This window comes from Gymnogyps californianus, chromosome 3 (genome assembly GCF_018139145.2).
Source record: "Gymnogyps californianus isolate 813 chromosome 3, ASM1813914v2, whole genome shotgun sequence".
In the NCBI taxonomy this organism is placed as follows: domain Eukaryota; kingdom Metazoa; phylum Chordata; class Aves; order Accipitriformes; family Cathartidae; genus Gymnogyps; species Gymnogyps californianus.
In genome coordinates, this window is record NC_059473.1 from 95,305,986 (window position 1) to 95,528,181 (window position 222,196).

The following is a 222,196-nucleotide window of genomic DNA, read 5'->3' on the forward strand; positions in this document are numbered from 1 at the left end:
ACACTTTGTTCTGTTTTGTCCTTCATTGACAACATCTGGTCCTGTAGGATTTACTGAATGCTGCAAACTGCATGCAGTCATGCTCTCTGCAGCACACCTTCCCAAGGAGGGTTCTGCATTTTTTCCAAATTTCTCTTGAACTCAAATAATTTTTTGCAACCAGTTACTAGGACCTGTGAGTTTTGCATTCTGCTGTTTCCATGTTCTTCTCAAGCTTATTTTGGCACATGATTATTCCAGGAGGAAGAGGAAAACTGTGCCATCAAGTAAGATTAGAAACTTGTGAAGGTCCTTCTTTGACTGTCTCACTGTGTACCCACCACCCTCTGCTCTAAAGCAAGGGATCGATTTTGCTTTAAGCAGACATAATGGCAAAGTAGTGTGATTACAGGCAATGATACTACACTTACTAAGTCCATGTAATGGTTAGACGATGTGCCAGTTCTCCGTTGGGAACATCAACACCAGCCCCTAGCAGTTTATTATCTGGAGTATACGTAACCATGACTAAACGAACGTACAAGCTCTCAGTTGGGACAATATCCAGTCAGGAGAGACGCTTCTTGGGGCTACACCTGGCGAATTTCCAGTCAGTCTGAAGCTAAGTGTTGGATGGGATTAGAGAGATCATAAACACATCTTCGTCTCCTTCTTCGACATCTAGGAAGTGACTGAAACGGTGGGTAGCGTTTGTAGTGCACGACACGGACCTGGTTCAGAGCCTCCTCGAGGGACGTGAACGTTTAGTCTAAACAGAGTTCCCAGCGCTCCAGCTCAGGTCCCGCATTTGCCATGAACGGGTACGCTTTAAAACTTCAGAAATGCATTTTCTCCATTTAAACTTCACCAGCAGCAAGAAAAATAAAGCCAGCTTACACACTGAGGCATACATACTGTCTTAAGGTATAATAAAATATTTTTTGTTTGAAGAAAAAAGCTTATGAAAATTATTTGGGCCTATTTTCTCCTCTAAGCAAAATAAATATGAGAAACGTAACACATGGAATGCACTCTGGAAAATATACGTCATCATTTCATAATTATGACACTGCAAATAACATAGAAAAAGGCTCAATTCTGCGCCTTATAAATTATCTATATACCATGCAGTGTCAAGGGAAAAAAAAAAATGCACCCAATATTTCAAAGGTTAAATTAACTTATTGAGAGGAGTGAAAAGTGACTGTGAACCCAAGTGTCTAGGGGAGAGGGTTTTTATTTCCCGCTGGTGCGTGACCGAGTCTGTGATACGTGGTAATAGCAATCTGCTGGATTGCATCTCCCATTGGGTCCAGGTGGCCCCTGCGGTCCGGGTGAGCCTGGCGTTCCCGGCGGGCCTGGCAGGCCAGTAGCTGGTAAAACAAAGTCAGAATTAGCAGAGTCCTCGCCAGAGCGCGCGCAGTGCCCCGCGTTTCATCACCGACAGTCAGCTGCACGCCAGCTCATCCGCGAGAAGGCAGGTGGCTCTGACCTCACGCCACGACCAAGCTCGGGAGGAAAGGCACGGGTGCAAAACCGGCGTGAAAACCAGGAGAAAGGCCTGTTAGTTCATAAATAACAATAGCAGAAATAAATCTGGAGACTTGTACCTTCAGGGCCAGGTGGTCCAGGGTTACCGGGCAGTCCAATTCCAGGCTCGCCTCTTTCCCCTTTCTGTCCTCTATAACCTACACAGAATAAAGATATGAAAATAAGAGCGTCCTCTTATTATAAACAGTGATCTTCCATATATCTTGTTGACAGGAAATTAGCAAGAGAAATGTAATTGGGAAAACACATGCTCACTTCTTTTTCTGAGACTGGTATTTTTTTCTGAGACAGCTCTTATGTTTCTAAGTTCCTGCTGGAAAATACGAGCATTTCTAGCAGTAACTGTTGCATCCTCTGCCAGAGGACTCTCGCTATGTTCACTAGCTGGACCCTTCCCCTAGATTTTAAGTTACCTTCCTGAAGTTCCTCTAATAAAGAACCAAATGCGTATTCTGCTCCAGCGTTACCTGTTTGATGAAGTGATGTAAAGCACCAACCCAAAGGCCACCTGGAGTCTGACCAGCCCTTCTCTGATAGCCCGCAAACTGAGCGAGACTTCGCCCTCTCCGCTCTGCATAAATCTTTACGTCTGCACTTTTTAGACTGTAAACTGGTAGTTGTATGCTTAGATATTCCCCTGTATGCAAGAGAAGACCCACTCCCCCCCCAGCATTACACAGCTGCCCTCACGTGGAATGAGGCTTCTTTAGAGCTTGTGCAGATTTCGGGTTCTAGCATGCAAGGCCTACACACCGTTAACAAGGTGTGATCACCAATTATACTTTGAATATTTGTGTTCGTTTTCTTCACAGGCCATAGCTTTGTATTTATCTAAATAGCTTCAATCTTCTCAGGTGCTGCAACTCATGTCCAACCCCCGTTTCTTTTTCCTTAAACTGTTTGTAACAAGTTTTATTAGTTGGAAACCCTCTGGCTGCTTTAGAGCAGAGGACTCGTGGCTATCGGCATAACACTGCTTAATATCTCAAAGTTAAGAATCCATCTACAAATGTACCTTTTCTGTTTAGAACATGTAATTTATGTAGGACAGGGGATGAAGGCATTTTGAAAGGAACAAGTGACACCTGCCACAACCCCTTACTTTAAAAGGGATTATAAGGAAACCCTCTTCCGTCTCCAACACCTCTGACGTTGGCATGTAAGGTGACATATATTGAAGATTAGTTTGCCAACTTCTGGTCACATTTGGAATTAAATTTGTTCTGCTTCAGGGACCAGTATATTTCCAGTGTCGTGTATGCCATACAATAAACTTCCTCTTGTGAGAGCTGCAATTTAGTTTGAGTTAAAAGAGAAGAGTCACGGCTGACCAGTCAGCATGGTGGTATCAATCCACCTGATGTCTCAGGAAGATTAATGGGCACTGGCAGATGGACGGCAAAGGCTGTCTTGTCAGTGTACTGCGGTCTACGGCAAGACTGGTACTTTACAGGACAATCCAGAAGGAAACTATTGTAAGTGCTGTGGGTACCCATTCAGGGTTGTTGCGACAGACACAATGCAGTAGGAATGGTATGCGGAGTATTCAAGCTTTCCGTTAAACACAAGCTCATTATACACTTCGGTAGAAAGTCTATTACCTGTTGCAATCATTCTAGGTTTCAAAACAGAGCATCAATTATCTTACTCTTCTCTCAGCACCCCAACAAGGAAATTACAGTGAGGCAAACACATTAGAAAATGCATGCAGAGTGACATGCATAACATAACAAAAGGAAGTCAACTGTTTAAAAGCTCACAGAGAAACAATATTAATCATGCATTCTGAGTTAACTCATTCACTGAGTTAAGCGGAATTGTACAAGGCATATATGCACACAAGCTATAAAGACTCAGAAAAGGGAATATGCAGGTGTCTGTATTCAATTGTGAATCTTGATTTTGCTCTTTAATGACCATAGTAGTATTTATAACTACATCAAGTTGGTTTACTCTGAAAATCTCACGTAACGCATAGTAGTTGCTACTGTTTGAGAAGCTCAATCATACAACCACAGGATCTATTACATTTCCTATTTATTATATGTATCTCTATGTTTCTTAATTTACAAGATAGTTACAGTACATTTCTCACTACAAACCCAGTTAATTGTAATTTTACAAAGTAGTGCTACCACTAACCATTTGTTTTGCATTTCTTTAGTTATGGGGAAAAGAGAGAAATCACATTTACGATATATCACATTTACAATCTCCATGATAACCATTACTGCAGGTATCTGAGACATAACTGAAAAGGGACTGAGAAAGACTGAAAGATTCTGTAAACATCACTGGAATTCAAGACAATAAGGAAAAAAAAAAAACCCACAACAGGACAAAGAACAGCCTGCCAATGCAAATATATGATCCAGGGTAGTGTAAACCATTACTGGCTATATCTGAATACACATGCAAAGGTGTAGTTTGTACACAGTGGCAGGTAAGTTCTGTTGACACTGAAGTTTAATACAAAAATTCCCAGATATCTTTTCTAAAAATAAGGCTTTATTTAACAGGGTGTAAGCATATCAGTAAACAGGCCTATAAGTAAACAATCCGAACAATGTAATGTGTAATTCTGGCAGGAAAATATTTGATTTTTAATGAGGTATATTTTGCTCAGAAGTAGGGCCATGATTACACTTCTATATCACCTTCCCTCTGAGCTTAAAGTGACAAACTCGTACACAATCAAAGGAAAATATTACCATACACAAATCAGATTTTGATTTATTGTTTTTAACGTAAAGGCACATATAAGATGCTGTCTATTTTTACTGGTAGAATTACAATTCCAGTAAGAGGTACCTGCTTAATTCAAAAGGTGACTGCTTTAGCAAAACCTTTCACTCGGGTTCCAGAAGTTTTGTTGTGATTTCTGCAACCCAAAAATCGTAGTATGTAAACATGTACCCAACATGGGTAGTATAGTAAACACTTGGTAGCAGTATTTAGCAAGTACGTGTTCAAACAGATAAGCTTTCTTCTGCTCATAGATGAGTGGTGATAGCTACAATACAGCTCTCGGTTTGGTGCTCTTCACAAACATCAGTCAGAAGCATCGCTACCCCAACACCCTCAGCTCTACTGGGAAATGACACAAATTCATGTCTATGAACTTGGAGGTAAAAAGTTCTCCCATTTAAACAGCTCCAAAAGGTATTCCACCTATATCATGGAGACCCTCTTCCACTTGCATGGATAATGCAAGCACCTGAAACTATCATGTCAAGTATCTAGAGAAATCCGAGGTTCTTTAATACAAATATGAGGCAAACACATTACCACGACAGGGAACAATGAGACCAAAGTATCCACTGTGTTTTACTGTGCAAATACTCTGCGTTCTTAAAAACAAACAACTGCAAAGCAACAGGAAGGGTGCTAAAAGCAAGCCCTCTCATCCAGCTTCCAGTGCATATTCTGAATTCCTTCTGTGTGTTACAGCCCTCTTAGCTGAGAGGTAGTAGCTGGGTTTGAAATCGAAGTAAAACAGGTTAACTTCTCCCTCCACAACAAAGAACATTTTACAGGAGGCAACGCTTGAAACCAGTGCAGCTATTTCAGAAGAGTGACTGTGTCTGGACAACATCCACTACAATGGGTTCCTGATGTCAGCCAAGGTTTCTACGTGCTCCCACCATACAAATTACTAATTATAATAAGAGACACAAAGTTTACAACAGAGATTAGCAATAAAGATAAGGAACTTTCACTATTCATCACATGGTGTTTTTCTTTCCTGAGCTGTGATGTTTGATTCCTCGAGGTTACCATGAGTTATGAGGACCTATAAAAAAACTCTTGTTTCCTTAATTTGATAGAAACGGTGAAGTTTAACTAAGATGAAATCTTCTTTTCTCTATTGAGAAAAAAACAATAGTCATATTAACATAAAGGATCTCTGGATTGCAAAATTATCCCAAGGTGCATTTGCTCTAATGGACTAAAATTCACTTACTATTATAGTTTTAAAAATCCAATTAAGTCAGTGGAGTTAATTGATCTAGATCCTCTAACACATGACAAGTTGACTGACTGCAAATGGATGACATTGCTATAGCTTGTCTATAAAGTCTTGAAATAAACTTCCTGTTTCTCTACGAGACATTAGCATCCTTTAAAACACAAACAGTAAACAAGTTCCTCTGCTCCTCCTTAAGCACATGCTGTACATTTCACTGGTAACACTGCCTCACAGAATCAGCTTGCTGATGCACATGCCATAGGTTATTTTTTTTTTAAATGAAGAAAAATATATATAAAAATCTTCCAATCATTATTATACAAAGTCTGTTTAAATACCAATTGCATGTTTCATAATTTAAGTTGCAATTCTTTGTTGTTTTTTGTTTGCATGCTACATTTTTATTGAGACCATCCTATAAAATCAAAATTATTTGTACCTGAACCACTGGGAAGTACCTGAGGTACACTATGAACAACCTTGCTGAAGGCCAGCAGGTAACAATACTGGACTTCATTAGAAATGAATGACTCTATGCCCAAGAGTCTAGCAATTCCTTAAATACACTTTTTGAAGACCATGACTACACTTCCAGAAGTTAGTATCTATGTTTTCTGCTTCCGGGACTAACCCCTAGCTATTGGTTTGATGTGCAGAAGGAGGCTCTGGTGGAATCCAGCCAGGTCATACCAGACCAGTTCCTGGGGGAACTGGCACCACAGTCAAGGCGTACGGAGGGACCCCTGCGAAGCCACAAGTTAAGTTAAGCACCTCCTCGGACGCACAGTGACACCTGCCTTTCCCGCTGGCTGGCTCTAGCAGGCTCTCTGCTCAGCGTGCAGCATCACAAACAGGCTCTGGAGATGTTCGTAGAGGTCCTGTTAATTGTTCTCCGAAAGTACCTACTTCTTTTCACTGGCTGTATTGGACAAGTGATTATTTCACTCTGCCAGCCCAGATGTGTATTACTGCACACAGCAAAACCCCAGAGCTGGCAATCTGGGCTACACCCAAGTAAGAAATATAATAAGGAGTATCTGTCAGTCCATACCAAATGCGTATTATGACTTGGGCACATGTGCACACAGCATGCTACCTTGATGGTCTCAGCCACACATGCACGTAACATGCTTCTCCAAGAAGTCTTGTCTGCTGTGTCTTTTATGGCTGAAAATAAGCTGGAATGTGGAAGGATACTTTTCAATCTGCTCAGAGATTTGAATTGCTTTTTACTGTTGGCACAAAACAATAACACGCACAGGCACAACTGGGAAAGGCATGAAGGGTATTTGTAAGTGTGCTTCTCTCGCAGGACTATCTCTTACTCAGAGTGTAAAAAGGAGGCAAGACAAGTTTTTGGTTTTCTTTCCTTGGAAGTGTAATTTCATATAACTTTTGATGTATCAGAGAAGTAAATGCTTCTCACTTAGCTTACCTTTTACTAATCAAAAAAGAGTATTGAGCATATCAGTAAAATAAATGGAAATCCTGCGTACATGGGGCACTACTTTTACTTAAGTATAAGGCATGAAAAAGCAGCTTTATTTTTTTTTCAAGCATAGCTATCATCTTTACTCTTGACGCTCACTAGCTGGAAATGAAGCCTAGTACAACGTTCCACTTCCCAGAAGCATCTGAGACTATCCACCACATACATCATCATTGAACAATCTGGCACTGACATTGAAGTTGACTGTTTACAGTGATCTGAATAGTTAGGTAATGATGAAGTCAGTGTTGTAAGATTCTAAGCCTTTTATTGTTTTCCTTGATCCTTTATTCTTGTTCTTCTCATTCTGAGCTCATCACATTTTTCAAGCTTCTGTCAGGGGTTTGCGCTTATCAATGTTAGTAAGTCTTTATTCTTCCGATAGCTTTAGGATCCACACATCTTCAGCTTTGCTCTCATGTTCTTCATTCCAGTCTGACTTGCTCTGACTCCAGAGCAGACCAAACTAACAAAAGATAATAAAGAACTACCTACAGATAAACTGCAAATTACATATTACCCACCCACAAAATATTATTAATCTATAAACTCTTTTTTCCTTTTATTCTCTTCTCCTCTTCCTTCTAATCTCTGAGAGGCTGACTCTACAGTAGAGCACAGCTACAATGAGCCTGGATCCCTTGAAGCTAATTTTGCAGTGAAAGACAGTTCAGTGAAACGAGAGTCCTATACTGTCCAAATGCATTGCAATGTACAAATTACTGTTTGGGGTATAATGAAAAGCTGATTACTCTGAAACTGATTTGTGAAAATAGATTATTTCACTGTAAGAAGAATTCATGTGGTAATATTTCAGTTTTCACTGCTTCTTAAAGAATAATATTTGCCTTCAGTTTTTCCTCCCTTGTGTTGTCTCAGGATCAGAGCTGAGAGCACTCAGATTTAGACATCAAATTTTGTTTCTTAAATAAGATGGTCTCTCAATACGGAACAGGATCTAAATAGTTACATTAGAGTGCTGGCACAGTTTTTCTTCCTTGTTGAAGTATTTTGGAGAAAAAAAAAAACCTGCTACAGTAGTCTAGATATCTGTCAGCTTTAGATATCTGTCAGTAATTAACTTTATCACTTATTAGAATAAAATGCACTGATTAGGAGTTTTTAATCAGTAAAATCCACACATTTACTATGGGTTAATATTTAGATCTAGTCTGGAAAAAACATAAGTACAGTTTTAAAAGTTAATCATTAGGAAGCTAGATAGGTAATCCTGGCTTATTTCATAATCATTAGCAAGTGTATAAAGATTTCAAGATACAATTCGCGGGAACATTTTTTGGAATTCCTACCTTGAATTCCACGTTCTCCTGGTGGCCCTGGCAAACCATCCTTTCCCGGTGGCCCTGGTAACCCATCTTTTCCTGGGGGCCCTGGTTTTCCATGAGCTTGGGAGGCAAGCATTGCAGCAGGCAGCTTCAGCTGGGATACAAACTGAGCCATCCTTTCTTCATTAACAAAGGACGCAAGAAAACGTGGGTAAGAAATCTGCTAGCAAAATACGGGAAAATAAATAAAACCCAAAGCCCCAGCTAAAGTAAGTTTCTGGAAGTAAGGTGTTTAATCCTTCTAAATGCCAAGGTATTAAATGCTGCCATAAGTACCGAGGCCTTCAGTTCCAGCTCAGAGTCATGTCTGAGTCTTTGAAGACATGTCCTTCCCTTTGAAATAATCTGAACGAATTTGTACTAAAGTTTCTATTACTACTCTCTTTTACTAATGTATTCCAATATTTCAAATGACTTCTGACTCCTGTTGATGCAATTACTTAAAATACATGAACACAGAATAATTAGTACTTAACACCCCTATGAAGGGCTACCTTATACATTTGTAACTCATTAAGTTGCAAAGTAGAGCTTAAATACTGCGAACAGTTCTTGGAATGTACTGAAACCCTGAAAACAGTTGTGAAAAAACCTATAAGTGCTCAGCAAACATTATTAATTGCAGAGATTTCAGCATGAACTGTTCATGCTGGTGGAATAAAGTGCACTTGGTAACATTTCAGTGTTCCTTAGAGGTAGACAAAATAGGTACTAACCTTGAATCTGTCTCATTTATACTGGATTAAAAAACTTAACTAAGCATTCCACAATTTAGCAGGTATTTACTGTGGTGGAGTTTTAAGATTTAAGAAAAAAAAAATTAAAGAGAAGAGTGGGCATCAAACAAAAAATAAGCAAGGTGACAGAAAATAGGCAAAGTGAAACAAAGCCAAAAATAGAAGATCTGTGGGAACACTAGCGAGGTGTAGAAAATGGAATAGCTATAAAGACAAAAAACAATATTCCCTGTAGGCAGGACACCTTTTAATACTTTCTTTTTACGAATAGACTAAATGCTTGTTACCATTTCATTTGAATGGGAAAAGGAGGTAACTTCAGCCAACAAACTGCTCTTAAAATACATAGTAGGTTGAGCTCCTAAGGGGTAGCAGTCTGGGGAAAGGTGAAAATGCACAAAACGATAGCCTTGTTATAAAGTGAAAAACTGCCTGAACAGTTTAAAAAGTCTCAAGCTTTATATGGTTTCTTTTATCCCTAAAAGATAAAAGGTTTTGTATCCACAAATATTAATGACAAAATAGCTAAGCATATTGCAGATGTAAGAAATGCATTTTGCAATGGAAGAGAAGTTACTGTTAAGAGGTGTTTGAGCAGAAGCTTGTTTCAGATACCTACCTGAGTCACAGCTTTTCAACCCTGACTAAGAAAACGCTGGGGAAGAAAAATATTTCCTTTTCAGAGTAAGGACACACCTAAGAAAGCTTACATAGTACAAAGGCCTTGGCTGAATCTGGTACTTGCCTAAAACTGTGCCAGAAGATGCTGGTCTGCAAGGGAGCTTTGGAGCTCAGCAGGGGTGTTTGCTGAAAATGCACAGCAGTTTAGACCTGCATGACTGAAAGCTGTCAAGCCTTTCTCTCATTTAGATAGTCATCCACTAAGTGGCCAAAATAATTAGACATTTCTATTGTCTCCACTTTAATAAATCTTCAATGTCTTAATGATACATTGTAGATACATATGTATCTGCAATAATATATGATACATACATGTATCTACAATGATACATACATATGTTTGCTATTATGATTTGGAGCATAATTTTATGCTTTTAATGCTAATCTTTTACATAAGGAAATACTCTGGTTAACAGATACTATAATTTATAATTGTTTGAACATAATTATATTAAGTAGACTAAACAACAGTTAAACATAGCTACAGCAACAAGGCAGCTGCTAAGTCCAATGTAAGTTAGATGACATGTAAAGAAATGTATATAAAGGCTGTAGGGATGTAAAACATTTAGAAAAGAATTTAAGATTTACATTTAGTTGTATAATACTTCATTTTCTTACCTTCAAAAACCTTAAGAACCTCTTGTTTAATGTAATTTTTTATTTCTTCAAGTGAAACTGTATCAGCCTGATGAAGGAAAAAAGGTGATATGTATCAGAAGAAACATAAAGACGGCACTTTATGAAGCTATAAAAATAAAAAAATGCTGAAATTAGCATTAAAAACATAAAGCTTTCACCAAAAATTAAATAGTTTAATATAATTGTGTTATTTACTTAACTGCAAAGGCCACTTTATTGCAAATACATTACAGTATTATAAAGACCACTAACACCATGAAGTGGAAGAGGCACTCCTAACTGACAAGATGATCAGCATGTTATGTCTATGGAAATTAATTTGCGTAAGACAGTAAGGATGTCCAGTGACACTGCTATGCTTTACTCGCCTTTTGCATAACATTTGCCAACTTCTCACTCCCTCTAGGGACTAACTGCTTTGATGCACAGCCGACGAACTAGAACTTGCATCACAGGACCAATAACTTCATTGGAAAAGTTCTTTAGAGCTTTATCCTATCTGACTTAGGGTATAAAGAACCCATAACATGGATGTGTGCCTGTGCGCACATGGAGACAGACCAAGATATCTACAACTAACAGGCAGCATTTCATTGTCTTTTTAAATGCTGATTTCCCTTTTATTGAGAATCATTTTTGTCTGCCTCCTTTTCTTTCTCAGTTGCAAAGACTTACATTTTAGCTCTTAAGCTTATGAAAAACTTTAAAATTAACAGTATTGAGTAGCCGTATTGATTTGTCGGGAGCTAAAGGAATAAATAAAGTTTATCCATAGCACATATTTAAAAAAAAAATTTAAAATAACTGCTTGATCACCTGCGTATATTTTTTCCACCTCTTAACTGAACACTGAAATTATTTCAGAGCTATCTTAGTTTTTCTGATACTGTGGTATCGCTCAGTTGAATTTCCACTGCTCAGCGCATGCTACCTTCACGTCGTCTGAATTTGCAAGCAACCAAGGAAAACTTGTATTTACTTACTGGAAACCCTGGGGGTCCTGGTGAACCGGGGGACCTTGATGACCCGGTGATCCTGGATAGCCTCTGTCTCCTGGTGGCCCAATAGGACCCGCATCTCCCTTTTCTCCTGATAGGCCAGGTTTCCCTCGTTCGCCTTGTGGACCTTTGTCCCCTGGAATACCCTGATCTCCCTGTGTAAAATAAAAGCGGAAGGAAAACCATCGCACACAGTGGAACAAACTAGGAAAAGTCACCCGTGCATGCTGAAGAGAAAATCCTTCCCTGTTCAGAAATAGATTTTATGAGTCATGCAGGGAAGCTGATTTTACAGGCTAACCCTTGTCTCTGAAAACACAGCAAGTAACATTTTGTTTTCTTACACTTCTAACGTTGAAGTCAATGACAAAAATTAGCTTGACTCTGTAACCCATTTTTCAAGGACAGAACTTGGGTACAGAAAGTTTATAGCCCTTATACAAGGATCCAGAAATGTCAAATATGGCATAGGTAGAATTTAGGTGCTCAAATTCCCCCAGGCACATGGCATCAGGCTTTTTTCTGTAACTTTCTCTAGAAGCCTAGTATTTTATTTCTGCATGTATACAAAATTTCAGTTAATCAAAGAAACAACAAACACACAAATCCATTTATAACAACTGAATTCCTTGCAAACAAAATAAATTAAAGGTCAATATTCTGGCGAGCAACAGCTTCCATCATGGCTGAACTGGCATTTACATTTGTTTTATTTGTGAGGAATTAAATCTTTTAGAATCACTTAATGTATAAGCTGTTAGTTCACAAGAACTACAGCTGTGGAGCAGAGTGCCACAAGTCACACGTTCAGATTGTAAATGAACAGCTGGCAGTTCTTAAGGGTCACTGACTGCCCTTGCTGCATCACTTAAGCTAATGTTAGGCTCCACCGTAAGCAGCAAACAGCACCAAGAATTGACTACATCATTACTAGATAAATCCAGAATCTACATTTATGAAGGGTGAATGAATGGAATTAATTGCATTCTTAATCTACAGCAAGAGCTGGTAAACTGTACTCAGATCTGAAACATCATTGACTGATAAACCAATAAAAGTGTAGTTATATTCTTAAGTCATATTTACATGACATGTAAAGATTGAAAAAGAAAGAAAGGTAAGGATGCAAGTAGGAGGTTGTATACCATTTTTATCACCTATCTGTCCTCCAATCTGTATGATTTCCAGTGAGTTAGAGCTTATTACTGACTATAGCTAGGCTTCACTACAAAGACCACTGTAACTTGCGATGTTTTATTGCATTAACTGAAACTATAATGCGTTCCCAATTGGAGTTTAAATTGCCCTCAGTAAGAGTAAAAAGGATCTGAACTCTGAAAGTCTACCACAAGAAAAAAAAACAAGTGTCAAAAATCTGAGACCTCATCATCTCACACTTATAATTTTAACCTCTGTGGTGCGTTGACCTTGGCTGCCTACCAGGTACCCACCCAGCTGCTCTCTCACTCCCCCTCCTCAACAAGACAGGGGCAGAAAATGAGATGAAAAGCTTGTGAGTCAAGATAAGGACAGGGAGATCACTCACCAATTATCACCAGGGGAAAACAGACTGAACTCTGGGAAGATTAATTTAATTTATTGCAAATTAGTAACAGAGCAGGATAGTGAGACCTTCCCCTCAACCCATCCCCTTTCTTCCCAGGCTCAGCTTCATTCCTCACTCTTCTACCTCCTCCCCTCAAGTGGTGCATGGGGATGGGGAATGGGGGTGCAGTCAGTCCTTAACACTTTGTCTCTGCTGCTCCTTCCTTCTCACATTCTTATCCTGCTCCAGCGTGGGGTCCTTCCCATGGGATACATCTCCTTCATGAACTGCTCCAGCGTGGGTCCTTCCCACGGGCTGCAGTTCTTCACGAGTGGACTGCTCCAGTGTGGGTCCCCCATGGGACACAGTTCCTGCCTAAAAACCTGCTCCTGTGTGGGCTTCTCTCCACGGGCCACAGGTCATGCCAGGAGCCTGCTCCAGTGTGGGCTCTTCATGGGCTGCATCTTCCTTCGGCACATCCACCTGCTCCAGCATGGGGTCCTCCATGAGCTGCGGGATGGATATCTGCTCCACCATGGTCCTCCATGGGCTGCAGGAAGACAGCCTGCTTCACCATGATCATCTCCACAGGCTGCAGGGGAATCTCTGCTCCAGCGCCTGGAGCACCTCCTGCTCTCCTTCTTCATCGACCTTGGTGTCTGCAGAGTTGTTTCTCTCATGTTTTCTCATTCCTCTCTCCCAGCTGTTGCGCAGCATTTTTTATCCTTTCTATCACATAGGCAGTACCAACGTCACTCATGGGCTCAGCTTTGGCCAGCAGCAGGTCCGTCTTGGAGCCGGCTGGAATTGGCTCTGTCTGACATGGGGGCAGCTCCTGGTGTATTCTCACAGAGGCCACCCCTGCAGCCCCCCTGTTACCCAAACCTTGCCACGTAAACCCAGTACAACCTGTCAAACTGCTAACATGATCACATAGGGAAGTCAGTGTGACACAGAAACAATCTCAGTGTGATTACGTTCATTGTATTTCTCTTAAAAGACCTATCCTGCCAATACGGCAGATGCCTGATTTCCAGTTTTAGTTTCTGGGCATTAATACTTTGGGCAAAACTCTAAATATGCAGCATATGAATGACTTTCCAACAAACACACAGCTAATTTAGCTATTCAGTAGAAAAAAGACAAGATATGATGTGATACCCAAAAGACACCTGTAACCCTTGTCAAAGACTCACAGATTTTTAACAGTCGATGGGAGCAGGAAAGGGAGCATATGTGCATCGGGGGAACTGGAAGAGTAATGTTCTGACAGAAGAGGCGTACCTTTTCAGGTTTCTATAAATTTTAAGATTTATAGGAAAAAGTGTTCTGTCCTGCATACAGCTGTTGTATCAGGATGTGTATTGCAACACCTTGAGAAATTCAGGGCAAAGGAAGGATTCTGATTGAGAAGCAGAACTTTTGTAGTCTGCAGGGAAGAGGCTCTTTCCTGGCCTTAACAAAGTTTTTGCATCCAACCTCCATCTCCTACTTCACTCATAGCAACCTGAAACATTATAAAATTGAAGAACAACTCCTGTTCTACCGTATGTTATTGCAAAACTTGAAAGAGGTATAGCCTTTAATATAATTTTTAGTTCAGTCACTTTTTTGGAGACTGAAGTCCAGTATAGGGAGCCACCAAACACACCATTTTGTCTGATAGTGCTTTCAAATGAGATCACACACACATGCATGCACCCACATATATAAAAAAAGCTGTCTGAAGATTACTATATTTACAAGAAGCCTTCATTAAAAATGTATTTAAGGCATAAATAGACATACATAATTTCTCAGGTTTATAACCCTGCAGAGTAGGTATGGATAGCTATTCTACTAGAAATAAAGAAAAATACAGGTTTCTCTAAGACCATGGTGCTATGGCAGTGTGAAGCTGATCCTGGGATTGCTTTTCTTCTAAATGATTCCCATTTTACGGGCTGCCAACGTGTAGGAGGCAGATCAAATACAGTCACTTTTCAAACAAGCATTTTTTTAACTGTCTCCAGTGTTTTCTTTGTGTTTGGAACAAACTCCTTGTAAAAATTCATAAAACTAGGTCGTATCTTCCTCCAGATTCCTCTTTAAACTCTCCTTCACTATGAATTGTACGAAAAACAAAGTAGGACATCTGTGTTTTGCGATCTCTGCCTACGGTGCTGATTTATTCAGTCCTCCTCCTTTCTAGTGCTCTCCCATCTCTTGCATGTAATCTTGTACTAAATTCTGTGCAGAAGGAACTATTGTTGTGCCTGGGTTTCTACATGCTCTAGTCCAGCGGGCTCCCTGTCTGTGATCAAGGTATGCAGATAATAGCAATAAATGAGCCAGCCACTAGTACTTTAATCTGTTGTTCAAATGACTTGAAAAGTGTATTTCTGATTGGTATAAACCACTTGTTTTCAACTGGTTTGTTACTCAGTTTATAAAGTAGTAATAACAGCAGTGTTTAGACACTCAAAGGATGTATAAGATTATTTCAGCCTAGATGACTACTTCCTTCTTAAAATGGGTCCTACAAGGATATGCTTACATTAGACATGAAAACCTCAAGAGTTTTATTCTGTCCTTCCAATTTTAATGCTTTTCTGTAATTGCAACAGCTGGTCTCAAACTGAAGGAGTACGCTGTATAGCAGTAATAAGAATGGCTACAAGAAAACCTTGACTTTGTGTTATTTTCTGTAATCACCGCAATCTCTCTCAGATGCAGGTCTGTAATACCTGATCCAGAGGGGGGAAAAAAAAAAAAATCAACTCCAACTCCCCCAGTGATCTCTTATCTGAGATGCAGACTTCTGCTGTGTATTTCGCTGTTATTTCTTAGGCAGATCGCCCCTTGTTTTCAACAAACCTTTTCTTTTCCTGCAGAATTGTAAGGAACAACTGACAGCTTTCTGAAAACTGTATTCAGATACTGCATTGGGCATATTTATAACTTTCCTGTTATAAAAGGTTGTGAGAGATTTTGATTATCACTTGAGACAAAAATACTTCTGGAAATGGATTTATTTTTTAACATATATCTATATATTTCTTTTATTTATATATATACACACGTGTGTGTGTATATATATTTATTTATTTTACTCTGTACAGAGACAGCTAGATCATGACATGTTTGCCAGTGATCCTAGAAGTGAGAGCAGATTCAGGCATCTGTGAGCAAACATATATCCATATTTACATCTACAGCAACATGTACACGTGTGTATGTATGTACTCTGTCACCAATGAGACTGGAATAAATACACCCTCTTCTCTTACCCTGAAGCTTCCCAAGTTTCACTCTGATGAAGCAAGCTAAGGCTGTGTCTCTGTCTCTCTCAGACTTTCAACATCCTCCTCCCTGTCAGTATGTTTCAAGGTCATGCACTTACAGGTCCAGCCTCCTCTTCTGCTTGTATATGTACAGTACTATTTGCAGGGCATTGAGATAGGTTAACACTGAGAAGGTCAAGGCTGAGTGGTGTAATGCAGTACACAGTAGGTGGTACAATAAGAAGGTTCTTACATTTTATTTGTGTCCTTAAAAGCAGAAACAGAACACTGCAAACAATTTTTGTAAGGGACAATTATCGTAGTAATGGTTAAAACCTCGTGTCTCCTCAGTGTCATAAAGCAGCATTTCCTTTTCTAGATTACACAGGGAGGTGCTTTTCTGATTCATCAAATAATTGTGGTATCAATTGGATTAGGACATCAGGGCTTTAGCAACGTTATAACAGGAGAAGAGTATACGCTAGGATTTTCTTTGCTCTAGCAAAATAAAGATCATCTCTCACCTCCTGTAATAATTCCTGTCCACCATGGTCTTGTTACCATGAACAGAACTGTCTAAACATTTTGGGAAGCAGTAAGGTATTGCATTGGCATTCCTGCTGCCTAAGTGTAACAAGCTTGTTTTATACAAAACATGATTTGTGTTTGTGACATACAAAGATCCCAGGGATGACGATGGGGCAAGCTTCATAGCTTTTGCAAAGTTTGATAGCGTCACAACAGGATTAGTTACTTTCCAATTTTCAACCTGTTGATCAATTTACAGTGTCCAGGCCAAATGTGTTAGAAAGTCTATAAAATGTCTTTTTCTTCTAAATGCAGAAGCCAATTCAATTCTAATTCCTTAAAGTGGCGTCTAGGACTAAACCTCTTAGTTGTCTAAGAGACTGCTTGAAGTTCACAGGGAATTAGTTTCTTGGTTTTGCCTGAAAAATATGGGCTGATGAGGTGCTTAGATGCTCACTAAAAAGAAAAAAGTTATTAAAACAAGTGACTTACACGTTCTCCTTTGGGTCCTCTGTCTCCTGGTCTCCCCACAGCACCCTGAAAAATTGTTTTTGAAAAAAGATAAACGTATCACTTAAAGGCTTCTTTGTATATTCATCTGTTAGCAGAACTGAAAGCAATTGCCTAGGATTAACAGCTACGGTATCTATGAAGATTAAAATACACTAGTATGCAAAAGCATGTTTTCCTACCGGAGGACCTGGCAATCCATCTTTTCCATTGATTCCCTATAAAAAAAAAAAACACAAACCCAACAATTTTTCAATAAATATGCTTACATATATGCATTTTAAAAATATAAAGGGTAAAGTTCAATGTTTAGTGCTGGTATCAGTACATATTCTGAAGCTGCAGAGGCAGCAGTTCATGTGGTTACAATATAGAAATACTCACAAATAGTCTTGAGATGTGAAATAACAGAGCTCAGGGCAATACTGAACTGCAAGCACATTAAATTTGAGCTGAGAGCAGAGCAAAAAAAAAAAATCTTTGGCATCAAGATGCACATCAACTTTAATGAGCCCACAACTTTAAATGACAAGTTATATGGAAATTCTGCAAATGTGGAATATGGACCTGTACATGCACTTTTCCAGTCCCGGCTAGTCATTATACAACCATAGAAGAGATTTCTCTTATTCTAGATATTAGCCCTGATGCCCTATTACCCTTCTGCTGTTACAGAGATTACGTCTTAACAGTAAGTGGCCAGATCTACTCTTTGGTCCTTAGGACTCGTGGCACAGCACAGATTCAGCCTCCTGCGCTAAACAGATTTCCTTCCCAAAAGAGGGTGGTCTCATTCATACCACCTGCTGGAAACAGTCCCAGGCCCACGTTATCCCCTGAACTGGAATGCGGCATTATCTGAGAGTCCTAGTTGGCATGGGCCAAAATAACGTCAGAGAGTATGTTAACAATTGCACAATGCCAGATAACTGCAAGAGAATTGCTCTAGCACTGTTTAATTTACCAGGATATACATGGATCTGCATATGCAGCAAATTCACTGCTATTTCACTGAGTGAGAAAGAAGGACTTGCATGAGCAAAGACACGAGGAATATTTCCTTCCCTCTCATACTGCAAAGTGGAGTTTTGCACAGATTAGGCACCTTGGGCCAATTTGCTGCTGAAGTTACAGACAATGTCTCTTCTTTCAAGACAGAAGCGTAATGTGGAGACGTGCTGACAAACTCAAATGGTCTGCTTCTCATGCTTGTCCCCAAAACACCAAGCTTCAGGGGAGATAATGAGTTCTGCACTATCCTAGCTGAACCACTTCTAGAATATAAAGTAGGTTGTTTCAAACCAGCTCAGACAGTGCTGACTACACTGCTGTCACACTTTTATTAAATAAAGAGGTCAGATTAGACATATCCTAAGTGAACAGTAAATGCTTCAGCTGCAGTGTTGCATCACCTGTATACAGAAGAGTTACGAAGTTTATTCAGAGTCATGAAGCACATGCTTCTCTATCTAAACTGAAACAGAGAATGTATTTTGTCACCCCATCCTTTATAGACTGTGTTGAGTGTCTGGGTTAATATTCTCCTTCTGAAAAAAATATGAGAGGATCCTTTATGTCAACAGGATCCAAAGGACCCTCATAAGACCTTTAAAGGCAACATCTCAGTAACATTAACTATTAAAACATCACAATACCAGGAATTCTTGACTGGATGGTTAATATTGAGCACTGCAGCTCTAAGTGTTCTTCAGATGTTACCTAGCCTAACACAAAGCAGGATGTAATCTCATTTCTTTTATCAGAAGTTACAAACTAAGACGTATCCTTTTGTAATGAACATATATATTCAGTATAAAATTGCTTACTGGTTTTCCTTGTGGCCCTTCTGGCCCGGGGAAGCCTATATCTCCTATAGGTCCTCTTTCACCCTAAGAAAGAAGACAACACACATATAAATCTGCATGTAAAATCTTGCATTTGGTGTTTGAAATATTTGTGTATTATCATAAGAGTCCAGAACTCAAATCTGTACTTACAGGTTCCCCTGGCATCCCTGGGGACCCAGGAGATCCCGGCTTTCCCTGCAAAAAGAGAACATTATAAATTCAAATTACTAGGAAGCAAAACATAATTTCTCGTAGGTCAAAAATAAGAGAGGATATATATTTGAGTGAAATGTTCATGTTACTGTTCATTAAATGCTTTAAGAGAGGAAAAAGAAATATTTTACCAGATTTTTTTAATATTTGTGCCATGTTAATCTGGCTTTTGTGTACAACATAACTCATTCACTTTGTCTTCTTTACCCTTTCTGAATACTGAGATAATGTTTTCATGAAATTTTCTTTTACAACACCATGATTTCCTTCGAGAAGTCCCAGTCAGATCAAAGTTTATCACTGTATATGTGAAATCAAGATTTTTTCCTTCAGGTACTTCCTAGTCCTGATTTTTTTTTAAAGTGAGTTTATTACTGACTTAACGCCTTTTGCAAATTTTCTTCATGCTCTTTTTCAGCCACTTTTATTGTCGTTTTATGTTCAGCCTGCCAGAATTCACAATTCTTTCTCATGTCATCATTTAGATGGTGATTTTAAATGTCTTTTTTTTTTTTTTTTTTAAATGATGACTTGCTTTTAACAGCCTATCTGGTTCAGCCCCAGACAAGGATCTATTACCCTGAATCTACATTTCCCGGAAATATCCTTAGACCAGATCCTCAGCTGACTTGTACAAGTGAGGCATCTAACACATCAATGCCAGTGACAACTTCAGGAACAACAGGACTGAGGATTCATGCCGAGGAAATAGGCATTGGTGGCAATTCTTGCAGAATCTCAGTCCAAGCTTCCCTGATAATCCCGCTCAGCAAAAATCCAAAGCTAAAATGAGAGGTTTATATTCCCAAATGGGAAAAAGGGTCCACTATTCAATCTAGGGAATAATGCCAGGCAAGGAGGACAAATTCTCTTCCAGTAAGATATGTGGATATATTTCAAAACCTCTTCCTAGACTACTAAAAAATATTGTCTCTCATACGTCTATTAATTTGTTAATGAAAACTGCTTAGCATAAAATGTTAAAGCAAATAATTTATTTCAGTGGATTTTACTAGAATTAAATGTAATCAACAGAATGCAACTCCATCAGCGATGCAAGGAACTCATTAAATATTTCATATCCAGCTAGAATAGAGAGCAGCAAGAATAAGACTTGGAATGGCTTGATGTCCAAGTGGAGAGCAGTCATGAGTGGCCTTCCTCAGGGGTCGGTATTGGGACCGGTGCTGTTTAACATCTTTGTTGACATCCATGGTGACATGGACAGTGGAATTGAGCACTCCCTCAGCAGGTTTGCTGACGACACCAAGCTGTGTGGTGTGGTCGACATGCTGGAGGGAAGGGATGCCATCCAGAGGACCTTGACAGGCTTGAGAGGTGGGCCCGTGCGAATCTCATGAAGTTCAACAAGGCCAAGTGCAAGGTCCTGCACATGGGTCGGGGCAATCCCAAACACAAATACAGGCTGGGTGGAGAATGGATTGAGAGCAGCCCTGAGGAGAAGGACTTGGGGGTGTTGGTTGACAAGAAGCTCAACATGACCTGGCAATGTGCCTCTGCAACCCAGAAAGCCAATCGCATCCTGGGCTGCATCAAAAGAAGCGTGACCAGCAGGTCGAGGGAGGTGATTCTTCCCCTCTACTCTGCTCTCATAAGACCCCACCTGGAGTACTGCATTCAGCTCTGGGGCCCCCAACATAAGAAGGACATGGACCTGTTGGAGCAGAGGAGGGCTACGAAGATGATCAGGGGGCTGAAGCACCTCCCCTATGAAGACAGGCTGAGAGAGTTGGGGTTGTTCAGCCTGGAGAAGAGAAGGCTCCGGGGAGACCTTATAGCGGCCTTCCAGTACCTAAAGGGGGCCTACAAGAAAGCTGGAGAGGGACTTTTTGCAAGGGCATGTAGTGATAGGACAAGGGGCAATGGCTTTAAACTGAAAGACGGTAGATTTATATTAGTTGTAAGGAAGCAATTCTTCGCTGTGAGGGTGGTGAGGCACTGGAACAGGTTTCCCAGAGAAGTTGTGGATGCCCCATCCTTGGAGGTGTTCAGGGCCATGCTGGATGGGTCTTTGAGCAATCTGGTCTAGCGGAAGGTGTCCCTGTCCATGGCAGGGGAGTTGGAACTAGATGATCTTTAAGATCCCTTCCAACCCAAACCATTCTATGAACCTATCCAGTGGGAAATACACAGGGAATGAACAATTGTGATCATCCTAAACAGCTACTGCATTATTGATTCACAGCGTGAAATATATTTCAGAGCAACAAATTTTGAAACTCTTACATGGGCTATAAAACTCAGAGAAATACTTCTCTTTTCCCCTTAAATGTGCAATTTTACCTTGTTTTAGGAGAACTTAACTAAATTAAGCTATTTAAGCTGATGTTCTCTCTTGGAACTCATAGTAAATAGACTAAATCAGTGGCTAATGGAAATGGGAGCGCAGAGACACAAACTTCTCTTTATTTCATGAAACACATATTTATAATTTAAAAACAGCTCCTGAATGGATTGGTAGCTGCCCAAATTTAATAATAAAGGTATTTGCATATAAATAACTCCATATTGCCTCCTGAAATATGAATAAACTTTTTTATTAAACTGTGAATGCAATCTAAAGAAAAGTTGTCTTCATTTCCTTTAGGAACACAAATGAATAATTATAATTTCAATTTATCATTAGTTACATTTACTTTCACCTACAACAAAGTTTCTGGATGACTTTCAGAAACTTCTCTGAATACCACATGTAAATAGCTGACAAAGCATTCCCCTAAAGCAAATGTTTGATTGACTTGATATGCAGATCCTCGTGGATTGCAATAACTAAAGTTCATAATTTTTCTTTGTGATAGAAAGATGCTAAGAAATCTGTGCATGCCCAGGAACACAGAAAATGTCTTTATCTATATTAAACTGAGGCAATGAGAAGAATCTCATATGCTTTCTTAACTAAGCATATGCACCTTCAAATTCCAGCTATATCATGTATTCACACCATTCCCTCCTGTCATTTTAATAATAATATGAACCCTCAGTGGTATTAAAACTCTAACCTCTTTAGGAAAAACACATCATTTTCATACCTGCTTATAAAGCATTAGCCAAGTGCTGGCGTTCCACAAACAGTGATCGAGATTACAGCTCAGCACCTTGCTTGACCTGTTTTTTCAGCTTCTAACAAACTGAGTTTTCTTTAATGAATATACGTACTGGTGTCCCTGCTATTCCTGGCGTGCCAGCTGGTCCACGGTCACCCTGAAAAAAAGATAAACCTATAGTTAAATGGTAACACTCAAAACAGAAGTTTGTTTGTGGATTCCCATTAAAACCTGAGGAAGGATTATTTAGTGAACTGAAAATGAGGACAAAAGCCAGGCTCTGCTAAATGCTAATATTTAGCTCTGCCACTGACTCATTTTACAGACTTGAGCAAGTAACTTAAATCCTCTGTTTAGGTTCTCTTGTATAATGTCATAATTTCCATGCTATCCCTTATACTCTGCTTGAGGCCTTCCTTGAAAAGGGATGGAAAGTCCCTGACTTATCTGTAGTTTTCCAAATAATTATCATTTGTGGCCATGACAATGACCAAAATTCACATAGGGTAATTCACTATCATATCAACATCCCCATATTTAAGATGTATCTTTCAAAGAAGTTTTCACCTTCCTGCTACCCAGTCATCCATTTGCTGCAAGTCAGCATCCTCGATTTGCTTGTGCCATGGTCCTTTCAGGGCAAAGTTTCTCATTTTAGCATACAGCCACCGTTATCTATGCTTTAAGCTAAGACAACGGCTTTTGTGCTGGAGGTGATGAGTTATGGGCACAAATTCATCTTTCTCTCTTGAGAGGACTACAACCCAAAGCAGACAGATGGAGCTCACCAGTGGTAACACCCTACACAGTGAGATTTGCCCTAACCCATTGCTGACATGTATTGGTCTATAACACTACACTCTGCTAGTGTAACGCTGGTTAAAAATGTAAGAAAAAAATCAGCCTCCTAGTTTCTATAATCATGTCAGAAAAGCCCTGGCAAAGTTAAAGCCATACTAACAGAAGAATATTTTTGTGAGATGAGTTTATGTTACCTGGAACTGCTTTGTAAAAGCTCCGCCAACATAGCTACAGCCACGTTCTGTTGCGCAGAAGAGCCTCCAGAGATGTTTGGATTTCTGGTTTCTGTTCTTATACCTAATGCTGATTTGTCTCATTCTCATCATTTTGTTCAGGTAGCACAATGACAATGCTGGTAATTAGAAACACTGAACTCCATTACACAAAGTGTAGACAGATGACAAGTTAAATGTCTGACCTTGTGTCCGGAGAGAGAAGCTTGCTTACAGGCCACAGTTCAACCTCTCTTGCTCTGGAAGCTAAGAGAAGTCACTCAATGCAAGTTCACCCCTCAGTGAGGAACACAACATGCACCTCAGGAACACTTGAGCACTGAGTATCTGTAGCAGGGCATATTCACTGGAGCACTGCACTCTGTCCCTGTGGTTATTCTGGACCCAGAACTTGTATTGTGGCATTTTCCTACATGCTGGCTACGACAGTGAAGCTAGAAATTCCTAACACTTCCCTTGCAACTTCTTTTCTTTTAAGGGTTATTCTGGTCCTTTCAGCAATGCGATTTGCAGCACGGCTGCACAAACCACTGTCAGCACAGCTGAGGGAAGGGACATTTTACCCCGAGGACACAAAGTTCTTAAGCCAGTTCATGAAATTACCATGAAGTTACAGCCAACATTGTCTGTGGAAGATGGCATTCTGCTACACAGATGTACCTAATAGCTCTAAATTAAAAACCAGCATGCACTATACTGTTGGGACTGGCAAGCAGACTCTGGGATTCTGTTCATTTATTTGCACTAGAAATGTGGAATTTTGACCAAATTTAGTTAAGGAAAGGATATTTTTACTTTGGGAAAGGGCCAAACACTCACTTAGCTTGTTTATATGATCTGCTCCATTGCTTATTCCCTTTATTTAATTCTTGTCCCCACTTTGTCTCAGTTAGACCTGTAATATCTCCCTGTGTTTGTTCATTCTGAAATCAGACTAGTCTTTAATTGCTTGTAAATTGTAGTTTTCCAGAGCAAGAATCATCTCATGTAATTTAAACATCTAGTATAGACATCTACCTTAGATCTTGTCACTCCCCACTCTCTGCACAAGTAGGAGTAATGCACAGTGATATTGAGAGAGAAACTTTTCATTTACATTGCTTTTTGATGAAAAATAAGTTTCAGTAAACTATTTTTGTATGAAGTAATTGAATAACATGTAATTAAAAAAGCTGAATAAATACTCCATAAAAAAAAAAAATTACTCTTTCTTCTCCTTAAATTTAGAAGATAGGGGCAAAATCAAACTGTTCTCACTACCAGAAAACATATTTACAGGTTTTTTAATTTCCCCACTGAATTTTTTGTACTTTGCCATATTTAGAAACAAATACCACAATCTTGACATTTTTAGCATTTCATGACAAACTTTTCTCTAAATTCTTATCAGCCTCCACAAACAGTAAGTACAAGGCTGAAACGTGCCACCAGCTGAAGGAAAGGATCATTTCCTAGCACTGGAATGCAGACTTGAACTACAGGAAGGAGCTGGAGAATATGATAGGGTTTGGGATGTGCTATGGTGGCCTCATACATGCAGTATGGAGTGCAAGAAAAGTGAAACAGAAACAAGGGGCCTTTTTTAGAATAATGAGCAACAGTCCGAGAAAAGAGATTTTTGCTCACTTTGGAGCAGGATGCAATACAACAGGAACTGTAAGGTATCAGTCTCTCCCTCTATTTTTACTCTGTTTTATATTTTTACACTCATCTGAAATAGTCTTTTTTTTTGTATGGAAGTCTTGCATGCACTAGGTCTAAACTAATTCAGGTACAAACTCCTCTTCAGATCTGTAGCTATGCCCTAAGTCTTATAACAAGACAGACAGACAGACTGTAAGCATAAGACGATGTTCAATAGAGAACAAGAACTAGCAACCATACTTAGGAACATGTTAACTATATCACTATCAAGTAATACAGTTGTATATAGTATATACTATATATAACATAGTAGTATTCTATCAAATTAAGAAAACAAAATATTACAAGACCTCCTACACACAATTTTCCATTTGCGGAAAATGAAATTTTATGCTGGGTGAGTATATGATTTAGATCCACAGTAAATCAAAAAAAGGAAATACAGATAAATATGCAAATATTTTTCACACAGAAACATTCACACAGAAAAAAAAATTCAAACAAGGTTTCAGAAAACATTTAGCTGCAGATAGTTACCTCTAAGAAGCCATGACTTCTTTTTAAGAGTCCTACCTTTTCCCCTGGGAGTCCTTCCAGTCCTGGTAATCCCATCGGTCCTGGGTCTCCCTGAGTTTGGTTTTTTTTTTTTAAATTAAAAAGGATTGCATACATTAGAATTTCTGTACTCTACATGAGAAATGTTGAACAGCAAGCAACAGCAGATTATTTAACTTGAGATTAGTAAAACAGCTAACCAGTTATTAGGTGAACAGATTTTGTTATGCCCTGTTTTAGTGATGTGCGAATTAAGCTTTTCCCAGAGGCACTGTGTGAATATTTGGATCAACAGTTTTAATTTTGATGAAGAATGTAATCCAGAAGACTCCCCTCCAGTGTTCTTGCAAGCCAAGGTCAGCTCTAAAGCACCTCCAGGCGGTAGAGCCCCAGGGTGTAAGCACACGCTGTCAACCAGAGAACCAACTTCCAAGCAATTCTGTGCTCTGTTCCCTAAACAAAGCTTACTCTGCAGCAAGGGACACACAGGCTAGGTCCCTGTGTAGGTCTTCAAGTTTTGAAAGAAAACCAGAAACATGCTCCACTGGAGAAATCAGTTTAACATGTAGAGTGGGGAGGCCCTTTTAATTCTTTTTCATTTTTTAAAGAAAATAGATAATTTACCACAGAGATTTAAACTACAGCCAACAATTCCAGTATTTCAGCAATTCTCAGTTAAATCAAAAGCCACAACAAATTCCCATCTGGATTTCATGAAGTCTTTGGCAGATCTCCCCTTCCACACCTAAACTCTGTTTGGGAGATGGTGCTTCCTAAGTAGGAAGTGGATGCTGGTACAGAAAGATGTATTCAGCTTCTGGGCATTATGGTGAAACAAAAAAAGAGGCTTTGTGACGTTTTTTGAAAATAGATTAATCAACTATTTTAGGAAACTATCTCAAAACTCCATGTTTTGCTGTGAGTGCTGAGGGGTTCCGTTTTGGGTTTCTTATTGTCCTTGAGGAGCACAGTTATCACGTTGGTTCATAGATCAAAGTTTAGTTTTTCATGTTTTTCATGGCTCTCCATGAACACTTGGCAAGGAATCAAACATGATCCTAGGCCCTGCACAGGTTGGCTGCATGGAGATTATGCACCTTCATGATAGATGAAGTCCTAGCCAGCTCTTAAAAATGTTACCTTCCCATACCACTTTGGTCTTCGCTGGGTTAGTCTGAGCTAGCTGCACTTAATGCTGCTATTTTTGTGTAGATACTGTGCCTGCACTGGTAGGAAAAAAGATACAACTAAATGGTACTGGCATACTGCTTTCATGAGTAGAGACATTTCTCAGTAGTTTCACACTGATACTGAAAAGAAAGACTCCATGATATGGACCCAAGTCAGAAGACAAGAACCCTTCAACAGGAGAAGACACTCACCATCATCTTCCAAATACTGTGGCCTGATGTGTTCAGACAAGGCCAGTCTCTAGTGACATTTAAACAGTCTATGTGTTGTGCTCTGACCTGATTCTTTACTACCAGGCATCCAAGATGTTGGCTGAACCACCTCCTTATTTATTTTGCCCAAGGCTAACAATTCAAAGACAGGACAGCAGCTGGAGAGGTCAAGTGTCAGCTTCTTGGTGGTTGAATGAACTCCTGAATGTGTTAAGGAACTCTAAGAATTGCTCTGAAGTAGTAATTTGTTTCATTAGTAGCAGACATAGCTGTTCTTTACTTTGCTGGAAGGGACGTGATTTTGTTTCAAAAATGATCTCTCCAATATTTTTCAGGGTTTCCTGATCTTTATCAAGTCGACAATTCATCAGCATATCACAGGGAACGCGGTCCGACTGGGCACAATTTTCTTTCCTAACTAGCTCAGCTTCTACTGCTTCTATCAGCAAATTCTTCTCATCAGTTTCCATTAGCTGACACACGGTACTTATGCTGATTCAGTCATACTGCCTGAAGTTGGAAAGAAGTCTGCTAGACACAGTTCTACCGCACTGACCATGAAGGAGCAGTACCTGTTTCACTGCCTTGCAGTGTTATAGTGCTGTAACTATCATTATGCAGTTATGCGATGCTCCTTAGACTTGAAAAAGTAGTACACAAATGTATTGAAATTTTAACTGCTGTGGAAGCAGCTATCCAATTTTTAAAACAATATCCATTTTAAATGGCATTTGATACTATCATACTTTTTGGGCTAAACCATCAATACTCAAATTTTATTATTATCTTTTGGGTATTTTCCCTGACATCCAGTCAACAAGACGTAATACCTGTAAGTTTCAACTTTGCCACCTTCAAGGCTAGGAACTGTAGTGACAAATCGCAAGCTAAGGACAAATATCATTTCTCTATTAGAAAGGCAAGTTACATCACATGTCAAGGACTTCGGGGAAAAATGTACACCCAGTCAGGATCTGGATCTACATTCAGCTGGCAGCTAGCCCTATGCAACTGCTCAAGATTCTTCTACTAGTTGTCCTTCCCCCCCTCATAATTTTTAAAGAAAGATCACATGAAAAGGACATAACACAATGCTTAAAGGAAAAAAAAAATCAAAAAGTTGAATAGGTCTGCTTTTGAATGTCAAACTGCATAGTTGAAAGGTATAGTGGCTCCCACGATCATCATCATCTTGCTCACCAGAAGCAATGTGATCATACTGTAACTAACCATCATGCCATTTCCAAAGAAAACATCAACTTCTAGTTGTTACCAGCTAGCATGATGTAGCACACTGTCCTTTCTCCCTTATCACTTTCAAATTTAATGTTGAGAACAATCTAATAGCTCTTAAGGTGTTTTCTACCTTTACTTCACATTCTCTATTCTTAGATATATCCAGGGACAGCTCAGCAGAGATGAATCCACAAGCAGTTAACACTATGTTCAGTCATTCATTATATTATCACTTAGAACGATTTACTAGAAATTGCAGAATTCACCAGCCTGGCAATTAAAAGGCTTTTTCAGACATACTGATTCTGCAGGAGGTAAGCAACCTGCTAAAGAACGTTAATGGACTCTTCCACCCTTGTGACTAGGATCATGTGTTGAACTATTTGGGGAATTCTCTATCGTGACCAAAAAATACATACATACCACTGTGCCAGGATCTCCTTTTGGACCCTGCAAAGAAATAAAGAAGTGGAAACACATTTAAAAAAGAACAGTGTGACACAGTAAGATGATTTTTTTTGTATTGCTACATTAGGAGTATACTTTGCTAATGCAGTGCATTTAGAATCAGTATTAAGTCCAGCCCTCTCAGTTGATTAATTTAGTATAAAATCTTAGACATATTTGGTTTTTGTTTTGCTGTTCCAGAATACAGAGAAAGACAGCTCTGTGGTCCGGTGCGAGCCCGTCACTACAAACAGCACGTAATGTAAGGACAAAGTCCTCACTGATGGCTACAACATTTTTATGTGGTTACCAAAATGACAATCATCTTAAAACAGTAGAACTTGCCTATGATGCTAACAAGAAGGACGACCTAAATAAGTGCACAGCATCTTTGGCTCCACAGAACCATAGCAACAGTGTCCAGCTGCAAGGTGGTGAATCTGCACTCTGCAGCATGGAAGACACCAGCCCTGTATTACTGCCACAATATAATTCTCAGTTTTACACATTTTTCTGCGCTGTAGCTACACGCAGTGAATCAGTGGCAGAACTGAGATCAGAGTCCATGAGCTTCTCATTTCCAGCACCAAATTTAATCCATTACAAAACCGTGCCATCACTAACTATAAATACTACATCACACATTTTAAGATAATAGGATACTTTCACTAAAAAGTCCAATGCCAAATTATGTACTATTTTTGCAGCCTTTACTTGCTAGGGTGGAATACTTAAAATAAAATACTCTCCAAAATGGGTTAAAATGCTTGATAAACACATAAAATCACATACTTTATCATTTACTACATACCAATCATATCCTTACTTTTTCTACCTTTCACATATAAAATCAAATTCCATCCCACTTACCAAAACTGCATGCAACTAACCAACCCCTCTGTCACTATGTTAATTAACTATTAGAAATTACTTTTCTGTCAATACTTACCGGAGGTCCTGGTGGACCTGGATAACTAGCGACACTCACACCTCCCTGTAACAGCAAGTTTAAAAGTTGAGTTGGGCCAAAATTAGGTGTTGATTGAAAAAAAAAAAAAAATAAAAAAAATACCTGGAGTTTATATAAGCTGCTCATTCCATTTCTTTCATTGTAAGGCATACCCTTTAAAACATAAAAACCAAGTGTCACAACTATGAATTATAAAGGCAGAACTCTTGCCCTGTTCAAGCCCTGTAGCTCAAAGCTGTGATATAATTTTTGTTCTTGATCAATTTTTCAAAGAATCCAGACATTTCAGTAAGAACATAATATACATACCAATGCAGCTTGGGACTTTTTGAATTACGAAACCAGAAACCTGTAAATCTCAGTGTATGTTACATTTTGATATTTATTATTATTATAATTCTCCAGAACTAATTTTGTGTTGGGTATTATTCCAGTTAATTTGGAGTCCAGTGAGCTCCACGGACTTTTCCTAGGTTCTCTGATCTCAGGTACTCAAGCTATCTAAATTACTCTAATAACATTGGACACCAAGGTTAACTCATTTGACCAAGATTCTAGGATGGCTTTAGTGATCTGAACTTACTTAGTGATGAATCACAAGATAAAAAAGGAATACAGAAACCTTTTGCAAAAAGATATTGTTGTCTTCCTGCACTATTAATACATATTAGATTGACAGTCAATTCTTTATATTACATCACATTTTACTCACAGGTATATTGTTCCTAATATAACATTCAAAATATAAAACAAAATGTCTCACCGGAGGCCCAGGTGGTCCAGGTTTTCCAGGAGAACCTTCACTACCCTAGTACAGCAAGAAATTCATATAACTCATTTACTGTAACTGATGTCCAGACCTATTCCATACCCAAGCTATGATGACCATAATGACAATAAACAAGACATACAGTCAATATGAGCAGGTAATATCAAGAATAAATTCTCCTGCCCAGCTCCTGATTAAGCTTTAGGCAAGTTATTAATCATTACTTTATACTAGTTTTTTATTTTGTTAGTTACTTGATGCTTTATGTGTAGTAACTTCCTTGTGGCAAAATAGTAGTGGCAACCTGGGTTGTGAAACACTTCGTATATACCAGGAGGGAGAGGAAGAAAAAAAAGAGTTGTTAATATAAATTTCTAAGCAACTGGCAGATAAAAGTTAACATTCATTTTATGCTTTGTATATTATTTGGCAAAAGCCAATCCTCAATTGATCATTCACAGGCAAATAAAGAAGAGCTACAGTTTCAGAACTTCAGTTTATTTACAATCACATTGAATAAAAATAAAGATCTTTATTAAGAGATATAATGAGTATCTCTTTGATTTTTACTGTAAAATATTCATCTGTGGTTACCTGTATCTGTAGTCTGTTCTGCTGAAGTGCACTGAATTGCTTATATTAAAAAAAAGACAGCTTCTGAGTTTTTGCCTCAGCAGAATGGTGGGGTCTCTGTTACAAAGGGGTCTCTGAGTTACAAAGGTTTCAACATCAAATTTCCCAAACAAGATCTTTTCAAAATCTCATCGCTATGACTCAGTTAAAAACATTGTATAATTTGGAACAAGTCTGCCAGAATTTTTCTCTGACTTCATTGGATCTTATTAAACATACGTCAGTGAGACACGTAGGCTGCATATCTAAAATTATTAAGGTGGCAAAAGTCAAGCTAAGTGTTCAATGGCAATAATTAGCTCACCAGAAAAATATAATTGTAATTATATGTTTATACTAGGATAATTTCCAAATGGTCCTACTAATTGCTAGAAACTATCAGCCTCCAAAGAGTGATCTGGAGTACTTAATGGGGAATAAAAATACTATACTTTAGAAAGCATATTATATGATCATTTCTCTAACATGTTCCCCAGATGAAGGAAAGAGGAGGAAATTACTCTGGCGATATTTCAGTTTACTTCATCACTCTTCAGCCATCTGACTTTTGCCCTTTTTGATCAATGAGACACTAGTTACAGAGCAGTGGCTTCTCATTCCCACCTGTGTGTGAACTGTAAACAAGGAACTAACAGAGACTTCTGTTTTGCATTCGGTTACATAAAAAGGAAATAAGTGTGGTAAATTTTTGCTATTATGGTCTGCAAGGAGACAGCTCTCAATCAATTTTTACACTGAAATAATTCCAGAGCTTTACAAAATAGTTTCCTTTCTTACTCATACCAGAGCCAAGGTTTTGTAGAGTATTAGTAGGCTCACATAGATTGATGTGGCAGTGCTGTGCCTGGAAAACTCCAGGCTAAAGCTGAAAAAAACTTCAGAAAAGTGTATTCATATACAAAATTGAGAACTTGTCCCAGAAAGTATTTTGCAGCAAACTAAGTTTGTGTCTGCTGTATTTCACTGATCTGAGGTGCCCAAGAAATGAATTTGACCTCTAGTTATAATGGATACTATCGAGTGCCTGATACAAGAGCACATAAAACATTGATAAAAAGCAGTGCTGTAACAGTGTAAATTAAGTATAAAGGAAACTTACATATTTTTACAGAATTACTTATACTCAATAACTTTCAGTACTTGTGAAGCACTTTAAAAGTATGCAATTACTTTTGACTAAAATACTGGTAAAAGAACGAGAAGCAGAGCAAGTAGTAACTAGTCATATACTGTTTCACAAACGTATTTTCACTTTCTTAAATTTTATATATGTCATACTTAGAGAACAGTCTCTGCAACTTACATACACCCCAAGGACTATGCTTCAAAATATAAGCCCACATGTACAGCATTGTTTGGGGAAAGTACTTGTATTAAGACACAAATAAAAATTAATTTGAAAATGTATGTCAAGTTCTTGTTTGCACTCTACGTTAAAAAAAACCCAAAACATAGGAGCGTAATGGGATTGCAAAACCTTCACAGACTTTACCAAGACTAAAAAGAAGGAATACCTTTTCGCCTTTTGACCCTGCTGGACCAGGATGTCCAGGTCTTCCTGTGACTCCCTGCACAACACAGTATCGGTTTATATTAGTTAAGAAACAATGAAACACAGTATTTTTGCATTGCAGCTTAGTTTTAAAAACTTGTACTTTTTGAAGGTCATTTAAACCTAATTATGCTTCTCCTCCAGGTTCAAATATTTCTCTTCTGTTTGATACAACAGCTGTGTCCTTCTGATAAGCCCTTCGAAGGGTAAAACTTGTGTTTGCGGTTGCATTTTCACCTTGGCAGACTAAATGCACTGACCTTAACTGACACCTCTTGATACTGCTAAGAATCATGCTTTACTGCTAAAATACCAATTTACACACTCCACATTAAAATTCCTAAAATGTGTTACAATTTTTGAATGAAGGGAAGCATTAGTACTGTCAGTAACCTATGGATGAATAATGATCATACTAACTAATGTGATCCCATCCAGTATGTAGAAAATAGAATTTAAAAAAAATTTCTAAGAGGAGTGTTCCCAGACATACCAACATTTTAAATGATATTTTTCAGTTACTTTAAATATCATCAGCTTATTCTCATACTTTTTTTACTGTGAAACCAAGTGATTACTTGTTTTCAGCATTAAATGTTTTCAGAATGCCTAGCTGGAATTATTTTTAGATTTTTATTACTAACATTATTACTGTAACTTGGGTACAAATACATAATTAACTGCAAGTTTGCACATCATAAGTCATTTAACCTCATAGAGTCTTAGTAATGCCAAAACTCCAAACCCATTTAAGTTACATAAACTTTGAGCCCAGACAATGACAGTGTTTTCAGTAACATCAACTCACAACATAGTTTCTTTTATTAGAGCCAGTATGGGTAAGATTTTATTATTACTCTCCTAAAAGCCAAAAGAAAGGACAAGAAACTAAGAATATGAAGTTTTACTAGATAGTTATAGCAACCTCTGCAGAGATAGATTAGATCACAGGTTATACCACACACTTACAGATGGTCCACTGGGTCCTGGTATGCCTGGCAGTCCAGGAGCACCTTGAAGGCCCTGGAAATTAAGAGAGCATATGTCTATTTCCTCTCCCACTTATACCTCAAAAACTACTTATATTCAGCACATCCAGCAGTATTATAACTATATTAAAGTACATTTTCATCTAAAAGGTTGGCATTATTTTTAGGAACAAGAAAAACCCCACCAAGCAGGGAAGAGACTATCATTGAACAAGGTTAGAGGCAACTTCTTGCTTGACTGATAAACAACACTTGTCCTTCAACCTTTCACATTGTTAGCTTATGTGCTGCGTATCTGTCCCGGTTTCGGCTGGGAGAGAGTTAATTTTCTTCTTAGTAGCTTGTACAGTGCTGTGTTTGGGTTTAGTGTGAGAATAATGCTGATAACACGCTGATGTTTTAGTTGTTGCTAAGTAGCGCATTATCTTAAGTCAAGGATTTTCCAGTTTCCCATGCTCTGCCAGCAAGCAGGTGTGCAAGAAGCTGGGAGGGAGCATAGCCGGGCAGCTGACCTGAACTAGCCAAAGGGTATTCCATACCATAGAACATCATGCTCAGTATATAAGCTGGGCAGAGTTGGCCAGGAGGGGCGGATCGCTGCTGGGGCATTGGTCAGGGGGTGGTGAGCAATTGCATTGTGCATCACTTGTCTTTTCTTGGGTGTTCTTTCTTTTTTTTTTTTTTTTATATTCCTTTTCATTACAATTATTACTATAATATTATTATTATTCTTAGTTAGTAGTGTATTTTATTTTACTTTAGTTATTAAACTGTTCTTATCTCAACCCACGAGTTTTACTTTTTTCCCTCCTCCCCATCCCACTGGGAGGGGGGAGGGGGAAGCGGCTGCGTGGTGCTTAGTTGCTGGCTGGGGTTAAACCACGACAGTATCTTTTTGTCTTTAGTTGTGTAGATAAGAGCAGGACATCTGGCTTTTCCTTAGAGATTAATTTTCTATTTTCTATCACTAAAAGGTTTTTTTTTGCTGGTGAAAAGACATCTATTCAGACTTCTCAATATTACCTGATGCTATCTAAATGCAATGATGCTTTCTGCCCGATTTATAGGTTTTGCTTTTTTGATAACGGAACATGACATTTTTCGTAGTATTTAATGACCAACTTTCCTGCTCTTATTCTATTCGATTGCCTGGAAGTCGATGAATTCTGGTATCCACTTACTAAACATACAGGTGTGCAACTTACCACAGTGGATACATGTAGGATTTGAGACAAGCCTGCACATCACTGAAGTCTTTCCTCTGCCACACTAGGCTTAGATGCAATTTTAGACATATGAAAGTCATGCACTAATGAGAGCTAATCGCTCTCGGTTCCCCCTATAATCCACAAAGGGAAATATGGTCCCTCCCAGGAGCAATTCATTTTATCTCCACAGGGAGCCTATGCTCTGACAAGAGGAATCACCTCAGAAAAGGCGTATTGCTCATGTTAAATGCAGTGTTTAAGAAGGCATGGCTAAGGGGGTAGTCTAGAAAACCACAGAGGTCCGGAGCCCTGAAATAGGGGCTCTGAGGGAGAGACTGAGGGAAAAACTTCAGACAGAAATAAATCAGGAAAGATGTGGAGATGGACAGAGACATTGATCCCCTTTCTTGCTCCTACGCACAGAGGACATTGATCCACCTCTGCTGCTTTTCAGAGTAGCAATCCAACTGCTAATGTGTTCTCTGCTCATTTTGAATTACTTTATTCCGATGACACAGTCACCCGGAAAATGAATATGAAGCCAAAGGAACATTTTCTGTAATTCTTATTACTGATGTTAGAAAAACCCTCCTCTGAAAAAAGGAATGTTTTAAAAAGGAAGAGAACTAAGCTTCAACAAAGATTAAAGGGCTATTCAAAAGCACATAGAAGTTAATGAGTGTATTTCAAAGAGCTTCAGGTGGGCTTCTCAATCTCTCTTCCCATTCCCATGCTAACCAAATCATAAAAATGAAAATAAATGCATTCTTTTAAAATTTGTAAAAAAAGTTACTTTTAAACTTTGTAAACTCTTTCATGTGTTTCTGAAAATAAATTCACTTGCACCCTCATAATGTCACAATCAAAAGCTGCTGCTAAACACTGAAAATATCAGAGCTAAGGCAGCTAACCAGCTATCAAACAGTGAAGAAGCATGTGAATAGCTAACTTGCTAACACAGCACAGCACCCTACTGAATCAATAAAAAAAATTTAGAATGAATTTACTGTGGAGTCCTTTAAAAAAAAAAACAAAAACAAACTAACTGTCAGTTATAATCTTGCCTTTCCCTTATTACCTTCTTAATTGCCTCTAATATCTCACTTGATTCTCAGCAGTTAAATAGTACCTGAATTGTTGAAACTGTTTTGCTAATGCCTCAGACCGCTAGGGTTGAATTGTAGAGGTACCCTATAGGGCACACACAGGATGTGTTATTCTCACTTATTTTTTAAGTAAAGTTCTGCTTGGGCTTTGCGTATGGCTGCCCCATCATTTTAAGGTATATGTTCTAAATCCAACATCAGGAGGCACTTGCTTTTAAGAAGCAAAGACATAATGAGCTCTATAGATCATGTAAAACAAGAGGAAAAATAAGCATGATACTTTAGTCTGACAATCTGCTAAATTCTGGGGCAAAGCAGTAGCAGGAATACATATCTAATGCTTCTGCCGCATCTTTTTTTTTTTTTCTTCAAATAACTGTTTACTTTTGGAAGCCAAAGATCCTGACGAACACGGATTTTTTTCAAAATTACTCTCATTCTACTACTGTTTGAAAATTCTTACTGTATTATGGCCTTAACGCCAAAGCAATGTAAAACACTATAAAGAATTACAAACCCTCAATCAATAAGCTCTAAATTCCTTTCACATTTTCCAGGTGCTTTCTCTTGTAGCCAGCACTCCCAAATTACAAGAGAGTAGTACGTATTTAACAGTGCCAGTTAAGTATTTTGGAATTTCAAAGTGTTCACCAAATATTTTGTAACAGACTACTTATTTTAACTCCTTCAGTTGGCTAAGGTCACTAGGAAATTCATTTACTTACTCAGATTCATTTGCTTAATAGCTTCTGCTTTGGTGATTTTTTTTTTTTTTTTTTTTGGACAGAGATTGGTCTTGAACTGTTAACTGCAAATATTTCAATTTAAAATGAAAGCTATAGGAGCTATTTTGGATTTGGCACCACAAGTCACGTGGCTTTTTTTCCTTCTCCATAATGACATAAAAATAAGTCTAAGAATGCAGTATATGATGCAAAATACTCTAAATATTTTAAATTCAGTCTCCAAACCATTTTCCAGTTTCCACTTAATAGTAATTGCTGTTCTCATCAGAGTATTTGCCTAATGCAATGTTTTTGAAAGTTAATTCTAAAGGCGAACACACACAATGAAAGCAAACTGTCATAAAACATGAAGTATTTTCTGAAAATATTTGGCATTTGCCTGTTTATTGCTCTATCCTATACTCTTAAAAATTAGCGTTTAAATGTATGTGAGGCTTTAAAATATACACATGAGCAAAAATCCTCAGACAAAAATTAAAGAGACGTTATTTAATTGAATAATAGCATATAATCTTGTTGAAAATTCAGGATTGAGGTCTATTTATATTAATACATTACTATCTCAGCAGTTTTAAAAACTGAATAACATTCTGTGCATTTCATTCTTGGTCTAGTTCTTTATTCAGGCTCAGTTAAGAATGCAACCGCTATAGAAATAAAGTAATTTTACCTCATCGCCCTTCTCTCCAGCAAGTCCAGGAAATCCACGTTCACCTTTGCTTCCCTATGAAAACGTAACATTCAAACAAATACTTTCTATTAGAGAACAATGAATTTCATGCTCTGTATGGCATTTTATGACCCACATTTAATACATGCTTGTATGAAGCCCCTACAGAAACAGTGCCTAAAACAGAAAAAAAGGCTCAATACTACCTGAAAGCTTTAAAATATGTCTCCCATTGAGGTGAAAGGAAATGAGTGTTTTTTACCTAGTGGGCAAACTAGGCAAAAGGCCTGATGGAGACATCTTATTAATACCGAAGAGCTTAAAATCTTGCCGAAACAGAGAAAGTAGACTTTCATGGAATTAGGCTCAACTACAGGAGATATCTATATGCCAAACCATGTGGCATTTGATCCGATTACAGTGAAGCAGAATTTTGATTCACATCAGTGAAACTTCAAGTCCCAGTGAAACGGCTGCGTTACTCCCAGGGGAGGGAACACGGTGTAAAGGCACAGGGCGGTCCAGCTGTTGCACACTTGAGGGAGATACGGGAAGTTTCCTTCTTCACCGCAGGATTCTTGCATGACTGACTCACCTAAAATAAGCCTATAGATGGCAATGCACTACTGGACAGTCAAATCTGAGCTAGCTTTAATGGACGCAAGACACAGAAGAGCTAACCTGGCTCGGGACTCAACTCAGGCTATTGCGCTCACTTTCCTGAAAGAAAAGGCAAACTGACACAGGAAGAGGGCTGAACCGTAAAAATCTTTTGAACCTTTAGGCTGCTCAGATGCTACAGGGATAGGGATCAGACAAAAAAAGTCAAGACTGTCAGAGGTAAGAGTCTGGCCTTTTACTTTTAACAAGCAACAAAGCAATGTAAAGTACTCTGTTCAAAACTTACCTTTGGCCCTTCTCTACCAGGGATGCCTGGAGGACCTCTTGTGCCAGGATCACCCTGAGGAACAGACAGAAAGTGAAGTGACAAATAACCATTTTTGTGACATAGGCAGAAGGTCTGATCTATGCAGACTGCTTCCTTCCTGCCTTTGTGACCATCCCTTCATTCTACCCCAAAGCCTTCTCTTCAGTCCTTTCTCTCTTCTACACAATATACTTGTTCAGATATCCTTCCTTGTTTCCCTCCCCACCTCTCACACACTCTACTCAAACCATGCTAACAAATTTTTAACTTCATTTTGAGAGGACTCATAAATGCCTTCATTTTGAGAGGACTCATAAATGCCTTCATTTTGAGAGGACTCATAAATGCCTTCATTTTGGATAGTCCCAGACACACTTGTGTTTAGGTTTGAGCAAATCATCTTCCTTTTAAGGATTAGGTAGAGACGAAGGCTACTTGTTACTCTCACCAGCTTCAAATCTATAGCTATTTTAAAGTAAATGATTCCTGCTTTGTTGAGAGAAGCATTTTCCAGCTAAATTACAATCTTATAGAAGTGCTAACCACAAAACACAGAGAAATGAAGAATGAAGCATAAAGAATCAGTAAGAGAGAGAATTGACAAAGAGTAGAAGAGCACGTACAGAAGACAGACAATACAATTACAAACAGAAAGAATCAGGGAAAAGCGCAAAGATAGACCTAAAAGAAATCAAATTTGGGAATGAGAAAGTCAATAAACCCTAAGTACATGTATTAATAAAGGACAGTAGAATAGGATAATCTCTCTCCTCAGAAATGACGTGTGCTTTTCATATTGAAGTCTTCCTGAGCACACTTTTCATTTTGGAATACAGCAGATCATTTCAAATTTTATTATTTTTCAAAATAATAGCTTAGAAATTCTAGACTATTTTTCCCATTTGGTGTATTTCCAATATTAATGCTACAAAGTAAAGCAGAGAATGGGGTATACTTGTAGCAATTCATACTGTGGACTGGATGTGTTGAACAGGCACTTGCTGGCTACTACCTCACATACCATTCAAACGCTATTTTGCAAAATTCCTATAAAATACATTTCTGGAGTATTTTTTAAAAAGAAAACAAAAACCAACAAAAATCTCAAAATTATTTTAGGCTAGCCAAGTAGGTCAGAATTGAACCTATAGCAACTTTCAAGTGCATATTTTGGTTTAAAAAGCATGCTTATAGTAAACAAAGATATTTAACCTCTGAAAATGTTTACCTTCAGTATAGCACCCATGTCTCCGACAAGTGGCAGTGCAATCTGAAATTAAAAAAGGCAGCTTCAGTTAATGTTTTACACAACATTACCAATTCTGATGGGTTCTCATTGCTTCTAAAGTTTATATTGTTACACACATAGCTGATTACATATATATTGGTTGAAGCTATATTTTAATGAAAACTCAAAAGAAAAATCAGGGTTTCAAATATAGTTAAATATTACTGTCCAATCTAACAATGTAATTCTTCATTATAATTTCAATGAAGTTCCTTAAACCACGACAACAGCATAACTCCAGAACATAGTAAATTTCACTTTAAAATAATAATAATATATTGTTGTTTTTGTAGCATACCAGCAAAAACTTCCATTATTGGAAAGTCTTACAGACTTCTCACCTGATTATCTTCAATTGTTTTCCTTCTGCTTTCTCCTAGGCTTTGACTCTACTGTGAACTGTAGCATGACTTATGGAGACGCCAAAGCTAACTTCAGTAAACTAACTCAGATACTGGAAATAATCCAGCTACAGCAACATGAGCAACATACATAGTATTCTGTCCTGCCTTTAAACATTAAGAATTAGTGCAAAACTCTATGGTGCCACTGCTAAATTGCTACCAATACTAAAGCTAACCCATTTAAAGCTCAATCAATAGGTTTACACTGTACTGCAATATATCTCAGATTTCCAAGTGCTGCCATTAAACTTATATCTAAAGACTCTCTGTAGAAACTGATTGCACTGGTTATCATCAGCTTCACTCACAGACTCTTCAATTACCTATGCTCATTTCTTCTTCTTGCAATTGCTAAAGCAAAAATAGCCCTGGGCATACTATAAAATTAGACACATTCAAAATTTGTTACTGTTTTTGTTCAGTCTGTTTCAATCATTTCCATCTTGAAGAAGAAAAATACAGTGTAAGCACTTTTGCAGCATATTAGAAAAACTGTCGGTTGGTAGCAATGGGTGTCAAATACCAGCTCAAGAGTAGCACTGCTGAACGAACATAACCATAAGTGTAACCTTTGAAAGCATGCTGAGAAGTTTTCTAGAGTGAGACATAGCCACCTAAGACAACTTAAGAACATAACTATGTAAGGTATGAAGTCCGTCCTCTGCACAACTGTAAACTGTACATAGACAGCGGCACCTGCTCTTAAACTTCTGTAACAAAGCTTAAAAACAACCACCACATCCCTACTTGGCCTGACTTTTCATTCTTCTCCTTGTGACAAAATTTATAGATAGGCAGGCTATTACCATGCCACCTGTTGGTCTTTCTGCTGGACTACACAAGTGTAATTTCTCCAGTCTCTCCTCTTTTCTAATGTTCTTATTTTAGCTGCAATATCATTTTATGGTACAGGCCTCAGTACGAAAGGGTCCTAACATCCAGCTGCAAGGGCACACCAGGTATGAGAGCAAGCCCACTATGTTTGTGCCATACAGTTCATCTGCTCTGTATGTACAGCAAGTCCAGCCTAACTGCACACATACTGTAGAGTCATACCTGTGTATGCTGAACTCTGAATAAGTGTATGCTGTACGCTGGGCTTACTTGTGGACTGCCACGCATCTGTATCATCAAATGTTTAACTGAAAGCATGATGTATTTTACTGCCTAATGCATTCCTGCAGCAGCTCTGGAGCACTTCTAATCTCTTCACAGGCTATCAGCAGTCTGCAGACTAGTTTGGGAAACGCTGCCTTAGATTTGCATTGCTGGACACTTGGAGATGGACCTCACTCATAAGACATGATGCAAGTCTCTGCATCTGAGGAGTATGTGCAATGGTCAGGTATGTGAAGAATTGCCAGTTTAAGAGACGAACAGACTGAGACCGCTGAGATACTCTACTCACTCACTGAAAAAGCCAAATTCGTGCCTTGGTAAGGAGCAGAGATTTTGCTAAAGGACATAATACAGTTCAAATGTTAGGTTTTGTAATTTTTATTTTCCTTTGTTTTGATATGTCTCAAATAAATACTACTATCACTGTGTCTCCCTGTTGTTTTGAAAACTGTGCCTTTGACTAAAATCTCTTGAGAAATATCAAATCCCATAAAACCAACAGGATCACAGGTGAGTTTAACAGTTTTCTTTTAAGTTCTCATTTTGGTTTCTTTCTTTCAACCATCTACAGATTTTTATTTATTTTATTTATATTATTGTTTTTTATTTGTATCGAACAAGCACTCATGGAATTCAGAAAGCTTCATTCGCTGTCATAAAAGCCTCTAGTAAGCATTTGTTTCGAAAGAGAAATTTGCTTTTTGAAAGTTCTGAGATAGTTGTTGGGACTCCAGACAGGAGCAGGAATAACGACTGAAGTTTTGCCTTTATGCCAATTTTGCAGATACGCACATCGGACTCTCCTGACTCCCATGTAAAATAATCAGTTATCTTTAAGGGTACAGTTTGGTCTGAGGCATGTGCAGGCTTTTTGGATTTTGTAGTGCTGGACTTCACAAAATCTGTAAACCTATAGTATTTGTTAAATAAAAATCATTGCTGTAATACATACCCAAGAGGAGATGATAACTCCTGAAGTGTGGTGAAGGATCAGAATTTAGTGTTTTTGTTTTCAAACCCAGCCACTTAACTTTTCATTAGTGCTAAAGGGTATTTATAGCATTAGAGACTAACTATTCTCAGAATTTCATTAAAAATGAATGTCTTCTTTCTGTGGCACAGCAAAATTAGCTTCGGAATTCCCAAACTTTTCAATCTTTTAACAGGAATTATCATACTACGCTCCTGACAATTTGCATTATACAGAACTGCTTCTGAGACCGAGGAACACTATGCCAAGTTATAGCCTGGCAGAAACTCTAGTATACAAACCGTAACACCTGAAAACAAGATATTTATCCTGTAAATGTTAACATAAATTTAATTTATACTGCAATATAATCAAGTAAAGAAAAAAAACCCAAAGGATATAATCATTCAAAAATCAAATCCATTTAATCAATTGGACTTCTAGACTTGCTAGGTTATCTCACCTCCTTTAAATTTAAAATATTTGCAGCAAAGATACGTACAGGATCACCTGGAGGGCCTGGCAGTCCTGGCTTTCCATCTCTTCCTGGAGTGCCCTAGAAACAAATGTAAAATTTGATGGCCTTAAATCATTGACAAGGGACACATTACTTTTTGCTGTGTATATTGAGAACTGTCACTTACATTAATACCAGGTGTTCCTGGAGTTCCTGGTAAACCTGGGGGTCCCCTAGGGCCCTAAGAGCAGGAAAGGTCATTTAGGATTTGAGAATATTTTTCTTTTACTGTAAACTTCTTAAACTAAAATTAATGTTTTTAATATTAAAGAGAAAACTTATATCCTACCTGCACACCTGCTGATCCAGTTGGACCTATAGGACCCTGCAAGAAAACTCCAAATAATCAGTAGTTACACTTTTTGGGATAAGGGACATGAATTTCATAAAAAAATACCGAATGTGGGATACTGGTGCAGTTTGCATTGCAAGAAAGACTTGCTCTAAGGTTTGGCTTTAAAGCCAGATCTAATTCTGCCAAAATTAGAGAATTCAAGATTTTGCTGAGGCCCATTTTTAAGGGCAAGCAATACCAAAGAATAATGATCTGTGGTGAAACTTGCTATTTAGCTAGGAGATTAATAAGAAAAGCTGATATTCAGTCGAATAAAACCAAATTAGATTATTTAAATATAAATGGATAATTTTTAAAATTCAGATTTGAAAATATTTTAACTGAATAAATTATTTTTAAGGATTATTATTGTAGATTAAGATCTCAGTGTGAATCTCTAGTCACCTTTCTCAAACATTTTCTCTCTGTACCTGAGTCCTGTCAATAAACTGAAATGTATCAGCTGACTATATTGGTCTGGACTGAAGAGAGATTGCCCTATTCACCACAGTAGAACTCATGTAATAACATGTACCACCTATCATCAATTTTTTTACTGAATACTCTGATGACACTGCAGATGGCTTTATTTAAAGGCAATAGAAACAAACCTGGGAAACAAGCTGAATAACTGAAACAGTTATTGCTATACAAGCTATTTAGTATGAATGCTCTAGATACACTGCATCAACCTGCTTTATGTTTGAATTTAAACTGCACAGAAACGCGTGAAGCAAGCCGTGCAAAATCAGGACTTTACTATTTCCTGGCATAGTACCTGGCACTGTAAGGTTCTCATTTATAAGTAGTAGACCTAAGCTTGTAATTAGCAGTCATCACAAATGCAAAAGCTCGGAGCTGATGGAAAGCCTTCCACACCTCTTCTATGTGTCTTTGCCTTTTCCAGTACCAGCATGGCTTTCAAAATGCCATCATCTATAATGTTGAGTATACCTCTTCTCTTGTACCCGTACTCAGGCTGGATTTTGTTGACAACTGCAAACAACTGTTGCTTAGAAACAGACACAGTCTGAAGATGTCTCAACACCATCACTAGGAAGCTCATCTCTAAAATAGCCATTGACTCTCTCAGTTCTCCAAGGGTTCCATTTCTCACTTAACACTAGATCTTTCCGGGTCTGGATAAAGGGAAAAGATGCTGAGTTGGGAGTCGAGTCAGAAGGGAGTTCATGGCATGGCTTTTTACTATGCTTTGTTTACTTGTTGCAGTTTCTCAGTGATGCACAGTGAGAAACCCAAATTCTGGGCGCTCGTATACTTACTGGTGATCCTTGAATGCCTATTCCAGGGGGTCCCATCTCCCCAGGTGCTCCTTGTACACCAGGTAGTCCTCTTTCTCCCTGAGATGGGTACAAGACTTTCAGTTACAACAGGTCTGAAAATGTAAACTAGCATATTATCCTTTTTTTTTTTTTTTTTTTAGAAACAGAAATAATATATTTTTGATACCTTTGGTCCCCGTGGACCTGGGTTTCCAGGAATACCAGTAGGACCCTAAAAAAAAAAAAAAAACCCAGGAAAGAAAACAAATTATGTTTTGAAATCAAAGAGACTAGCTGAATTTTATTGCCAAAATTAGTCAGCCTTTATAAATAAACTATGACAGATTTACATGTCTTCCTTGTTAATACCACTGTCACGAGAAGCATGTGAGCCTTGCACCATTTCCAGAGTATATTTTAGTGCACTTACAATACCACTATAACTTATATTTCAATTTTGAAATTACATCCAAAAAAATACTTGTTCTGATTTCTTTCATTGCACAACGAGAATTCTTTAACAGTTGTCCCTACAAGAAATAAAGTCATAAAAGCCTTTTCAGATTATGGACTTACTGGTATTCCAGGCAGACTTGGTCCAGGAGGCCCCACATCACCTTTTGGACCTGGATGTCCAGGCGGTCCCATAATCCCACCAGGGTCCCCCTACAAGATAAATCTGAATCACTAATTGAAATGTGAGAATTTTCTCTTATGAAAAAACTCTAAATATTATCAAGGTTATCCTAGAAAGTGCCAGTACTTTGAGAAGAAATAGAGAAGAAAAAAACCCCATATTTTCCTTCAAAAAGTTACAGAAGAGGAAGAGGCATGGACCACACAACCACTAATAGTAACTAGCATTCTCTCCGTTTTCCACGCTCGCAATGCATCTGATCTACTTTTCTTTGTCCCCAGGCCCCTAATACATAGGTTGTAATTAAACCCTGCCAATTAATTCATAGCAACAGCTTCAAACTGGCTCTTCTCCAGCTATCTATCCCTAGTACTAAAATCCTGGTCTTCACTGTATTCCTGTTTACATCTCTGTTTCTTACTTCAATACATGCAGTGTTTCTTGCTCCACATCTCTACAACTCCTCCTGCTTACACAGGTGAATTTGTGCCTTTTATTATGCTGTCCTCTTGTCTTTTACACACTCCTGCATCATTCTCTGTGATTCTTTCTGAATCCACTACTCTCCATTTTGCAAGACGAGTATGTTTTTGTCATTGTTCCACAGTTATTTTCTTCTCCTGCTTTTTCATCAGCTCACTTCTTCAAACTATTAATGGATTGCACCCCACAATGTATAAATACCGTAATACATCACATAGCTCACAGTATGCTTGTGTATCTTCTTTTCTCCCCTTCTCTACATACAACATATACGCACATACCATTTTTAACTCTTGCTGACGTAGCTGAATTCTAACTAAGGGACTTCTACACAGCAAAATACAATGCCATAAAGAGATCCCAGCTTTGGCTTGCATCTGAGACAGTAGAGCTGCCCCAGTGCTCTGCCAAGATGAGTATGTCTGACTGTGAAGTGGGATTTTACACATTAGTCTCATTCGGACACTACTGAAAAGGCTGTTCTGTGGTCAGGACCTGAACTGACATTTCTGCACTGCACAGATTTAATGTAAGAACCCAATGCAACCTCCTTGAAATATTACTTAAATTATGAATCTAAAGAGCAATTGGGTTGCCAAATTGGCCTGCAGCATCTCCAAGGAGCGGACAGGGGGTTGCTGCTCGTACATTTTAAATTCAATTCATAAAGCAGCCACACAGATACACTACAGAAGGATGGAAGGTTACTTCAGAGATGACAGTCTAATATGCTCTAACATATCAAGCTTAATCAAAAACACTTAAAACATACCTTATCTCCTTTAACTCCTGGGTTTCCTGGTACCCCGTGCTCTCCTGGTAAGCCCTGGAATTAATAAAAATATAACTGTACATTTTTATAGCTATTCCCTTAAAGATTATCTAAAATTACAGATGAAAATGAGTTTACACTGGATTATTTACTGTGCATTAGTATTGACCCAAAATGTTAAAGAGTACAAGTTAATGAATGCTTCTTTAATCAAATATACTAATCATTTTTCTTTAAGTTGAAATGTAATAATCACGATTATTTTCTGGATGCTATCAGGGCAGAATGGCAGAGACTGACAGGTTTATTTCTTCAATTTCAAAATAATTCCAAGTCTTGAAAGTCAATAATTTTTTCAAGGAAGGCAGTAGCAGGTACAAACTTGAGTTTTAAATAAGTGTCTCATCTTTTTTGCCTATGAAGGGCTGCATGATTCCTACGCTAGTTAATTATTCAAATTTGTATCTTAAAAACCTCAATGAATTCATACTCCTGCACATTACTTAATCCACCAAATTTCTTTAATAAGTTTTAGATATTTAATGAACAATCAAATATTTTCAGCAAAATAAATATATTCCATCCTTTCTTTTGTCTAAATCTTCTCATCTTTCACATTTTGATTTTAACTTTAGTATTTTCCCTTGCCCTTTTCATGAAGGATTTTTTATAAATGCAGCAAAATTAAATAGATTAAAATCTAAATAGAAACTATTTAAATAATAGGGAATGTTAAATTGTGTTCTCTTACTAGGCTGTAATAAATACAGGAAACTTTTTCCATCATAATCCTTCAATGCAATTCAACCAACTATTGTATCAAGCATTTTGTTAAGAATATCAGTAATTTCCACAGGAAATGATAAAATTGCCAAAACAAATCAAAGTATGATACTTAGTCCGTAATGAAAAATGAACTTTCTAAGAAAAAGACAGCGTTTTGTGAACACTGACATATGAAGGATGACAACATTTTCATACCAGTAGTGAGGGTGTAATAGCTGTGTGTTTGCTTTCTCTGCTGTATTCTGTCCTTAATACAGACAGCTACTTGTTTCACCCAGCCACCCAAATTAAAAACATAAGAAAAAAAAAAGTACCTTAATGAAGAATATTCTGCTTATACCAACACAAAAACATTATAAGAATATATGGAAGTTTAAATTTACTGATCATGGATCAGACATCGTGTCCTACCCTATCACCTTCTGGTATCGACATAAAATATATACAGTGTGTCTTCTTTCCTAAGGATTTCTCAGATTTTTTTTTTTTTTTTTTGGTTGGACCAAGCTTAAGGGATATCTTAGGAAAGGAAAGAAGCAAGTCTTATCTGCTGGATGACTCTTCAATGACGTAAGTGAAAGTAAAACAAATCTTCAACCTCTCATAATTTTCATCATGCTGCATAAGATGAACTATTATATTTGTTAAATCATAATGTTTCATGTTTAGAAAATAAAACAAAACAGCAAGTCTGGAACTAAATACACGTTTCTATAATATGTTTAAATATATGGTTTTATATACTAGAATTGTGTGTACAAACACAAGTCTTCAAGATCATCTATATCTAGGATCTACACATATTATATACAGTATTTAACTGTTCATAATGTCACTTGATCAAAGATCCAGCAGAACAACAGTTTCAAAAGCAGCAATTATGAACTCAAGCAGGATGATGGCAACACAAGCAAAACAAAAATGCGGTATTTTATCTTTCACAGTAAGACTGGGGATCTATATATAAATAGAAGCACAGCAGAAAAGGCTTACAAACTATTGTTATAGAAGACAGATAAATTAGACACAATTTAAAAAATGTGTGCCTCAACTGAGTAGGAAAACAAGGTATAAAGAAATGGTCAATAAGTAACAGTACAAAATGACTACATGCAGATTTGAATACTAGTTTTTTTCCCTGCTAGGAGCTGAAGATGCTGTACTCCAGCTGTCACTTTGCTTATATCCCTAAGACTTTTAACAGGTCAACAATAAAAAGTCTGCCAGCTGTGTACCACTCAGAACTGTATTTTAATATTAATAAAGTACATGACTTAAAAGTCTGTTCAAATTAAGAGTTCTCTTCCACAAAGTAGTCTCAGAGTGTGTGTGGAAAGGCCTAAGACAAAATGCAGCAACACCAGCTCCTAGATGCTTCTGTTTGTAGAAATAAGATAAAAACCAAAACCAACCCACAGAGCAAAGATCAAAATCCCAGTTCTTTTACAGGTGAATGGCTTAACTGCTAGGCTGAAGCCAAGCTCTCCATTGTCTGCTTTTCTTGGTCCACTTCTTGGATCTAACCACTCAAACCTCCAAAATGGTACTTAAAAACCATTTTATGGTTTACAGAGGGAGGGAGGGAGGAGAACCAGGGAGAAGGGGTAGGTGCCACTTGTCAGCTTATGTGACAGCACCACTGTTGTGGACCAAAACCTAATTTCAGTTTACATGGGGGATTAGGCAGGACATAGCTGCCTGCACATCTAAAAAGGGATTGCGCCATAATTTGGAAGAGAGACAGGCAGCCACATCCTCAGAAGAGACCTTCTGCTGTATTAGAGTGTTAAGTCAAATGCCCAGGGAACTTTCAAGCTTACTGTAAAGGTGCCTAATAGTTTAAGATGTTTCCTAGAGTATTCGGACTGGATTGAAGTTTCACCTGTGCTCTTCCTGCCCAGAGGCACAAGCGTTACAGGTGTGCTGGCTCTCAGGGGAGGCCCCTACCAGTTTGAGGGATTCCAACCAGCCAGCAGACGCATCAGTCTGTTGCCCAACAGCATAATGGTTACAGGCACACTAAAAACCCCATGAAGCAGGCCCCCATCACTTTGACAAACCCCAACCAGTTGGCAGACCTGAATGTGGGGCACCCAAAAGTGTAATAACTACAGGTACATTAAAACACTGCCTCGACAATCCCAACCCATCAGTTTTGCACCCACAGGCATAAAGGTCCTGCTTCTGCATCTCTGGTGAGGTGTCCCATCCTCCCGACTCCTCCTGGAGGGCCTCCCTCAACAGGCCATGGTCTCGAGGTTCAGTAAACCATCTGTATGCTGCTTCTGACACTGCCTGACAGCCTGTAGTGGATCTGGATACTGGGGTTTATTTAAGAACCACTGAGATGAGAGCTTTTACCCTTCTTGATTATCTCACACTCTCACTTGTTCCCCTGTTAGCGTTATGTTCATTGGGTCCTGACTTCCCTTTCCAGCAGGGAGACTGTAGCTCGTCCGGGATGGTTGGGCAGCAAGTTGTCTTAGTTTGTGTTGTGCAGCTGCTCACAGTTACCAGTCTCAGGTGTTAGGGGCTAAGGTCCCTGGCAATTGTTTCCATGCATCTCCCTGATCTCCATGACCTCCCCCAACTTCCAGGACCTTTCCTCCAGCCAAGATCTTCCTCTTCTTTCTTGAGAGAACACCTCTTTCCTTTCAGGAACCCTTCTATTTTGGCACCACTTCTTCTTCTGGGTACCCTCACCCCTCGGTTCTTGCCATCTAAATAGTCTATGTGTAGAAGCACAACAGGTGATCAGCCTCCAAATTGGTGAGTCTGTCTCATGTCTCTTTATGAACTGGAGACCCCGGGATGTGCCACTTTTGTTTAGTCCAGGTGCTATCAAAATTTAAAAGCAGTCCCTACTGTTGCATCTAACAAGTATTAGGCTTCTGCTTGAGAGTTCAACAGTTCAGGTTTTGACATTCTCACATGGACACACAAACACATATTATCTGCCACTTGTCAGTGTTCACAAATTAAGCTATTTTTCACCTATGGCAACCATATAATGGCTTTAGGCACTTTATGACTGTCAGTAAGCCTCTGCACAATTAAATTGGAATATCAACGGACAATCATAAGAATAATCTCTCATTCCACTTTCTGCAGAAGTATTTTAGTAATTTAATCTATTGAACAGTAATTAAAAAAAGGAGTTTTCTATTAATTTCTTTCCAACCAATACTTCTACTCTGGCTAAAGATTTTAATATTGTCCGTAGTTTTAACGGAATTACGTCCTGCTCTGAATATGAGTTTTACTCATAAATCGGACCTAAATACTAAGATAATAAACGTAATTGTTTATTCTGTCCACCTTATTAACCTTCACTCCTTTTATAGGAAGTAAAACAATTCAGAAAAATACAAAACCATAGACAGAAATAAGGAAGGCCATGTGTTTAAATCCTTGGGGTACTCTTACTTTACCTGATTCTTCTCATTTTGCTGCACATACACTGTCCTTTCCAGCTCACGATGTAACATTAGTAAAACTTTGCTAGAGATTTTTTTAAGTTGTCACCTACTCCTGTGAGATAAGAGTGATTTTTGTAGCGCTAATTATCTGTGAATCAGACAAATTAGTATTATCACTCTTACTTGTTCAGATGGTAACACAAGGACAAAAAGAACATAAGCAAATGGCAGAACTCTATCCTGAGGCATCCCATGCTACTGTGCTTTGACACCTGATTGCTATAGTACCACCCACAAAAGGAGCACCTGTGATAACTTCTGTGGTACTACTGCTTCACTGGCTAACTGTTCACACACCACACTTCTACAGCTTGGTGAAACTGCACAATACATACAACTTCTCCTGGCAGTCCCCTGGGTCCGACAGGTCCTGGAGGTCCTTGCAGTCCCTGTGAAATGATATAATACACACTTGAGGTAAAAGTCAATACACCTGTTGTAATTCGGTGTAAAGCGTTCTCATATATAAATAGATTAAAACATCTGGCATTAAGAATTATCTTCTACATGGAGTAAGTAGTACAGAGTTTGCTCATTCTCCCTTAATCTAACGTTTAGTCCAATAAATCTTTGGGACTGATACGTACAAAATCCAAAGTATGTATACAAAGCAAATACAAGTAAATATAAAGGCACTACCTAAACGGAAAGACAAACCAAAAGGAGTAAATCAAGATTTCCTCCCTCAAGCGACAGATCTAGAATTGATTTTTTTAACTACGTGGTAGGTGCTCCTTCTCTTTTTGGAATAGATCTCATCAGAAGGACTCCAGGGCACTGAAAGAAAAGGGGATTGAGACGTACAGATAAAAGGATGACTTGGTGCAAACCCTAATGATTCTTTGGATCTCTATGAGCCTCTTCTGGAAGGTATACAGTGTGAATGTGACCTAGATTTCCACTGCAGTTACAACAATTATTTCAGTAGCTCCTACCAAGGAAGGACATTAGCATTCAAAGAGCAGTCTAAGGAGTTAGAGTGGAGAATCATTTTTAAGAGCACAGTTTTGTGGGCCCTATAGCTGCATCTATTCCCCCTGGGACTTCTTTTGATGATCTAAGGAACTTGGGTACTATCATATCCAACATGAATAGTGTTGGATGGCGGATACATTTTCACAGTTTCCACTTCTACCTTTATTTGATACAATTCAAAGCATCATGAGAGATTCTCAAGAACATTTGTGCTTTGGTTATTTTCTTCAAAGCAAGGTGATGACTACTTCTATATTACCTACAGTCTCATAGGATTAAACATTGGAACCGCTAATGTATTGGCAGTGGTTACTCCTTGCCTCACTGATGGATAAAGAGAATATACCCAGCTACCGGTGGATTTGTAATTGCAAAATGAGTGCTCATATTCTTGAGTGACCAAATAACATTTGAGCTTTAAATAAATATTCCTTGCTGAGTGATGCTGAGATCAACAAGAATTTTATGAACTAAAAGTAAAATAGCCATGATCCATGCACAAACTTTCGATATAAACTATTTGCATTCTCTGCCCTTTAACACTAGCTAAAGAGTTGATAGCATTCAGAGTCGTCTTATATAACAGCATAGAATGTAACGGCTGTTAATACTACAAAAATACCTTTCACCTACCTTTGATCCTGGATTTCCAATAAGACCAGGTGGTCCAGGGTGTCCTGTTTCACCCTAATGATATTGTTTGAGAAAATTAAAAAATCCAAATTTACTGTTATGTCTCCCAGTATCAGCTATGTACACCAGCGATGTATATAGTGTGTACAGGTCAAAAAAATACCTTATTTCCTTTTGATCCCTCCATTCCAGTTTCTCCCTGAAAATAGCAGGTACAACCATAAGAAGTTAACACTTTAACTAAGATCAACTAAGAGTTTAATTTGCTACCTTAAAATATTATACTATAGTTTGCAAACTTAACAAATATTGAGAAAGCATTAAAGAATTTCTGATGCCTTGTGCAAACTCTGAAAGGTATTCCTCTTTCAAACCTATTCTGTTTGCAGGTTTCCCTAGTGTTTTAAAGAAAAATTGTTTGAAAACACCACATTTGCTTAAGAGCTTCTCCAGTCTAAAGCCTATTCTTCACCACTAAAACTCTACTGGTGACACAGTATTCATCTCCAAACCCACACATTATTACAGTATGCCTTATTTTGGTTATTATAATATGTTAATCACAAGTATCTGAGCAACCTTCAGTTGTGTATTAAACAACATAACTAGCTTTTGTCAAATGTCATAAGAGAGGACAATAGTTAATTAAAAATAAGCAACACATGTAAACAGACTCTTACAGAATGAGTGTTCTGAAAATATCCCCCAAAATAATAAAAAAATTATGCACACATAAAATGGTTATAAGAAAACTGCCTGATGTTAAATGCCACACTGGAAACTGGTAAAGCAATTAAAATAATACAGTTCAGCCCACATATAATTTTGTGAAATAACTGAAAGAAAGAACCTTCAGGGAACAAAAAAAGTGTGTACTTTAAACTCAGTTCATGAACTGTACCAATTACAGAAATGCTGAAGAACAGCGCATCTCTGTTTTTTATTTATAACCTGTGTGAACTTGATGCATGTGTAAGAAGGAGACAATACATATGCTATCCTACGTAATCACTGAATCTAATGAAAGTGTACAAAGAAAAGAACTACAGCATGAATACAGTATGAAAATCATATCAAACGTAAATTATTCACATCATCACTTTAAAACATAGCTAGACTTACTGGATCTCCCTTGTCCCCTTTTTCAGAAGGCTCTCCCTATGGAAAAATAGGGAAAAGGTTAACACAGATTTATTTCAAATGCTAAATAGTACATATGTCTGGTTTTGGTGAAGAGTCCTTGAAAAATGTTGGGTTTTTTTTAAACCTATATAAAACGTATGGACTACAAAAGTTTACTTGAGGGATGATGTTGATTTAATGACAAGACCATGACATGTCTGATCCTTTCAAGCAGGAGCACAAGGGAGGGTCAGGAACATGAACTAAAAAGAGTGATGATGCATACAAATCTGACAAATTCTCAAATACAAGTGCTTTATAACACACAAAATCATGAATCTGTCATATTAACAGAGTAAAATAAAGTTTCTGCCTGCATGAAAACTGTTTATACACAAGGATATGACAAAAGAAACCAACTGGAAGCCTAACAGCTGAATAGCAAAGTGCCTGTTATTCAGTGGATGAAGAACTGGGTACATCACATGTTCCTAGAAAAACTCTGTCATGGTTTAACCCCAGCCAGCAGCTAAGCAGCATGCAGCCGCTCACCTCTCCCCCCTCCCAGTGGGATGGGGAGGAGGATCGGAAAAAAAAGTAAAACTCGTGGGTTGAGATAAGGACAGTTTAATAACTAAAGTAAAATAAAATATAATACTAATTAGTAGTAATAAAAATATAATAATAATTGTAATGAAAAGGAATATAACAAAAAAAAAAAAAGAGAGAGAAATAAAACCCCAAGAAAAAGACAAGTGATGCACAATGCAATTGCTCACCACCCGCTGACCAATGCCCCAGCAGCGATCCGCCCCTCCCAGCCAGTTCCCTCCGTTTATATACTGAGCATGACGTTCTATGGTATGGAATATCCCTTTGGCTAGTTCAGGTCAGCTGTCCTGGCCATGCTCCCTCCCAGCTTCTTGCACACCTGCTTGCTGGCAGAGCATGGGAAATTGGAAAATCCTTGACTTAAGATAATGCGCTCCTTAGCAACAACTAAAACATCAGAGTGTTATCAACATTATTCTCACACTAAATCCAAAACACAGCACTGTACCAGCTACTAAGAAGAGAGTTAACTCTCTCCCTGCCGAAACCAGGACAAACATAACACACATCTATTCCCCAGTAACATCCCTCACCCCCAAATCTTTATGGAAAATTTAAGCTTAAACTAAAAGATATTAAATTAGGAAGTTTCTTTAAATTATTCAAATTTATAAAGACTCCTATTTTTTTCATATTGATATTGAAGATCACATTTGTAACTTGAAAAAGTATGAATAGTGTCTAATTTGTGAGGCAATCACTGGTCATAAACTGATATAAACATAATTTTAAACTGGTATTCAGTAAAAGTCTGAATGCGTTTAAAGTTGGAACAGGGAAATTTACTTGCATACATAAATACTCTTTCAAGGAGGAGCTTGAGTAAATTACTAAGGACGTTCACAGACTGACAGCTTTTCCTATGCCCAAATATATTTTCTTGATCCGGAATATATTTTCCAAGATTTGATTCATAATCAGTACATTCAGCCACCTTCTAGTATCACACATAAGCATAGAAGTAAGGAATTAATTTACCTTTTCTCCTTTTGCGCCGGTCATTCCCAATTCTCCTTTTTGACCCTTTTAACAAAATAAATTATATTTAAAACCTTTTATATTCTAACAAATGCAAATAAACTCCTCCTCCCCTTCAACTGTACTTTATTCTGTGTAGGACAAAAATCTTAACTTTTATTGCAATGGAAATCTGAGATTTAAACATCTGTAAATTAATTTAAATGACTTTTCTGTAGCAGATCTGCAGGCTTCTCAATAAAAAAAATGTTGTCAATCCTGTGACATATCCAGAGCACTTGTCTCTTTTCTTCCAAGTTTAAAAGGCATCCAATTGTTAAAAATTCATTCCACTGTTTAAACAGGACAGATGCCTATAAACAACATACTATCATACGGTGTGCATTCAGAATTTGACCTCCATGTAATTTTTAGAGGCTGACTGTAAGTATTTTTGGTATAGCAAGTCCCATTGTTACAGAGAAACTGCTTTAAATATTCATGATTTACTATTAAATATATTTTCTGAATTTCAACTTTTTTTAGAGTCTTCTCCCCCCAACCAGCAGGCCAGCTCATTTGACTTCTCCTCAGACAGTGTTATAGAAACCACACATAAATCTTCCTGCATTTTCCCTTTCTGGTTATCATATATTAGGTAAGAAAGGCTCACGTGCTGCACCTGCAGGATAGCACAATGAGTTGGATATTGGACTACACAGATCAAAGAGCCAGTCATATCTAAAATCTATTCCTTCAAAGACCGTTGTGATAAATCAAATAAAAGATACTGTGTTAAGGGTGGCAGAGACAGGTTAGATAGGCACTTTGAAATTTCTCCAAATTCATCCAAAATGCTTACAACATCTCCCTTCTGGCCTTTAGGTCCAGGGGTCCCAAGTAATCCTAGTAGTCTTGTATCACTCTGGGAAGAAACATCACCACAAAGATCAGAGGACAGAACGTCACCATTTATTTACAGTAACAATTTATTTACCATATCAATTTCATGTAATTTACCAGTATGTAAATTCAGAAGTCCTAATTTACTACTAGAAAGGGATACTAAATGCCTATGCAGTACATCTAAGTAATGTGTAGCAGCAACACATCCTTTGTCATGCACTCATACTCCAGTCAGACTAGCAGAAGACTAACAAAAGCATAAAGGGAAATGTCTATGTTGAATATTACTATGCAAATCTGTGATTTTTTTTTTTTTAACTCAATGCAGAGAACATATTTTTATGCTCATTATTACAGTACATTTCTCAAGTATGTTAGAAAAGAACAATAAAAATCACTCCTCTTCTATGACAAAAACACAAGCTTTTTACTTCTGAGTAGCATGAAATGTAAAATAGAACTAATTTAAGTTCACTACTACTACAGTAGTGTGGCAGAAGGCAAGGGAATGAATATGATCAACAGGCTCCTCACACTGCTCCTCAAAGAAAGCAGACAGATTTAAGGACCAGGGGTTCAGGTTGTATACTTGCTCAGGTATTATTGCACTGCATCTATTTACTCTTCTGTACAAGGTAAAGACACAATAAAATACAAAGCAAACGGTTTCCTCTTCACAAAGCCAGGCTCAAGACTACCTAAGGGGAACATGTTTTCTTTTAATAACAATGAAAAAACAACAAAACCAATGATCCTGAAAAATGAGCTCAAGTCTGGACCCAAGGAGTCCAAGTCCTAGAACATCTGCCACTGGGCTGAATGGAAACCCTGAGCAAGCCAGCTCCCCTTGTCACATTCCAGTTTCTGTATCTCTAAAATGGGAAAACATCATGATGAATAAAAGTGCCATTTACACTCTGTTAATATTTTCAGAAGTTGACAACTGAATATAACCTAAATAAAATTAATAATTATTTTATAAATGTTAATGTCCTGAAGGATCTTCTTCAGTGTTTAGGGTTAGGGCAGTGTTACTACCCTAATTATCAAAATCAGCTCCAGAGCAAGAGGCAGATACCCAAAGAAGAGAACCTGAGTATTGCTGAGAAGTAGTTGACTACCGCTTGACTGAGAACAATCTAGGTGTCTGTTATTATGAGTATACTATAAGTTCTGATTTATTCTGAGTTGTGCATTTCTTTTGCATACATGGAGGAAAAAAAAGGGTATTAGACCAATTAACTGCTTTTATGCTCTTTGCATATCTATAGGTCATTTGCTCTTTACAACAAAACGTAAGTAAAATATGCTGAAGAAAAAATCTTAGAAAAGTAACAATGAATTATTCAAGAATAATCTATAATTATTATGAATTATACTGATTTCCAAACATTTCCTGAGCAGACTGTGATGTAGTTTCAATTGCTTTGTGTTGTGGTTTCATTTTTATTTTTACATGTTGGAGAACATTTTAGATTAAACTGATCTGTATGCCCTTTCCAAAGATGTTTAGAAGCAGGTTTGACTGAAGTGACCTTAAATCTATGTATGGAAAACTGGTAAGTAAAAAAAGATGACAAGCAGAGGCCTTGAAAGCCCACACAAAGGATGATAACAGAGGCCTAAGAGTTTATAAACACAAATCACGAGGCATCATTTACCAATCACTGAAGGAATGTAACCGACGGAGCAGAGCAGAACCAGTTTCTTGGCATAATGAAGAGAACAAAATGCGTGTCTCAAACACACACAAAGCATCTCATTTACACTGAAAGCGCAAAAGACATAACAAGAAGGAATATAAAAGAATATAAAAATAGTCATATGCCTTGCAAGAACAGGCACAAAGGAAGAAAAACGAGGAAAGAAATGCTCCGCCACTGTTTCCCACCCTGTTAAGAAATCAGAAGAATCACAAATAATCTGCTACGAAACAGAGAAATTATAGAAAAAAAGACATTATTAATTATGATGGGTCTTAAGATCTCTCTCACTGATCCCTCACATTTCTTGGTAGCAGTCCCTCATGATTTCTAAAAACACCAATGCAAAGAAGCCATCCAAATATCCTCAGGAAAAAAAAAATTAAAATCTCTATAGCAACAAAAATGTGGTCACAATTTAAATACTTTAAAGAACCAAACTGAAAGAAGACCTTGTGAGATCCTTGAGAACATGCATAAAATGTTGGAACATGACAAGACCATTTCCTGTGGTGTAAGAAATCTCAAAAACCTCAGAATATCACTGAAATATCATCTTACAAATACAAATAATTAAGGCACATTGCAAATTATATACTGGGTGCAGTGAACAAAATCAGCACTCATCATACCATGTAATAGTGTGGGGGAAAAAAAGGAAAGTTAGTGGTGCATACATCTGCCTAAATGAATAATCAATGGCAAAGCAGACAAGCTGTCCTTGTCTTTGATACTTCTTTGATATCTTTGTCCTGTCCTTGATGGGAATGTCCCATTCCCATCATAAAATGTACAGAAACTAAAACGTTTGCTGTAGCAGTTGTAGACTTAAGTTCACTCTAGGAAGATCTGAACACATAGTTACAGAAAGTTTGTGTATTTAAAACCTGCTACTTGAATCAGAAAGCCATCTCCTCTCTCATCTGAAACCAAACAGCATTTCCTTGTTGAACAGTTAATTGCTCATGACAGTGTCATTAAAATCTTCAAACTAGACAGTTCAAGGAAGCAGAAAGCTGGTAAGCTGTACGGGATTTAAAAGATGATTAATTTATAGACACAGAGCAGCCGGTCTACATTTTTTCCAGAATATTGTTAATTAGGAAACATAAGACACCTTCGGAATTATTAGAGCCTTACAATGACAAGAAACATGCTTTTTGGAGACAGATGCCTGCCAGTTCCTGAAGATCACCACTGTTTGTATTTCCTCCTGCAGAATTAACCTTAAAGGGACTATCAGGGTAAAAGAGATTAATAGTCCAGAGGTGGGAATGAGTTACAATAAATATGGTATTGATAGAGGAAACAGAGCTGGTATCAGTGAAGGTTGTCTTTGGCAGGAAAAAGAAACTGGAAAGAAAATGAAAAGTATAAAACCAAAACATAGAAAACTTCAACACATACATATGAAATGGCAGACCAAAACCAGAAACTAAGTCTCCAGGTATGAAAATGTTCCTGTCCAGGACAGCATATAAAACTAGGCTTAATTCCTAATGCATGTTCTGAGGTGATATACTGATTTGGAATGGATTAAGTATCAGAAATATCAGAGAAATCACTTCAGTGATAAAAGCAACTGGAAAGATATGTTTGATATGAATTTCGCTCCAGAATCCCTATTCAAAAAAAGATTTTAGTACTCATCTGCGTACGTTATATAAGAAAAATATCCTGAATTCACCTGCTCTTTATAGTTATGCATTTTAATATTAAAAGAAATGGATGTCTTCCAGGTTTGACCTGCATGACTTAAGGTGTGATACGCACAGTAACCTTTGTATTAACCAAATATTCCTGTAATAGTGCTTCATCAGTCTTTGAATGCAACACGATTTTCTAATCAAGTAAGTTACGTACTCACTTTGGCATCAATTAAGAAAACTTGTGTGATCTTTGAATTACAATCCCTTACAATGGCAGACACTACCACCGCTTAAATGATTTGAAAAATCTGTGGTAAGAATTCTAAAGCTCTATCACTTGGAACACTGTCCTACGCAATTTTAACTTTTTTCTATGAAGTGCTTGTAGCTGCAGGAGGTTCTATAATTAAGACAATATTTTTATTAGTCTATGATACAAACATCAGGACAATTATCATGGATTGCTAGCAGATCTTTTAAAGTTATTCCTCCCTGTCTTTCTATTCTACTCTTGGGATCGCGACAGAGTAGGTCAAGAAAGAAGAAATGTCAAGTATGGTTTAGAGCAATTAGGTTTAGAAATGGGGAGCTGCTGGTTTACGCTAACAGCTAGGTGGTTCACCCACCTCCTTTTTGAGTTATACCAGGCAAAAATACACGAGTAGAAGACGGATGGGAGATAAGACACATGGCAGCAGGACAGATGACACAGTAGGTATGCGACTGGAGTGTGGATTGAGCCTGTACAGGCATGCAGAAAGGGTACAGGGAAGGATCTACCTTTTGGATTAATTTGGAATGTGGTTTGCAGGGATCAAAACTGTGGTCATTTCTACCTTAGATACTTAATCATAAACACACACACACACACACAGACACTATATCAAATTTCCGTACCTCATTATAATGCTTGTTCAATGAATCCAGAATTCCTTTTAGTCCAGAAGGACCCTACATGGAAAAACATCCATCAGAAGGTCATTTTAATTTAACTAATGTTATGTTTACATACCTGTATTCAAAGAGCAATGGTCATGTAAAAGGGTTTAGATTTTTATTTGCTTATACAGTAAATTATTTTCTGTAAGTTCATTATATCTTTTTTCAGGCACAGAGGAGAAGGACAGTCAGTTTCTAAATCCCTGAGTTTTGAAAACTGGCAACAACTTCTGGAGTGAATCGGTCTGTCAGAGAAGGCAGAGGTGACATCCATATCAATTTTAATACAAATCCCTTCTGGTACGAGCAGCATCTTTGTTCTGCAGCATTTTAAAACTCCTTCCACTAACCTAAAGCACAAGTTTTGATGTAGAAGCAGCTCCTAGTCTGAGTAAACAGCTAGATTTTTAACTTAGAGTACAGAAAGTGAAATTGAGGAATGCTAGAATTCTCCAAAAGACTAACTTCCTAGTTTTATTAGCATTGCAAGTTTATACTTAAACACACACCTTTCATCAAGAATTTCAACAATGGAGAAGGACCTTCCTACACAAATGCAGGCTTAGGATGGAGAGATTAAAAAACACGTGCTTGGGAAAAATAAAACATTTTTAGACATAATCTGCCATAAACCAGGCCCTCAATGAGATTTTTAAGTGTTGTAAATCAGGGCAGAACACAAAGTTCAGTCAAGATTTTATGAACTAAAACTCAGTTAAATTTACAAATTAGCATAATATCTCTCTTTAAGTTGAAATTTTCACATCATGCAATATGAACTACAGCCACTCATGATGGCTATAAGAAACATTTGACTACATTAATAAGACTACAATATACTCAATTAAGTCACTTGGTCTGAATGACCTGCATTTAACAGAGACAGAGCACAAAGGCAACTCTCCTCCTCTGGGGCTTTTTATAATTACAGACAATTTACCCTCTGCAGCTTTTATGTTAGTGCGGAAAATGTAGCTGGCATACAATGCACCCTAAAGATTGCTTTAGGAAATTGAATTCTATTCAGTTTTGAAAAGGGTTGTTCCTCAAAAAAATGGAGGTTGTTTATCAGTCAGAGATGCTATGTCAGAGATTAGTCAGTTTTTATCACACATTTTCATTTTGTGTAAGGTCTTTGTTAATTATTTTATGCACACTGTTACTATACATACATCACATTTATGACAAAAATATTCTGGTGTTATGCAGCGTAACAAGAAAACAGCCTTCTACACTTTCAGAATGAGAATCTATTGAAAATTTCTCCCATTTTCATGCTAAAGGACCTGTAAAACTATTACAGGAAGTCAAGGATCAAAATCACTTCTCACCTAAGATACAAATTGGTCAAAATGAAAATACTATTGTTTTCAACTGGTTAAGACTTTTGTAACAAGAACTGCTGTCAAATTCATAGCAGTGCAGCAGCAAGACTCCTAAGTATTCCTAGAAAAATTGAAAAACCTTCTATCTACTGATTTCAGCTAGGGATCCAAGGAACATACTGAAATGGTATGTATTCGGGGCCAATATAAGCTAAATAACCAGTTTTTCTAAGGAGGACCTCAACTGTTTACTAATTCAGAGTTGCTGCTGTATAAACCATCAGGCAATTCAGGGAAAAAGATGATGAGAGGAACAGCAATGATTTTGTCACAGGTGACATTCCTCATATCTGGTAATTTCACATGTGTATAGAAGATGCTAATATCCCCTGGTATCTTTTGGCTCCAATGTAATCGTATTTTGAAGTGTTCTGACAAAGCATTTAAATAAGGTAGGTCATGATTTGCACTCTGACAGCAAAGCCTTCTCCGGCAAGATGCATCTGCTCTGTAGGAGTGCGCAGAACGGCAAAACCACAAAGTTTTCCCACATGTAGAAGATCATTCTGTGAAACTCTGATGGCCTTCTTACCAGTAAAGGTATTTCCCTTGAGGTACCGAACTTCAAAAAGATGAGCAACAGAACCATGATTTTGGTTAACCAAACGACTACTTCCTTGGGGAAAAAAATTTCAATCTGATGGAAACTAATTAATAAAAGAGAGGCAATCACAAAGTTCCCATGGTATCTGAAGGTATAAAAAACTAGGAAGACGGTAAAGCCAAATTAAAGTCAAATAGGAAAAAGTTATTAAAACTGATGGATAAATCAGTAAGACCTGGCAGAACATTATTGCAGCATACCAGAACAAGACAGGTGTGTTCTGAGACATTATCACTAAATTATGAAATATGATCCTATGTATTTTACTGTGATTACATTGTTACAGAAAGATAGTGGTACTTACATATTAGGGGACATTAGGAAGATTTGGAAACCACATGAAACTTCACAGGTGCCTCCCTCCCTCTTTGTTCCCCAACATCGGAAGAGACACAAGGCCATAAATGTTTCCATTCATTTTATTTGGAAGTGAATTGTCACTTCAAATTTATGTTGAAAAATAAGATAAATATAGTCATGTTTTGACCGAGATGCTCACTCAGCTCTGATTTCTGAAGTTAATGGCAAAGTTTTTACTTCGATATCCATATTAAAGAGAGCAATCCAGAATTGGGACTGAACCTTGATGACACTGCCTACTTACTAGATGGCTCAACTTCAACACTGTAATCCTGCAGTGTTGAATCCTTGAATCCAGAATCCTTGCAGGATTCTGTAATCCTGCAAGCAGTCAAAAATAACAATTTATTCTCCCTTCTCATTCGCCACCATGTTGTTTCTTTTACTGTTTTTCACAAATGAAACTGCTGTAACCACACAACCCAGGAAGGATTGAATGCTATATCTGCCACCAACCCCAACCTCTCAGATATTATTTGTACATCAAATAAATAATTTTTGACAAAATGGAAATCCTTTGTACATGTCACACTTTTGAAAAACTGACATAACCTCAAAAAAACCCAGAACTGTCTCATGACTAAGGCAGTCAAGGGGAACTTAAGGCATTTGGGTTGCATTCTTAACTATGCCACAGCCTTTGTGTTACCAGAGATAAACCACGTCTCTGGTTTTAGTCTTTCCATTTTCAAAAATTGACATAAATTTAAAAATTTTATCTTTCCATCATTCTTGCTAAAATAAAATTAATAAAATGAGTGTACAACAACAGAAAATACTTTTATTCAAGGGTGTTTTCCTACACTCTAGTCTCTTTCTTCCCTTCCACACAGTTTCTCTCCACTGCATAATCCACTCTGAAGACAAAAAAAGAACCAGTAGTATTGGTTTGTAAGTGGAGAAGCAAGGAAATTAACAGGAGTTGAAGAATTATTGTATAGGCAATTTCTAGCTTTTGAATGAGAACTTTGCACATCTGCCAATTTGAAGCTCACTGGAGCGGAGTTTCCTCTTTCTTTTTTAATATCAAGTTGTGTAATTGAGAAGTGAAGCACACAGATAGTACAGTTGTATGAATAAGAAGAGAATTGAAAATGTGTCCTGATTGTTTTCCAAAATTACAAACAGGTTTCAGATGTTATTTCTATAGACAAGGCAGGAATAGAAACACAGGTGCTTAAAAGGAAATAGCTCCAAACTGTGAAATTACTGGAGTTTATAATATATTTTTCTCCCTTAACTTTTACAGTTTGTCTGCATTCGGTGAAGACGAGACTGCTGAAAAAGTCTACCCAATCTCACAGTCCATGCAGTAAAGTGTGTAACAAGTAAATTGCACTGGTTGCATCTCAAGAACAGGCCATTTTGGAGAACACAGCACTGCAAGTGACTCAGTGTAATCACTTTATCCATCTATTTCAGATCTGTGCCTGCCCAGTAAAATAAAAAACTGTTTTTCTGATTACTATAATGTAAAAAATCATGAAACTCATCAGTGCAGATATGCAATATTGTATAACTATTCCAAAGAGCAAATGGAAAGAATGATGAAGGCATGACGTCTGCCACAATAGAATACATTAATTACATTTTGATATGGAATTTAAAAACTTAAACGCATAGGAACAAGCAATATGACCAACCCTTGCCAGCCATTCCTGTCCTACCATGTAAGCATTTCCAATATTCTTCTAAAAAGAAGCTGAAAGTCCAGGAATACCAGAAATGCTACTGACAATTTTCACTTATCATTGCTTTAATTTTCTGTTTATTGTAATTAACTGATAACATTCATTCACTTTCAAAATATTGGTAGAGGAATGACAGTATTTCCTGAGGCAGAGGAAATGAGATTTCCAAGGCAAACTGCTGGCTACTTAAGATAACTAGTTTGGTGGCACTGACATACATACTGAATAACAAGAGACCAAAAGCATATGGGATTAAATGAAGAAATTCAAGTAGTCTGCGAACTTCTCCATTGCCTCACATGCAAAACAAACAAAAATGAAACCCTATTTTAATTTAAGGCTTTAAGGAGTAACACAAAGCTATTCTTCCAAACAAGAATAGTTGCAAACAATAACTTTGGACGTGTTGGTAGAAAACAGCAGGTTTAAGAGGATGAATAACCATGACTGCAGTTTATTAACCCGTGATTTCGCAGACCCAACGTTTCTTTCCCGCCTCTGCCACAGACAGCTTCTTGGACAAGGTGGCACTTGGCCAAATCAGGTAGACCTCATGTTTACTACCTTTAAAAACCAGTGCTGACAGTAATTCCCTTCTGCCAAACAGCAACACTGGGCAGAAGTCATACTCGGACTCACCCCAAAGAACGCTGTTATACTGGTGGAATTTTGTAGCACAACTCTAGCTTGGCACTCTCTTTATTTTAAAAATAATCTGATGTCCCACTAAAATGGGAACTATTGAGAAATGGAATTCCTCCAGTCATAACAGTTCCAGTAGAGACAGAGAAAACTGAGACAGAAAAGATGAAGTTAACCCTTAATGGAGAAACCAGTAAAACTCTCTTTTCTGTGCTTTAGCCTACCTATGTAAATAGAAATACCTGGCTTCTGATTCATGTAGAAGTAAAAATAAAAAAAACCACAAACAAAAACACCCCAACCCCCAAAACCTCCCACAACTGACCATAATATGTAAAACAGTGCCAGACATCATGCAGCTATTTTCTAAGCAGGACAAATAGAAAAATAAACGATCTCCTCTTAACAGGACTTTACACAAAAACAAGCAGGTAGTAATTCTACAACCCAAGACCAGAAAAGCATTTTGCCTAAGTGAAGACTGCAGAACTAGGCCTGTACATCCTTAAGCCAACAGCATATAAATACTAAGTTCAGACACTTTCCATACATTTGCTTTCAAGTACTGAAAAAAAAAAAAAACGGTGTGGGAACTAGAAAGCCAATGCATTATACATATGCAAAATAAGCTACGGTCTGCTGGTAACCCCATCTGCGTTGCTAAGTCCTGTAGATATTTTTGTTAGCAGCTACAGCAGAAGAAAGCTATCAGTTCAGTTCTGCAGTCAGATCAAAATGCTGTACTTAAAACCTCACAGCATCCTCCTATCATAGTATTTCTTTTTGTTTCATAAAATCAGCACTTCAGTTTCAGCGAAGAGCCATGCCGAGCAGGATAACAGCGTGTGAAAGAGACAGTATCTCTTTCAGAAGACTTTAGAAGAAAATGCAAGCAAGAAAATATATGAAATACATTTGGAGGGTACAGAGATTTTGATTTCACAACCATAATTTTCAGAATGCTTCTGAGCGTGAAATGAATAGTGTATTTAACAGAAGCTTTAAACTGCTCTCCAGGCTTTTTAAACAGGGGGAAGGAATCAAAAAGCACTAGAGGGAGCTGCTGTTCTACGTAACCCGTTTGGATTCCTTGTTTTCAGCATAAATTCTTACCCGCTGGAGTGAGACAAGTGTGAGCACACATCTCAGCTCTCCAGTATTGAAATAACAGAACAGTAGTCAAAAACAACATCAGATAGCAAGGATGTAAACCATGAATTCTGAACCAGAAGGGAATAACAGAACACTTTAAAAGTCTATAATATTTAATAAACTTTAAAAAATACTCAAAGGAGGATCATCATCTGGGTAGGAAGTATTTTTTAATAACCCATCAATAAAAATCTTCATTGACTCCTTGCCTTTTGTGGGCACAGGATTTGCTCCAAAGGGAAAAAATTACATAAAAGAAAGGATAAGGGAAAAATGACACAAAAGAAAGGATACCTGGAAGAAATTGCACAGAGTGTCCCACTTTAACTGAGTAGTTTCATTACCAGTTGCCAATCAATCTATGTTTCTGACACCAATACAACAGGTTTTTAACCAAAGATGTGCAGATGATGTTAAGGGACTAGAAACTCACTACAAACATCAATTTTACTGAAAAAAAATCCCCAGAAACTAGGTTGGGATGGGGGGGGAAAGAAAGATGAGTTATTGAGAGAGAGTTAGAAGTCTTAAATGCTGCCATGCAACAAGCAGGTAAAAAATTATTATTGTAGTTAAAACTCACACCACTTCGTAGTGTCCAATTTAAAGCCCTTTTGACTCTTCAGAATGTGGTCTCATAATCCCTCCCTGCACACACTTTTTTTAGGACTATTGTTTATACCAAATCCCCTAAGTATTGTATCCTGTTCACCAACTTCTTCCTCAAGGAGGCAGAACTTTCTTTGTCACACTTTTTTTTTTGTCATTACTAAACACATGGCTGTTCTAATACCTAAATTAAGTACTTAACATCATGGCATAAACTGATAAATAAATTAGGTAATTTGTTAATTTCAAACACATAGTGTGTACTGTAGCTACCCTAACAATTAATGACTGAATCTCTTTTTTCTCAAATACAAATTTTGTATTCTTCTGAAACATCAACCAAACACCAAACTTACTTTTGCTGGAAAGTCTAATTTTCATATGTTCAGTCAATCTGTTAAGCATTTTGTACCCTGCACATGCCAAACTTATGACAGCAACCACCCTGCAGGTGTGATAGTTCTGTTGCACTTTGGAAAGGCCAAAGTAAAGGCCAACAATATATCCATGTGCATGAGGAAGCTGCCACTACTTACTATTAGAAGAGAAGGGGTAACTGGAAGCACAATATAGCAAAATTTAATATGATTTGAGCCTTGAAAAAGACAGGAGGAACGATGGATCATGTTAAAGTCTTTTTGGTACGTACAAGCTGTAGCACTTTAAACATGGGGATACTGCCAATGCGCATTAGCAGGCATTACTGCTTTTAGAGTGTGCCTTTTTCTATGGGTTATATTCTCAGTCTTGGAAGAGGAACACAAGATGCTGGTGTAGCTGTATCCAAAGCAAGGACTACATCAAGATAGTTATGCCAGAAACAAATACTTTTAACCAATATTTAGGCCATGACTGCTTGAGGAATGCTTTTCTGATATGTAGTGCTAGGTTACAGTACCCATACAGAGCTCCTTGTATGGATGCTGCCATGCTGACAAAGTTGAGCTTTCTGTTTGCTGTAAGAAAATCTGAAATAGGTCTCAGTAACAAAAGTGCAATTTAGCTTCCACTCAAGATTTCTGGTATGTCTGTCAAGGATCATACATCTTCACAAGCCTGACCTGCCAGCAAATCTATGATGGCAGAAATCTGTAATGGAGAAAGAGCTTTTCACTGGCTTACAAAAAGCTAAGTAGATTAGGTCTAACATTGACCTCTGCCATGGTTTGCCTTTTTTTTTTTTTCTTTTAAAGGTTATTTTTGGTATTTGTATTATGAAAGATTCTGCATCACTCTTTTCCTCTGTTTGGACTCCCACAGTGGGCAGTACCATTCCAGCATTAGGAAGCCCAAACTGTACAAAAGACTCAAATAAGCAAGGCTTCAATATGACTATATGTAGGGGACAAGAAGGAAAGGGAGGGAATTTTAACTATTTAGTTTTATGCAGGATAAATGAACTCCATCATCAACTCCTCTTTCTGAACACATTTTGCAAGGAAAAAGGGGAAAAAATATTTATAAAATTTATGTAGTCTTGTTTTTAGATAAGTGTAAATGACATCTATTTCATTTTAGTCATTGTATGTCATGCAGCAGTGCATTATTCTCTTCTCTACAAATAAGATGAGTTTTCCCTTGCAGTGACATTGAAGCATATGCATCAAACTTTCTGATGCATAAACTACTAGCCTTTACCTATTGCAGGTAAGCAGAAAAAGGAATTGGAGATCCTTGTTTGATATTAGGAATGTAAACCAGCAGAAGCTTACTTAATCCACAAATGAGTGTTTTGTATTTGTGCACAACAGCATTTTTACAATATAATATATAGGGAATTTTACAAATATGACCAACTCTTCCTCTACCAAAGGAAGGCTGCGTTCATTCTAGGCTAATATACATCCACACCTAACTTGAAATTTGAAATCATGTATCTCAAAAAAAAAAAAAAAAAAATTAAAATCCCAAACCTCTTAGATCTGAGCTAAACCCTTTAGTTCTTCATATTACAAATCCTTTCACAGAGTCATGTATTTCTTAATCTTTTTAATTCTTCAGTAAACTCATTTGAACTACAGCTGAGTGCTCATTCCAGTGCTGGGTATAATCCTCCCCACCATTCAGACAGTTGGCACATGCTTCACACAGTCCTTCATCTTTCAAATTACCCCTCTGAGACAGAAATTATCCCATCTTCTACAGAGCATCACGCATTTTGCAAAGCGAATGAATGCACAGTATTCACATTTAGCATACATGGCCAGTCTTTCTTTGAAATGCCAGACAATTTCTGCTTCCTCTGCTGAAGTTTGCATCTTGTTCTTTCCCTCCTGTGTAGTCCCTGGTATTTCTGGACCCAGTCCTTTTATCTTTGCTGTATCAAAAGGCTAGCAATAATAGTTGTTTGATACAGCAGAGGAAACACAGATCAATTGTTTTCAACTATAATTATTATCAGGTAACCTGCTACAAAAACGCTAACAAAGTTCCAGGATAGAGTGAAAATTTCTCATTCCCCTCGTTAGTTACTCACAGGAGGTCCTGGTGGCCCCGGTTTTCCTGGGAGGCCTGGTTTGCCTCGTCTTCCCTGGAAACAAAAAAGAACAACAGACATTTATAAATGTTATGGCTAGCGACTGATTTGGAATAAGAATTTTGTTGAAGAAAAGATTTATTGCCTTGCTTATTAGCAAAAAATTCAAAAAGTATCCAAAATGAATACTCTGTATCATTCACTGCAACACTATCTAATTCGAGTACTTTTAGGATTGTTTTTAATAATTACGACAAACTATATTTGCATCACTGTAACATCTACTGTCACATTTTAAAGCTATGTCTCAAATGTGAGTGCACATTGATAGGGCTATAAACAGAGCATCTTATGGGGTGTAAAGAAATTATATTTTATCTGAATATACCAGAGCTTGGGATGTTAAACTATGCTGCTGTAGTCACCCTGACTTGTGCAGTAAGTAATATGTGCAATATAACCCAATTAACAAACACTCATACCCTTCTTCTCCAGGATGTGATAACAAGCAGAGAAGTCAGAGATTTATTTGCAAAACCAATTCACCTTCCTCATGCAATTACTACCATCTGTGTAGATAATGCACATGCAAAATCATTTGCATTAAAACTTAAGGTGCATAAAAGTCTACTTAAGTTAACGGGAGACTTTCCACTTGGATTCTAAAAAACATGCACATGTAACTATTACATTCTTTTAGTACAGAGCTCGAATGAACAACTGCTGTTTTCACATATGTTTTTTTTTTAGGAATATCAACATAAAAATGGAAGTAATTTACAACTTTATTGCCAAGCTGAAACCTGATGCACTTTTCTAGAAACAACAGTTGAGAACAACTAATATCTAGGTGCGATGGCAAAAACCCCAAGTATTATATCCATTAAGACTGAATTTTTCCCTTGCATGCAGCAAACGTAAATTAACAAAAAGCAGTAGGGGGATATCCTGGTGAAAACTTGGCTTAAGAAGTTAAAAAATGAAAATGCTTGCTGACAGCTCACAATTAACACATAGGGGTATTTCTGTAAGCTATGGTCCCTACTTTTAAGCCTGCTTCAGTGTTTTATTAAATGACGATCTCGCACAAACTGCAGAAGTAATCTAAGGTACAGAAAGTGGAATCTCAGCTTCGCTCTTTACAGGTGAGCGCCCTGATCTGTAGGAAACCACTCTCATGCTCTGCCTTTCATTTATCTTGATTTATGCTGAGGGGAAACAAGATGATGACAGTGAGGGTGGAAAATCTCTTTTCCTCACACCCTGCAGCTCACCACAGCAACCTCTTGCCTAGATGCCAGGGACTCTCCTGAGAAGCATGAGGTAGGGATTTGGAGCCCTTCAAGTTGAAGAAAGAACAGAACAAGGGTTGTGGGAATGTTTCATCCACTGCGCTGTGACACATAACATGTACACTGCCACCACGGTTTTATGAAGGTCCTCAGTCAGTCAGTGTGTTTTAAGGGCAGCGTGAAAAAACCCCCCACCTCAGCATACTTGGAGTGCCAAATTCCTGGGTCTTAACTAGCTGAGACATGTGTTATGTGCTGAGCTGTTTAATCCCACCAGTACTCGCACATGCAGGGCTGTAACTGGGGCAGCTCAGGGTAAATTTTTGGAACCAAAATACAGTACTAGGTGCCTATATTGGGCTCAAGGCTATACTGCCCCTTACCACCCACCTCCAGCATGTCCTCTGCTGTGTTGGTAGCACTGTCCACGCAGCCCTGGGACGAGCAAGAGCCTGGAATTCACCTGGGCTAAGGATGGCCCACAAAAAAGTAGAGTTGTTTTTGACTTTGATCAGTTCATTGATGCAGTTCACTGGGCAACCGAGCAGCTTGCCTGGCCTGACAGAGGGCACAGCACCGGGAAAGGCACACATGCACAAGAAAAGGGGGCTGTTGTTAGCTAGATCTAGACTTTTAGACTGATCTCTACTTCAAAAATACAGATGGAAACTAATATTTCCTAACTTTTTTGAAAAACAGTAAACTTTCCTTAGAAACTATGAAAAACAGATTGAGAGGTAATGATGCAAGTAATAAACAAAGATAAATTGCTTCATACTTTTTAAATAGTCCCTCTGAGTTATAATGATCTACACTGTTGACTTCTTGAAGCACCTTCCTTTTCCTGTTTGGACTTATTTAAAGTATCCTGAGGATGACACTTAAAATCTCAGCAGTCTAAACAAAGTATCAAGGAAGTGTCCAGGGGAAGAAGGCAGGGCTTTGACTGGCAGACACAACTGTGAACGAGGTGTTAATTACACAGGAAAACGTGGAATATGTTGGGAAGGCAATTTTATCTCTATTTACAAGATGAGCTAAAATGTGATTTATGACATATTGCAAAGTCAAAACTTGACAAAATTTCTGAAAAATCAGTTATTAAAAAAATAAAAATTGGGGGTAATTATTTTTCACTGCCATTTGTTAATTACCAGAACACCTACCTGATGAAACACAGAAGAAACACTTGCCCTATCTTTTATCCAATCATTATATTATTAGTCATTATACTATGTGCCATGTGTACAAAAAACCTATAGAACCATCACACAGATCAGTACGAAGCATCAGCTTTTTCTAGAGGAACAAAAGTTTTTTTTTTTTCCTACAAGCACTCTTCTAAACTGTCTGATATTTTAATTTTAACACAGAAATACGTAAAAGGCCACTACCTTTCAGCAATGCCTTTCAGATACAGAGATTTAAATGTTAGAGATACACACAGCTCCATCTACTTGGCAGCACTCCTGCTTCTCTATGACTTCCCAGCATCAGTATGGAAAAAATTAAAATATATACTATAGTAAGAATGAAAATAGAGAAAAGTAGTTTACGTTTTTGTTTAGGATAATTAAAACTATTAGAATAATGTTTTTGATAAGCCCATTATGGCCTTGCCTTGAGCAGACCATGAGCCAGACTGTGACTAAATATTTACAGTTTGATTCTGAGTCTTCCTTCTGGCAAGAAAGAAAAAGTGAAAAACATGGCGGTGTCCTCTAGGGTTCGTGGAGTGGGCTTAGCGGAGAGCTACAGTTCCCACCTCCTGCTCAGAAGCGAGTCTTGGCAGCCCCATGAGAGCTGTACTCGCTGCCATATCGCTGTCCATGGGGCAGGCAGCCGGCACAGGAGGCTCATTACCTTTATCTAGTTGAGTTCACTGAGCAAATATTGAGGTTATAAAACCACTCAAAATCATATCACCATCATAAATAAATGTTCTAGGCATCACATACTTCCTTTCACTAAATAAAAAATGCAATACCACCTACACTAAGTTAAAAAAGATAAGTGGTGTCAACAAGTTGTCTAATGCTACTTAGAATAATATCTAAAGAAAAGAAAACCAAAACAGTTGCTGGTTATTTCCTTTTTGCTGCATACATTTTTGTTGGCAATGTGATAAGAAGTTGTCTAAATGTTACTAATATTGTATCCTGTCCCCTTGACTCACGAAATGTGTGCCCTCAACTAATTTGGACAGTCAGCTACTTTCCTCTTTTCCACAGCACAAACTTCAGCTATGATACACACACAAATCATTCAAATAACTGCCTGGTTCGTGGCCAAAAAGACAAAATATTAAAAATAAAAGAGAAATTATATGCTTCAGCCAACCCCAGATGAATGCCTAGCTGAAGTATGTGGCCAACTGCACTCTTTATTCCTCTCTTCCTTTGCCCCTTCTGTTAATCGAAATGACTTGACGAGCTTTGCCTTACGTTAAATGGAAAGCTGTTCAGAAGAGAGGCTCTGTGCATCCTTCCATAAACTTGTGCTCTGATTCTGACTGCTGCCCCTGGGCACCGCTGCAGGTCCAACACGCAATGCAAGAATTCAAAGTCTGTATTGTAACCCCCTGCTGTATCATGTTGCATCCATCTATTCGCATATCTCTAACTATAGAAGAGTAAGATCGCTAATCCTAGTGTCTAAAAATAAGCTGTGGATTATTTTAGGATAAAACCGAGCAGAGTTATGTAGGAACGCTGACATGATTTATGGAATTAATAATTTAAAGAACCCATACTTGAGTATGAAGGGAAAAGTTCTTAGAATAAGCCTGTGTGAATTTTCAAGGGAAACTGCTAATTAGTGGTTCCTGAAACACATCATCATGTTTCAAAACAGGAACTAGTTCTAGAGAAAGTAGGAAGCTGGGCTTTAAAGTCTTAACTACTGTAGTTATTATGCAAGATTAATGAGGCTTATGTAACTCATTTGCCAAGCTAAACTAAGATTCTCTTGAATAATCCTCAAAACCAGACTGACAAAGGGACAGATATACCTGAAGCAGGAGGAAAGTAGAGACCCATGTCTCAGAGTGCCCAACCCATGGACACCCCACCAGCACCTTGGGCACCTAAATGCAGCCATGCAAGTGGAGCTCTGGGCAGTTAAAAGACTGTTTCTCCAGATGCCCAAAGTTGCCACCAAGCAGCCAGACAAGTCCCAGTGCCTAAGCTAATTCAGAGTACAAAAAGAGGCCTTCCGTCGTCTCAGTCCTCTGAGATGACACGCCTAGTCCATATAAACTTCCCAGTTTTCCCTCTCTGTCTGTAGTCACAACCCAGTGCTCCTGGCAGTTCACCTGGAGCTTGCAAGAGCTCCAACCAACTCTAACCCAGGGGAAACCCAGCCCAGCCCAAAGCTGGTGACAGTCCTCTGCTCCATGTTTTACCAGAAAAAGCTTGCCAGACTGCCATTTTAGGGGAATGAAGGCAGACATCACATGGCAGTATCAGTGAGAAAATCAGTTCAAGAGCTAATTGGAAACAAAAGATTAGAATTAATCACAAAATCACAGCAATCACCCATCCAACCCAGTTACTCAACAGTGCACATCTACCAATTGGTTGTGGGACAGCAGAAGGTTCTCCAGGATCCCAATCAACTATTTGACAGATCAGAGTGAAAATTACAAATCTACAACAAATGCACAGCCCGAATACAGAGTCATTATTTTTCATCATGCATTTAGCCAAAAATTTGGTAATATTTAAGGAGGGCTTTGACATTTAACCACCTGACAGCACAACTGCTGTTAGTAGGAGTTTTGTCATTAACTTTGGTAGTGTCACAACTGCACAAGTTGTTTTTTTTTTTTTTATCCTTAGGAATCTTATAGTTTGGATATTCTCTTTCCTAAACTGGAAATCTAAGTCACAGCCAATGAAACCTTTTTAACTTCAGTAATACAGTGTTAGGACTTGAATGTACAATTCCTTCTTCAATCCTATTAACCTTGGCCTTAAGGATGTATTATGGTAACCAGTGTATTACAAATTAACCTCTTTATTAAATGTTAAATCTGAATAAACTCACAGGAAATAAGGCCAGAAGGCAAGAAATTAAGCCGTTGCCAGAAAACTAGTGAAAGTGTGTCCTTCATATCCCACTAAAGCCTTTCACAGAAACACGGCTCACAGAAGAATAGAGCACACAGACCCTAATCCCCCGTTTTGGAAGAAAAGTCACTAGGGAGCTCCTTGCTAATGCAGAAGCACTCCTGCACTCAACCTTGGCTTTCCAATTTTAGGAATGATTTTCAATAAACACTAGTTTCTTCATTTTGGTATTAATAAAATGCTAAAAGGGAGCACCTAGCCAGACTATATAATATTATTCAAATGCATTTAACAAACATCAAAAAAAGTCCTTAAAAAGGCATAACGTGCCAAGAAGTGAAAGGCCACAACCTACTTTGCTGACAAATCCCTACGCAAAATCCACTACAATTTTTCAAGTGTATTCACAAAAGTGCATTTTAAATTCAAAATCACTTGTAGAAATATTTTTCAACTACATTTAGGTATTTTTATAATGAACACCTTAATTTTTAATTATGAGAATTTCCTGTTCTCTCATGTTACTATACCTTTTGCTAAGAGATGTTAAAAGAAATATTGATAATAGAGTATTTGGAAGGGAGCCTGAAAATTCTAAATGAGATCTTAAAAGTTAAATAATTTCTGTTATTCCATTAATGGAAATAGCATGGAAAATTCAATGGAAAATAACCAAGAAATTAAAAAAATGATAGAACTATTTTCTAATTAACAAATCTGTCTTCAACATTCTAAATTACAACCTTTTCCATCCCATTTTTAAATGCCAAAGTAGGAAAAAATAGAATTTTTTTTTTTTAAGCTGTATCCTACCTTACTGGTTATTTACTTTGCTTTTAAGGTAAAGACATTCTGGTAGAAAAACTGAAAATTATCTCTCTTTTACATTAAATATTTTTAGACTGTTAAATACCTCAGTGAAGGAACGTACAGCACTCCAACTTGAAGATAAAATCAGACTGGAGCTTTGCATACTTAAAAACAACTTGCATCAAAGTCAAGAAGGACTGAGAAGATTAAAGGAGATTCCAAAACTCCAGAGCTGTAGCTGTGAAAAATACTGTTTGCACTGTGCCAGCAGTCTGACCTACTATGCAGTAATTATCATTGCTCTGTAACGCTTGTTTTACAATTCGTTGAGTACATTTACTCACTGAACTAGAAAACAAATTATGTCAAAGAAATATTTAAGTTCTATAAACCAGATAAACGCAATCTGAATTTAAATTAATTTTGATGTCACTCTAAATAATTATGTTAAGAAAACCTAACAGCTCCCCACCCGTTTATTTACTTAGGAAGATTTTCCACTGTGTCATAATAATTTTACTCATGCTTGATTAGAAAAACTTGTAATCTCAGAGAGTAAACTGATTATTAACATAAGGCAAGTATTGCAATTTCACAAGGTCCCTCCAAACACAAAATTTTAGTGAAATCAATGTTGAAACACTAGATATGACAACCCAAAGGACTCTCAGTTTTATAAGGCGTTTAATTTATTACTAAGATAATGCTAAAATAACTTCCTCTTAAGTGAAGTATTTGGTATTATAAACACAACAACTGGAAATAAGGAAGTTGTTTCAAAAATGTTTACTTTAAGACACCTGCAACTTCCCAAGGAACACAGAGTCAAGCACATGGCTGTGGTAATGTAGAAAGATTTGTAAATGTTTGAACTGAATTCATCACTGGAACCAGCGAAACCACCACGGTGGAGAATCAGTCTGTTTAAATACATATGAAACATTTAAAAAAATCCTATTAACCCATAAAAATGAAGTTGTTGGCAGTTATGCTGAGAATAAGCTAGAGCTAGTTAAATAAAAATCACAGAATCGTCTGGGTTGGAAGGGGCCTCTTGAGATCATCTAGTACAATCCCCCTCCTCAACCAGGATCAATCGTCCAGGACTCTGTCCACTCAGCTTTTGAAAATCTCCACAGATGGAGACTCCACAACCTCTCTGGGCAACTTATATCAGTATTTGTCCACCCTCACCATAAAAAAGTGTTTTCTTGTGTTCAGATGGAATTTCCCGTTTTTTAATTTGTGCTCATTGCCTCTTGTCCTGTCACTGGCTACTACTGAGGAGAATCTGGCTCGCTCTTCTTCAGTCCCTCAAATCAGGTATTTATACACACTGATAAGATCTCCCCCAGACTTCTCTTCTCCAGGCTGAAGAGTCCCAGCTCACCCAGCTTCTCCTTTTATGAAAGATGCTCCATTCTCTTTAATCCACTTTGTGGGTCTGTGCTAGACCCACTTCAGTAAGTCCATGTCTTCCTTGATGTGGTCTCACCAGTGCTGAGCAAAGGGGAAGGGTATCTCCCCTGACCTGCTGGCAATGCTCTTCCAAATGCAGCCAGGATATTGCTGGCCTTTTTTTTGCCATGAGGGTGCATTGCTGGCTCATGATCTGCTTGTTGTCCAGCAGGCTCTTCTCCACAAAGGTTCTTCCCAGTTTGCTTCCAGTGTATACTGATACCTGGGGTTATTCCTCCCTAGATGCAGGATTTTGCATTTCCCCTTGTTGAACTTCATGTGATTCCTCTTGCCCCAGTTCTCTGCTACGTTCTGCCCCATTGTTCAGGTTGTTAATGAAGATGTTGGACAGTACTGGCTCCACTATTGAGCCCTGGGGTACACTACTAGTGACCCATCTCCGAATGGACTTTGTGCCACTGATCACAACCCTCTGGGCCCAGTTGTTCAGCTGGTTTTCAATCCACCTCACTTATCCACTAATCTAATCTGTACTTGGTCAGCTTGTCTGTGAAGCTGACAAGATAAAGTTACGGGAGATAGTGTCAAAGGCTTTGCTAAAGTTGAGGTCAACAACACCCACTGCTCACTTCTCATCCACCAAGCTAGTCACCTCATTGTAGAAGGCAATGTAGTCGGTCAAGCATAATTTCCCCTTCATAAATCCATGCAGACTATCCCAATCACCTTCTTGTCTTTCATGTGTTTGGAAATGGTTTCCAGGAGGATTTCCTCTATCACATTTCCAGGGATTGAGGTGAGGCTGATTGGCCTGTAGTTCCCCAGATCTTCCTCCTTGAAGACAGAAGTGATATTTGCTCTCTTCCAGTCTTCAGGAACCTCTGCCAGTCACCATGACCATTCAAAGATAATCAAGAGTGGCCTTGCAATGACATCAGCTAGCTCCCTCTGCACTTGTGGATGCAACCCATCAGGCCCCATGGACTTACAGAGCTGTGTCCTCCATCTGAAGCTGCCTGGGTGCAAGAGTCTGACAGCAGTTACTTCAGTAGTGCCTGGGTCCTGTGCCTTGTGACCATCATCTTTAAGGATGCATATGCTGGACAGGGAAAGTTTGCTGGCCTCTTCTTTGTGCCCTTCTGCATGAACTGCTGTGCAAACTGCTGCACATCTGTTGGCTGCCTCAGTTATTGCTGCACAAACTGCTGCATCGCCTGGCTGTTTTATAGTCCTCTTCCTGGCATGGGCTAAAAGGGTGCTTGATCCTCCCTAATCAGGAGTCAGCTAGAACAAAGGCTGCAGGCACCTGCTGATCAAGGACAGCTGATGGAGTTCGTTAGAAGCTGCTAGAGCTACCTTTACCTTAGCCTTACCTGGCAGCAGCAGGCACCCTCAGTTTTCTCAGAGGTTTCCCAGAAGTGCCCAAATCCCAGAAAAAGTGCCCAGAAGCTCAAGAAGATATCAAGAAAATCTCAAAGAAGTAGAAACTGCTGCACAAACTGTTGCGTATGTGTCCTGGTTTCGGCTGGGACAGAGTTAACTCTCTTCTTAGTAGCTGGTACAGTGCTGTGTTTTGGATTTAGTGTGAGAATAATGTTGATAACACGCTGATGTTTTAGTTGTTGCTAAGTAGCGCTTATCTTAAGCCAAGGACTTTTCAGTTTCCCATGCTCTGCCAGCAAGGAGGTGTGCAAGAAGCTGGGAGGGAGCAGAGCCAGGGCAGCTGACCTGAACCAGCCAAAGGGGTATTCCATACTGTGGAACGTCATGCCCAGTATATAAACAGGGAGGAGCTGGCCGGGAGGCACCGATCGCGGCTCTGGCATCAGTCAGCGGGTGGTGAGCAACTGCATTGTGCATCACTGGGTTGGTTTGGTTTTTTTTTTTTCCTCCCCCCCCCCCCCCCCTCCTTTTTTTGTTATATTCCTTTTCATTACTATTATTATTACTACTATTATATTTCATTATTGTTATTGTTAGTATTATATTTTACTGTAGTTATTAAATTGTTCTTATCTCAACCCACGAGTTCTGCCTTCTTTCCCGATTCTCCTCCCCCTCCCACCAGGAGCGGGGGACGGACGGACGACAGGGAGTGAGGCAGCAGCTGTGTGGTGCTTGGCTGCTGACTGGGGTTAAACCATGACAGTATGTTAGCTGCGTGCTGGGCCTGGCTCTTCTGTAGGCCAACTGAGAACAAAAAATGACCATTTCTAGATTTCACAGTATAGCTGTCTAACAAAGTTGCTTTGATGCTTCATATTGAGAGAATTTTTGGAATTCACTGAAATATTATATTAAAAAATTAAATCATTTTCAGAAAAAATAGTATTTATAAAAAATGCAGGGCAAAAAGTTCAGGGAAAATCCCTGCTACAAAGATATCGAACTGAAATTTAGCATTAATTTCCAAAACCTTTGGAATTATATTTTGGAAATACAAATTTCACTTCACTGAATTTAACATAGTAAAGGCAGAGTCTGGAAAACTCCATGCAGTCTGTAATTATAAGTAGAAGAATTTTTTAAGAAAATACAGCAACATGACCAAATTATTTGAAGACTTTAGAAAATTCCTTACATGGGGAGCTGAAAGACCTTAGCTGAATTTTCTCAAAAATAAATGGAATGGTGATTTGATTACAGAGAAAAAACTTTAAATATCTCTTTAATGTAAAGCAGACATTAAAAAAAACCAGTTCTTGGAGGCTTAAGCTACATGCCCAAGTGTAAAATAAAAGCATATTTTGAAATGTGGGATTGACAAGAAACACTGGAACAAAGAAACCACGGAGACTTGTGAAGTCTGTTGTTGAAGTCTTTAGGGTGGGAGCTGTACTTCTGTGAAAGATATACTTAACTGAAGTGCAGGACTATTGAGAAAAATAATAAAGTCCTGCATAACGCAGGGAGACAGGAAGATGGTGTAGTTGTCCACTGTGGTTTAAATTCCACGCAATGCTAGGTTAGCACCCAATCTTTCTATATTTTGTTGGTCGGTAATATTGGACCAGGGACTTTTCGGAGTAACATCTAATTACCTTCTGAAACTTCTGATGTCATTCTGAGCACTGGTGTAATAGTATCAAGTTGCTGCAGCAGTAACATGCTGCTCTGAATGCCTGAAGCCAACAAGAGGGACACTGAAAAATCACATATGAACGCAGTGCCCACAGAATGGTCTAACATTTCTCATACAGGAATGAGGAACAGGGAATGAGTAGCTGTTTCTACCGGCCCACTTCTCCCAGCAACCAGAACTAAAACCAAAGGCTCTTAACTTAGCAAGGTCTCATGTCTAACATAAACCACTTCACTAAAGACAACAAAACTAAAAAAAATCATACAAAGTCACTAGTGGTAGAGCAAGGAGAAACACTGGCCTTTTGTAAGAAACAGCAAAGGTTTGAGGACTCCTTACATCCACAGGAAAACACAATGCTGGCTAACATGTAAGTGGAAGTGGGCACCATGGCAAAAGGAGAAACATAAGGGCAGTACCTGCTCATACAAAACTTAACTAAGTTCACTCAAGACATTGTCACACCAAAGACGACCTTTAAATGAGTATTGTATATGTCTCAGGTTGGTTGAAGAATCAGAAATAACTTCACTGAGTCATCTCTGGATATGGCCAGATTATCATGTAGCTACTATTTCTTCTGCCATAACCATTACTTTCCTTTTCTAAGTAACAGTCTAAATAAGGATGCACCATGTATGATGAATCATTGAATATCTTTTTTTTTTTTTTGTAGAGCTACAGTAAATACTAAGTAGTTTCTTTTGTGTAGATACAGAAGCATGCTGGTAAACAGAAAGCCAATTGCTTCACTTTAGCTCACAACTCTGTTTCTCCTTTTTTATTGCTCTGCAAAGGAAACAAGCTATGTAAGTCTGAAGATCATTATTTGTACTACCTCATTGCTCATGAAGGTTGCTCTCTTCTCCTGCATAAGCCAGCTATATGCAGAATGAGAAGACATAACAAAGGAGATGAGAGGAAAAGGTGTCACAATAAGTGAAGAAAGAATGGGAGCTAATGAGTTTACTCTTATAAACATAACCAATACACTTGCTAAATGCTAGACTATTAATGTGTTTGTTTATTCAGAGAAGAAATACTTATGCATTTTGCCATTACAGCAGTATGACAGAAGTAATATGCATAAGAATCCAATTTTTATTTATCATCGCACTAGTTGTTCTCCATGACTGCACCACTACAAGTTTTTAGTGAGTTTAGAATTTTCTCTTAAGCAAAGCCAAAAAATAGAGCATGCATCCTGATACAGGATCCTTTAATGCTGCACAGATCTAGTCAAAGAGCTTTCAGGACTTCATCTCTCTCATTCTGAATGATCTCCCTACATTACATTTCTGTAAACATATCACATTAGTGTACGCTGTTTTCTGCAAACTCTTTTGTCCTTTGGGATATCTGGAAAGCATCCAGGGAGACCAACTCAGATAGAAGACATTTCACACACTTCTGTCATCAGTTTCGATTGCTGACTTATTTGCATACCATCATTTAAACATGTAAGAACCGAAACTGCTCTTTGTACGATCATCCCAGCATGATCATACAGTAGTAATACATCGGATCACCAAGCCACAGAAAGTGACATATTTAGTATTTTAATAATCACGTGTTGGCTCAAATGATACCATGTAACTCTGCAGTGTATCCATTGGACAAAAGCTGTTACCACTTTCTTTGAAATAATGTATTGATCTCCCTTTACTCTTGAAATAAATAACCCACAGTCATCATCTAATTCAGTGATGTTGTAAATTTGTGCTTGTAAGCCAATTTCACATATATGTCAATAAGCATTTTAAGGGTGGCATAACTTTGAACTAAAAATCTACAATTCAGTTAATCTTTATGTTTATTATAAATATACAATGATATATAATCAACTTATTCTATTTCCATAATAATTTTTATATGTATTTTTACTATGTAATTTTGATGCAGATTATTCCTGTGAGGTGAAAGAAATACTTTTACCCAAACTTATTCCTCTTAACAGGAGTACATTTGTCCTAGTTCCCTCTATAGTGAATGCAGGAAGACAGGTGCCCACTCTGGGATAAGGTCCCACCTTTGGTATTTCTTAGTAATTCTAATATTAAACTCTGATCTTGGATGATACAATAAAATCCCACTTAAAACAGTCTGAAAATGAAAATCATGGCTCAGGCCAGTTCAAAGAGGGAAGAAACCCACTGGCATGGCTTTTTTTCTTCCCTTTCTATCTCATTTTGTACTGTTGCTTACCTAAGTCACTAGCTCTAACATGAGCCTTCTACACGTTTCTTTGAGTTTTTGACAATGTCACCATTAACACTGTTAACTTCCTCAGTTCCTTATATGTTGCTTTAATGTGTGTTGAGAGGTCTCTAACTTACACACTTAATGATTCTCCTCTCAACTCCTTATTAATCTAAGCCTATTTTTCAAAGGAGTTGAACACTTAAAAATGCTCCTGTGGTAAGTGGGAATTAAAACTTTGAACATAAGTACAATGTAAACGGAAAGTTTAAAAAAAATTCAGGTTCTCAAAGTGTGGCATCCAAACTGAATAGATACTTTCAAATGTTTTGGAGTGGTTCTTTTTCCTAATATATTACAGTTCCAGTCTGCAAAATGGGCACCATATCACTTCTAGATCTGAACAATACGTTGAAGAAAAATCATCAGGTAGTTACACACTCAATATTATGCTTCAATATTCAAAAGACAGTCCATGCCAAAACCAGTAACTTCATATAATGTGAAAGATTTGGAGGATCTGCTGGAACATGACATCTATAATTAAATAAAAAGGCATATTTAATAGCCATTAGATTTGCACAGTCCTGTTTGTCATTAAACAGAGCAGAGATCTTGTTACAAAGACTATGTTATTGTGTAATTAAATGTATTGGAAATACAAATGCACATGGGAGTTGAACTAAGATTGCAAACTATGTTATTAATGCTTGGGCGGGGGTGGCCAGCAGAAAGAGTATTGTTGTGAGCATCTCACTGGTAGAAAGATAAAGACAGATGCTGAGGCTCTACAGTCTGCTGTTCCCATTGTTTGGCTGAAGGCAACTGTGTGCATGGCCAAGATTATAAAACAATCAGTGCTCCTGTTTTTATAGATACTGGAGTGAGACAGCAGTTCAATTTTATGTGTGAATAGGAAATGTCCATGATGAATATATCATCTCCCTAATTCCCACTGCAAAATGAAAAAAAAAAAAAATTTCCAAATTCATTTATCCACTATTACATATAATACAGTGTGTTAACTCTAAATCTTTGCCTCAAAAAATTAAGAATTTCAAAGAGCAATGTCTCTAAAACATAGCCATATTTATAACTGTTCCTAAAGGAGAACCAATAAACTGTGTGTTTCTGCGGATTCAATACTCCACAGAAAAACACTCTAAAATAGGCTAAAACTGGATATCCATAATTTTTCAGTATCCTGGATATTTAATTGCATAACAGTAACAGCCATAGTAATTATAAAATCCTTAATAGCATGTTAATATGCTATAAAATATGCTTTAATAGCATATTCACCACATAACTTTTGATTCTCCCTTACTACATTGACTTTTTCCGAACGGGTTCTTGATCCTTACTGTGAAACTTAAATAATCTCAGCTTTCAAATTTTCGTGTTGAACTTAAGTGAAATTTAGTACTGTTTTTATAACTTAAAAAACAATATAAAACATAGCTTTGGGGCCTACACACCATTACTCATTTTGTTCAAGAGCTGGTCTTCTGTTATTATTATTACTATTACTGGAATTATTAAACTGTCCTTTAATAATTCACTGTAGTTGACTAAGATCAATGATGAGTAATACTAAATCCTTCCACTTCAGATAATTTAACTGACATACTAAATATCAAGATGCCTAAACAAACCAAGAATTATTGAGACACCCAACTTCAAAACCACAAACTGGGCACAATTTAATTCATAAAAATATTGAAAAGTTTGAGTCTGAATATCTTCCCAAACTTTCAGGAGCAGACTAGCTAACAAACTCCCAAAACTGAATTATTTCTTGCAATATCACAATCACAAAAATTCGTTATCTGTTCTACTGAACGACCAAATTCAATAAGTCAGAGAAAACAAAACATAACACAGAGAAAGCAGTCAGTCAGTTACTTCATTATATTAAAATTCTGAATAATCAAAGGTTTATTTCATGTCTTGAACATAATCTCCCCCCCTTCACTGTATCTCTCTTCTTTGTATATCTGTTAGGCTCTGACACTTGCATAACGGCATCTACAACAAAACTTGGGTCACTAGTACTGGTTTCTCTTAATATTTTAGATAATGACCCTAAATCCATATTTTTATATATCTTAGACGTAGTAAGGTATGGTCTATCCCTGCAATAAAATGAAAACTTCTGAGCAATTTTAATGTTCTTTCACTCAAAATTGCAGCAGAAACATGTTGCACAAATGACAATATCTGCATCTGTGCTGCCAGTCATTAAAACACTTTAGATGGCTGAAATTGTTAAATCTCCTTCAACTGAAGAGAAACCTCAAATGTCAAAGCTCAATTTGTTGTCAGCATGCTTCATACTCAGCTGCTACCTTTCCATTTTTTATTAGTGCTTAGAGAGAAGTCACACATCAAGGTCAGTTAGCACACTCACCAGTTGTTCAAGTTTACTCACCCTTTGACCTTCTTTGCCAGGTGGACCTTGAGGACCCTCCAGCCCTGGCAAACCCTGAAAATACAAACATTAAACACATATAACATTCGGTGTTACTTTCAGCCTCTATTATTTTACAGAAGTAAGACTAAGCCAAAGAGCCAGATGTCAAGACAAAGCATTTCTTTCTAATAATAGCTTATTCATAATAACTTCTTTCAGGATAATGTTATATTAAGGTGCGAGAAGAAAATGCAAACAGTAATTATTAATCACTTTCCTCCATATAAAGGATGAATCATTTGGAAAAGAAGAGGTAAGTCAGCACTACTTAAGCATAGTTATATTTAACTACGGTGTTATATGAAAAGTGATTTATCTTGTTAAGTTAGGATGCCACAAAAAAAAAAAAAAGGAAAAAAAAAGTTATATTAAATGAATGACATCTTACTCAAACTCAAATTCAAATACAGGCACTGAAGGGGGATGGGAAGGGAAGGGAGGGGAGGGAAAGGGGACTAAATATAGCAGAAGGCCTTACGCTCGCTGTATTGTAAGAACCAGCCCTGTGCAGCTTCCTCTGTGTGCCTGGCTCAGCTTTTCAAAACCCTTTAGAGCCACTTCTCTCTCGCCCTCTCCCCTGACCAGGCACAGGAGCTTTGGGTGTTTTGAATATACTCTCGACTTGTGAGCCTTACTTCTGAACTCAGTGCAAGGATCTGCCTTGCAGTCACAGACAGAATCACAGACTGTTTCTGACGCTTTGGGGCTCTAATTTTATATCTGATTAATGTATGATATAATCATAAAGCCTTCAAATAACAGCTCTGTACTTAGAACAGTGCCCCCCCCTTTACTTTATGAGTCACCTTGGAACACAGTTTTAAAAAAAAATTACTTCAAGGAAGCGATCCAATTTCCATTATAGCAACAAGAAATATGAAATCAGTTTCAATGTAATCAGCAAAGAGCACTGAACAGTTCTACTTTGTATAATTAAAAAAAAAAAAGTATTGAATGTGATACTGCATATTCTTACAGGGTATCACAAAAGTAAAGAACTTGTGTTTAGTTTACTTAAGAGTTTGAAATATTAAAATATTAAATTCTTAACCATTTAAATTACTCCGACTCAGGTATTGCTTCAGCTTGAGTTATATCTTTGGTCAAATTCTGAACTCCTTATTTAGAATCAATTACACATATTTATTGCCCCAATAAGGGTAAACTGAGGCTCCCTGAGAATCATGTTTCTAAAAAGTGTCCAGATTTCCAGAAATGAATTTAAAAAGTTCATTTATGATCTCTAAATCCCAAGATAAACTTGAGAAAGTGGGCATGCCAAAGCTGCTAGCTCATATATCTTCAAGAGCTGTTTTAAGTTGATTAGAATGAAGTCTGACTTAAATTTTAAATAAAAGTAGTCAGTTCAAGAGTTTTTCTATTCCTATCATTTCTCTACTTTCAAACACTGAACCTAGAAGTGTACCTCACACAGTATTTCACTATAAGATGTTTCTCCTTTCACTTCAGTTTATAATGTAAACAGGATAAGGTTTAGGATCTTTTACAAAACTGATGTGCACCATTTCCATCTTTCCCCAAAAGTTTATGGAACTAGAATATGCATGATAATGTTGTGTCCAACAAATAAATCACGGTAAGTTAATTACAGTGCAGTTACGTAGCTTATACATGCACAAACCCATAAAGCAGTATGTGAATGTGACCTCTGTAAACCTCTACTTTTTCCTCAAGGTAGTTTGGAACTTGCAGAGAATTTTGTCCGTCCAACTGTTAGCAATATTCCACCTTTGTTGAGAAATTCTGGGAATTAGGAAGAGGTGGAGTTTTGTTTTGTTAATATTTCATTTCTAGTGACAACTTCATGCAGGGGAATGAGACGAAAACCTGTAACGTCTGTTTTATGGAGGAGGAAATACTTAGCCTCACATATCTGTACAATAAGGCTCCAAGAGGACAAGAATTACACAAGAATGTAACTGCACAATAATGATAATTAATAGCCAACATTTTTGTCCAAGATCTACTTTTATTCTTTTTCTTCTCTCTACAATATTATTGTCAAGAAAAAGGAACCAGATAAGGAGGTTTATCTTCGAGGAAAGGGAGGAGAGCAGCTTACAATTGGTAACTAGGCAGGGAGGACTACCCTGTACAAGGAGCCACATCCTGACATTGAAACTGAGATAAAAGTTCACATTAACTTCAGTGGGATCTTCGGTTTAAAAAGTGATAGGACAACATGGGCCATGTTACCTAACACAGCTGTAAAACTGTAATAACTAGGCAATGGTAATGACTTAGCAACGCTATCCCTGTTCAGCATTCACTGAATGAGATCCTGGAAAAACAACTGAAGAAGAAACCTGCAGAAGGAATGAAAAAGAAAACTTCTCTACAGTGAAATCTGTCTAAAGAGATAAATAAAACATCCCCTGTTGAACTCCTATAAAATCTGGCAATGAATGTAACAGTTTAGCACAGAAAAGTACGTACGTATTTGTAGGAAGGCAGACCAAAGTATCTACTTAGCTCTTACCCCTATTTAACTTCTGGAGATCTCCCTTTGGAGATCAAAGATCAGATTCTTGACTCCCTCAAATCACAGACGGCACAGTGGGTAGACAAACCCCATCAAAGGAGCCCACCACCGCAGACAGAAAGAGACAGAATATAGACTGAATACATACACGTGGCCTCACGGGATATGCCATTAATTGTACTGAAAACATTTCATGTCAGAAGGCAATCTATTTTACATGTACCATCTCCCCAGGTAAACAACATCCAAAGCAATTAAAACGATTCACTATGTGTCACACCGATAGTCTTGCACTGGCAAGACGATGGGTATGGCGATGAGCAAAAGGAGGTGTAGGAATAGCACAAGGCAAAGTGAGATATAAGAACAGCCTATTCCTGTGGCATCAGACTGGCAGGAAAATATAATGCATCCTTACAGGTAGCCTAATATGCACGGGGTTCTCCTGACTCTGCCAGGCCACCTTTGAGGTTGGAAGGTGGTACCCTTCTACCTACTTCATGAAGAAGTCAACTGAAATAACATATGCAGTCTTTAGGGCTTGTACCTGACATGGACCAGGCAAGCCCCCTGGAGTTACATGCCTGAAGGGAGCTTGAGGAACATGAAGTGGAAATGTCTCAAACATTACCATGTAGCTTGGGGGAAAAAAAGTCAACAAGCTGGAAATGGGCTCAGGCGCATCTGAAACCTAGAAAATCTATTACAATGAGTGAGGACGGCTATGAAGAGAGATGAAACATGATGCACAGGCAGGCACAAGAGGGTTGTACAAAATTTTGAAAATGAAGTTAAGAGTGGAAACTTGTGAATTCCTTTATAATAGGTAAAACGTAAAGGGAATTGTTGGCAAGGGAAAAGATGCTGGTTGTGAAGCTAGATAAAGAAAAAGCAAGCATGCTGTGAAGCACATGCTGACAGATACTTAAACAAAATATCGTCAAAACTTAGACTAAGCTTTAGTTGAGGGAATACAGGAAAAATGACGGGTTTAAAAAATGCTACAGTAGAATAAGTGAGCTTTTAAAAGAACTTGCACGTCATTGAAAATATCTGTAGGAATTAAGATTTTAATACTTAAGAGTATTTTTTGCAAGTATCAGGAGATAAAAGCTAATAAGAATTATTAAACTTGAGATGGTAGAAGAGAAATGTGTTTGGAAGTGACAGAAAAATCAGCTAACAGTTCAGCCAGTTAAGCTGTTTTAAGTTTCATAAGCTATCAGTTTAAAGTGTATTAGCTGGCATGTAGCTATCAGAAGCCACTTATTACAGAAGGGCTAATCCTGTGACCCTGCAGGTATAAAAACATTTTTAAATGCCTGATATATCACGACAAGCATCTGCAGAGACATGGTGGAGACTTGGTTCATAAATTTAATAGCTCAGAGTAATTGCCTAAGAACACACTCTGAACAAAAGCAAAGCTTTTGTCGTGACCTCTTGGTGAATTAAAACAAAACAAAACAAGAATCCCAGCTGAAGTGGAAGAGTGAAGTTAAAGTCGTTATTCATATTACTTCCTTCGGAAGCTTATGGCTGATGCCAAAAGAGTAAAATATTAGACAAGCAAGTACATTTTTGGTATTCTGAAAGTCGCTTCAAAACATAGCTGATAGTTTTTGAAGCAGAAGGCTAGACAGCTGCCTTACGTACTTGTAGGTAATGTTGCTGAAATAGATTCTGAGCATGGCAGCCTTTCCTTCTTAACACAAATTAAAAATATAATACAAATGCTAACAATAATAAGGCAGGTCTAATTAATGCACAAAACCTATTTCATTATAGACCTTCATAGACTGGTTTCTGTGTTCTACACAAAAACTACTCTTACCCATTTTTTTCCTCACTATGAATTCCAGCAAACACATGACCTCAATTTTTATGGAATAAATGCTACTAGACAGGGAGAAAGTGTATGTAGTTTAGTGAAATGAGTCAAGCAAAGACAAAATTAGGTATGCAGAAACACCTTGTGGTAATGTAAGAATAGGTCATTTTTTAATCATTTGAATATGCGAGCTTTTATAATGATAAAACTTGCTACTTTAAGAAGACCCAACTATAACAGACGTCATTTGCCTAAGCAATTTGGAAACAATATGTTTATAAACAGAAAGGTATAGCTCTACTGAATTAAAATCAACACTTAAACCTTTTTACAAGCGAATTGGTGGGCAATTCCCACTGCAGGGGCTTGACCTAGTTCTTCAACGCACAGTTCTCACCAGGATAAAGAAAAGCCGTCACACTGATGAATTACATATAGAATGATCCCTCTGTAAAACCCACAAGTAGAGCAGCATAGAATCACACAAATCAATAGTCAGGTAAAAAGAGATCGTGGATTTCCAAATTCCTGACAATGTGTGATCACAATAGAGCTGCAGCCTGACTGACTTGAAGAACATTCCCCAGCCACCCAAATACTGCTCATGGGATGGATGGTACTGCTGTGGCTGCACTCATGCAAGAATGCCCCAGCGTCCCAGACAGATTGCATCAAGATGCAGTTCAATTAGGTCTTAAATTCATCTACTTATCTGGAGGCGTTACCAGACAACAAGTTCTACCGTGCAGGTCCTGATTGTTACTGTGATCCTTCTATCTTATTTTGAGGATATTTTCCTCTTTGGCCTGTTTGTACCATATTGAGGGGAAAAGAGTAGCTTCCTCTCATGTAAGAATGGGCTATTACCCTCAGCAAGCAAAGAAGCTGAAATATAAATACTTTCCCTGCAGTCAAGATGGCTACAGTGTTGGTTTACCAGATATCTTCAAGCCAGTTTACTTGCTGTGACTGTCCTGCTGCCCCACCTCGAAGCCCAAACAGGAGGGTGAGGAAGAGATCAATCTTAAAATACGACTATGATGGTTTGCTCTTCTTGTCCACAAGACTGCCCATCACCACCCACACAGAAACCCACAGAGCCTGCAGACACACCTCACTGTTACAAAATTTTGCTAGCACGGGAAAAATGGCACAGGAAAATCACAGATGTATGACTAATTTCTTGTATCATCGTTTAGTGAGGGAAATTAGACTACCGCTTATCTCAAATACCTCTGTCTTCAGCACTTCCAAACATGACCTGGTCTCACTCACATCCTTACTGAAGTAAGTCGAGATGGCAATTTGAAAGATTTGTACCCCATGTTTGGCTTCTTATTGCTACTACAGTAATCATACTGTTTTGCTTGGGAGTGCAAAGTGGAATAGGTCACGATTTTGCTTTCAAAACTGCTGCCAACCCATTTACTTCTGTGGGAAAGGAGACAGCATTTAGCAGAAGTATTTCAGTCTGCCAGAAAACATGACCAGCTACATTTTCGTGACAATCTATAACTGAACCAAACAGAAAGTTCATCACTGATCTCATTATGCTTTCGGTTTGGTCATTTCTGTAGCGCTCTCTGGTAACTTCACTTGAAATCTACTTTGCTTCAGAGACAATCGTTTCAAAGGGAAACTGGAAGAGTAATTTCACAGAAGTTCACACTTTATGAACCTAGTACTTTTAATAGACATGGGTTTATTTTCTAAGCGAAAAAAGTATCATTTTAAATCCTGAGGAATAATTTGAAATGATTCTTTACATTGATGTCTACTGCATATGGGACTATTCTCAAATCATTCTTCTAATAAAGGACATATAAATCACATTCTTGCCAATTTAGCAGACTGTGAATTTTTTAAAAACAAATTTTCTGTGAGGCTAAGACATCAATCTTCACTTGTACCTTCAGTATCAGTATTACTGCATAAAGAAGATAAAAACAGACTGAAACTGCTAAAACATCTTCTGTTTCACTAAAAGGGTAATCTTAATAGGATCTGTTTCCATACTTCAAAAGCATTTTTTAAAGAAGGGAATATTTGCAAGTTATACTGTGAGAGTTAAAGATCACTATTTCTCATGCAAAACAACTGAACAGTTCAGTATTTTCATGAAATTAATATACCTCCATTAAAAAAGCTCAAATAGATAAAATTCAGATTTTTCTTAGAGGGATGTATATGAAAAGAAGAGATTTAGAATGAAAATATAATCTTCTGTTTATACTTTCTTTAGTTAACTAGAATTGCTTTCCTTTACTTTACATCATTACACAAAAAGAAAGAGAGGATAATATTAGTTAAGATGCTTACTAATGGGGGGGTGTCCCCTTCTTAAGTTATTCAGATGACTTTATTTTTTCCACTGTGAGACAAGAAAGGAATCGTGTGCAGAAGTCAAGATAAGCAAAAACTGGCACATGATTTTTCAGGAAGGATCATCCAAAATACTGCTGACCATTACAACAACAAGAATGCTGGGATACCAAACGCCTCCTCTTTGGAGTTCCGTATAAATGCCAAATAATTACACTATGACCAAAGTATTGCATCAAATGAATTTATGAAATTCCTAGACAACACTGCTGAAAGTGAATTTTAGCTTTACAACAATAACTGCCAAAGCTCCGAGAGGAAAGCTGTGTAATCTGTTGCTGATGTTTGTTTAGGGAGGGGAGAGCCAAAAGTGACAGCGGAGCTTGCCTGGGCCTGAATCTGCACCTTCCTCCCCCAGCCGCCTCCGCGCCGCACTTGTGCACCAGCTTCCTTTGGCTCGATTTAACCAGACCTAGGAGCCAACATTCCAACTATCTGTTTAGTAAGCAAGTCTTGGGGACTTCTGTCTGTGAACGACTTAAGCCTCGGCTTCTGCGTAAACACTTGGTGCCATCTGGATGACTATTTTATAACTCCTGAAAGGGATAGGTTCGCAGGAACGTACAGACGGACGCTCGTTTTCCTCAGGAACTAAAAGCAGCGTATCGAGTGTCAAGAGGAATAGTTATCATATATTTTACAAGAGATGGCTGTGCTACCTTCCCTCACCTGTCACTCTTCCGACACGGCACGCACAGGCTTAAGCTGGGGATACCAAAGTGGGCAAGCTGCGGAGCCAGCTGTGCCCCTGCAGAAAGCAGTCCTCAGCTTTTGCCACTAAATTCCACATTTTGACAAAACCACACAACAGAACAGTATAATCCCTCCTGTTTATTCTCTGAAGGGTCTTCGGCTACAGTACAATTTATCAGGGAACATAACCTTTAAAGACTAAACATATCCCTGCATAAAGTAGGCATAATGAGGAAGAAAAGTTCAAAATATATTCCCAGCATGCATTATAAGACACTTGAAAAATACTAATGAAGAGACACCTAGTATTTACAGAGCAATTCAGAAAGAACATACCAGAGAAATTAAAGACAGCATAAAGAAAGGATGAGAATCAATCATGACTTTGGACTACTCCCATAAAACTACCACCATAACTGAGGAGACAAAATAAATACATATATCTTGGCTTGCGTAGTGTTAACTGACTCCATGGAAACACAGAAAAACTTTACATCCTTACTAAAAGTGCTTAAATATGCACATATATGTCAAAGTTAATGATCCAAGCCACTAAAATGTATTTGTATGAATAATGCATGAATCAAACAAATATACTTAGAACTACTGAAGTTACTAATTTCATTAGGATTCTACATAAAGCCTATAAATTTTTCCATATATTTCTTTTTACAGCTTAGCATGTTTTGCGCTACAACGCTGTTACTTTTTTTCCCTCTAATTCATCATGCAAGAATGATGAAATTGTATTAACAAGACTTCCGTACCTGCCTTAAAGAAATGTACAGAAACACATGGGCTGCAATTCTAATCCTATTCACTGCAGAAACGTAGTCAGGCATACACAATTTCTTTCTGAATTCCCTGCTATTGTTGCATGTGAGAAGTTTTGTTAAGTGTGCATGCTTTAGGATTTCAGTAAAGATTTTCTGTTAAATGACATCAAACAGGAGTATTCAGAGCTCTACCTTTTTCTTCAGACCAATGAGCTTTCTGAGCTATGAAATTTCCATTTCAAAGTCATAAAATCATTTTTGCATCTTAAAAAAGCAGCGGTATTATTTCCCCTGTTTCGCAGTTTGGCATACGCTCATCCACCTGATAGGTTGTTACAGCTGTTGAGTATTTATGAATTCTGCCATACATACTGCCTCCAAGTATCCCTCATTCCTTACAGAGACTATAATGGCTCTATCTGTCAGTTGAACACTTAAAAATACAGCTTTTTTTCCTCCAAGTACCAATAACTTCATTCTCTTCTGCATTTTTTCATGTTGGAGGGCAGTGCGCACTTACTGTGCTTCCGAGCAGCACGGGATTTCCTACACATCAGGGATGCCTGAACACTTTTAGACACAGGGTCACTGACACCTTTTAGACTTTCACAGGTACCACTAGCACAGACAAATGAAAAAACAAGAGTTTCTACTACTTACTGTTACATGCTTCTGTAGATTACCTACAAACAACCCTCCACGGACCGAAGGAGCACCAACCAGCTGTTTGGGAATGACTGCAGTGAAGCAGTTTCAGCCTTTTGCCACCTTCATGTTCCCCGTGCTGAGGACAGGACCATGGTGCAGGTCTGTGTGTGGGGAGAACGCTCTGGCTCTGCACAACACTGCTGATGCTCTAGTTTATACTGAGACCAGCATATACGGTAGACCTTCTCCAGCTTATTCCACGGGTGTATGATTTCTATGGAAATACATAGGAATGGAAGAGCTGCACAGGGCAGCAGAGCTCTGTAATGCCATCATTTCCCACCTGTCTCAATATGCAATTGCACTGGGGCAGAAGGTCAATGACCCAGGCCCAATCACCCAGCTTGAGCAAAACCAAGTCCCTTTCAATATTCCCTGCCTCCCTGCCCAAATGCATTTTGGACTTAGCTCTAACAGTGTGTCATTATTTTCACTCCTCTTCCCTCCCCGCCCCCCAGCATAATAATTCATTTTGCATTTTGATAAAAAGAAATAAATCATTTTCATATTAGGAAAAACTAAAAATGACTGTAAGTAGAGGATAAATTTATGACATTATGCATGAGCCCCAAATGAATGGAGTATTTCAAAGCTTTGCTTTAATAGCGTTCATAACTGAAACACTGATGTCACATTTTAGCTGTAACAGCATGAATGGTCCTGACATAGTAACTTCTCATTCAGTGACACATGAACCTTATCTGACCTACTACGTATTCACAGCAAGATACGACATCTTCCTTTCATGATTATATATCATAAAAGAGTCACGACCACACAGAAGTCACACAAATAAAACAACGCTGAAGACTGGATTTTCCCTGAGCCACCACCATTCATGTCATTCATCTTCTTTTAGCTCTTGCCAACAGAAACGCGTGACTATTTACAGTGGTGGAGAGAGAAAGCCTTCCTGCTGGGCCATATATTCCCGCAGTGTTGTAATCTGTCTTCAAACTGCTAAACCAATTCACACTCACTCTTGTCTCTTCTCTCAGTTAGCAGCTACACAAAAAAATGTTTCAGTACGTCACTTAGTAACATCCCTCTAAGGACTCGTGTCTGCTTTCCTAAAATTTAAATGTTTCCTTTGAAAAAGTGTGAAGACGACCATCAGTGGATGTGCCAACACAGAGACATCTTGCTATGCCTGAATCAACTGAACTGAAACATTTGCACAACATTTTGTAATCAAAGAAATGTAATTCTTTGACAGTCCATTTCATGAAAGTGAATCACTTAAGGTACAGAAGGAGTAAGTTCAGTCAATTTGTAAGCAGCTTCTGATTTTTGATATCATACTACTAACCTCTGACTACGACTCCTAGGAAAGCTACGTGTCCACAACTGCAACTGAAGACAATGAATGCATTTGACACAGGCCTAACATATCCGGGTGCTGCTATCAGAATGGATGTAGTCATTTTTCCGTCATTTACACAAGAAATGTTCAAAAGGACCATTCTATGGTCCCATAGCGCACAGAAAATAGGCATCCTCAATTCTTTTTCCTGTGTCTTATCTTCAGAGGTATCCTATTTCTATTTCAGTGATCCCTTCAAGGCCTGTACAAATCCATCTGAAGCAAGATCTACTCCAATCCATCTATTGCAGTAACAATCTTAGAATCAAGGTTGTATACTAAAAATATTTCACCATTAAGTCCTTCAACACACATTTTGACTGTATATTCAAGAGCTGAAGGACATAATTGGCCCTGTTTACCGTTAGCAACACATGAACTGTAGCAAACAGACACTGATCTTGGGACACAGTACTAATTTATCTCCAGGAAATCAAGACACCGGATATTTAGATTTCCTAATCCAAAAACAAGTACCATAAAATATGGCAACTTAATTTTGAAACCTTAGAGTAGAATTTATTTTTACGGTATGGGTCTCTGGTTACATCCTTCAATGTTTGTCAGATCTAACGGAGGTCCTTGCCACGGTCTTGGAAATGGAGAGAGTGAAAAGACAATGTATAATCATTTAAACTATGAATGATAGTTCTTATGAAGTTTATTTAGGATTACATGGGTAACATGAATAGAGTAGAAGTAGTTCATAACACCGAGTTTAGGGGAAGAGCTATTCATGCTGTGGAACTATAGCCTGGGAATTTGGGAGCTTTTATCTTTGTTTTCCTTTTTGCCATGCTCTCTGGCACCATTCTCAACTGTTTTTTGCCAAATGGACTGTCCTTAATGGGAGGCCTTCTCATTTCAGTTTGTGAGCAAAATCACTTGGATTCAGATAGAATTTATTACTTTTATGAAGCAAAACTTGCCCTGGAGAGTTTTGGGGACATTTCTCTTTAGGCTTTGTACATGCTTGGGGCACAGATCATTGCAAGGAAATTAAAAACATCTTCCACCATTTCTGTGGCACTATCTAGTCAGAATACAACTAATACGCAGGTCAATTCTCTTTTCTGGTGCACAGGCATGTACCAGATCCTCAAAAAGAAACTGTTAGATCCATACTCAAGTAGTCTTTCTTCATACTTGAAAGACAACTAATCATCATGTCTGACCACATATTTTTTTTTTGCAGGTAAATTACAGGAAAGGGAATAAATGAATTAGTGACCAAATTTGGAGCTTCCTGAGTCTGATTCTTTCTTTATAGAAAAAGTCTGTGTAAGATACCTGTCTGCTTTTTTTCCACTGAGAATTGTAGAAACTGTAAAAAACCCTAAATTATTGAAATATCATTCTTCATAAGAATCTAGTAAGTGATTTTCCATCATTATAATGTTACATTTCTTTTTCCTTTCCAGTCTGTGTTTGTTAAGCATATCTGGTCATTATGTAAGATAAAAAGATTGTATAGATGTCAAGACCACGATATGTAACTCTGCAAGTGTTTAAAAGGACAAACTCTAAACAATTTTCTGTTCTGTGTGAAAAGAATTTTGCAACCTCTTTTTCTAGATAGAGAATGCTTCATACTGAAGCATATGTTATTCTCAAATACTATTAGAAATGTCCAATCATGGAAATTTAAATGGACTATAATTAAGCCAATACTGAAATTATTTTAATTATTTTTATTATCAGTAGCAGCATTATTGCGTAATGCAAGGAACCAGAAGCATATGATGTGTTTCATAAAAGACAATGGTCTATGCCTTTGTGGTACCAACAAATGGAGCGAGCGCAGGCATGCGAGGGGGGGAGGGGGGGGGAGGGGGCGGGGTGTACATGCATGTTTTTCCATGGGTGTCTGTGAGTGAGCAGGTCTGCACCAGCAACTGGAGTGGGGCTGTGAGCCTCAGGGGGGCCGAACGTCCAGGTACCAGTAACTGGAGAGACCAGGAGTAGGGGCATCTACTGGTTAGGCTGTGTGTCAGCTCAGCTACTAGAGGGATGCACATTGCATATATGTATGTATTTCCCAGTACCAGACCATCATCATGATCAGCCAGAGAGGGTAACAGGACGAGGCTGTTGGTACTGTTTGTGTTTGTGGGAGTGCTGAGTGTGTCCATCTGTGTTGACCTGTGTGGTCAGACCTGTCTACATGTGTTGTACGTGTGTTTGTGTGCCTATTGGGAATGCACGCTCAGCACCGCTACCAGCTGGACCCGAGGGCAAGGAGCTGTGGCAGCCTCACATCTATCTGGCTGCTGGATGCGTCTCCACATCCTTAACTTTCTGAAAATAGGGTCCTGTGTGTCAAATTTGAACATACGCATGCTATATATATAATACTGTGTCATACATATGGCATTGCACTCATAACTAAGTACTTAATAAAATAACCTGACAACAGAATATTTACAATATCTTAAAAAGCATTAATTAGTTTTACAAGCTTTTACTGAAAAATGTTTTTCACTAAAAATAACCAGGGAATTCTTTCACTTCAGCCAGCCTATACTGTCTATACACAGAATAAAAACCCAATACTCTTGTTAGCATTTGGTGGGAAACAAGACGTTTTAAATATGCTTATTTTCTTTATATTTATAAAATTCCCTTTTCCCTGCTTCACAATGTATATAAAAAATGCAGAGGCATTCTAAAGAGAGGGAATTGGCTGTTAAATTTAATAATGAAAGTATTTACATTGCAAATAAGGTAAAACCTGCAACATTTCTTAGTGATTTTCTTTCGTCCGTTTTTGTTTTACGTGTACTTACGCTCAAGGCAGTTGGTCCCGGAGGTCCTGCATCTCCCTAGTTAAAACAGGAGAGTAAGTAAATCAGCAATCTCTTTAACCTCTACGCATTTTAGAGGATATGCACCACTGCAGAAGTAAATTCAGTATAATTATCAAACGTGCTCTGATTATGAAAATATGTGAGTAAAGCAATATTCTTTTTCAGTAATGGCATAGATGTACACAGTTCACCACAGGTTAAATGGAAAAAAAAAGGCAGGCCTCTGCATAAATGAATCACAGCTTAAAAAAGCAATCCTTCAAAACACATTTGCATATGTTAAATTACAAGCTGCAGCTTACATGCACAAGGTAGCCACTGAAGTCAGTGTGACAGTTCACATATGTAAAGACTTCACAGAATTAGGTCGCTGAGGTACGAACCGTGCTGAGAGACCTTCAGGTTCAGGCCATGGGAGCAAATCAGAGCACCCAGAGAGCAATTCAGAACACTGAATTTAGGCTCCTGCTCTGAATTCCTTTCAAAATTTGTTGTGATAAAGAGTACTTGTCTTCCATATTTGCAGTTAGTCTGTATTCATATTCTTCAACCCTTAAGCTACACAAATGGCAGCAGTGGGTGTTTGTCACATGTAGTTAAGGGAACGTGTTCAATATTGAAGAAATATCATGCACACTCACATATATATACAACTTTACAGATAAAAAAAGTACCTTTTCTCCTTTAGGACCAGCCAGACCAGGACTACCAGGGTCACCTTTCAGTCCCTGGGCAAAGAAGAAAAATGCGTATTTGTTGTCATCTGTGGAAAGCGTTGGACAAAATCCTGTAGTGCTGTGAATTAGTATATACTAACCAACTAAGCCTTAAAATACTATCACATTATTAGTTCTACTATCTCATAATTCTTTATTTTCATTATTTTGTGAACAGAGAAACATCTACCAAAGAGCGCATGTGTCTTCAATACATAATTAAACATCCAAAGCCAAACTATCTACTTGATTGTGCCCCATTATGGCAAGTAGCACGTAGAAATGCAAAGTTCCTTTGCAGTCCCAGTAGGTCTGTGTCTTGCGTGGCCGACAAAGATAAAACAGAATACTAGAAAAAGTACTAGTACATTCACTTAACCTCTGCTAAAATTGGGAAAGAGGTAGAGGTGGAGAAAGAGCTGTGGATTCTATGTTTCAAGTAGCAATGCTGAGCTGGTGAGCTACAGCAGGGTACAGTTCAGAGCTGCTGCACGTCCTCCAACACTCTGATCTTCACCAGTGTTTGAAGAGGCAATTAGAGAAATAATCAAGTCCTTCATACCTCCCTCCTTAGTTCTGTCTTCAGCTGGATAAGCAGATAATACTGCCTAGTCTTACACATTACATACACAGCAATTTCACAATCGCAGAATCATAGAATGGTTTGTGTTGGAAGGGACCTTTAAAGGTCATCTAGTCCAACCCCCCTGCAATAAGCAGGGACATCTTCAAATAGATCAGGTTGCTCAGAGCCCCGTCCAACCTGACCTTGAATGTTTCCAGGGATGGGGCATCCACAACCTCTCTGGGCAACCTGTTCCAGTGTTTCACCATCCTCATTGTAAAAAATTTTCTCCTTATATCCAGTCTGAATCTACCCTCTAGAATATCTACAATACAGCTCTTCCACTAACAAGTCTCACCAGAAGCACCCCAAAAAAAAAAAAAAAAGTCTTTAGCACCCAGCACATAATCTTTGTTGTCTTCTCATTGCTGCAAAACACAATGAAAAGCAAGAGGTTTTGAAATATGCCCAGCAAATTCAAGTCATTCTGCAATAAGGAATGAACTTAATTCTGATGCTGGACCAACATGCCAGAAACTCCTTTTTGTTTAAGTCAAGAGATTTGTCTTGTGCCTTCCCTCTGATCACTGCTTTAGAGGCATGCGACAGGAGAGCATGTACACTGTAAGTCAGAGACAGCTCTACAGGTTCAAAGATTTTACTTAGAAACCAAATGGCAATAACGTAGGCAATACAGGACCAAATCACAATGAGATACTCCACAAGTAGGCCACCATTGTTATTATTGTGGAGGTTAAATAGGTCAAGGACAGAAAAGATTCATCTACATCTGAATTAAGGTTTACTAACTTAAGTTCTTCCCAGCCCCCTTTTTGCCCTTGCAAACTCAGACTCTCTTCCTCAGTTTGCAATAATTGGAAAGATAGAGACAACTGGCACAAAAATGATAAGTAACATCTGTGCCTTGGTGAGTACAGAAGCATTAAATCAGTGAGTGTTCTAAATACTGCATATTTGTGCAACTTCACTTCCTGCTAAAATTACATTAATTCACCATCTGGAAGGAACATCATTTAGAACTATATGAGCATTTAAGTACCCACTTTGGATTAAATTTGTGGTTGTTGTAAATACCCCTGATTTAGCTTTCATTTGTCCTTTATTAAGCTTGCCAAATATGTAATAGTTAAATCAGAAGTAGTTTTGCTGTTTGAACTTAAAAAAATGTAATAGGCAGATGGATTCAAAAACCAAGCCAAAAAATTGCTTTCTTGTTACAATCTGCATATTTATGACATAGTTTTAATATTGTCTCCATTTACTACATTTTACTTTTCACCTCCTTCTGAAAGACTGCATAAAACACAACCACTGCATATTCTAAAAAGCCATTTTAGGGATTTTTCAGGTATGCAAACTGTATGGATTTGGTTCAAAATCAGTATTAGCAAATCAGCAGTGGAACAATAGGTTTGAGTTTAAGAATTAGCTCTTAGGCTGTATATTTACAGAAGAGAAAAGATAAGGGTAAAAAAAATCTGCAACTCACAGACAGTGATATGTATCTCTGTGTCTCTACTGAACAGAAAAGACAACTGCAGATGAAAGACACTGAACCTAAGCCATGCACCGTCAAACTATGAACCTCATTTTTTCCTAATTAGTGTGTTTAAAGCTTTTAGTAGTGTTCCTGCAGTGCACCTTGGTGAGGTATGCAGTTTGACAGCTACTGCAGAGATGATGACCAGAGGTCGACCTCACATAAAAAGGACAAGGGGAAACTACATATTTGACAACAAGCCTTAACAGTGTTTGAAGCAGGATTTTTGAGTACCCAGGAAGGTTTTTATATAAAGTATTCATTTTAAAATACTTGAATTAGCTTTCCTTTGCAGTTTAAAACCCCCAAAACCAAAAGTAGTATCAGAAAAAAAAAATTGCTTAAGAGGTTATCCCATTAGATATATTTCTTGTTCTTCTACACATTATATATCTTTTAAAAATATCATCTTAAGTTCCAGACATAGTGAATGCTTGCAAAAACACATCTGGTACTGCACCATGCCTAGTCTTCCCTGCAGCCACCCTTTTAAAGCTGCTGAGAGGTTTAGCTGCTGCTTACTGTCTCTGAAATGACATAAGTAGTAAGAATTCCTGTGCTAAGTCAAATCTGTAGCCCCTTCTAGCACAGTACAGTACAGTATCCTGTCTCTGGCAGAGACCAGAACAGGATGCTTCAGTAAAATGGTTATCTAAACAGATATAATTTGGATGATTTTAGATTAAGCTTTAAATTAGAAAAGCTTGTTTTTTTCAATATTTTAGGAGAACGAGGTCGGTTTTGAAAACAACAAACTAATTTCTATTGACCTAAGGAGTCTGTTACCAGATTTGCCAGAAATTGAAGAACTGAATAAAAATTCCAGCAGCTCTCATAACAGAGGGTAAATGAATTATTGAATTCTATCCCGATCTAATTCTAGCTTTTTGGAAGCAATATAATAATACACATTTGTGAGTTCATGAACACTCTTCAGCTGGTACTTTTTCTCCTCTGTAAGGACTACAGCTTGGTCTTTTTACAGATCAGAATAAACTTACATTATGGTTCCTCTATGGATGCCAAAATGTAAAGTAAGCATTAGGATATGCATGCATAAGGCCAATTTGAGGCTAAGAAGATAACAACATGAGAAATGGCAGAAATGAGAAACGTTATATATATATATACACAATAAGACAGGTATTACTGTAACACAATTGCTGACCAGAGAAATTACTGAAACAAGTATATCACGAATATAAATAAGGGTGTGAAGTCAGCAAAATTGGGGCCAACGGGGGAAAGATTAAACTAGAGGCAGGCTTTTTGTTTGGAAGGTGATGACAATGGTATTTCTTCTAGTGGAAGGAATTTAAAGGAGAAGTTACCATATTGGTTGACACTATTTTTGACAAATATTTAACCAGACTTTTCTGTGATATTAGTTTACTGAAGTCTTAGCCGGCCTACAAAACCAACTGAATTAGGAGAAGAAAACCATTAAAATACAGTAACTGTGCTTTAAAGCTCTAAAAAGGACCATGGTTTCATGAATTCTTCAAAGAATGGGATTTTATTAATGGTGTTCCAACACTACCGGCATAAAAGGTGACGGTTTTTCTATTTGAATTTTCCTTTTAAACCAGCGACAATCTCATACCATGTTTGCCATGCTCTGGAGTTCCATGGCGAAGAAAAAATAACTTTACTTAGTGATGTGATAAATATGTTTCTTACCAAGTCTGAGAGCACTTTATTCATTCAACAGAAGTGCCAGGTATAACCATAACCAGAAAACGAAACAGTTTTTCACTTCCTATGTTTTCAGTCATTTGGATAAGATCAGAACAGTCAAAGATTTTGCAAGAAAAGGGACCCAAACAACATTTTCCCCTAAGCCAATTCTTTTGGGTCAACATGATGATCTGCAAACCGGTACTACTACCATCACTAGCAAAAAGGACAGAAGATAAAGAGAACAGAGGATTCACAGCTTGCTGCTTGTGCTGGGAAATCACACCCCATATGCCTTTAGTGTCTCAGGAACTACCCTACAAAGGAATCCTAGCCCCTACGAGTATCATCTAACCTGCTCATCAAATGACAGCAACAACTTGAACCAAGTATACACCTTCTGTGAGTACTCCCATATAACCTACAGGAGTTATATTAAAAGGGAAACCTGTGTTGGTGCTTGCACAGGATGGGGAAAGCATCCTGTAATTTAAAGGAGTCTGCTTCTGTAAATTAGATTTTCTTGCAGACTCAACTGTTGCTTTTAACCTTGACACTGTGATGTTCAGCTGGGTTTAAAAGCCACACAAGGGATTTGTAAGGGTTTAATGAGCAGACACCTCTCCAGCTGAGACCGACTAGCCAGCAATCCCTGTGATAAAAACCCTGCAGCCCAAACAGGGGGATTTGAATGACAGGCCAGGGAAGTTTGAGGAAGACTTTCAGCAGTAGACTGACAATGAGCTGATCTGAGAGCAAACAGAAGCCTCAAGAAAGCTAGGGTAAGGAGAGGAAGCTTACTGGGAAACTCTTACAGAGCTGCCAGAGTTTCTAAGGCTTATGCTGCCTGGTAGCAGACAACTGGACTGAAGGGTTTCCGTATGGACTGGAGACCAGAGGGACCAAGGGCATCGAGAGCCAGGGTTCTGTTTAACAGCTCGTTGGAGACAAACTACTGAGATAGAGACAGATATCAACCACAACACAAACCTCACCAGTAGCGTTAGAAGATAGGACCCACAGCCTTTTCTCAGCTGCCATCAGTTACTTACTTATCCACAGCTGGAAAATATCTGAGAAGTGCATTAACCTCTACCCTGAGACAAAATGTTTACGATAATAACAGACATGAATTTGATCAGAGAAGTCTGCGACAGAGTACCAAAATAACTGAATTGTTAGCTTTGCATGAAATTATCAATAAAAAAAACTCTTTCTAGAGTTCTGGAATGTTAGGAAAATTGTTATGCTAAGTGTTCCCTCCAAGTAAAACATGCTTTTTGTGCCCTAATGCTTTACTTGATGAATTGTGACTTAACATGCTCTACCAGGTTCAATGAGGCCTGAGAAAACTGTATCACACACTGAAAACATTCTCAGAGAGAGCGAGCAGTAGACAGTGCTTATACGTCACCACAGAAAAGAGATGAAACAGGTAAAGTGTACCGGCAGCTGACGACTGGTGCTCTCCCCACTGAAGAAATGCAAAGATCAACCAGACCCCAACCAGAGGACTCCAGCAGCAGCCAAGTGTTGCCCACTGGGAATACACCTATTTGTGCAGCATACGCTATGCTGCATGCATGTGGCAATGGAAAATGCTGTAAGACTGGCATAATCTTTTGAAGAGAACAGGTTTTTCACTCTAAAAGATACCTGTTTGGAAAAACATCATTCATGATTTACAATTTCCTGGCCTGCATTAATCTGGTTCAATCTCACATCAGGTTAAAATTTCCTAGAACAACACATATTATCTAAAGTACTGGAAACACAGTAAACAATCCAACACATTAACTAACAATGTGCAAAAAAATTATTATAGATCAAATCATCAATCTCTACCGAGTAATAAAACTTGGAAATACTCTAACGAGTAAGACAACAGAACTATGCTTTCTCCAGAGCAGCCTTAAAATCTAAATTAAAACAACAGCTTCAGAGTCAGCTGTATAACACCAAGCTGTATATGTTGGGATAAATTTTCTAATCTAGCAAAGTATTTTCAAAGCTCCAAACAATATACTATTTTTCAGTTTATGTCTCGTACTTTTAAATATTGCCATTGCTTTTTTCTCGTTAATGTAATTCAAAAACTTCCAAGTTGCTACGCTACTAGAATTTTCTGGATCCTGAGCAACGCCTACTATCTCTTTATACTTTTGTTCCTAACAGAATCCTCAAACTCTAGATATAATTAAATATCATTACCAACTTCATACTGTCAAGCAATAGGATTCTTCCCTTCCTATCCAAATGTTTCCTTACAATGCTAATACTAAGAGAGTTCAAGATTAGAGAGACAGGCCATGAGGGTGTGCAGGTAAACAACTGTTACTATCATATCAAGACACTGGATCCCTTTAAAAATGTTCATACTTCTGTTCACCTTTCCCCACAAGCATAAAAATAAGAAGTTCTGATATGTTTTCCGTCTTTCCATTGAAAACCTGGGATTTTTTTCATTGCTCACTGAACTTCAGAGGTCCATCCTTTGACATCAAGTATGTAAAGAATAACAACATTTTATGTAGGAAAGTTTTTAAAAAGTCACTTAGGGTATCACCTTTCCCAGCAGGAGAAAAAAAACAATTAATGAATCATTTGGTTTAATGCTGTAGAGATTATATACTAGACTTTAATTTCAGATTATTTTACACTTTTTTTTTAACAATTTACAAGAAAGACTCTATTCTTCCCCTAGCTATGCATGACACATGCTGATAAATATGATAAAACTTTCTGTTTTCACTTACTTTTGCTGAAGGATTTCATTTATGTCAGCAAAACATTAATTGCTAGTATCCCATGGTATGCACTTCCTACCTGCACCACTGATCAAGAAAATGACATGACTCCAAATAGAGTCTAAAAGTTTCAACAATAAAGATTTTCTTTCCATTTCAGTTCAACTGACAAACGTATGAATAAAACATAGATCTTACTCCACAGATAGTTTCATGGATATTTGTATTGGAAATTTGTCCTTATTCCATATGGGATATGAGTGTGATGGAGAAGAAACTGTATTTATCAGGATTTCTTTCAGACAGTGTGTCTATGAAGCGCCACTTGTTACAGTGATAGAAATGATAGCATTATTAATGTCAAGTGACTAAAAAAATCTCAAGGGATAAAAGAGAGATACTACTTAAGCAAACTGGCTGTTCAAATTATACAGGCAAATACCTGCTTACAGATGTAATGTGAACACATACCATGGGAGGACTACATAAGTAATATATTAAGTTATTTATAACTACTCCTTAAGAAGCTAAAAACAATGGCAACCACTTAACTAGTATTTATAGTAGGTATTAATGTTGTCAGATGGATTTTGAATAATGTCCTGGACTGGGACATGGCATTGCAGATCTTGGCTCAGACTCCTGGAGTGATAAACTGGGAGATGTGAAGAGCAGTTAAATATATTCACAGTTCCTGCATCCAAACCTGGTTCTCAATGATATTAACTGACCCAGTTAGCACAATCAGTGAGGGATGAGGGAATTAAACTTCTTAGGTATCTCTTCATCATTACAGAAAGCCGTCTCCAAATCAGGTCTGGCTTTCCCTCTGACATGCTACTTCATTCTAGCAAGAACTTTTTGTACAGCTAAGAAAACACAATTAGTAACAGCAAGCAAAACTGTTCTGTGACACCTACTTTCCTGATTTTGATTAAAATAAATTGAAATATGTTTCTACCATTTGTGCAAGATAAAATGTTCAGTCATCATTTTCAAGTTCTTCACTTGCGAGTATGGAAACCCTCACTCTCCCAGGCAGAGACAACAGCTGCCAGCAGCCGATACCACTAACTTTAAGTGTTTTCAGGCTTTCTTTATACAGCACTGCAGATTACACCCATGTAAGCAGATTAACTTGATTATTTCAGAAATATCAGATGTTACATTTCTGTATGTGGAATGAGTTTGAGAGACACTGATAGCAACCAAGAGTCAATGATACACAGTCCTTTAAATTTAAACTTAATGACTGGCATCTCCATGCACAGTGATAACTTAATCCAAAGCATTTTATATAAGTGTTGTTAAAAAGGAATTATGTGTGGATTCAAACAATACAATGTTATATTGCCTTGTCCAGTTTTACTTCCAAAATGTTTTAATGACAGTTCCCATGATGATAATCTACCATTTATTGACACATTACAACAGTTCAGTAAATATTTCACAATATAAAGGTTCGATATTTTACACTTTCACAGTGCCACTATGTCAAATATGTTCTAGAGTTCACCAGATACTTGGTATACCTTACTCTTCCTAAAAGGTTTATGGAACAAGATCCTGTGTAGTAAAGGAGATCGTGTAAGACCAACACAGAAATGTCCCCAGAGCTATGGAAAGAAACACAGATGTGTTTTTTCCATGCTGTCAGCATATATGTATGCATGACAGAAGTATACGGTTCACCTTTACAGACAGGCAGGCTACAAGAGAATACCTCTTTGAATACCTAAACATAGTTTCAGCTCAGTACATAGTATATGCTTTCATATGGAGGACATCCACTATTAGTCAAAAATAGCCTGATTTATCTAGCATTAAATGATAATAACCTAAAATAGGAAAAATATTTTTATAGTTACAGTGTGCGTAGAAAGCCAGATGACATAAAAAGTGTCATAATTATGTAGTCTGTTTTACTGCGTTTTCAGTAGACCCAGCTAGACTGTCATAGCATTTGTGTATCAAATGCTGACCCTTTTACTCTTTTGGTAAAGTTGTTTAAAAAAGCTTTGCTGAATGGTTTTTCCAAATCAATCCTGTATCTGGATTCCAGTCCTAATGCCAGTCATTCCCCACAGAATTTGGACAGTCAGGTTCAGATGCCTTTGTGAGATGCTCTCTGCCTTTAACTGCGATGCACTGCAATTGGAGAGCCAACAGTATCCTGCATTAAAATCTAAACCCAGGTTGACCCCCAGCTAGGTCAAGGAAGAGACAGGAGGGGAAGAGGGGGATAAGGAAAACCGCTGGCTTGATATTATTTATTTATTTATTTAAAATCTTGCTATTCAAATCATGCTGGTTGGCCATTTTAGTATTGCATTGAAAAAAAAAATTCTTATTTTCTGCCCTCTCATCTTGGTTTAATATAAACAAAAATAAATTTAAATTTAAAAATAAATTAGGCAAAAGTAAGGTTTGTTACTGGGTGTGTCTTTAGTGTTAGCTCAGGTTCAAGCTTGAATGTGAACTCAATGATCAGGATTATCCAGTATTTTTAGACACAAATTCATGCTCTACCTCAAATATGGACCAGACCAATTAACTAAGTAGGCAGTGAAATCTGGCAGAGAAAAAAAAAGTGAAATTTTAACTCAAATTCTCTATCACATGAGCCACATGGCACAGTGAGTGACCCATGGCTCTCACTCAGGAATGGCTAACAGCCTGTGTATTTTTCTTTTCAGAAACGAAGGCTCCAGGCCTAGCTTTACCCTGCCTCCAGAAATGCCCTCTTTTCCAGCAGATTATCCAGACAGGAATGATTCTCACCTATATTGTGTTGCTTTAATCCCCACGCTTGTTTCAGTTTATCTCATGAGCCCTCAGCAGAAATATCATGGAACCTACCACATCCTTACCCACAGCTCTCCTGTCCAACCTGAAGCCCTAAGAACTCATATCTCACCTGAATGCATCTCTTTTTCTTGCTCCATCATCTTGTGGATGTTAACTCTCCAGGCATACACATTTCCTAAACGCATCACTCTCCTTACATAAATTCTGAATTTCGTTGCTTAACCATCCCCCCAAAAGTTTGTAACTTGACTTTCAATATCATTCAGTTTACCTCTCTTCCGTGAATGCCTTCTGGTCCTGGTTCTCCTTTATCTCCTTTTTCACCCTAAAAGAATGAATATTTATTTTATTATATATACAAGACAAATACTAACCCATGGCACTTTTTAACAGGAAAAAAATTTTAAGATTCTCGTCTGTTCAATGTGAAGTGCTACATATACATTGCTGGCTGCACAAGCAAAACTATTTCTTACATTCCAATAAAAATTCTTTCCAAATAAATGCCTCTGAAAAATGCCTACCGCTCAGAGAGCTACAGTTCTCTGTACTTCACAGCACCACTGAACATCCGTAAAGACTCACCACAGAAAAATATTCTTGGTTCTCATAGTACTCCGAGAACACGGCATCTTAACATTGACATTAAATTAATTGCTTTCATTCCGAGACTGTTTTTTAATACACAATTCTTGTTTTAAATATCTGATAACAGAACTGTCCTCAATATTATCATTTGTCTTTGGCTCATACTAGTATATGGTTCACTGATTGCATTTGAAAAATGGAAACAATTTTTGTTCTGAAAATTTTCTCACAAGTATGAATACGAACAACATTATGAATCAAAAGAAAAAAATGGTAGGAAGGATCCTTCAGAATCGACTATACAGGCTGGTTCCTGTGTTTTCTCATGAAACACGGACTACAAAACACAATATCCTTTGTAGGATACATGAAAGGATTCAGTTCTGTATTATCTCTAACTACCATGCTATTCTTGTTAACACATATTTCAAAGTGAACAAAATACACCTGCTTAAGAAGCATAATTTAAGAGAGAATGTCTTCCAGAACCAACAAGTCTAAACAGCTCTATAATTGCATCTCTATCACTAGACTGAACTTTGTCAAATCATAAAATAACATAATTTTAATAAAAACACGAGGAATGACTTTAGTAGAATCCAAGCTCTTCATATCAACTAAAGAAAGCGAACAGCCCTGCACTGAATTTCCATTATCTCCAGGGGACTACATTTGTCCGAGCAGAACCTATTCATTATGTCAGCATCATCTTCATAATTCTGTTAGGTAAATGGTATTGAACCGAGATCATTCAGCTAACTCCATTTGTGACACAGCCCTGATTCAGAGCTATTCCTCCAGTGGCAATGACAGAGGGCATTTCATCCAATAATCAGTTTTGCAAAATGAGTTAGTATGAGCTTTCTCAAAAAACAAACTGTGAATTTAATAATCCCATGCACAAGATGGCTTCATTAGTTCATTGTTTCCATTTTAATACATCTTGTTGATAACAAACATAACGCTACGCATTAGCCTGAATCACACTGTTAAGGTTTTTCCTCAAGTATTGCCTTTCTTGCTTGTCAAAAAAAAAAAAAAAAAAAATTAAACCAGATATATCTATGCATTTATTGCAAAAGTTTAAATGACACCAAACAGTTACAGGAATTTAACACTGTTTATTTTAGTATGTTTAAACTATAAAGTCCTCTTTGTTCTATGGATTAAGGCATTGGTTGAGATAGTAATTTTCTTTCACTGTCAGTTTAAAAAAAAGTAACAGTTGAAGTCCCAAACTGACTATTCTTTTTTAAATAGCTCACTTAAACCTTTAGAAGAAACTGCAAAAATGACATTTTACTTTTCGTCACTGTGACACACTGGACATTTAATACTGCTTTCAGGATCTTTCAACTAGTATCAGTTACAGTGCTACAATCTTTCAACAGCTACAAAGGCACAGTCATATATTTGACATAGTATCTTCTTATCCAAATATATTTCTAGAAGATTTAAAAACGCTTCCAATTTATGGAGCTGTTTTTTCTTCTATGATTTATCTGCTTTCATACTTTAAGAGAAAATGATATAAATATGTACAGATTTGCTTCAGAAGTAGTAGCATCCTGTAAATTCCTTGTTGTATAGGTGGAAACCTAAGGTAAAAGCATCTTGTCATAATTTGTTATGCAACACCTACATTTACATAAAAACCTAAACAGAGTGCCTAAGCCAAAAGATGACCCTCCCCTCACCCTCGCTTATCATTTGCCTTGATGTTAGATGAACAGTATGTGTTGGAGACCATGCCTTTTTCTTCTACAGCAGGCAGACAGTAACTTTAAAATACCGGTGGGCAGTTCTAGACACATACAAATATGGTTGGTGAATGCAGCGAAGAAAGAAAAACTCCCTTCCTTATGATTTACAAGATATTTGGATTTAAGATGTTTGTCAGTTTCTTAGACAAAATGATAAAAAAGCACCCCCTGTTAATGAGCCTTGGACCTCTGCGGAGTCCCAAGAGCCATGGGCTTTCTGCCAGGTATGCGATTTTACTGTGAACGTATTCTGATTTTTTAATGGAGTAAATGATTTGTCCTCGCCAAGCCTGTCGTATGGAATGTCCATGTCCTCTGTGAAGCCAGAATTCAAACAAAACAGAAGTCCAATTTTTACAATTTATTCTCATGAGAACTGAGCCAAGTCACGCTCATTGCTGCCTTTATGGAGTGCACTATACTGCATAATTAACAGCTTCAAATCCAGCCAATTTGCAGAATTGCTGAAGCCACTCTGTAGCGCAGAGGCGGCTGTTAATAATCAACATTGTGGCTTACCTCATATATTAACAAAAAAAAGAGAGAAAAATGTGTTAATGCCGTTTTATATCCAATGTTCCTGCCTGCTTATACTATATTCAGATGAGACAATTAAAGACTATTTATCGCAAAAACAGCATGACAAAACTCTGGAAGTGCCATGCCTTGTTTATTAGTTAACTAAAAGTAATCCAATATAACACTGAATTGTTTGTATTTCTTTGGGTGCATTCTGCTTTCAATTACCCCAATGGAACAAGCTGATGGGGTTGCTCCAGTATAACCGCTGGGAGGGATTCAGTCTGCTGTGTGTAATAGTGGATACATCGAATTCAGTGGTAACGTTCTTTAATTAGAGCCAGGGGTTCACGTATGGACTCTGCAAGACGAGAGTACCAGCCTTCAACTCACTTGTCCACTTTAAGGTTGCCTCATTTTCCTGGCATACTATTTCCTCCTTATTATAAAGGCAAAGTAATGTATTTGGAAATAAAATACATTCATACCTCAAAATTTACCTAAAAAGGTAAAGTTTTTTTTTGCAGTGCTGCCCTGTTAATGATACTAATCAGGAATTCCTGATATCTTTTGTTCCAAGCATTTTAAAGTACCATTGTTAACAATAGCTGAAATACTCTCCAAAGTATGCAAGCTATACAGTATCACTAACTCAGTGCAGATACCTTATAATTTTTAACCTCTGAAACTCTGTGATTTTACCCTACCTATCTTTAAGATAGTTATGTCTGGTTGTTTTTTTAAAATACTCTTCTGTGTTTTGCTACAGCTCTGTCTCAGCAGAATGCTCTATGTGAATTTTCTTTTCTTGCGACCATTTCTCCATAGCTTCTTTTAAACTGAACCCAGCTCATAGTAATATTTACTGATTTTTCCTAAATAATTTAAAAGATCTTTTTTTCTTCAGTTCAAAAAAAACCCTATGGCTCTTTCCGTTTTTGCTGATAGGTGTCTGGAGAGCTGGGGTTATGAAGGGCTCCATCCCAACAACATTCTTATTGACTGACCTGTAACCCTTCCACAGAATGTGGGATAGTATACTTCAGGAAAGTGGCAATATTCAGGGTGAAGCACCTCAGGACTGCTGAGACACTATACCATTTAAAAGGAGTGGAAATCAAGGCAGACTAATGATCTTGTCTCAGTTCAGACTGGGAGGAACTATGCAAGGAAACAAAAGAGTGACACAAGAAGCTTATTTCTAAACAGGCTGTAACCCTGTATCACGTAAGACTAACACGTAAGCAAGGTCAGAAAGAGACAGCATAAAACATTGCAGAAATACACTTCTATTTCTAGTAAACTAAAATCAACAGTGATGACCTGGAAGGATGTCACCATGAACCCTGTGTCTTCCCAAACCCACCTATTTAGGATACTCAGACACAGCAAGAAAGTAGGTGATCACAAAGCTTCATAGGCATCAGGAATTCAGAGAGCTCAGTAGATACACTTAGAAAGAAACTGCGAGCAAAAGCCTTCTGATTCCAAACTGCACCATTGCTGTCTTGTGAAAGAGCCCCAAACAACAGGTGTCGTGCCTGACCAAGCCCGAAAACATGTCGGGAGAAAGATCTTTCCTTCCTGCTTCACTCTCATAGACTGAGCAATACTGAAGATGTTCACACTGGTTAACTACCGCTTAGTGTCATGCATCACGTTTCTAAGCAAGCTCTACGCATTTCTAATCCAGAGAGGCTATATAAAGGCAAACTACCACCTCAACTGAGTCCAAAATCTTAGGCACAGAATGATTTGAAGCTAGGCCAGCCCATGGCTCCAAAACTGCACTGATGAATTGCCTCTTCCTGTCAGCAGGAATGAGGCAGCCACCCATTTTTATTCTTTGCAGAAAAACCTTAAAATGCAAAATGACTTCAATCAATCAGAACAGCGATCAAAAAAAATTAAGTCCAATCAATGTTACAGTGTAGTGCTCTCCAAATGGAGAAATCAAATGCACAAATAACAAGTAAAGAATAATCCCTGCAGCACTACTGCAGAAAAGGATCTGGGGATTATCATGGATCACATAGTGAGCGGGAGTCTGTAACACAAAGCTATTTTTAAAAGGCTAAACTCCATTCTCCATTTGCCAAATGCACATTGAAAAAAACCCCAGTTATTCTTGTTTACTTGCCACTGATGCGTACAGTGAAAAAACAGCGTCTAGTTCAGGGCATCATATTTTTCATGGAACTTTGTCAACTTTTAGGTATCTGCTCTTCTCCAAACCAGAATGATAGAAAGTTTGAAAAAAAAGTTAGGAGGAAAGAGTGAACATAGACACGTTGATGAATCTCAAATATGGGAAAGAATGCTATAACAGGACAATAAGTTTTCCACAGTAATAATACAAATAATGGGTTTAATTTGTAGCCAAAAGGATTTAGGGTTGGGGGCGAGGGCAGGGAATTGGGGTTAAAAAGGCAGAGTAGTACTGTAACGATCTGTCTAAGAACAGAGGGAAATTGCCTTAACTGTAGATTTTGCTTAAGAACGCTCTAGGCAGACTTGATGATACTTCATATGTGTGTCTTTATGGGGGTGAGGCAGATATAACCCTGTACACTCTTCCAGGATAACGTTTCCTTTAGACTGCTCCTTGGTTCTGCTATGATTGCTCTCTCTTGGAAAATGTGACAAAGTCACACGTTAAAATAGTTTTAGCTTTTCTTAGGATGATGTCCTTGCAAGTAATGATTACAGTGAAGGCACTGAAAGACAGACAAACATTAATTCAAATGCCAGCAACATACAGGATTACAACACGACTGAGCTGTTTGCACTGTCATCGTGCCATTACCACCAAGCACAGTGACTGAGTAGCATCAGTTCAGAGATAAAGAACAGCAAAATAATAATCAAACCAAATAACACAGACGAAACAGGAGTGGACAGATAAACGTATTCTGAAGAGTTAACAACCTCTTTAGATTGAAGGACTGTATCCACATTCGATCGAGTCATGTAGTTCAAGCATACTTTTACATTCTTCATGAAAGCTCAACTCTCACATTGCAACATCCACAAACATCGATTTCTAAAATAGCCTACCAATTCCATGGCACCCTAGCAGGCAATAAAGTGTCCTCAGTTATTGCCTTACCGAAATCTTTTCTTACATAGTCTACAGAACTATGATATACTTGAGAACTATGCCTTCAGAAAACTCAAATTCTGTTCTTTTACATCTAGAAAATGCCACAGCAAGGCTACCAGTAATGCCTCACTGAAAACACAAGTGAACAATCCTTTGATCTCGTAACGTGTTCCTTACAGATCTCTGAATCTCACCTTGGTCCTTATCTTCAACGTAACCCTATCTTGCGGAAATCTAAAAGACTGCCTAACATTCCCTGATGCTGTCCAGAGCTAGTAATTAAGATCACTAATGAAATACTAAAAGGCATTAAATAATACTGTGATAAGTGGAAAAAATAATAAATGTAGAATAGTACATAACATGCAGTTTCATCTAAGAGACTTGTTCAGGTAAAAGAAACAAAGACACAACTTTGTCCTTTTGGGTGATGTTAGCCAGCACAAGAAAAAATACTGGTATTTTGGATAACTTCTACTTGCTACAATTTATACAAGACTAACCACAATCTAACATTTAGCTTTGTTATTCAATAATAAATGCCCCAAACAAATGCGCTCAGGCTTAAGATGCTCACACTGGCTTTGCTTTTTGCCACATGAAATTTAGATGTTGTGGTTTGCAAACTTTGCTCTGTATGCTATCCTGCCATGGCTCATCCTGCCATCACCATTTCACTTTTTTTTTTTTTTTCCTCCTTCAAACCTTTCAATATCAAGGAGAAAAAACCAAACAAAATCAACATCCAAAACTCCACTCTTTTTGCTAATTATTTGATCATATATTCCCAGACTTAACTTGAAAGAAAAATTCTTAACCCAAGATTAAAGTTTTATTCATAAAAATAAGAAAAATAATAAAACCTAAAGCATGAGCTATCTGAAAGCAGAGTTTCAGTCTCCTAGATAATAAGTATTCTTAACATCCACTCAAACATATTAATACTCTCTTCAGAGAAAGTACAATCAGTCAGGTAAAATGTGTTGATAAGGAAAAGTCACTAAGCTTTTTTGTGGTGATCTTCATTTGCAAATGCTACTTGGTATTTACGTGCAGAGGCTTCAGTGGATGTAAATAGCTTTCTAAAATAACTCAAAGCTTCCCAAAAAAATGAATATGATGTTTATTTCAAGAATTTGCATCTACAGAAAGAAATCATAGAATATATTTTAAAGACTCTGAAAACCCCACCGTGAATAGTAATGGATATTCTGTTCTTTACTCACTCCATCTGGCTGAGTTCCACAATACATTCTATACATGGAGTATCACTTCAGTTTAAAAATTGGTGTATTGCACATCATTTGTTGTGCTATACCTTTCCTCATAATCCAAAAGTAAAAGGCTTTCCAAACTATAAAGACTCATGAATTCAGTCAGACAACTCATACATGCAACTTTCCATGAGAGGCTATACAGGGTACATTCATGGTCCAGTTTTCCTCTCCTTCTACAGTGTCTCTGGCTAATCTCGTCTGCAAATATAAAATCAACAATCATTTCTATGAGTCATCACTTACACTTCTACTCCAGACTTGCCTCCTGTCCAAGCAAACAACTTAACTTCCCAGTACCTTCTTGTTGTTATCTAACCATTTGAATTAGTTTTAAATGTTTCTTTCAACATTTTTTCCTTGAGAAAGCTTCCTCTTTTGTAACTGAGAAAACACTGATTCTACTGGTCACCAAGAACTGGAACAACCTTGAAGTGAGTCTCTCAGATACAAACCACATCCAGACCATAGATACAACCTTTTTCAGCTATCTACAGAGCTACCACTTTCATCCGGACTTGATCACACTATTTTCACAAATGGTCCCTCATCCTGCTCTCACCCACCTATTAGGAATGTCATTGTTAAAACTCTGTTCATCATTTATCTTCTCCTTTGCTGGTTCTCATGCACACATACTTAAATACTGGGAAACCTAAGTACTAAACTCAGTGCACAATTTGGCATTGTGAGGCTTACACAAAGTCATACCATTTATCCCCATTCAATAACCTCTCCCTTCAGCCCAATTCTCTGGCGTGCTGAGCACAAAATCTACACAATAGGTGAGGCATCACCTTTCATATTTATTTTTTAACTAACCAACCAAGTCTGGTTGTTCTGTAGGTATCCATCTTCTGTCTTAAGTCTTATATTCTAATTATAATATCTTTGGGATGAGATAAATGGTCTGCTCCGTCTTTGTACTGTGCCTAACACAAGGGAATTATAATTCCTGTTTTGACTTGCACAAATACTTGAGCTATTACAGAATTTTGCTCTTACATCACTCAGGAACAAAAGTAATAGGTGAATTTGGCTCTAAGATTCCAGCACCAAACTCCACAATAATTGTGAATTTATGTATCTTGCGTATCTATCAATAGATTAAGACCTAAAAAGAAAAAAGCTGTCTCATTAAATGAATACATTATTTTTCCCTTTCTTAAGTAAATACTACAAACGGATTTGACTTTCAGCTACAATTGTTTAAAATTCTATCTGTCTTCTAGCGGGGAGGTTTCTATTTATACTGGCTTAGTGTTAGTGTTAGTGTTGAATGACGATTTTTCCGTAGGAGGAATAAACTAGTTTCTTTTCAAGGCTGGTCTCCTAAGGCAACCTAAAGCCAATCCGTTCTTGTCAGCAGTTGACAAATAGTATTGTTTTCACAGAACATAGTATTTTTTAGACACCCATGCTTGCATGGTTTTGGCAGGCTATTACTATTGTTATTTAGACTCTACAAAATGTTCTGCAGATGGTTAAAGCAACGTCAAGTGTTTGCGCAAGCTGATGGACTGCTATGCCTTTTCTGCAAAGGCTGCACCTCTAGCTTTATTTCTGTCACATGACAACCGAAATAATGGCATTTTATGTAGCTGTGACAATTAACCGTGTTCATCAGGCCCACACAGACAGCAGTATCAGTTACCTCTATTTTCTTAGACTACAGTAAGCAGTTTATTAAGGTCACAGAAATGCATACTTTAGACCAGGAAACCGGGGTTTCAACAAAGCTCTCATGGACTCTGGTACAATCTAAAGGCGTGATGTGTTCAGTCTTCTGATGGATATTTATCTGAGGAGGAGGCTTGATCTGTGTTCAAAATAAGCACACCTTGCTCAGTCAGACTTCACTAAGGCCAGTTCAAAACACAGCTAGAAAAGTAGGAAATGGCTGCCTTTTGCACAGAACTTAGTAATTATAGATCTAATGCAGGAAGTTTTCTCTCTTTGAGAGAGGATCAAAATCCACAGCTCCCACTTCCCTGGCAACTGTCCATATAACCAGCCCGCAGGGTACCATGCATGAAAAAAATTGTCATATTTCTGTTCTAGTTGGACCACTGTGCAGTGAAGTGTGAAAAATCAATGGGTCTAGAATAAATAGGTGAGAGAATGTTCTGCAGCCTGCTGAAGGGAAGGAAGCATCTTTAGAAAGGGCATCCTGGAAAATTTGAACTGTATCTACCGGCTGGCTATTGACAACAGAAGCAAGTTTAAGTTAACACTGGTGTTCAATAAGTACATAAAACTTATAAAAGGGTACAGGGCAAAACTTCTTTCTTTATCTGTGCACAATATATATTGGCCTCACCATACGAGGAAAATCAACGATAGGCCCTGTAGACATGTAACACAACTCAGTCTCCACTTACTGTCACAGAAACTCTGAACTTCTGTTGTAAGTTAGCTGCTCTTCTAAGCTAGCTTCTTTGGTTTCTTAAACTAAAATTTAAGAATATACAAAGATGGCCAATGAGTGTACTGTACAAAGTAGCAGCATAAAGCTGCTGATTGGGTTAGCTACATTAGACACATACTTCTGTACAATTTACCTTTCTTTAACTTTTGTGCAGATCTTTGAAAACAGCCTTAATACCCTTCACTTGCATGCCTGCTATGTCAGGTCTTCTTCAAAGTAAGTATTTTCTAAGTATGTCTACATTAGCAAACAGTGCGCCACAACAGAAGAGGATCTACAGAGCAAACGACGCAGAATACTAGAGAGATGTTCACACTATATGTATTTTGTTGGAGCTATTCCAAACCTACCTTGGAGTAGCTTTAGTCTGCTTTCATGAACTCAAGAGCCATTAGCAATTGCAGCCCCTTAAGCTTGTTCCTGGAGTACATCTTTCAGTTTAGCTTCATCCAAAAGGAATCACACTGTTCTTCTCCAGCCCCAAAAGTCATCTATATAGGACTACAGCACCTTCTGGTCATTAAAATATACCTATTCTTCTGGAATACCTTGGTTGCTGAAGAAAAGCCAGAGAGCAGTCTGGAGAAACAGAATCTGCTGGGATATAACCCAGTAAACAGAGGCTTTTTTTGGTCAAAACAGTTCCCTGATTTATGTACTTTACTAGGCATCACACAAACAGTTGCAACAGAAGTCCACTGGGACACTAGGGATAGGAAGAAGCAGCTGGAAAGGAGGAGATGAGGGAGGAAGACTGTTTTTATCATTGACAGTATTACCTTAACAAACATCAACTACTGCTAAGTTGGGGGGGGGCGGGGGGCGGGGAAAAGTGCTTTGGAGACTTAAATACACTTAAACACATATGTTGCTGACTTTACATAGTAACATCCACATCCGTCTTTGCAGGTTGTGGGGAAAGCTTCCCCTGCCCACACACACATGGAGTTTTATTTTTGATATATTCATGAACAAAGGTTCTGTCATCTCCTGTTCTACAGTGACCAATGTGAGTAGCAGTTTTGTTGTTTCTTCTTTCATCACACTGTGTTCATGAATTCTGATCCTTATCTTAATAGCAAATAACTCTCACTCAAAACTGCAAGAGCTCATTTAGGGAGCCCATTGACCTAAACACATGTATTTCATCTGTAAACTTACTTCTTCGCATTCATGCCTATTTTAGAAATATCACATAAAAGATTTTTTCAAAAAGTCTCACAATATGAGGCTAAACTATAAAAACTACAAGGCTGCATAAGCATATATACAATTTATGCTAAATTATGTTTTCTAACATTGCAGCATCAATACCGTTTTATTACATTATCCTATTGCCTCTTCTCATTAGATACCTGTCAGTACTCTCTTTTTCATAAAGAATAATCCTCTGCAACAGTGCATACAACATAATCTCACTGATAGTAGCAGCTGCAGTGTACTGATGGCCTCCTTGCTGTGGAGCCCTGCCAGCTCAGTCTTACAGTGTATCTTTGCTCAGGAACTCCCAAGAACTGCCTCCCGTTTGAAAGAAAGGAGACTCACATGTCAGGAGCTCTATTCAGTTCGCTATGTTTAAGTAATACACTGCACCTGCCAGCAAGGATTCAGTTGTGCTTACTCTCTATTGCTGTAACGCCTTCTTCCTCCACAGCCTCCTTCCCGGCTTAAAGCTCTTGGTAAAGAAAGTTTTCCTTTAGTAACTGCACTGCAGTAAATCAAAAGAATTAAGTCAGAAATTATTTAATTTAGAAGTCTATTACTTGGTATATTACTAAATATTTTTGTGATTGTATTATATTTCCTAGAAGGGGGTGACTTATTCTAGTACACACATAAATATGTACATAAACATACAAGCATATTGGTGTAAATGTGCACTTTCAACTGGAAATTGAGGAAATATACTCAAAGTTAAACCTATCACCAGATCTGAGATTGAGAAAAAAATATCCCACCTAGACTACACTGTCAGAAAATCCCGAGAATTACAGCCATATGAAACTACTTCAATTTTTAGTCCTGGCTAACTGTAAGACCAGATCAGCGATACTACCTGAAGTTATCCAGAACCCATGAGATCTGTAAGGAGCTGAAGCACTCATGTTATGGTACACTGTACCTACAATGCTTCTCACAGCACTTCCAGTTAAAGACAACTCTTTCCTCAAAGATATTATGCAAAGGTATTAGTGAAATGTAAACAGCTTTTGGAAAAGTAAAATAGGGAAAAAGAATGGACAAATATGTGTAGGGGTGGGTGTCTGCACAACAGGAAAGGTAAGTTATGAGCCAGAAAAAAGGGAAGAGAAGGCACAGATAATCAAGAACAAGTAACAAAAAAAAGCAAGCAGACCAAAAAAAAAAAAAAAAATCCAGAAACTGTGATAAGAAAATAAGTTTGAACAAAAATGACTGGATGTTGAACTTCAGTCAGACCTATTTCTCTGAGACAATCTTGTGGGAACACTCATATGACGGGCTATTTCCAGGCCTCTCTCTAATCCAATGGAGGTCACATTTAGCTTGCAAATTAATTCTGTTCTGGCATTTCTTATCTTTTGACTCAGCAATCATATTTTTTAAATTAAGTCTGTTCAGATTAATAAATGGTAAACAACAAAAAACATCTGTCATAATGAATTATAAGGCCTTTCACCAAAGACCATCTGTGGAGTCAGAAGAGAGAATATTTTAATTCACAGCAATAAGCTTTATCACTTGAGCTAAAAGACTAGGTAGCTGCAGTAGAGGATGACCCCTCTCTCCTGGTGAACCAAAAGCACAGGCTGACCTTCCACTCATCACAGAATACAAACAATTCACTAGCCAACCTGGCGAAAAACAAGGAAGCCAGAAGTTCTGTATTCTACTTTTGACTCCAAAAAGAAGTAAGATTTACTACTTACAGACGACATCCAGACCACATACTCTCTGGAAGGCAGTGCAGTCAAATGGAAGAGCTAGGACATGCTAGATATCTTGGTTTTATTCCCACATTAGTACTGATGTACCCCTCTCTTGCTTCTGAATTACTCTCAGTCTCTTCCATCTCTCTCAGAAATACATATACATACACCACCTACTCTTCTTGTTTTCCCCAAGTAGCCCACTCAAGGTCCATGCCCATCTCTACCTCCTCTCCTGTACACAGATGCCCTGACCCAAGCCCCAGCGTTCACCTAAATGGAAACTGGGACCTAAACATGTCTACGTAGGGAGAGGATGATGCTGTGCTCTCTACCACTGCCAGCGGATACTTCTTTGCTCCTCCAGAATATTTTCTCAGGTGCTAAATGTGCAGGACTCCTTATAGATAAAAGTTGTTACACTAATTTTAAATTAATTACCATTTATCAAAATTACCATTCAAAAGGTTTACAGCCTTAGCTGTTTCCAAACTAGTACATCTTTTCTAGACATCCATAGCGGTAATGGTACCCAGTCATCCACCTCTGGATACGTCTTCACAGAAATCTCCAAGGTGGCACAGAAGTAACTGTTACTGGAAGCAGTACATCCAAACGACCTGGCACTCTGCTCTTGCTATTAAACCTTACGTCTCAACAGAGTGCCCACTGATGAAGCTGCAATGCTTCTGACACCCCAGATAGCTCATTCAGAACAGGCTTGGCTGCTTCTGCAGAGCACCACGTGTGCTTTCTTGCCCAGAGCTCCACATCTGGGCCTACCATGCAAGAGGCTTCCTACGTTGTGGGAGCAATTGGAATTTGGAGAGCTTTGTGGACTGAAGTAAATCGTACTCAATATGTGCAAATGGCCATTTTCAGAGCTTAAGATTACACCAAATCTTGGTGGAGAGAAGTCAGACTGAAAACGATACCTTTCTAATGCCAAAAAAATGCACCTGTCCAATATTATATTTCTAATCCAAGGCAGAAAGAGCTTGAGAGTTCACACCAGCATTTAGATATTGGCAAAGTCACTTCTCCACTAATCTTGTTCTCAGCAAGACATGAATTGTTTACACTCAAATCTCATAAACAAAACCATTTTGAGGTACATGACTAAATCTGGCGATGATACCAAATTATACAGGATAAAACAGATGAGGATGAACTGTGACAAACTCAATACGGGCATGATGAGATGAAACGACACGGCAAAAGAAGGACAAATGAAGTTCGGTGTAGGTATATTTAAAATGATGAAGACAGTAAAATACTTATGTCCCATATGTAGCCATAACGTCTGTGAACACAGTCACAGCTTCCTAAATGCAATGACTGGTAATGGTCAGTTCAAAAGGACCAAGAGTGAGATCTTGAGGCCACACTCAAAGCTAAAGATAGGGTAAAAAAGGAAGTGCCATGTGAGAAGATATTAGGAAGGCACAGAGAATGAAACAAAGAATTTCACTGTGATATTATATACACTGAAGTTCTTGCCTCTACCATCTTTAAACACTGCAGCAGAACTCAAAAACATCCAGAGGTAGCTAGTAAGGATGGTCAAATACAGAACAGTTTTCATAGCAGGAGATACTAAGTAAGCTGGTAGTCTTCAATTTGGAAGAGACAGCTCAGGAATGCATGATAGATGCTTATTGATTCTTGATTGATACTGAAAAGGAGAACAGGAATCTTCCAACAGAAGAAGTAGGGGACACTAAATTAAGAGGAAACAGGTTCCAAATAAACAAAAGGAAGTGGTTCTTCAAACACAAAGATAAATGGCATAATTCCTCACTACAGGATATTGCAGATGCTCAAAGTTTACATGAATTCAAGGGAAAACAGCACTCACTAATGGGAGAGAAGTCCATTGAAGGCTACTAAATTCACTGAAAACACATCTGGCTGAGTTTGCAGTCTCAAATAATTGGAGACTGGAAGAGTACCTGGGGAGAAGCACTGTACTTGCTTGCTTTGTCCTTATGCTTTTCCCTGGGCACCACTTCTGGCTATCATCAGAAGCAGGATGCTGAGCCTGATGAACCTTTAATCTGACCAAACCGGTATGGGTAAGTAAATTAAACAGTGATACAGCTTGGGACCTGCAACTTGGTCATCTATACCGTTAAATTGATAGACCTCAGCTGTGAAGGTCTCTTGCAGACATTTCAATGAGTCTAGCATTTCCCCATATAATTCCCAGGCACAGTTCGAAAGTTAGCATAGGCTAGGGACTATTCCCAACAGGCAGTTTTGATTAAGCCTGTTTCAAAGGGCAAGAGAGTTCAACAGTATGAAGATGGCCAGATCAAACCAAATACCACAGAACTACAGGATAAGCCCTGGTAACGTTTAGCTTACTAGGATAAATGCCAATGTGACTGCTTTTATTACAGGTAGAGACTTCCTGTAGAATTAACAATATGCTTTTCCTTTTCCCCTAGAATACCTGTGTACAGGTGTCTCTTTCTGATCGTGTATGACCTGCTTGGTGGTAATAAAAAAAAAAAAATCTGTCAAATAAAAACACTTAAATGCCTATTCATTAAGATGACTGTCTTGTAAACAACATTTAACCTCATATGACCTCATGAAAAAAATTCTAAAATGCCACCCACAATGTCAGAGCAGAACAATCGCACAAGCAAAGCAAAGAAAAACATTCCTCCCAACCCCAAAGCTTAAGAGGTGCAAATAGGTGACTAAATAGTTACAAGATGAGAAAGAGAAAACTCTAATGTTTCCCTGTATAGCATTAGGAGACAAGTATGAAAAAACTCATTTCACATGTACACCCAGCTGGTAAAGCACCCAGTCTTGACTGCATGAAATAGGATTTAAAGGACTTCAAAAAATCTTCCCCCTGCCCCAATAAAGTATCTGTATTGATGGTTAGCAAAGGTAAGGAGCCACGTTTTCAGCACAGTGGCACTGACTCCACCACCATCCAAACAAACTAGGGAATTGGACCCTTAGCCTATGATGCAAAATGCATGTTCTTCCATTACTCCAAAAAACATTCAGACTAACAGGTCTGTATATGCAGTGGCCACGGTTACACCAAGATTTGCAGCTTACTGAATTTACTCTTCTAATCTTTTGTTCAGACTGAAGCATTTCTAGCAGAATCTACAGCTGACAAATAGAAGCACTGTACTAATATACAGGAGGGTTACTAACTGCTTCTCTTAATTGTCATTTTTTAGTATTTTTAATTATGGACCTTTGAGGTTCATGACTGTCTTCTATCCATGAGTAATAGCTTCTATTTTTCAAGTAGATTGGAAGCTTCCCCAGTACTTGAGCTGTTTTATGTGGATCGGTTTCATCACTGAGATTTATGGTACAGACGTCAAAATATTAGAAAGACTAAATAATGACTAACTTCAACTAGCATCTTAGAAAGGAAAGGTGATTCCTTCTTCATTTACTTACGCTTATTTAAGGAAAGCATATTGAACACTGTGAAATAAAAGACTACACCTGGGGACACACTGGAAGTTTATAGCCTTGCGCGTTCTGAAGGGATGGAAGATAGACAGAGGAGTATTTTATTAGGTGTGATAGGATGAGGTAGAAAATGTTGAACCTCCAGGAAATCTTCCTGACACTAAGATCTATTAGGAATTTTCTTCTAAAGGAAATAGAGGAAGCCCTATTTCCTGGGATAATTCAAATTGTACTTCACAAAATAGTAAATATATACAAAGAACATCCTGCGTTTAGAAGAAAATGAAGCAGATGACAATTTTTTCTACATTTAGGCTGGACAAGCCCCAGACTCCTCCTTTCTTCTCACATGTATACAAAGGCAAAAGCACAATCAAAACATACAAAAAGTAAAGATAAAAGGATGAAACTTTGGAAATAATGAATGACTATCATTATGGTTTTGCTCTCAAAGTTTCCCTTAGTCAAATACATGTAACTTTTTTTATTTATATCATTTTACTGAGAAATATCAATCAAAGAATTACAGTAAAATAATAACTTTACCAAAAGAACAGATGCTTACAAGTGCACATCACAGCACATATACTGCTACATAGCTCAGCTCCAATGACATCCAGTTTTAAAATCCTCTATTTCAAGTGTGAGATGGGAGGGGAATATGCTTTATAAAGGAAAACAACCAGTCAGGGAAAACTGCAATTGAAGAGTCCCTCTCCAGAGCACAGCCATCCTCCTACTCTATCACTCACAACTTCTGAGTCTTCTGAGATATCAACTAGTACTGTGATTTAGTCTATGTAATAGCATACCTTACTTGCCTCTCTGAGTTAAAACAGAAACAGGGATTTTATACTAGTATTTTGAAGCAGCTAAGCAAGGCAAGGAATTTAGGTTTCCCAGCTCTGTGAAATCACTATTACCTATTCGTGACAATCCAGTCATGTTTGCTCAGCTATAATTAACATGTAAATGTGTTGGCTCTTCTATCACTGCTATTCCAAATAAAATATAGATTTGTTCCACACATGCTGCCAAATTATAATGAAATTTATACGATGTTCAGGTTCCATGTGTTCCACAAAACTGAATTCCCAGTGTTCTAGCTCAACTACAGAAAGAACTGTATCTGTATTCTGCATTGGATCCTATTTTTTTCAGGCTACATCTCTGATTTGCCAAGAACATTCTGGATTTTAAAGCTTTCTTCTAGTCATTATCCGTTCCTCCTGACTTCCTATCATCATAAAGTGTAATACTCACACTTTCTATCCCATACTGTAAAATTACAATTCTGAACAGTATTAGCATGAGGATGGATCCACATGATATAGTCTGCCTTCCTGGCAGCAAACCAATTAAAACTGCTCTCAGCATATACTTTTTCAGTCATGCTACAGAAGGGTAGACCAACGTTTTTGTTGCAGCTATAAGACTATCATATAAGACAACGTCATTATCTAAGTAACACGAAGAAAACAGAATACAAAGGAGAATTAAAACAAATTTACAGTGAGAGTATTTTTCCCGCGGAGGGAAAACTTGCAGCATAACACCTGCAGACACAGTCTGTAGCTTCCCTTACCACTACTGCTTCTGTAAGAGAGAACAAAGTTCAAGCAAGACGAAAAAAAAGGAGGAAGGCAACAAGACTTCTGGATTCCTCAAGGAGAACCAAGTGGGGCAAAGAAACCTTTAAACAGCCTAAAAGAATCTCCCTCAATAGTTGAGATTCTAGATGCCTCCTGTGTCTTTAATTTACATACAATCACTCACTTCTGCCTCAGTTGCCTATGTCTCCCTGATGTCGCTAGAGCTTGCTCTGCCACAGCAGAACGTAGTACAATAAAAGCCAAAGTCAACTAGTTTGATTCAGTGAACCAAGAGGTATAAGGCTGAGTTGGTTTCAAGTATTCAATCCTATGGAATGATATGGTCACCAAAACAAAAATATAGGATTGTTCACTTTAATGTACTTCTGCAGAGAGTTTGGTATGGCAAATATCCCATGTTGAGGCAGCTGTGTCCCACTCTAGGTGATGTGCAAAACAGAGTGTGCAAACACTATATTGTTCCTTAATATGCAAGATGAGGCAGAGGTTTTTTTGCATTAGGAAAAATCAAATTTTAAGTTCCAGGCTTTTTAATCACATTTGTTATGCACAAATTCTACAACTATTTTATTTTGTGATGCTATGTTAAAATGCAAAGGTGTTGATGCATTTTTAATACTGGAGTTCAGTAACTGGAAACTCAGCAGTTATTCTTCAATAATTATTTGAATTAAGGCTAAACTGAGTAACTGCTAAAGCCCAGGCTGAGACCCACTTCCCATAATCTTAAACACACTCTTTCCTCACAAATCACGATGTGTAGCTTCCGATGAGACTGTCCCAAATTATTTTTGAGTGATCACTGGTAAATAAAGATCCTTCCACTTGTATATTTCCTTTTATTTGAAGGACAGCTGAATACATTGTTAATAGTTACACTGGAAATACTTTTAAATGGGATCTTTTAATTAACTTCTGAAGTTACTAGACAAAAAGAAAAAAAAACGGTCTAAATGAGCTGACTCAGCTTCCACATAAGAAAAATATGACTACCAGTGGTTGGATCATTTTATCTCTGCCTTAAAATAAGGGAAATCAAGCAAAGAGTGGCAGCAACAGCTGGAACCACGTGCCTGTGTCCAAACACAACTTATTCATAAAACTCGAGGAAAGCACAGCACAGCTGCAGAGCAATTATGGAAAAAAAAGAAAAAAAAAAAGAAAAAAAATCCACAAGCCCTTCAGAACTGATGAATAACGATGCCACCAAGGAAATAAGATCTGTTGGTGGAGTTAGAAACACTCAAGCTTAACAAACGCTTTTTTTTAGAGGCTGAATCTTCGCATTATAAATGATAGTTGCTATGGATGCTGGTTTTTACTTCTGATACTTCTTCCTTCCTGGTTACTGGAATACTTCCTCCAATTTTAACTCTGCTTAAATTCTGTTAATCCATGACATGCTTTCTTTAAAATATGAACTCTGGAAAGCTGGCTGACACTTCTGAAGAGGTATGGTGGGTGAGTGAATATACCCATGTCCAAAGCAGCCTAACTCACAAATATATTGCACTTTTTTAAATTCAGAAGCTGCCACCTACTCTCCATTTTCTTCAGTCTGAATATTGCCAGAATAGCAGTGTCTGTCATTCTTCATCTTTATGGTGCATAAATTCAGCAGAAATGCTTTTCTGCACCTTTTTCAGTCAGTAAGCTGAAGCACAGGGAAACTATCTATGATCCAAGAAAAGACTCTTAATTCAGGTTGCCTAATCCAAATCAGCCAAAACTAGTGAAAAAGCAGTAACCAGACAGTAACATGGTTAGGAGCTGAAGTGTCAGCCATAAACTATCACCGTTGTTACTTTAATTCCGATTAGGCAAGCTAAGAACTGGCTCTTCCTACCACTTGTCCCTCAACACAGACTCACATTTGATGACCTGTGAAGACCTACTTGTCTAAAGCCACACAGGAAGATTAGGTTGCATCATCTAGAGCGACCCAGGCTGGCATTCTGTCAGCCAAGACAGCCTTGCACAGGGCCAGTTTAGTTCCCGTTTTAACGTACAAGCTTTTGAACTATTTCTGGCCACTGCAGAGCATCTGCAATTAGGACAAACTGCTTCAAGCTCCATTTCTGATACCCACTAGTAAAGAACGAGGAAAGGCTTTTCCTGGAATTTACCATCGGAAACGTTTTATGGCTGTCGGGAGATTAAGAATGTCCTTAGGGCAACACGCCAGTCCATTAGACAAAGGGACTGAACTTCCAGTCTGAGGAAGAGGTAAATGCACCTGCATTCAGCTTGGCCACTGGCAGTCAAGTCAATTCACTCTGAGTCAGATGCGTGCAGCAGACAAAACTCATGTTAACTACTGTGTAGGTACACAGAAGTATACAAATGAAAATTTACCTTTTTAAATTGGCGGTCAGTTATGCTGCAGCAAATGTTAAATTTTGCTATTGCAGTAAATGTATGTTCTTAGGAAAAAAGTGTGTAAAACATTTAGTAGTTACAATCAACACAGTCAGTTTCTATAAAAGTGCATCTGTAATGTGTAAAAGCAATAATTAAGTACTATAAATACCTACACATCATCTCGTTATACATTTCATACTGTATAAACAAACATTTACTAGTTACCATAGAAATAAGATAGCAGTAAACACTACTGGAGTCCAGTGGTTATGGTTCTGTTACACTTCATTATTAAATCTTTTCTTAAAAAAAAGTGTTTCTAAAAGAAGCCCTGATGACACTGATTAACATGCATAAAAACTTCCTTGTTCTCAAGCATTTCAGGAATCATTTACATAGCAAAAAAATAAGAATTTTATTCATGAAAGAGTTAAAGATGACCTTCAGAACAAAGCCCTACTTGGTAGGCCATATATCAAATTGTTAAACCAAGAAAATAAATAACATGACAGAATAATTTACCTTTTCACCTTCTTCACCTTTACTACCCGTGAAGCCACGTTCACCCTGGAACACGAAACAATAAAATGAAAATCTCAAATGTAAATATTCTTCAAATAATTGCATTCTTCAAAATAGTTTTATTGCACTGAATTTTTATTATGGGACTAAAACAGAAGAAATCATTTGGATACTGATTATCTTTTATTCAAAAAGGTGTGAAACCTCTACAAAAAAAATGACACGGCTTTCCACAATTTCATCGATTAACAGTAGTCAATCATTTTTCCATTCAGCCTAAGGGATCTTCTTGGCTTTAAAAATTCTGACCTATTCATTGATGCTAAAATCGCTCATTACAGTCCTGCTACTCTTCTGCACAACCAGTTTTAACACACTTATTCCTATTAATAACTTCATTTGAATTTTTAAATACGACTAGTCAGCTGTGAAGGCCTCCAAAACCCAGAACAATTGAGAAAAATATACAGACACAATTTACTGAAAGAAAACTCATTTAATTCACTTAGAAAACCACATCCAATTACCCAAGTATTAAAAAAAAAAAAAACCCCAAACCCCAAACAACCAGGAGTGATTTTTGAAATATTAATTCAAGCTCATCTTATTTTAGCAGACTGAATTCTTTATTTGATGATCTTTCAATAAAAAGACCTGTTATAATGCTCTTCCAGCTCCAATTTGATAACTTTTAGCTCAGAAAAAGATCTTAATGTACAATCTTACTATGTTAATGTCCTTGTCAAATAGTCTGCAGTCTGGCTATATTATAACAAGAATAACACCTGCTTTAGATCTTTATTAATGTATACTTGTATTTTTTGTGAGACACAGAGCAGAGATACAGCCAAAATTACATACTTGTAGCACAAAAACTACTTAATAAAAAAGCCCCAAACATTCTCTTTCTCCCTCAAATCATCTAGCAGGAGATGGTTTGCATGTCTTTGCCAGTCTCTAGAATTCAGTCTCACTGCCTCACAATGCACATGATTTTTACAGGTCTGAAGATTAAAAGACTGGAAAATTTCCAAAGTAAAGCATATGGTGTTTTCTAAATTACTTTCAAAAAATTAGAATGAGCAATGTCTAAACATTCTTTCACCCTTCAGAGAGTGTCATTTCCTTATATAGAAGTCTAAGGTTTAAGTGAGGTTAACTAGAACAGCAGGCTACAACTTCCAAAGTTTCTAGCAGCATTTTGTCAAATCTTTCAACTGATATAGCATCATGTACTACACATCTGGGAATTAAATTCAAAGCTTTGGAGATGTGCAGATGTATAGATTATCAAATAGTTCTGGACTTTTCATCAATCACCTACAGTGGCTGCTTTTTGTTTGCTTCTTTCGGCTGGGGTGGCTCATGCAATCAACAGCTTGGGGGTCAATTTTAGAGGTATGCCCAAGACCAAGCATGCAAAATGGGATCTAGTGAAATAACCTTCCCTATGTCCTCACCTAAAAATGAGTGGTTAATTACTGAAATAATTTCTGAATGTATGCAACTCCTGTTCTGCTCATCTAGTTCCCCTTTCTCACAAAAGGTTGGACCAGATGATCTTTCGAGGTCCCTTCCAACCTGGGTTGTTCTATGATTCTGTGATTCCCATTCTTCTCCAACTGTTGGACATACAACACAGCTAATGGTTATTCACTTTTGACAAATTCCTAGAAGTGTTTTCTTCTTTTAGCTTTCCCATTTGTGAAACTGCACATCCTGTCTTTACTCAATTCCCAATTCATTATACAAAAATTTTTCTTAGATAGAGTCAAAATTTCTCTGGTTGTAGCTTGTATCCGTTGCCTCTTGCCCTTTCACTGTACACCTTTGACAAGAGTCTGGCTCTGGCTTCTCCGCATCCTCCCAGTACTTACAGACAGCAATGACTCTGCACACTCCACACTCCCCCTTTCCAAATCATCCATCTTAAGGCTGAACAAACCCAGCTCCCTCAGCCTCCCCTCGTACATCACGGGCTCCAAGCCCCTGGCCATCTTGGTGGGCCTCCGCTGGGTTTGCACCAATGAGCTGCTCTTTATTCTCTCCTGGGGAGCTCCAAACTGGACACAGAACTCCAGATGTGGTCTCACAAGCGCCAATCACTCCTCCTGATCTGCTGCCCATGCTCTTGCTAAGGCAGCCCAAGATGCAGCTGGCCTTCTCCACCACAAGGCCATGCAGCAGGACCCCCAACTCCTTTTCTGTAGAGCTGCTTTCTAGTAATTTGGCACCTGACCTGTGCTGTTGCATGAGGCTATTCCTTCTCAGAGGCAGGATTTCATGTTTGCCTTTGCTTAACTTCATGAGTTCTGCATTAGCTCATTTCTCCAGTATGTTGAGGTCCCACTGAATATCATTCTTGCCCTACCTTCCAGTGCCCTGACTATTTCCCCACATTTGATAACATCCATGAACTTGCTAAGAATCCCATCATCCAGGTTATTAATAAAGACGCTAAATAATACTGGCCCCAGTATCACCCCATGGGGGATGACACTAGTTACTAGGTAGCAAGTTGGACTGCATAGCAGTTATTCCACCTTTGAGCCCAGCAATCCAACCAATCTTCCACCCACCTTATTGTCCATTTATCCAGTCCATATCTCATGGATTTGACTACAATGATATGACTGGAGACTGTGCCAAAAGCCTGGCTGAAGTCAAGCTATACAAATCCACTGCTCTTCCCTAATCCACACAGACAGTCATCTTATCAGTAGGCAATCAGGTTGGTCAGGCATGATTTGTCCTCAGTGAATCCATACTGGCTGTTCCCAGTCACCTTCTAGTCCTTCGTGTGTTTAGAAATGCCTTCCAGGATTTGCTATATAATTTTTCAAGGGACAGAGGTGAGGCTGACTGACCTGCAGTTCCCTGGATCCTTCTTGAAGATGAACGTGATGTTTGCCTGTTTCCGGTCATCAGAGACCTCCCCCTAGTCATCGTGATCTTTTGATAATGACAGAGGGCAGCCTTGCAGTGACATCAGCCAGCTCCCTCAGCACCCCTGGATGCATACTGTTTGGTATCTTGCAAATGTCCAAGTAACTTAAGTGCTCCTTAACACTCTCTTCCCCTTCAGTGGGCAATGGTTCATTCTCATGCAATCTGCTAGGAGGCCTAAGTAAACTAGAAGGTCTGATGGCAAACTTTATTAGTGACAACCAAGGCAAAAAAGGCATTGGGTACTCTCGGCCTTTTCCATCTCCCCCACCCCACTAAGCAGTGGGGCAACATTTTCTTCAGCCTTGTTTTTGCTATGGATGCACTTAACAGAAGCCCTTCATGCTGTCCTTCAAATCCCGCATTAGTTTCAATTCCAGATGAGTTTTTGGTTTCCTAACTCCATCGCCACATGCTCTAACAATGTTTCTATATTCTTACTGGGTAGCTCACCCCTGCTTCCGCTGTTTACTTTCTTTTTGTGTCTAAGATGTCAGGAGCTCTTTGTTCACCCATGCTGGCCTTCTGCCATACTCACTCAACTCCCTGCACATCAGCATGGACTGTTCTTGGGATTTTAGGAAGCTGTCCTTGAAGATCAAGCAGCTGGGCTCCTTAGGCCTGCAGGACAGTCTCAATCACTCCTTGGCCTCCTCTTTGCCAGACTCAACAAACTTAGCTCCTTGAAACTCTCCTCAAAGGTCTTGTTTTCTAGGCCTCTGCACATATACTAGCTCCCTGCTGGACGCTCTCTGGTTTCTCCCCATCTCTTGAAGAAGTGAGGGTGGAAGACCCCCCAAACATGACTGTCGTGGTTTAACCCCAGTCAGCAACTCAGCACCACGCAGCCGCTTCCCCCTCCCCCTCCCAGTGGGGTGAGGAGGAGGAAAGCAAAGGAAAAAAAAGTAAAACTCGTGGGTTGAGATAAGAACAGTTTAATAACTAAAGTAAAATATAATACTAACAATAGTAATAATGAAATATAATAATAATAGTAATGAAAAGGAATGCAACAAAAGAAGGGGGGGGGAAGAAAAAAAAAAAAAAAAAATCAGTGATGCACAATGCAATTGCTCACCACCCGCTGACCGATGCTCAGTTAGTTCCCGAACCACGATCCGCGCCTCCCGGCCAGCTCCCCCCTGTTTATATACTGGGCATGACGTTCCATGGTATGGAATACCTCTTTGGCTAGTTCAGGTCAGCTGCCCGGCTATGCTCCCTCCCAGCTCCTTGCACACCTGCTTGCTGGCAGAGCATGGGAAACTGAAAAGTCCTTGGCTTAAGATAAGCGCTACTTAGCAACAACTAAAACATCAGAGTGTTATCAACATCATTCTCACACTAAATCCGAAACACAGCACTGTACCAGCTACTAAAAAGAAAGTTAACTCTGTCCCAGCCGAAACCAGGACAATGACACAGCATACCAGATGCAGCACCACCAAGCAAAGGGGGGAAAATATCTTCCCCTGATCTGCCAGCTGCAGTTTTACTAACTTAGTCCAATATGTGGTTCACTTTATTCCCAATAGGAGAACGCTGTTAGCTCATAATTCAGCCTTGTGTTTACCTCCAGGTCCTTTTCAGCAAAGCTGCTGCTCGACCAGTCAGTTTGCTGCCTGTACAAATGTATGGGGTGATTAACTAATTCCTTGTTTTTCAGAAAAACAGTCTAAGTGTCCAGATTTTTTGCACATATTTGAATTTTAAAAAAATTATTTCCAATTAGAGAAAATAAGAAATACAGTCAACAGAAAGCACAGAGAAAGAAGTCTAGGTAATTTCCACTTGACAGCATTAAAAATATAACAATATTAGCCACTGGTAAGTTACTTCAAAGAATTCAAATGTTGCAGAAATAAAAATGTGAAAGTTGCAAAATAACACATTTATGACTGACTTAAATTCTCCTTTCTGTGGCAGAATTCTCATATTAAGTTAGGCAAAACATTTCACACAAGTTTTTTCATGGACAATCACTGACTACTCGTCTTGATACTCACTGCAGGATTGCTGATCTGATTTTCACTGTTTTAAATATGCCTGCAGTACAAGTCAGTGAGATCCTGGCTTTGAACGTTGTCGTGGTTTAACCCCAGCCGGCAACTAAGCACCAGGCAGCTGCTCGCTCACTCCCCCACCCAGTGGGATGGGGGAGAGAATCAGAAAAAAAGTAAAACCCGTAGGTTGAGATAAAGACAGTTTAATAGGACAGAAAGGAAGTAATAATAATAATAATAATGATAATAATAAAATGACAATAATAATAATAAAAGAAATTAGAATATACAAAACAAGTGATGCACAATGCAATTGCTCACCACTTGTTGACCAATGCCCAGTTAGTTCCCGAGCAGTGATCCACCCCTCCCAGCCAACTCCCCCCAGTTTATATACTGGGCATGATGTCATATGGTATGGACTATTGCTTTGACCAGTTTGGGTCAGCTGTCCTGGCTGTGTCACCTCACAACTTCTTGTGCCTCTCCAGCCTTCTTGCTGGCTGGGCACAAGAAGCTGAAAAATCCTTGACTCATTATAAACACTACTTATCAACAACTAAAACCATCACTGTGTTATCAACATTATTTTCCTACTAAATCCAAAACACAGCACTGTACCAGCTACTAGGAAGAAAATTAACTCTATCCCAGCCAAAACCAGGACAAACGTATAAATTGATAGATTGTGGTAAGCATGTTGTGGAACTCAATGCTGGCTACATCATCTGCAGAAAATAAGTTCCTTCCTTCCCTTCGTGCTATATTACAGGAAGTATCTGCCCTAAAGATACACAAATCAGCCCTTTGCAACAAGGTCATGCTGCAGAATACTTTTTTGAAATTTTAATATGAACAAAATAATGGGTTTTTTTGTGTAGTCCCTTAATTTGTGGAAGCAGCAGAACTATTTCCCCTACAATTTTTCTAAAAGGAATTAGCTGGACAGATGCATGTGTCATTAAGACGGCATTCCAAATACTTACAGTTAAACACAGCTGCAATCAACAGAAAACAAAATCTGACCATGAAAAGATTCAGGCAACTTTAACAAATATTACCAGCAGGGTCTATAATACACATGTCTCTTTTTGCAAGTTCTGGCCTTCCTACAATATTCCACCTCTGGAGAGGAGTAAAAGATTAAAATGGAAGACTGAAAGAAGCAGCGCCATCCCTCATCTCATTTTGCTGAGATCACGAGACTCTCAAATTTCAAATTTTTGAATCTGCTGTCTTGTGGCTGGAAAGACCTGCACAGTTCTGAGAGTTAGGTGACTGCTCTTAATGCAAAATAATACTGATAGGCAGGTTTGTGCCACTGCACTACACGCTCTTTCTCTTTTGAAAGAGAAGCTGATAGTGAAGTTCCTCTGTCACATTATACAACTCAGAAACTGGATCTGTAATTTAAATACAATTTACGTAGATACTGGACAGCTGGCAAAAAGGATGTTGAGAGTAAAAATGCATAAAATGAGACTTTTTTTTTTTTTTTTTTTTTACCTTGGAACCAGTAAGACCAGGTATGCCAGGAGCACCTACTAAGCCAGCTTCCCCCTGAAACAAAATGTACATAAGCCATCATTTTACAGACCTAACTCATGACTGAGCTAAATTAAGAGAAAAAGACATCTGGACATGTATTGTTTCTCATTCCTTTTCTACAGAACAGCTGAGTTGATTTCTAGGGTTGTTTATGTCTGTTCCCTTGTATTTGGTGAAAATACATTTCACTTTCAAAATATTAGGCAATTAACAATTACAAATTATCTAATTATGCAGCAGATATAGCTGTAGATTGCTTCAGACAACTGGACAACAAAAAAGATTAGAGAGTTTGGATCACATGAAAATCTTTAAGTTTTATTTCAGGCCCTGATTCAGAAAAAAATACTTCAGAAGACACTTGCATACTACCGAAGTACCTAAAATCCCAACAAGGGTGCCACAGCTTCCACTCTCTCCCTAATACCTATTAGGTGCTTGAGCCCACAGGGATCTGCACTTAAACTGTTAAGTCCCACAGGGAGTCGTACATAAGAAGCTGACTGCTGGTTTCTAGGCTCTGCTCAAAGAGGAGTTTCAGATCTTTCCCCCATCCCTAGGGGAGTGCCCAACCTACCCAGCAGGAGGAAATGCAAATCTTGATCCTGTGCAACCAGGCAGACAAAAATCTGTTTCTCCTACTTCCTAAGTGAATGTTCTGTATATGTTGTTAAATTACTGCCTCCTCTACCCCATATTTTAAAAGAGCAAAATAAGTCAGCTGTACAGTTGACTGTTAGTCACACCCCGTCTCCCAAATGACTTTCTCCTTGCACTGCTCATGAAAATTAAGGATCTGATTTGGGTTTGTAAATTCCATTCAAGAAACCGGATACTTAAAAGTTATGCTCAGCAACTGAGCTTAAGCACAAACAAGCACCTTGTTAATCAAAAATGTTTTTAAAAGATAACTATCCAAGCTGAGTAACATGGTAAACTTCATCTTCAATATCTGAGTAAGGACTGGTCGAGCAAAAGAAAAAAAATAAATCAATAGCTCCGAGTTGAAAGCTACAGACAATTCAATTCTGCATTTAATATAGGCTTTCCAAGGAAAAAGTATAGTTAAAAATCTAGTAATATCTCATTTAGAATGTAAATATAAAATATTGCAGCAGTTTCCTTTTCCATTCCTTCTTAGCAAAGCGTGTTAAACAATTACAGACCTAGTGAGAACCAGGCTCTGCCACTCAAAGCTAAGAACCACCCTCCATTACAGATTCATCAAATATGCCACTGTGAAGTACACTAATTTTGGTCTCAATAAATCTAAAGACACTGACCTAAGTTCTGTTAGAAGAATTCATCCGTGCTTATATGACTTCAAGTGGGAGTTTAGAAGACTTATTAAAGGAATCTAAAATCAAATGCTTTCTCCATTCCATTCATGGGTCTTAATTCCTTGACAGAAGTTTGCCCTAGTGACTCGCACACCATCCAATTCAGTTTTCTAGCCAAGCCAAAATTCAGCAACAAAAGAAAGTTTTGAAAGTTCACTCATTTGATTCCAAGCCAAGCAGAAGACAAATGCCTCACAGACGCAACAAAAGAACAGAGACAAGGGAAAAACTCCAATCTCTTTTAACAACAGAAAGAGCCAATAAAAGAACAATTACTCATCAAAATGATACAAGTAATTAAGCAAATAAATACAAAGCACTCATGATATACAACATTTAAAATACAGCTTAAAATAGCTTGTTAAAGTGGCATTTTTCTAACTCCACTCATGGCACAGTTTCCAACATCTTCCTTCCAGCTCCCCTCTGTAAAAATAGATGCTAGCGTACTGAGGAAAAATTCTAATTAATCAGTACAAGTAATCCTTAGCCCTTCATTTTCTCCAGATTTACGGTGTGAATTCAGAAAAATTCTTCATAGTCTAATAGTTACCAGATAATAATATTTTATCTTCCCTGCTATATTGGATCACTGTAAACTAGAAAAACCCCTCACATTCACTGTTTTTTGTGGAGACAAACCATAGATGTTTTGCCTTGCACTGTTTAACCAGTGCTCTACAAATGATTATCCCTTCAACACAACAATGCAAAAATAACCTCCTACATCAATACTGATTCTTATTAAATCTAAAATGATTAACATTGTGGTTGCTTTAACTATTTTGGAAATGTGCAGTGTATTTATAATCATGGTTCTTAATATATTTATCATTTATTGATTTTGCAGTTTGTAATTGCACTGCAATACCCTATAAAATTAGAAATTCAGTTTATACCTAAAGGTTTTCAAGATAGAGTAAGATGCTTTGTATCTGTGTACTTAGCAACTTTCTTAGAATGCATTTACATTAATTTTTATACCTTGACTTCCACATTTACCTATTTTTTCCCCCTAAATAAGAGTCTTTCACATTAAAAAAGATTAAAAAAAAAATAAAAGGAGAGGCTATCTTAACAGACAAGTATGTGAACTTTATTAAGTGCCTTGGTTACTTGTACTACCAAACAATATGGAGCCAAAAATGAATTCGGCATCACATTATCTAATCACTGGGGGGGGGGGGGGGGGGGCGGGGGGCGGAGGAAGAGTTGAGAGAAACTTGTATCAATCACTGGGAATGCGTTTTGCTATTTGGAACATTTTAGGCATTAACATGATTTATAATGGCAAACATACTGGAACTTCGTGAGATTCTCTTCAAGGCTGGGAAACAGAAACAATTACTGTAAAATACTTCAAGCATTTTGCAGATATGATTCTGCAAAATTTAAAAAAAAAAAAAACAAAACCACCAAGAAGCAGTCAGATGCTTCTCCATCCTCAATATGAAAACCAAACATTTTTCCTTTTATTTTTAAATTTACTAGGGCATTGCCAGAAGTTTGATTTACAGAATAGGCTTGGTACTCCAGGGTTGCTAGCAAGGAAACTCATCTTAAAAGTAGTAAAATCAGCATGGTCAAACACTACTTACTGTTTTGATAATTTATGGATATGTGCCTTCCATTACCCTGAGTATGCCAGACCCCTGGAATAATCTAATAGCCCGGTGTTTTAAAATGAGGACAACTATTTTTAGCATTGCAGAAATGGAGCGGAATGTTCAACAATGTACTGTCAGAGGGCTCGAGCAGCATCCTCCCCCGTGGAGCACGTACCAAGCCAGTCCAGAGCCACCAGCAGGGGCAGAGCTTCGCCTTTAACGAATAAAAATCCTACACCAATTATACTCCATTATATGACACCTTCCTTAGCCTACTGGAATATTTCCTTGTTTCTTTAAACAGGTTCCTGTTAATGGTTGGGATCACCTCATAGGATATTAATTACATAAAAATATATTCAGCTGATATTTACCAAGACTTGCCCCGTGAATCTCCTGGATTAGTCATGTCAGGAAGTTTCTGCTAAACATTATGACATTCTGGTTTCACTGCATCTACTGATCTTTTTGTTCCCACTTGGTTACTGCTGAAATACCAGTACTTGGCTCTATGATGTAGATGATAGATATTTCTATCATCTGAAGCAACGCAGTAGAAAAAATTTTGAAGTGATCTTATACTCATGGACAACTGATAGATTTTTGTAACTTTTTTTTCCCTTATGGGAGATCTGTCAAAAGAAAAATTGCCTGACTTACACACCATCTATTGATTTATTGTTAACCCAGCCATAACATGGTATTAAAGCAAATCTAAATCCTATTAAAGTTTCAACAGAACTGGAAATTCATCTAATTGGCCTTGCTAAAATAATATTTGAAACACAATAATGTTAAATATAAGTTAAGAAGCATTATCCAATCTCAATGAATTGCAGAGGTCTTTTTAAAATAATAAAATATATTAGGACTATTATATTCACCATAATAATTGGAGCCCCGAGTTTATATTAGGAAGATAAACAGCATTGTCAACCTCTTAGATGTCATAGTCTATTCTTTACCGCAGGAATTATTATTATTATCATCATAATCCATTTCCATAACCTGAAGATTCAGGAGGCAGATTCTCAGCTAGTACAAATGTCAGTTTACACTAACAAAGATCTGTCCCACAGACCATTAAAGACTAATGTCTAACTAACTAACTAACACTAATGTCTAATGTCTAACCACACAGATATGAAATGCAAAAAAGCAGTAGCAAAACTAAGGATTTAAGTTGAATCAAAAATAAATAGACTGCATATAGACTGGAATTTCTAACCTAGGAACTAACTCAAATGAGTACTTTTTCTGAAATACCATATTGTTGGTGTGTATCATGGTTTAACCCCAGCCGGCAACTAAGCACCACACAGCCACTCGTTCACTGCCCCCACAGCGGGATGCGGGAAGAGAATCAGAAGGGTAAAAGTGAGAAAACTCGTGGGTTGAGATAAAGACAGTTTAATAGGTAAAGCAAAAGCCGTGTGCACAAGCAAAGCAAAACAAGGAATTCATTCACTGCTTCCCATCGGCAGGCAGGTGTTCAGCCATCTCCAAGAAAGCAGGGCTCCATCATGTGTAATGGTTACTTGGGAAGACAAATGACATCACCCCAAACGTCCCCCCCTTCCTTCTTCTTCCCCCAGCTTTATATGCTGAGCATGATGTTATATGGTATGGAATATCCCTTGGGTCAGTTGGGGTCAGCTGTCCCAGCTGTGTCCCCTCCCAACTTCTTGTGCACCCCCAGCCTACTCGCTGGTGGGGTGGTGTGAGAAGCAGAAAAGGCCTTGACTGTGTAAGCACTGCTCAGCAGTAACGAAAACATCCCTGTATTATCAACACTGTTTCCAGCACAAATCTAAAACATAGCCCCATACTAGCTGCTGTGAAGAAAATTAACTCTATCCCAGCCAAAACCAGCACAGTGTGCTCGTGTAGCTGCAAACCTCCTATCAACTATTGATAAATATAGCAGTTCAAGATACAGTTTCCATGTCTCCATTTATACTTGGAAGTTTAAGACTTTCGCAAGAAATATATCTCCTCACTTCAAAAACAATGCCTTTTCAGATTTGATGTATTTTGGAGATGGGCTAGTATTTGGATGAAGAGGATATACCGACCATGTATCTAGGACTCCAACAGACAGTTCCCCACCTGTGAATCTGGGATTAGCAGATCTACTGTCAGCACAAGAGCCCTAGGAACTGCTCCCTAAAGGTAAATCTCCAGGTGTACCCCATTACTATCAATTCTGAGCAGCTTTGTGGGGAACAGCAACATCTCAGCCTAGTAGGGTTGTTCCTTTCAGGCCCTTTTCTTAACCTCTTTGAGGCTTATTAGCCTACTCCATATCTCACATCTGGGATGCCTGACAGAAAGAAGCTAGTCCACTGTCCGAGGGACACAGGCTCTCTGCATGAGTTTTTTAATCATCCTCTCACTAAACCCCAATGTTTATTTAGAGATTCAACACTACTCTGACAGCCATTTCTCTGGCAGCATTCCTTTCTCATTCTTCCAAGGTTCAGCAGAAGTACTGCCAGTACACTATATTCTACAGGGTGGTATTTCTTCTGGCTATTTCACAACACTGGCATTATAACCCTGTCACTGCAAAGAGCCATGCATTTTTGTTAGCAGGTCCTGAAGTCTCACCTTCTTCCACCTCATGGATTTGATACCAGAAAAGAAAAATGCTCAGACTAAAGTATGAAGAAATAGGGCAGGCGGGCGGGCAGGCAGATGGGCAGGGGGGAGACAAACTGGCCATAGTCACTGTTACATTACACATCCTACTGGCTAAGGCTCTGAGAGTTCACATTAACTCTACTATTTCCACTGCTGGATTTGCCAGCAGAGTTGCTATGATGGCACTGACTAACAAATGCCACAAAGATCATAATTTCTTCCACTCACAGTTATTAAAACAAAACCCCCAGAGTGTATTTAAATAAACAGGTCACCATTGAGACAATCTCTCTTCAATTATGCAGCATGCTGTTATGTAGCTTATAACAAAATCAATAAGGAATAGCATTGTACACTATTTATTCTCGTCTGTTAAGTAGTTTCCCACCTTTGCTCTTCCCTCGCAGCCTTGGGTGCATCTCTATCAATACTGTATGCTCCTCTGGGCAGGGAATTTCTTTTACTCCAGGCTTGTGCTGAACTATACAAGAAAGTCCCAAGATCTTCTCACGTTATGGGAAGACACACGAACACAGAGTGTAACAGCTATACGCCTGAAGTCTGGCATTCTCCTGCCACACATACTCTTTAAGGGAATTTTCATTCTAAGAAGTGGACAGCTAAAGAAACATTTCTTGAGATCTTATTGTCAATAGCTATAAATAAAATGTTGTGCATCTTCCACATGTAAAGGTAACAGGTTACAGTTATTAAATAAAGTTAACTATGAATTAATTTCTCCTATTTAGTGTCTTTCTTATTACAAACTAAAACGATGTCATCTTCATTTGTAAGGGAAAATCAGAAGAATTGCCTTTCACAACAAAAAGGGAGCATAGTGAAAGGGGTGTTAATTCTGAAAGAAAAAGCATCAGCTGACTAGCTTCTCAGTATCCGTAAAAAAAAAAAAAAAAAAAAATCTGGCTTGTGTGAGATACTTGTTAAATACAAATCAAACACCTGTCAACCAGCTGGGCCACGTGTGTCACTGCTGAGCCATCTGCAGAAACACACCCCGTGCCAGTTGCTTTACTTAGTGTGGCCTGGGAACAAGAATCCATTAGACAGAAAGTCAACAGTGGAATTAGCAGCACTTTTTCTTTTAGTGCCCTTCCACTTACTTGTTTGACTTCTTGTGTTTCTATTTTTGGGAGCTTCATGCCAGAGCAACAGTGCTGACTGCTGATTAGACAAGACTTGGCCCAGCCTCAGTGTGTCACATTGATTTAATCGATTCAGACTTGAAACATGCAGTAGGAATCTTAGGTGTTGATAAATACTGGCTAGCAGTGGGAATTAACAAAAAAACCCCCACATTCTGTTTTACAATACCTATGAATGATTTTGCTGTATGACTAAAAAGCAGTTTTTATGTCCAACAACTTGGTATCTATGAATTAAAAAAGCAATTTACATGGGATTTGGAATATAAAACCTACATTATAATTTTTAAGGCTTTTTTGGGAAGAAGTGTATTCATTGACATTAAAAATGCACATCTGAGCTGAATTTATTTAAATAATTATATGACTAATACAACTCACCAAAAAAAGGGCAAAGGACAGTTAGCAGTTAACAGGTCACAAGTCACAGCAGCCAACAGTATTATCTATAACCTCTGTACAATCTGTACTACATATAAATTTTCTATTGCATGAAGCTAACAATTTTTTTTTAAATCTCATGCACTACTTGTAGTAGATGTTGTTAGCCAGAGAGAAAATACTGTTATATATAAATTAAGTAGAGCAACATAAGTTATCCATAACTATCCTAATATAGATCAATGATTCATCAGATCCAAAATCTAGTATTTGGTGAAGTCCAATATCTAATTCCTCAAAAGAAGACAAACAAAACTAAGCAAAACGTGTCAGACAAGCTGTACAACGCTGCGGTTCAGTGAGAAAGTTCCTTCCTCCCCAATTAGTCCATCTCCTGCAATACACTGCTGCCAACTTTTACAATGCTAAGTCTTGCAATAATGGGTATTTTTCTTAAAGCCCTACTTTCTGATAAGATGTGAAAAGCTCAGATATTAGTTTCAAAATCTACAGTCTCTAGCCCTCACAACTAAAGGAATTAAAAAAAAAGAAAAAAATCTATGTGCCACAGAAACCTCATAGAAAGTACCCAATAAATATAATTTACGAACAATTGAAGAAGAATTCTCAAGCCTTCCCTGCCCTTTCAAAGTCTGTAAGGTCCTGACTGAGGCTTTTCAAACGTAGTTAAGAATCCCAGAGCCAGACAGGCTCACAGCTAGAGTATTCATTAATCTCTGATTAAGGACAAAGAGCTGCATTTAATGACTGCATTATTTAACCGCATTATTTTTCACTTCCACGTTACATAACATGCTAACAAAAGCCTGTCCTGCATGGCAGCGTGCCACCCTCAGTTTTGCTCCCAGCAGCCCAGACCCCTATAAAATGGATGGTGACCTCTCGTTTCTTTGGCCACACCTCACATCACAATAGCGGCCGCTGCACGCCAGGCCCCCGTGACTGGCCACATTCTGCTGCTTATTACTGTTTCATTGCAAATACCAGAGGGTATACCCTTCCACCCCCACTCTTATCTCACCAGTGTCACTTGCCTGAAGGAGCCCATGGCTCTGATGCCAAGCAATACAAGCATTAGTGTCTGGCTCCCAAAACACATTTGCACTTTTATTCTACTGAGACATACTAATCTGATTTTGAGGGAAGCCACAAGAGGACAGAAGACAATGCCACGACTTTTCTCAAATGGGTTAGCTGATGGACTGAAGCATAGTTATTTTTTCCTCAAAAAGCAACGACTCTTTAATTAAAAATGAAGTCTCTGCTCACCAACAGTACACAACCTACAGCAGTCACTAGTACCATTCCCTCCAGAATGGAAATAACACCCAAGCAGTGTCACTGCACGCAAGGTAATTTGATTCCACAGAGCTTTCTATCGAGAACTGAACTGAAATGCTGTCGTTAAGCTTTAGGAATTGAAAAACCATGGAGCTCAACAGTTCCTGGAGTTGTGAACTGCAAAAATCACCTAATAAGGCAAAAATAAGTCAGCACAGCAGACAGCTCTCTGGAATCAAATTTATGATCAAAGGCTATTCAAAACACTTCCTTGTAACACTAAGGAGAGAGTGAGAGCAAGCAAGCAAGAACTATACATGCTGAAGCAATGAAACAAGTTTTGGAAAACATAATGGTCTAAAGTGTATTTGCCCAGTAAGATTTTAGAAAGCATATTTATGCATCAGAAAGCTATTGAGAGCTACTGTTTTCATATTCATCCATCTCTTAAAACTAGATGTGTGTTAATTATACACAAAGATATCACTGCAAACACAAAAAGAATACAAAACTTGTACCAAAGTTTTGTTGCTGTAATAGATGGTGTCCAACTGCCTGATTTCCAATGGCCGACGATTCTCAAACTCAAGGCTTTAAACTTAGTGGTAATAAAGTTTCCAATCAGAAAACCACTATCTTTCTTTTTTGAGGCTAATCTATTTACTTGTTTACCCATAAAAACCCAGTTTTTAAAAATTTGCACTGGATTTCCCATTAAAATGTTGTTTCAGCTTTACTTTCTTACAGCTTACAATTCTACTTTGAAAAGCTTTCTGACGTCAATTACTTTTTCCTGTATTAGTGATTATACTCTTTTTATCTCTGTTGGAGACTCCAGAGTAAAGCAGTACAGGGATTTTTCAAAAGCTGCATAACTTGCACAATTTATGTCCTTACCTGATCTAAAAATATTGAAATATAACCGATTAGCAATGACAGGAGCTCAAAAATTGGGTAGCACTAAACGAAAGACAGACAAACTGAGAAAGATGGCTTTAAGCAGTACCTATCCAGTGCTCCACATGCATTTTTGGAAGCTTTCTCAGAGATGCTGATGAGCTACTTCGGAAATATCCTGACCCCTATCAAGGATCTGTACAGCACATGAAATGTGGAAGGCACTGTGTCCAGCGATCTTTTGAGACAGCTGCAAGGAAAAGACTGCATTACTGTAAGCTCAACACCAATGTCTCCTCAGATTTGTATATTTGCATGAGTGATTGATGCTCCAGGAGCATATGCTGAACTGGTATAATAGGCCATATATCTATGGCTCTTCTGCAAAGTCAAATATGCCTTGGAAAATTCTAGACAGAGTTTCCATGGTCTAGCTGGAGCAATGGGGAAAGCAGGTCAATGGTCACAAGGATCTTCATGATAACACGATTTGATTTGGATGTACATTTAACAAGTTTCCGGTTGTGGATTTTATAACATAGCTGGCCCTGAAGACCTGACCCTGGAGTAACTCAGTATGGAGATGGGCATTAAAAGCATCTCTGAAAGTAATCTGAAGTCACACACCATACTAGCATGTCATCTATAATTTTTTACATTAATTTAAAATTTTGGAATATATATTTAAATCAAGTTGGAAAACAAAGCACTGGACATTTCCAAGCCATTTTTTATACTGAGCTTCTGAATTCAATTTCTTCTTTAAAAAAAATAATCTTATAATGCAGCAGTTTTGAAACTCATTTTCTCAGGTACCACTAAGGGAAAAGGGAGCTCTTCCCACCAAGCAATGCAAAGTAGGCTGTTCAGGAAGTGTTAACATGCTGTTTTGATGCAGCACACATATCACAAATGGTATCTATATCACATTTTGGGAACCCTTTTACTAATCATTTGCTTACCTGTACCAAACATAGAGAGAACCCTATTTCAAAAGGGTAATCAAATTTAACAAGAATAAAGTCATCAGTGTTAGGTTTCAGAGTCAGTTGAAACTGAAGACAGCACACTGAAAACAGACTTGAGAAAACTAAAGTTACAGATAACCATCTCATACAGTTAAATTAGAAGAACACCACCACAAGCAGCATTATATATTCTAGTCCTGTTATCTTCTAGCTCACAAAATATGTGAGTTCATGTACACTTTGTTGGGCCGTTGTCACAAATACATGCAAGTGAACAAAAGACGACACAATCCTTTTACAGATACGTACTGCACAGTTTCATGTAAACCCAATCTCATTTTCATGATGCTTCAAGTACAAATAGCACTCATACAGTTGGTAGAGCTCTTGAAATGTACACTCAGTTTTTTTCTCTAGTCTGACTTTGAATATAAATCTAAGTTGTGTAGTGATAAACATTGTTTTTATTCACATAAGCATTTCTTTCTCCTTTCAGTCTGTCTAAACTGTTTATTTTATTAATATACTGTGGGAGCACCCATACAGCGCAGTAGCAAATTCACAGCATATTGAATATTTCACTGCTTCTCCAGGCTTACTGTGCAAAACCAGCTACTTTTAAAAGCTTATCCAATATATTTAATATTTTAGGATGTCTGTTCATAATTTAGATTGCAAAAAAGTAGTGCAAAAAACTACAACAGTAAAGCTAAGCCATTTGAAAGTCAAGTATTAAAAGTGAATGGTGTCACAGGTATTTCACAAAATGTAGTTTAAGAAACATAGATGTATCATCTCCATCACTATGAATTGTATTCCATGAAGCATAAGAAAGCAATTACTATGGAGGTTTGGATAAAGGGGAACAAACAATAACTGTTTAGTTTGGTAAGTCTTCTGAATTTTCTGAATTACATTTCTGGCTACGTCAGTTTTATTTTTCAGAATGTAGTGACCGAGAAAGAAGAAAAAGTATTTTCATAATACAAAAAAATAGGCAAATATGGAACGGCCAAGAACAGAGCCAATTACTCACCTTCAGCACCTTGAGTCCTTTGAGCCTTGCTGCCATCAGCACGTTCTCAGAAGCTTAAGAGCTTTTTGGCTAGCAGGACCCATAACACACATAAACCATAACTCCCCAAGAGGCTTAGTACTTTGTATCAAAGTGGTGGCAACCTATCTCTCAGAACCAGGAACTCTCCCGCTAAACTTTTCAAGCACACAGAGATTGTCCACCCCCTAAAATGTGATATGCCGAAACAGTTGAGAGGTTCATCTTGACTGCCAAGGCATCACAGACCAGAAAAAAAAACACCCCAAAAAACCAACCCAAACAGGACTACATCACCTAGCATCCAGGACATAAATAAACTTTTAATTTGGAGCTTCATTGTCATGGCATTATAGACCCAGAAGCAAAGGGAAGGAGAGGACTTGAGTTATTCGGCTCAGTGACAGGAGAAGGAAACAGAAAAATCTCAACTATACAGAGGCAAATCAAACCCAGCTTGTTCGAGTTTACAAAAAGCTGAGGAAAGGAAAGGGACAGAATAAACTCCTGTAAATGAGAACAAAAAGATCTGGTGGCTTCCCCCCCACCACCCCCCTTCTCAGAAAACATCTAAGAACACATTTTTAAGGCTGGAATACTTGATCTCCTAGTCATGGTTCAAAGTATACACCTCCTAAGTTGTCAGACTATTTGGAAGGCCTAGAAGTACACTACAAAAGGAGGATCCAACACACAATATGCTTCGTGCAAAGTCTAATTGTTTCCTGGGCTGGAAGAGTGGAGAGACTAACCCTGTGCTCTCCCGATGCAAAATACATAGCAGTGAAACTGACCGTCCTTATCTGTATCAGTCCCCCAGTAGGTGCTATGGAAAGGACCTGCACACATGCAACCTCTATGGAAGTAATACAATACTATGACTTCAGTAAAGGAGAAGCCTGTGGGTCTCACCAACAGGAGAGTCCTCTCACCATTTCAGTATGACAGGAACACTAGGAAAATAACCAAACTTTTAAAATAGGAATACTTTCCAGCAGTGCATCAACCTTCCTCAGACTATACCAGTGGTACGACCCCGCACACAGCAATGGTACGTGAAGACCATTCTTAATGGCAGAGCAATCAGTTCTTGTTGTCATAATGAGGTTAGTCTAACTGCTACATCAGGGTTGCTTAACTTGTGGAGCCTGATTTGCAGCAGATAGGCGACTGTCATCCTACACCTTAGAGCACTCCAGTCACCTCAAACCTCTGCTTCAGGGACAGATTTAATTTCTCAGGCCATACAGCCAGCACTCTGGCTGCAATCCAATTATACTAAACATCTTCAGAAGTGTATCCAGAGGCAATTTCACTTGCTAATTGCCAAAAAAATTGGCTAACACAGTGCCTCCCTTGACATATGTTTCTTCTGTCCTCACGGACTTTGCTGAACACCTTCAGAAGACCAAGGCATAAGGTCTCACGCGCACAGTGATTCTGATTTACCACAACCTTCCAGTTCTTCTTGTATCATGATTTGACAGATACCTTGAAGAAGTGTCCCCAAAAGGCTAAGCTACAAATCAGTCCTGATTGCAGAAAGGGGATCATGGCAATATATTCCTTATCTTCTGGTAGTCTACAAAGTGAGTTTCCTTCCAAGGGAGGACTACTACCCTCTTATTTTTTAGAACTATAAACTAACACCACAGAACTCTCTCCTCTGATACTCTCAAGAACTTATTCTGTTGTCCTAAGTAGGATCTACTATTTAAAAAGTATCTCTTAAGACGATCCCCTGAAAAAGGACAGGGATGAAGGAACTAGGAAGTTAGACATCAAAGAGAGAGTCATATATGTGATGGTGTCCACGATCTACTGTGTTGTGACTTTGGGGGCCTGTGGTAGGGCTCCACAGGGACTGCATTTGATTCTTCACTCTCTAGATTGGTCATCAGCACTGTCACACTGACTGCTTTTGCCCTGAAGGCAGATGGGATGACAGGCACGTTGTGGTGTGCTGCCAGTCAGTGGAAACCTCATTTTTCACTTTGGCAGCTTACAAGAACTGCAGTAGAAAAATCAGCAAAACTGCAGAACTATGGCCTGAACACTCATCTGTTTTCTTTTGGGTGTTAAGGCTATTCTTATGTCACACTAGAGTCATCAAGACTTAAACTTTGTTCTCTGTATTAGCCCACAGCAGATCCAACCTCTCAAATGGCAAGAACCTCCTAGAAGTCTACACCACTTAGATCTGCACCTATTAGCCAGTACAACTGTTGCAAAACCACTGCAGCGTTTAGTGAATGGGAAATTATGTTGTCAGCAATAATACATCTTACAAATGACAGAAGGCCAAGTGTCACATTTGAAGACAGACTGAAGATATGTGAGGTACACAATCTATTTTCACACTTTAGATCCCTGAAAGTCAAGGCCATATATGAAGCCTTACAGACTTCTCACCATTCACACAGATCTTGAAAATTAAGTATATGACCATGGAGTACTTTCCTGGGAGATTCTCCTGATAAGACTCTCTCAAGTAATTAAGTATATTGGATAGAATTATTCTAACTTTAGTTTTTCACTACAACATCAGGTACGTTTGAGCTAATCAGTTCTACAGAAACAGGCCTTCTAATAGCCAAGTTTATCTCATTCTAAAGTAAATTTCTAAAATAGGTCAAATGAATTGATATTGTTGCTTACTCATAGCAACATGAGTAAGATTTGCCACGTATTTATTCTCTGAACCTTTCCCCCAGGAAAGAAGTATGAACAATGGAGTATTGCAGTGGATAGTTTTTGGGTGTATCAGAAAGAGCCCCTCTGCTCTCTGAAGCCTCAAACTGCATTTACATAAAAAATAATTGTATCATTTCTTTTTTCTTTTTCCTATTTCTAACTAGTGACTCAGGGGGCACATCTGCACAAAGCTCAGAAAAATACAGTGCAGAAAACCATAAAAATAGCCATACCAGTCAAAAAAAATATAACATCGCCAACAAAAGATAATGCTTATTGAAGGGTTTAAGAGGATAAACAAACAGCAGTAGCTCCTGAGAATGCTCTCCCAGCATTGCACAGTCTGCACCTCAACTTCCTGAAACGTAGGAGATGCCTTTGTATATAACAGTGCTTAGAGTATTTTTATTCCTTTACTTTGTCCAGTTGTCTTTGAATCTGTGTGCATTTTTAGCATCCAGAACATCCCAGAAAAAGCAGCACAAAAATAACAGATGCACACAAGTTTACATAGCTCTTAATGCATCAACTGAGAGACAGAGCATGTTAACACTGTTCACAACACGAGGAAAATAAAGTGATTCTACCTCCAGAAAGGAGCTAATAATTCCACACAGCACTGTACTACTCTGCATAGAGATGACAACTCTGGCTGGCAGAAGCTGGGTGGCTGAATCTCAGTTTCTTCATCTAGCTATGCATGTACAAAATATTTTGTTTGCCTTTTTTTTTTAAACAGCTTTTGGTTTTGCCAGTTTCAGATTCCACAGTACTTCATTTTTATTTTGCAACAACGGTATGGCTTTTATGTAGTCGGAATTAAAAGAGTTATAATGTTCAGGAAAAGTACAGTGTCTTGATATTAAATATAATCTGACTGTTGAGCCTTACGTAAACTAACAGGAGCTTTGGGATTTGGCCTGACAGTGAATCTGCAAGGCGCTAAGCAAAAAAAACCCCAAACAGTATTAACCATGGTAACTGTAATAATAACTTGTACTGGAAAAGCAATGTAGCCTGGTAATTTTAAAGAAAGATAACATCAGAGAAGGAGCTACAGAAAGAGCCAAGGGAAAACACAGCTTCATTCTAGATCAATCTCATTCAATCTACAATGTTTTACAATAACTGTTTCCGTTAATTCACATCTGGGAGCACAGTAAAGTAAAAACTGTCTAGCTGGATCAAATCAAAGGTTTCTCTAGTCAAGTATACGACTACAATTGTGGCAACAGATGCCTACAGAAAAGTATAACAGGGCAACCATAAAGACTTCTCCAGTGGGTTTCCCAGACTTCAGCATCTCAGAGCTCAAGAACTTTCAGACAAGCAGCAGTGTCTGACACACTCCACGGATTCTTATTCCATCAACTTTCTAATAAATTTTCAGACTGTTTAAATCCTGTGGCAGAGTGTTCAAACTGTAATCATGTAATAGGAAGAATGAGCCCTTTCTATCCTTTTTGAACTTGCTATCAGATAGGTTTGATGCTCTAGTTCACACGCTGAAAAGGAGAGTAAAATAAATAAATAAATCCCTATTAATCTTTTCTGTTCCATTCATGATTGTATAGAGCACAGAATAGGACATATTTCATCTCAGTTGTGCCTTTTTCAAATTGAAATCACGCCTTAACTGGAAGATGCCCAATGCTCTTGATCACTCATGACAACCCCTCTGAAGCTTTTCCAGTAATATTAGATCCACTTTGACATGTGGGAACCAGAACCGTATACAACATTTAAGATGCAGCACAATACAGTTTCATTAATAATAATGACATTAAGATGCTTTTGCTTTGTTCCCTATTCTCTTCCTAATTGATCCTAAATTCCATTTGTTTATTTGACTAGCACTTAACAGTGAATCTATGTTTTCATTGATCTGTAATTCCAAGATCACCTTCCTGAACAGTAATAGCTAGTCCAGAGTCCAACATGAAATACATAATGTTTGCTTCGTTTTTCCTCTTCATCTGAATCACTTTACTATTACTTTCTCTGAGTTTTACATACCACTTTATAATTCAGTCCCTCAACATCGCAAAGTCCTTTGAACATCTTTGCAGCCTGCTCTGCATTTTTCTTCCACATATAACTTAGCATCAGCAGCAAATATCATTATTTTAACTCATCCCTTTGGTAATATTATATATCTACCTCCCATTTTTAACAAAACACAATTTGAGACAGAAATAGTAAGTAAAAATAAAAGATAGTTTCATAATTCTATATCCTGTTAATTACAGATTTTAAACCTGACAGTTGAAGTGAAACTCTACTTCTTTCAGCACTTAGAAATCTGGATAATTACAAAATAAACCAAACCCTCTGCCATTACTAAAACGTTGCATACACGTGAAAGCAGCATGTCAACCAATAAAGCACAATATTGAAATTCTGAGCCTCTCACAGCAACAGCTGCCTTTAAAAGGCATACTTGTTTACGGCACTGAAAGAACAGAAACTTGAAGTACACGATGAAAAAGAACCTAAATTGACAGAATTGAGGGTTGAGGACTTAAATCATGATGCTAAAGATACCACTGAAATAAATAAAATAAATTAAAAAAAAAAAAAATCAGTGAAGTGCACTAACACATGTATCTGGCGAGTTTCATTCATTTATATATTAACTGGCTTCCATGTATATGCAGAAAATCCACTATTGTTTCAGCTGTTACTATGGACCAGAAAAAAAAAAAAAAAATCACAAGAGGCCAAATGATTAGAAACTCCAGCAACACGCTGTTTCCTCAGTGTTATGAGGGCTGTCTTCTATACTGAAAATGCTGGATATTAGACTAGTAGACTTCCTCTAATACAAGTAACTAGCTCTGAACTCAATAAACATGTACAACTGCCTTAATTCGAACACCAACGTCCTGAAATGAAGTGAAACTTATCCTCTTGAATACACAGGCAGGCTGACACGCTTTCTTAGCCACTGCTCTTCCCAAGTCTTTACTTAGAGGTCAGTGGTGTTCATCTCAAAGCTCTACCAAGTGGCCTGTTGAGAGCATAAGAGCTCTTTTCTAGGCTTGCAGACCACAAACTGCACAGTGGAACAAGTGGCTTCCTTTGGTTCTGTGTAGCCCCCCCTTTTAGGAAAAAAAACAAGCAAGCACATCTGCCGAGAATACTATTGGTCTGAATGGCTTTTTCAGTGTGCTACAAAAACATGGCAGTTCAGGTAAGAGAAGTTCATTTCCTAAGAGAAGTGTTCTATCCTCCCATTTCTATACATAATTACATATGTCAGTGGCTTATAATGAACACTTCCCGTGAGTCAAATTACATATCAATATACACGAACATACCTTTTCGCCAGGAAGACCAGCAACACCATCCTGTCCTTTTGCACCCATTTCACCCTACAAAACAAATTATTCAGTTAAAAGTTCTAAAGACTTCTGAGGTTAACAACAACTACTCAGGTCACATCTGATTCAACAGAAAAGCATCTTCTACCCTGTGTTTGTCATGCTTAGTAATGTAACCACTGTGGAGGAGGATGCCTTACATGTAACACTAAAATCAGACAAAATAAACACATTTTAAAACACCTGTAATGTCAATTAAGACCCTCATCTGACAAATACTTGCACATGCACTTTTCCATAAAAAGCAGGTCTGCTGATGTTAAGGGGATTCACTGTGACAGCAGAGTGAAGCCAAGTGGGTCCATTTTCACTGGGTTGAGCATGTTCTACACTGAGAAAGCTCAACATGTAATACAGGTCTGTTTTGTCTAAAGGTCATGTGCCCACAATATTTTTGAAAGACACTATTTAAACTCAGTTTCTCTCTTGCTCCCTTTTACCCTCTCAGAGAAACCAAACCCCAAACCATAAGCAATCTATAAGAAAATTTTAGTTTTAAGACACAAATGATCAACTGATCAGGAGAGGTACGGAAGATCCCAGCAGCTGCAAATTGGACCATGAGTCTTAAAAATGACTGAAGAAAACATCAAACATAGAAATTTTGGTTAATAATGTCAAGTATAAGGGTTACAAAGTTTCAAATAAAAATCAGGTGGATGCTAGAGGAATATAACAAAAGCACTGAAATCATATTATAGTCTTCATTTAAAAACAAAAAAAAACATTAGGTTTGTCTACTTGTACCAAGAAGAGAACATTCTCTAGCAAACAGAAAATGCTGCAGCCTTTTTTGGAGTAAACCAGTTCTTTATGAAGAAAACATCACTGGTTTGAAAAGAATTAACTATCAAATTGTTCTTTGAGAGAAAGGGTTGCACGAAGATGCAGAAAAGCCACATTTACACAAATAATTGGTTCCTAAAGTAGGCTGTAAACCTAGGTTTGGAGCCCAAATCTAAAACTGCAAACCCAAAAGCCCCTGCTGAGGAATTAGTGCCTGAGACCTCTAAACTCACAAAGTGCATAACTTTTTAAATAGCAGGATCCTGGAAACTCATAATTCTGATATTCAGCATATGCAGAAACTTCTCGGTATTAGGCAAAGTTCATCAGTTTAGTCAATAAACCCACTCTCCAGTAACAAATAGTAGTTTCTCATGATCCTCCCAAATACGGTACACACACAGTGCTGCAGCGGCTTCTTTTTCTTCTGTTACATATAGGACAGGAGATGCTTAACTCAACAGCATAGCAGAAAGGCTTTGTCTAGGCCACAGAACGTACATGTTCTGTGTCCTCCCAGCCTGTACCCCCACTTGCCTGGACTGCTGATGCCTGCCAGCGCACTGGCGGTCATGGGATCTAAAGTTGTTCCGAAGTTCACAAGAGGAACATTAGGAACATCCACAAGTGAACCGCATCCCAGCAGCCTGGTGTCACTCCTGAGAGCAAGGAGACCAGGTTCCTATCCAGATGACCATTCCTGCATTTTACATGAGACCATCCCCATGTAAAGTGCATAACCATTTCTTAAATTACAACCTAAGTCCCTCCATCAGGTTTTAATTAATGTAGTTATGCTACAGTAACATCACCTAGGTATCCCAGAACTCAGTATCAGAATACAAACACTGCTGTAAAGCTTTTTAAAAAAAACAACAAAACAAAGCACAAAAAACCCCCACGGAAAACAAAAATCTGAAAGAGCTTCATAAACAGAATACCATAGTACCTTTATCTTTTCAGCGTAAATGTAATACTTCTGTTCTGAAATGAAGTTATTAACCTTTCTGAAGTTAAGAAAGGAGCAGTAAGATTGGCAAGAAGTACATAACAGTATTTGCTACATCCCAGAACAGCCATTATAAAACATTTAATCCCTGGTAAAGGAAGGATTTACAATATATGCTTTTCCTCAGCATTCCCTCTAGGCTGGCACGCAGCAGCTGCTGACTCAGCACACTGTACTCTGAGATGCTTAAGTCTCCTTATGTTCTACCCAGGGAGTCTATGGATCAGATCCAAGGCCCCGGACAGCAGTCTCAGTTAAGTTCTGAGAATTCAATATTTTTGTCTCCAGCCTCAAGGAAAAAAAGAAGGAAAAAAAGAAACACCAACCCACCAAAAAAACCCCAAACCCCGAAGTGCTACAGGTCAAGTTTCCTCATTACCTTTTTCTAAAAGCAGAATGATGTGTCCTAATGACTGTCACCATAATTTTGAAGTAAGCTGTCATACCCTAATACTATTGTTGTTGCTTCTCACCTACCATAAAACATATCTACCTTCCTTGCCCCCCATTTCAATTTATTAACAGCTATTCACAGAAACCATCATAAAATAACTGCATGTGTGCAGCCGGGCTCAAAACTCCTTTGTTTATAACGTGAGCTAAGCAAATCAATCAAAATAAGTGACTCCCGGGTACAGAGCACTATTCCATCCAGAAGTTTAAATCACTGCTCAGAAGCAACAATATTCTGAAGGAGCTTATGAGCCATCTCCTATGTCCTTTTTATTCAAATATTGGAATGGTCCTTACTTAGCTCTATGTCAAAAGTAGACAAAAATCCTGCGTGAGTGAATAGCATGAACCCACTGGCACTGAGAGAGATAAAGCAGCAGGACTGGCCCATGGTTACCTTATCTAATCACCCACAGAGTGACTCTCTTATCTGTGCACGCTCTGTTCCCTTATGCCACTTGCCAGTATTTTAATAGACCAGAACCACTTTGTAACATTCAGCAGTGTATTTTTATATACTGTATAGTCTAAAGTTACATAGCCTGCTGCACACCAGGAAGCCTTTAGCATATATGACTTACTAGCCAATTAACCAAGGTTTGTTTATACTTCTGTTCGACTAACTGCAGACAGACTCCCCACCTTGAAGGCAATTATTTCCCACTGCAAATTAGATAATAAAGTTATGCTTCTGTCTTGCAATTGTGATTTTAATAACCACAGTCTGAAAGGTTCTAGTTTTTCATGCTTTTATTCAGTGAGTTTAAAGATCAGATACTATAGGTTGTACAACTTGTAACAGTATTCACACAGGCAGCATGACAGAATAAAAAAAAAAAAACAGAGCAAATGCATTTTTAAGGGTTTTTTTGGCCTTTTTTTTTTTTGTTTAAAGTCCTTCACAAAAGTGAAAAAGCATCCTTTTCTCTCTCTTACATAGTAAACGTCAAAAGTATAGAAGTGAGATGAAAAAACAGGGTTTCTGACCATCAGGCCTGCATCTACCCCTAAATAAATCTCTTTTATGCCTTAACAAGGGTATTGTAACTCCCTGACACACACTGCAATTGAGCTTTTTAAGTTTATGTAAATAAATCAGTAAGAATGGGAATAGACAATTGCATTTGCTTCGAACGACAAAAGCCAACAGAAATATATGCTGCCAGAAGAACAATTTCATAAGCCAGTGAACACTAGCAGTACAATGCTGGCATTTATAGGTTATGAGGTACACTCAGTGTAACAACATTCAAAGGTAGTACCGTGAGCTTTAAGTCTACTGTTAGGATTTTCTACTAAGGGTACCACTGAAAAATCCTTTTCAACTGAGCACAAGATACTTATTGAATAAAATATTTAAGCCATAGCATATTCTTCAGAAGGTGGTCTCTTGCAAACAATAGCATGGCTACTAAATTTTTGACAATGTTTATTTTGGTAAACTCATAAGCAGACAGGGTGGAAATTCAGCAGGCTGAAACAAAAAAAACCAAAGCAAACAAACAAACAGCTTCTGTCAACTTTCTGTAAAGCCAAACCAAACTAAATTCTTAAAAAGAGATTGCAGACAGTAAACACGCTTCTTTCCAATGATACCAATCAGCCTTTTATCTGAAATGGAAACAATTTTGCACACCTGAGACCACCTGCAGTGTTACACTTGTGATCATTTTTTTACATTAATGATTCACAGTCTCAAAAGCACTTGACCTTTACTTCTTTGCACCATGCAGCCTTTATTCAACACACCTGACATAGAACTAGAAATGATATGCTAGTACCAGACACAAAATACAGTACCTTGATTCCTATACCACGCATTACTATTGAAGAGTCATGTACAGCAAAGATAGCCTAAAGCCAAATGTGGTGATAGAAAGAATGACAAAGTGATAATTATTTAAGTTAACAAATTACAGTCCTTCCTCATATAAAACCAAAACCCCTTCTTTTAAGAAAGTACTTTATTTAAACACATTATTTTGTCTCTTAAATTGCAAATCTATTTAAAATATATTTACATTGTGATACGGAGTGGGATTAACTTGACACATTAATATTTAATCTAGAAAACAAAGTCCACAAGGAATTTTGAGCGGAGGAAAATATTCTCAGCAGGGTTCTGTACTAACCAGGTACAGATGATTTTAATACTAAGATAAAAGCAAATGCACTTAAGAAACAGAAAGAATGACATTAACGTGGCCTAGAGCACACACTGCTAGAGTATTGCATTACAACATTGCTCTTGTCTACAGTGGGGACATACTAGTTCAGATAAAATGAGTAACCTATGCCAGTTGTCAAAACACTCCTTAACCAAAATCAGTTTTGGTTTTGTAAGATTTGATTATGTAAATTAGCTTTCCCGGTTTTCATCTCTGTGTAGTTATGCGTGCCAATAGCATGAGAAATGTTCAGGTAAGAAAATGTGTATTAACACCAAGAAAGAAATACCAGCACACTCTGAGAAGAGTTGTTCCCAGCAGACAGTGTACTGGTAGGGTTTCCAAAAGTAATAAAGTGGAAGGTGAAAGAGGTAATGTAGAGAACTCATCCTTTATACTAGATCCGTCATCTGTATGATTACTGTCAGAGGCAGTCCCTGTAAGAAATTATGTAAGCTAAAATTTAAAACCTAGATGTACAGACAGGTAAACAGTTCTCATGATTATAAAATGGTGATAGAAGTATTTAGACCTGGGGAAAAAAAAAAAAAACCCTCACTGGGAACTTTTAGTTGATGAATACAATAAATTCAAATTCGGAGAATTTGCCAAGGATGAGAAAGAAAACTCATCCCAAAGGCAGCATGACTCCAGGGTTTCCCTGGCACTGGGGGAAAAGCAGGGAGTATATAGCCCAGGAAGTACCATCCTTGTTACTCCCAGCAGAAGCCCCCGGCTGTGCGCTGACCCAGCAGTGTAGGGGCTCAGCCTCACTGTGGCCCGAGCTGGGTGTCACTGGTTTAACCCCTGTGCCAAGACCTGTGACTGCTGCCTCCCCTGCTCCAGCTTCAGCTCTGGGGTGGCCCCGCTGCGGTAGGGTGACAAACCCCAACCCTCTGAGCACCTCAGAGTGCTGAGGACTCACTGCCACCCTCTCTGCTCCCTCTTGAGGAGGACTTAAACTGCCATCCTCAGGACTGAGATGAATACTGGAACGGTGAATACGGTAACATAGAGAAGAGGTATATATTTAAGACTTTTTTTTAAAGAAAACAAATTAAACTGTATTACTAATGATGTTTTTCCCTATTAATTTGATAACTGGGACTATTAGATGGTTAAAACATTAAGTAGGACTACCAATAAATTCTTAGCTCCATAGGCGTGGAGCGTTCCATTCTGCCCATTACAAGATTTTAGTCTACCAAGTACACCGGCAGTTCCTGACTTTGTCATCACTGACAGCCAGCTGTATTTTGCTCAAAATCTTTCTTTTTCATGCATTCCAGCTTCCAGGTCCCTATCAATAACCTCTGCAACAAAAATCGGACCAGAAAGGAACCATTCTCAAGGCTGCATAACACAATAGATATGCCTTAGGTGGAATCAGGTGGACTTGGGTTGTAAGAGGAATGACAGAGGAGGAGCAAAGGAAGACTAGCAAGGAAAATACGCAGAAAGAGCAGTCAGACACCTCATTTGTTTTCCAGGAGTTCTTTTTTCTTATCGTTCTATTACAAATATTTTCCTAGTGCAAAAATATATTGCATAAACCTATCTCTACCAATCCTAAAATAGCCTTTTAAACGTCTTTTTCCTTAAGTAAAATTTAAATTAATGAAGCTCACTTGAATAGCAATCAATTTCTCCATGGTGTGCATCAACAGGCACTTCAGTGTTTGAAAGCACTCTGCCTCTGGCTTTTTGCTCCCTACTGCACTTCCAGCATTAACCAATGACCTATTAACACAGCTTGGAATGGTTTACTATTATATCAAAATATTTAATTCTCTTTGCATTTCAATTTAAAATCTTTCGTGGGCACTAAGTTTGCTTAAAAGAAATAAAAATAAAAAGATAACATACAATTACTTTTTTTAGCCTCTTTGATAGAGAATATTAGTTTGTATATTCAGTATATATGTAATAATTCCAATTACTGTGATCCATATTCTGTCTTTCTGAAGAATTTCTACTTATTGAGGACAAAACAGGACCTTCACATCGTGATCAAAAGACATTTGCTAACAACGAATATATTTGTAAGACTCTGAGTAGCTATATACCATGCTGAAGTAGTAGAAATTGCTTCCAAAACAGAAAACACGGTAAATTTCTCACTCAGCGCAGCAGAAGAGGAAGCCTAGCTCTACAGAACAGATATCAAAATGTGTTAAATCACAGGAGACTTCCATCTGTCTTGTGACCACTTGAAACTTGTGAAATACACTGTGCTAAGAATCAAGCTACCATGAGAGTAACACGGTGTATTATTCACGGATAATCTAAATTGTACACTTGACTGCTGCTTCCTCTCAGTTTTCATCCAATGGGGAAAAGCTATCAGGCAGTCCAAAAGGTGTGTTTCAAGGGCAGAGATCAGTAAGCAGCAAACAAAGTTGGTGCTGGTGACTTTTTGAGTCTTAATTATTCAGACATTAAAGAACAGGTCATCCCTTGCTGCAGATAGCTGCAGAAGCTGATCTCCCAGCAAATAAAATCCCTGGATCCAAGCTTGCACAGGAAACAAAAGGGACAGGGACTACTGCACTTGAGGCAGTTTTTGCTACACAGTAAGGGATGTATGGCACGAAACTGAACAGTCTGGTCACTCAAGAAGGGAGACAGACTTGAAACTGAGCAGCTTCTTCACCCCCGAAGCACCAGAGACAATACTATTATTGAGTGAAGAACTGTCCTCATAATGTCCTCACGAAGCCATAATGGAAGGCCAGGCATACAAATAGGAAGGTCATTCACACAAATGGAATAATTTTGACCAGTGATGCTCCTGTACATTCAGATGGACAGCTTGCCAGAGACGCATCAATATTTGCATGAATGCTTGTTCCAGTGAAAATACAACACTTCAGTCATTTGGGCCCACGATACACTTTGGACTTTGGCTCCGACCCATTCAGAGGTACTAAGATGAGCCAAGAGTACAGGACTGCCAAGAGTACTGCCAAGTGTACAGGAATGAAGTGGAAACAGGCTAATAGTTAAATTCAAAATGCCTAAAAATGGCTTATTAGGTGTCATGCTTTGTACTGGTGATAGCTTAGATATTCCTGAACAGGCAAAACAGAGTCCGATCTTAGGGAACAACTATGTTAGACTGAAGAGAAGGGCACTTTTGGGGGGCTTGAATATAGCCTAACACCAATTTGTGTATGTAAAGACTTTCTTGCCAATCTCATAGCAACAAAAAGACATGTAAATTCAGTCATACAATTAATTACAGTGGATGGCAAATTGGAATGAGACAACATAAAATAAAAGGATAAAGAATGTTGTGCTGAACAAGAGATAATATCAACGGATACAGAAATTTCCTAGGAAAGAAGCTAAAAAATTAACATTAACTTGTTTTCACTTGGATGCTGCCATGGCAAGGACATTTAAATATAGTTAGTTTGATGCTAATAATAATATGATTTAGAAGCAAAAGAAAACAATAAAATGAGGAGCTGAGCACAAGCAAAGTGGTAAACAGGCTGAAGAACCATCAGACAACTTATAGAAATCCCGTTTTTTTGTGACTGGCCAGCAAAGTCATCAAGAAGCTGCCTATTTCATGTATAACATATCACAAAACATCCAACCACAGTCTGTTACTCTCCTGTGCATAATCTGGCAATAAATCATGTATCCTGCATGTCTGGAATGGTCTGGGGTCTTGCTGCCTCTCCACCTCTAATTATTGATGTAACAAGGCCATCATTGAGAGCAAGTGGTACTGAAAACTTGCATAAAGGCAGAGGCGAAGAAAAAATGGTACTAAAGCCTCAGAGAACGTGGCATTCAACTCCATCGTGGTAGGCACTATTCAAGGCAGTATTCGTTTACTCCCAAAGTCAACAGTGAGACCATCAACAGTGAGACCATCCTTTTAATCACAGCAGTAATGCGCCCTCCCACCCACTCCCAAACAAAACCAAAAAAACCCCACCCCAAAGCTAGGAAGTAGCAAGCACTGGTCAATTATAAGGAAGGTTCAAATTAAGCAGCTTTCTAGCTGTTTGCTGTACTACCTCTGACTTTAACCTGCTGATTCACTGAATTTTGTGAATTCGCATTCACAAATGTCAATTTACTATCATTAGGCTAAGCTGCTGGATGCATATAATCCTGCTCAGGCTCCAAACATTCCGTGAAATATCAGAGTGGCTGGTGATAAACAGATCAAATTTGGACTTATAGGTAGTAGACCACTACCAAAAAAAATATCTATTTGTATAAAACTTGAAAGATTTGGTTTTCATGAATCTCAAGCTTAAAATTTTCAGTTTTACATCTAAAACAAAAATTTTGTACTTTGTAATTACCAACCACGTCAGACATGGCCTCATGCAATTTGCTATCAGTGATGCACAGAAGTTGAAAGGGTTCATTGACTGTTGGATGGTTTGTGAATCAAGGCAATGAGGGTTTCTTTGTAAAACTAACAGGAGAACAGAACTGGAGGTGACCACAGGCATCCGCATGCTTTATTTAGAGGTACTATGCTTAGCATGGTAAATATTGCTAATTGGCTGTGAGATATAATGGTAAAAAACTTAAGACTTCTGAAGTCTCCTTTCTCATCTTAGTAGCAGTAATAGTCTAAATGGATCAGAGCATTCAAATCTGTCAGGAGCAGAAGAGCAGTTTCCCAAATAAAAGCTAGGAAACTCCCTATGTTGGTAACATAGGCTGACCCTAACACTGACAATTGGTCTATATGCTCAGACCTAGGATCAGCAAAGAGTCATGATTAAATTTGGAAACTGCCAGTAATCCCTCTAGGTTCAGCTGGGCTATAGAAACTAACATGCTTGAACTTTTTTTTTTCCACCTAGGAAAAAGATACAGCTAATATCAAAAGTGAACTAAATATTGGAGGGTAGGAGTTGGGGGTGAAGACACTATCAAGGAATTTACTTAATTTCAACCGACTGTGTGGATAAGCCCTCTCAGAACTGGACCCATTTCAGCCAGGTACTGCAGTCCTAGGAACAGCGCTAGCTGTCTTCACAAACTATTTCAGATCACGTATTAAACAGTGTGCTGTGAGGGCAGATGCTACGTTAGGACACCTCCACCCTAACCTCTGGATTAGGATGTTTCAGGTATCTTCCTCTCACACTGCATTCCCGGAGCTCAGAATTCCTATCCACTGTCTTTCTGGCTGATTTGCAATAGTTTATTCAAGTTGCCCCCTCTATTAGCACAAGAAAAACACATTCCCGGACATGTCCTGATCCAGCATCCTCCAACCAAATTTAGGGAATGGAGTGTGAAGGGAAAACATCTGATATGCTGACCTTTATTATTAGGAAACCCCCAAGCTAAATAACACACGAATGTCATGGTAAGCATTACAGAACAGAAATACAGAATAGGCCCAAGGAAAGGAGCACCAACTGGCCTGTCCTAGGGGCCTGTCAATGTCAGGTGCCTCTCTCTTCACAATTAAGAAAGTTTCAGGTAAGAATGATGTCAAAGAATATACAGTGCTGAGGTCATACGAGTGAATTCATACCCTCCTACTGATGACTGCAAGGATGAATCCACCACACAGGATCCTGTCCATCAGTAGTGACACACACATGATACGGGAAAATCCTTGTCACAGACAACATACACAACTTCTCTTTTTTGGATAAGGGGAACAGGCAATAGGACATGCTGACAGGGTTGGGTAGGCATGTGCTTCCCAGGCAGGTAAACTGTGTTCCATGGAGTTGATGAGGGGACCCCGAAGTGAGACAGCTGTAGGCTGCCTGTCAGGAAGCCCACGCACAGAACCAGAGACTGACTGATAAAGGATTTATCCTGTGTACAGGGAGATTCCTTTAAGGAATAACAAGATCCATAAAGTTTCTATTTAAGAAAGATAGCCAAAGATAAAGATTTGAAAGAGAGAATTCAACTGATATTTTACCTTTTCACCTTTATCTCCTTTCTGGCCTGGCAAACCAGCTACTCCTGGCAATCCTGCTTCTCCCTGATTTTAAAAGAAATCAAAAATCAACAAAGAAGCAGATCCAAAATATGTATTTGGTTTGGTTTCCTCATCTTTATCACAAAAGCCTAACAAAGCAAATGACTCGGAATAAATAGAGCGCAACACCCAGGGGAAGGATTTAAAAAAAAGGATTATGTAGAAAATAATTTATTCTCAAGTAAAAACATTTATACTACGTATAATGCCTAAATATAATTCTCATTTTTACCGTGGATCTTTTTTTTGGTGTGTATTCAAACAACTAAACCTTACAGATCTCTGCGACTCTAACTTTAAATTAACTAAATCTAAAATGTACTGTTTCTTAACTGGGAAATACAATGTAAGCACATTATATCTCTACAAACCAGTAAGATATTTTTCATAACTACAAAAAAAAAAACCCAACCCCCTTTTTTTTTTTTAATACCTAGCAGGATTAAACAGCATGATGCACTAAAAAGCAATAGGAAAAGCTCATACTTTATTTGGAAAGCAGTGGCATCTCTCTCTAGATTCTTGTTGCATTCCTGGAAGCGCGTATATTTTGCTGGCATGAACAGTTACTGGTGATGAAGTCGTAGCAAGTAACCTCTCCTCACGTGGGCACTAAAATAAAAAGATTTTCTGATTTTTGGTCTACTTTGGTTAATAGATAAATACCATTCAAACACTACTTTTAAGTTACTTTCTGTTTTAATACTCCTGTACACACCATATTACAGAGTGTCCTGGTTTCGGCTGGGACAGAGTTAACTCTCTTCTTAGTAGCTGGTACAGTGCTGTGGTTTGGATTTAGTGTGAGAATGATGTTGATAACACTCTGATGTTTTAGTTGTTGCTAAGTAGCGCTTATCTGAAGCCAAGGACTTTTCAGTTTCCCATGCTCTGCCAGCAAGCAGGTGGGCAAGGAGCTGGGAGGGAGCATAGCTGGGGCAGCTGACCTGAACTAGCCAAAGAGGTATTCCATACCATGGAACGTCATGCCCAGTATATAAACAGGGGGGAGCTGGCCGGGAGGCGCGGATCACGGTTCGGGAACTAACTGAGCATCGGTCAGCAGGTGGTGAGCAATTGCATTGTGCATCACTGGTTTTTTTTTCTTCCCCCCCCCTTCTTTTGTTGCATTCCTTTTCATTACTATTATTATTATATTTCATTATTACTATTGTTAGTATTATATTTTACTTTAGTTATTAAACTGTTCTTATCTCAACCCACGAGTTTTACTTTTTTTTTTTTCCTTTGCTTTCCTCCTCCTCACCCCACTGGGAGGGGGAGGGGGAAGCGGCTGCGTGGTGCTTAGTTGCTGGCTGGGGTTAAACCACGACACAGAGAAGCCACAACAATTGCCAAACAGAGGAAAAAACTGCAGTAAAATGAAGTCTAGACATTGTGATCCTTCTGTACTAAAATCAATGCCAGTTAAAACTGATCTGACTGTCCCACTTCTTTCTTCCAAAAGAGCCCAGACAGAGGAATAAAGTCTCCCAAAATTAGAAGCAGTGAAGCAGAAAATGCCCATGGGGGCGGGGAAAAGGGTACTTCTCAGTCTCACCCCGTCCTCCACCCCTCGCCCCAAAATGCAAAATGTCAGAGTGAGTGTGAGGAAAAATTCTGTCATTTTTTTGTAGTGAAATACTTTGGGCATGCACAGTTTGGAAACAAAGAAAAAGCCCTGAAGCCAATATTCACCTGTCTGTAACTCATGAGAGCTGAGCCAATCTGAAGATATACTACAGGACAAGTCAACAGAACATGATAAATTTCAGAAGCTCTCATTAAGATGTAATGAGGTCTCCTGTGAGCTTTCTGTCAAAGAAATTCCCACAGGATTTACAGCTTAGTGTAGAAATTTGTATCCAAGGATAAATTCCTTCTTTAAATTACTGAAAATGTAGTCCTTATAATTGGTAAGGAAGTCATTAAAAAATAAATCAGAAAATGTAATGCTGGTTTCAATATGAAAGTCATTAACAAGTAGTCCCCCTTTTTTACATCTTCAACATAAGACGTACAAATGAAACTGATGGTGCTCTTAGCTATAGAGCTGAATGAATGTTTAAGATGCTATTAATAAAGCCTATCCTTGATCTTTTTGTGTTAATATACAATTAGGGTTTGTTTTGTTTTTACTTTTTTGCTACTGTGTCATAACTGCTAAATAAATTGTATTTCCATGCACAAAGTGGAACCTACAGAAAAAAATCCATTCATTTCATTTACCCATGAGCTTATACATTCAAGAGAAAGCCTGCACTATTATCAGGAATATATCCTGAAACATATTTGAACAAAAAATTATTACTTAAAATTGAAATTTCCCTTGATAAATTAGATCCAGCCTCTGCCATGCTTCTGAGCATCTATAAGTTGTCAGTTCCCACAAAGTCTTCTGCTCCTCCGTTCTTGGGCAGCTTTATCCCTTCATTCCAGGCATCCTTTTCTCCCACCTCTTTGTAGATGGAATCACTTAGTCCTTTTGCACGCTCTGGGTTTTTTTGCTGACTGCGGGCTGGGTGGTGATGGCACTGCCCACTATCTCAGAGGACCCTGCTCTTACAGACTATTCATAACTAGTAGACCAATATTTTAACATATTTTCTTTCTGAGTTTTTTTTTCTTTTTTTTTTTTTCCCTCCAAATGGGCTTGATTCAGCAAAACAATCACAGCCGCAACTTCAAGCATTTTTATAGTTCTAGTGTCTTCCAGTTTACACTGATTCTGTCTATCAAAACAAAAGGGAAAAGTGAACCCTCTAAACTAAATCAATGTTTTCCCTTATGTTAAACAACATATACATCTCAGCATGTGCGTTATAAAGAAGAAAGTATTTGCCAATTATGAAACACCCATTCCTCCACATTAGCATATTGGAATAAGGGAAACACCTCAACACCTTCCTATTTTTCTTCCCTTCCAGTGTCATGGAGGCTCTTTCGTAGGCTTTGTTTATCATCTGTAATGCTTCACTAGATGCAACTGTTATGGAAATGTCCTCTGTTATTTGAAGCCATCCTCAGGTCACCGCAGTGATTTGTTTCCTACTCTCTGAGGCTTCCTCAGTTACTAATTAGATATTAATCAATGTTAAGAAATGCATTTAAGAAGCACTAGCAGCACCTAGTGCCTTTTACTGAAGTTCCACTGTGCCATTTAGTTAGGCAGCAAGAAACAACATACCGTGACTCCAGATACATGACTCATTTTTAGGAGGTAATTAATCTGACACTTCTATTGAAATTTCTTTACAACTCTTCAGTAAGAAACAATGAAGCAATTTCTTTTGTATTAACATTTGCATTTTAACAAATAACTTACCAGGTCTGCAGATATTTCACAACATGTATCTTCTGTTGCAAGTTTTGGATTACAGTAAACTGTTATGCGATGAAGTTCAATCTATTAAGAAATACAAAAGAGATTAATATGAGATGTAAAAAATCATTTATTTGCATGTCACAGCATGCATTTTCTTATCTTGGCATAATAAACTTTCTCTCTGAAACACTGCATATTTCTGAAATGCTGGAAAAAGAGACAAATCCAAAACAATTACACAGCTCCTCACTTAAGGAACAAATTGTGCAGTCTATTACGTCGATGTAAATCACATTTTAGATTTAATTTATCTTCATGTAAGTTGCATTCCTCTGTACTACTCTTGCTATGTTACATATGCATTTTAGCCCTCTAGACATCCTCTGCAAACCTTCTTTTCAGGAATGTAATTTTCTCCTGCAGTGAACTAGGGTAAAGGTTTAAACTAGAGTAAAGCTCTATCTCACATACATCTTCTATCACTTTGGACAGACCTTTGCCTGGACCTTGCCACTAAATCACCTGAAGAGCAAAAATCACAAATTCTGTACATAAAGCTCCTGTTTCAGAGATTTTTGGGTGGATTGGTGAGATGAACAGCATCTAATTTTAACTAGCTAATCTTGCCCTTGTGTGCCTCTTTCTGCACCTGTTTTGTATCCTCTTATTCTCTCCCTTGCACTTAGTATTAAGATCCTGTTGGTACAGGATCCGCTCTGCTGCCTTCGTTAGCTTTACACCCATAATGTTTTCCTGCAAATGTGGAAATGCCGATTGACAGCTTCCACTCAGAATTATCCAGCCCGTGCCATGCAACCAACACAAGATAAAAAGAATCTGCTCCTTCTCCTGCGTGCTACTTGGAAATGAATAGATGGTATATACATTTCAAATAAAGTTGAACTCACTTTTCGAAAATAAAATGAAGCATGAGCTTGGCCCCATGAAATAAGCTCCGAGTCCAGGCCAAAGTGTTCTGTGCCTCACAGGACTGATTCTTTCCACAATGCTAGCTTGCAGTTACAATGTGCTGTTTTCATCTGGAACTGTACAGTGTATATAATATAGCTGAAACTTTCAGATGGTCACTATAAACTCCAAGCCAGATGCTTTAAACCTGATAACTGGAAGTCAGCGTACTTAAAACAAACTGACATTTCCTGGAGCTTTCAAATTACTTGCTGTGAGCTCTCTGCACGAGGAAACCTCTCCGGGACAGAACACAGCCCAGAATATTATGGAGTTGCCTTGCGTAATTCTTGCACCAAAGGCTGCAGGAAACACACCTCCAGCCACTTCCTAATCCCTCCCATTTGGAGAAGAGAGTGACAGCTATGAACAAAGTGCCCCTATTTCTGCACAGTTGAATTACCCTGGACTGTGATACAATCTTGATACCAAGAGAATCCTTTATTTTTTTGTGTCTCCCCTTTATCAGAGAGAGACAAAGTGTAACAGATGACTGATACAAACTTATAAATAAATCTCATAAAAATGGAAAGAAAAAAATTACCACTGGAAGTTATCTCTAAATGTAGTAAAAATGCGTCTACGGTAACTACGTGGCTCTTACTCCAAAGCGAATACAGAAAAACAGACTCCTGAAACCAGGACCGAGTTTTTGTAGTTACTTTGGCAACAGAAGGTTTGCCTTAGCAGATGCTACGGCACTGAATATTGTTTAAAGAAAAAGACTTAAGGATTTCAAATTAAGAGTAAACACTCAAAATTAATAACCAGTTTTGAACCTTTTATCTACATAATTCTTTACGATGTTGTTAGTAAAAGCGTGGCTAAAACATGATTTCAAGTTATCTGGTTTTCCTCTCGTACTACTCACATCTACAGGCTTATCATCTGCAGCACGAGAAGCAATCAGAGTCCTTCCCTGCAAGTCAACGGTGAATTTTTCATCAGTCTGTTTTCTCTCAATTAAATTACAATCCAAATAGAGGGAAATGATCCCCGACTGCACGCTAATACCAAGCTTATGCCACTGCCGATCAAACAATGGATAAATTTCTCGACTCTTAAAGGTGTAGTGCAGTATATTTCCCTGAGCAGATTTGGTCATATACTCCACAACCTTTTTTGCACCATCCAGAAGGACAGAGATCTGAAAGCAAAATAAAATAAGTGGTCATTTCAGAGTTCCGAGTATAAGAAATAAACACATATATAAACTATATATAATACTTTGGCTACATAGATTGGGCAAGAATTATGTTATGAAGCATTCTTCTATGTATCTTTGTAAATACATATCAGCTATAAATCATAACATGCCTTCTTATCCTAGTCTGCAGTCTTAACTCAATACATTTTGTTACATTTCTGTCTTTCCTATAATAAATCATCAATTATTTCAGAGCAGTCTTCTATTCCATATAAACTGTAGCTAAATCCAGTGGTGAAACATCCGATAAGTTATATTTGCCATAATATATGGGGAAAAAAAAGAAACTTAATAAAAAAAATAAATCAAAGATGACACTAACCTCAGGTGTGTCATACTGATTTAAAACTTGCCATATATACCAACGCTCTTTCTTGGTATTTCGTCGTACCCGGAACGTAGCAACTAGAGAGTATTCTTCAGGAAGCCCATTTGGAAATACTTGCCTACAATAGGAGGGAGGAAAAAAAGATTTCTTGTTATTGTTATACACACAAACACTGCTTAAAAGGAATCAACAGAAATAATACCTGGTGAAAACAAGGAGCCAAATGCTCACTCACACTCACACAAATTCATGGGCTTCAGCGTTCAGAAGTGCTTCTTCTCAAAAGTACAATTCAGTCTATTTATAAGAATAAATGGCTGAAGATTTTGCTAATGAATTTTTTGTTCTAACTTTTTAAAAATCTGTGATTACTATAAATAAGAGTCTTAAAAGAACTGCTGCAAAGTGAATGCCACACATAAACATATTTTAAAATACTGCTTTTCCCAATTTATTGCTTGGGATACTGGAACAAGTTTCCCAGAGGATTTGTGGAACAATCCCCATCTTTGGAGACTTTCAAAACACAGCTGGACAGTGCTCATAATAACCTGATCTAACTTTCAAATCGGTCCTGCTTTGAGCAGGGGGTTTGACCCAGTGACCTCCACAGGCAATGACTTGGACATCTTGAGTATCAGAACAGCTGGACTTTAGCAGGCTTGAACAAAAATAAGGAATGCATTTCTGAATGAATGACTTGCTGTTGTTTGATTTTGTTATTCCTTTCTTACCTAAGATATGTCGACGCCTCTAAAAAAAAGTCTGACTTGATACCTATATCACAGAACGCAGTACACCACCACTTCTACGAACTATTTGAAAAGTTTGTATTTCAGAAAAAATGAAATTAGTCTGTAGCTCAACTCTACAGACTTTGGTAATCATTAATTTCTGTACTAAACAAATTAGGATGGTGCAAACAACTTTTTTCTTTTGAAGCTTCTGCATTGCAAGTTATTTCTTTTCTAAGGCAGAGGTGAGACAAATGAAAACCACAGATGCAAACACTACACAACACACGAGTAGCTAAAGTGTTAACATTGCTGTTTAGTTCTAAAAAACTACAAATGGGATTATAATTACAGAGTAATGTGCGATAAAGGCTTTATTAAAAAAATTAAAAACAAAACAAAGGGAAAAAAAAAGAAAAGAGGAAAGCACCGGCTGACAAGACAATAACCCCACAACACTCCTGGAAATCAGTGCACTTCAGTTAACTTAGGATCTCAGGAGAAATGCCTTCTGTGTAGAGAAGCCTGCTCTAAATCCTGCCAAAGAGCTTCTTTATGGACTAACACCTATTTAAGTCCCTTACGTGGGAATCACACTTCTTTGGCTTATTTCCCACAGCGGATTCCTGTGGACCAAATTGGCTGCTCTCCCACATTGTTAGTGGACCCATATGCTCTGTTGTACAGCTGTAGATGTTTCAATGTCAAAAGGCAAGGCAAAAGTGAATAGGCTTTGCAGGACTTAGATCTAGATTTCATACTACTCTGTATTTTAATTATAGTATAAAGAACACATTTATGATTTATAAAGAAAATACCTTCATTGGGCATCAGTAACACGTGAGTGCGTCTCTGCAGAACAGTAAACTATCTGGACATGCGATCAGTCCTATGGTTTACAGTACCCCAGGCAAGCTAAGGAGCTGGCATCTCAGGTTTACAGCTGTAAACTAGACAGGATATCTGGCTGTGGGAGCATCTGATTAGCTCTCCAAAATCAATTAACTTTTCCAGCTAATTTCCATATTGGGAGACACAGGGGAGTTTACACTAATGGGCAAAGGGCAGACAACTGTGGAAGGGAAATAATCAGAAGTCTTCATCAAATGAAAGGAGGGGAAACCATGATAAGCCTGCAAAACAAATGGAAGTAGCTTCTGGACATGGTAGGTATTCTAGTAAATATGGAGCACTTTTTTCTTTTTTTTTCTTTTTTTTTTTTTTTTACTGCCGTTGCTTTTTACTGTAAGCCTCCCTGACACTTTAAGAGCTATCTAAATGAATGACAGTATCAATCTTCTAAAATTTTAAGTGTTTCTTTCAGAATTTTCTCAAAAAAAATTTGGTTGTGTGTGAGTGCACATGATATAAAATTATCTTCCTTAACTGTTTATCAAACCATTTGGGAAACAGGACAAGAGTTAAGGTATGGGCCAGCATTATGAAGAAGGGCAGGAGTTCACTCTAGCTTCTCTTACCTTTAAACTGACAAAAGAAAACTGTATTGGGAGAAATGAAAAAAGCAGACAAGGTCGAATTAATTCCTAAGGGCATTACACTGATTTCAGTGAAGCCAACTAAAGACGTAAGATTTAAGTAGAATTGGACCAAGGATAAATTCAGTTAGATTCACAAAATAATTTAGGTAGGAAGGTACCTCTGGAGGCCAATGGATCTAACCCCCTGCTCAAAGCAAGGCCAATCTGAAAATTATATCAGGTTACTATAAGTCCTGTCCAGCTGAGTTTTGAAAGTCTCCAAGAATGGAGATTATTCCACAGCCCTCTGCAAAACTTGTTCCAGTGTCTGGCCAATAAACAGCACAAATTTGGTATCCAACTACTGTATACCAAAGACATAACTTAACAGAAGCAATATCTTTATTCTGAGAAGAGTTCTCATTGTGTAACTATATGAACATTCCTTGGTGACCAAAAAGTCATTAACAGATGCTTTAAAGTATACACTTAACACTCAACCCTTCCAGCCAGATGGTGAATGCTAAAAGGAAAAAAAATGAAGAGATAAAATACTCAGAAAACCAGCATACTATCTGCTACTATACACCATCTTCCCTATGCTCTTGCTCCCTGAAAGGCTTCAAGTGAACACGATAGAATAAAAAGCATGCATCTAGCATTGAAGTGACTTAGGTACAGATGATTAGTAAGATACTATAGCAAAACATAAGTATTACTACCATGCTATCTTCTACTCTGTAAAGCTCAGTTAAAAACTCCTCAGAAACAGGCAAAGTACGTATGTGTTTTTAACAATAAATATATAATGACATTTGATGGGGGGAAAAAAAAAGCCAGAACAGAAACGTGAACATAAAACCTCATATCGGAACATGAGAAAAGCCAAAACAAAATTTTGCAGAATACTGAATTTGAAATTCAGAAGTTCTTTGAATGTCTAATATACTGTTTCACCTGACTGCATCTACCAACATTTAAAAACTAATGAGAAAACTAATGAGACGTCATGTGCAGGGTGAAAACAGTAAAGCAGCAGCACTAAACGTTAATGAAAAATACAAAAGCAAGTTGTTCCACATGTCCACAGCTCAACAAGTACTTCCTCACAGAGTATTTACCCTTTTCCTGTGGCACAGGGAAAGAACAATAGGAAAAGGAGAGAGAATAAGGATGAAGGAAACTTTTACTAAGCTCATCTCAGAGTCTACAGATGTAAAGCACAAATACAGAGAACATTAACTTAGGGTAGTACCTCATGGTGTCTAAGCCAAAAACAGTAAGAGAGATGACAGGTCTTAAAAAAGCCCTAACGTTACAGAAATACGGGTAGCAATTAATAAGTGTGCAAATTCATCTATAAAGATGACAAGAAAGAACTTACAAGTTAAAACAGACAAGCAAATGAGGGTATCCTTGGCATCTGGTCTCTGAACCAGAGGATACTTATGTTTTTCTGGACAAAGGTGTCTGAACCAAAATACATAATCAGACTTGGGAGCAAAAACATGAATCTGAGGTATTTCTCCCAGGAAATATCCTTAACAGCAGGACAATAGTCAAGTTCTCCCATTCCTATTGAGCTTCCTTAGCTTAGGACAATCCAGACCAGACCTCCTTCCTGGATTACTGCTCCAACTTTTAAGGCTATTGAAAAGGTCCCCTCTCCCTCTTCTACACTGAAAGTGCTCATGACTGCTGTGGTTTGTGTTGAATTCAATGCTATCCAAGCTTATTATGTGCGATCTAAGCACAGTCAATGGCTTAGACACCTCTGGGGACACAGGCAGCGTTCAGGCATCTCTACACACATCTTTGAGTCACAATGAAACTTGGGTGGGAGTTACATGCCTGGCTGCTTAAGCAATGGTGCTTCTGAGCTTCCCTGGAACTTATGCCCGGATGCTGGGGGAAATCTGTGGTCCAAAATGATTCATTTTAGGTGCCACCAGGGGTTAGGTGGTACTTCAGAGTAGGGAATTTGAATCATTCTCTGAGACTCAGGCGCCCAAAGTCTGACTAAATTATACTTTAGGTGGAATTTAGACAGTTTGATTTTCTCCCTCTGTCTGTATTGTCAGTAGTATGTAATAAAAAAATGAAAGCTGATGAATGGAGCACTGTGTTCTCAAAGCAAAGCACACCCTTGGTGGAAACTGCTGAAAACAATAGCAGGAATTGAAGCACATGAACTGAATACATAGGCTTGAATTTACACCACCCTAGCCTGCTGGATTGAGGTGTACTGTAAATTACAGAGGCCCCAGCTGGCAGATTGAGGAGACCAAATATAACAAGCAGGAAACTCCGTAACAATACAAGGTTTTAGATTGTACATATATACATTACAAATCCAGACGTTCAGGTGTCTCTTAATGTTCCACAGGTTGAAGCATCAGGCAGACGCATCCAGAACGTTAATAAATACACAGTGATGTTCCTGCAACAACTATGTGTCCCTCTATCAAAGCATATGTATACTCAGAGTTGCAAAGGCTTTTGTTGCATTCTCCTCTTTTTTACTGGATTAAATATAGCCATAATTTTTCCTAAAAAACAGGTGCTGTGGCCCAAGCACAGCACAGACTGTACATTATGAGGTTACTAGAAGAGCAGTTACAGAAATTTTGCATGAACTTTACAACTGTATTTGTGCATACCTTCCACTGTTTGTAATGACAAAGTATAGACTGATTTTTGGCAAAATATTTGCTTATTCATTTGTTTCCTCAAAAGTTCTGAAAATTTCTGAAATGCAGATACCAGCTGGTTCTCCTAGTGCTACCACGCTAAAAGAAGTAATTATGAATGAATTAACAGTGTATTCACTGTGCTATAAACAGTTTTAGTTCTATCTTTGTAAAGCAGCATTGAGTTACCCATATCAAATTTAGTAAGGCAATCCTTTATTTACCTTTTGTTTTTATTTTTAAAAAAAGCACTAATGGAAAAGCAGCATCTATTTTTAAATCTTATGAACTCTAATTGTTCCATATCGAATGAGAATACACTACAGTATATGACAAACTTCCGTATTTACAAGTATCAATGAAGCCTCCAGCTTGCTGACTATCTTCCAAGAAGAGAAAGATGAGCCAAGTTACATTTCCTGAGAGTGAAGTGAGAGATGTTTAGACTTTATGGCAAGACATATCTTTTCCAGCTGACATATACCATTACCTGGTATATGTCACTTGTAACATGACAATGTTACAATAATTTGGTGACCAGAGCTCAAGGAGTTAGTTTAAACAACTTTCCTATGGTGGAGTAATGATTTATTTAGTACTACGTTGACGGAGACACTGAAGTCTTAACCTTTTCGTGTTTGCTAAGGGATTTAAACTGAGATCCATTATGAATAAAAAAGTAAAGCTCAGGTGACCAAATACAAAAAATCTCCACATTATTCTCAATATTTCTACATCAAATTACGGTATTTTTGATTCTCAGTTTTTGCCTAACTTGACTGGTACAATAGGAGAAGGGGAAATAACTAACTAGAACAATTTACCAATCTCTGCCTAGAAAGGGTTTTTTAAATTCTTTTCAAATAAAAGTTAAGAACAGCTGTTTGTTACTCTGAATAAGAAATAATTTCCTTCCCATCCATCTTCCTCAAATCACATTAAGATGCACTATACAGTTTCATGTTACATTAGGCCTCAAGTTGTTTTCATATGACACATTATATGATGCAACTCAAGGGAAACTATTCAGACAGCTTAAGAGTTATTAATTACTTAGGGAGAGCTCAACCCACTCAGAAAACGTACCGCTGAAAGCAAATCTGCAAATTATTTTAACATCGAGAAAAGGGATTTACCTAATATTCCATATACTTCAGCATGCCTCTGTTTTCATCTACTGAACAGGTATAGATTGGCTGTCACTTTTAATATACAGGTGGTTTAGAAATTTTTTTTTGGTGAAAGTCAATGTTATTGCTATCAAAATTTTAAAGGGCATTTAAAAAAAAGATTGGTTTGAAAGAGAAATAGAAATAACAAAACTGTTATGCCTGCGCAGAGTACTTTTCCCCTAGGGTTTCCAGCAGTACTCTGTATCCTTATTTACAGGAATTATTGGTGAACTCCTGGCCCTAATGAAGTCAAAGGCCAGTCTCCTGTTGATTTTAAAGAGGTCAGGCTAAGAAAACTATGTCTGCTTTCCAAGCTTGGCCAATTTCTGTGCATTTTATCTTTTCTGAAAAAAAATCAGTCAGCAGCAATAAGAACAAAAGACTTAAAAGTATTATCATATAATAATGGACATTGGAAATGCAACAATTTTTCTTCTCATTTTCCTAAGCAGAATTCTGCAGCCTGATAAAGTTTTGAGAAAATTCAAGTCAACGTTTGGAGTCTTATCTTATGGAAGGCAACTTGCAGCACTTCTGATACAGTTATACACTTGCCTTGCTCAACTTGGTTATTTGTTTTATGAATCAAATAGGTCTCAGAGCAATCAGTGAACTTTCCTTGTATCTGGAAAACAAAAATAACCCTAGCAAAGACCAAGGGCTACCAAAAGCAAGAATGTGTGATTTGGGCACACAGTCACTCACTCTTTCTCTCCCCTTTTTAATAATGAACATATTTTCAAATGTAAAAAGATGAAAAAAATGGGTTCAGAAACTAGCAAGAGTATCACATTATAAAATACTATATTCAAACAGCACGTTTCCCCTTCCAAAATATCACACTTTACCCTGAATGCTGCACAGTAAATTAAGCTGCTCTAATCAGTAGCAAGCGTCTTTCCACGTAGAGGCACACAGGGTGGCAAAGAACAACAGCCATACCAGAGAACATTGTGAAGGAAGATGAGTCAGGGAAGAGGAGAAAACCAGAGCCTGACTACTTCAGCAAGCTAAAACTTTACTCAAAGAAATCTCATACTCCAAAGGATCCTCCCACACCTGCACTGGTATAGACTCAAAAAACCACAATGCAACAGAGCGCATCCAGACAATGGATATACTCCAGTAAGCTGCCTTTTTATGTACAAAGCAAGTAAAGGAAATGTATAGGATACTAGAAAGATTTGGGTGGCTTTTGCAGTATACGGGCATTGAGATGTTCCTCCAGACACTTCTGAGCTCAACATCTAATGCATGGTTACCCGTGATTCAGAAAAACTGAAGTCAATCTATATGATTCACTCAGGTCTTACACTAAATACAGGTCTTGCATTCAGACAGTTTCTTTTCCTTAGGAGATGATCAGAGAACAAGCAAACATACTGCTCTCGGTGTCCGAGAGACAGGGAACACAGATGAGAAAAATGTGGAACTCTAGTTCTTTCACAGAGGGGAAAGGGAAAAACATTTCCTCTGCATCTGCTTTCTCCTAATCCTGCAATTGCATGACACTTTCTGGTGTCCCTCTGTCTCATGCTGCTCAAACCAGATTGGTTTTCCATGTGTTGGCATTACTTACTGACTGAGAAACATGCAGAGACTTTCTAACATTGCTGGCAGAAAGTGACCAAAACCAGCCTCTGTTGTCCCAGTCTGTTTTTTTCAACCTGATTCTTCTCATATATATTTTCAGTAGCTGTGACAGTCAGGTCACACACCTCTGTAGCAGATACCAATGCATCAGTAATTGATACCTTCGGTTCCATCTGCCCCTCCTCACATGGATGTTACAATAAGAAGTGGCATTCAGTCTACTGGTTTGAGAGTCTTGTGAATACAGTGATGTTTCTCATACCAAGTGCCCTTTCACTAAGCGTTTCTCCACATTCCATGGATGCTAAATCTGCTCATGTATCAAAATTAAAAAATGTCAGTTAGAGCTCCTTCCAATACCAGCATCCATCTCCCTATCATAGCTACACTGAAAATATAAAAATAACTCTAAAGAAAACCATCTCTTTTGAACTCTGATCATCTCCTGTCAGGAATCATGCTCTTCCTAGATGCATACCTCATTCTCCTTTCCTTTCTGTAGCTACATGTAGAACATCACACACATTCGCGCCCCCCATCCCCATTTTTCTAACAGGTTTCTACTCCTGTGATTCACTGTAGGGAATAAAACCTCTCTGTACACATGCAAACATGGTCTTATTGTCCAGCATGAACATCCCAGAAATCTTCAGTGCTTTTCCTTACTCAGAACCACGCTATTAAATCAATTGCCTCTATAAGGAAACTTACTCAGGGTCTGACACATTTCTCACAAGCAGTCCACAAAAACTGAACAAAACTTTTTCTTTGGAGATTAATGGCAGAATCTGGAGAAGCGTGATGATCTGTCCATTTCTTCGGTGGGTTTGTGGTTGTCTCCTAAGATACGGTCTTTGTTCAAAATTTAAAGCTAAGATGTGCTTAAAAGAATGGCAGAGATTTAAGTTTTCTTCAAGTCTTTCAAGAATTGTATCAAGCTTTTTGGCATTTTTACATAACCTCTCAAGGCCATTTTGCTGTACTATATGTCCTAAAATCCAATTGTGGTACTCTTTTTTTCAAGTGTGGCAACCATCAAGAGAAGAGGATGTGAACTTAAATATTTCTAAAGGAACTTTACATACTTCTTTTAACGTCTACCCGTGTCTTTATTTAGACATTTTATGAGCAGCTCTGTAACTCATGCGGTCCTTCTAGTTTGCTCCCAGAAATGGAACAAAGACAACAGGTCTAGTTATTAGAGTAGTCTGTTATTTGGCAGCCTTTGAAGTCAATGAGATATTAAATTCTTATGCTAAATATGATTATCTACAGTGGAATGGAGTTATTCAGCTGATCAAGAAACCCTCTGAAGATGTTAGAGAAAAAAAATAATTACGGTAACCTCTGAAAGTCAACTGGCAGCAAAAATTGCTCTGCACACATTTTTACATGCTTCCTACCCCAAAGAAAGATCTATGGTACAGTGTTAATTATTTGTAGATCTCAGTGGTTGCTGTTGTCTGGAAAAGCAAAGAAAATGCAGACCACACTAGAGGCTTTGTCTATTGGAGGCCATGATCGTTCAGTCTGAAGACAGACGATGCACTTCATACTTTGGAAAGGAGGGAGGAAATCAGGAATGACATTTCTTTTTTCTTAGCCTATATATCCATATAATCTTCTCTAGATGAGGAAGAAATCTAAGCATCTGTCTCTCCTTGGAGGTTTTCACAGCCAATTTACCAGCACTGTACGGACATTTGTACAGGTATCTAGAGATGCTAGCTGATTCCAGAAACAGAATGGTCTTTCTAGTTTGGTACACAGGAGGGCTAGTCAGTTCCAGCAGAGCTGCATGCTGAGAGACTCACACCCTCCTACTTCTCACGCTGGTCTTGTGACAGCTACCTTATGTATTTCTGCACGACATCATGCTACCCAACCTAAATGCGTTGTTTCCTTAGAACCCTCAATTTCTTCCTGTTTAGTCTTCTCTCACCCCCATCTCAAACTTTTGGCAGCTTTTTACAATGAGCCAATGGAACAAGCGCCAGCAAAGTGAACTGCTGATTACACTTGGAACAGGCTCCGTCCTTCCTTCCCTGGTTCGTTCTGCCAGGTCCTGGACAGCCCTGGCTGATGGTAAAAGGCAAACCATCTCGCAGGCTAGCATCCCTCTTATGAAAATGCTGAGTGCCTACAGTGAACATAATAGCATGGCTGGCAGTGGAAAGGGAGAGCTAGAAGGACTGCTGTATGGAGTGCAGCTGAACCAAACTAAGGGATGCTTTTTTCCTAACCTCCTCAAATAATTGCGTGGATAACTAGCCGCCTCCTCCTCTTCAGCATGCAGGACTACCTATAAATAAATTCTTTCCAGGTTAAAGTCACAAGCAGGCCACACTAAGAAGTGCTTCAGAAAAAAGCACAGGCAACACCGAAGGTACTACAGCCTACAACACTGTTATAGATGGATATATCTACCCATCTTGGTTCCAGCTGATCTCCCCCAAAAAAGAAAGCGTAAGTGGTGAAGATTAAGTTACCAATAGAAGAGACCGGAGTAGGAAAGAAGGTTAATGATACCAGATACCAGGGTCTGACCTGAAATAAGTAGCTCTGTCAGCTGCAAGAGTGAAGCTACAGAGAGAGAACATGCTTTTGCTTTAACACCCCCTACACACAGCATGAGTAGTCTATGAATATTTAAGCCTGGTGTTCTGCTTACAATTTGAAGGATAATTAGATAAATAATGTGCTCTTTTACAGTTTGTAAAAACTGTTAACATTCATGGATTCTAAGTGAATGAATATGGAAAATAAAAGATCAAAAAATTAATTTGCATCACATAGAGAGACTTAAAAGCATTTTCAGAGAGTGGAAATTATCACTTTTCTGAAGTCTCAGGACTTAGAAATGAGTTGTCTAATTAAAGACAAGTTTAAAACAAACAACAAAAAAGAGTACATACAGATTAGCCCACATCTCTCACACTTTCTGTAATAATGAGATTTTTAGTAAGTTACAGATTAAATGGGGTTAAAATATATCAAGCTCAAAAATATCAACATTGCATTGCTATCTGCTGAGTCATAACCATGTTTAACAGGATGGGCCAAGGACCTGTGACTTGCTAACCCTGTTACTATTAGACCCAGCTGGGAAATGGCCAGGTATTCCGTTTAAAGGGCTAGGAGAAAAACAAAAAAAAAAAACTTGTAAAGAGAGATGGGGTCCTACATTAGGCCCAAGACAGAGGTATTGAAAGGAGCCTTCAAGCAGTGGTAGCTTTGGATAAGTCAATGAACATTTTATTTAGATTTTTCCTAAGCTTCACATCAAAAGAACCCACCAAACCCAACTTGAAAGAACATTGGATATTACCAGGAGTCCTTCTCAGGCCAGGGAAACACGCCAGATGCCTTATATCCAAACAAGGAAGCTTGATATGCTGAGAATTTACAAACTTTTCTCAAAACAGTGAAGGCTCCACAGTACAAAAACTTTGCATTAAAACAATGCATCAACTATAACTTGAGATTGAATCATCTATGTAACTTCTATGTGAAAGTAACAGAACTAGAATGAACAAGGATCTTATTTTTCAACAGTAAGGCTGAGATTGAAATCTTTACTGCTGATGAAAATTCTAAGAACACCATATTACCTACCACAAATCTCAGGCTAGTAGATGAAGTGTGGAGGAGTTCTGACAGTAAAGAAAATATCACTAATATCACCAATATTTTGCATTGTATAAAATTGTAACATTTAAGCATGCAATGAGATGCAAGAAATATTTTGGAAGTTTTACAAAGGAAATACTGTGTTCCCTCCCTGTCCTATGACAAAAACAACATCTGCTGCGAACAGAATTCGCTCTTACCCTATAAAGTACTTGGCTGACAATGGAATTAAGTACCCAATATTATGGGAATCTATATTCTTAAGGAAAAAAATCTGTTAACAGTATAGTCTATAATAGAATCCCAGAATGGCTGAGGTTGGAAGGGACCTCTGGAGGTCATCTGGTCCAACTCCCCCTGCTCAGGCAGGGCCACCTAGAGCCAGTTGGATAGGAGTACACATTTACTTGTGTATGAGAACAAAATCAATCCAACATTAGCTGTTTACAGAGATGACATTTAATGGTGGTAACAAAAGTTAGGATGCTGTAAAAAATGTGATCTTAGGCATAATATGGATTCATATTAGAGTGCTAACTGGTCCTTAAGGAGAGCAATGAAGCAAGGCTGTGTTATTACTCTTCAGTCTTTCAAGAACTCTGACTAGTTAATGAGTCATGACTTTCCTTTCCATGAAATCATATCAGCTATCTTCAATCACAAAGTGTTTTTTTAGTGCTCCTAACACTTTCACAACAAACCAATCTTAAGCTTATGTAATTTCCTGGTAGCATACTGTATCTGTCTCCACGTACAAACAGTAATACAATCATTTATCACTTCCTAAACTTAAAGAAAATCCTGCCGAAAGTAATCTATAAAAAGTAAGAAATAATTTCAAAGTCTATCCTCCTTTTTGAGTAAACACAGATGTCTGATGGCATTTCTTGCATCTAACATTTTCAGACATTCAAGTCATCATATGCAGTTACTGAACTACCGCTACAACTTACCTTCTATGTTTGGTCCTGTTGTGGTACGTTTTCTTCCAATGTCTCTGTCCATATGATTATTCTTATGAATTACCATCTTTATCACATATTGTCCACAGTTCATATAGGATGTTTCATTCTATGTTAAACATTCTCAATTCTCAGTGACTTAATTTCACAGATATTTAAAAAAACCCAACCTACTGCACTAGAAGACTCCCCTCCCAAAACACCTTGTTTCCAAATAACACCTTTACCTATAAAATGAGTGAGCATTATCTACTAATCCTGTATAAGTCAGCTGCTAGCTGTCAATCCTGAGCAACAACAATGATTTAATGGTGCAATTGCACGTGCTGTACTTCAAAGTAAGCGCATTCAGCATGTAGGGTCCTGAGTGCAAGAACTGGACCTGGAAGTGTACTTTTCCCCCCCCAAGTCTTGAAAAACAGTCCCTGTTATTGCATGTGCTCCTGGTGAATACTATTATCTTTTTTGTTTAGTTTCATAGATTAATTTAAACTGGCAGTTATCTAGTATTGTGAACTGCTTGCTCAGAGACAGATCCAGTAAGATAAAAAATAAGGCGTGTGGAGTCACAGTACCCTGATTATGCTATCTGTGTTTTTACTTCTCAGCAGTAGTCCAAAGCAAACCTCAAGTTCCTTAGCCATAAAATAGCCATTGCTATTATGGGATATGCATTCAACAGTATTTGAGTAATCAACACTGCTCACCACAGACTATGAACATACACATTTCTTACTAAACTCTCAGCAGAGTTCACAGAGAAAACTAAGTAAAAGAGATAAATCGAAGTTTATCAAGGACTTCAATGTTAACATTGCTAATACAGGTGTAGCAATAAGCAGCAGCCTAATCCCTAAAATAAAAGATACATGCATTTTCATACAATTAAAAGCCTAATGTCATATTAGGAACTATCAACAAGTTATTCAAGGCCTGTATCGTCATGCTCAATCCCAGAGTATTTTTAGGATTTTTTGTTTTTTAATAGAGTTCTGAGATTCTGCAACTAGTCACATTGACTAAATCAAAAAATAACGTGATCTTTTACATATGGTTCTGTTAATACACCAATATCTGTACATCAGGACGTAGTTTCTACAGATTACAGACTGTTCTTCATGTTGAAGTTCATTAAATCATTCCAAGTTTTGAAATGAGTTTGTAACATGACAAATATTCACTTGAGACAAGGCTGCAATCAGCAAACTCTGTACACTTATGACTGAAATCAAGTTGATACCCAGACCTCCAAGTGAAAAATCCAGGGCATGGACTGTACTGTTCATGCAAAATTAAAGAAGTATTTTTAAAAATTTGGCAATTTATCTCTACAAATAAAAAATGTTTCACGGTATGATGACAAAAACTGAAAAGAGCTAACCACAGAGAAATGCTAGAGGCCAAAAATCTTTCACAAACAACTGAAAATAAATGAAAATCAGTGTAATGAAAAAAGCACCAGGCAGTTCCACTGTGAGAGAGCCCATGAACTATTTTTAGACAGAAAAACTAAAAACTCAGAGGCAAGGTGGGGGAAGGGAATGATATCTCTATGACATCTTTAAACAACAAAGCCCCAGTGTAGACACAGATATATCAGCACAAACGCCTTTTTGTAGGTACAACTTTAGTTAAGAGGAGGAATGTCTGACAGTATAGCTAATGCAAACTACATTTCACAAACTGTTAAATCACAAAAGCCAGGGGAAAAAAAAAAATAATAATAACACCCCCCGGTTTATTAGGGTGTTTTTTTTTTCCAGTCTGCTGACAAATGACTTCTGAAGCACATGGCACCACTGCTTCAGCTGGAGAAATTATACGCATTTTACAAAGACACTTTAATCCTCTCAGCCCAATCAGCAAAACTGATAAATGATCTTTCAATCTCTAATTTTATACTACAACATATGGGGGCTACAGTCTATCCTCAGCTGCATGCATTATATCCAGTACATTTCATTGAATTCTGTGTGGTGACATATAGCATTGCTGTATATACCCATATTTACTCTGCATTTCTTAGAAACTTCAACTATTCATTTTGCAACTGTATTTTTGTTCTAAGACTATTCTGACTAGTGTTCTTATCAAACACAGGTCTTGTTACAGACTTAGATCTGCATCCTCCTTATTGATTTATAGTACTATCTTGTACTCACTTTTGGGGGACTTTTTCTTCAAAAAAGATGGCCAAGGAAAACCAAGACAACATTACAAAGATTTTAAAAGTCAGCATGTTTGGCAGGGAGTAAGAGATGTGTAAACTCTTGTGAAAGTTCCCTACAGTCCAGCATCACTTAAGGCTCTCTTCAGCTAACATACCGGTAAATTGAACAACCTATGGAAGAATCTGTGTCCAGTTTTTTGAACAAGGGCCATAGGGAACCATCCACGTAAATTGCTTGTGCTGAATATAGAAATCTAATAACACACTAACTTTGTCTAGCAATTGCGCTATCTATGACAGTGTATGTTTTAAGTTTTTTTTAAGTTTTGCTATCTTACCCAATAAGAAAACTGAAAAATAGTTTTGGCATCCATGTCAGATGAAAATAAAAAGGAATTCTATATAGGAGTACATAGCAAAAGTGAAATTGCTTAGATATTGCAGATGTCATCTGTTTTAATCAGAACAACAGAATTGTTTTCCACAGGGCAGGTTAAACCATTAAACTGAACATGCAATTTCAGGGTTTGCTTAAGCTAACGGCAGGCTGCCTCCCACCCCAGGAGTGCGTTCTTGCTCCTTCCCCGCTGTGATTGCTGGAGATCACACAGCCACGGGGATCAGCTGCTGGCCTCACTGACCAGAGATGCTGATGCGGAGGAAGTGAGATGAGGCTGAGAGCTGGAGAGGAGTGCTGTGAAGGTAAACTCCTAATTTTATTTTCTTCCAAATAATCATCTTAGCTGGACAGATTTCTCCTTTAAAACAAAGGCAGCAGGAAAAAACAACACTAATCTGAACTGAAATACATGTTTTTCAAATTAAGGAAAGCTTTTTAAGTAAGGAAAGTAAACTGCCTTTACTATTTGTTCATCCAGTGCTTCTGTGATTCGCTTATTGCCTGCCTTAAGTTTCATCCTGAACCGTGAGGCACACGGGGGATCCACACAAACACTGCTGGTCTCCTGCACACTCTCATTGTGGACCAGTGCCCTTAAAGTACACATCTCCCAAAAGCTCCTTCCCTTTATCTGCAAGTGCTTTACAGCAAGAACAACATTGCTGGGCAAAAAAAAAGAAAAGAAACAGTCTGCTTCATCCAACACTGTCTTACCAATTCAACTGGTACGATGCTGCCACACTAAGTGCTCTACTGTCGGAGGAACACACTACAGATCAAAGAATTCAGATTTGCTACAGTCAGTGGCATAATTAAAAGTTTTTCTTCTCTCTGTTCCCTCACAGTCTCCTCTCAATGTAAGTACTATACATTTTTATATACACTCTTCCCCTCTGCCACCTCTCTGTCATTACTTTTGCTTTCCCAATTCTTTCCTCATAGTAAATTGCATGTTAAATTATAGGATGATTCAAGCCCAATATAGCAATTAAAATCCATTAATGCCTGAATTTTAAATTTCATAAAAAGATCTTGGCATATTTCTTGTAAATTGTCAGGTAGAAACAAGCCCAAATATGCAGAAAAAGACATTCACATGTGTTCATCCTTTAAAAGAAGCATTGTCTTATCATTTTTCATGGTAAGAGGCCCCAGTTTTCTCCTTAGTTATGAAATGAAATAATTGGTATTTACATGGTAGGTACAGCTCCAATTTGTTCTTTCAACAGTAACCCCTGTATTATCCTTCTTTTTAATTTATAAAATGCAGTAAGTTTTCAAGTTTCTGGAAAGAAACACAAAGTACAAAATTTCAGTACCTTTCAACCAGAATCAGAGAAAGAAAAATTGTATCACTGCGGCTTCTGATCCACTACTTTGAAAGACCTGAAGAAAGCATCAGGATTTGTACTAAATTCAGGCTCCCACACTCAGGAAGCAAATTCCAGAGACAAGGCCCTTTTTTTGAAAATACCCTGCAACCAAAATACCAGACATTTCAGTCTTAGCATTGTTGGCTCCAACAGCTCAAATGACCTCAAATAAATACGCGATATAGGAAGGGAGAGGTGATTTCTTACATAACTATCTAATATTGTAATAGACCAAAAGCTAGCAGGATTTTGTGTAAGCACAGATAAAAAAGCTGGTTAGCATAACTGTAACTACTGCTTCCAAACAGGGGTGCCACCTCATTGCCATTTTCAGTAGATATTTTAAAAGTTTTTGATGAAATCTTTTGGAATCTGGTGATTTTCACATCTATCCATTCTATACTGTATTAGTACAAATAGGTATACTACTACTTAATATGTATCTTAATAATATTTTTCAAGAAGACTGCTGAACCTGACTCCGCTGCCCAAAACACATGCCACGTACAAAACTAATTAAAAATCATGCCCATATGGACATTCACTGACAGCTGAAGTCATATGCAAGGAACTTGGTATTTATTATTTTGGTGAAGAAAGAAGTCTCAACAGATACAACCAGAGAACATACAGCAAAGTAAATGGTTGCAAAGCCACCCAGAGATAGGTGCCTTTGGGGAGCAAAGTGCTAGCTATGAAAAGGCTTCTAACAGTAAGCACAGAAATTGCCTTGCTTGATGCCAGCTGTGCTCTAGGAAATGCCATTCCCTATGCATTTTTTGCGATTAAAAAGGTTAGCATTAAAAACAAACAAAAAACCCCCACATAAATATTCTTTCATCATTGATTTCTGTTCTTAGCAGAAGGAATCCTCCAGCCTGGAATATAATGACAGAAGTGGGAACAGTATTTCTGCATCCAGTAACTAGACATCACAAAGAGGTGAAACACTTTCTCTGAAATATGGCCCAAGCCACAGCCACAGCTCTTCTGGCAGCAGTGAGTGACAACATTGCTGATGGAGCTCAGTAGTCCAAATACAGTCAAAATCCAAGCTCTTTTGCAGAATCTTACACCAAAAGAGGAAGAGTTTCTAAAAAAAGTCGTGAGAGTAATCCCAACTGCTGTAACTCTGAGATGATTTAACAGCCAGCTACGATAATCTCTTCAGTAAATTAATATGGTTTGTCAAGCCAAACAAACTACAAAATAAGAGAGCCATGACTGTGCCATTAAGATTTGCTAATCATAAACATCCATTTCAGAAACATTCTGAAACTCAGCCGAAACCAACTTACCATCTCCTTTATTGGCACTTTCAGAAGAGAAAAAATTGGCCCACCAGCAACCCAGAAAAGTGAGAATGAGGAACAACTGACATCTGATGCATCTTTAGAGAAGGACAGTGAAATTACTTCATCATAGTGCTATTTACTCTAAGGCAACTAAAGAACAAAGATTAACCTAAAAGGTCTCATGTCCATAAGTACTGAATACTGCTGGCAAATCTAAAGGAGTTGCTATCAGCACAGAGCCCTTGCTTTTGTCAGCAAACTCTATGCCAAATTCAAATACACTGCATAGACAGTACGTGTTAAACTCTAGCGAACAAAATACGACTCCATAATGTATTTATTGAAATAAAATTAAAACATTATACAATTACTATTATTATGACTATATAATTAGATTGTCTGCGTAATGGTATTTTACTGTGAACTTCTTTAGGATTCAAAGGCTCAGTCATACTACTTTACTCAGGAATAACTTCTATTAATGTCCACGTAAGAATTGCAGTAACTCACTCACAGTATTTTAATTTAAAAATCACTCTTTAATCCTGAAAATATTATTAGAATTAAATTAATATTTAGTAGTAATTCACATGGAGCCTAAGAAAAACTATCCATCTCCTATCACAAGACAAAATACATACAAAACTCCCTCACAAAAAGAGATAAAGATAAGAGATACAACTGAAATCCAACATAAATAGACATAATCAATTTCCCAAGCTGACACTGCATTGTAAATTATTTACAACATATAAATAGGTGCAACACTACTCCAGGTCCATTGAAAAAAACCAAAATGGCATCACACAAGAAAAATGGCACAGCATAGCTTTCTATTACCCACACTACAACTGAATGAATGAAATGCAAGAGGAGATGTGCCAAGTTACTTGATACTTGCTAGTCAGCTTAATCAGATACTCTCAGTTTCCTGCAGGATGGATAACAAACACTGTTCTGCTGCTTACTGCACACCACGTCTACTAAAATATTTTCTGAGGCAGAATGATCCTAAAAACCTCTGTGCATCTAATAACACAAGGGGTCTGGAACGACACAATCCGACATAATGTAAGAGAAGGAAATTTAAATAAAAATAATAAATTACAAGATATTGTACATGGATAACTGAGATAAAGTAAATTATAAGATTATGATGACAAATATCTGAGCTCCTGACTATCCTTCACTGTAACCCTACCATGTCAAAATCTGACTTTGTGCTCCTGATTGCCCTTATTTTTAAAAACCAACTCAGAAGTTCAGAAGAGTATCAAAAATACTTTAAACAAATAATTTTTAAAAATCTTGTCTGAAGTGTTATCTCAACAACAGAAAGCTATTATATATTCAACATATTGAATAAAAGAAGTAAATTCTATTCTTAATTATGACATGCATTTCTCTGTGAAGAAAGGTTAAAAAGGCACGAGCAAGACTATTGCCATGAAGAACTAGGATTTAATGGAAATTCTTCAATGCTTGAATGTTATTGAAAATACTTTTAACCCTTTTTTTATTCAGGAAGATATATGTAAGAGGTACTATTTACTTCCACAGCAAGCTGACTGAAAAGCTTATTTTGTACCTTATCAACATCAATAATGTGATACTAATTTTCAGCCTAACTATATCCATACATTAGCAGTTATGCATTTTATTGATAATCAGTTGCTTCATCCAGCTGAAGTTTTCATCCATTAGATATGCGTATTTTCAGGGGAAACTGGAAAGATTTTCTCTTTAGTTTTTCTTTAATGAGGATACACAGAAGAAAACAACAGGGAGGGAGAGGAACATGAGAAGCAAGAGACCATTAAAGCCAAACCACCTGCCTTCCAGGTCTACCCTTTACTGAAATTCTTTATCCCCTGCCCAAGTTACACTGAAAATGAAGAAAAACATTTTTGTCTCAGACTCATCCTCCCTCCAAAAAGCTGAACAGATAAAATACAGAAAAAAAATCTGTTAGATTTCTCTCCCACTCCATAAAGTTTAAAAAAAAAAAAATACTGTGTCTTTCTCAAATATTTTCCTTGCAACCGCTAAAAGTTAAGGCTTTGCTAAGCCACAGCTATCAGCCATGACGTGAATTCCCCATTTTCACTGCCTTCACTAATAAACCGTTTTTAAAAGAAGAAAATAAAACACAGACATTAGTATTCATGCCTACTAATAAAAGCTAGGAAAAAAGCTTTCCACTTTTCAACCTCAGGATCACCTGTCAGACCCCTTCCAAAAACACCGAATTCTTAGAAAACAATCCTTTTGGATAATTAATTTTCCCTCAAAGTAACATGGATTTTAAATAATTCACCCTTTTCCAATTTCTAGCTCCTCTCACTCCATTTTTGCCATTGATTCTCTCACAGTTTCAGAATAAAGTAAGTCAACTTGCAGTATGCATTTCACTGCACACAAAGCACTACTTAGCTTCTCATTCCTAAAGGAAAATTGCCCCACATTTTTTGATATTGCCTGGATTTTCTACTCTTCTATAGTCTCACATTTCCCTCAAATTCCCATCCATTGAAGAAAATCTGTAAAAATCTGAAAAATGTATAATGGATTTAAAAAAAAAAAAGTTTTCTTACTGACAAACTTTCAAAATATTTTTAGTAAAGGCATGTATGGGTGGTACCTAATTTTACTCGTTCCTCTTCTAAAGACAATCTTGATAATACTGGGAAGGCCCTAATAAAAATAGAGCACACTCTGTTGTCAAGTAATTTTATCTAGTCATTTTTTCTTCAATAGCTAATGTCCAAGGTATTTAAAAAAAAGACAATGATTACTTTGTATTACTTTGCAGAATTGCACAAGCATAAAAATTTACATTTATAGTATCTAATGCCTCAGAAAAACTTAGAAACTACCTAGTAATCTACAATATTTAGGTCCTATTTCTTTCATCATTCTCTCTTAAAGACCACTTTTTTGTGTCTGGATGCCTCCGACTCCTCTCTTCTCCCTCTCCCCTGGCTGCATGCTACCCACAGCCCCTCTTTGCTCTGCCCAGGATCCAAGCAAAGGGGAAGTCCAAGGGCTGGGTGTATTTTTTCCTAGGCAAGCTGGAGCCAGACCTCTTGCAACAGAGAATACCCAACCTGAAGACACGGGAATACAGTTGCTTCCCTCGTCATCACAGGAACATGCTGTACAGAAACCACAGTCCCATGACTCGGAGCACATCTCAACCAAGAAGCTCTGAGGTGATCCTCTCTCTCTCTCTCTCTCCACTGAGCATGGGGAACTTGAAACTACATTCCTAGCTGCTTCTTGCCATTTCCTTGTCCTCGTGCAAACTTAAATCCACCCAATCCCATTGTGACTTACTCTCTTTCACCTTCCTTTTGATTTTTCATGCAGTCTCTGCCTTTCATCCCATCCTGTGTCGGAATAGGATGCTGCCTAGTTTCACCTCTACACTGAGTACCCACCATTCTGTTCCTGCTGAAAGGCAAGATGCCAATTCCACTGTGAAAAAAAAAAATGCATGAAAATACAGCGTTTAAGGAAATGGTGACGCTCTCTCTTTTTAATCCTGCCAGTAGTAATGAGAGAGAGGACAGCCAATTTCACTGAGGAAAGATTAGTATAACACTTCCTGTCATACCATGAAAGTTCTTTGTTTCCTTTGTTCTATAAATATTTATGTATAAACAGTAAGTAGAGTTTTCAGTATCAGAATCAAGATTTGAGAAAAAGATATTCGCAATTAACTTTCTACCAGATTCCAGAAGAAAAACACACCTGAATCAAAACGCTTCCTGAAGAAAAAACTGTTACAGATGAAAATGCCTGAAAACAGACATACTTGTCTTTCTGTGGCATCCTTTGAATACACTGCTCAGTGTTTCAGTTCATTAGTAGCATTTAGTCTGAGCTCTGTCTTTTAAAGACTTAGGATGAAAGTAGTATCTTACTTACTTTGTGTCTCTGATGAGAGGTGCGCTTCCCAGTTTAAAACAGATTTTTTCCCGTCCACAAGATGTTTGCCTCAAAGAAAAGCTTTCTGCCAGATCAAACCCTGTGAAATACGATACAATGGTTTAGTTTATTTAATGGAATTTAAAAAACGGAAGTAAATACTGACGTTTAGCATGTTTGGTGACTGTCTAGTGTACAGACTGGCAAGCTGTTTTGAAAACCAGTACTTTAAGTCAGAGAAACTTCCAATATTCATTTTATTGACAGAGAAACTATCAGTGCAAAATTCACTCAGTAGATGACTTTGCAACCTGAGAAATGCATTCATTATTTCCTTTTATCATCTGAACTGATAAGAACGAAGGATGTTTGGGAACAACAACGGAAATGAGTGTGGCTGCAGAACTTGAACCAATACTTTCCAAGAACAACATGTTCTGATTTTAACCCTACCTTCCTAAAAACAACAACAGCTTCTGGAGCATGGGGGTGGCATTCTCTACTGTCCTTTCAGTTTTAAAGCCAGTTTCAGTCAGACTATAATTACATCCACTACTAGCCAATTAATTTAGATATCCATATTAACACAGTCATTTACCTGAAACACCAAGACTGTCTCTGTTGATTTGTTTGAGATGACGGACAACTGTTTTCATTAATGGACACACTGCACCTTCAAGAGAATACAGTTTAGTATCTATCATAAAATTCTATCAAATAAAAATGAATCAGAACAAACTATCATGACAGTGATAGCAATATTAACAGGAATGTTTCTTTTTGTTTCTTTAGGATATGAAAAACAGCAATAAACCAAATTACAAAATCTAAATAAGAGCAATGATATTTCAGATTTCATACTACACTTCTAATAATACAAGCAGATACAGATTTTATCACATTTTAATTCAGCTGTTTATGTTTAAAGCCTACTTGAACAATATAACCAGAAGAAAAACACTAAATTCTTACCTAGCTCTTTCCATCTACAATACTCTATAAAGCAATAACAACTGTTCTAAGGTTGTGGGGTTTTTTTTATTTCTGGCTATATTATTAGAAAATCTCTTTTTCCCCCATTAATGACCATGAAACAATAAAGCATAAATGCTTGATTACTATGACGAGAATCTATTGTTACTTCAGTGAACAGTAATTTCAAAGTGTGGATTAACAAAGATATAATCATATCATATAATAAACAATGTAAGCAATACTTACATTTTGGAAAAAAAAAGGTTGAAAATTAAGCAGCTTTACAGGGGATTAAGTCTGAACCAAAGTATTTAGGTAAACAAGCAGAATGTTCTAAAATCTGGAACATGGTAAATTCTAAGGTTAAATCTAACTGAACACTTAGATCAAACACTGTGTTATTAATATGCAGTATCTTACTTGCATGAAGTCCTTTCTTCTCTTTTTTTTTTTACATATACACACAGGAATACACACTTTTAAGAAGCAAATACAGAGAAATATCACTTTTGTGCATGGGTCAGAAATAGGGCTCTTTCTTTAACAAACTTTGCAAATAGCCCCACTAAACCCTAATAAAACCATCAAACAGAAGATGACAAGCAGGATTTAGCCCATGCACTTATCAAGCACAGAGCTCCATGTTGAGCTGACGCAACTAAAAAAGTGGCCAAGGTCTATCTGAAGCTGCTGAACAGTGACGGTCGAGGGGTTTTCTGAAGTATCAGTTCAATAAAAAAAAGTAAGGAGGAATATCCTACCATTAACCTGGAAATCATCTATATTTAAAGATTTCCAAGAGCATCCAGACTGAAAGTTGGCATTCAAAATAGCTATATTTGTAATCTTAAAGCATAGGATACTTGTCATTCATTCTGTAGTAATGTAGAAAGCATATTATCCTTCAAAAGTCTTAAATTCTACTAAATGTGTTACAGTATTTGATCTGGATTAAGAATGGCTAATTGGAAATAACCAGTAAAAGTGAAACTAAATTATATAATACAGATATAAAGACACCTCCTGACAACATGGTTAATGAAAGCTATGTCAACTGTTTAAAGAACAGACTAGGTGGAAGACATATTTTCATAAGATTCATTGAGTTCCATGTCCTTTACATCTAAACTGCAATCTACAATTACAAGTAACATCACTCATAAATTAATTTATTTCTAAGGCTCTAAGAGAATGTATTCTTTCTTTCCTTCATATATATACATAAATATGTGTATATACATGCATTTACCTATAGAGATAAAGTTTAATGACAAATGAGATGAAATATATGCATTAAAAACACTGTAAATTGTCTTTCCCCAGAAAAAGATGCAGAACTGTAAAGAATATTCATATTGAAATCTCTGAAACTGAAATGAAATCTTTCATCATTCTTGGTTTGCAGGGAGTTTTATGTAGTGTGAAAAGCATTCACTGGAATTACATACCAACATAGCAATTTCAATACACCATTTGATACACACACACACACACACACACACACACTCTCTGGGACAGAAACAGGCTCACCTTAGATACCCTTTAATCTAAAAACCTCAGCCTTCGATCACTTATACAGATTATTAAACTATAGACTTTTATCTATAGCCACTCTAAAACAATGAATGTGGTTATGGTAGATTTACACAAGTATAGCTATAAGAAATATATTGGCGTAAAGGAAGCCTGTTATGGCTGAAGCCAGAATAGCATATCACACATGCCTTGACAAATGTTTTTCTTAAATCTACATGTTTTCTAACCAAGGCTTTTTAATAAAGACTATGGGGCAGATTCCCTTTTTGGTTAAATTACTTTACAGTACTTATAATAAGAGCAGCCAGATATTACTTATTGCTGATTTTACCTTGAACTGCTGTAGTAAGCTCTACAGAACCTGGGACACAACTGTGCTTTTTTTTTTTTCAGCATTAACTTGCATGAGGGCTGAGTGGCGAAAGACAAGGGAGTTTTAGCTTATTCCCCCCAGTCACTTTCTTCCAAGCCCAAATAAAGACTCAAGCCTTAATTTCTGTGTTATCCAGATGATAGCAACAATTCCTCACATGCCACAGACTGGACTGTGGACCTGTTTTTATCAGTGGCGTAACAGTCACAGCATAGACAGGCCATTTAAGCGTTACTTATTTGGTTGTATTCCATATCCCCAGAAGAACTGAGAGGGTTACTATGAATCTTCTTCTATCTCATGCTGCTGATGCACTCCTTTAGCCCAATGTTATTCTTTCTACCAGAGGGCTAAGGCAAAACTCTAGAATATTAAAACCAAAACCTCTCCATACCAAGACTGACAACTTTCATTGCTATAGATTGATGAAAATTCTTTTTACAGTTACAGTTTGTACAGTCAAAAAGTTAGCTGCTTCCAAGATTTTTAGTACTGCTGGCAGATCTTTAAATTTTCTTTGGCCTGAGACAAAACAGACGGTTTACCCATTCATCCTGTGGGTAGCTGAATTAGAATATCTACATGAAGACATTTAGGACAGAAAAAGAACAAGACAAACCCTTACTGCTAATCCAGGCACAGAAACCATGCACCTACCTGCCCTATTAGAATACATTACTATAAAACTGATGAAGCAGTAAAAAGAACGAACTTACATTTAAACACTAGATTGCTCTGCACGTGATAAAACTGGGTCTGTCTGGATTAGAAGTCAACAATTCATATTAAAATGGTGATCTCAAAGCTCAAGTTAACATACCTATAAACTAATGAGATCACCTATCCACAGGACAAATTACAGACCTCAATCTTCAGAAATCAATGAGCTCTACGTAGGAGCTTATTATTATAAAATCAACCTGATAACTTCAAAAATACGTATTTATGCAGCTCAAGTAGATATATCACAGACTACCGATCTTCTGTCTCCCTAATAAGATGCTAGTCAGAGTTTTTTGTTGTTGTTTTTGATAGCATTATGTAAAAAAAATAACGTCACTGCATCTAGACATATCTGCGGCAACATGCGATGGCATGTTCTGAATTCCTGGAATGATCAGGGCACCTGTTGAAGCACACTGCAGCTTCCATCTAGGCCCCATGCTCAGTTTTCCTTTCCGTGCAAATGAGGACAGAGAAGACTCCGGTGCATGCTTCAGTCTCGCTCTTACAGACATCTCTTGTGTGCACTTCCTGACTGGGAACTGTAGCTTCCAATAAGCACTCTTGGCTCCTCCAGATCAAGTGTAACCTGTAATGGCTAGATTCACTTTACAAGTACCTATCTGCTACTTTATAATTAAACTTTATGTTCAGGTGAAGTTTTCAGCTGCCATCTAACATCACGGACGTGCACATTGCAAGGGTACCAAAGTTTCCATCAGTAAGCATGACAGACCAAATGAACGTGGCCAAACAGCAAAGCCCCACCTAACATATACCCACATCCTACGTCAGACTCAAGCTTCAAGCAGAAACCCATATTAGCTAGGATTTGCCTCACACTCTTACTGGATCAGGCTTCATAAATATATAGACATAGGAAACCTCTTCAGAGTGTGTGACATACCTGCAAGTGTCAGCAATGACATCCAACGAGTCCGTCTCAAAGGTATTTGTACTGAAGATAAGCAGACCCAGCTGGTCTGCTTTCAAACAGGGCCAAGAATTCAGATTTCCTACATACCTGTAGCCTCATGTATAGAGGTACCAGAAAATCAGGTGTGATTTTTTTTTTGTTTTCCTTTTTTAGTCTGTAAGCCACGTCATATTACGTTACAATATATCTGTTAATCAAGACAAGGGTGGGAAGAAGAGTGAAGGAGACTGAATCTGCAACTTTGTTGATATAGGAAAGAAGTCAACTCCAAGCCTGGTGACTATTTAGATGGTTATGGAAATAATATAACAGCTTTGGCAGGCAGGATTAAGAAATCCATACCAATGGAGTTCAAGTATTATGATGCTCATGCTAGGCCCGAAGAACTGGATTCTCCCATGAGGAAGAGTAGGTAGGGAAAAACAGGACTTCATATTATTTGAGACAGCCAGCTCACAAGGGCAAGTCCTGCCTGACCAACCTAGAGGCCTTCTATGATGGAGTTACTACATCAGTGGACAAGGGAAGAGCTACAGATGTTATCTATCTGGAGTTCTGTAAGGCTTCTGACATGGTCCCCCACAACATCCTTCTCTCTAAATTGGAGAGAGAGATGGATTTGATGGGTGGATTGTTTGGTGGATGAGGAATTGGTCAGACAGTCGCATCCAGAGGGTAGGGGTCAATGGCTCAATGTCTAGATGGAGATCGGTGATGAGTGGTGTCCCTCAGGGCTCTATATTGGGACCAGTACTGTTTAACATCTTCATCAATGACATAGACTTTGGGATCGAGTGCACCCTCAGCAAGTTTGCAGACGACACCAAGCTACGTAGTGCAGGTGACACGCCTGAGGGACAGGATGCCAATCAGAGGGACCTGGACAAGCTCAAGAATTTTGTCTTGAGGTCCCTCACGAGGTTCAACAAGGCCAAGTGCAAGGTCCTGCACATGGGTCGGGGCAACCCCTGGTATCAATACAGGCTGGGGGATGAAGGGATTGAGAGCAGTCCTGCGGAGAAGGGCTTAGGGGTACTGCTGGATGAAATGCTGGACATGAGCCGGCAATGTGCACTTGCAGCCCAGAAGGCCAACTGTATCCTGGGCTGTATCAAAAGAAGTGTGGCCAGCAGGACGAGGGAGGTGATTCTGCCCGTCTACTCCGCCCTGGTGAGACCCTACCTGGAGTACTGCGTCCAGCTCTGGAGTCTTCAGCACAGGAAAGACATGGACCTGATGGAGCGAGTCCAGAGGAGGGCCACGAAGATGATCAGAGGGCTGGAACAGCTCTCCTATGAGGACAGGCTGAGAGAGTTGTGGTTGTTCAGCCTGGAGAAGAGAAGGCTCCGGGAGACGTTATTGCAGCCTTCCAGTACTTAAAGGGGGCTTATAAGAAAGATGGGAACAGACTTTTTAGTACGGCCTGTTGCGACAGGATGAGGGGTAATGGTTTTAAACTAAGAGAGCGTAGATTCAGACTAGATATAAGGAAGAAATTTTTTAGGATGAGGGTGGTGAAACACTGGAACAGGTTGCCCAGAGAGGTGGTAGATGCCTCATCCCTGGAAACATTCAAGGTCAGGTTGGATGCGGCTCTGATCTAGTTGAAGATGTTCCTGCTCATTGCAGGGGGGTTGGACTAGATGATCTTTGGAGGTCCCTTCGAACCCAAACTATTCTATGATTCTATGATATCCCAGGTGAATATCTTGGCTGTAGGAGTTGATGTTCTTTTCTTTCTCTACCTTTCCATAAAAAAAAAAAATGGGCTGATCTAGTTTACAGGCTTCACACTGGGAGCATATGCGTAGCTGAGAATGTTCCCCTTTGTGATCTGAGATCTCTCTTACGTGCTACTTACTAGCTGAAGTGGCTTTCCACAGCATGCAGGCTTTCACGAACCACATTCTTACGGATACCTAAAGCTCCTTATTCACTGCCCAAGAAGACTTAGTGTTTAACTACTAGTTAAGGAATCCAAGGGCGGCAGGGTCACTTAAATACTGCAATGCTAACAATAGTTTGTGGATCCAACCTTAAATATGCAAAATATTAAGAATATGAATACATTGTATATGAGAGTTACTGTAGAGTCATTATCCTGATTTTGAGAAGTATCTAACCATACTAAAACATGAAAATCAAAAAGCTGAACTGATTTGCATACTTGAAACCACTCAGTATATTTGGGTTAAAGTGCCTATCTAAAATTATGATCTAGAGCCAATACTTTTCACAACACATTCCACATCAAAAGGCAATGGAAATTCACCATGCTTGACAGTCCCAGGACTTTGTTTATACTACATTTTTCATGGGTTAGCAAGTGACTTCGAAAAACAGTAATTGTAAAAGAAAGCTGAAAAAGCAGCAATGATCTGGGAATGAGACAAAATATTAATATTCTTAATATGAAGCATTCAGGAATGATCAAATTAGAACTTCATGTGTCACTACAGAAAGAGCTCATGTGACGCTCCAAACCCAAATGTTCCCAATGATAAAAAAATGTAAGCTGACAACATAAAGAAAATATTCGTGAAGTCAGATCAAAAACATGATTGTGGAGAACTCCTGAACCCTCTCCGTCAGATTTGCTATATTCTGTCATTAGAAGTGAGTGCTTCCTTCTGATGAACAGTTAGCATATCAAAACCTCTGGACAAGTGAGAACTGAAAGAAATCCTTGATGTGAATCTAATGGTTACTGGCACACATTCAGAGCCTAAGGAGGACTGCTCCAAGAAGATCCAGCATACTCCGTCACTCTCTGACATTTTTTTCCAATCTCGGTATTTATGTATTACAATATTGACCCAATGAATAAGTCCCAAAGTATATTCAGAATGCCAGCTCAGAAAGCTCTCCCCTACATATGCACACAAGTTAATCCTTTTTCTTGCACAAGAGATTTCCTTCCCCTAACACACTTCTTCCCCCTGCCCCCCCTTCAAATTAAAGTTAATTTACACTTTTCTCTGCATTTGAAGGCCATTCCTTTAGACTCAAGTAGATCAGGTGAGAAATTTCAGGATGTAAATGCAATAATCCAAGATCCTATCTAAAAGGGCTTTGCTGGAAAAGCTTTCATATTAGCACAGCAAGAAATAAATGCTATGCGTATGTTGTTGAAGGAAGAAAACCAAAAGGATTGCCTAGGCAGATCCTGAAGGACTGATGCTGATCCAAACAGAACTGGTACATGGGAGAGAACAAAGGCCCATGAAAGAGCCAGTTAATGGAAGGGAGGGGGGGACGGGGACACAGGAGCTTAGATATTTCTCTCTTCTTGAAGTGAGCACATTTCCAATTTGTAACAGATTCATCTGCGTACAAATTACCAAACTAGAATGAGACAACTTTGCAACACAGAGTACTCAGTTCAGTCTGAACAGGGCAGATTAACAAAAGGCTTACAGACACACCTGTACCCCTTACCGCTGCACCGTTGCAGGGTCTCTTCTTTCTCAGCTCCTGCTTTCTTGTCTATAACTTGTATTTCTTTTTTGGACAGTAACCATCCCTTCAGTCTCTAGAAGAGTCTCTTTCCTGTTATCAACTTGAGGCTTCACTCTCAGCCTATTCCCTGCTGTTGGCAGAGCTGCTCAAGCTGGCAGCTATCTACTTGTTATTCCTCACCATCTGCCTGTATCACCTCAAACTGCAGAAGCCTCTCTCAATTGCACACCATCATTTATTCTCAGGAAAGGTTCAATCTCTCCTCTTCTTCCCAGCGGTTCAATTTGACCCATATTTGATCCATTTGTGGCAATCAGGTTAAGGAAAACTGCAACTTCCCTGCTGGCTGCCTAGCCACAAACTTCTAACAATGTAATGTACAGTTCAGATACACCATTTATTAGCAGTTCAGTGTCTCTGTCACATCTTCTATGACTGGTTCACCTTCTACTAGGACATCTTTTCATTAGGGGAAAGAAAAGAATATAAAAGCAACAATGCTTCCTGGCATTTTGTTTTAATATTTTTGAAGTTTCCATTTATTCATTTATATTGTTAGGGAACCGTCTGCACTCATACCCTTTTAGCACTTCAGAAACTTCCCTTCTGCAGTCCACCAGCTAGCAACAACAGAGAAGACAACCTATTTTGCTTCTTTCAGACAGCTAAAGAGAATGACTGTACAGCTATGATGCAGGCTCACTCTCTCACAGGGGTTAAGAATTCATCAGTAGAGCACTTAGCCTTGCTGCCCTAAAAATATAAGGCAAAAAAGTCTTTGACTTAAATTCAGACTCTTCGCAACTCATTATTCTTACCTTAGAGCCCACACATTACACTTATTATTTATTAAATATTACTATTTATTGTTTCCAGGAGTAGTAAAAGGATTATTATCCTAGTCATTGACTTTTAAATTTCTTGGGCCTGAGTTTCAAACGTGGTACAGAGATTCAAAGTTGTTGTATCTGTATAGCTTCTATTATCTTTCATCTGGTTTCTGGAAAAACAGCATTACTAAAAATAATTTTCATTTTCTAAAAAAATTAATGAAAAAGAACTCTTTTCATTTCTCTTTAAATAGCAACAAGCATGTTCTCCTTGCTAATAACTACAGGAAAGTTCTAGAAAGTTGAGGTACGTGCTGAGGCTGAGCAATTCTAGAAAACTGACAATTCCTTATTCTACAAGCACACGTGACGTGCCCTTAAGACAGAATTTACCACACTGGAGAGTCTATGTAGAGTTTAAGTGAGAGAGCTAGATAACATGTGGACAGTAAGAGAAAGAAGAAAACAGGGAAGTATGAGAAAATTCATAGAAGACTGGTAACAGCTTTTAGGTTAAACAATATCACTATATTCCTTTCCCCTGTCTTCTTAGGCACAAGGTTTTGTCTAACTCTACATCTGTGAAATGTATGACCTGGTTTGGGGATTAAGTTTAAGTGAGGTTAACATGAGCGTTAGGTTGTTTAGGTCAATGTGATCACTGATGTGCTCTAATAAAGCCACATGATTTTGTTCACAAAAGTTTTGCAAGCTCTGATTTAGAATCTTGTTTTGTATGGTAAGTTGAAAAAGTACAAAACAAAACTCCTAGGAACTACAGCTGCTTCCAAACATGAAACTTCCAAGCACAGGAAAGAGAAAGGCTGCTTTGGAACTGCTTCAAACTTAGACTTTTTAAAAGAGAGATTAAAAAAATTCTTGTATAATTTTATCTGCTCGTACTGCTTATTTTCCATGTACTGCCATTATTTGTTCGAATTTGTTCAGTACTGAGATTTATGCCTTTGGTCTGTGATGGGCAAGAAAAATGGAAGTACCTGTCTGGTCACTGACAGCCACAGAAGTAGAAACAGGAAGGAGGAGGAAGACTGCCATACAAAGCCAAACTATGCAGGATGCAATGTACTTCATCTCCCCCTGGACACATGTGAACAATCAGCTACAAATCTGAAACAGAAAATAATCATATTCAGAACAATCTCTTCTTATTCTTTTCCCCTCACCCCATCAGAAAACTCCAAACAAGAATTTGTTAACTGTAAAGAAAAGAGGAAGTCGCTAGTCACACGCAAAGTGTATCATTTATCTGTTGTAAGGAGCTACAAAAAGAGACTTACGTAAATTCAGAAATAAATGACAAGTATACTCCTTTAGTTCTTTATTAAAAACTCAGAAGTAACACCTTAGAAATATTAACTCAGAGATATAAGTTGTAAAGGCACTAAATTTTAATATCATTAGCAATGACTAATTTTCTTTTATTTTTCTCCCAGGTTTTCAATTTTAAATATATTAGCTAAACTGTTTGGTGTCACAACACTGCCAGTGACTGCTGAAGTAGTCTTCAAATCAAACAAGGACAACATGCAATTGTTTCAGTTTAAGTACAAAAGAAACCAAAATATGGTATTTCTCTGCCTTGCAAAATATGCAAGTGCCTAGAGCAGCCTGTATTGAGTTTACAGTTTAAATCTCAGAAAAATATAGTCTGGCTTCAACAACATATCTTTTGTCCTCTAAAGACAGTATCAGCTTTTCTCCTAGGCCGACTGCAATGTATAGATACACAAGAATTTAATGAAACACACAAAACAACAAATATTTTTCTAATCACATTTTCTGTAAGAAAACCAAATCACATACCTAAGATGCAATTTTTATAATTATTTTCGCAAGGCACCTTATTCATCATCAGACCTATTCTGTCAGTCACATGTACTGACAGCAACGACACCGTCATTAACTTTACCAGCCTCCCCAACAGCAAAGTGAATACATGTTCAAATAACATTATCATTTAATTTCCTGCACCTGCTTTACAAGGAGGCATCAGTAATTCACTAGAGCTGCTACTCCAGAGGTCTCATTTTCTGAAGGGCTCGTGCCAATTAAGTCACTAATACCGCCACCCCCTCGCTGCCACCGCACCTCCGGGCTTGGGTCCTCTCCCTCCAGCTGCTTCGGGAGGCTCTGCTCCCTCGCACAACCGGCGCACCGGAGCCTATGGGGCGGGCGCGACCCGAGCCCTCAGCAGCTCAGACTGTAACACGGCAGCAGTGGCGGTTTAATTTCTCTTGGACTGAGTTGGGTTTGCTGGAGGGAGGGTGCAAAACACGAGGCGGGTGAGCGGGCGGTAAGGCAAGCGGGTAGCTCGGTCGGCGGGGCTGGGCGGGGAACAGCGAGGCGCCGGCCCGGGCAGCGCCCCCGTCCCGCTGCCCGAGCCCCGCTCTCCCCGCGGCTCGGCTCCGCGCCTCGCCCCCGGACCCCCGCTCCCGGGCTCCCACCCGCCGCCCCTCGCCCCGGGCTCGGCCGCCCCGTCTCTCCGGAACCTGCCTGCGGCGCCGGGAGCGGCTGGCCCCCGGCGAGTCGAGCGAGGGGGCAGGCGCCCGCCGACGCTTCCTCCGCAGCCCCGGGGCGGAGCGGGGCCAGGAGCCCGCTGGGGCCGGCGGCGCCTGCCAGCGGGGCCGAGCACCCACCGCGAGCGAGGGAGCCCTCTGCCGCCGGGCCGCTGCGGCGGGGCCGGGCCGGCCCGGCCCCGGGCGGCACCTGCACCGGGCGAACAGGTGAGGGGGGCCGCGGGGAGAAGGCGCTGCTCGCCTGCAGCGGGGTGCGCTCCGGGACAGGCGCGGCCGCGCTGGCGCCAGCCTGCCGGGGACGTGCGCCTCCGGCTCGACGTCCCCGGGATTCGCCCCAGAGCTCCTGCACCGCGCGGGTTTCCTCCTCCCGGAGAGCATTTACTGCACTTCCCACCCGTGCCGCCGCTCGCAAGTGTGTTTCAACTAACTGGATGCAGGCCACTCGAGACGCATGCTAATTAGAACGATACACACTGATAGACAGTTTTTTAAATGTAAATATATGCATACAATTAATAAGTATGCTCAGCCTTGTGGCAATTTGCAACAGTTTAATCGGTTTTGTAAATTACTGCAAATTTAGGAGGAGTGTTTTCATCAGCATATCTTAGCGTATAGGTATAGCCACCCACAAACATATACAATATATTTACACAATCATGAGCAGAATCCTATAGCATAGACTGATTACAGTACATTAAAAGCTTCCTGTGTACATTATGTCTATATAGGACATAGTTAATATTGGCAAAATCAGTGCTAAACTTAAATGGCAATTTTGAAAAAATAAAACAAACACCACAAAACAACCCAGGAATATTGTAGCGTGTGCATGTGAGATGTTTAAACAATTGACTACAAATAATGAATTGCTTACCTTTAATTTTTATTTTAGTATGTCCCCCAGAAGCACTGAAAACGCCTGTACAGAGCTGCTCTAGTGCCGAGGAGTTGCTGGAGTGAGTCTCCAAAGAGTGGTAGAGGGGGATGCAGCTCTGTCCTTATTAGTCTCACACAGTGTGACCCTCCCACTCAGTGAGCACAGAATACTCTGCAAGAAAGGACAAACAGCCACCCAGACACAGATTTTACATAATCATACTTGTATATCCCAAGTCCAGTAACAATGTAAGAAATGGTTTTTTTTCTCCTACCCCCTCCCCCTGCCCCAAACCCCCCCCCCCAGTTCCATAAATTAAACTGCCAGAGTATGAATGCATGAATGAAAGAGTATCTGGTTTCTAGTTGTAAAGAACCAATTATGTACATTAGCACACCGGCAGAAACTAGCTTTTATCACTTAAGTATAAGCACACATCATTAATTTTATATACTTTATCATAAATTTAAAAATCTGCCACCCAAGTAACCAAGAGAGTGCACCTATTTATGGCACTGATGCTGCAAAGCACAGCAGAATACTGACATCTGTTTTGCCTTTTAAAATCTATCATTTACAAACCCGAATGTTCTTGCACTGCAATATCATCTGTCTGTGATGAAATGGTGAGATTGAGCACTGCCACTGGCTCTCGTCTGAATGTGCGAAACTGCACTTTTCTCAGTGTCCTGGTTTCGGCTGGTTCTCCAAGTGTGCTTGTGGTAGTTTTCCGTATTGCATTTTAAAGATGTAAACCAGATAGAAGGACGGAGAAAAGTAAAATGACTAGAAATAGATACACAGAAGACAGAGAGAGTAGGGCTTTAATTAAACATATCTCATTTATATATATCCAAGACATACTTTATCTTTTTCTAGTAGAATCATTCTGACGGGGGAAAAAAAGGAAGGTGGTGACTATTATATGAAAATGTATTAGCTTAACATCAATTTAGCTCAACTGGTCTTCAGGTCAGAAAATTTATAGGGTTAGCTTTTTGCTCCCAACAGATTTTGAAAAATGTTTCCTCATTTCAACCAAGATAACTAGCCAGGATAACCAACAAATCACATGGAAAGACATGATTATCTTTCTGGTTTAAATTTCAAAACAGTTGTTGTTCTTCCCAACTTAGAATCATGAGAGAAAGATGAAATTGCAGCTTACGTACATGTCTGCTAGGGTGTTTTATTCCACAACTTCGCCACAGACTTGTGGTGTAACTTTAGGCAAGTCACACTTCTCGCTTGCTCATTCTGTAAATTATAGAAAGTAAAGCTGCCTTACCTCGCAGAGCAAGGCGCAAGAGCCCATTCCTACAGCCGACAAATCATCGGAGCACTCCCTTCCCCTTCAGACTGTTCATTTGATAAAGGCTTCAGTGTTGAGCCCTAAAATTCAGTGTTTCAAGCAGAGTTGTGAGATCCTCAGTTGAAAGACCCTTTGTAAAAGCTCTGCTCCTAGTGAAAGGCATTATCATTTTTGATTTGAAAAGAACTGCATTTCTCCTGGCTCTTTCAAGCTACAAAATTCTTAAAATCTTTTTGCTTTCCTTCATTTTACATGCCCTAAATATCTGGATTCAGCTGTGTTACATGAATATACACAGTCTTATTCATTTCAATGAATATAAGTTCTGAATTAGCTGAACATTTTAATTGCGTAACACTGTGCACATACACTCAGTTCATCCTTTAAAGACATATTTCTGTCCCTTAAAGTTTCAGTATTGCTCCAAAGTCCAGATCCAAACTGGGTCTTCATTTCCTGTGAAGCAATAATGAAACATAACCCCTAAACCAAGGATGTTGTTCCACTTACTGAGATAGCGACACTCAAAATAGAAAACTAAAAATACCTTATTTGGACCACGTCAACTTCAAAACACTCCACGTCCATACGAAAGCAGCAAATAGAAGAATTAGAAACTACTACAACCTTCCCTGGCTAACATCTACGCTTCCTGTACTCTGGCCCAGATCTTCAGCTAAACAGGATTATGCCAGTTCACATAAATCAAAGGAATTACACCGACTTATACTAGTTGAGGACCTCAACATTAGGGACTGCCACCATACGTACTTATGGACCACACTGTTCACATTAATGAATACAGTCTTGAATGTCTAGTGACATGGAAATCGGGAGCAAGGAAAACCTTACTGTTTACAAACTTCTGTCAGGAGCCAAAAAACCGGCTTCTCTCTCTGCCTCCCGCAATACAAGAAGCAAAGCCACAACCGGCAAAACATCTCTTGTTATCATAAACCGCTTAGAAATCCCAACCACCTGCACTCTTGTTCACCTGCAAACAGTTACTGGTGCACTCCAGAGAAAACATTGTCTAAACATCATCTCATCTCCTTTGTATCCAGGAAGTACTGGAAAAACTGATGATATGAGCTGAAGCACCTGCAGCAAATGGATGATATCCCGTGTTATCTTTGCAGTAACGCAGTTTTCCAGCTATCTCAGAGTTTAGCTAAAGCACTTACTTGCACACAGAAGACAGGATTCGACCCGGATCCAGGCAAGAGCCAAGGCAAATACACCAAGAAGCAGAAAAGAGAGAAATTTAAGTTTGAAACCATACTTGGCGCAGACGTGCAGAGCACGTTCCATCTCCTGCGCCAAGGGTGAAGTGCTCCACCGAACAGCTTTTACTACAACTGTAGTTGCAGGCAAGATGCAGGGGAAAAAGGAGAGAGAATCGGGGGGTAAAGGGACAGACTTATTTTTCTGTAGAAAATTTTTCTTTATTGCCGACACTCACTTTCAACCTTTGTTTCTTTTTCGGCACGATGAGATATCCAAACCAGCCAAGTAGCATAATTCACTCATCTGCGTGGTGCTAACAGATTTGTCTCCATCTCGTTAGTTAGACCCACATTTTTAACTTGTGTTGCTTATGACAACGCATATGCAGGAATGACGCTGTAAACTTTGACAAAACTCTTTAAAAGTAGCAGTATTCTACTTGAAAACGTTTTTTTAAAAGGAGATTAATTTGAAATGCCCCTTACCATGCTATTTCTCACTGAACGTAGAGCTTAGTATTTCTATTCTGTTGTATAAGCCCTTATGTGGAATTGTTCCTTGCCAGATGATCCTTTCTGCCCTCTGCAAGATTTGCCAGTCATGACAACTGCATTCCACTGAAGCAATTAAAATACAAATGCTTTTAAATACATTAGACTGAACTATAATGAACTTAGACAAAACAGGTGGAATCCAAGCCTTGGGGAAGTTAATGGAAATCTTAACATTGATGTAAATGGGGCAAAAATGTCACTCAAATGAGGGAACTTTGGCAAAAATTACATCAAAAAGGAATTATTTATATGCATGTGCACACACACTAAGCACTCCTAAGCAGCAAAGCCAACAGAAAAGCTGGATGTCACTTCATTTCTTCTGTAGGAGAGGAAAAGAGGAAAAAACCCAACTGCTACTTCTTTTTCTGAATACTTAGGAAGCACTCAGATTTTCAGTAAAGGGGCCAAAATAACTGTCAAAAAGATGCAGAGAGAATACTTACTGCTATACTTTTGTGGTATTAGTTGTCTTGGCTCAGACATTTTCTCCACTCTTTGACACTTTATAACATGTCTTAAAGTAACCAAATACTAATAAATACAATGGTATGGCAACAAAAAAAAATTGTCTGTACTTTATCTCCAATTGCAATGCCACTGATAATCCCAATCTCAAAAAAATAATGTGGAGTTGTATCATTCGTAATGTTTAGTGCTATCTGGTCCTAATATGTTTCATATTTTTAATAATGACATTTAAATCCAAAATATATACATTTCAAAGTAAATAAGTCAATGTCTTGATATATTGCTTATATGTACCAGTTGCAAACATGTCAACAGCTGTATCATATGATTTGTAAAGTATTCATTACCATTCCAGAAAAATACATTTCTGTGCATATACTACTCTTTAAAGTGTTAGTACAAAAATTCAGTTAAGTTATTCAAACCTGAAATAGTGCTGGATTTGTAGAATTCAGTAAAACATCAGTCCAGTCCAGGCTCAGTGTCAAAATGTGTATGTCTTAATCTATTAGAAGGTATACTTTACTTTGTCTTCCTATGAATAGATAAATGCACGTATATAACCGCACTGCCATACTACAAACAGCTTGCCACATGTTCTATTGTTTCATGAACCACACAAAGAAATACGCAATGAAGAAAAAATTCTCAACATTTACCATTGTTTTTCTTTCTCTTCTTTCTTTCTTTCATGTGGAATCCATCCTACCTGTAATGCAGGAAATATGTGCCTTTTGGTGGCTTTTGTATTGTACAAGAAAAAAGTATGTGGTCAAACAGCTGATTAGGGATGAGAAAAGCTGAAAGGTGATTTTCCAAACCAAGTCAAAGCACATCATCTGGCTTGTTTTAGACTGAAGTACCCATATGTCTTTAAAAGTCATTACACATAATGAAAAGATGAAAGCCAGGTTTTAGGCAGCTGTGGTGTGAATTACAGGTGTTTGCCCAATAGTTCTGTATGAATACGCTAAAATCCTACATGCAGTCTGAAAACATCTATAAAGCAGTGAAATATGTTAATTTAAAATTTATATAATGCAAATATTAGAAAAAGGAAGGTGAAGAGCAAAGGAGAGGTATCAGCAAAGTTTAAGATCCTACAAATAGACTAGGCTGTATAAGCCCTTCAGGCTTAAAGGGCAACTTTACTTTAGATCAAAAGGCTGAATATTCTATGCTTGTTTTTTTAAACTTCAGGAAGACAAAGCATAGGTAGTCCAAGAAACGTCAGTTAAAATTTCATTTTAATTGTAACAAATATGTCTAAAAACTTACAAGTCTCAGTATTAGCCAGTGTTTCCTACTGTTGTGTCCCTTCTATCCAGCTAATTTGCCTAAATTTTATTTAAAAACAGAATACTACCATGACAAACCACTTTTAGGTCCAGTTATGAATAGTTTCAAATTTTCAGAAAGTAACTTCTATAAATTTGCCTATGCAAGACTAACTGATACATCCAACCATCAGTTTTATCAACGTAGTAGCTACAATTATATTAACACATCCAGGATTCTAAGTTCATGCAGAGCTATTTACCGTTATGTTATTTTAATGCTCGATTTCAATACTGTCAAGCAACATAAAAATGAAATAATAAAATGACAAGTATTTTATTCATATTTATTGCTGAATAAATAGGCACAATAATCTGGGAAGTCAAATTAAGTGCGTATTTAATCTGTATCTCTGCATCCACATACTTTATTTGCCTTTCATCTAGAAGTAAACATTCCCAGGATTTAACTGTTATACTTTAAGTCAGCAATTTTACAGATTTATGTAAGCTTGATGTCTGCCTAGAGCTATCCAGTCATGATCTCAGTTGTAAGAGAACTCTGAATTCAATAGCATCTAAAGGCTGCAGCTAGAAGTAAGACAGAAGTACATGTAAAAAAAAAAAAAATCTAGCCGCTACAGGCCCTCTAAAACAGCCGACTGATCTATACATATTACAAGTCAACATCCTACGTCACCCTGTGTATAGATGTATTTTTGGGAGCCGAGGAATTTGTGCACTAATAGAAAATGACAGTTGAAAGGAAGAATCCATCAGACTGTGTTTGCACAACTATTTGTATCTTTATGCACTGCAATTCAAATAAATTTTACTGTTTACTAGGAATGCAAAATCAAACACTAGCTCCTAGAAAGGCCAGCATTTAAATAAATGGAAGGTTCTTAAAACAAATGTAGCTGTGTAGTGTATCAAGCATAACATTTGCATCAATCTCTAAATTGTTTATTTTTGGCACATCAAATGTGGTTTGGACACGATGGATGAATTTAATTTTGGAGCAAGGCCAAGCAGTTTAGCATGAACGTGCCATTTTGATGAAGCTTGGAGTAGCTAGGAACTGCTCTCGTTTCTTCCCTTTCCTGGTAAGTGAAATCCAGATATATCCTGTTGGTTATTTTAACTGAGTACTTAACTTAATTTTGCCAATTAGTCATTGACTAATTGTACTGGAACCAATTATTAGTGCTGGAACAAACTATGTTCTAACAAAGTGGCATCCTGCAACTATTTAGTGAGGCTATATTTTCAAGAGCAAAATTATTCAAATGCATTTAGAGTTCATGTCTAAATCAGCAGATATAATCTATAATTACTAGAGCAGTAGTATCTGACATAGATAGTAAAGAATGTACTTAATCATAAAACTTATGGTAGGAAGATGACCTTAGGCCAAAAATACAAATTCTACTGAAGGTAACTACATTGTTGAGAAGTTCTCGGGCTGTATTCAGAGAAGAATACAAACTTAGGTCCTGCTTGTGCGTGAGGGGAAAGACACTTTTCATGAAGATACAAAATTTTGTGTAATAAAATTGTGTTCATCCAAATCTTTTCAGTGTGAATAATTATAGCTTGACATGCCTTCAAACCTATTTGAGACGTAGTAACTTTTGTTCATGTATTAAAACTACAAGGCCAGATTCTTAAAAAAAAAAAAAAAAAGGTCTAAGAACTCACGAACTGTTTTAGGACCGACTTGCTCAGACATTCATCAGCAACATGGAACTTGTCTCTCCTACTGCAATATTGTTCCATTTCCCAGAACTTAGAATAGAGGTTATTTCTTTCTGTTCATATGTAACAGATACTTTACTTATCTTTAGGGAACTTTAAAATTTACTTCAACAGAGGATTTGACTCCTGCAGAATAAAATTAGAAAAAAGGCTGAAACTGCCTGTTGACAGGAGTAAAAAAAAAAAAAAAAAAAGACTACTTTAACCATAGAATGCCTGTAAGTAGAAGAATACGTAACAGAAAACAAGAGCTTGCATCAGGCACACATTTGTCTTCACACAGGGTTTATCTTCCCCACAGAAGTATTTCTTGCAATCAGGACCTAGGTTTGAATGCCAAATTAGATTAGCCTAGTTCCAAATGACGAAGCTGGCAAGCCTTTTTCAGAGTCCTCCCTAGTACTGAGCTTTACTACATAAATCAGTGGGACACCTGAGTGTATCCCACAGCTGCCTGTGGTACAGCATGGCGAACTGCTGGAGAAATGTTCCCAGTGCACCGAGGAAGAAGCTGTCTACGTCCAAGCACACTTCTGCAATTATGGGAGGACAAAGGACTACACATACTCACTTGATTTGGTGTGTTTCTGCAGTGTGAAGACCATAGAGTGAATAAACCAAAAGCAATTTAAACATGAGTTTAAATCGAGCTTTAAGCAGTATCAGTTAGTTTAAGCCAAGGGAATCATGGAACTGAGTTATGTTCCTGTCTGCAGATGTAACCAAACAGCAAGTGTGGTGAAACCTGAATGCAAGTCACATTATGTGAGGCACCCGAGATGTCTAAATTAAGGGTGTAATTTCCCTTGGGAAATCCAGATTTGGGATTAACTGTTCTCTGCAAGTGTCTCTCTTCCTTGATTTTAGAGTGACAGTATTCCTAACTTCAACCTGACAGCTAAGTTTCTGAACTTAATCTGTGCTTGGTTAAAGGTTTTATAGAATCTGCGGACATCCAACAAGTTTATTTAAACTTGTTTAGTAGGACCAGTACAGCTTTTGGATACCTTTAGATAAGGTAGTCTTATATACTTCAAAATATTTATATTCTTTTTATGGCTAAAAGTTAACCATGAAAATGACCTACACTACTACAACACATTTTTACAATTACGTAAATTGTTCACAAAGTAAACTGGACTGGCTTAAACCAATGTGAGTCTGCGTTTTTAATTAAATGAGTCCATTTCTATGTACAGAGGACTTAAGTGAATATTCCACAAGCATTGCCTGTAGCAGACATGATTAAATAAGAATTTTCAGTTACATCCATGTAAACCCCTTCCATTTACATTCAGAGCAGCTGTCCTCAATGGTCTTATGAACACAAACTTACCTTGGCCTACAGTAAAGGTTTGCATATCCTTTTAAAATATAATCTAATTTTATCATCTAAAAGATGATAAAATTTTAGGTAGTATTTTCAGTGGATGACTTCCACTCCTGTGATTTTATCAGAATATTGAAGATAAATCTTAGAATTTGTAGAAGAGAGTTCTCCGCTTATATTCTACATGGTCTCAGGCAGTACAGACAGGTAGTCGTAACTGCTCAGATCCCCACCTTCCTGCATCTTCCTTCCTGTCATATGTTGGTTCAGAAGTTTTAAATACTTCTCAGTCCATGCCATTGCCATTATGTTGAGTTCAAACACACTGTCCCACCAAACTCCCCAATCCTTTGCCTTGCCTGCATGGTGACAGTTTGTCTCTAGACTGGAGAGACAAGGCAAGGAAACCCAGACAAGGAAAAGGGGCAGGAGACAGGAAAGATTCTTTGATATTTAGCCCATGGGAGGCCATCACTGCTCACCTATGTGAGCTAAAATAGCTAAAAAATAAAACATCAAATTAATTTAGTGATTTATTTCTGCTCTGTCTTTGAACTATTTATCGGTATGAAGGTCAAGAGCTGAGGCAGTAAGATAAAATGAAAGAAATAGAAGCTAAAAATAAGATACTAGGGTATCCTTTGATGTAGAGTAGCCAAATGGATTGTGCTGGATTCCTTTTCATCTCTTTGTTAAAGAATCACAAGCTAATCTTGATGAAATCAGATTCACTTAATCTCTTTCGGTGTAGATTATCAGGCAAGGCAGTTCTTTTTTAGATGTTATCAATTTTAGAGTCCTGTAAGTTTTTCCGTTCAACAATAAATTGAGATAACAGTGAAATACATTATATGGTTCATTCCACATGTGTAAGTGGGCATGGGCATTAAACAAAGACTGTATATCAGAGTGAATTAAGGATTTGATCTTACTTTTCTGATGTACTCAAGGGGTATGCTTTTGATGTCTAAGAAATACATAATCAAGCCATAATTTCCCCCTCTCCCCCCCATATTTCAGTAGTATTTACCTTCTTTTCTCTGAAGTTAAAATATTTATTAAAATGTCTTCATAACTTCAAGACAGTTGAGAAGTGCCTTTAACAATGATTTACTGAAAACCTATCAATGTGAAGAACAAGAACACCACAATACAGGAAAAAATGAAAATAAAAGAAATACACTTCACTAATAAAATAATACAACGAGAAAACCCCCTGAAAATAGCTTCATCAACTTAACTTCTAATGAAGTAACACTGGAGTAAAAGGAAGTACTTTACTGGAAGTAAAAACTGAAACATTTTTTAACATCTTCAATAGTTCTTATCTAGAAATGAATTTTTGTTATTCCTTTTCTTACTGTTTCTCCCAAAATAAACTTTCTCCTACAGGACTGATACCAGTTCCATTAATGACCTTGCCCTCTGCTTTCAGATTTACTTTCTTAGCACAGGGTCCTTCTCTCCCCTGTTGCCTGTGGGAGACCGCTACTATGTAACTCCACTCTAGGCTTGCAACTGGAAAGAATGAAAGAAAGAGAACTAGAAAGTTAGTGCAAGTAAAATGCTTCTGTCTTTCCACAGTTCACAGGAAGTGTTTGTAAGTTATTTTATTCAGAGTGAAATTTTGGCTTCACTGAAGTCAGTGTATGCTTTGCTATAAACTTCAGCTGGGCCAGAACTTCACACCTGGTTTCTATGACCTCTCTGTAGTTGCTGTTGCCTTGAGCTAGGAGTATCAGAAACTTCAATCAAGCCAGGATTTCATTCTAAACAGAAAGTAATACCAACACTTCCTGTCATCCTCAGGGAGAAGACAATTAAGAAATAAATATACCAGAATGATAGTGCTTGCCAGAAAGGCTTTTGTGGATCCTAGGTTGTGCTGTATTTAGTGGTAACAGTGTAACTTAAACAATAACAAAGACAACAAAACTTTGTGACCCAGAGACTGGAAAAAATATTATTTAGAAGCTGAGATTTTGCTAGCTTCTCATCTGAATTATAATAGAGTCTGTAATGGTATGCTACCGTTAATACAGTATTTTTTTTTTTTAGTATGGCTGAGGTTCTTTCCTCTGTTTTGCTTTCTCATCCCTTTCCAGCCCTCATTGTGTGTAGATTCCTCATTTTCCTCTCTTGCAGTGGTTGCTGGAGTTCCTGATCTTGGACATCCAGACAGACCACTGGTGATCTAGTCAGCTACCTACAGATTAAATGACATCTTTTTCCAGCTGTAACAGAAAGATAGCTAAATGACATGAAAAAAACAAATTAACAAGAGGAAACCCTTGCCCCTTTTTTCAGCACTTTTTGAATGAGGCATTGTTATTGTCACTGTGTTTTCAAGGCCATGATCTCTGCACCTGACTGCATGTCAACCAAGTTCCTGACGTGGAGCTGCCTGCACATTACTCTGGAATTCGATAAATTGAAAGATTTCTCTTATCTAAAAATAGACTTTACAGAAGCTTTAACAAAGTAATTCTTTAAATAGAAGTAGCTCAGCTCTATTAGGTGAAACAGTTTAAATAAAATGGTTTGAAAACATATCTACTCACCGTCCACTGTACCTTTGCAGGATAAGTCCTTCCATCCCATTCTCCTGAAAATCTTGCAGCTTTCAGTTGCTACTTATGTTTCACAGTCCACCATGTCTCTCAAAAAGTCTTTTCCTAATTGTCATCACTGAGACTTGGGCTAGGATCTTATCTTTGCTGCAAGAAGCCTTCCTTGACTATAGCTTCATGCTTCTTGCTTGTTTTTCTCTCCCTGTTCCAGCCTGATACTGCTGAAGCTTCTCATAGAACGGCTGAGGTTGGAAGGGACCTCTGGACATCATTTGGTCCAACCCTTCTGCTCAAACAGGGCCACCTAGAGCCAGTTGCCCAGGACCATGTCCAGAGGAGACATTTTCCATCTAGGCACACTAAACTACTTCCAGAGAAGATTCTCTTCTCCCTCAGTGGAGAGCAGATGGTCCTGTCATGGCAGCTTCTTTCCTTCCTGATGTCATAATACCTGTCAAAACTATTTTGCCTGATTTCTTTCATAATCTAGACCATAAAATGATATTCAGTCATTTTAGACAAATTCCTAATTTATAGGTGAGCTATACCTCCTCTTTTTGAAAAATATATGATCTAGTTTTAAATATATTAAATTATAAAGATTCCACCACATACCCAGGCTAATAGTTGCATATGTAACCATATTTATGTGATCTCCCACCCCCGCCATGTGCCTTGTTTTTCTCAATTTCTCTAGCTTTAGGCTTCAGCCTTTAGATTATGATACGCCTTTATCTGTTAAATACCCTTATGGTATCAGAAGTCTTATTTCCATGTACAAACTTAAGCTATCCTCAACTCTTCTCCTGAATAACAAAGATGGATTGAGGAGCTTTTGTTTTGTTTTACCTGTTTTTCACTACAAAGCAGTGTGGTTTCGTGGTGGTTTTTTTGTTTGTTTATTTTGAGTTTTTTTTCTGGAACCATTCCGGCTCACTGACATCCGTTAGAAACCAGAATGCTTGGATGGTAGAAGCTAACATAATAGCATAGTTGTACCATCAATACCATATAAAGTAGTAAAACAGCTACATTACTGCTACTTAGTATTCTTTCTGTTAAGCCCCATCTTTTTTAAGCCATCACAGTGTGCATGAAACTATCATTACCTCTCTTAAGAGTTACAGCGTTCCAAAACACTGTATACTGCTCAGTAAGCTTAGCCCTGCAGTATTTGCTCCTGCAAGTGTAACCTTACATTTGATTTCACTGTATCACCTTTTTCCTGGGCAATCTAAATCACCCTACAACAATGGATATATAATTATTTCCTACTCAATCATTTTCATGTCAACAGCAAGCTATTCACAACATTTTCTAGCTAAGGAAAGCAAAGCCCTGTGCTCAGTTTAATGATGTTTATCTAGAGGTAATGTGATAGTTTTGCAGCAAGCCAGCTGAGCAATCTCCAAATTTTAAGGGAATGTTCTAAGTACGTGTAAGAACACTATTTTTTTGAAAATTGGAAAACTGGAATGGGAAAAGTAGGACCGAAACAAGTTTTGAAGTTGCTTGGCAATGCCTCGCCTAACTTGTAACTGCTTATATTTCAAAAATTACTTGATCAGTCATTAGTATCATTCAGACCTGCTCTCTCTCATACAAGAAGGTGTACCAAGGCCACACTTGCAGACCTGCTTTATGTACAGAAACAGTCCAATTCTGTCACATGGAGGCCCTCAAAAACCAGTATAGATATATCTATAGAGCACCTGTTGTGAAGGAGAAAATAGCTAGTAACAACAAAAATTAATGCTTTAGATTTATTTAAAAGTCTATCCTATGGATGTCAGGTGTGTTTAAAGAAAGTGCTCTTATTTTCAACACATTGGTGTAGCGTGTTACTTGTTTGAATGATGCCAGAAGTCAGCAAAACTAAAACCCAAATGGAATAAACCCCATCTAATAGAATCTGCAATGGCTAGGACTTCAAAGGTGATCAGCGTAAAACTGCACCTGAGCAAGGATGATGCTGAATGTAATAACAATCGTAATATAAATGCTCATACATTGGAAAATGTTTTTTAAAAAAAAAAATCTATAAAATGCTAGAAAATATCACACACTGAGTATGCTATTTAAAAGTGGATAAAAATAAAACTGAACTGATTTCTGAAACATTTGCAAGTTTAAGTTGATGGTGTAGAAAACAAGGTAAAACATACACGCAAGTAATTTAAGCAACATCTACAACAGAATTACTTTACCAGTGTAAGAGTACTGGTATGGTATGCTACCAAAATAGTGTAGCTGCAGCAAGTCAGGTCTTGAAAGCCTCCAAGGAGGGAGGCTACAACCTCTCCAGCCAACCTGCTCCACTGCTTGGCTGTCCTCATGGTGCAGATGTTTCTCCTCATACCCAGTCAGAACCTCTCTCATTTCCGCTTGTGCCCACTGTCATCCTCCCATCGTGTACTTCCGAACAGCTCAGTTTCATCTTTCTTGATGACCTCCTCCTATGTGTTGGAAGGCTGCTATTAGGTGTCCTGAAGACTTCTCCATGCTGATCAAATATGAGTTCCACGCCATAAAACACCCTCCTGTAATAACAAGTATACTGACACAGAAAGCAAATTCTTTGCAGACTGTATGTGTTCTACATCTTTTATGTAGCCAACACAGAACAAACAATTTGGCTATCAACTCATCTGGGTACATATTTTCAACTCTTCTTCATACCAGATTCCCACCAGAGTTTTTCTTCTCTGAGTGACTGAAAATGTGCTTTGTGAAATGTCTTTCGCCTCTACAAACAGGTATGACCTATGCACCTGATTGTTTTGTGCACTGCCTCTTTCCTCTGGTTAAAACTTTGGAGACATTGAGTGCATTATAGCGAAGAGTTACCTTAAATAGATCAAAATTTCTCATGGCCCTTTTTTCTTTGGCAACTATAAGAAAGCAAATGATAACACAGTGAAGAAATAGGAGTGGAAAGTTCATTTTTAATATAAAAGCAAATATACACACAAAATAAATACAAGTACATGAATACCTGCCTTGCATCATTTTACACAAAATCTGCACATTTCTAGTGTTTTGCACTGAAAAGTACTATCTGTATCACTTTTTAGTAGATGTTAGAAAGTATCTCAAGATTTAATAATCTAAAACAGTGGAACTTGTTTTGCATTTGCTTATTAGATAAAACATTAAATTACTAGCATGTACTGTACGACTGTGTTGAAGACCTGGTGTGGTAAGAAGCAAAAAAACCCAATTTCACTACAGAAGACTTTTTAATCAAATTAAAACACAATGTAAAACATATGAAAAAATAAAAGAAGATAAATGAGAACTACACTAATACAAATATGTACTAACTGTTTCTATAACGGGGAGATGCAAAAAAGATGTAGAAAAAAATTTCAGAAATCATCACTTTCATGGCCATTAACTGGTCACATGGCACTTAAGGTATTAAATAAAAAATTAGTAGTAAGGGGTATTTTAAGGCATGAATGAAGGCTCTGCGGACTGGCTTATGAAGGATATTCCATATTTTAATAGGCTGTGTCAAAAAGGGAGACAGATTCTGGCAAATGAACTGAGCACTTCAATGACAAAACAAAATGGTTGCTGGAATAAAGGAGTGAGAACATACACTGATGTCTGCCAGTACATAAGAGAGACAGGATTGTACAAACTCTTACTAGATTGTCTGTCATGCAACAAATAAGAGACCAGAGACTGGAAGATGAAGGTGAAAAGATCAACATGACCAGATTTAATATGATTTTCCATCTCTTTTTGAATTACAAAGCTCAGCAGAGTTCAGAATGGAAATTCCACGGTTGCAGATATGGGAAAGAATGTTTTAGATAAGTTAGTCATACAATAATAGAAAAGGATTCATTCTTGAATGTGTAATAGTGAAGAAACAGCAAAATTTAGGTATGCTCTAGCTATGCATATCTACACAAATGGAATTTTTTATGACGGCACTGAATTATAGGCTTGAATGCTTTGGAAAGCAATGGTGCCATCAATAGTGACAGAGCTTGACAGACAAAGACTAAGATTTGGAACAACCCATTTTAGTTTTGAAAAATTGGATTTACTTTAAAGTTGATATATACTTAACTACAAAAATCACTCATATATTACAAACCAACTCCTGAAGTTCCTGCTATGCTAAAACTTCTGTGGAAACGAGAAATTTCTCGAAGTAAGGACTTGAAGATTTGGCTTCTACTGAGATCTCTGGCAAACCTCCTATTGACTGCATCAGGCATGGAAACGATTTTGGAGAACTACGCTATGGGAGCCCTCTGGTGGGTGAAAGGGGAAAATGCCCCCAAAACACCAATCGCCAAGAAAGACGACTCCTGCCACTTAAACTGGATTTTTACATCCAGGACTGCAGTGTTTTGTAATTATTAATTAATTAAAATCTATTTATTTGAATCACCTATTACAAAATGGTGAGTTTTGACATCGCTCCTCCTCTATAATTACCTTCTGTGTTTTCCCCCCCACTACTCTAATGATTATTCAGCTGCAACCTAAAGAGAAAAGCAGTTCACTTGCAGAAAATAAATGAAACAGGAAGAGTATGTTAAACTAAATCTTTGTCAACAACATAGAAGAAAAAGTGTTACTATATCATGTATCCATCTCTGCTGTTTCTATTACTGGGGACAGGGAACATTAAGTCTTAGTAGTAGCTTGAAGCCCTAGCATTCCTTTGGGTCTTGTAAAATAAACATTGTACACACCAAAACTTTCAATATCGAATAAAGACTCTGAGATTACTCCTCACTATGTACACACACAGGCCTGGCTCTGCACGGTTTGCATATACTCACTGTCTTTTGACTCCATATGTTCAAAAATGTTTTGTCTCAGGATACAGGCAAAGAGATGAGTATCTGGTGGTACCCATATTCACTGACAACCAAGTGATACGTGATCGACATAAAGATCATACATTTAAGAAAGGATAAAAATAGCAGAAAGTAAAGTAATTTGCTCTTCTGTGAAGTCAAAACTACAGATGTAACTGCTGCTATGCCGCTACTGATCAAAAAGGCCTAAATGATAAATCTTCAAAGTCAGCAGCCATGATCTCATGCCATTCCTCCTCTCTGTGACATTGCTTTGTGTTACTGCCCTACTATTCAATTCCTGGTGCAACTGCTGAGAATAATGATTTCCTTTGCATTCTCCAAAATGTTATCTTCAATCTAAATACAGCTGCCATGTGAGTGGCGTTAATCACCAACTCGTTCAGGTAGGAAGTGATTCTTGGGACCTTTCTTGTCCAACCTCCTGCTCAAAGCAGGGTACAATGAATCCAGACCAGATTGCTCAAGGTTTTATCAGTCAAGTCTTGTAAACCTCTAAGAATGGAAGTTACAAAACCTATCTGGGCTATCTGCTCCACTGCTTAATTACCCTTACACTTTTTTTCCCCTTCCATATATCCAGTCAGATCCTCCTATTTCAATGTCTGCTGTCTCTCCTCCTAGCACGCACCACTGACTCCATCGTCTAGACAACCCCCCTGCCAGCCTGCTGTTAGGGCCTCCAAAAGCCATCTCTTCCCCAGGCTGAACAAGCCCAGCTCCCTCACCTCTCCTCACAAAGCAAGTGCCCCAGACCCAGCCATCCCAGTGACCCTCCCCTGAATTCGCTCCAGTTTATCAATGTATTTCTTGAACTGAGGAAATTAGATTCATCAACTCTTTCTTTTCACATGGAAGCATTAAGCCTACCTTTTTTCTCATTCTGAAACAAAAGGGAACTTCCGTGCTCCTGGGTATCGGTTTAAGGCCTATTTTGTTGGTTAGAGATGAGGCTCAATCATTCACTGTAATATAAAATCACCTCTCCTGTGCTGCTAGACAGCCCTTAATGTTCAGGATTCTTTATGCAGTCCATATGCTAGGTTTAAATAATGTAAATGGCTTTGAATCAGTCTTCTGAGCCAGAAGAAATTCACCTTTATCATGAAGACTACCCTCTAACTGTATCAAATGATCAAAAACCTAGCCTTTGTTGACATCCTAAGAACAGGTATACTGAGCTGGACTAACTGAAAGATAGCAACTGGAATGACTGAAAGACTGTGCAGCTTCCTATATTGACCTTTCAGTGCCAACAGCAAACCCTTTGGAAAACAGGGAAAGCTGAAGAAGCTTCCCCTGCAAATCCTGCCTGTTTCTAGCACTCCCCTGCTTAGGAACCTTCTGAGCTGGAGGTTGCTTCTCTATCAGAGAAGTGCTTAATACTGCTTGACAGACCTCTCATCCATGAATTTCTCTATTAATTTTTAACATATGCATACTCTTGGTATTGAAATCATCCTAAGGTAAGGATATCTATTTTTTAAATTGTATGAAGCAATCCCTTTCTAAGTCTGCTGCTTGTTAATCTATTTTGTGCCCAATTTTCTTGATATGAGCACGACTAACTGTTCTCTATTCACTGTTCCTCGTGCCAGTCAGAAGTTTTAAAATTCTATCATTTCTCCTTGAGTAGCATCTTTTCCAAGATGGCAATTCCAAATTATTTACTTTTCTCTGTGCGCAGAAGCTAGTCCTTACTTTGTTCATGCCCATCCTCCTCTAAACTATCGCAAATTCTGTATCTCTTTTTGACATGGATGTCAAAACAGCTCACTGTTCACAAAATGTAATGACGATTTGGTTGTCTATCCCCTTCCTATTACTATCATTATTTACCTTTTTGACTACCTCTGAAGATTAATTTTGTCAAAAGCTAAACTTACTGGCAGCTTTGCCATTAAATTCAGGGGGTCAGAATTTAATCTATTGTTTTGCTTACTCTCCACCTAGTTTCCTCAGTCCATCCTGGGAAAATCTCCAAACATGTTCCTTCCGAGTTTATGCCTTGATTGCAGTTTTCCCATGTACAGAAGACTAGAAGTATCTCTAATAATTTAGGACAAAAATGCAGAAAACAGTACTTTGGATGTTCTAATATGATCAAGCAGTCAATTCATTATTTGACTAGTACCATGAGAAAAATACTGGGGAAATCTCTTTTTAATCTGACTGAAAACGCCAGGCAGAAAGTTTCAGGGGAATACAGCAGTTCACACATTTTGTTGTGGGAATGTTGACACATTTCTGTTGTGGGAATGTTGACACATTTCTGTTGCGGAAGTTCACATTGTTTTCATTCTTATCAGCTCATACAGAACTGTAATTTACATACAGAACAGCTTTTAATTATTGTTTTTTTGAAGAAAAAAAAATTCAGAAATAAATTGACCTTGAAGGCTCCTACTCATTTTTACAGCCCTCATTAACGAAAATGTTACTGACCTACACTCTCTATCTCCGGGAGAAATGAATCACCTCTTCTGCCCTCAGACTCCTTTAAAATTCTGTTTTTGTTGAAGTAAACAAACCGAGGAGCAGAACAGAAAAGAACCTCCATAAACATTATTATGCAGTTGTTAGTAATGTATTAAAAGAACAACCACTCCAAATTCTACCATAGATTAATTCTAAATTTTTAACTCAACTATTTATTTATTTAACGTGTCACAACCTTTTAAAAGATGATCTGTTCCAAATTAAAAAAAAAAAACCAACAAAAAACTTTTCCCCTACTTCAATACTACGACAGCAATAAAAGACACATACACCTTAGTGCGCAGATTAGCTATTTCTCTCCACCTTGTGACAGTTCTGTGCTTTCATAAAGAATTTACTAGTCCCAAACTATGCCAGGTTTTTCTTTGCATGTTAGAAACTCTCATGTTCTAGGGACTAGGCTTTGCCTTGGACAATGGTCCATTTTAAGTACATCAATTATTATGTATGTCAATTACACAATTATTTGATTTATATAAATTATTTTGTGGAATTTATTATAAAAAATACTGTTAAGAATGACATGATAAATAGACACAAAAAGTGATTTGACAAATTGATGGCACAGACAGCCTACCTTTAGCCTCAAAAAATGATGACTCAACCTTTGACTTGGGTTCCCTGAAGAACAGCCTGCCAGTGCTGATGGGTATGCTGGGAGGAACACCACTGTATGGTTACCTGCTTCACATATGCTTTCCCTGAATTCCACTAAATATTGAGAAAAACCTTCTTCCCAACCCAATGGGACCATTTGTTTTTCCTCAGTGTGACATCATTACTTCTTTTGAAAACCATTCTCTTCCCTATGCTTACCCAAAATAAGAACTGAGCTGACTTAAACCAAGTTAAGGTCAAACTGGAATTTTCATGAGGTTCATAAAACTATGCCTTGTCCCTATTTTTCCATGTAAATGTTGCGCCACTGATAGAACAGTACAAGCCACTGATATTGAATAAGGTTTAAAGAGAAAATGAGGTTTCTCTCAGTGAAAAGGAATGATAGAATGCACTAAAGCCAAGCACTCTGAAGAGATCAGCATGATTGAGGAGCTTGAAACAAGGCAACATTTTAGGATAAGGAAACAATACAAGGAGCAAAGACATAAAGGACACTTCATGATGTTCTCTATTAACCTAGTGATAAATAATGTCCAAATTAATTTTGTGACTACCTTCTAAAATATTTGTTAATTACCATGCAGACTGACAGATTCCAATTTTGTCTTTTTCTTCTTTTTTTTTTGGCTATGCATGATACAGTGGAAAGTCTTACTCATAGAATGAAAATTAACTCTTAATAGTGTTTAAGAAGAAAACCAAAGCTGTGCTACTGGTTAAATAAGGCTAAGTAAGCACTGAAGTACAGTGATGGAAGGAAAGATGCCTTCATTGACATAATACAGTATGACAAACCAAACTCAGAAACCTAGTTTGGTCTGCAGTAATGGTAAATGAACTACAGCATTAAATCAAACAGAAGAAATTTCAAGAAGTTACAGTCAATTTTCTTCACACATGTTTGAGGACTTTAAAAAAAAAAAACCAACAAATTAGCTATTATTGCCAATGGCTAATTGCATGTACTTGCACAGTACCAGGTCCAGTGCATTCTGTGCCATAGGGCTTACAGGTTTTACTGGATTCTAAGTCACACAACACAAAGAATAATTACACCTTCAAGTACAAGACCATGACATGTTCTGTCAAATACTGCTAAACCCAGTTTCACTACCTTCTCTTCCACCACGAGAAAGAAAAAAAATATAGAAAAAGTAGACTTAATCAGAGAATTTTAAAATATGGCATTGCCATTAGCCCACACGCTTTCAGCCCCCTTGAAGCTTGTGGGATTATCAAGTGGTGACAAGAGCAGCTCAGTCAAGCGAGAAGGTGCACCTGCTCCCTGTTGGTATGTACACTATCTAGTTCAAGTATGATACTAATCCCTTGTCCTGGTCAAAATGAAGACTGTATCTTGTTTCATATACTTTAATTTCTACAATATCACTCCTCTTCTTTCTCTGTCTTTTTACCACATGAATACTTTATTAATAAAAAACTGGTGGAATTTACTTTTAAGTAGCATCTAAGACATTTTTTGTAGTTTGGACTTACTTCTCACTATACATAAGAATTACTATAATGGTTCGTTTTAGCTAAAGATTCTGTTTTATAACTAATTAAATTTAAAATTTATTTTTAAATTTCTTCTCTTTATAACACAGAATTTTTGCAGTCCTTTTTTTTGGCACTGTGCAACTGTCTTGCCTGGGAAAGCGAGGATGGTATTTAGGGAAGGCCACTGATGTAATTCTTTATTTCTCCACACTACAACTGCTACTGCCACAATACATGTCAGGTTTTTTTGAGGAATATGGTAACAACATTCTCTTCAGACTCATTCATTCTATTTTCATTCACACATTCTCTCAATGATCTGTAAAAATATCTTTTTTTTTTTTTTTTAGTATGTGCAATAAGAATTTTTAGAGTCAGTTAATTATTAGCTTGCAGTTATCAACCCTAGCTACAAAGAGGTCCAACAAAACCTTTTCAGAAATCATTTCAATTTTTGTACAGGCCCACTTTTTGTACTATTCTCACCCTGTGACCCCATACACGATGCCCTACCCAAGTACTTCTATCCACTGCCACTTTTTAGCACATTCACTGATCTTGATGCACATCATGGCATCTTGATGACAAGCTTTTACTTGCAAGAGCAAAGAAGCGTGAAAGAGGACAAGAGAA

General features: G+C 38.1%; 1 protein-coding gene across 1 annotated transcript; it reads right to left on the reverse strand.

Annotated features, from left to right (window-relative positions):
* Positions 1 to 1,180: 1,180 nt before the first annotated feature.
* On the reverse strand, positions 1,181 to 199,272 carry COL19A1 (collagen type XIX alpha 1 chain). The gene is given in 51 exon segments (XM_050893865.1): positions 1,181 to 1,352; positions 1,590 to 1,667; positions 8,300 to 8,455; positions 10,375 to 10,441; positions 11,379 to 11,404; positions 11,407 to 11,548; positions 17,223 to 17,267; positions 17,423 to 17,458; positions 19,067 to 19,129; positions 19,238 to 19,282; positions 22,478 to 22,522; positions 25,617 to 25,670; positions 28,661 to 28,687; positions 29,634 to 29,678; positions 29,757 to 29,807; positions 30,418 to 30,462; positions 32,571 to 32,624; positions 33,578 to 33,631; positions 37,328 to 37,381; positions 38,235 to 38,288; positions 39,484 to 39,525; positions 42,539 to 42,592; positions 42,681 to 42,734; positions 42,843 to 42,878; positions 44,171 to 44,248; positions 44,358 to 44,402; positions 44,747 to 44,836; positions 46,063 to 46,116; positions 50,663 to 50,716; positions 51,936 to 51,989; positions 52,099 to 52,134; positions 53,058 to 53,093; positions 54,648 to 54,692; positions 55,489 to 55,551; positions 59,782 to 59,835; positions 68,743 to 68,796; positions 84,046 to 84,099; positions 97,130 to 97,165; positions 97,825 to 97,878; positions 107,496 to 107,549; positions 127,761 to 127,805; positions 134,216 to 134,269; positions 151,627 to 151,680; positions 162,032 to 162,094; positions 162,578 to 162,703; positions 165,417 to 165,497; positions 167,257 to 167,532; positions 167,915 to 168,038; positions 189,348 to 189,447; positions 189,946 to 190,020; positions 199,179 to 199,272. Coding segments are annotated over 51 exon segments (3,417 nt in total). The 3' UTR covers positions 1,181 to 1,215.
* Between the last annotated feature and the right edge of the window lie 22,924 nt (positions 199,273 to 222,196).